The sequence below is a fragment of the Oryza glaberrima genome, chromosome 4 (genome assembly GCF_000147395.1).
Source record: "Oryza glaberrima chromosome 4, OglaRS2, whole genome shotgun sequence".
In the NCBI taxonomy this organism is placed as follows: Eukaryota; Viridiplantae; Streptophyta; class Magnoliopsida; order Poales; family Poaceae; genus Oryza; species Oryza glaberrima.
This window is the reverse complement of record NC_068329.1, coordinates 18,288,740-18,567,118: the sequence shown is the minus strand read 5'-3', so window position 1 is coordinate 18,567,118 and position 278,379 is coordinate 18,288,740. Positions and strand designations below refer to the sequence as shown.

General features: G+C 43.8%; 32 protein-coding genes, 1 non-coding gene and 3 pseudogenes across 44 annotated transcripts; 18 read left to right on the top strand and 18 right to left on the bottom strand.

Moving 5' to 3' along the window:
- Window positions 1-3,095: 3,095 nt before the first annotated feature.
- LOC127770842 (BTB/POZ and MATH domain-containing protein 2-like) lies at window positions 3,096-4,202 on the top strand. Its single transcript, XM_052296625.1, has one exon. It carries the CDS (start codon window positions 3,096-3,098, stop codon window positions 4,200-4,202), a length of 1,107 nt encoding a protein of 368 aa, XP_052152585.1.
- A 613-nt stretch (window positions 4,203-4,815) lies between these two features.
- On the top strand, window positions 4,816-7,489 carry LOC127770315 (pentatricopeptide repeat-containing protein At4g02750-like). Its single transcript, XM_052295979.1, has one exon. The coding sequence runs from the start codon at window positions 5,073-5,075 to the stop codon at window positions 7,065-7,067; it is 1,995 nt and encodes a 664-aa protein (XP_052151939.1). The 5' UTR covers window positions 4,816-5,072; the 3' UTR covers window positions 7,068-7,489.
- LOC127770317 (uncharacterized) lies at window positions 7,378-10,367 on the top strand. Its single transcript, XM_052295981.1, has 2 exons — window positions 7,378-7,575; window positions 9,948-10,367. Exons 1-2 carry the CDS (start codon window positions 7,494-7,496, stop codon window positions 10,160-10,162), a joined length of 297 nt encoding a protein of 98 aa, XP_052151941.1. The 5' UTR covers window positions 7,378-7,493; the 3' UTR covers window positions 10,163-10,367.
- A 1,316-nt stretch (window positions 10,368-11,683) lies between these two features.
- On the top strand, window positions 11,684-14,734 carry LOC127770316 (protein disulfide isomerase-like 5-2). The gene is made up of 5 exons (XM_052295980.1): window positions 11,684-11,988; window positions 12,663-12,766; window positions 12,849-13,219; window positions 13,449-13,756; window positions 14,034-14,734. The coding sequence occupies exons 1-5, from the start codon at window positions 11,773-11,775 to the stop codon at window positions 14,280-14,282; spliced, it is 1,248 nt and encodes a 415-aa protein (XP_052151940.1). The 5' UTR covers window positions 11,684-11,772; the 3' UTR covers window positions 14,283-14,734.
- A 5,773-nt stretch (window positions 14,735-20,507) lies between these two features.
- Window positions 20,508-25,081, top strand: LOC127769452 (cytosolic invertase 1-like). The gene is made up of 4 exons (XM_052295037.1): window positions 20,508-21,150; window positions 21,735-22,169; window positions 23,404-23,965; window positions 24,444-25,081. The coding sequence occupies exons 1-4, from the start codon at window positions 20,719-20,721 to the stop codon at window positions 24,740-24,742; spliced, it is 1,728 nt and encodes a 575-aa protein (XP_052150997.1). The 5' UTR covers window positions 20,508-20,718; the 3' UTR covers window positions 24,743-25,081.
- A 1,832-nt stretch (window positions 25,082-26,913) lies between these two features.
- LOC127771416 (alpha-(1,4)-fucosyltransferase-like) lies at window positions 26,914-28,763 on the bottom strand. The gene is made up of 3 exons (XM_052297328.1): window positions 28,120-28,763; window positions 27,862-28,035; window positions 26,914-27,756 (listed from the first exon to the last, which is right to left on the bottom strand). The coding sequence occupies exons 1-3, from the start codon at window positions 28,729-28,731 to the stop codon at window positions 27,172-27,174; spliced, it is 1,371 nt and encodes a 456-aa protein (XP_052153288.1). The 5' UTR covers window positions 28,732-28,763; the 3' UTR covers window positions 26,914-27,171.
- Window positions 28,764-31,089: 2,326 nt separating this feature from the next.
- On the top strand, window positions 31,090-47,983 carry LOC127770378 (DExH-box ATP-dependent RNA helicase DExH7, chloroplastic). Of its 3 annotated transcripts, none has more exons than XM_052296071.1 (35): window positions 31,090-31,559; window positions 31,657-31,762; window positions 32,251-32,450; window positions 33,029-33,128; window positions 33,268-33,638; window positions 34,067-34,285; window positions 34,725-34,836; window positions 34,929-35,138; window positions 35,639-35,718; window positions 35,818-35,940; window positions 36,668-36,754; window positions 37,020-37,120; window positions 37,230-37,287; window positions 37,435-37,500; window positions 37,605-37,687; window positions 37,801-37,984; window positions 38,460-38,618; window positions 38,706-38,807; window positions 38,908-39,060; window positions 39,141-39,245; window positions 39,995-40,135; window positions 40,338-40,427; window positions 40,697-40,753; window positions 40,877-40,960; window positions 41,890-41,988; window positions 42,068-42,205; window positions 42,403-42,473; window positions 44,312-44,381; window positions 44,942-45,040; window positions 45,241-45,453; window positions 45,634-45,726; window positions 46,134-46,256; window positions 46,513-46,600; window positions 46,907-46,964; window positions 47,463-47,983. In XM_052296071.1, exons 1-33 carry the CDS (start codon window positions 31,227-31,229, stop codon window positions 46,591-46,593), a joined length of 4,311 nt encoding a protein of 1,436 aa, XP_052152031.1. In that variant the 5' UTR covers window positions 31,090-31,226; the 3' UTR covers window positions 46,594-46,600; window positions 46,907-46,964; window positions 47,463-47,983. The 3 variants fall into 3 exon arrangements, with proteins under 3 accessions (XP_052152031.1, XP_052152029.1, XP_052152030.1); XM_052296069.1 differs by having other exon boundaries at window positions 32,242-32,450; XM_052296070.1 differs by lacking the exon at window positions 46,907-46,964 and having other exon boundaries at window positions 32,242-32,450.
- A 2,973-nt stretch (window positions 47,984-50,956) lies between these two features.
- Window positions 50,957-52,318, top strand: LOC127771906 (protein MONOCULM 1-like). The gene has a single exon (XM_052297852.1). The coding sequence runs from the start codon at window positions 51,037-51,039 to the stop codon at window positions 52,051-52,053; it is 1,017 nt and encodes a 338-aa protein (XP_052153812.1). The 5' UTR covers window positions 50,957-51,036; the 3' UTR covers window positions 52,054-52,318.
- A 3,999-nt stretch (window positions 52,319-56,317) lies between these two features.
- LOC127770408 (serine/threonine-protein kinase SAPK7) lies at window positions 56,318-61,712 on the bottom strand. Its single transcript, XM_052296112.1, has 9 exons — window positions 61,358-61,712; window positions 61,189-61,263; window positions 60,960-61,061; window positions 60,818-60,871; window positions 60,619-60,711; window positions 59,994-60,086; window positions 57,176-57,280; window positions 56,994-57,092; window positions 56,318-56,905 (listed from the first exon to the last, which is right to left on the bottom strand). Exons 1-9 carry the CDS (start codon window positions 61,475-61,477, stop codon window positions 56,567-56,569), a joined length of 1,080 nt encoding a protein of 359 aa, XP_052152072.1. The 5' UTR covers window positions 61,478-61,712; the 3' UTR covers window positions 56,318-56,566.
- An 8,599-nt stretch (window positions 61,713-70,311) lies between these two features.
- LOC127769507 (uncharacterized) lies at window positions 70,312-73,450 on the top strand. Its single transcript, XM_052295092.1, has 4 exons — window positions 70,312-70,555; window positions 70,655-70,807; window positions 72,208-72,318; window positions 72,692-73,450. Exons 2-4 carry the CDS (start codon window positions 70,691-70,693, stop codon window positions 72,935-72,937), a joined length of 474 nt encoding a protein of 157 aa, XP_052151052.1. The 5' UTR covers window positions 70,312-70,555; window positions 70,655-70,690; the 3' UTR covers window positions 72,938-73,450.
- A 392-nt stretch (window positions 73,451-73,842) lies between these two features.
- LOC127770007 (uncharacterized) lies at window positions 73,843-78,884 on the bottom strand (annotated as a pseudogene).
- A 5,206-nt stretch (window positions 78,885-84,090) lies between these two features.
- LOC127770684 (acetyltransferase At1g77540-like) lies at window positions 84,091-85,871 on the top strand. The gene is made up of 2 exons (XM_052296495.1): window positions 84,091-84,473; window positions 85,472-85,871. The coding sequence occupies exons 1-2, from the start codon at window positions 84,159-84,161 to the stop codon at window positions 85,547-85,549; spliced, it is 393 nt and encodes a 130-aa protein (XP_052152455.1). The 5' UTR covers window positions 84,091-84,158; the 3' UTR covers window positions 85,550-85,871.
- On the bottom strand, window positions 85,832-90,544 carry LOC127770683 (F-box protein 7). The gene is made up of 11 exons (XM_052296494.1): window positions 90,398-90,544; window positions 89,722-89,808; window positions 89,494-89,600; window positions 89,082-89,198; window positions 88,909-89,005; window positions 87,251-87,324; window positions 87,004-87,057; window positions 86,812-86,916; window positions 86,658-86,716; window positions 86,359-86,569; window positions 85,832-86,200 (listed from the first exon to the last, which is right to left on the bottom strand). The coding sequence occupies exons 1-11, from the start codon at window positions 90,408-90,410 to the stop codon at window positions 86,141-86,143; spliced, it is 984 nt and encodes a 327-aa protein (XP_052152454.1). The 5' UTR covers window positions 90,411-90,544; the 3' UTR covers window positions 85,832-86,140.
- Window positions 90,545-92,000: 1,456 nt separating this feature from the next.
- LOC127770562 (uncharacterized) lies at window positions 92,001-94,187 on the top strand. The gene is made up of 3 exons (XM_052296326.1): window positions 92,001-92,289; window positions 93,078-93,539; window positions 93,772-94,187. The coding sequence occupies exons 1-3, from the start codon at window positions 92,083-92,085 to the stop codon at window positions 93,973-93,975; spliced, it is 873 nt and encodes a 290-aa protein (XP_052152286.1). The 5' UTR covers window positions 92,001-92,082; the 3' UTR covers window positions 93,976-94,187.
- Window positions 94,188-94,368: 181 nt separating this feature from the next.
- On the bottom strand, window positions 94,369-98,382 carry LOC127770561 (uncharacterized protein At4g26450-like). The gene is made up of 5 exons (XM_052296325.1): window positions 98,122-98,382; window positions 96,111-98,002; window positions 95,410-95,569; window positions 95,151-95,199; window positions 94,369-94,751 (listed from the first exon to the last, which is right to left on the bottom strand). The coding sequence occupies exons 2-5, from the start codon at window positions 97,949-97,951 to the stop codon at window positions 94,699-94,701; spliced, it is 2,103 nt and encodes a 700-aa protein (XP_052152285.1). The 5' UTR covers window positions 97,952-98,002; window positions 98,122-98,382; the 3' UTR covers window positions 94,369-94,698.
- Window positions 98,383-99,662: 1,280 nt separating this feature from the next.
- On the bottom strand, window positions 99,663-103,002 carry LOC127771863 (putative magnesium transporter MRS2-D). The gene is made up of 6 exons (XM_052297806.1): window positions 102,586-103,002; window positions 102,294-102,476; window positions 101,284-101,412; window positions 100,876-101,006; window positions 100,605-100,764; window positions 99,663-100,089 (listed from the first exon to the last, which is right to left on the bottom strand). The coding sequence occupies exons 1-6, from the start codon at window positions 103,000-103,002 to the stop codon at window positions 99,805-99,807; spliced, it is 1,305 nt and encodes a 434-aa protein (XP_052153766.1). The 3' UTR covers window positions 99,663-99,804.
- Window positions 103,003-106,129: 3,127 nt separating this feature from the next.
- LOC127770272 (thioredoxin M3, chloroplastic) lies at window positions 106,130-110,008 on the top strand. Of its 8 annotated transcripts, XR_008016907.1 has the most exons (6): window positions 106,130-106,446; window positions 107,335-107,775; window positions 108,167-108,236; window positions 108,544-108,598; window positions 108,695-109,451; window positions 109,533-110,008. XR_008016907.1 is itself a non-coding variant. In XM_052295935.1 (2 exons), the coding sequence occupies exons 1-2, from the start codon at window positions 106,236-106,238 to the stop codon at window positions 107,661-107,663; spliced, it is 540 nt and encodes a 179-aa protein (XP_052151895.1). In that variant the 5' UTR covers window positions 106,130-106,235; the 3' UTR covers window positions 107,664-108,022. The 8 variants fall into 8 exon arrangements, 1 of the variants encoding a protein (XP_052151895.1); XR_008016903.1 differs by having other exon boundaries at window positions 108,167-108,203; window positions 108,350-109,451; XR_008016906.1 differs by having other exon boundaries at window positions 108,578-109,451.
- A 125-nt stretch (window positions 110,009-110,133) lies between these two features.
- Window positions 110,134-113,102, bottom strand: LOC127770269 (subtilisin-like protease SBT1.7). The gene has a single exon (XM_052295932.1). It carries the CDS (start codon window positions 112,678-112,680, stop codon window positions 110,347-110,349), a length of 2,334 nt encoding a protein of 777 aa, XP_052151892.1. The 5' UTR covers window positions 112,681-113,102; the 3' UTR covers window positions 110,134-110,346.
- A 4,936-nt stretch (window positions 113,103-118,038) lies between these two features.
- On the bottom strand, window positions 118,039-120,550 carry LOC127770270 (uncharacterized). The gene is made up of 3 exons (XM_052295933.1): window positions 119,755-120,550; window positions 119,471-119,656; window positions 118,039-118,585 (listed from the first exon to the last, which is right to left on the bottom strand). Exons 1-3 carry the CDS (start codon window positions 120,274-120,276, stop codon window positions 118,295-118,297), a joined length of 999 nt encoding a protein of 332 aa, XP_052151893.1. The 5' UTR covers window positions 120,277-120,550; the 3' UTR covers window positions 118,039-118,294.
- Window positions 120,551-124,208: 3,658 nt separating this feature from the next.
- Window positions 124,209-131,058, bottom strand: LOC127770300 (probable receptor-like protein kinase At1g49730). Its single transcript, XM_052295961.1, has 9 exons — window positions 130,669-131,058; window positions 128,580-129,128; window positions 127,512-127,799; window positions 126,895-127,156; window positions 126,773-126,825; window positions 126,618-126,685; window positions 126,311-126,400; window positions 126,099-126,189; window positions 124,209-125,715 (listed from the first exon to the last, which is right to left on the bottom strand). Exons 1-9 carry the CDS (start codon window positions 130,739-130,741, stop codon window positions 125,117-125,119), a joined length of 2,073 nt encoding a protein of 690 aa, XP_052151921.1. The 5' UTR covers window positions 130,742-131,058; the 3' UTR covers window positions 124,209-125,116.
- Window positions 131,059-133,930: 2,872 nt separating this feature from the next.
- On the top strand, window positions 133,931-137,424 carry LOC127770304 (PI-PLC X domain-containing protein At5g67130-like). Of its 2 annotated transcripts, XM_052295964.1 has the most exons (8): window positions 133,934-134,308; window positions 134,397-134,519; window positions 134,617-134,754; window positions 135,504-135,602; window positions 135,703-136,006; window positions 136,414-136,637; window positions 136,732-136,818; window positions 136,958-137,424. In XM_052295964.1, exons 1-8 carry the CDS (start codon window positions 134,210-134,212, stop codon window positions 137,123-137,125), a joined length of 1,242 nt encoding a protein of 413 aa, XP_052151924.1. In that variant the 5' UTR covers window positions 133,934-134,209; the 3' UTR covers window positions 137,126-137,424. The 2 variants fall into 2 exon arrangements, with proteins under 2 accessions (XP_052151925.1, XP_052151924.1); XM_052295965.1 differs by lacking the exon at window positions 135,504-135,602 and having other exon boundaries at window positions 133,931-134,308.
- A 58-nt stretch (window positions 137,425-137,482) lies between these two features.
- LOC127770306 (40S ribosomal protein S10-1) lies at window positions 137,483-140,035 on the bottom strand. Its single transcript, XM_052295966.1, has 5 exons — window positions 139,877-140,035; window positions 139,711-139,759; window positions 138,982-139,264; window positions 138,270-138,405; window positions 137,483-137,765 (listed from the first exon to the last, which is right to left on the bottom strand). Exons 1-5 carry the CDS (start codon window positions 139,877-139,879, stop codon window positions 137,685-137,687), a joined length of 552 nt encoding a protein of 183 aa, XP_052151926.1. The 5' UTR covers window positions 139,880-140,035; the 3' UTR covers window positions 137,483-137,684.
- A 2,819-nt stretch (window positions 140,036-142,854) lies between these two features.
- Window positions 142,855-146,797, bottom strand: LOC127770301 (probable serine/threonine-protein kinase At1g01540). Its single transcript, XM_052295962.1, has 7 exons — window positions 145,358-146,797; window positions 144,845-144,949; window positions 144,625-144,747; window positions 144,388-144,558; window positions 144,177-144,306; window positions 143,881-144,090; window positions 142,855-143,321 (listed from the first exon to the last, which is right to left on the bottom strand). Exons 1-7 carry the CDS (start codon window positions 146,035-146,037, stop codon window positions 143,166-143,168), a joined length of 1,575 nt encoding a protein of 524 aa, XP_052151922.1. The 5' UTR covers window positions 146,038-146,797; the 3' UTR covers window positions 142,855-143,165.
- A 3,076-nt stretch (window positions 146,798-149,873) lies between these two features.
- On the bottom strand, window positions 149,874-151,470 carry LOC127770305 (uncharacterized; annotated as a pseudogene).
- A 416-nt stretch (window positions 151,471-151,886) lies between these two features.
- Window positions 151,887-160,293, bottom strand: LOC127770302 (nicotinate phosphoribosyltransferase 2-like). Its single transcript, XM_052295963.1, has 15 exons — window positions 159,938-160,293; window positions 157,270-157,414; window positions 156,927-157,046; window positions 156,696-156,830; window positions 156,527-156,588; window positions 156,230-156,305; window positions 155,391-155,492; window positions 154,618-154,734; window positions 153,972-154,030; window positions 153,370-153,544; window positions 153,103-153,237; window positions 152,925-153,023; window positions 152,675-152,783; window positions 152,416-152,528; window positions 151,887-152,329 (listed from the first exon to the last, which is right to left on the bottom strand). The coding sequence occupies exons 1-15, from the start codon at window positions 160,090-160,092 to the stop codon at window positions 152,252-152,254; spliced, it is 1,680 nt and encodes a 559-aa protein (XP_052151923.1). The 5' UTR covers window positions 160,093-160,293; the 3' UTR covers window positions 151,887-152,251.
- A 1,590-nt stretch (window positions 160,294-161,883) lies between these two features.
- LOC127770841 (putative cellulose synthase-like protein H3) lies at window positions 161,884-177,929 on the top strand. The gene is made up of 8 exons (XM_052296624.1): window positions 161,884-161,889; window positions 174,989-175,114; window positions 175,222-175,350; window positions 175,485-175,697; window positions 176,335-176,461; window positions 176,572-176,756; window positions 176,855-177,205; window positions 177,372-177,929. Exons 1-8 carry the CDS (start codon window positions 161,884-161,886, stop codon window positions 177,927-177,929), a joined length of 1,695 nt encoding a protein of 564 aa, XP_052152584.1.
- A 2,959-nt stretch (window positions 177,930-180,888) lies between these two features.
- On the top strand, window positions 180,889-184,834 carry LOC127771494 (cellulose synthase-like protein H2). The gene is made up of 8 exons (XM_052297415.1): window positions 180,889-181,706; window positions 181,842-181,970; window positions 182,448-182,567; window positions 182,701-182,913; window positions 183,239-183,365; window positions 183,459-183,640; window positions 183,740-184,090; window positions 184,200-184,834. Exons 1-8 carry the CDS (start codon window positions 180,945-180,947, stop codon window positions 184,758-184,760), a joined length of 2,445 nt encoding a protein of 814 aa, XP_052153375.1. The 5' UTR covers window positions 180,889-180,944; the 3' UTR covers window positions 184,761-184,834.
- A 2,073-nt stretch (window positions 184,835-186,907) lies between these two features.
- Window positions 186,908-189,707, bottom strand: LOC127769466 (transcription factor bHLH95-like). Its single transcript, XM_052295053.1, has 3 exons — window positions 189,288-189,707; window positions 187,366-187,851; window positions 186,908-187,003 (listed from the first exon to the last, which is right to left on the bottom strand). The coding sequence occupies exons 1-3, from the start codon at window positions 189,705-189,707 to the stop codon at window positions 186,908-186,910; spliced, it is 1,002 nt and encodes a 333-aa protein (XP_052151013.1).
- Window positions 189,708-192,445: 2,738 nt separating this feature from the next.
- LOC127772335 (transcription factor bHLH95-like) lies at window positions 192,446-194,551 on the bottom strand. Its single transcript, XM_052298365.1, has 3 exons — window positions 194,462-194,551; window positions 192,966-193,529; window positions 192,446-192,816 (listed from the first exon to the last, which is right to left on the bottom strand). Exons 1-3 carry the CDS (start codon window positions 194,549-194,551, stop codon window positions 192,721-192,723), a joined length of 750 nt encoding a protein of 249 aa, XP_052154325.1. The 3' UTR covers window positions 192,446-192,720.
- Window positions 194,552-198,294: 3,743 nt separating this feature from the next.
- LOC127771737 (ubiquitin carboxyl-terminal hydrolase 27) lies at window positions 198,295-202,553 on the bottom strand. 2 transcript variants are annotated; one of them, XM_052297661.1, is made up of 11 exons: window positions 202,390-202,553; window positions 201,545-201,923; window positions 201,313-201,436; window positions 200,654-200,754; window positions 200,335-200,562; window positions 199,937-200,005; window positions 199,684-199,815; window positions 199,471-199,605; window positions 199,324-199,386; window positions 198,994-199,239; window positions 198,295-198,868 (listed from the first exon to the last, which is right to left on the bottom strand). In XM_052297661.1, the coding sequence occupies exons 2-11, from the start codon at window positions 201,782-201,784 to the stop codon at window positions 198,590-198,592; spliced, it is 1,617 nt and encodes a 538-aa protein (XP_052153621.1). In that variant the 5' UTR covers window positions 201,785-201,923; window positions 202,390-202,553; the 3' UTR covers window positions 198,295-198,589. The 2 variants fall into 2 exon arrangements, with proteins under 2 accessions (XP_052153621.1, XP_052153622.1); XM_052297662.1 differs by lacking the exons at window positions 201,545-201,923; window positions 202,390-202,553 and having other exon boundaries at window positions 200,654-201,154; window positions 201,313-201,439.
- Window positions 202,554-203,685: 1,132 nt separating this feature from the next.
- On the bottom strand, window positions 203,686-208,510 carry LOC127772045 (histone-lysine N-methyltransferase ASHH1). The gene is made up of 10 exons (XM_052298019.1): window positions 208,162-208,510; window positions 208,003-208,076; window positions 207,755-207,911; window positions 207,210-207,296; window positions 207,026-207,110; window positions 205,952-206,045; window positions 205,616-205,814; window positions 205,306-205,340; window positions 204,225-204,780; window positions 203,686-204,134 (listed from the first exon to the last, which is right to left on the bottom strand). The coding sequence occupies exons 1-10, from the start codon at window positions 208,162-208,164 to the stop codon at window positions 203,868-203,870; spliced, it is 1,557 nt and encodes a 518-aa protein (XP_052153979.1). The 5' UTR covers window positions 208,165-208,510; the 3' UTR covers window positions 203,686-203,867.
- An 8,584-nt stretch (window positions 208,511-217,094) lies between these two features.
- On the top strand, window positions 217,095-218,645 carry LOC127771892 (dehydration-responsive element-binding protein 1C-like). Its single transcript, XM_052297838.1, has one exon. It carries the CDS (start codon window positions 217,586-217,588, stop codon window positions 218,312-218,314), a length of 729 nt encoding a protein of 242 aa, XP_052153798.1. The 5' UTR covers window positions 217,095-217,585; the 3' UTR covers window positions 218,315-218,645.
- A 12,977-nt stretch (window positions 218,646-231,622) lies between these two features.
- LOC127771336 (uncharacterized) lies at window positions 231,623-234,551 on the top strand. Its single transcript, XM_052297227.1, has 7 exons — window positions 231,623-231,898; window positions 232,562-232,642; window positions 232,736-232,824; window positions 232,914-232,988; window positions 233,340-233,461; window positions 233,559-233,759; window positions 234,090-234,551. Exons 1-7 carry the CDS (start codon window positions 231,776-231,778, stop codon window positions 234,185-234,187), a joined length of 789 nt encoding a protein of 262 aa, XP_052153187.1. The 5' UTR covers window positions 231,623-231,775; the 3' UTR covers window positions 234,188-234,551.
- A 1,746-nt stretch (window positions 234,552-236,297) lies between these two features.
- On the top strand, window positions 236,298-239,662 carry LOC127771337 (COP9 signalosome complex subunit 8). The gene is made up of 5 exons (XM_052297228.1): window positions 236,298-236,492; window positions 236,584-236,660; window positions 236,771-236,952; window positions 237,849-237,956; window positions 239,206-239,662. The coding sequence occupies exons 1-5, from the start codon at window positions 236,409-236,411 to the stop codon at window positions 239,343-239,345; spliced, it is 591 nt and encodes a 196-aa protein (XP_052153188.1). The 5' UTR covers window positions 236,298-236,408; the 3' UTR covers window positions 239,346-239,662.
- A 7,231-nt stretch (window positions 239,663-246,893) lies between these two features.
- Window positions 246,894-246,997, top strand: LOC127772368 (small nucleolar RNA R44/J54/Z268 family). The gene has a single exon (XR_008017360.1). It is a non-coding gene; the product is annotated as a small nucleolar RNA R44/J54/Z268 family (small nucleolar RNA).
- Window positions 246,998-250,719: 3,722 nt separating this feature from the next.
- LOC127770840 (uncharacterized) lies at window positions 250,720-252,000 on the bottom strand (annotated as a pseudogene).
- Window positions 252,001-278,379: the final 26,379 nt, after the last annotated feature.

The following is a 278,379-nucleotide window of genomic DNA, read 5'->3' as shown; positions in this document are numbered from 1 at the left end:
AGCATACTATCGACTTTCCGTTCTTCGGCATGCCAGCGCACAAGCTTAGCTTGTTCCTTATTCGCAAACATTCTCTTCATGCGCTCCGCAATTGGGAGATACCACACCACCTTTGCTGGGCCTCCCCTCTTTGACTTACTTCCTTCACCTTCACTCTTTACTCGTTTGTATCTTGATGCCCCACAGATAGGGCAGACATCCAAGTCAGCGTATTCCTTGTAATACAAAATGCAGTCGTTCGGACATGCATGAATTCTTCTGACCTCCAGGCCCAACGGACATAATACTTGCTTCGCTTCATATGTCGTCTGCGGTAAATTGTTCCCCTCTGGCAACAGATCCTTTAACAACTCAAGAAGTTCTGTAAAACTCTTGTCCGACCAGCCATTACTAGCCTTAAGCTTCATGAGTTCCAACACGCATGACAACTTGCTGTGCTTCGACTTGCATCCATCATACAACGGCATCTGACAATCTTCCACCAACTTACTAAACTTCTCAAAATCTCTGTCGTTGTCCTCTGCGTCTTCAATGTCATGCAACATTGTAGATAGACATTGAGTGTCCAAATCTATGGTCTCTCCACCTAAAGGAGAAGGTACGAACATGCCTTCTCGAGCTGCGGCGGTGTTCTCTACATCCTGATCCAACACTTCTTCAAATGCGACATCAGGCGCCTCTTGCTCTCCATGCTTGGTCCAGCAGGTATATTTCTTCATGAATCCATTCATTATCAAATGAGCATGCACTTTATCCTTGTCTTCGATCATCTGTTCATTCTTACAGTCCCTACATGGGCACAACATGTGCATGCTCATCCTACTTTTTCTGTCATTATCCGCAAATGTGACAAATTCAGTGACCCCCTCTCTATACTCGGTAGACGAACGATGCGCATAGTACATCCATCTACGATCCATCTGAAATCAACAACATACGAAGAAAAATATATGATGATCGATATATTGAGAATGAATGGAGAATAATGTGTTTTTTACCTTGAATTTTAGCAAAAAAATCGCCCCCCTTGCCCTCCCAACCGATTTCTGAACAGTAAAATGGTCGGGATGGAAAGCAGTTGGCAGTTTGGGGGTATTTATAGACCCAACACACCTCAAACGGGTTAGATAAAAAAAGCCCGTCAAAAGTATTGGTCATACCTTTGACGGGCTTCAATTCAGTGGCCCGTCACTGGTATCCCCTCACCTGTGACGGGCCAGAAATGAAAGCCGTCACAGGTGGCGGCCCATCACCTGTGACGGCTTGTAATGTCTCGGCCCGTCACAGGTGAGGGGATACCAGTGACGGGTTGGAAGCAAAACTCGTCACTGGTATACCTATGACGGGTTTTCCTTTCGGCCCGTCACAGGTGAGGGGATACCTGTGACGGGCCACGGCCGGATGCCTCACCGGTGACGGCATCCCGTATAACCCGTCAAAGGTAATGGTCACTAGTGACCAAATCGTTTGCCCGTCACAGGTATCCCGTCAGAGGTGTGAGGATCTGGCGTAGTGGGGCCTGTTTAGTTCGCGAAAAGTAAATTTTTGGGTGTCACTTCGGATATTTGATCGGATGTCGTAAGAGGTTTTTGAACACGAATGAAAAAACTAATTTCATAACTCGCCTAGAAACCGCGAGACAAATATTTTGAGCCTAATTAATCCGTCATTAGCACATATGGGTTACTGTAGCATTTATGGCTAATCATGAACTAATTAGGCTCAAAAGATTCGTATCGCGATTTCCCCCCTAACTGCGCAATTAGTTTTTTAATTTATCTATATTTAATACTCCATGTATGTATCTAAAGATTCAATGTGATGTTTTTGGGGAAAAGTTTTTGGGAACTGGCCCCGTTTAGTTCCCCAAAAATTTTTCCCAAAAACATCACATCGAATCTTTGGACGCATGTATGGAGCATTAAATATAGATTAAAAGAAAAACAAATTGCACAGTTAAAAGGGAAATCGCGAGACGAATCTTTTGAGCCTAATTAGTCCATGATTAGCCATAAGTGCTACAGTAACCCACATGTGCTAATGACGGATTAATTAGGCTCAAAAGATTCGTCTCACCGTTTCCAGACGAGTTATGAAATTAGTTTTTTCATTCGTATCCGAAAATCCCTTCCGACATCCGGTTAAACGTTCGATGTGACACCCAAAAATTTTCTTTTCACGAACTAAACAGAACTAAACAAGGCCTGAAACTGCTAGATATGTGCGTGCCTCATCAAGATCGAATATGTAGTATTGTGCTACATTAATTGGTAGCATAGCATTGGCTGACTTTGGGCAGGCTCAAACCTTTTCTTGTGACCCTTCTTTTATGTGTGCGTATGTGTTGTGTACATTGTTTGTATTCTTTCAGTAAATATCACTGCAAAAGTAAAGGGATGTTAAGCTTGATATTTTTTTCTGAGAAAATATATGGATAAGTCGACATTTTAATGGTTTTCTTTTTACACCTTACCAGGGTTAGACATCCAGTTTGTTCTCTTACTCTTACTTCCATTTGTACATTTTTATTCCCTTAGGATGTACCCAGGTAATTTATATCAAAGCCACATGCTGACCCAGCATGGTTTAGGATATAATTCAAAAAACATAGTGAAAAAGTATAATGAAGGATAAAAAACAATTTTCCAATATATAGTTAGTTTTTTTCTAGTCCAACTAGCCTAATACTTAAATCCAATGTACACTGACTCTCCATAAAACCTCGTTGGTGTTAGGATCAAATATTAGACTAGATAGACAATATTGGGTAGTTCGGCATCATATATGCCGACGAGGCCTAACTATATATGTGTGTAAGTTTGTCACCCTCACCAGTGGCGAAGCCACGTTAAAGCTAGAGGCACATGAACCCCCCTAAATTCATAATTTCTCACTTGAAAACACTAAAATATACAGTATTGCATTGAAATTTTGTACATTTTTAATGGTAGTGCACCTCCCTTGTTTTGATGCTAGCTTCGCCCCTGGCCCTCACTAACTGCTACTGTTCTCTACATATATGTAGTTTTTAGCAACAAGAATTGCGGCAGAAAAACACTAGCGATCACAAATAATCAAGTGGAAGAGAATCCACAATGTCAACCACGATCAACAACCGCAAACCGGTGCGGTCTGCCTCTGCCATTATAGCTGGCACCGAGAGCGGGCAACACCTTCTCAAGATTGATGGCTACTCCCACACCAAGGACAAGCTTCCTAACGGCAGCGACATCAAGTCTCGATCTTTCCGAGTCGGAGGCCACTACTGGCTCATCTGCTACTACCCCAACGGCTCACACTTGGAAAACACAGACTCCATATCCATATACCTCAAGCTCAAGCACGATATCACCGAAGGAATAAAAGCTCACTTCACATTTACCATACTCGATCGTGCAGGGAGGCCGGCTCATACGGGGGATAGGTTGAAGTACGTCTTCCGTGACCACGGCTTCGGGCACCGGTCCTTCATCAGGAGGGATACATTGGAGAGATCATCGAAGTATCTCTGGGAGGATTGCCTCACGATCATGTGTGATCTCACTGTCTTTAAGGAGTTGGAGACACAGGACATCGACGTCACCGCCGCGACCCCACCACCACCACCATCGCCGCTGCCACTACCTACGGTAGTGGTTCCACCGTCTGATTTATGCCAGCATGTCGGAGCCCTCCTCGCCACCGGAGAGGGCGCCGACGTGAGGTTCGAGGTTGACGGCAAGATATTCGCGGCGCACAGGTGGGTGCTTGCGGCCCGATCTCCGGTGTTCCGTGCGGAGCTCTTTGGCCCAGAGAAGAAGGCAAGAGCCATCGACGTTGTACGGATCAACGACATGGAGGCATATGATTTTGTGGTTCTGCTTTGCTACATGTACACCGACTGCCTACCGAAGTGGGAAGGAGAGGTGGTAGCGATGCTACCGGATCTGATCGCGGCAGCAAACAGGTATAAGATGGAGAGGTTAAGGCTGATTTGTGAACACAAGCTATGTGAGTATGTGAATGAGAGGACTGTGATAGCCATGCTAGCATTCGCAGAGGAGCACCACTGCAATGGCCTTAAGGAGAAGTGCTTGCGTCTTCTCGACGATCCGGTAAAATTGAGAGGGATCGTGAAGACAGAGGGACTCGAGCATATGAGCAAAAATTACCCCTATATTATGAAGGATGTAACTGCCAAGCTTGCTGCGGCACCAGCGTAGCTAGATTAGCTCCAGTGGCCTGTATCAAAGTATACTTATGTAAATACAACAGAGTGAAAAGAAATCATTAATGGGCTGATAAGATAACAAGCTTTGTACTACAAAAATTATAATTAAATATCTGATAAATTTTACTAGTTGGAGGTACTACTTCTCTTTTTTAATAGACGACACCGTTAACTTTTTATTACACGTTTAACCATTCGTTTTATTTTGTTGTGAGTTGTTTATCACGTACTTTAAGCATGATTTATATCTTATACATTTATATAAAATGTTTAAATAAAACAAATAATCCAAACATATGTTTAAAAGTTAGCAGTGTTATCTATTAAAATACGGAGAGAGTGGTAAATTATCCGGTATGTTTGTTCGTGTTTCATTTGTTTGCTTATGTGTGCATTGGTCTTGTATGTATCCATAGCTGACAAAGCGAAATTCAGAGATTCAGTGGATGTGTGTACAACCCTCTGCAATGTATTCAATCCGTTTTAGTATATTATAAATTTGGTCAAAATTTGGTAAGTTTGATTTAAAAAAATTCGAACGATTTATAATATGAAATCGGAGGGAGCAAGTGCTATTTATCTCTCGGCTTCCCGCGCCGCGGCTCTCTGTTCCTCCCCTTCACCTCCCTTCCTCCCTCCTCTCGTGGCGGCCGGCTCGGTGAAGCTATCGATGGCGGCGCGGGCGGCGGGGAGCTAACCAGCGACTCGCGCGGCGTCCCGTGGCGCCCGCCTGGTGGAGCTCTCTGCCCGCAGCGCACGCGCACGCGCACAGGCACAGCCACGCCCCCCACCGCCTGATGGTGTCTCTGCGTGCGGTCGCGGCCACGCATCGATCTCTCCCTTCGGATCCCTCCTGAGCACGATGGTGGGAGCCATCCAGAACCTTCTGCGGCCGCTCCGCTGCCGACGACGCCATGGAGATCCCGTTCTTCTCCGCCGCGTCTGCAGCCTCGGGCCACCCCCGCCGCAGCGACATGCTGCCGGCGACGTCTTCCAGTCGAATACCGCCATCAACGAGCACTTCCGCGCGGGCAGGGTTGCCGCCGCGCGCCGGGTGTTCGACGAAATGTCGGAACGGAACGTGTTCACCTGGAACTGCATGGTCTCTGGGCTCATCAGGAACCGGATGCTCGCGGAAGCCCGCAAGGTGTTCGACGCAATGCCCGTGAGGAACTCTGTCTCGTGGGCCGCGCTCTTGACCGGCTACGCCCGCTGCGGTAGGGTCGCCGAGGCCAGGGAGCTCTTCGACCAGATGCCTGACAGGAACGTTGTTTCCTGGAACGCGATGGTGTCGGGGTATGCGCGCAACGGGATGATCGAGAGGGCGCGCGAGTTATTTGACATGATGCCGTCAAGGGACGATGTGTCGTGGCTGACGATGATCTCTGGTTATATCAAGAGGAAGCATGTCTGCGAAGCGAGGGAGCTCTTTGACAGCATGCCTTCACCTCCGACTTCTGTGTGCAATGCATTGCTGTCAGGCTATGTTGAACTTGGTTACATGAGGGCTGCGGACGTGCTGTTTGGCCAGATGCAGACACGGAACCCTGTTTCTTGGAACGTTATGATCACAGGCTATGCGCGAGCTGGCAGTATGGGGATCGCGCAGCGTCTGTTTGATGAGATGCCTGAGAAGGACGTTTTATCTAGGACTGCTATTATGCGTGGGTATTTGCAGAACGGATCTGTCGATGCTGCATGGAAGGTGTTCAAAGACATGCCGTATCGTGATACTGTTGCATGGAACACGATGATGGATGGTTTTGTGCGGAATGATAGGTTGGATGATGCTTTGAAGTTGTTCTCTGAGATGCCAGACAGGGATCAGATATCGTGGAATGCGATCTTGCAAGGATATGTTCAACAAGGGGACATGGATAGTGCGAATGCCTGGTTTAGAAGAGCGCCAAACAAGGATGCGATCTCATGGAACACGTTGATCTCTGGGTACAAAGATGAAGGAGCACTATCTTTGCTGTCAGAAATGATCCGCGGAGGACTCAAACCTGACCAAGCCACCTTGAGCGTTGTTATTTCCATATGTGCATCTCTCGTTTCCCTCGGATGTGGAAAAATGGTACACCTCTGGGCAATCAAAACTGGCTTTGAGCATGATGCTTTGGTGATGAGCTCATTGATATCAATGTACTCAAAATGTGGGCTAATCAGTGAAGCTTCCCAAGTTTTCGAGCAGATTTTGCAGCGGGACACAGTGACATGGAATGCCATGATCGCAACATATGCTTATCATGGTCTGGCTGATGAAGCTTTGAAAGTTTTCGACATGATGACAAAAGCTGGATTTAAACCAGATCATGCGACCTTCCTAAGCATATTGTCTGCTTGCGCACATAAGGGGTACCTATACGAAGGCTGCTACCATTTTCGCAGCATGCAAGAAGACTGGAACTTGGTCCCAAGATCTGATCACTACTCCTGCATGGTTGACCTCTTGGGAAGATCAGGCTTTATACACCAGGCTTATGATTTTACCAGGAGAATCCCATCTGACCATCGAACGAACGCGTGGGAGACACTGTTTAGCGCGTGCAACGCCCATGGGGAAATCCAGCTTGGAGAGCTCATAGCCAGAAATGTCCTGCAGGCTAGACCCTCTGACGGTGGAATGTACACTCTCCTGTCGAACATATATGCCGCGAAAGAGATGTGGAGCAGCGCTGCCAGCGTCAGAGGGTTCATGAAGGAACGAGGGCTGAAGAAGGAGACCGGGTGTAGCTGGATCGAGCTGAAGGGGGAGGTCGTCACATTCTCTTCAAACGACAGCAATCACCCTCTGATCGAGCAGATATGTCAGGAGGTTGATAGCATCTCCGTCATGATAGAGGAGGCAACCTGATCGATCTGGTTATCAAAACTCAAAAAGGAACTCTCAAGGTAATCAGTATCAGTGTGTCAAGTGTGATCGTTCCATAGCATATAAGGCTTCAAACATTTGGTTCTTGGCACTTGGCAGAAATCCTTTGTGTACCGAATTGAGGTGTGCAGTGGAAAGAACTGAAATTGCAGTGTGATGGAAGCATGGAGCAGAGGAGGAGGAAGAGAAGGAAGGGCCATGGAGGCCCACACGGCCCATGATACAGCGATAGGGCCCAAGATATGAAGCCCACTCACAGTCCCCCCGCATCTCTCGGGAGTGGTGAGATTGACCTAACCGGTGGAGCCAAGATCAGCGAAACCGCGGCACCCAACCCAACCCAAACCACTACACCGGCGGCGGCGGGGGCGACCTAGGCGAGAACACGAGCGAACCAGGGAAGGGGCGATGGCAACGGCGACGGCGCTCAACCGCGGCCTCCGCTCCGGGATCCGCCTCCTCGCCACCGGCGCCGAGGCCTCCAAGACAGGCAAGCGCCTCGTGCTCCCCTCCTTTCTCCCCAATCCCCTCGAGCTTCGTCGCGTTGACCGCGCGAGGCGGCCTGGTTAGGGTTTCGGCGCCGGGCGGCGAGCGATTCGCCTCGATGGATGCATGTTCCCGTTTCTCTTTGTTCGGGTGGTGGTTTGGATGCGTAGGACGGTAGATCCGCGACTCCTGGGAAAGCGAATCGGGGGTTTGGCGATCGAAATGTTTGTTGGGCTGATGGATCTTGGGCTGCTGTGATTTGGTTTGCGTAGGCGTTTATGAGATCAATCGCTACATCATTCTTGTTTGGATGAATCCCGCGATGGACCATGTTGATGGTTGATTTTTGGGCTAGCCTGTGGTGACTGAATCGACCGTAGCCCGGTGGAATGTGATGAATCTGCGATATGCCGTCACTGTGAAATGATCAAACGGATGGCCATCTTGTGAACTGTGATGAAATTCTGATATTTGTTTTCGTTGCCCTGCTTTCATCTGTGCAGAGGAGAGTATTGTGCAAATAACCTGTTTTTCTCACAAAATGTCTAGTCACCTGCTCGCTGCCGTTTTTTAACTAGTTTATTTGTCTGTGATGTTAATGATGAGCAGTATTACTAATGGTTTTCTGCCAAGGATCAAAATACTTGTGTCCATCTTGTCAAGTTATATGTATCTATGGTGCATTCTACCGAATCTTAGATATAATCAGAGTAGCTTGGATGGGGGAAGAGTGGAGACCTGGAATTGTTGGTTATTGGATTGGATGTGTATTTTCGTTTCAGATGTTTGGCTTGTTCTTCTTTTTAGGCAAAATTTGCTACAGGACACTCAAAAAACGTGTAATTAGCCGTGGGACATCGCAAAAACGTGAATTGGCTGTAGGACATCATAAAAGAGTGGTAATTAGCCACTAGACACCGGAGGCATTATTTTATTATTTTCGGTGGAAACAGAGAGAGAAACAATCAAAAAAGACCAGATTGCCCTATGTGGGCCAAGGATGTCAGCCTCTCCTCTATTTTCTTTTCCTCTTCCTCCCGACAACGCACACCACGCACAGTGCGGCGCACTTCCACTGCGCTCTTCTCCTGCTCATGTCTCCGTCCACCACCTGCCACCGGCCGCATTGTTGCGGGCAATGTCAGACCCGACGTCACTCTAGCCGTCGCTGCTCTTCCCGTCGTCGGGCGCATCCCCGGTGTAGCCCGGTGCCGCGTCCACCATCCTGGCGTTCCTGGAGCAGTCGGAGGCCGCCGCCGCCACCTCCGTCTACCAGCTCACCCCATCCCCACCATCCTCGCCTCCTGCAACGGCCGACGCAGGCCATCGGGGCGGAGCCGGAGGTGGCGTGCTCGATCGATATTTTCATGGCGTTCTTCGTGTCCGTGCACTTTCCATGGATTACTTCATTTGGGGACACATTGATTGGCTCCCCCATGACCCATTTTCCCGCTGTCCTTTGACAGCCCTAATCGGTGACTTGGCTCACGAACTCTCGATTGTCTGGAGGAAGAAGATAAACAGTGCACTCACAAGGTGTTCGATAGAGGGAGTTTTGGTGCGGCGTAAGTGTCACTGCAGCTTTTTGTTTGGCATCATGGCCTCCTGGATGCACGCCCTCACCTCGCTGTCATTGCCGTAAACGTGTACCATCCCACACGAACGAAGTGGAGTGCACGACGCGGATGCACCCGACTAGCTACCTCGTCGAGAAGCAGGCCAAAGCACCCCCTCTTCCGCACACTGCACACACACAGGCAGCAGCAGAGCTATCGCCGCGTACGCACCCACCGCGCTGCTGGCGACAGCAGGAGGTGGCGTGCCCAGCACGGCGCACTCCACGGCAGCGGCGCGTCTGCCTCGCGCTCGCGCCTAGCTGTACGGCGGAGTGCGGCGAGGAGGCTGCCAGGTGAGGCTGAGGCGAACGGTGTGCGCGGCGTCGGCGAGGAGGGCGGCGAGGAGGCTGGAGAGGGAGTGCTCGTGGCCGGGGGTATTTCAGTACTTTTAATGCTCTTTCTCCCTCCGTTTCCACTTGAAATAATAAAATAATGTCTTCGGTGTCCAGTAGCTAATTACCACTCTTTTGTGATGTCCTACGGCCAATTCATGTTTTTATAGTGTCCTACAGCTAAGTACACGTTTCTTGAGTGTCCTGTTACAAATTTTGCCTTCTTTTTAATGTTTAGTAGTATCATCAAATATATCTTTGATGTTTGGCTTGTTCCTTTTTTATTGTTTAGCAGTATCTTCAAATATAGTTATTGGATTGGATGTGTATTTGCCTTCGAGATGTTTGGCTTGTTCCTGTATCATCAAATTGTGAACTATTTTAGTTCACTTCTGACTGCTGAATTCTCTTCTCTGTGCATAAAACAGCTTCTCGTGGATTCCATGCCACTGGTATGAAGAGGATGGGAGGGCATGGCCATGATGAGCCCTACTACCTCCATGCCAAGCACATGTACAACTTGCACAGGATGAAGCACCAGAAGCCGAAGGTGTATCTTTCCGTGCTGGGAGCAGTTGGCATTGGCATCGGAGTCCCAATTTATGCGGTTGTTTTCCAGCAGAAGAAGACCGCCTCCGGATAAGCTCTCTAAGTGCTACATAATGAACTTACTTTCTATAGCACTCCGCGAAGTTAAAGTTGGGACTTCATTTTACATTGGTTATTGCTTGTTACTCTATTTTGCACTTGCCTGAAGTTGTAAGCTCCTTTTCATGGCGTTTGATGTAGGAATACTGCTATTTTCTGTTAATAATATCATGGCATGAACTTTCCTGGCTGTGGAGAAACCAGGCAGCGTGATCACAGTTGTTTTAACTCATCTTTTTTTAAAAAAAATTTTGTGGTGATTGAAACTGATAGTTGGAATTCATGTTTACTACTTGTATACCTCGCCTTTCAAGTTTTCTTTTGCTGTGATGTGGATATTATACATGGAAGCGGACCCTGAGTTCTTGAATATGCTAACCACGATTGTATTTTAGTTGCACTGCCCGTCTATGTCATGGTTCTGCCTGATGGATTGTTGCTGGAAGTTTCTGAAAAACTGTACTTACCGTTCTTTCCTGCAACAGTATTATTTTCACGGGTGCGTGCTTTTCAGGGCTTCACGAGTCCGTTCTTTGCAGAACATAGTTTTCAGATTATTTGTAGAGATGTGCAATCTGCCAATCTGTCGGAAATGTTGGAGGTCACACATGTTTTTGGACTCAAACCAGTACGTCAGTTAGAATTCACATACGGGATATATACTCCCTTCAGTCAATAATATTTGACGTTGAAGGCAGTACGTACTAATCTTAATACTCCAAACGTCAAATAATGTTGACGGGTACAAGGTGTTTGCCCTCAGGGGGAATAATTCCACACCACCATAGGTGTGGAATAAATCCTTTTTAATCCCTCTCTCACAGGGGTTAACCGAACGAGGTCTTGTAGGGTCTTACGGAAGAATATTGGAGCAAATGGACTAATTTCTTTTTAAAAGACCTGTAAAATTCGAGTAAACAAATTTAGTGGAATTCACTCTGTCCACCTTTTGTTATTGAAGTTTTACTTCTAATCTCATCTTTAGTACATCAACCATCTCACCTAACAAATGGTGGTCTACATGTAAGCCTGCGAGATTGTCGGTGTACGGGTGATTCACTTATGTGCTCTAGAGTGCAATAAATACGAAACAAAGATTGGCTTAAAGGATGATTTAAGAGCGAGATTAATAGAATAGCTAACTATTGGCTATTAGCTCATACTAAAACTAAAATGTATAATAGATTTGACTATATTTTTTCTATCATTTCTCTTTCTCTAACTATGAATTTATAAATTTATTGTAAATGTCTTAGAGCAAATATATAGCTAGCTATTACTCGAGATTCAACACTTCTCATTTTTTCTTTATCTTTTTCTTCCACATAAATTTATATAGTTATAGCTCACTTTTATCCTTACTCTGGAGTGAAAGTTTGGTGATAAAAAGGCTCGAAACGCAACTCGCTCCAAATTAATTAACGAAGGTTAACTTTCGCATCGTCTAATCCTAATGTAGGGAGCAAAATGTACACGTTTCTACTTTAGAGGGGGCCAATACGAAAATTTCCCAATAAACCCCTCCAATCCATCAAGAGACTAGTCAAGTTCCGTGGGCGTCAGGACCACTCCCTTCCGGCGCGGCGGAGATCGGAATCGGCGGCGATGGCGGCGACGACGACGAGACCCCTCCTCCTCCTCCTCCTCCTGCTGCTGCTCTCCTTCCACGCCGCCTCCGCCGCCGCCGAGGAGTTCCCGCGCGACGGGCGGGTGATAGAGCTGGACGAGAGCAGCTTCGAGGCGGCGCTGGGCGCCATCGACTACCTCTTCGTCGACTTCTACGCGCCATGGTGCGGCCACTGCAAGCGCCTCGCCCCCGAGGTACTCCCCTCTCCTCGACCACCACCACCACCACCTGTGTTTGCTTGTTACCAGTATCAAGAACTCGTGCGGAGAAGTTGCGAGATGTTATGTGATGTGATGTGATGCGAATTGAGTGAGCAACTGTTGCGAGCTGTGGTTGCCCGCCCGCAGTGGATCTCGTCAGCACCGCAGCGAGTGTTGTGGGGGTGGGTGGGTTTGACTAGGTATCCGGGATCGTAATTGGTCGGCGGAGATGAGATCTCATGAACTGCAGATTAGGGCGTGTAGGGGAAAGGGTAAAGGATGATAAATTTTTTTATTATATAGTTTTAGGATTGTCACTACGATTCTTATGTTGACCATTAGACAACAAATGAGATGTTATATGCCGTCGTTTTGATTATGATCGAGATTACTCTGGGGAGAACTCAAGAAAGGAAATTGTTGTGAGTTTTTTTATTTTGTTTACTGTGGAAAGGTAGAGAGACAGACCTTGTATTGTTGTGGGATTGTGGGCATGGCCGCGTGAGAATCATCATATTGTCTTGTAGACGCATCAAGATGTTTCATTCTTGGCCATTACTAGGTTCTCGAATTTTACACTTTGCTTACTACTTATGACAGCAGGGAACTTTCTGTGGATTATACTATTTTATACTAGGACTTAAGATTGAGAAAATAAACTGTTGCAGTTAGATGAAGCTGCACCGGTGTTGGCAGGACTGAGTGAGCCCATCATAGTTGCCAAAGTAAATGCTGATAAGTACAGGAAGCTTGGATCGAAATATGGAGTGGAGTAAGATGTTTCCCTCATAACTAGTTCAGTTTTTCTTGACAGTGTAGATGCCTAATATTCCTTCCCTTTTTCCTGAATACAGCGGGTTCCCTACTCTGATGCTTTTTATCCATGGGGTCCCCATCGAATACACTGGTTCAAGAAAAGCTGACTCGCTTGTCCGCAATCTTAATAAGTTTGTTGCACCTGATGTTTCTATTCTTGAGTCGGACTCTGCGATCAAGAGCTTTGTTGAGAATGCTGGCACGAGCTTTCCAATGTTTATTGGGTTTGGGGTGAATGAGTTGTTGATTGCTGGTTATGGAGGGAAATACAAGAAAAGAGCATGGTTTGCTGTTGCAAAAGATTTTTCTGAGGACTTCATGGTCACTTATGATTTTGATAAGGTTCCTGCATTGGTTTCACTTCATCCAAAGTACAAAGAACAAAGTGTATTTTATGGCCCATTTGAAGGTATTTATTAGGCAACTATATTTTTTTACTCTTTTCTTGTGTTTATTATTATAAATTTATATTTTTCTTGATGCTAATATGAAGTAATTCAAACTATCACATTACTTCTGAGTTCTTATGTCAACAAAGGGTGATTAATTGTAGCTACCTACAATTGTTCATACTATTTCACCAATGATTTTCTTGGTAGCAAATATGTGGTAGTAATTCTTTTTTCTTGTGCACACAGGAAGTTTCTTGGAAGATTTTATACGGCAATCCCTGCTTCCTTTGACTGTCCCCATCAACACAGAGACACTCAAAATGTTGGATGATGATGACAGAAAAGTTGTTCTTGCAATTATGGAGGATGATTCAGATGAAACTTCTTCACAGTTGGTAAAAGTTTTGAGGTCTGCTGCCAATGCGAACCGTGACTTGGTGTTTGGGTATGTCGGAATCAAACAATGGGATGAGTTTGTCGAGACTTTTGATATTTCCAAGAGCTCACAGCTGCCAAAGCTAATCGTCTGGGATAGAAATGAGGAGTATGAAGTGGTAAGTATAATTGTAGAGAACCTTAGAAATCCATGCCTGCACCAGCATCAGCAACCCCTTCCTGTGCTATTTTACTGATAAAGCCACCTTTCGAGTTAATGCATATTCATGGCATGCTCATATTTTTTTGTCATATTCATAGAAGTATTATGTTTAGTTTTTAGTTTTTTCCTGTCTATTTATAATCTTTCTGAAACATCTTTTTCTGCTTGGCTGGTTAGCACTAATGGAGAACTTGTTACACCCTGTAATTAACCAAAAATGTTTTCTGCCAAAGGTGGAAGGCTCAGAGAAGTTAGAGGAAGGTGATCAAGCTTCTCAAATAAGCCAATTCCTTGAGGGATATAGAGCAGGAAGAACAACAAAGAAGAAAGTCAGCGGTCCATCTTTCATGGGTTTCCTGAACTCTCTTGTCAGCCTGAACTCGCTATACATTCTTATATTTGTCTTCGCTCTTCTTGGTGTCATGATATACTTTACTGGGCAAGATGATACTCCTCAGGTAAGACGAGCTCATGAAGAGTGAAAGAAGCTTACCAAAAGAGGCTATCCACCAGGAGATACATATATATATATATATATATAGTTCAAAGGTCGGGTTTCAAACTTCCAAGTGATGCAATCCTGAAGGACCTGGTTTTATTGGTTGATTCTGACATTATTGTATCTCTGTCGGCAATTATCAAGTTGTGCAGTTGTGCTGTCCTGCGGTTCTGCCTTCTGTTCCTCTGTTTATTTGTTAATTAGATCTCAAACTAGCTTCCACATGTGCATGATAGAAAATGTGTTTCTTAGTTCAGTTCTAATTTGAACAGTTCTGTGAAAAATATTTGTTGTCCAACTCTTGCCAAAACGTTTGTACAACTGATACAATAGTAATAAGGCGTGTATATCTGGAGCGAGGTTTTGTTTGCTGCTAGGCTTTATTTATCACTGCTACCTTCATATAACTATGAGAATGCGTATGTTGTATGTTGAGTGGTTGTCTCTCAAATGCCTGGATGGTAGCATTCCAGCACTTGTGACGAAATATATGAAGAGCACAGGGAGGTGCTGCAAAATTAACATATATCTTTCTTTGATCGTAACATATGTCTCTCTTTTGGTACGAACAAGGGCGGTGAGTCAGTTCACAGGTGACCTCTCTTTTCAATGAATCGATAGTTAAGCTTTGCTGCATATTGATATATACCTGCATGAGAAAACTAAGATATGCTCAAATTAAACCTGGGAGCAACCACCCTGTGCCGCGTTGTGATCCAGCAAGTGTCATCTCCTGTCCAGCATATATGATCGTTGATGAAGCTTAAACGGTTACAACCTGCGGTTTCTGGTAAGCATTGCAAATGGCTTTTCTACCAGCACCAGCCAGTAGCATACTACTGCTTTTATTATTGAGTAATTTGCTTTATGGAACCCAGTACAAACTAAGGTCTCACTTTGGATTTCCCTTGCAGTGTTTTTTTTTTTTACTATGGACTACTACATATATTGTTGCCAAATATTACACTTTAGACCGGTTGACCTACATGTCAATGAAACTAACCACGTGCACCTCTGTTGCCCATGGGCCTTATCTTCTCGCCTAGCTTACTTATTAGTCAAAATTTAAATTTTCAGCCTTAAATTTGGAGCTCATTTTGAGGTTTTTTTTTATCGAAATTTATTTTTCAGCCTTTGCTTTTAGTATGCTACCAGCACCAGCCAGTAACATACTACTGCTTTTATTATTGAGTAATTTGCATTTTGGACCATATATACTTACTAAAGTTTTACTTTGGATCATCCTTTCAGTATTTTTCTAACTTTGGAATAGATATATTGTTGTCACATGTTACACTTTAGATCGGGTGGCCTACATGTCAAAGAAACTAAACCATCTCTGTTATGCATGTGTCATTTTACGTGTGGATCACCCGGTTGAAAAGATATCATTTGGTAACAATACATAATCCAAAGTAACAAAACATAAAAAATATATGACCCGAAGTGTAATTTACTCTCTCTCTTTCCTATTTACAGAAGCAATTCACTTGTTCTGCCTCCATTGGCGGGCGAGGAAAAGAACACCGCGCGCGCAGGGTATCGCGCTCGTGCGTGTAAGCATCGAGCCCTCGAGGTGGCCAGCCCAGGCCCAGCCGATCGATCGATCGCGGTCTCGATCTGCTCTTCCACGACGTGTATTGTCCCCAGTTCACCGGCCTGCAGCGTCGCGATCAACGCCAAGCGCATGCAATGGGGTTGTCACTGCACAGGCACGGCGCACGTACGCAGGCAAAGGCAAGGCGATGAATGGGAAGAGAAGAGAGGAGAAGAGACCCGAAGTAAGAGGCAGGGTACCCGTGCCCCGCTGGAACGGGCGCCATCCCGCGCACAGGGCTTCCACACCCCGCCGCCGCCGCCACCAGCAGCAGCAGCTGCAGGCAGCGCCCTGCTCCGCACGCACGCACGCACGCCGTATTCGCGTACTATACCTCAAACCAAGGGAAACTTACTACGAGCAAGTGTAACAGTATAGCCCACTGCTAACTTCAATTTATCTATAGCCAATCTAATAGTTAATTAATACAATAGTTGTTTACTATACTATTAATATATGGTCCCACCTATCATACATATATTGCGTCCTGGAGTCCGTACTGTAGCTGGCTATAGATCTGTAGCCCGCTGTTCTTCTCTCTCATCTTTTATTCTATTAAAATATATTTACAGCTCTAGCTAATAGCATGTTATTGTATCTGCTCTACTGCTACTACCTGTAACAGTGCTGTGGCACGCACAACCGCCGCCACGAGAGCTAGCGCGTGCCTGCAGGCCACAAGCTAATCAGTTAATTGGTTGGCTGCTGCTGCCGGCGAAGCCCGCGTCGCGTCGCACCCGGAGGCGTGGCGTGACAGCCGTGCTGCCGTACACCGTGCGATGATGGCGTTACCGACGACGCGGCGCGCGCCGTTGAGCGAGCGGTTCTGGTTGGTTGTCTGGGTCGTTTTCTTCTTAATCCTGGCTCGAAAAGGCTCATGATTAGTAGTAAGATTTAAAATTTCTCGAATGCTAGTAGGAATAGTATTGTTGATTAATCGAATGGCGATATGCGATATCCGGCGGGCCAATTACTCTACCCTGAATCATATCACTGTCGCCGTCGGCACAGGCAGTAGCCAGTATAGGCGATGATAGGATAGCTAGGGCTCCTCTTCTTCCCTCGCGAGGAGGCAAAGGCACCGGTCAAAGCGCGCCACGCGGGCAGCCGAGCCACCAGTAGCGCCTCCACGTGGCGGGAAACGGTTGGCCACGTCATCCGGCATTGCCGGGTAAACTCTTTATCTTTTTACAATCCTTAAATATTTTTAGCTAGAAATGAAAAGAAATTCAGCTCACCCCACTGTAAACCTATCAAATTTTATATGCTAAAAAGTTTATTCCCTATGGTTTCATATGTTTTGGAAAATGACACGATCTCTAAAATAAATCTTTGACGATGGTTTTCCATTATAATATATACAATAAGTAAATATTTTTTTGTAAATGTTGTTCCATGGTTATTCCATATAAACATGACTGACTGTTATTTTTTTATCGGAGTGCACTGTTGTGCAATGGTTTTTGTAACATCGACAAGGATTCATTATATTGATACTCCTATGCTTGATAGGATCGCATTGAGTGCTTAAACAATATAACAGTGAGGATCCTATGCTTGAAAAAAGAGGGGTGGCCCCTTCGATAATTCGACTCCCCTCAATAGCGACATTGGTGATAAGCCACGGTATATATATCTTTGACACCACGTCACACTTTGGATCGATCATAGTTCCACGTGCTATAAATTAACACGTGATAGTATTCATTTTCAATTGCCATATTTATGAAGCGGTGAAACTCAAATCCCCGTTTGAAAAAATATGTAGGATTGAAAACTAAGCTATGATAGCACTGCTGCTAACAAAGCATTATTCCTGCCAACGATTAATTGGTGTTTGACAGTGCATATGCCAATCTCAGATTATTCACTGTCGTTTGTAACAGCATCGTCGAATATCTAAATTAAAATGACGAGATTGATGTGAGCAGGTATTGACAATTGGTCCCAAAAGCCTCATTTGGAAAAAAAAAATAAAACGTGATGTGCAAAATAAACTGTAGCTTTCATCTCACAATTACCTTAAAAACATCACCACAAAACATAGGCGTAGTCAGCTCTATTTGCACTAACAGTTAATCAAACGCACAAGTTATCCAACCAAATTATTTGTGAGACACTGTATAATTGTTTCTTCCTTCGTGTTCACGTAATATACAGTAGATGTACATACGCTTCAAACAGCCTCATCGTTTGTCATATTGGAGAAAAAGGTGAAACGATATATTTGTAAATGAAAAATAATTTGTGAACAAAATTTTTATATATGTGTTCTTAATGATCTAAAAGCAATGGCTGAAAGATAAACTACGATGAAAAAAAAACCAAAATTAAGTTTAAATTTAAAGTTGAAAATTTAAAATTTGGCTGATAAGTATAAGCGAAAAGATGAGGCTGAAAACTTAAGTGCCAATCATACATGCGCGGGTATATTTGACCTGTTCATTGGGAAGCCTTGTAATTCATCATAATTCCTCCAGCAGCAATGGCAGTGTTTCAAACTCAAGCATGCATGATGATTTGATTTTTGCATTGATTTGGTTAACAAAGCTTTTGGTGGTTTACAATCCCTTCTCCCCTCTGTGATCCAATCTAGCTCATGCATTCAATCGCAATGCATGATCGATGAAAGAGATGGATTGTTCTGCATACTTCTTTCTTGAAATGATTCAGTATTAATTATTTTTTCCAGCAATGATTAATTAAGAGTGGTATGTTTCTTCTTTTCTTGCGTTTGCAGCTGGATTGTGTAATCGGAACCCAAACCGATGTGACACACATTTAATTTACCTTGAATATGACAACTAGTCTTGCAATTATTTTTTGATGGCGTTTCCCCATGATCATGTTGAGACCATGCATCAAACAAGGTACTACTAATAGCAAGAAAATCATCTTCTTGAATGCTAGATAGAATAAAATCCAGGGCAACTATTCTACTTTACTACTCCATTTCAGATTATAAGAACAAAGTGAAATTATTTTAAGTTTGAATAAATTTGTAGAAATAAATAGTAACATTTTTAACCCAAGAAATATATTCAATTATATATGAAACTAATTTCGTGTTGTAAATATTACTATATTTGTCTATAAATTTAGTTAAACTTAAATTAATTTGACTTTAACCAAAATCAAAATGTCTTATAGTCTGAAATGGAGGGAGAGCATCCAGCAAGTTAGAGAAGATTCTCATAGGGTAAAGTTCAAACTTTGCTATGTTTGTGCTAGACGATTGTTGAAATGGAGTATGTACCATGACGAATAAGCAAACACACAGTGTACCATATTCGATGCACGTAACATCAGAACACACATGCCAAAAATTGTACTCCCTCTGTTTTGCGATATTTATCGATCTGTTTTGACACATCATATAGGAGTAGCAGGATGGATCCAGCATTTAAGCATCAGTCTCGTAAAACCGTCAATTACATTTTGCTATTTACTTTGCTAATACACTTCAGAAATAAAAACTGCTCAAATACAAATGTATTGGCATCACTTGACTAGGGATGCCAATGATACTATTTTCTCAATCCACCCCACCTAGAGGATCAGAAGGAGCTAAACTAATTAAGATATCAACGGTGGAGGCAAATGTGCCCGGCTTTGATTCCCCCACAATTGTATAAAATTTCAACAAGTATCAATGTGTTCTTCCCCTATTTTTCCAACCCACATCTCTCGTTTTTCGTGCGCACGCTTTTTAAACTACTAAATGATGTGATGTATGAAAAACTTTCTATATGAAAGTTGTTTTAAAAAATCATATTAATCTATTTTTCAAAAAAAAATAGTTAATACTTAATTAATCATACAATAATACGAGCTTTGTTTTGCGTAACACAGCCTTAATAGGATCACTTAATAGATGATTGTGCTTAATTAGATATAGAATACCCCATTGTTTTATTATATATTTTTTTGCCCTCTCAGGTTTTCTATGGTTATGGGCTCATTGGCTATCTTTTATTGAAGCAAAACCGGGATTACTATTATTTTTTAAATAAAAAGGTTATAGACGTGTGTTGTAACTTGTAACATGATGTTCTTCTATACAATTTTTTATTCAATTTCATTGAAAGAATTGGGATGAGTGGCTCGTTCGATCTTTTCTAGACATATGATTGGATTCTTTTAGAGGAAAACCATTTTCTATTTTTAAGAGAAGGAATTGGTTTTCATATGCTGGAAGCGTTGCGGAACGGATTGACGAAACTCGTTCTTTAAGTACCAGAAGAGATTTACGTCCTATTAAATAATAACACAATATATGACATACATACATCCACTCAACCCATTCTACCGTATTAAGCCAATGATAAGGTTGGGAAGAAAAAAACTCAAACATGCAATGTTTGCCCTTTTGCTTCATTCAAAATCTGTTGGGAAATTCCCTCATCTGGGAAAGAATCCCAAATGTGTCACCTCTAGCTCGCCTCCTCTCACTCCCTTTTGTGCGCAGACAGGTAACCGCCCCCACCACCTTCCCTTCCCCCATCGCACGCAACGCCACGTCAGCAATAATCCGCGGTGCCGCTGACTCGTGGGGCCCACCTCCTCCTCCTCCCCCCGCGTCGGTATCCTTTATTTACCCGCGCGCGCGAAACCGGAAGCCCGAAGCCGAAGCCGATCGAGCCAGAGACCGACCTCTCCTCCGCCGCACCGAACTCCGGCGAGCCCACGTGAACACCACCACTCTCCGACGACCGCGCGTCTCGTTGCGTTTGGTTTCTCTTCTCGTCGTCGTCGTCGTCGTCGCGTACGTACGGTGTGGTTCTTGAGGGCGGACGCGACGGCGGCGGCGGCGGTGTACGAGATGGAGGTGGCGGGGATGAGGAAGGCGTCGTCGCACGCGTCGATGGCGGCGGCGGCGGCGGACCCGGACGACTTCGACCTGACGAGGATGCTGAACCACCGGCCGCGGATCAACGTGGACAGGCAGCGGTCCTTCGACGACCGCTCCCTCGCCGAGCTCTCCATCTCCGGCACGGCCAGCCGCGGCGGCGGCGGCGGCGGGGGGTACCCGACGATGATGGAGAGCTACGAGAGCATGTACTCCCCCGGCGGCGGGCTCCGGTCGCTGTGCGGCACCCCGGCGTCCTCCACCCGCCTCTCCTTCGACCCCCACCCCCTCGTCTTCGACGCCTGGGACGCCCTCCGCCGCTCCCTCGTCTGCTTCCGCGGCCAGCCCCTCGGCACCATCGCCGCCGTCGACCACTCCTCCGACGAGGTCCTCAACTACGACCAGGTATACCAAGTCCTCAACTTCTAGCAGCTATAGCCTTTCAATTCAGATTCTTATAAACTGACTATCAATCAATCATGGTTTAAGTTTCTGAAACGAATTTTGAAAATTTCGGTCTTATTGGAACCTTCCGTATGATATTAATTCGGCCGGAATTTTTATTTTTTTCATTTTTTGAATTTGGTAATATTTGTTTAAATTTAACCAAAATTTTGTTCAAAAATTCAAATAATTTCGTCATATCAACACCCCCGATACAAATGCCGAAAACAAAAGATTGAGCCCTGCTACAAATCAATATGTTCTCAGAAACTGACTACTAATCAATCAGGGTTCGAAATTCTGGAACGAATTTCGGTCATATGAAACCTCCCATATGATATTAATTCGACCTGAATTTTTAATTGTTTTTTATTTTTTGAATTTGGTAATATTTGTTCAAATTTAACCAAAATTTTGTTAAAAAAATTCAAATAATCTCATCATATCAACACCCCCAATACAAATGTCGAAATCGAAAGATTGAACCAATTAGTATATTCTTGGAATTTCAAAGCAACAACCTGATCGATGAAATATATACGCAGGTGTTCGTGAGGGATTTCGTGCCGAGCGCGCTGGCGTTCCTGATGAACGGGGAGCCGGAGATCGTGAAGAACTTCCTGCTCAAGACGCTGCTGCTGCAGGGGTGGGAGAAGCGGATCGACAGGTTCAAGCTGGGCGAGGGGGCGATGCCGGCGAGCTTCAAGGTGCTCAAGGACGCGAAGCGAGGAGGGGCGGAGCGGCTAGTGGCGGACTTCGGGGAGAGCGCCATCGGGCGGGTGGCGCCGGTGGACTCCGGGTTCTGGTGGATCATCCTCCTCCGCGCGTACACCAAGTCCACCGGCGACCTGTCGCTGGCGGAGACGGCGGAGTGCCAGCGCGGGATCCGCCTCATCATGAACCAGTGCCTCGCCGAGGGCTTCGACACCTTCCCCACCCTCCTCTGCGCCGACGGCTGCTGCATGATCGACCGCAGGATGGTATGTTCTGCTGTTCCTCAGTCCTCACTAGCTTCATGTTTGTTCGTTATTGTTGATGATCATGATCGCCGTAATTTATCTGGTTTTTCAATTGAAAAAACTGATTTCCTTTTTATATTTATATGTTAGTACTGTTGATAATGATCACCATAATTAATCTAGTTTGTCAGTTAAAAAAATTGTTTTTTTACATCTATATGTTACTGTTGATAATGATCACCATAATTAATCTAGTTTGTCAATTAAAAAATCTGATTTTTTTTTTGCATCTATATGTTACTGTTGATAATTATCACCGTAATATAATAGCTAATCTTTTTTGAATGACTCGTACGAGATGGTGCGAAGTTCTATTGATAGAGTAGAAAAAAAAATACAAGATTATAGTCCTGTAGGATCATAATCAGGAAAAAGGAAAAAAATATACCACCACTAATAGCTATTAGCTAAACTAGTTTGTCAGGACAATTTCGGAATCGTTTATATCTATCTACTTTTATATGCCATCAAGAGTTTGTGCTGATCATTTTGGCATCAGTTGCTAAATGAATTTTGGGTGAGGCTACGTACCTTAACGGATGAATTTAGCTGCCAGAAAAAAAGTTTCTGCTTTAGCTGATAATAAAGAACATAATGCTGAAAATTTTTGTTACTGATCACTGTCTGGTTAATTGATCCCAAATAATCAAAACAGAAAAAAGCACTGTTTGTACATGCATGCAGCTACTGCAGCTCGGTCAAACTAACCGTAACCATCCATATCCTAATCGATAGAAATTAAAACGACTCCCATTCCCCGAAAATAAATCGATAACTACACATTTACGATGATGGATACGATCTGACACCGACGGTGTCGTGGTCACCATGGAATCGAAACTGAACTTTCTGAAAAATGAAATGAAAAGCCAATGCAGTTCTCGTTCTCGAGTGGTGAAATGCTACCGCACGACACCAGCAAAGCACCGAGAAGATCCTGCGGACACTAATGCTGCTAGCATAGGAGATTTGGAACAAAAGGAACCGCATGATCTTTCGGCGACTAGCCTAATAGCTAAAATTAAGGAGAGACCAAAACATGGGTCTTGACGGGCACTAAACATCTCGATAGCTGGTTTATGTTTTAGCGATGTCGGGCAAAAGGCTTTGAGCCTGTACTTTTTTTTTTGGTCTTGCGCCTGAATAGTTTCACTCCTTTTTTTATTCAGTGAAAATTTAAATGATTTTTTTGCAGGGCGTGTACGGGTACCCGATTGAGATACAGGCCCTCTTCTTCATGGCGCTGCGTTGCGCGCTGCTGATGTTGAAGCCAGACGCCCCCGAGGGGAAGGAGACGATGGATCGTGTGGCGACGCGGCTCCACGCGCTCACCTACCACATGCGGTCCTACTTCTGGCTCGACTTCCAGCAGCTCAACGACGTCTACCGCTACCGCACCGAGGAGTACTCCCACACCGCCGTCAACAAGTTCAACGTCATCCCGGAGTCCATCCCGGACTGGGTGTTCGACTTCATGCCCAGCCGCGGCGGCTACTTCGTCGGCAACGTCAGCCCCGCCCGGATGGACTTCCGGTGGTTCGCGCTGGGCAACTTCGTCGCCATCCTTGCGTCCATGGCGACGCCTGAGCAGGCGGCGGCGATCATGGACCTCATCGAGGAGCGGTGGGAGGACCTCATCGGGGAGATGCCGCTCAAGATCAGCTTCCCGGCGATCGAGTCACACGAGTGGGAGTTCGTCACAGGATGCGACCCCAAGAACACCCGGTGGAGCTACCACAATGGCGGATCCTGGCCAGGTTAGTTTTAAAAAGAAATTTTGTACTTCGATTGTTTCTATCCTTAGAAAATGTAATACCTTCCGATACCTTGTTTAGAATGATAAAATTACTTCCTACAAATCCCTCCATTTGAAGTCACGGAAACATGCTGTTCCGATCCGAACGTGTTTCAAGTCATGTCTTAAGAATTTTGAACATTTTCTTTTGAGTGGAAGAAAAAAAATTGAGCATTGATATTTTCTTTGAAAAATGATTAGACCATTAGAAGTATGAAAACCATATGCATTTAATTTTTCTCTTAAAAAAAGCATTTATTAGTACTACAATGACGCACCCAAATCTGCTCACATTTTTCTTTTCTTAAAACAATTTTAACGATTTTTTAGTTGGCATGTATAAAACGAGTGTACGTCCACTCGAGTGACCAAATGAGTAGTTATCTCATCTAACGATCCGAGCATGTTTGTTTTGTGTTGTGTGTTTGCGGCGGCGCCAGTGCTCCTGTGGCTGCTGACGGCGGCGTGCATCAAGACGGGGAGGCTGAAGATCGCGAGGCGGGCGATCGAGCTCGCCGAGGCGAGGCTGGCGAGGGACGGGTGGCCGGAGTACTACGACGGGAAGCTGGGCCGCTACGTGGGCAAGCAGGCGAGGAAGCTGCAGACGTGGTCCGTCGCCGGCTACCTCGTCGCCAAGATGATGGTGGAGGACCCCTCCCACCTCGGCATGATCTCCCTCGAGGAGGACAGGGCCATGATGAAGCCCGTCCTCAAGCGCTCCGCCTCCTGGACCGTGTAAATTACTTAATTAATTATGGTGAAAAAACTTTGATTGATCCATGCAAAAAGTAGTACAGAAAGAAGAAAATGTGTTTGTTTTGGGGGATTTTCCGCTTTTTCACAAACCATTCGTTCCGAATTTGGAAGGCGTGGTTTGGGCTAGCTATATGGTTGTGATCAGTTGTACACTATGTAATTAATGATCAAACATAGGGGGGAAAAGAATAAGTGGATGTCACATGGACTGAACTTTTACCGTGGAATTTAAACATTTTACACTCACCCTAGGGCCTCGATCTGATTGGTCACTGTCAAACCCAAACTAGTGGAATAATAAATTTTGATTGCGTATGGAGGATTCAGTTGCAATTCCCTCACGTGGTTGATGGTTGTGGCTAATATTGTGATCCCTCAAGTAACAAGGCCTATGACTAAAGGCAAGATGCGGCCCAAAATTACAATTGGAAGCCCAGCCCTTGGCTCATTAATTTCTGGATATGGCCCCCTGGTGACAGAGAATCATGCATGCTCAATTATATGGATGTTAGATGATGATGGTTTCAGACACTTAGGCCATGTTTAGTTATCCATATGAGAGAGGGATTAGAGGGGATTTTATTCCACATGGAATTATTCCTCCTCAATTCCCTCCAATTCTCTTCGATCCCTCAAAACCGAATAAGGCTTTAAACATTTGATTTCCTTACTGAAAGTCAACTACTGAGATAGATGAATATCCCACTGGGTTGGTTACGCTTTGCAATTAGCAGGCATTTTGCTTGACAAGCTGGAGCCTAATGAGTATGGTGTTTTTACAACACGAGGGTTGGTGGCTCCAACTGATAAGTTAGTTCATGCACAAGGCATGTGTTCGCGTTCAGTACAGAGAGGGGGATCAGCAATGCATCGGCGACGCTGGAACAGCAACAGCCTTTTACCTGCCCATCAAAAAAAAATCACTGAAAATTGCCGCAGCATTAATGGAGATTCTAGTGCGTAACTGAGACCTTGTTTATATGGGACTGAAACTTTTAAGTTCCTATCACATCAGATGTTTGGACATTAATTATAAATATTAAACGTAGACTATTAATAAAACCCATCCATAATCTTAGACTAATTGGCAAGACGAATCTATTGGGCCTAATTAATCCATGATTAGCCTATGTGATGCTACAGTAAACATTCTCTAATTATGGATTAATTAGGCTTAAAAAATTTGTCTCACAAATTAGCTTTTATTTATGTAATTAGTTTTATAAGTAGTCTATATTTAATACTCTGAATTAGTGTTTAAATATATAGACTAAAGTTAAATCCCTGTATCCAAATACCACCTGAGTCATTTGCCATGCGTCAGAAACTAAATATCCACGAGTCCTTTTTCGTCGTCTCTGCAGCAAAAAATGGAAACGATAACGAACACAAGACCTTGGAACGAACACAAAACTAAGGGCATGTGTAGTTCGCGAAAAGATAATTATTTTTGTCACACCGAATGTTTGACCGGATATCAGAAGAAGTTTTCGGACACGAATGAAAAACTCGCATGGAAACCGTGAGATAAATCTTTTGAGCCTAATTAAGCCATCATTAGTATATGTGGGTTACTATAGCACTTATGGCTAATCATGAACTAATTAGGCTTAAAAAATCGTCTCACGATTTCCATATAAATTGCGCAATTAATTTTTGTTTTTATCTTATATTTAACATTTTATGTATGTGTCCAAAAATTCGATGTAATGTTTTTGGAAAATAATTTTTTTTAACTAAACCAGGCCTAATATTCACGAGTCCTTTTCTCTTCGTCTCGACAGCGACGTTGAAAAATCTTGGAACGAGGTTGACGACGCCACGCAAGTCTAGTCATTGGTTCGGAATCACGACGGTTTTAAATTACTAATTGCCGTATCGAACTGAACAAAACTAGTACTACTACCAAGTATTTTTTCCGTTTCTAAATATTTGACACCGTTATTTTTTAGCACATATTGACCGTTCGTCTTATTTAAAATTTTTTGAGAAATATATAAAACTATATGTATACATATGATTATATTTAGCAATGAATCAAATGATAGGAAAAGAATTAATAATTACTTAATTTTTTAATAAGATAAACGGTTAAACATATTTTAAAAAGTCAACGGCGTCAAACGTTTAGAAACGGAACGAGTATTTGCCAGCTCAAATAACCGGTTACTGTAGCACGCTGGTCCAAAATCCATCCGTATCTGCAAAAAGAATGTGAAATATGGACAGCAGAAACCATCTCATGCCAACCTTTTTCATAATCGTTCTGCTCCTCCTAAACAGCAAACGCAGACCAACAAATTCAAAGCAAAACGCAGCTACGCTACGTAACAAACACTTCGTTTAAACGTTTTAAACTTTTTTCATTCATAGGCTTTCAATCCAACCGGGGCCAAGTCGTGTCTCGTCTCGTCACGACACGGTGGCGTTGGGCGCCGGCGCGTGGCGGCCGCCCATGCGGCTGGCGCGCTCGCAGAGCCTGCACGGGAGCGTGTCGAGGCTGACGAGCCGGTTCCGGCCGTAGCCGCCCAGGACGCCGCACCGCCGCCACGCGTGGAACTCGGCGTACGCCGCCGGGTCGCCGGCCACCTCCCTCACGTACGCCGCGAGCTCCTCCGCCGACGCGAACGCGGCGCCGTCGATGTAGGAGCCCGGGGGCGCCAGGTCGCGGGCGTTGGGCGCGCCGAAGTAGATGGGCACCGACCCGGCCTCCAGCGCGTAGTAGAGCTTCTCCGTGGCGTAGCTGTCGGCGATGGTGTTCTCGATGGCGAGCACGAACTTGTAGTGCGACATGGCGCAGTGGAGGTGGTCCCACCACTCCGCCGCGCCGTGGCCGTCGCGGGCGCAGTCCGGGTACAGCTCCAGGGCCTTGTCGCCGCCGCCGACGTTGTTCTCGCACCGGCCGAAGGAGTGCGCCGGGAGGTGGCGGAACAGCTCCCGCGCGATCTTGTTCCGGTGCTCGAAGCACCGCGACGACGACCAGTACACCAGCACGTCCTGCATGCGCGCACCCGCCGCCGGCGACGGAGACGACGATGAATGTTTCCGCCATTTGTGTGCATTCGGAGGAAGGAAGGATTAATTCGAGTTGAGAGTGCTTACGTCGCGCTTGTGGGTGGCGACGTGGTAGTTGTGGGTGATGCGGAAGAACTTGCCGGCGTAGGTCACCTGCACGTCGTCGTCGGCGTGGTAGCCGATGAAAATGTCCTCGTGCCCCGACCGCTTCCTCGTCGGCTCGATGTCCATGAACGCGCGCAGCGGCTCGCCCTGCTTCCTCTGCACCCACGGAGCACAAACAACGTTACAGGTGTTCGATCATGGCGGCGGCGGCGGCGGCGAGGTGATCGATCGTGTACTTACGGTGTCGGGAGGGGGCCAGATCTCGTAGAGCACGACGTCGGGGGTGTCGGCGAGGGCCTCCTCGTTGCGGCTCCAGAGGCAGGTCAGCCCGCACCGGCACTGGTACACGCCGTCGAGGATGTCGGGCACCCACGTCACCCCCCTCACGGCGAGCGCGACGTGGGGCAGCCGCAGCGAGCCGCACGGCGCCGCCTCGGGGTCCTGCAGCGCCGCCGGGCCGGGCGGCGGCGACGACCGCGACCGGTGCTTCTCCGCGAAGGCCGCGCACCCCACCGCCGCGTCCCACCGCGCGTACGCGTCGCGCAGCGCCGTGAACGGCTCCCGCGGCCGCGTCCCGAGCGTGTCCAGGGCCGTGCGCACGGGCGCGCGAGGCGGCGCTGACAGGGCCGACGCGTTCGCCGGCGCGCCCGCGGTCGGCGGAGGGAACGCCGGCCGCGGGGAGGCGGAGAAAGCGGAGAAGTCGAGGAGGGAGGAGAGGAGCACGGCGGCGAGGAGGCCCGCGGCGACGGCCGGGGCGAGGAGGTAGGCGCGGTTGAGCTTGACGGAGTGCGCCGCCGCGGAGACGAGCGACGCCAGCGAGCGCTCCGAGCCCGAGGACGGCGGCGACGACATCTCGCCGGATAATCGCGCCCGTTACAACTCTCGGCCACTGAAGCCGTCGCGGCTACTACCAGCTACAAGGGCATATATACGACCAAAAAGAAAAATCATCTGCTACTTAATAAATGTGGCTTTAACTGTTCATCACTATACAGATGTCACTCACAATTATCTGTCACTCAATATGTACCGTCTCCGTTTTTAAATAGATGTGTTTAGATTCAAAGTTTGTTTGGATACAACTTCAGTCCTTTTCCATCACATCAACCTATCATACACAAACAACTTTTCAATCACATCATCTTCAATTTTAACTAAAATCTAAACTTTGGATCCAACTAAGGTGGTGTTTAGATCCATGGACTTAACTTTAGTCCTTGTATTTAGACACTAATTTAAAGTATTAAATATAATAGACTACTTACAAAACTAATTACATAAATAAAAGTTAATTCGCGAGACAATTTTTTAAAGCCTAATTAATCCATAATTAGAAAATGTTTACTGTAGCATCACATAGGCTAATCATGGATTAATTAGGCTCAATAGATTCGTCTCGCGAATTAGTCCAAGATTATGGATGGGTTTTATTAATAGTCTACGTTTAATATTTATAATTAATTTCCAAACATCCGATGTGATAGGGACTTAAAAGTTTTTAAAAGTTTTAGTCCCATCTAAACATGGTCTAAACACAGCCATAGTTGATATTGGCACTATTCATCTTTAAAATTTGACTAGTTATCTTTTCTACAAAAGATTTACAAATACTTAAGGAAAACATATCATATTACTCAAGAGTAGTTAGGCTGTGATTTTGCTAGATATTTGTCATCAAATTTCTCCCCCTAATATTTGTCGGATGTAATTACAGTACAATCGTAGTATAATTACACTGTAACTTACATGTAATTACACTGTAACTATAATGTAACTTGTATGTAATTTTCAAGAATATCTCGTTATTTCAGTAAAATAGAGGTCCTAGGAACAAATCCTTTCACATATGTGTGTGCTGTGATTTTTTTCTTCTTCACCAGAACAAATCTTGTAATAGATCTAACGATTCAAAATTACGTGAAACTTACATACAAGTTACAGTGTAATTACATACAAGTTACAGTGTAATTACACTACGATTGTACTATAATTACATCTGTCAAATTTTTAGTAGAAAATTTGTCGACCAATGTATAGGTGGTCCCGTTAGGCTGTGCTAGTATGTGCGCTTTCTGAACTTTGCTATCCTCATTTTTCACGTGCACATTTATCAAACTGCTAAACGATATATCTTTTATAAAACAATTTTATAAAAAAGTTGCTTTAAAAAATTATAATAATCCATTTTTTCAAAAAATAGCTAAATACTTAATTAATTATGTACTAATGAGTCGCTCTGTTTGGTGTCTGCGAGGGATTAATTCCTAACTCAATGTGCCGAACAAAACCTTGGTACTTTTAGTTTATTACTCCATGTGAAGAAGAATATGTGGATTATGTGTTTACAGAAAAGAAAGAGATTTGGAGAGAGACATCCATCCAAACATTTTTCAAGAATAAATTATAAGCGTGTTGAGAATTGAACATGGGATCTTGGGATTGAAGCCACCTACCCTTTACCACAATATTATTAAGTGTATCTCTGGACTTTGTGTTTAGAGGAACAGCAGCAAATAAAATGGTTTAAAACATTTTCTACTGTATAGAACAGATAATTCTGCTAAGAATTTATGTATAGTAGTACTTAATCGGCTAGAGACAAATTCAAAGGCCACGCATGTATAGTCTCAATTCTCCCCCTAGTACGCATGCACGGTCGCTGGCTGCCTCCCAAACGCACATGCTTTGATGCTTGTCTCAAAATTCCAAGGCATCTTCGGTCTAATGATCAGCTCAAAGACAGAGATTTTGCTGCATAACGGGGTTGCCAATTGGGGTTAGTTAGTTGGACAGAGCAGAGAAGGTAGCGTCCACGCCACCACTACAAAAACGCTATCGAAATCTCATTGTTTTATCGACGGCTCAACATCGCCGTTTTGGACTTTTACAAAAGTCAAATTTGCTTCGATGTTCATTCCAAATAAGAAATCGCCCTCGATGTTCATGTCCCAACCTCCAAAAGTGCCTACATGTTCGATCGCTATTTGCTCGGCCATTTCAAAATTTCTTTTAATTTCAACACGGAATCTTTCCACATTTCAGGCTGTGTATAGATCCAATGGACGGCCCAGTAAAAGCCCAGTAATGTGGAAATACGCTTTCCGGCCAAGAAGGCGTGTTTCGTGCTGTGCGTGGCCCGCGAGTACCCGCGAAGCGCGAATGCACGATTACGCTTTCGAGACCAGAACGCGTGTCCCGTAATGTGCGCGTCCCGCAAAGTATCCGCGAAAGCACAGCGCACACGGCGCGTCGCTGGGCCCACCTACCAGAGAGTGCCTCCGCCGTAGCCAAGCTCGCCGCCGGCGGAGACGATCGGGGCGGCGGAGGCCGAGCTCGGCGGAGGCGGAATGGCGCCGAAGAAGAAGCAGCAGCAGCAGGCGCCGAAGCAGAAGCAGAAGCCCAAGCACTCCTCCACCTCCTCCTCGTCGTCCTCGGCCGGCGGCGGCGCCGCCTCCGCCGCGCCGCGGCTCCAGATCTCGTCGGAGAACGAGCGCCGCCTCCGCCGCCTGCTCCTCAACTCCGGAGCGACCGCGGCGCCAGCGCCCGCGCCGGCGGATGCTCCCGCGGCGCGTGCCGAGTCGAGGGAGCAGAAGGCGCGGCGGCTGCGCGGGGTGTACGACAAGCTCTCCCTCGAGGGCTTCTCCTCCGCGCAAATCGAGCAGGCGCTCTCCGCGCTATCGGTTCGTGCTCCCAAGCACTCGTTGAGCACCCGCCGTGCGATGGAATTTGGTCGTTTCTGTTGTTGATGATGATTTGGGGTTTAATTTTTGGGTGCAGGATTCGGCTACGTTCGAGTCGGCGTTGGATTGGCTGTGCTTTAATCTGCCCGGCGATGAGCTCCCCCTCAAGTTCTCCAGTGGCACCGCTTCCTCTTCTGGGGCTGGTATGCGGTTTCGCGGGTTTAGGGCTTAGCGCTTCGTGTCTACTGTCTAGTCTCATTTCTGTTTGAACTGTGAACTCTGCCATCTCTGCGTGTGCATTTGCCAGCATCAACATGTTTGTCAGATCATATGCATGAAGTTGCAATATATGCTTCTGCGCATACAATGATTTGCCTGCGTTCTGTGCTTTACTGGTTCCAAGTTTGAAGTAGTGCTTTACATATTTTGCTGCATTTGTATTTGCGCTGCAGTTATTCTGCATTTTAGGTTCTGCACGTATGCACACACCCATGAACTGCAGGGTTGGTGTGCTCATGCTTGTGTTTTCTCATAGAGGCATGGATTGGTTCGAAACTTTTAAGTGTTGAGTGTTAAGTCTATCATGTTTTGGCTGTGTATGCTTTAGAGTCTGCGTTTTATAAATCCATTATCTAAAAAAGAAGTCTATCATGTTTAAATCAGCTGTTCATTACTTTTCTAGGGCCTTTAGGGACAGAAGGCTCAGTTAAGGTAGTATCAACAGCGAAAGACAATTGGGTGCCACAGAGTCGTGAGTCAGAGGAGGTGCAGGGGAGCAATGAGAGGTTGGAAATTATAATTAGCAGGCGGCGAGAAGAAGATGTGACATTGGATGACGGGCGATCATCACAAGCTGCATGGATTCGGCAGTACATGGAACAACAAGAGGAGGTATAGGTGACAGATGTTCAAACAAGTGATTTTGTTCCTTGGATTGCTGCATCAAATATTGAATATCGATACTCTTTTAATGACTGTTTAAATTTTTAATCTTGTGCAATTTTGCTTTATCTGACAAGTATTCTATTTTCACTCCTTGAAAATATCTTGTATTGTTTTAATATCAAGCTGGTAACACAAGATAGTAATACTTTGGGACTCTCTCTCCGTCACACCAATTTAAATATTTTATCATCTTTTAACTCTTCATTAATTAAAATGCTCTCCAATATGCGTGTTCGACTGTTTATTTTGCAGTAATATGTTTGTAAACATGATAGGAAGCGTTATGTTGCGAACATAATTATAGTGACATACCTTATTACATTTGTGATTGAAATATTCTAATGTACTGAATGCCGTTTAAAGTTAGTGACAAACATCTTATGCATTTCAATCCACTACGAATTGGATGGTGCTCCGCTAAACTTCGAGATTAAGCTTATTCAATGTATCTCTCTTCTTTTTCTTTTAATTCCTGTTTAATGTATATTGGTGCAATTATTCCTTTTTCTTGCTGCTGATGTTAGGAAGATGATGTGAATTCTAATGATTCCTACACATGGGAAGATCACTGCCCACCAAGTTTGGAAACTGCTGAGGCAAAGCCAAGTAGGCGAAAGAAGAAGGGTACACATAATACTTGTTGAAGGATATCGATTCTATAGTGAACCATATGAATTTTCTCTTCTAATTGTGACTAGGTTTTGAATGCTTATATGTAGTTCAGGCAGGTTTATATTATGCCTTCTTGTTTGATTGTTTTCAGGTAAACAAGCGAAATCCTCATCTGGAAACTCAAAGGAAGATCTCAGCAGTTCAGATAATGTCTTTCCAAATTCTGATATTGCAAATGCTGAGGGTGATCTAGTTGACTCTGGTGCAACTGGAAAGAAATGTGAGAGTCCTGTCCATATGGATGGAGGATCCAGTTTGGAGAAAAAAATGTCCAAGGATGTTGATGAAACCAGCACAAAGGAGGTAGAAGAAGAGGAAGTAGAACTTGATAACCTGTTTTTTGAAGATTCTTCTGCTTGGGAGGCAGTGGCTCCAGAAATACTAAAACAGCAAAAAATAGAGAAATTATCACATGATGGTTATGGGCATCTTCTTGGAAACATAGATGATATATGGAAGAAGGTCATGTGCATCTGCACCACTTTATATTAACGCCCCTCCTCCTATTGTCATATTTATCTTTAGAATTTTGGAGGTGTTTTTGCTGTCTTGGTTCTTGATTATAATGCCGCTTCTCTCAATTTTGTTAGAGAAACCTTGTTGTATACGGAGTAGGATAGTTGGGGTGGCCTTTATGTGCTGCAATGTTCCATGCTACTTGCTCCTAAAAGCTGCATATAAACCATTCAAGTTTCAGTAAATTACCGTACTAGACAGTGAGAAGAGAACACAACTAACATATCTCACTTGTAACGATATTTGAGGAGATCCATTATTTGGGCAATGGGCAGAATGTAACAATTCGAAATATTGCTAAATAAACAATGAACCAACAAAGCTGTTTAATCTCTGGCGTGCATTTGGTTCTAACTATTTATTGTGGTCTGCAGGGAGATTCTGGTAAAATGCCAAAGGCTGTTCTGCAAAAATTCTGTCAGAAACTTGGTTGGGAAGCGCCAAAATACAGTAAAATATCTGAAAAGGATCGTAAATTCATATATGCTGTTAATGTACTGCGTGGCTCTACTGGTCGTGGTAAAAGTCGGAAGGCTGGAGGCTTGACAAAAGTCGAGTTAACTGAACAAGATAAAGAATATGCATCTGTTGAGGTTAGTATTGACAAAATGAACACTCTGTTACTTTCTAAAATATCTCAAAAATAAAAACAATTCGTTTTTATTTCAATGAGAAATGCAAGTCTTCATATATACAGATGTCAATGGCTCCATGCACTATCCTATGCATCCAAAGTGCTCAATGTTCTGTGCAAGAACATCAAAATTCTTAGAAGATGGGGCGTTGCTTTAATTTTGGAGGCACACCAATCCCCAATGCGCATTGGATGGATATGATAATGCATGTTAATCTGTTTGGGAAGCTATCCCATTTCCACTGCTTATTCAGATTTATTTCTTCATTTTTACCTTTCATGCTTGTTAGTATTAACTATTCTGATTTCATAATAACTGAGAAAAGAATATACATATCATCATTCCTTGTCTAGAATTGTATTTCTGAACAATAAACATTTGCTGAATTGGTCGACAGGAAGCACAAAACAGAGTGGCAGCTTTTGCTCTATATCAATTTTTCGCTGATCTTTCATTGCGCCAATTGCTTATTGAACCATATGCATCACTTGTTTTAAGATGGCAAGAAGGTTAGATAAATTGATCTTGCTTTCTTCTGTGATGAATCACGATTTGTTGGGGCCTTTGGGCTACATATTACATGGTTTTGGCAAAAAAGCAGGGGAGTTATCATCATCATCTTCAAGGGTTATGGATACTGAGGATAGTCGAAGAGCTGGTTTTGTAGATAAGTTGTTGGATATGGATGCGAATACAACTCCACATCAAGTTGAGGATGCGTCAGATGGTGCTACATCTGTTGACTCTAGGAGCATCGAGGACAGCTACTCTGTTCATGAGAAGAAAGAGACCTATCTGGTGAATCGTACAGGTAAGCTTTGAATAAAATCATCATTTCAGTTTTTTGTCTCAAAAGAATTTATGAATAATGTGTGAAACAATCATGATATGGATGGTGACCATTTTTTACCTTCCATAACCTTTTAATCTGTCACTGATGACAGACTTATCTTCTCCATTCTATCAACTTTCTCGACACCAATGAGGTTTCTCCTATGTAGAATCTATTTTCACAGAATTATAACACCTTTTAGCTATATTTCCATTTGGAATCTTGCTTTATTTCTCTTGCTCACAACATGCATGCCGTGTATTTTGACCTCATTAGTTCTCTGAGATATTCATGCTATATCTTTCTTTTTCTTCTAATTGAAATAATCTTTTTTTTTGTTTTAACTGAATAATGATCAAAGAATGTATTAAGTATTTTTCCTTTATAGATTATTCCTTCTTGCCTCTACTAGACTGCTAATAATGTAAGTGTAAGTATAATTCCTGTCAGGATATCTAATGTGGCTTTTCTATGATCAGGATCGAGATCCGCAGAGCAGGTGGAAAGCACAGTGTTGAAAAAACATTTGGAAAATAAAATGAAGCAGTCGAGCTATTTGGTAAGAGTGATATGCATTCTACTATACTGTTCTTCTAATTTAATACCTTTTCTTTTGCCTTTGACTCTTTGTGACGAATTGCCTCATCTTTGTATTCAGAAAATGCTGGAAGCAAGAGCTTCTCTACCAATCTCTAGATTCAAAGATCATTTTCTACAGTTACTGAAAGAGAATGATGTGATTGTTGTTTGCGGAGAAACCGGATGTGGGAAGACAACTCAGGTACCCCCCCCCCCCCCCCCCCCCCCCCACAAAGGCTTCATTCTTGGGCGCTGCCAGTTGTTATTCCAGCTTTAAAAGATAACCATATCATGTGCAAAACATCGTCTTTTTTTATGCCCTATCCCTTTATTTGGCTCCCTGAAATTATAATATTTACATTATTGGTGATGGTGAGGCATGAGAAATAGTGAATTATCTGCTGCACGAAACTTGTCATAACAAGTCTGATGGCAGTCGTGGTTTCCTATAGTTTGGGAAGCCAAGTAGCTCTGAAACTCCCACTTGCTTGCCTAACTTGATCTAGGATTTCTAGACTATAGACCTGACTTTTCCCTTAATGACTCTATCATTCTACATTGTTTTTAAAACAACTTGACTAATTGAGTGCAACAGGCTAGGATATACGGGGGCCATGCTTAACATATTCAACAGGAAGTGCCTTCCTATGTGTTTTAGGATCTTATTCTTTCCATGGTCCATTTTCACCTATTGGAATGTGTTAATGAACTGATCTCATGATATTCTTCATCTCCCAGCCAATCAGCTTCTATTATTTGACGATAGGTATGCTAGCTGCTATTGGTACAAAGTTAGGTTTGCATATATTCCTTGAACATGTAGAAAGATATTCAATACTAGATGTTATGCAATACCAGCTTGTATAGTTTATTCTGATCTTTCCAGAAGCATGGAGTTTTACGATGATTATATTATCTTTCATTTGCAGGTGCCACAGTTTATTTTGGATGATATGATTGAATCTGAGCTTGGTGGTTACTGCAGCATAGTCTGCACACAACCCCGGAGGATAGCGGTATGATCACAGTGCAGACCTTGATCTTTTCTTTATCTTTCCGGTGCAGCATATTAGCAATACATTGCAGGCAATATAAAAATTGCATGTCATATTCATGAAATCACTTCTGGGATAATAAATTCATCATAAAGTACAATATCTTAGTGTTGTTACTGTGAGATCATCTGGTATGCTAGATATCCTTTTTATATGATGATCACGCAGCTTATACTAAACAGATCTAGATTGTTGAATATAACGTGGTATAGCTACTCACTTGTAGGCCATTTCAGTGGCTGAAAGAGTGTCTAGTGAGAGGTGTGAATCTTCTCCTGGATCTAAGGATTCTTTGGTCGGATATCAAGTTCGTCTTGACAGTGCTCGGTATTTGGTCTTTCTCATATTCACATTATTATATGTGTGAAAAATTTCTTGTAATTTTGCATTGAAGATCCCTATGATGTATTCAACTTTGTTCTTTCTACTGTTTTAGGAATGAAAGGACAAAGCTTCTGTTCTGTACCACCGGTATCCTTCTTAGAAAATTATCTGTAAGTAGTGCTGTCATGTTAACATAGTTTGTCTTGTGCAATATTTTTATTGCATGTAAAGCTAACATTATAACATCCCTCCACTTGTGTTTCAAGTCATGTGATGATAGTTCCTAAGAAATTATTTCCTTTTCATGCTAATTTCAGGGGAACAATGATTTAAGTGATGTTACTCATGTAGTAGTAGACGAAGTACATGAACGTACTATTTTGGTATGTACATGTTTGTGTCCTTTCCCTTTACGAATCAGACAATGTTTTCTTTTGTTTCTATGGTAGAGGAAGTCCATGAATGATCCTGATTTCCCAGTTTTCAGGGTGACTTTCTGTTGATTGTTCTTAAGAGTCTTGTTGAGAAGCGTTCTAATCAACCAGGAAGGAAGTTGAAAGTGATTCTCATGTAAAACCAAATTCTTTTTTTTTTGTCTTTATTCTTTTCAGTTTGTAATTTTGTTTACTGCATTGATAATCAGGAGAATCTAATGTTTACTTCCCCATGTGCTTTACCTTCAGGTCTGCTACTGTTGATTCAAGCCTATTTGCTCGGTATTTTGGAGATTGCCCTGTAATTAATGTTGAAGGGAGAACACATCCAGTTTCATCTCACTTCCTTGAGGATGTTTATGAGAAAATGGAGTACTGTCTTGCTTTGGATTCTCCTGCATCAGGAGCATACTTTCAACAGCATGGAGAAAAGGTTTACCTTACTCATTTCTCATTCTTAATGAAGTTTATATCCTGCAACAGCTGCCGTGTGACTCTTACTATTCTCTCTGGATTACTAGATCTGATGAACATCCCCTTGTCTTCATTATATTATGATGAATTATACATGTCTTAGGGTCATATCTCCATGTTGGTCTATTACCTGTGTTTTATTACAACAATTTTGCATAGCCATGAGCACGCCATGCAATTTGTTTAACATATATAACTGACCCAACATGAAGTAAGGACTTGATAAGATACCTCCACAGATAAGATCTATTTAGAACTTGGGATTATTTTAGTGGAAGTGTATGATACATGATTTTACCAGAGACTATATATATAACAGCCATATGATCTTCATATCCTCAGAGCTAGCCAGATGGCCGTTTGGCAATCATTTTACTTTGTGTGTTTATAATCAGTACTGTATACTGATCTTTTTTTTTTTCATTCTGCTCCAGTGGAAGAATGCTAGTAGCACAGTGAATAATCGACGAGGAAAGAAGAACCTTGTTTTATCCTCATGGGGGGATGAGTCAGTGCTTACTGAAGATTATGTTAATCCTCATTATACAACTGATTGCTATCAGTCATACAGCGAAAGGACCAACCAAAATCTGGTAAGTTTCATGCCCCAAACCAAAAATTTTGCGCTCTTTTTTAAAATATAACTCTGGCGGACTAAAGATTTTCTGTTGCTACCTCAGAAACGCTTAAATGAAGATGTGATTGATTTTGATCTGTTGGAAGACTTGATATGCTATATTGATGAGAACTGCCCCCCTGGCGCTGTTCTTGTTTTTCTTCCTGTAAGTTCAGGGTGTCACACCAGCTTAATGCTTCATTTCTTAATAAACACCTTGCAATATTGATGATTGATCACCATTTTTCGTCTGTGATGCTGCTCAGGGAGTCGCAGAGATTGATATGTTGATTGATAGATTATCTGCTTCTGTTAGATTTGGAAGGGAATCATCTGATTGGATTCTTCCTTTGCATTCACTGCTTGCACCCACTGATCAAAGGAAGGTGTTCCAGTCACCACCAGAAAACATTCGCAAGGTGATTCTCTTCACCCAGGACCTACTGAGTACTTAGTTACTTACGAGTACTTACGACTTTTGTGCTTCATGATATTGCAGATTATTGTCGCCACAGACATAGCAGAGACCAGCATTACAATTGATGATGTAATTTATGTAGTTGATACTGGGAAGCACAAGGAAAATCGCTATAACCCGCAGAAGGTCACCTTTCTCTTGTTTGTGCCTGTAAATTTGAAAGTACAAATATAGCACTTGTACAATCCTTTCCCAGGGATTTTATCCCTTTTATTTTCATGATTTGTTTGTCTATGGTGCACCTTCGATCTGCCAAGGCTGAATAAAGTTGTCCTCGATGAGCCTGTCCATTTGGTTAAATTTGTGCTGGTTCTTTATTGGAACTAGACCATATATGTTAGAAACTTTTGGACTCTGGTCTTGTCTTTGTCTGTTAATTGATCTTGTGAAAATTGCATCAGCTGGTCCATCTAACATAGCACTTCTACCATAAAGATTTACCCTTAGGTCCGTTGTCATCAAAACTTCAAGTTTTTTTTATTAATATTTAGTAATGTGTGGTTTTCTTTACAAAATTCTATCTACTGGATGCCTTTGCACTAAAATTGACTATTTAGTTATTTAAAATCTTGGAAGTTAAATTCTGATTGAAGTAACATGCTTGGATTCTATATAAACAAAAAATGCTTTTGAAAGTCAAAATAAAAATGCTTGATGCTTGGCAACTTGGCATTATTTGTTGTGGGGTTCTATTAGGCTACATTGTGAGCTCATGGGTTGGACTTCTTTAACCCATGTTTACCGGAGTAATAATCACATGAAATTCATAAGTTGGCCATGAGCTCAGCCTATCAACTTTTTTATGCATGTGTTGACATGATAAATCATCTCAAAACATATCTAATAGAAACTGTTCTGTCATATTTTGTTTGCAGAAAATGTCAAGCATAGTAGAAGATTGGATTTCTCGTGCAAATGCAAAACAGAGACGAGGACGGGCTGGTCGTGTGAAGCCTGGGTTGTGTTTCTGCTTGTATACTCGCCATCGTTTTGAAAAAATGATGCGCCCATTTCAGGTTCTCTAGTTACAAAAAGATACTAAATTCAAATTCTGCACCAGAGATTCCATATTTTAGTATCTGTAACATATAAAAAAATGAGTTTGCTTACGAACATGAGCTATGTTTATGTTAATAGTTTTGCTAAGGACAAGTACAATTGTCGTAAGCAACATCTGTAACCATCATGCTTTGATATTTCTGTCTATTATGCTTGAAGGTGCCTGAGATGCTGCGGATGCCATTGACTGAGCTGTGTTTGCAAATAAAATCACTTCATCTGGGTGGCATAAAGTCATTTCTTTTAAAGGTATATTTTATCTTATCCTCATCACTTGTCTATTTTTGTTTTCTTCACATGCATCTATGCAATCTTGCATGATCTCTCTAAGATTGTATGAACGGTTATGCTTCTCTGAATGTGTTTGTGCAGTATCATTAGTTGATGCAGTTTTTGCTAGGAATTTGTGGACAACTATCTGTTCTACTTTTTTTCTTTACCAGAAGTTCTGCTTTCTGTTTGTGTCAGCTGTGAAATTGTGATGCCAAATAATCATATTTCATATCGTATTGTTTCAGGCCATAGAACCCCCTAAAGAAGAAGCTATCTCCTCTGCTATTGACTTGTTATATCAGGTTCTATTCTGCCTTTTGTCATATAAATCTTTATTCATGTGTGCATATTAGTAGCAGAAACATTTTTGGCATATCCTTTTGTAGTTCTTAACCAAACTTTATACTGTCTGGTGTAATGTGTAGGTTGGAGCATTTGAAGGACATGAGGAATTATCACCTCTTGGCTATCATTTGGCCAAATTGCCAGTTGATGTTTTGATTGGAAAGGTGCGGCTAAAATATAATTTTCTGGCTCATTCATCAAAAGTGACATAGATATTTAATGCATACATTTCAGCATAGTAACTAGCTACATGTTGTTGTTTGCTAGCATTTGTCTGTGCATGGCTGTGTGGCAATATCACCATAAATTCTTCAATGTATGTAAATATATGAGTTAGTTGTTAGGCATTAGAGTTGTATAACTTTTTATATTTCCAAATAAGAAAAGATAGCTTGCTGTATCTAACCTCACATTTGCATTGGAGATTTTGTTTGTCATGTTAAATGGTGAAGTAGCAGATAGTTGTTAATGTTGTTTCTTTTCTTCAATCTGCGTGCAAACAAAGACAGCCCAGCCCTTTTCATGCCTAATCTATATTCTTATGTACATAAAAAAAATTCCATATGAAATACCTTTTTTTCATTCCATTCCTTAACTACAACTTTAATCTTCAGTTCTTCACTACAGTGCCCTATTCACAATAAACTTCAGTGAGCTTTATTATGTTCCATTTTTTCCGAGAACGCCCATGGGAACTGCATGTCATTCCATTAAAGAAAGAAGAACCTACAGTACATCACAGCTCTATTATGTTCTTCATGTCCCTTTGGAATGTCTTTATTTCCTACCTTTTATGTACTTAACTCTAGTGCACAGTAATTTTTGTAGGCAATACTGTATTTTTTCACACCTCTGTAATTGACTAACAGTAAGAGTTTTACCACTTATTTTTCATATCTGTGGCCCTTTGAGCATTCCCAATGGTATTATAGTTCTATACAGATAATTCAGGTTTCATAGAAATAAATAGTTTCTGCATGTTATTAACAAATAATGACAGTAATTGTTATGTTTGTTCCATCGATTTGTGGAGCATTTGTAGTACTTTACCTATTTAATGTTTTGCTTTGATTTGTCTTCTGTGCGACTGCAGATGATGCTCTATGGTGCTATCTTTGGCTGCTTATCTCCCATTCTTTCTGTTGCTGCTTTTCTGAGTTATAAATCCCCATTCATCTCTCCAAAAGATGAGGTATTATGATATTATCGTGGTCAATAATTTATATAATCTGGATATGCACTATCATGACATTGTTTCATTGATAATGCAGAAGCAAAATGTGGAGAAGGCAAAGGCTTCATTGATGAATGAAAACCTTGATGGATCTGCTTCTACAGCAGATAATAAACAATCTGACCACCTGTTAATGGTTATTGCATACAATAAGTGGTCTCGCATACTAAGAGAGGTCATAAAACTTATTTCATCTACTCGAATACAATTTTGTGACATTAGATACATTTGTTACGTGCTCATGTATACTTAGTATCATGTGTTCCTTTATATTAGACTACTATCAGAGTAGTTTTGCAGTATATGTCAGCCTGTAAAAAGAAAAAAGAACATCAGTTCCAAGGTTTTCTAATATGTGATTTTCAATTGCAGAATGGAGCTAGATCTGCCCATCAGTTTTGCCGTTCATTCTACTTGAACAGTACAGTGATGTATATGGTCAGGTTGGACTACCTCAGTTAGTCAGTTTATACTTTATACAAAAGCTTGATGCAAAAGAATAAGATTTTCTTAAGGGCTTATCCGAATTTCAGTTACAGCGTTTATATTTTCAAATGTTAGACTAATTTTCTGGGTTATCAATCAAGGGCACCTTCTTTAACTACATATATGTCACCACCACTAATCTAGTAAGAGAGAATCAGTATACTTGTGTTATGATTTTCAGAAAGTTTCATTCATTAATGGATTTTTTCTGCAAAAATATTTAACCGTGGTAGTGCACTATTCAGCATGGTCTTAATAACACTTCAAATCCTATGGTCTCAAATTAAATGTGTGAACTTAGAAAGACTAAGTTTAGGTGGGTAAATTCCCCCTATGTGTGTATGCTACAAGAAGTCACAAACTGTTTCTCGAGTGACTACTGATTCTATAAGTGCAACCATTGTTAGAGTCGAGTTTAGGTGTGTTAAGTTTTCTTTTTTTTTTTCCTCCAGATCTGCTAGAGTCGGTTCAGCAACTGTCTACGTGCAACCATTGTTTCTAAAGTTTATTCATATTTAGTATGAAATATAAAGCTACTCTCTCCGTCGACAAATATAAGGACTTCAAGCTTTTGAAATTTGTCCTTGAATATAACAATGTATAGAGTACTATACTTCTCTTACCAACCACCTCATTTAATTTTCAACTAATTTTACCCCCAACCACCCTTCTAGATTTTTTATGATTTGGTCCTTTTCTAAAACTTATTTTACAAAGAGACCCTTGGAAAAACTTATTCCAGGAATGGTTCTTTTTGTGGCACCAGAGACGCTGCCGCCGTGGTCCAACTGGATGGCACCAACATCTTTGGCGTCGTCCCCGTGCCACTATGGCACCACGTGGCCGCCCTGCGCTGATGTGGTAGGAGGACAGCGCCCCATCCACCCACCCCCACCCCCCACCCCCCTGGCGCCAACCATACCGGCGCGCTTCCCTCGGGGGGTGGGCAACACTTAACTGCGCGGGCCCCACCCCCTCCCCCTACCCACCCATTCGGCCCCTCCCCAGCCCGAGCAGGGCTGTTGCGCTTTCTCTCTCTCCCCCCTCCCTTACCTCCTCAAATCCACTCACTTTGGAGCCGTTTTTCACGAGATTTTTTGGGCTAATCGAAGAGCAAGGTATTCTCCTCCATTGTCGCCTCTTTTTTTTTCGTTTTAATTGGTGGAATTTTGTAGATCGGAGGGTAACCCTTAGAGAATACCTTGCTCTTCGATTTCCCCAAAAAATCTCGTGAAAAACGGCTCCAAAACGAGTGGATTTGAGAAGAAGAGATGACGGGGAGAGAGAGAGACAGCAAGAACTCTGCTCAGGCTCGGGCTGGGGAGGAGGGGGTGAATGGGCAGGGAGGGGGTGGGGCCCGCGCGGTTAAGTGCCGCCCACCCCCTGGGGAGAGTGCACCATTATGGCTGGAGCCATGAGGGGAGGGGTGGCGCCAGTATGGCTAGCGTTGTCCTCCTGCCACGTTAGCGCATGGCAGCCACGTGGTGGCACGGGGACAGCGCCAAAGATGCTGGCACCGTCCAGTTGGACCACAGCACTAGCGTCTCTGGCGCCCCAAAAAGGACCATTCATGGAATAAATTTTTCTAGGGGTCTATTTGTAAAATAAGTTTTCGAAAAGGACCAAATTGCAAAAAATCCAGAACCACCCTTCCCTCCCTAACTAATACTCATTTAATGAGGGGCATATATCCTTTTCTCTCATCCTTAGTCTCTCCAATGAAGGGTAAAAGGCCTTATATTAATGGACAGAGGGAGTAACTAAATTTCACAATAACACTTTTTTACCCTTTCAGAGACATGCGACTACAGTATGGGACATTATTAGCAGACATTGGACTTTTGGATATTCCTAAAGATAGCCTGGTATGTCTTTTCATTATGGAGAATTGCACTAGGGATATCATCTTTACTGGAATGCAGACTTATATCATGTTGTTCATTTTCTTTAGTTGACTGAGTCATAACAGTGACAATTTTGTATCTCTAGTCCTTTTGTCCTACAAGCTAAGTATATGATGACTAGCAATATATAATCATCACATGATTGGACAGCTAAATGCTACAGTACATATAGAGTTGTAGTTGGAAACATAGGCTCCTGTAGCTCTTAGCACCTTAGTGACAACCTTATGACTAGTTCAGTCAATCACTTCATATATTACAATTGACAAATTTATACCAATGAAAAGTTATAAATGCAATGGTCAAAGTCACATGAAGACTAAAAATTAGATAATGTTAAAAAAGGACTAAATTTGAGGGAGCAAGTTAGTTTCTTTTTGGGAACTTTAAAAGGGTACCCTAACTTAAATTGGTAATGTACTTTCCCAGCCAAATGCTGCCAAAGTCCTCTATTTCTAATTTGAACGGGGACAGACATCATAATCGATCTTCTAATGTCAATTAATCCTAATATTTTTCAGAGGCCTGTGGATGGAACGAGGAAAAATACTCTTGAGAGTTGGTTTGCGAATATGTCTCTTCCATTTAACTTATATGCTCGTTACTCCTCAGTTGTCAAGGTAATGGCATGATTGCTAAACATTTTTGACTTTTTTTAACATGTGCCAAAGTACAAAATAAATATGATCATGTTGATGAGATTAATATCCTAGTGTAATGCTTGTTTACCTTTAGTAATCTGTATAAGCTGTTGTTTCACTTAGTTCAATTTGACGCTAATATGGTTCATTTCTGGAAAATGCTTATGTGGCATTTGCAGTCAGTCATATGCGCAGGTCTATACCCTAATGTTGCAGCTACTTTAGAGGGTGTTGATCCAGGAGCTCTAGGTGGCAGGAAGCCATCTGATTTTCTGTCTGGAAAGGACCGTCCTCGATGGTATGATGGACGACGAGAAGTTCACATACACCCATCATCTATGAACCACAGCTTGAAAGCTGGTCAATATCCATTTTTGGTGTTTCTTGAGAAGGTATCCTTTTGACTTGAACATGAATGGGGTGCACCATTATCATTATGTTGCATAAGATACACTTGTAGAAATGTGGAATGATATACCATATAAAAAAGTATTTACGATGGTGATCTGAAGAAAAAATATTGTATTTTTGAATCTCTGATACTTTTGATTCTCTCTATTCCCTATATTCAGGTTGAGACAAGTAAGGTATTTCTACGTGATACTAGTGTTATTTCTCCTTACTCGCTCCTTCTGTTTGGTGGTACCATGGTTATCCAACATCAGGTATTGTGGTCTCTATCCAATCCTAGACTATTAGGCTTAAGATACCGAACCCCCATCCTCTTATTTCTATAAGGGATGCAGTGCCTGTGCCTTTTCTTGTGCTCACATCACATGTTAGATATTGGCACTTGTCAATCAAAAGAGAAACTACTCAGTATATATTATTAGTTTTTGTGAGTAATATATGTGAAAAGTGAAAAATTGCATCAATTTTAGGGCTTTCAGTTTCACATCGATCTGTTTAAATCAGTTAGGCAATTTTTCCTCCCATGTTCTTGTTTAAGGGAAATTCATTTAGAAACTGTTGGTTATTAACTTATCGTGTATATTTTTGTGCATTAACTATTAAATGGTATCTTTAGCTAATTGTAATCAGTGGGGAAACTTATTGTCTTTTTTTTTAACAGACAGGAGTGGTTATCATAGATGGATGGTTAAGGCTGGCAGCTGCTGCACAGACTGCTGTCCTATTCAAGCAACTTCGCGTAACACTTGATGCTGTTCTGAAAGAATTGATAAGAAAGCCAGAGGTATGGTTTCTCCCCTTGTTTTAACGTACAAGGAATAACACCTACTCATGAAATGAGATATTGTGCAGCTGTAGTGTCTCCTGCACATCTCATCATATAATTTCTCTCCCTGACCTCATTGGCTCACTGTAATAAAAGGCTGGTTCACTTGTATAGCTTTGTGGAAAGGCTTGATACAATACACGCGGGATAGTTTACAGTCAATATGCTGCAACTTGTATTTTCTAATTATCTTGTTTGTATGGTCTGCTTCCAGATGGCAACTTTTGTTGACAATGAAGTGGTCAGATCCATTATTCATTTACTGTTAGAAGAAGAAAAGGCCCAACAAGCATGAAATTATGGTAATCTCTTCATATTAAGTTTTTTCTTGTAACGTAACTGAAAGATCAGTGTCAAATATTATCTCACAGATACAGTAGTCACAACTTGGCTATTTGTGGAGCATTAGAATTTGCATGGAAATTAGTTTCTTCGAGTTTTGCATGGAACTCCTGCCATAAAAATAGACCTGTAACAATAGTCGCATGATTAGCATTTTGCTTGATCACTTGTAGCAGTTATTGTAAGTATGAAGTAACTATAGTTGGCTTGGTATTGGTAGCTTTCTTCAATGCAGCAGCTTAATTTCTGTGTTTTGTTTCCATTAGGTCAGTGGATTATGGTATACCATATAACAACGGAAACATAGCAGAATCAACTTCAGAGGTTAGGACACTAATTTCTGGATGCACATTATTATTAGAATGAATACTTATACTTCAATAACTACTACTAATATTTTGTGTATATGTCCTTTCAAAAAAAATATTTTGTGTGTATGTTTATGTGCATCTGAATATCTGATATCTCTAACTCTGCCCAGTCAATGAGAACTACTCTTGTATATCCTTTTGTGTCCCCTCCATGTGATCCTATGATTTCTTCTCTCTTACACACATGAGAAATCGTGAGTATGTCCCACCTTGTCCATTCCATTTGACACTGTCCAGCATAAGTGCCGTGCACGTTTCACGGGCCGCCAATAGGATGGACTCGCTAGCAATGCATATCCAAGTATTGTCGGCAGCTGCTGGCCTTTTTCCAGCAAATTGACTTGACATCTATACGCTAGCCTTTCCTACAACATAATGGATGAGATCTAGCTGCTGCAGACTGATGATTCTCAGGCCTTGCTTATGTTGCTGTTCGTTTTGTTCTGTGCAGGCATCCAAACTGTTCTCTCTTGCCCCACACTCCGTAGCCATTTTGGCTTGCAAAGCTTGGTGATTGGCATTTTTGAAGCTTCAATGCAGAAAGGGGCATTTGCTTGACTAAGCAACAAAAAACAGATATATGTTACAATAGAGAAAAAAATCTTGAAATTCTTCCCGACCCTGATGTGAAACACAAGTACTTCCTCCGTTTCACAATGCAAGTCATTCTAACATTTCCCACATTCATATCGAGGTTAATGAATCTAGATAAATATATGTCTAGATTCATTAACATCAATATAAATGTGGGAAATGCTAAAATGACTTACATTGTGAAACGGAGGGAGTATACCTCAATTCGTCCATGTAAGGAAAGACTGCAGCAAATGGAGCACAGCTTGTCTAGAGTATTCATTCGCTCGAATGCAATTTCCTTTCGCAAGAATTTGCTATGCCGATGAGATCCTGTATGCATGTTAAAAGGTGTACTTCAATGTTATAGTAAGGAATAGACTAGTGTACAGTGGATGATATCTTGCGTATCATGAAACTGAACATATACGCTTGCCTACGGCTACAAATACTTGTTCAACGCTGAGCTTCGTGAACTCCGAGGATCTGTACTGTTGGAATGGATCAGGGTTGACGTTTGTACCTTCCGGTGCTATTAAACCTTTGACGCAACGAACATGAGAACATGTTCAAATCGAAGTGCTCTTATGTTCAAATCAACTACTCTTGTCCACCGGCCAAGGTCTCCATATGAATATGGACGACTAGTGCGAACCTGGAGAAGTCACAATTTTAGACGCCTACCCAGTTTCAACAGTATATTCTATTACGGCTCTTTGATAGTTGAAAATCATGAGCTGCAGGATCACAGGGTGTCTACCAAAGTAAGGCATCATAGATACCAAGAGAGCTAGCAACATCCAGTATGATGTAAAAGCAAGGGCATCATACCATATGCTCAGAATTGCGAGAAGTAGAGTTTGTTATCTAAATACTCTACTAAGCTCCATTTATTTTAAGACCCTGTTTGGCCTGGCTTCAAGCCTCGACTCTTACAGAAAATAAGCTTGTTGTCTAAAATAAGATGACAACTTGCTGAGTTTGAGGAGAAGGGGATCGAGAAGTCACAATTTTAGACGCCTACCCAGTTTCAACAGTATGTTCTATTCTATGATAGTTGAAAATCTACAGGTTCTGTTTATTGTGTCATGAGCTGCAGGATCACAGGGCGTCTACCAAAATAGGGTAATTTCGAACCATGCCGTTATAATTTTGTAAAGTTTGAGATATGCCATCGGTATTTCAATGACATGTAGGTCCCACATAAGTCAATGACATGTGGGTCAAGATAGGCATATCTCAAATTTTACAAAATTATAATGGCATGGTTCCAATTTTCCCACCAAAATAAGGCATCATATCTGCCAAGAGAGCTAGCAACATCCAGTATGATGTAAAGCAAGGGCATCATACCATATGCTCAGAATTGTGAGAAATAGAGTTTGTTATCTAAATACTCTACTAAGCTCCAATAGAGTTTCTTTAGGTCTTATAATGCACGGGAAATATACCATTTATATTAAGACCCTGTTTGGCCTGGCTTCAAGCCTAACTTCTCGACTCTTACAGAAAATAAGCTTGTTGTCTAAAATAAGATGGCAACTTAGTGTTTGCAAGGTGGTACCAAAATTTTATGCTTATTACTAATCAAAGTACTACCGTACCCAGTACCTCCTTGTACCGTAGAATCATTCCTTCCAATATTTTGAGAAAAAGCACAAAATTTTAGCGAAAAAAGCAAAGGAGAAGCGATGGAGAGAGTAGAGTGGAACAGAATGATCCAACTGTCGGCATTTCTGTAGGGCCATTGTTTCTAGAAAGCAGGACAGTAGTGCGACAAGCAGCGGCAGTCACACACGGATGGCTCAGAGAAGTCAGGTCTCGGCAACAACAACGGTTTATACCCATTTCAACCCCCCCCCCCCCCTCCCCCCCTGCCAAAATTTCCATTATCCCCTATCTCCTTCACACTTCGTCGCATCTTCCTATCACTATATACCACTTCACTTTTGCTGCCCACCCAACTACCTCTCTTTCCTTTTCCACAGATTTTACTTGTTCCATTCCACAGAGTCAAGTCCACAGAACGTATGCTCCATGTTCTTGACGTACACGCTGATGATGCTATAGCTTGCATGAGTCAATGTTAAGCTTGTTATGTAATATACTAGTAACAACCATAGTGGAATCTCAAAGCTAGCTTACAAACCTTAAACTATATTGGAGTACTTCTGAAGTGTGAAGTCTGAACATTACCTCCCCCAGAATATAAAATTGCATCGGTCGAGGCTTGTCATGAGCAATTTATATATATATATATGCCCATATGGTCAGACGGGACCAGGCATAACAGTGTAGAAGCACACCCCTGCGGTATGAACATGACATATAGCAATTGAACCCAAAGCATAAACATTGGTACAATATACTAAGACACTGGAATTATACTACTATATATGAGTAATAACTAATTGTCAACATCTATCACACACATTGTTAACACAAACACTAATAATGAACAATTTCTTTCCAAGCTACATGTAGACCAGAGAAAGAGAGGGTCAGAGAGGGAGATAGCTAGCCTAGCCTAGCCTAGCAGTGGAACCGGTACAATATCGACAGATGACAGGTACACATAGAGAGAGAGACAGATAGATCCTTTTGCAGAGGACAAAGAGGAAAGCCAAACGACCCAACCGCATATCCATTTCTTGGAATCCAATGGCGAGTCCAGCCAAAACGTCCGCGAAGCATAGGCATTTCTTGCATCCAAAGCTACGCCGATCGAGAGATTTCGCGCCAGATTCCCCTCCAATTCCCGCGCTTATATATATATCCCTCGCCTTCGCCTCCACCCATTCCTCTTCCTCCTCCTCCTCCTCCTCCGCCATTGATCTCCATTGCCGCATGCGAGAGAGCTTGGAGAACAGACGAAGAAGATATATTGCATCAATCCGTTTCTCTTGGAGGTTGGAGATCCATTGGGATTTCAAGGTGACGAGGAGTAGATGAACTTGACGTTGAGTCTTGCCATCGATGGTGGTGGTGGTGGTGATGCGGCGGCGGCGGCGGCGGCGGTGGCCAAGAAGAGTAAGGTGGTGGGAGGCGGCGCCGTCGTCGTCGATGGCGTCGGCAGCAGCGCCATTTGTGGCGGCGATCGGGGTAGCAGGGTGAGAGATCGGATGGTCAAGAAGGCGGAGGAGTTTGACCATGAAAATGGAATGGCGGCGACGTCGTCGGATGGTGGCGGCGGCGGCGGCGGCATGGAGCTGGTGCGCTTGCTTCTGTCGGCGGTGGCCGCCGGGGAGGCGGGCGACGCGCGCGCGGCGGCCGCGGCTCTGCGGGAGGTCGACCGCCGCGCGTCGTGCCGCGGCGGCGGCGACCCAGCGCAGCGCGTCGCGGCGTGCTACGCGGCCGCGCTGGCGCCGAGGCTGGCCGCCGGGCTCCGGCCGGCCAGATCTTCGCCGGCGGCCCCAGCGGCCGCGCGGGCCGAGCAGTTTCTGGCGTACACCATGTTCTACCAGGCGTCGCCGTTCTACCAGTTCGCGCACTTCACGGCGAACCAGGCGATCGTCGAGGCCTTCGAGTCCGGCGGCCGGCGCCGCCTCCACGTCGTCGACTTCGACGTCTCGTACGGGTTCCAGTGGCCTTCGCTGATCCAGTCCCTGTCGGACGCCGCCGCCGCCGCCACCAGCAGTTCATCCCACGACGACGACGACAACGGAGGCGGCTGCGGCGACGGTCCGGTGTCCCTGCGGATCACCGGCTTCGGCGCGAGCGCCGACGAGCTACGGGAAACCGAGGCGCGGCTCCGGCGGTTCGCCGCCGGCTGCCCCAACCTACGGTTCGAGTTCGAGGGCATCCTGAACAACGGATCGAACACCCGCCATGATTGCACCAGGATCGACGACGACGCGACGGTGGTCGTCAACCTGGTGTTCCCGGCGAGCTCAAGAGAAGCGTGCGCCGCCACAAGAATGGCTTACATCAACTCCCTGAACCCGTCCATGGTGTTCTTGATCGAGAAACACGACGGCGGCGGCGGCCTCACTGGCGGCGACAACACCACTACAGGAAGAAGCGCGAGCTTGCTCCCGCGGTTCGCCGCCAACCTCCGATACTTCGCCGCCGTGTTCGACTCGCTCCACGAGTGCCTCCCGGCGGACAGCGCCGAGAGGCTCGCCATCGAGAGGGACCACCTCGGGAGGGAGATCGCCGACGCCGTGGCCTCGCTAGACCACCAACACCGCCGCCGCCATGGCGGCGGCGGCGGCGGCGGCGATCACGCATCAGCTAGCTGGAACTGGAAGGCGGCCATGGAGGGCGCCGGGCTCGACGGTGTGAAGCTGAGCTCGAGGACGGTGAGCCAGGCGAAGCTGCTGCTCAAGATGAAGAGCGGCTGCGGCGGCGGCGGGTTCCGCGTCGTGGAGGGCGACGGCGGCATGGCCATGTCGCTGGCGTGGCGTGACATGGCTCTGGCTACGGCGACCGTGTGGCGGCGGCGACGGCGGCGGCGGCGATGTCGGTGACAGCAGCAGAGAAAATCTCAAACATATACAGTACAGGAAATTTAATAGTTCATACATACATACAAAAAAAAAAGAGATCGTCTATGAGTTCATTCTCCTATTTCTTAGGATCGCCTCTAATTAGTTTTTGTTCATTTATTCTTGATTTGCGATGCTTGATTCAAATTCAATTTTGTTCTTATTCTCTTATACTTTGATAGTTCATACATGTATACTAGATTTACTAGATTGAAAAGAATTATATACACATGAGTACATAATAATAAGCAAGGCATGATAATTTTCAGTTAATACATAGTTAGATATATGCATGATCAGCTAACTAAGTAATCCTCAGAGTTAAAGCTAGCTTAATTGTATCCTGAAAATTTTCTTTTATCTTTTTTTTCTCCTACAGAACAGTAAAGTTCCTACTGTCCAATTGACCTCATGCTAAGTCAAAATCAAACTGAGTTTCATATCTTAGGCTGTGTTTAGATCTAAAGTTTGGATCCAAACTTCAGTCCTTTTCCATCACATCAACCTGTCATACACACACAACTTTTCAGTCACATCATCTCCAATTTCAACCAAAATCCAAACTTTGGATCCAACTAAACACAGCCTTAGATTCTTAGATACAGACATACAGTAAACAAGCTGATCTAGCAGTTACTTTGTAGTACTCCAATCACATTTCAACACTGACAATGCAAGGAAGTTACCTTAACTGCAAAGGTAAAATCATCAAGAATTTACAAAAAGGCGTCAACACATGCATTTAGAAAGGAGATAATACACATGTAGTAGGACAAGTAGGCACCATGCAGGAGTGGTTCACCAAACTGTTGGTCTGCACCTAATAAAGATTTGCTGGGCAGATAGCATTGTTGAAATGCTGCCATTTGTGCCGATCTCTTCCGAGCAAAGTTAATTAATCACTTTTAATCTCCTTTTATGAACAGTGTGAGGATAGAGGATAGAGATCATCATAGACAGTGATCTACTTAGAATTAATCATCTGCACAATGGCCCCCACTTCGATCTGACTTTCTCAATTAGCATCGATCGTTCATGCGTGTGAATGAGAATCGATATAATTCTATGGATGAGACATACTAATTTGTTTCTTCTTCATAGCATCTGAAAAAGAAAAGGAAACAGGATGATCCGTACTGAAAAACAATAGGAATTCGGTCCCCCAGATCGACACCATGATTCACCCTAGCATTAAAATCGTGTTCTTTTGCGTGTAGAAAGGTGTAAACCATACAGCCATTTCGAAACGCAAAATCATGTTGAAACTTTAAAAGAAGTACTACGATAAAAGTCCATATTTGCATGCAAACATGTAAAAGAAAAGCCATGGTGGACTAGGCGCCAGCTCAGCTGATAATTAAGGTGAAAAAACAACATAAGTAACTGACACTAAAATATATTTTTTGTACTAAATGGTTGAATAGTCCAATGGTTTGGGATAATTATCCGAGTGTACTCCCTCTTTTCCAAAATATATAATTCATCCTATAGTTTGAGTTATTTTGGAACAGAGCAAGTACATAAAAATGAAATTGAATATTATAAAGTTGAAAATGGATTTCAACAATATTTCTAATAAATTCATAAATGCAAGGTTCTTATAAGAAACAGCATTGTTAGAAGCTCGAGAAGCGTGCCCATTCATCCACCGTTCTATGTCTTTTGAAGAATAGCGACACGTACGATTTCTCTTTGTGATCAACCAGTACGTGTGAAACTAGCACTCGATTCACAAGAACTATCTTTTTTGACTTATTCAAGATGCTCCAAATCTTGGCCGGAATTCTTAAATTCAGGAGCAAAGACTCTTCCAAATTCCACAGGCAGGAACGCTGAATTCCCTCACCCCGGCCAGACCCAGACGACGCTAACCAGATGCGAATTGTTTTTTTACCTCCGATGACCGAGCAATTAAAGATGTTCTTTTGCTCCATGTTTTCCATCGAATCTCACCAAACTCTGCTTAATTACTTGTTCTGCAATCTCTCAGAATTCAGAGTTTTTCAGGTCAATGTAATGAACGTATATTTCCATCCTCTTTCTCCAAGGAGTGGACAAAAAGTTCAGGTCACATTCAGAGTTTCAGAAAACGCAGGTCGCATTCAGAGTTTCAGACACTGCATGAGTCCAAACACCCCCCAAATGGGAGATTCCATTTTGGCAGGTGGACATGAAAATGCACCACATGCCAAGCTAGCTTCTTAGCAATTGATGAGCAGCTATCAACGAGACGATGCAAATAGAATTATCCGGCATCTCCGGCTTTTGATTCGATTCGATATTTCGAATTTTCGATCCATCGCTTTCGCCCGTGATTTCTCTACAAAGTCCCACGGTTCTTGTCGCTGTCGATCGATGCATGCGTTCGCGTGAAGCTTTTTCTTGATTGGCTTCTCGCTTGCAGAAACGATCGATCGATCGGCAGCTCGATCTGGGATATCCCAGTGTGGAATCAAGCACGCGACAGCGACTTGGTTAATCAGCTCTCTGCGTTTTGCTCTGACGAGAATCAGTGACAGGAAATGGAGCTCCTGATAATTTCTAGGGCAGCATCAAACAAACGCGTGTTGCTTTCGATGGACACATTGCCCTCTTGAATTGGGTATAGGAGTACTACTCCTGTGGAGGTTTATTGATTTGGAAAGGAGATCGAATCGATGGAAAAAAAAATAGATTGAACAATGAGGTATCTGTGGGTCAGATTTGTACATTTTTTGTTCGAGCATCTTGATCTGTCAATTCCTGTGTGAATGTGTGTATACCTGTTAGTTAATTATATGCGGAGATACTAATTCATCGCACTGATCGATCGAAGAACAATGCTGCTAGCTGTGAGGCTTTTGTATTCGGTAAATGATTACAGGTCTAGGCTGTCGCTGCAAATCACTGGTCTTTTCTTCTTCTTCTTTTACCCAAACAAAATCACATATTTTCTTATCCACTTTTAATCAATTTTCCTTCGCAGGTGGTGAACTGAGCTCAGCTGGTTAATGAATGGAACTATGGAACCTACAAGGTTTAACTCATATGCTTGTATTTATTGTTAATTATTCTTTAAATAATAAGCGATGTAAATTCCCAGTGGCTATTATATCTCACAGAAGATAGTGGAATGCGGTCGACACGATGATACCAAAATGTTTTTCTTTTACTAGTGGTTAGCAAAATTTATCGGGCTATTCAAATTTCAAATTATTTTGGCCAAATTTTGCTGGAGGGTTTGTGCTTTGGCCTCTGTCTGGGCTTGGCCTGTATCTTGTCTCGTCACTCATCACTCATCAGCCCTGACTAATTAGCGACCAAGAATCAACCAAGCGCCGTCAAAAGCAAGCAGCTGTGGGCTGTGGCGTCTAGAGCCTAGAGGCGTGGTTACGCTGGGCAATTATTTCATGGGCTATCTATACATTCGCCGATAATTTTTTCCCCAAATTTGTCAGATGTAAATACAGTACAATCGTAGTATAACTTGTATGTAACTGCAGCATAATTTGTACGTAATTTTCAAAACTCCCGGTGTGACGCTATTTCCACGAGGTGGAGGTCGGGGGGGTGGGGGGAACCAAATCATCTCACCCATGCGGATGCATACAAACTTTGAAGTAAATCTAACGGTTCCAAATTATATGAAAGTTATATAGAAGTTACATTGTATATTAAAATGGAATTACACTAACATATTGTATTTACTTTCTGATTGTCAGCATATGTACAGAAGAACGAATCATCATTCAGGTGTAAGATTTGGTTGTGCAAACAGAGATTTTGATGGTGGAATTGCCGATTGCGTTGCAGATTTTGATGGCGGAATACCCTGATGAGGTTGGTTCTTGCTTTGGTCTGTTTAGGATTTTCTCTTGCTGTCACATTCTGAATGTAACCACATCAGTGGGAGTGGCAAACTGTGTTCAGTTAACTACGATGCACACTCCAACCCCCTAAATTTGGTCTTCAGCAAAGCATTGTTCCATTTTCTATTATTGTCACTTATGTTTCCTATGTACACCTTGGACTCAACATTATGCCCCTGATCATGTACATTGGTGCATTTTGTTAGTTCCACAATCCATTATTGTTCGTTTGTCTTAAGGAGGGTGTAATTTCACCATTCCGGTTACTGACAAAATTTTCCTTTCTGAAGAGCTGCAATCTCACCTCTCTGTCCCAACCCAAGCGATGAACCGAATACATGGACAATAGCAGTAACAGGATGGCAAGGATAGAGGGACTGCAACTCTGAGAAAGAAGATGCTCAATGAGATGGTTTTATTCAATACATTATGTTTCTGCATGCTAACTTAAATCAGTCATTACAAAGACAGTGACAGAACCACTTTGGTAATTTACACTGTTGCAGCATCAAAGAGAAGAAAAAAAAAATGAAACTGAAAAAAGAAAAACAAGACTGCAAACTACAGAATGGGAGTGTGACCATCAGCTGCCACATTATGACAATATCTCCAGTTTGCAATCTTCCTGTGCTGCTGGACAGAAATACTCAGCTGAGCTGAAACTCACCACTGGCATGGACTTGTTTCACCTGCTTGTCGTACTCATCCTCAGCATCTTCCTCTTCCTCCTGTTCTTCCTCTGGCTTCTTGCTGTTGTCCTCCTGCTCATCCTCCTCTTGCCAGCCAAAGCCGGCCACGGGGGTGGAGGACCGAGGCGGCGTCCGCGCTTCCTCAACAATCTTCATGATCTCCTCGACCGACTGGACGGAGTAGGTCGGGGCACTGTTATCCTTCTTGTAGTACATTGCCTGTGCAGCTTCTGTGAGCTCTCTTGGCAGGTTCTTCAGGAACCATGGGTGATTCCTGATCTCCCTTATTGTTATTCTCTGTATGAAGTTTGGGAATGATTTTTTTTTTAAAAAAAAATCATGAATAGGTCTATGTAAGTTGATCTGAGTTTAAATAGAGTAGTACCTTTGCAGGGTTTGCAACAAAAATTCTAGAAAGGAGTTGCCTGCAGTCCTGGGATACATGGACGTACTCGGGTATTTTGTACTGAATTGACATTATTCTCTGAGAACAAAAAATGCACAAAGCATAAGAGACTAGAAGTTGTGATCTCATAATGCTTAGCTGAAAAGTTCTTAAATTGTTACCCCAATGGTCTTTCTGAAATTCTTGGGGTCATCAGGGTCCTCAAAGGGGTAAGCACCAACAAGCATCACATAAAGAGTCACTCCACAAGACCACACATCGGCTGTCTGAAGCATCAACCATCCAATCCAAAAATGTTAGGAGACAAGTAAATGAATTCAGGAGATAAGATAGAAACAAATGAAAGGATAAATACAAGCAAGAACAGGATGTATGAAAGTACACTTCTTCCTAGTAGAATATTAAGGCAGAACAGCCTGTAGAACATTAATCGTGCTTGTTTCGATCATCAAAACATTTCAGAATAATCTCTGTAATTTAAAATGGTCCAAGAAACAAAAATCAAAGGCTCTATTACACTATTTAGCACATCTATTTGATTGGCTCCTTTTATTTTCTGCACAGCATGCTGTCACTTATGTTTAGTACGCTCAAAGTTCCAAATAGAAGCGTGGAAATATCAAAACTCTCCGAAGTACGCAAATTTCAGCTATGTTCACAATGGATGCTAACTTCTGTACAAAATAAACTGAATGATAGGAAAGATGACGTGCACTTCCATGAACCTAAATTCAAAAGGCAGACAAGCATCAGTGCTACGCTTATGTACTAAAGCAAAGATAAAAACAGGTAATGACAGAACACACCTATGGTAAGCATAAGTATTGACATTCGTTATTAGGGTGGTGGTGTTATCATGAGAACATAGAAAAGATGATCTCAGAGGATCCATGTCCTTCGGTAATTACATATTCCCCCCACAGACATTTACCTGCTGTGGGGCACTTTGTGCTTTCTCACCTAATGGCTAAGTAGGCTAACAACCATGACTGTTATAGGACATACGCATCCAGTAATCTTTTGGAAAGCGGTACGACAGTGGTTTTTTTTCTTTATGCAATAGATTATTCCAGCATTAATTCAAATAAAAAACAGGTGGTTGAGGGCAGTCTAAAGATGACGGGAACAAATCAGCTGAAAAATACATAACTCTATAACTCGGAAATAAGCATTATAGGTTGTTGAAATCAAGGGCACATTATGGTTGTAAAAAAGGAACATCTAGATGCAAATGATAAAATGTTTCTTGATATTCCATCTACAAATTATCTATGGCAGTGTCCACTTTGTCAATCAAAAGCAACCAATTTTGCAGCGTGAAAAATCTAAGCAGCCTGAGTAGATATATTATATAGGGAAGGAACAAAATGCAATCACTGTCCTGAAGAAAATCGTTCATAAGATATGACGGCAGTAACTGACACCAAGGAGAGAGAGAAAATTAATAACCACAGAAAAGGCCAAAGAGAAGTTCAGTCTAACATGTCTACCTGAAAAGGATTGGGTCCGAGGGCCCATTGTGATTACGTCAATTAGCTAATATGTAGCACTAGAACCATGATGGAAAAAAAAGCTCAGAAAAGGACATAAAGTATGAGGTGAACCCAAAAAGATGTCAACAAAAATTGCAAGCTGTCCAACCGAATGACATGCATAACTGCAAATACAGACTGAGGGGTGCGTCTACCTCATGGATCCTGTCACAATTCACCTAATCCCTACACGTCTGTTCCATTTCAATCCCAAACGATGAAAAATCATTCCTTTCTTAGCGTTGCATGTAACTAAAGACAAAATCACACTCCGTTACTTCACTCGCCAAAACACACTGGACAACCAAACATACAAAGAATCCGAACTTTTAACCCCACCCAAATCGGGCGAGAAGCAAAATATCTCGCATCTGTACCCTGGAGAATCTCATGCCATCACCGGCTAATCTCACTTTACCTCAGGCCACCACATTTTAATAAAGCAACAAGTGGGGGCACGTAACAAGCTACAGGGTGCAAACTCTTGACCACTAAAACCGTCTCGAATTCGATCAACCCGTCTTTTCTCCCCCCCTCCTCTTTTGTGTCTGGCGTGCCGTTAAAGCAGCCGCCACGCCTCGTCGAAGCGAGCATCCCCATCAAGCGTGATGTGTGATTAGTTGATTACCGAAAAAAAAACCGAGAGAGAATGTGAATGTCTAGATCGACATCACACACACACAAAAGGAAGGAACCTGTCCTTTTGAATAATCCCTCCCTTGCTTTTACAGAAGAGATTTTTCAACAAAAAACACTGGAGTTCTACTACCACTACTGGAGGGAGCATCATTAGCTGGGAATCTAATGCACTACAGTAGCAGCTCAGCTCAGCTGCAGCAAGAAACACACACTCAAGCTTCTTCTTCTTCTTCTTCTTCTTCTATTTTTTTTGAGCAAAACACACTCAGCTGAACTGAGAGTGACAGTCAGCAGCATATGGTCTCAGGGCCCCTTCACACAGCCTGTTTAGCGCGTACTACTACACACTGTCTAGCATGTACTAGTACTACTACTGTCACGAATCACGAGGCAGTGTGTGGGCCCGGGCTAAGAACAATCCCGGGCCCATAGCCCAGTGGGCGTCTGTCCGGCCGCAGGCAAGCAAATCTCCACCGCTCTCCTAGAGGACAAATCCCAAATCCACCACCCAGAGGCACCTGTCCCCCCCCCCCCCCCCCATGGACCCTAGCCCATAGTAGCCCATAGACCCAACACTCACAGACACATGAGACCCACTTTCCGACGCTGCCCAGCTCGCCCATAGGCCGGGTCTACGGTCCAAGGTCGTGTTTGCCTTGAGAACCGCGATACGTGGACTCCCAGGGGACGGCACGTGCTCGGCGCTCAGGAGGAGCAGGTGGGCCCCACGCTACCGCCACTGCCAGTGGGCCCCACCACCATGCCACAGATGACAAGGGGAAGTGATGGGCGAATGGGCGTGACTGACCTTGCCGTCGTACTCCCGGCGGGAGAGCACCTCCGGCGCGATGTACGCCGGCGTCCCGACCGTCGACTTGGGCTTCGAGTGCAGCAGCGACGACTGCGACGAGGAGAAGAAACAAAAAAGGCGTCATGTTGCGATCAAAGCGAAAATGTTGCTTCTTTTAGGCAGTTGCGCGTAAGAAAAGGGGGAGAAAAATTAGGCAAGAAAGCACATAGGAGTTTTTTTTTTTAGCATTTGTAGAAGAAAACGTTTGCAAGCAATGGCGTTTCTTGGGGGAGTGAATTGAAACAGTGAAGAAAAAGTTTTGATCTTTTGAGACTAGATAACTATAAACCGAAGATAAATGATAAAAGAGAAAAGTAACCGGCTACAAATTTATAGCCAGCTGTAGCACATATTAAAATGTATGTATAACAGGTGAGATCAAATATTACTAGTGTAATATATGTTTATAGGTAATTAAATCGACTCTAGATCATTTAAAAAGGGAGTGCCTTTTGACAAGGGAAAAAAGAAAAGCTTGTCCATTTCTAGAAGAAATCCGGGCAGGGAAAAGAGGTGTTGAGGCAGGTTTCGAGGGAAAAGATTACTGTATTCAAGAAAAGGTTAAAGAAGGCCTTCTCCCTACCTTGGAGTAACCGAAGTCGCAGATCTTGAGGCGGGGCGCCGGGCTGCCGTCCAGCAGCGTGTTCTCCAGCTTCAAATCCCGGTGGCAAATTTGCTGCGAATCCATCACGAATAATAATTTCACATTTGAACACTTTCCCATCCTTTTTTTTTAAAAAAAAAGAATGCAATGTTTACTGGGATCGTTTTTCTGTTCTTACCATGAAGTGGCAGTAGCTCACGCCGCAGATGAGCTGCTGGAAGAAATACCTGGCCTGCAAAAGCCCACCATTCTCACGCGGATTAGCACAAGAACTCACCAAGAAATGGAGTTGATTAGAGTCGATTCGAGCATCGCTGAACCTCGTCCTCGCTGAACCTCCCGGCGTTGCAGATCCGGTCGAACAGCTCGCCGCCGGCAGCGTACTCCATCACGATCGCCAGGTGCGTCGGCGTGACCACCACCTGCATCGCAAGGCACGATTCTTCCATCACACACACATACAAAAAGAAAAAAAAAACAAACAGATTCTTCGCCACCGACGCGACGAACAGGGGCGAACACCCAATTTGCCCCCCGCCACGGCCTCACCTCCTTGAAGCGGATGATGTTGGGGTGCCGCAGCGACCGGTGGTTGATGATCTCCCTCGCCACATTCTCGTCAATCTGCAGAGACCAGATCACCACCCATCGATCGATCAGGAAAACAGAGCGCACGAAAAGGGACAAGAAGAAGAAGAAGAAGAAGAAGAACGCTCGCCTTGAGGCCCCGAGGGATGTACTTCATGGCGACCAGCTCCTTGGTCTCCTTGTTCCGCATCAGCCGCGCCACCCCGAAGTTCCCGGCGCCGATGTCCTTGAGCAGCTCGTACCTCTCCATGCCTCCCGCCGCTTGATCGATCGGAGGATCGACGAATCTTCCGGAATCTTCGCCGGAGGTGTGGGACTAGCGGGGAAGGCGTAGGCGGAGGCGGAGGAGGAGGGAAAGAGGAAGGATTGGGAAGCTTAAGAAGGAGGAGGCGTCTGCTTGGCTCGTCTTCTTCCTCTCGTCGTCTCAGCGAAGCAGCAGCAGCAGGGGGATGGGCTGGATTGATGAGCACTCACACTCTGCTGCTGTTGCTGCTACAGTGAGTCAGTGACACAGTAGTGAGGATCGGGGTAGAATTTTTTTCTTTTTTTTTTTTGCTTGATTAGATTATGACGTGGTATGATTTTGCGTGCTTCTGATTATTTATTTATTTGTTTGTTTGTTTTGGGCGGTTTTGTTATTTTAACCGTTCGATTCACGTGGTAAGGTCCTTGTGCGTGTACATCCTCCATCCAAAATTATTAAATTCATGTTCAAATTCATAATAAAATTAGGTTCTTCTTTACGGAGGATGTATTTTCTCCACTTAAATATAAAAACCTATCATAGCGACCCGCGTAGATTATGCAACTAGCACCGTTATATTTTTATCACATAATAGCATATATATATATATATATATATATATATATATATATATATTCATATTTTAATATTAGAATGTATTAAAATGAAAACATAATTTTAAATTCGGTACTAACTTGAGCAAACTTAGCAATGTGTAATATTTATATTGTATTGTATATACATGATAGTTAGTAATTATTTTTCAATTTCGAATTTTAGTTATTTCTAAATTGTATTCCTATATATACTCTACACTCTTCTTTCAATATTTCTTTATTTTTAATTTCGAATTTCGGTTATTTTTAAACTGTATTTCTATATGGAGTTATGGACTCTAAACTCTTCTTCTAATATTTATTATTTTTTATTTCGAATTTCAGTTACGTTGTATCCATTTGGACTATAGACTCTTCTCCCAATCTTCTTTTTTTTATTTTGAAGTTTATTTTTTTTCCTAAATTATATTTCTATATGAACTCTAAACTCTACTTTTATTTTTTTTAATTCTGAATTTTAATTAGTTCTAAATTTATATATGGACTTACTCTTCTTCCAATATCCCTTATTTTTAATATTGAATTTTCATTATTTCTAATTGTATTTATATATATGGACTCTAAACTAATGTTTCAATATTTATTTTTTTAATTTTGAATTTCAGTTATTTTTAAATTGTATTCATATATGGACTATAAACTTTTTTAATATTCCTTATTCTATTAATTTTGAATTTTATTTATTTCTAAATTGTATTTCTATATGGACTCTAACCTCTCTATTTCATATTTCTTTTTTAAAAAATTTTGAATTTTACTTAGCTCTAAATTGTATACATGTATAGACTCTAATCTCCTCTTCCAATATTTCTTGTTTTTTAATTCCGAATTTAAGCTATTTTTAAATTGTATATCTATATGGACTCTGTTTTTTCTTTTTTTTCCGATTTATATGAGAATTTCTAGACCATGAGAGTGAACGTGGATGTTCCTTTTTATTATTTTAATAAGTTAATAGATTTTATTTTCATGATACTACGATCGTATAGATGATGCAATTGATTTTTTAAATTATATATTTGGCTATTATTTTTTTGACTGAATATTTGGCTATTAATTTTGTTTGATGGTGTACTATAATAAATCATTCTAACCCATTTTTCACACAAACTGAAGTTTAATGACTAAGAAACAGAAGAATTCTCATTATCTCTCATAGGCCAGTTGGGTCGTGAGCGCAATGGGGATAGGCTTCACAAAAAGCAAGCCCAACCCGGATTAGCAAACCCTAAGGGATTGTTTGGCACAGCTCCAGTTCTAGCTTCACCTCTCCTGGAGCTGGAGCTCAGCCAAACAGTTTCAGCTCCATCTACAATGGGAGCGGAGCTAGGTGGAGCTATCTCATAAAATGAACTAGAGAGGTGAAACTGGATTTAGGCAGCTCCACAACACCACTCCAGACCCAACTCCTGGAGCAAAATTTAGGACTTGGAGCTCTACTAAACAGGTCCTAAGTTGCTCATTCTATCATAACCATAATAGGTATGGTACTATTACCAGCCTACCAGTCCGCAAAATGCAAGTAATTAATCCACATCATGTGTTAATTCTTATTTTTATTTTAGTCATTTACTGTAATATGCTGGCATAATATCAATGGAACATGTCGTATCAGGGTTGACCATGTTAGATGCACAATATAGAGGTCTAAGTTAATATAACATGTATTAAAGAACAACTATGAAAGTATAACAAACAAAATTTTCTAAAATTTAAACATGGAAAAGGTTTATATGATAAACAGCTGTATATTAATAAGATATATCTAGCCTACCCGTCAACAATAAATAAATTTGGCTAGTTCTCACCAAAATCACAATAAGCCATGTAAAACTTTGAGACATGTGACAAGTCGAACTCTATGAAATTTTCTACTTTGATCCTCTTCCTCCTCTGTCTCCGAGATCAATGCTGACAATGAGGGGAAATGAGATTCCGTCTTTGCTCTAACTTAAGTCAGTTTTAGGGTTTTTTTTTATTATAGAAGTTTAGGATTTGTCTTTCATGGTGCTTATCAAAATTGAATTTGTTTAAAATCTTTTATCTTTTCTTTCTCTATGATGCCCACAATAAAGCCCTAGATAGTCTTGCTTATCGGGTTATCAATGGTTCAATTGACAACACCATCCCCAAGAAAAGACCTAAGGAGTTTTACCTATTGGATTATTGATGTTCCGAATGGCAACACCATCCCTAATAAAAGACCTAAAGAGTGTTACCTATTGGATTGTTGATGTTCCATATGGCTATACCGTCTTTAGAGTAGGGGCCAATGATTTATTTGATAATGCTAGTTTAAATATCCACCGGAAGAATGGAGATGATGGTCAATGTTCGTTCATATACTTTTGTCTGTCAGAAGTTGATCAATATTGTAGTTGTGCTCGCATCTCTTATGATGATTCAATATTTGTTGTATATATTTTTTTTTAGCTCTTAATGAGGACTAGGTATTGGATAAACTGATTGTAGAGACTTGACGTTGCTGATCAAAAAGCTCCGAACAGTACGATTGAACCCCTCGCAGTCATTACACCACCCCTTCGTTGGTTATCACCCGAACCGAAACACGGTTAACCTCGATAAGGCTATCTCCTGCAAGCGAATCGAGAAGACAAGCAAGAGAGTAGGAGAAGCAATCTGAAATATTGCAAATATACGATGAAGCTCACAAGTTAAGGTTCCACAAACCGAACTAAGCGGCGAAACTGCAATGACAAAATAATGTAAGAAAACCCCGACTCTAAATTATGACAGCTATTTAATAAATATGATTAAGAATATCCTAGGATTAGCTCTAGAGTGTCCACCCCTTGGGCTTAGCTCACGACATAATTATAAAGGCGCAAGGCTTAAATCAGACTTGAAATGAATGAGGTATGTGGTTTGTTTTGCAGATTCCCAACTGCTTAGGAGGAATTTTGACGTGGGATCATAACCATATGAAAGTAGACTATATAAGCTTTCCAACAAGTACTTATAAACCTCGAGAGTCCTTCTGGATAGGCCGATCTTCTTTCCTTCATCCACACAAATATTTCTGCAAATGAGAAGATACAAAACTCATGGTGCAGTAATTAATGTTTGTTCGAACATATAATAAGAAATCTAATATAGAACATATCCATCTTTAGCTTGTTGATATGTAACATAAGTATGATTATATCTGAGCCAATGATGTACTCATCACTACTTTTATGTCTCTTTATTTTAATAGCAAGGTGAAATCATTTCTATTTAATATAATATGCTCAAATAAAAGACATACAAGAAGTCAAACTCTTCCTGGAAAGAGACATTCCAAAGTTCCGCCAGTGACACCTTTCATCTGTTACCAAAACGAGTCAGCAGTTTTTTTTATAAAAGAAAAACACATAACTGCTTTTAGACAAATCACCGTTACATTTACTCTACTGTAACATGCAGGTAGTTTATAATAAGCTAGACCTATATAATTGGGGATAAAAAAACGATTGAGAATAAAATATTGGATCACCGCTGATTCTACTTAAAGAAAAGAGATGATTTCGCCGACAATACAAAACACATAGGCAGGGGCGGAGCTAGAGTTTAGGGGGGGGGGGGACCGGGAACCCGATCATGAAATTTTTTTTAGCTATACCTCGTCTATTTTCACCATTTATGCACCCTCAATACAAACGTAGACACCCGTATCAGCTTAAACTCGATTTAAAGTAAAGTAAATTAAGCAAGTAGCAGCATCCTCTATTTTGTTCTAACTCCGCCCTTGACATAGGAATATACTCCCTTCATCCTATTTTAATTATCTTTCCAAAATAATCATCATCTAACAAAATATTTCTTTGTACAAAGAGTAAGTGGATATCTTAAATGCGCTGCATACAACCAATTAAGCTTAATTTCTATTGGTGCAATGCCATGTAATATTTAAAATGTGACGTAATCTATAAAAGACAGAGTAATGGAACATCTTAACTAATGCTTATTAGTTTATTAATGACGAAGGTTTTATTATTTTTTATCTCCACGTTATGATGATTAAATTGGGATGGAAGGGAGTATCAGATGCTGAGATAGATTCTTTGGGTTCCCATTCCACCAGATTATATATAGTTGACCATTTTTTGGGTCGGTGATGCGCGCATCTCATGGCGTGGAGCGCGCGAGGAAAGGGAGAGACGAGACGAGACGAGGCGTGAAAGTGAAACCGCATGCACAATCCCCCCCACCGGTTACAGAAAAGCCGTAGGTCGAAGGCTCGCCACGTGAGCGAGCACGTGGTTTGGATCGCGCCCGCGCCAACGCCGCCGCGCCGTGGTGTCGGTGTCAGTGGAGCGTATACGTACGATGCGCGCTGGCTTGGCACGACGAGCGTGCGTGCGTGCAGCTCCGTTTCTCCCGGTTTCCTCGCGCGCCGGCCATCGATCGATCGGTGAGAGAGAGACGTACGGTGAGTCGGTGACCGCGTGCCACTCCGCGATTTCGCCGGTAGCCAACGTACGCGCGTCGGTGCGGATGGGCGGCCCGCGCGCTACATGCATGGGGCCTCGTCCTCCTCCTCGAGGCATCCCTCCCGGGCCGGCCGGTGCCGCCGCGTCCACACACCGTACGCTGCACCTGACCCTGCTGCCGATACCGAAACCGATGGAGACAGGCGCTCGTGCGAGCCGTCTAAAGCGTACGACGATCGATCGAGCCTATAGGTACGCGGCTTTGACCTGGATCCAACTCCGCGCGCGGTGGAGGACTGGATTGATCGCATCGCATGCGTGCGTGCGTGCGTTTGCGGCGGCTGCGCGCAAGCGACCATGTGAATGTGATGTGGGGCCTTTGCATGCAGCTGGTGGTTACGGGGTGCCGCCTTGTTTACGCCAGGAAGTGAGGCAGGCAGATGGCACCCACCAATCTGGGGCTGGGCGACCGCGTTTCTTCTCTCCGAGCATGGCATCCAAATCAGACTCTCTAAATATCAGTATAGTTAACTTTCTAACTGATTTGGCAAGCAAAACTTGTACTCACTTTAATAGCTAGACTATCTATTTTTATATCCAGTATTACAACGGGACTCATATATGTGTCTACCTCTACTCCCCTTTTTCCTCCTCTATTTCTACTGTCCAACAAACCGACATCCGGGAGAGCCAACACGGAGGCAACATTGGGAGGGACGGAGGCAGGAATGGCAGCATAGGAATAAGTTGGAGGCGGGACAACAGTCAGGACGACGGAAGGGCAAGAGCCGGAGGAGGAATCAATGACTCCAGGGATAAGGAGGAGTCAACAACATGGAGCTTGGGATTTAGAGGCCACTGCCTGAGCTCTACAGATGGACAGTGGCAGGGGTACCGTGGACCGCCTCAGCTTACTCCCCGACAACGTCCTCCACCTCATCCATCTCCGTCTCTGCTCCTCGCCGAAGCCGCCACACGTACCAACGTCCTCGACAGCTCCTGCTTATTAACGGACAACCCGATGGGCGGTGGCATCAACGGCCACGCTTCTGCTCACCGTGCCACTCCTTACCGGTCACCTCAGCTTCTTCAGCTAGCCACGGTGGGAGGATGCGAAGGTGGCGACTTGAGAGGGTTGCAGACATCAACGGCACACAACCACGAGGACGCGCTTGGCTAACAATTTGGCAAGGCATTTTTGCTAGCTAATTCCACCTAGCAAGCGAAAGAGTTTGGTCAGACGGATGGTTGGTTGGCTAGTCTATTGTACCTCATCTTTTTCTAGAATTCCCAAATTTTAGTTTGGAGGCTAGTGGAGATTATCTCACGTGGACCCCGGAGGGTTTGCTTGGTTTCTTAGGCTGCATTTGGGAGCTCCCCACACGGAAATCAAAGCACACAATTATAGTGAGATTAATTAATTATTAGCCTAAAAACTTGAAAAATAGAGTAATATGATTTTTTAAAGCAACTTATATTTATAAAACTTTATAAAAAATACACCGTTTAGCAGTTTGAAAAGCGTGCTTGCGGAAAACGAGGAAAGTGGGTTGAGAAAGAGAGAAAAAGAACACAGCCTTACTAAAACCTCCTTGGGATGGCGCGATGCATAGTCGTGTTACTACTTAGAGCAGGTACAATAGCAGGCTACAAGCCAGTTATAAACATATTTTAAAAAGATAAAAAAGAGAGAGAAGAGCAGCTGGGACCAATGTATGTGATAGGTGGGATCAAGTATTAATAGTATAGTAAGCAATTATTGTATGAATTAACTATTAGTTATAGAGAATTTGGAGTTAGTAGTGGGCTATACTATTAAACTGGCTCTTACAGGAGCGGAACAACATGAACCGTCGGTCGGCATGGGTCGATTGCCCTGCCCCTTTTAGTACCCTGCTTAATTAGATTATTACGGTGAATTATATGCTCAACATATTTTAAAATACATTTTCTACGGACACTTTTTTCTACTGGTCTGTTTATTTTATCACTTAAATTTATATTATAGTCGAGTCAAATAGATAATCCACTATATATAATCCGTTGGATAATTAGTCAGCGGAGGATGCCAGTGAACTGAACATACTTCAATCACTCCCTGCCTATTCATAGTACAAATTTTAGAAAAGAAAAAATAATAACTTTGTCTCAGGCGCGCAGCTACTACAGCAAACTGAAAATTTTTTCCCAATAAGGAACGGCCCATTTAAGACTGCACAAACAATCTTAAGACCTAGGAATAGGTTCACTTTTGGTCCCTCATTTTCACTGAGTATGAAATTTACCCTTGAACCAGGTATAGCCTATCCACCAACTCACAACAACTTATCAACTTTATTCCCTTGGCAGGACCAGTATAGTGGCTGGTCTTGACTGACGTGATGAGTGGGATCCACGTGGGCCTCACATGTCACCTCACATGTCAGTGAGCAACTCATCTCCCTCCTCTCCATCTCCTTCTTCATTTTCTTCCTCAGCTCTCACATCCTCAAGCATTATTGCATGATGCACCAACGATAGTATCACGGTTCTCTACACCAATGATTGTGCCGCCGCTCCTCCATGATGGCCACAACGAGTGTGTCGCTTCCGCCATACTCCAAATGAGGCAATTTAGGGGAAACCTACACCTCACCTCAGTGAATCTCTAGGATCATCATGCCGATCAATTATGCTCCAGTGACAACGAACTTGTGCCAGTGAATCAAGCTCAACCATGCCACGACCTCACAGCTCGCGCCATGCCCTTTTCCCCACCATGCCATGGATCCATGAACAGACGATCTCGGAGATCCGATGCACCTTTTCCCATGCCCTCTGCGCTCCCAATTTGGTCATGCCCTTGTGCATAGACTGTCGACCCATGCCGCGCAACCCCTTCTGCCTCGACAACATCACAGCCGCGTGCGAAGAAGCAAGGCGATCCCATCTCAGTCTCCATCGGCTTCATGCCACCACCGACACCCCCTTGGCCATTGCCAGCCTGTGCATCCCGCTGTGCTGCCGCCTTGGCTATTGTGGCCAGTAATAACAGAAATATAAAAAGTTTTACCATGAAATAGTTGTCCCATGTTCATTTTTTAACAACTTATCAGTTGAAAGCCCGTAACTCAACCGATTATAGCAACTTTTCGACTCTTTAACTTTTAACTTTTACTCTGGTATATTCTCCCATACTTTTATTTTTATATATGCTATTTTTTGTGTCATTTTTTTACGTGGAATTGAAAAGAAAGGACAATGTTCTGACAGACATATAACTTTGAAGCAAATGCACACCTCACTGCCCAAGAAATAAAAGAAATACAATTTAGGTATAATTGTATTATTTTTTAATCAATATATTCATACTAAGTTTCTTCTCAATATCCCTTATATTTCCCTATTCTTACAGAATGTGCTATTGAGAAAATTCTCGATCAACAAGCGGGCATGACTGATCGTCCCATTATTTTTCCAAATGGCTAGATTTTTATCAATAGAAATTTTGGAAATAATATATCGAATTTTACACGGTTAGATGTACTCCAAGATTTATGCAGGTGAATAAGTAAAAGAATACAACATATATATGTACGCAGGGGGATTTGACGCTGCGACTATGGGACCACAAGATTATATTTATATACAAGCTACAGTGTAATTATATTATCAACAATTATATTTTTTAAAAATATATATTTTCTTTTCAGATTTTTCTATCACCGATTTGCATGGAACCATGGTTGTTTGGCGGTGCCAGGGAATGAAAAAGAGAGAAGAGAAAATGGCGAATAACCAAATGCCCCCTTCCCTTTTCTTGTATTTCTATCTCTCTCTCCTTCCTCCCCACACCTCTGCGGCTCTGCCCCTCTCCACTCCCTCTCGCCGCCGCCGCCGCCGATCTGCCGCGCGATCCGGAGTCGCCACCCACCGTACCTCCCCGCGCGGCAGCATCCTTCCTCGCGCCGCGCGCGCGGCCGGCGAGAAGGTTTCGAGGTGGGGGCGGAACGACGCGGCGGCCGTGGAGCTCGGTTCCACCTGCATCCATCTCGGTTCGAATCGAATAGCAGCGCACCTCGCTTTTTCCAGGGAAAAAAAAAGGGGATGTTGTTGATGACGCTATCGGTTGGTTCTTGGATGGATTGGAGCAGGTGGGGTTGGTGAAGTGTGGGGCGAGGCGGCCGGGGATGGATAAGCTGGTGCAGTTCGGGAGGAAGGCGTGGTTCGTGGTGCGGGTGCTGTCCGGGTACGAGGAGAGGAGGATCCGTGCTCACAGGCTGCAGATGCAGCAGCGGATCGCGAGGGTAAGGCTGTGTTTTTTGCTTTTGTTTTTTTTTTTAACCATGCCACGGCCATTTTCTTCGAAGATATATCTAATCTATGAATTGTGTTATGTGATAGCAAAAGTAGAGCATCTTTACCATGTTTGAGTGTGAGACTTAATCTTCTAGTAATTGTCTTCTTTGGGATGAACTGCTTGAAATAGGTAGAGTAGTGTTGCCTGCAAAGGGTGTAAGTTATCTTGTTTTCAGTAGAGTTTTGTTTAATTGAGGCTGGAATCTTCTCCTTTAGCTGATTGGCAATTTGGCATGGCACAGATAAGAGATTATTGTCATGGTAAATTGGTTCTGTGTCTAATTGACAACTGTGCTCTTTTCGTGTGCCTCACAATGCATATCCGTTGCTGGTTTCATTGATTGTGAAAATATCAGCTATGTCCTGCAAGTGGTACATAGTATTAGTTACCAACTGCTTTTTATTCAGACAAGCCATCCCACTAATTGTAGCCTTATTCAATTTCTACTGCCACAAAGAACTGTTTTTTTTTTTTTACGTTGTATTGGGAATGATTATTTACTTCCATATCTTTTGTACAGGGTAACTGTGCTTACTTGGCATTGTTACTTCTGCATACAATTATGTAAAGTACCACGGATTGTTGTAGCATTTTTACATGCTCAATTACTTTGAATAATTGCCTGCTTTTGAATAGTTATTTCGTAAGGAGAATATCCAATAGATAAAATTAGCAAATATGCTAAGTAATGGCTGTTCAGTCGGTGTGGTTGTTGTGTTAGCTTCTTATTATGCACACCCCTGCTGACCCATGATGCACTGCCTTGAAGTACCTCCGCCCAAAATAACTTCACTTCTAGCAAGTGGGATTCAAATTAGTATGGAGGCTTTTCTGTGTGTTCGAGAAAAAAAAAGTTAGTATGGAGGAAAAAAGAACAAAGTGCCCCTCATTAATGGAGGAGATAAAACTCGATTTGCGGACCGAGGGTATGAAGAGGGATAGATATGAACTTATTTTGGGACAAATGTTAGAGACTAGAAATGAGTTATCTTGGGACAGAGGGAGTACAAGACAATGTGGGTCCTTGTGGGATATGTAAATAAAAGGGAGCAAACAATTTTTTTTAAAGAAACAAAATATTACACTTTTCTGTTTTTTTTATAGTTTTGGCGTTGCTAAGGGCTAAGCTCACTTAACCTAATTCCAGCATAGAAATTATTAAGTTCTAAGTACTCAGCCTTCCAATGTCTTTAAATGTTGCAAAAGCAATTCTTTCAAGGTAACATGGTTGGTTATCCATGGACCATGGTGATAACATCTATCATTTTTCTTCATGCATTCATTAGTTGATCAATGCCATACTGTGTTCATTTATACGAATACTTAAATATTGGGAACATTTTCCAGGCCCAAGCTAAGAAGGAAGAGCTTCGGAAGCAGCCAGAACAAATTATTCTATCAGAAGTTCGTCAAATGGTTCAGCAGATGCAAGCCCTCAATCAGCAGCTTGAAGAAGCCGTAAGACATCCTGCCACAAAATAAAATTACCAAATCGATGTCTCAATGCCTGCATAGGAAATGTGATACTGTCGTTTTGAGAAAGAACATGTTAGTTTATGAACCATCTCACAACTTGAATCATGAATAATGCTTCAAGTTACCCCTGTGTACCTGACAGTAAGAGGTGGATTAGCCATCATGCTGTTGTATTATGAAGGACACCGTATCTTCTATGGTTTAATTGATTGTTTGGTTTACGTATTTGCCATGATTTTATAGGATGGAAATTTAGGTGTAACAGAATCAGACATGTTATTTACTTCTATGATATGCTTTTTTTTTAATGTTTCTGGACCTTACATGCTAACTTATCCTCCATCCTATTTCACAGGAAACCGCCATAGATGAATATTTCAAACCAATCGATAAGAATGCTAAGATCATAATGGACATGCAACTGGAGAAAGAAGAGAAGCAAATAAAGGAGATGACGAAAGTAATGCAAGATCAAATAGCAATGCAAAGAGAAATCGCAAGTAAGAGAGCTCAGGCCACCGCCATAGAGTCTAAAGACACCCAAACGCAAACAAGTGACAAGATTGCTGAAGGCCTTCCAAAAGAAGAAACCATGAAATAAGTACTGGTCATTGTTAGTCTCTCTCTCTCTTTTTTTTGTAAACAAGTATTATATGCAAGTGGATTCTTTACATAGGCTTTGCTGGGCTAGGCAATAAGTATGGATGGATGCATGGGAAGACAGTTGCCATTTTTTGTCACTAACAAGAGGCTATCATTTTCTCTGGCAGAGCTGACTAGTGTGGTTTACTATTCAAGATTGTGAAATCATGGAACATTTGTTCTATGTGATTTTGCCTTTGGGATTAAAAAAAATGAAGTTACTGTTTGTATATTCTTGGGGGTGCTGTGTTAGCTTAATTGGATTTACAGGGGATTTATGTGAAGAACATGGATTTGACGCTTATGAGATTTGACCTGGAAGCCTGGATATATCAGTCCTCCAGTTTTGGTACTTGTGTAGTTTGTATGTTGCTACTTCGACGTAATCTTGTGTTTTGTTATGGAACAAGAAGATACATCTTAGGAAAAAAAATATTGTGATGAAAAAGAAAATCAGACCTGGGTTCCAATCCTGGCGGGTCATTTTGCGTTCTAAACCTCTAATCATCAGAGCGACCTTCGGTTCATTGCTAATGACTTTAATCTTGTCTGTCAGTTCATTGCCATTGATTTTAATCTTGTCCCTCTGAGAGCTTTCTGTATGTTTGAACAAACGGGCCATGTTCGTTTCAAAAAAAAAAAACGTTTAAAAAAAGAACAAACATGCCATGTAATTGTGAAAAGGCAAGGGGTTCTGTTTTTGGCTTAGTGCACTTTAGTGCAGAAGCAGGATGCTTTCATTTGCTTAATGGAGTCTCCACTGTCAAAAAAAATAATCACAATGTTACCACAAGGAGTAAGAGATGGTTAACTCTTTTCCCTGGGAAACAGAAGAGAAAGTAGATGAAACAAATATAGCTTCTGATAATTACAATACCACACATACACGCATTGGAGCAAAGGTGGATGCATGCATGCAAGCAAGCACACACAACCAGCTGCTCCTCTGCTCAGAATCTTCAGAATTCAGTTACACACAAGCAATGCACTCTCACACAGTCACACTGCAGCAGCCACATACATATGCTCGCAGGCACAAACGCTACTGCTTATTATTGTTTCAAACGCAAAGCAAATCATCATATCAAGCCACACGGACATAAGCATCTGAGCATCCACACCCAGAATGCTAATTAAATTCAAGAAACACGCACTCACTCAATCAGCTGGTCTGTGCATCCACGCACAAACAAAGCCGCTTATTATTTCAGAGCCATGGCAATCTCGCGCTCTCTGGCCAACTCGGCCATATACGAGGACAAGATCGAGCCACGGTCAGTCCGTGTCCGTCACACAGCTCACACCACAAGCTTGCTGCAACATCACCGGAGACAAATCACCAAACAGAAGCAAGAATCATCTCACAGATTCACCATCATTCGTCGCCAATCAATTACCAAATCATGGCCGCACAAGCTCAGGTATTCAATTCACCTAGGCAAAACATACATAACAGTAGACAGAGAAAGCAAATTAATATCTCAGTCCGGCCTGCAGATTTAATCTGGATGATGCACAGATCAAACGAATGGAATAACTGAGGAGAAATATTATGCAAATAAATCAAGATGGAGCGATGCATGCACCGTGTATATACCTGAGGACGGAGCCCCTGGGCAGCTTCTTCCTGTAGTAGCGCGAGTGCACCGGCGCCTGGAAGAGGGAAGGGTGGTGGTTGGCTTCCACCCCGTCCCACTCCAGCGCGTCCCACACGTCCTTCTCGATCTCCACGGCCGGCTTCGGTCCATCCGCAGCGACGACGGTCGGCAGCCGGCGCAGGCCCCAGCATCCCCTGATCTTGATGGTCTCGAGCGCGGGAGCCACCATCTTGAACTCGACGTCGCAAATCTGCCGCAGCATCGGGAGGTCGTGCAGGTGGATGGTGGTTAGCTTCGGGAATGCTACACCTTTGACGGTTATTTGCTCTGGGTAATATCCGTCGTCCAGCACGAAGATGTTGTGGAGGTTGCTGCAGTGGATGACGTTGAAGGTCTCCAGGTTCGGGAAGGAGGAGACCCACACCGGGAGCACGAACTGGAGCCTTGGGCAGCTGCGCAGGCGCAGGTGCTGCAGATTTTGGAAGGAAGTCACGAGAACCTTTACTCCAAATGCAACGGGCCATCAAGAGATCCGACACCCAGGCGGTTTCCAGACGGTTAAAATCCCATGCGTCTTTAGGGAAGACAGTTTCTATTTTGGGGCACCTCTCTATACGACACCGCTCGAGATAGTCCCATCCTCCTCCGGGCAAAGGAGTGATGGTTGAGAGATCATGCACATGCAGTGACTCAACCTTCCGTTTCGCTAGATGAGCTAAAGTTGTAATCGGTGAATCAGCATCCAGCTCGCTCTCCAGGTTGTGGCTCCCCTGTGCAATCTCGATATGGCGGCTCAACATTGTTGTCGGAGGAAGGGGGAGTGACTGCATTGGGACATCGCCAACCATGCTAAGTTGGACATCATGGTACTGGCCTGCTGAAATAAGGTCTTGTTGCTGCATGTTCACATGATCACTTAATTGGCTAATGCTATCTTTGTAGGTTACTTCGGATTGAACTTCACTATATACCGTCGAAGAGGTGACATGGATATTCATATCAACATCATATGGCATGTTGCTTATTAGACCACATAAGGATCTAGCAATTCTCGCGTCCACAATAACAGCATGGACTGACAAGCGACCGGGGGATTTGTTCTTGTCAACAAATAACTGAGGATATTTAATTCTAGGTCTTGTGTCAATACACAGTAACTCTAGGTCCCAAACAGTAGAACCAATTTCACCCCATTTGATTTTACGGAGTTGCTCACAACCAAGTAGAAATAGTCGCTTCAAACCTGTGACTTCCATCACCATAGTTGTGAAGTCAAGTATCCTGATTGCAAGTTCCGGAGAGGTCCAGCTCCGTGAGGTTGGATATTCGACTCAGGAATAAACTTTCCAATCCCATGCAACCTTTTAGCGATAATTCAATGCCCGGCGTGGACTGCGGTGTAGGCTGACGGTTATCAAGCCTGAAGAATCTTAGAGTGGAAGGAAGTTTTATATTCCTTTTCCTAGACAAATCAACATATTCAATCTTATTTTGTAGCTGGCCCCATATGTGAGAGCAATCAACTCCTACCATATTTAGCTCCCTAAGGTTAACAAAAAGATCTGCCATGTCTTCGGAAAATACTTGGTACCAGATAGTGTCAATGAGATCCAAAACTAATAAGCTATGGAGAAACTGCCACTTCCTTAGGTCACTTTGTTTGCATCCTTCTTTTTTATCTTTACAGTGGTCAAGCCCAATAAATCTTAGATTCTGGCAACCAATAAAAGGTGGTGATGCAAAGCTGAAGTCACAATATGACAACTGCAGAACTTGGAGGTTGTTCCATTGGTCAAACAACCCATCAGATAACACTAATGTGATATCACTGGACCTTTCAGGAGCCAAGAAATAAGACGATGCCTCTGCATTTTTGGATCGGATGTCCTGTAGTGTTTCTGGATTAATATTATGTGATGCGGTGATTGTGATCCAAGGGTAAAACTTTTGCCCATCAAAGTATTTGTTTTTGAATCTCTGGATACTGACAGAGTTTTTTGAGGATGATTCTATGAGTTTTTGACGCACCTCATCTTGTAAAGAAGGTTGTAGATCCCACTTTATTTCTTTTGAAAGTGCAGCGCTTATCTCCCATGCCTGATCACCTTGTATGATGCCATCACACATCCAGTACACTGATGCTCGGGCCGCCCACTCATTCTCCAAATGTTTGGGCAAACAAAGATAGAGAAATAGTCCATATAGACAGCAATGCACGACCCTTTCCGGGTCGATCTCCCGCATGCAAGGATAATGGGCAGCTATGGCAGCAGCCTCTTTTTGCAGTACTGGGAAGAGAATCTTGTTTCTTGTTATATAATAATCTGTTTCATATGCGAATAAATGGGTGTTCTTCACTTTGTCTTTTATCTCAGAGCAACGCTCCCTTCCTTGGAACCTCTTCCGAAAGGTCCACAACATGAAGTATCTACGAAAAGAAGGCAGACCAAAGCTGCCTAAATCAATGCAATCACCACTTCCATTATGAAAAACAACCATAAATTTGTGATCCCTGAGGACTTGATCAATCACTTCTGCAACATTCATTATCTCGCTTCTAGAGCCTTCATCCACTGCATTGAAATCATCCTCCTCATCCGCCTTATCAAAAGCTTCCATTACCGTAGCATCAAGCGTGAGTTCCACTGCAATTGCCCTCTGCATTGCCCTTCTACTTTTCCATATAGAACAATCAATATGGATTACTTTATCGATATGTAGTTCTGGACAGGCTCCTCGAGATGTAAGCTCATCTGCTACAGCTCTAAGGACTGCTGATGCTCCAAAACCACGCCAGCCATCAAAATATACAACTCTTGTGTCCCTCTGATGTTCAACAAAATATTTAAGTATCCCTTGCACGGCCTCATCAAAAGTTCGCCAATATACATTCTGCCATAATAATAGAAATTAGACTGTGTACAACTATCTTGCTCTACAATGTCCCCTGCACTCAACAGGAGTTGCTGAAGCAGGCGTACTAGCTAACACGGTACAAAACAAAGCTAATGAGAGATATGCACTCATCTAGTTTTTTTGTAAATCATTTACCGGAGAATCATGATTCCTTCGGATGTATGAAAAATATTTCTGGCATTCGGGGATCTTAGTGGAGCCCGAAGTTTAATGAACTATATATGCGACTCCTTTTTGAAGAACTTTATTTTGAAGGAAAAAAGAGAATAAAGTGGCCGTGCTTTTCTATTCTCGCCTGCCATGCCACAACCATCTTGCTTGGTTAATGTCAGAGTGCTCGATAGGTCGATGATACATGGTTAACTTGCACATACATACATATGCTATAGGTATACTGCATACGTAATTAACTGGTTTTCAATCACCAGCTGCTAGTGAATTTTGGTCTGTTCAGAAAGAAAAAAAAAAGTTCTGAGCATGTGAGATCTACTTTGCTTATCTTTACTAGAGATAAAAATTGGAACACATCGACGCATGCCGGACCACTGAAACAACATCAGGCATGCATATTATTTTCTTTTAATATGCTAGCTAAACCATTTCAATAAGCCCCCTCCCCAAGCCAAGATATATTCCGGCACTTATATAATTAATTATAATCGCGAATATATATGGACGACTAATACTGATGTTTTGTGCGCACGTTAAGCTATGAAAGTCTCAAATCGATCAAATAAAAGGAAATAAAGACAGAAATAGACATGCTTATATAATTCGAGAATGTGAAAGTGCAATTAGAAGGTGTACGTACATCTTCAATCATGGTGATCAGGAAGAGGAGAATCGTCAGCAAATCAATTAATCTAACCCATCATATCAGATTATATCAGCCGATCAATTCCACTCGCCACCTACACACATATACACAACAATTACATCAACATATATGATCAACTGATGTTTTGATATATAATCAGTAGAACTGCTTCTTCTTCTTTTTTTCAAATATCGATGAACAAATAAACTAAGTAACTGATCAAGCGAGCCGCAAATTAATTAGGTTGATGCATTGTTACAAGAAATATAATTAGTTATTACTAATACGCACCTCTGTATATATAGAGAGCAGAGCGCCAGAAGCCCAGAGCCAGGTGAAGCAAGTATGAAGTCAGGCTAGATATGCAGTTGACGAACTGAAGAATGCTCCAAATAACTTAAGACAACAGCATGCAGCTTCTGGCCGACCGATGGAAGCAGCAGCAATTGGAATGCTTGGATAGATGGGCTTCTGCGTGAGCGTGAGCGCGAGCACGAGACGGATGTTGGGAGAAGGCTCGATCAGCGAAGATATATAGGTAGATAGCTTGGTCGTTTGGTTTGGTATCTTCTCGATCGCTTCCCTTCCACTAATGCTAGCATACGCAGGGGTTCCTTGCTTTGTGCTTTGCACCTTGGTTTGCTTCTCGCCTCCATTGATTTATATATTCCCTCTTTTCCTTCACTTAAAACATGAAAAGAAAAAGGTAAAGGAGAAATTAGCCTATGTATGTGCTTTGCTTTCTCTAAAGATCGATGTATGTTTTCTTCAGCAATAGAACTGCACATCTTTCTTTGTTTTATGCTAATTAAAGACGATAAACCATAGTATAACTACTAGTACTATGCTACAGGTGCATGCAAAAATGTGCTGAGCTAGCTACTTGGGGGAGAGATTCTTTACTTCTTTACTTTTTTCACATTTGTTTAGGTGATGATGATGTTTTTGCATCTGTAACCCGCCGGCCGCCATGTTTTACAACAAAGGAAAAGTTTGAGTTACATCCCTAAATTTTTGTGGTAGTTTGATTTACCACCCCACCTCCTAAAACTATTCAAACTAAATAAATTACCCTCCTATCCCCTTTTTACAGTGATAGCAGTTCTACATGGTATACACAAGGCGGTTTGGTCACGTGCCAATTTGGCTAGCCGGCAATTTGAGAAAACATTTTTTTTTTACCGAAAACATGAAAAGATAAAAAGGCACCACAAAAGTTTATCTGGAGACATCCAACGGATTCCGCTCCCATCCCCTCTCTTTCATTATCCCAGATCTAGCCTCGCTAACCACGCTAGCATCCTCATATCCATAGGGCCTCTCGACACCATGCAGGCAGTAAGTCAGTAACGGCGTCGCTTCTATCCAGCCCGGACACCACGCTGAGCGACCGGGAATGTGCCTTGTCCCAGGATGCCCCTCGCACATGGCCCTTCTCAACAATGCCCTGCTGAAGGGAAGGGAGAGCAGCGTTGTGCGCTAGAGGGAATGGAGAGTGGGTGCCGCCATGCTGGAGGAAAGGGAGAGGATTGCCATGGTTTGGTTGGTTCAACCCGGGTCATTTGGCTTTCGTCTGGTTCATCTCGAGCTCACTGTTTTTCAAGTTTTACCACATAATACACCAAGATTGGACCTCACCTGCCACTGCATGCATCACTGGCCATCACAAAAAATTATCCATGGACATCAATAATTGTTTTCACCCTTAGTTCATTCTTCTAGCTCCGATTTTTCGCCTTCGGTTCATGAAAGACGGAATACGGTTGTTGCGTACTATTCAACGATTAATCGGGATACATTTGATCAATTGGGCCTTATGCAGAAATTTGATGTACAAAAATATATGGATGGTCTCATTGCTGGCAAAATTGATCTAGGCACCACGTGTCGGTTCTTATCACAAATCTATTATATTATTAAACAGCTTTGAAAGGAGGCACCACGTTCGTTGTGGGGGCTAGAAATTCCCACATTAATCATAGAAATGAAAAGAAGAGTCCAAGTAGAAATACAATTTAAAAATACCTGAAATTCGGAAATGAAAATAAGCCATATTAAAAGAAGAATCTATATAAGAACCCAATACGAGATTAATCAAAATTCGAAATAAAAATAAAATAAAATCCAAAATTAGAAAAAAAAAGAGTCAAGTAGGAATACAATTTAAGAATAACTTAAATTCGGAATTAAAAATAAGGAATATTGAAGAAAAGTCCATATAAGAACCCAATATGAGATTAATTAAAATTCAAAATAAAAATAAAATAAAATAAAGTCCGAAATTAGAAAAGAAGAAGAGTTCACGTAAGAATACATTTTGAAAATAACTTAAATTCGAAACTAAAAAAAGGCAATATTGAAAGAAGAGTTCATATAAGAAACCAATACGATATTAAATAAAATTCAAAATAAAAAATAAAAAAAATCCAAATTTAGAAAAAAAATAAAAAAAGAGAGTTTAAGTAGAAATACAAATTTGAAACAATTGAAATTGGAAATAAAAATAAGAAATATTAAAAGATAGTCTATATAGGACACAATACGAGATTAACTAAAATTCAAAATTAAAAATAAAATAAATTTAAAAAATAGAAAAATAAAAATAAGATCTCAAGTAGAATATAATTTATAAATAACTAAAATTTGTAATAAAAAATAAAGACTATTGAAATAAGAGATAATCTAAAACACATGACGAGATTAATTAAAGTTCGAAATAACAAATAAAATAAATTTCAAAAGAAGAAAAATAACTGTCAGGGTTACGGATAAGGCATACCCTCTACCCTTGGATATACGCTATACGGCAATATGGTATATCTACGCGTGTACGGACGTTCTTTGTATACATTAAGGAAATTCATCACGAAGTCCACAGATGGAAAGATTCCTACCCGTATAGGACTGGGTCGTCACTGTATCGTGCAGGGTCCGATGTCTCCGAGTCCTACTTGGAAACTACCTGACCTGCGATGTAAAAGGGACCCCTCGGGAGGACCTAAGGCATCGAATTTTACCGCCAACACATCTACCATAGCCTACGAAGCCGGAGTCTATACGAGCCAAGTCCGGGTAATCTAGTCGAACCAACTCGACTATGATCTCGTCAGTATCATCGAGTTCTATTATTCCCTTTGTAATTTGTGATTTCCACTATATAATCCCATACCAACTGGATTAGGGCTATTACCTATCAAGAGGCCTGAACCAGTATAATCTTTGTCTTCTGTTTCCTTGATGTCGTACTACGTAGATCCTCGTACCAGCGTACCCCAATACCCTCTATATCCGGTGTACGGGTATCCCCCGTCGACAATAGTTATAAGAGTTCAAGTAGGAATATAATTTATGAATAAAAATTATTGAAAGTGCATCTAGGCCCCTAATGATTTTGGTGATTAATTACAATGCGATTAGAGAGGACTAACATTTTTATTTAAGCAAATGTGAAGGTTGTTATGTCCTCAATGAGTTAGCGTAATGCATATCCCGCCAAATACGTTGATGAGATGTGATGCGGCAAAGGAGTAAATGGTATATTGTAACTTTTCTTTTCATTTGAGTCAATAGGAATGCCGCACTATTAAGAGGGATGATGCATTGACATATGAGGAGTGATCAAAGTACTCAAAATCAATTTTTAAAAGTGTTTCTCCTCAATTTGAGTTGTTCTGGAATTTTTCAGAGTTATCCGAAAGTCATTTTCGGACTTTCCGAAAATGCACAGAACCAAATTTCGCTCCTAGAAATTTTTGGATATGTCTGAAAATCATTTTCGGACTTTCCGAAAATGACTGTGAAGGCAAATATGGTTCTGTTTATTTTCGGACTTTTCCGAAATAGATTTTCGGAGTTTCCGGAAAACTTCAGCAAAGTAAAAAACACTTCTGTGTTTTTTCGGACTTGTCCGAAAGCTATTTTCGGACTTTTCCGAGAACATCCAGAACGGTGTTTTTGGTTCTGGAAATTTTTGGACTTGTCCGAAAAGTTTTCGGAATGTCCGAAAAATCTCTCGTTGACTTTGCTGTTGGTGCTGAGCTGGAATTTTCAGACATGTCCGAAAATCTTTCGGAATATCCGAAAATCTCAATTATTGTGCATAACGGGCAGAATTTGGGCTGTGGCTATAAATAGCCCCCTCCCCTCACTTGTGAGGGTTGCTGGTTCCATTCCAATTATTTGTGCCCTTGGCTTGCTCTCTCTCTCTAGTTCATTTGAGCCTTGCTTCCTCGATTCATCTCTCCACCCGTGTTTGATTCGGATTTGGTGTGTGTGAGAGAGTGTGGATTCGAGTTTGTGTGGGTGCTTCTTGTGGTCTTCATGAAAATTTGTGAGCACTTGCATCATCTCCGAGAGCTCTTTGCTTCATTTGTTACTCTTGGAGGTTGAGGACTCCTAGGCGGCTAGGTGTTGCTCCCGAGCCACCGATCTACTTGTGGTTGGCCGGGAGAAGTTTGTGAAGGTCGGATCTCACCTCCGAAAGGGAAGAGATACCCTTAGTGGAAGGAGGAGTGCTTAGTGCAACCTCTTGAGGAAAGGGTTAGCTAAGACCCAGCTCTTAGTGAGCTCCTCAACGGAGAGTAGAATCCCCTCAAGGATTCGAACTTCGGGAACAACTTCATGAGCTTCATCTTTGGTGACTTTACTTCCTCCCTCTCCACTAGCTTTGCTTGTTTGAGCCGCTATAGGTCTAGTTGCTGTTTGTGCTAGCATATTCTTGTTGTAGGCGATTAGATCTAGGATTTACTTTGCTATTTGTGCTGACTCCGAAAATTTTCGAATATATCCGAAAATTTCGGAAATATCCGAAAAGTACTGCTTCCGCTGTTAAGTGATTTTTTGAATTAGCCTATTCACATACCCCCCCTCTAGGCCTAATTGACACTTTTAATTATCGAAATAAAAAATATACAATTTTTAAAAAGAAAGTCCGTCTAGTTGACACAATGATAACAAATGACAATAAAGAGGGGAGAAGCAATAGTCCTGTAAATGAGTAGAGTGCTGGCCGTTGATGGGATATCTAAAAACTATAAACAAAACCCCAAATAGAATCCCAATGATGATTAAGATGAGTGACGATGGGCATGCTGTTAAGCAGCATGGTCACGATGGATGGCGGGACTTATGGAGAGTAATAATAAATACCAATGATAATCATATTCGACTTTTAAAATCTCAATGACAATAAGAAGGGGAGGTAGCGGGCGAGCTGCAGAGAAGTATAGTGGTGAAGCTACTCACGATTTGGCGAGACTTACAGAAAGTAAAAAAACACAAACAATAATTATGTTCGAAATTTAAAATACCAATGACAATAAAGAGAGGTGGCAGCGGACGAGCCGTAGAGTAGTAAATTGGTGATGTTTGACTATACTTCTAAAAATTATGAAAACGAAAGCCAACAAGACAATGAACTCTAAACACTATAAGGCCTAATTTTTAAAGTTCAAAACTGGATGAATAGAAGTAGTGTTAGATCGAGTAAGCAAATAACAAAGGAGTAAGGGGTAGCGACTGGCGTAACTTTTAAAAATATAAAATTATTATAATCATGTAAATGATAATTTTAAATAAAATCATGTAAAAGATAGATAATTTTAAATTGTTGCTAGCCGCGCCATTGCGCGGGCCACCCAACTAATTTTAACTATTCACTAAATATTTTATCATAATTTTAGTTTTACCATTGTAACACACGGGCAGTTTGATCAGTAAAATTAAGAAAAAAAAAAGGAAAGGGAAAAACGGAGGCAGCACAACATTACAGTGGCTTTGCAATTTGCCAATCTCCACTGTTTCCAAATTAATTTGGGCTTGTTGGGCCGAACACACCAGGTTCTGCGACGATGGCGAAGGCCGGCGGTCGGGAGACGGCGGCGGCGGAGGAGGTCGTGTTGTGGAGGGAGGAGGCGAGGAGGTTCGAGACGCCCGACGGCGAGGCCTACCTCCAGTACCGCCTCCTCGCCGCCGCCCAACCGCGCTCCTCCTCCTCCTCCGGCGACGGCGGCGCGACGACGCCGGCAGCGGTGATGGAGATGGCGCACACGTACGTGCCGGGGAGCAAGCGCGGGCGTGGGCTCGCGGCGCGGCTCTGCGACGCCGCCTTCGCCCACGCGCGGCGGCGCGGCATGCGCATCCTCCCCACCTGCTCCTACATCTCCGTACGTTCCTAGCCCCCTCCCCCCCAAATCGATTCCGTTTTGCTCTCTCTCTCTCTCTCTCTCTCTCTCTCTCTCTTCAAATAGCTCTCGTTCGCTTCGTGCAATCGGAAAGGGAAAAAAAAAGTTCAGCAATCCCCAAATCGATTCATCTTGTTCTCTCTTCAATTAGCTCTCGTTCGCTTCGTGCTATCGGAAAGAAAAAAAAATATTCAGCAATTGAATTGATGACTAGAACTACTCTTATCTGACTACGATAGTGTAGGTGAGTCAAGTAGTGGAATACTAATTGCAATTGCAAATGTTGTTTTAGAGTTTAATCAAGTAGTAGGTTTGTAGTGGCCCGTCTGGACGAAGTGCCCGCTTATAGTCAAGTACTAGAGTTTTGATCATTGCGAAATGAGAGAATTGTGGATGGTTGAAATATGTTGCAACACAAAGGAATTTTGGAGCTCGTGGAGGAAAATGAGAGAATTATGGATGGTTGAACCGACACCAACCTCGAGCCCGTTTCAAGGGATTTTGGAGGAAAAATGAATTGGGATCTTCTTCCTGCACGTAAAACGGAACGACCATTAATCAAGTATTAGAAAAAAAACTTTAAAAATTGATTGATATAAGTTTTTAAAGAAACAACTTTCTTATAGAAATTTATTTTGAGAAAACACACTATTTAGCCGTTCAAAAAATGAGTACAGGATGGAAACTTGTAGTATCTAACACAAATTAGAAGTTATTTTCAACAAAAATCATACCATTTAGAGACTTCGTAAACATGCATCAATCTCACAGCACCCTAAAGCTGGATCAGGTTTTCCTTGGGTATTCAAGAAAATTTACTAATATTTATGACATCAAATTTTAGTTCATGTCCAAGAGGACCAAGACAGTAACAAACTCCATCTGCTGAAAAGCAAATGCTATTCTCAATATAAGTTGGCAACTCAAGGCCTGAGGCAAAAACTGTCATTGCTCTGACGTCTTTGTTTCAAAACCTGCAGGAGACTTACCTCCCTCGCAACCCGGAGTGGAACGAGCTCGTGATCACGGAGAAAGAACCCAAGCCCAGCAGCATGTAGAAGAAACAGAGATGCAACTCTGCTACAAATTAGCCACCCTAAATAATCAGCTATATATACAGCTCATGGAAGTGTATCTTCTAGAATAATGTCATAATGCCCCTTTCAAGCCATATACAGTGCGGATGATACCGCTGGGAATGTTGTTCATCTTCAGTACAAGTATATTTCAGAATGTATCTGAGGACCAAATTCTCCTAATCTGCAGTCCTGGCAATGTAGAAAGAGCAGTCATTATATCACATGTGGTCCTCATCTGTACTACATATCACAAGGCCAGTGTTTGGTGAGAAATGTACTGAACCACAAATGTATTATTTCATCAGTTGCACCATGATCTATTTACAAGGCAACACCATGTACTAGTAATTATTGGACCATTATTGCTGCGGGAGGATGATCCCTCCAACAAAATGTTTGCTTTCAAGCACCAACAAAACATAGCATTATTCATACAACAGTATACAAGCAACATGAGCATGAAATTGAACAAAGACTGACATCTGATGGTGTATGCACATTATTGCCCTAACATCAGCGAAATTGCGTCTTCATCTTATATCTTGGAAAAACTATTATTTGTGCGCAAGATCACCCAGGGACAAAATAGTCCATCTTCTCCACTGGCAGATTCATCACTGAAGTATCAGCCTGAACATTTTAGTCAAAGCCATTAATTAGTCAGTTCTTTCTACTAGGCTATCTAGGTATGAGAAATAATTTTCCAATATAGAAAACAAAAGAAAAGCGCGGGGCGCAAATGAAAACATAGCATTACACCTAACAGTAGTATAGATCATAGGTCATACCTCCTCAAATGGAACAAACACAAATGGGGTCAAACCCCTGCTGTGGGTAACAGCAGGAACTTCTGGATCATGCGTCTCATCCTCATCCCAGGTCTCCACAAGTTCAAGCACGCTGCCTTTCCAGTTTCTCAGTTCGGTTGCATTCACCCCGGTGGTTAAGATCTTCAATACATCCAACCTGTTGTTTGCGCCCAGAGTTGTGCCTCTAAGCCTACAAAATGTCCGCACAAATTTCAAATTAGAAGCACTGAGAAATCATCAAGAGTTCAAAACATAGACAGAAAATCAAGCCAAAATACCTGAGGCGCATCCTAACTAGTGTGTAGCGACGCCCTGGATACAGGAGTGCCAGTTCTATCTGTGTGCCAGAAAAAAAACTAATTAATGATTAATGTTGGCAGTAATTTGATGTATCCTGCCCAAGGATGAATAAACAAGTACGATAAGTTTCACCTGGCCATCCTCTGACAATACGTAGTCGCCTTTAAATACACAATCACCTTTGGATGCCCGGAAATGCATGCACTTGACAACATCCTTAATCTTCTGTGGGGAAATCTGCTCTTCACAGGAAAATAAAATATCAACCGATGTTACACTAACAAGAAATATACTGTAGAAAACAAAAGGAATTCAAATATGAACCTTGTAGAGGAATTTTCCACTTGGAAAAAATCTCAAGTAACGATAGTAGCAAACCTGGGGGGCAAACAAAAATCATTACCATGCCATTAACAGATTAACTTGGAAACAATAAGCGCATAAATTAATACTAAACGCTAAAGCTATTCAGACACCAACAATAGAAATATGCAGTAACCAAATCCTAAAGACCGGTATTTGTACAGGTAAGTATAATCAAATGAACAATAATACCACCATAATATCATACCACATTGACAGTTTTTGTGAACTGCCACTCCGCAGTCCCCGTATGGATATATGTGTTCCTACTAACATAAAGACCTGAAGAAGCAACAAGTATCAAATTTTGCTCAAAGAACCAAAGAAAGTATAGCCACAATACAGGGTACTCTAGCAATTACAGCAATAACAACAGAAAAGTTCCAAAACTAATGCAATGCCTTTCAGCTAGTCTTCAGTAGCAAACTACTGATCCAAATACACTATTATCGCAGTATGCAACAGGATTAGTCTGCAGCTGAAATTCAGTCAAAATGTAACAGCCTGATATGCCTCGACATACATTCATTAATGAGTCAAAAGCGCATTCACTGCGGGTCATACTATTCTTACTGTACTTGAAAAATGTCATGGTGTCTCAGCATGCAACCCAAAGTGAATGCACGAAATCAATGTGTACCATAGTGATAATAAACATAGAATTATGTGTGAAATTCAGTGTATCGAACAGATAAACTGGCATACACATTCCCAAAAACAATCAACTGATCATTCACTTGTCACCATAATAATTGATGTCCATTTCATTTGGACCAGTAATAATTGGAATTTTTTAGGCAGCAAAATAGGTACATACGAACTCCGATCAGCCATTGGTTGTGCTCCAAGATCTGTGCAACAAATTGTTTTCTTGTTGTTCATGCATTTTTGGAATTGACAAGTGAGTTGAGCAGCCTCTGGCCACAAGTAAACATGGTGGCACAAACAGTTAGATGAGACAGATCGGAACCAGATCTTGGTGTTATGAAAAAGCTACATCTCATGAAGCTATGCGAGACAGCAATGATTTTAAAAAACTCCTCTGGCCTAGATTTTTTTACTGGTGCACAGTGTATCAACATGTCAATGCAGCTCTTCTGCTCTGAACCTGTGATTCTTCCTGGGCTCAGTGCACAATGCTCAAGCCTGAGCACATGCTGTGATTTGTCCGCCTCCACGCTGCTATGCACCTCCTCCCACCACCGTCTTTGCACAGCCAATTAACAAGAGTATGATGCATGTGTACAGTAGTAGTATTTTGTTGTTTTACATGTATGCCGGTATCTATAGTTCTATACTACTTAAAATGTTAGTAGTGGTGGTGTCCATTCCCACACAACCCCTACCACTAACATCTGGGCCGCACAATCTATATTATTACACCACCTTTTAACAAGTCATCCCCTATTTCACTATTGGCTCCCCCAAATTTCAAAATCACCTACTTGTTATAAAAGAAAATTCATAGTATTACTTAGACTAAATAAGTGCTTATTAATTGACTTAATAAGCTAGAAACTCAATTTGTTTTCTGTTGCAATGCACGAGCTCTAGGCTAGTGACACATGAAAATTTGAGAATGAATGACACATTACTTTGCTTACATACTTTTGTACAATATTTGACCAAGGTACCAGTATTGTACAGTACATACCTGATTAAAATTTTAAACAGCCAAGTGAGAGAAAAACAGCTCATGATGAGACATTTTATCAGTTTGATTAAAATCTAGACAATTTCTTTCCACACAAATCTAAAGAATGTGATGTGTGCTATGATATTAGCCTAGTAGGCGCATATGAATTTAACATTCATCAAATTAATGTTTGAACATATGTTATGATAAAATTCTTCTTGAACTTATACCGTCATATTGGATTCTTGGTCTCAGCATCCACATTTTCCTCCAAGAAGAATCATATAGCGACTGCACCATCTGGTAGTTAGCCTCCATTCCAGTCCTCTTCACATGTAAAATTCAAATATTTGAGCAAAACATCGCATACGAAACCAACCAAAATAGATATGTGTAAACTAACCTGCCAAGTTTTGAGGCAAGCATTCCGCCACAAAGTCGGATTGCGTACAGTATATTTCCACTTGCGACACACACAAGCAGCCCTCCCTAAAGAATATGGACTCATCCTTGCAAAGATCTGTGTAGTTCAGCAAAGAGACATGTAATTTGTTACTGAGCTAAGTATTCCCACTTCTTTCATGCTGATGTAATGATAATTTGATACAAGGAGGTACTACAGAATAGAGCCACAAAGCTACTTATATACTTGAGCAGAAAAAGATTATATGTCAATTGAGGATATTACATAGTGATATTTTATCAATTAGCAGGAAGCAAATTATACTACAGAGATGAGGAATTCCATTTTACCATAATACTACATTTTATATGATACTAATATGAAGACAATTGCCCATCGGTCCACATATTACCTCAAAAAGCAGCTCATCAGGTAGGCATTGATGAATGAGTGCCAGATCAGGTCTACTGCTCAAACTGCTGAATGGTGTTACAGGTTGAACTCTTATTCCATATAACGCTATTAGCGAAACCAGACAACAAAAGGAAGATAGTTCATTAATCCTCAATTGTGCTAAACTGCTAATGACCAAGGCCATATCAATCAAAATAAGAAAAGGCTAGCTTCAGGCTGTACTTACTCAGCCATGGTCTATCTGTTGCAATATATCGCATGCTTCTCAAATGATCAAAAGAGTTAAACTCTGGCCGAACATCAACGGAAACATCTGCATAAAAATGCATAATCATACCATACAAGCGTGTCAAAGTGAGAACTGATAACATATCCAAGATTTCACAATAGAAATAAGAAGTCCTGCGACTGCGATAATATTTTCTCATGCAAAACTCTAGAAGCAATTGCAGTTGCAGTTGTGACAATCTGAACTTCTCTTTTTTTCTTTTTTCTATCTAGCCCTGCTTCATTAGATGCTCAATAGATTATATCAAGCGCCTCGGTTACTGCATACTTTTACGGTGCAATACACAGTGGCGGTTCTAACGTGGGAACTTTTTGGGAACCATCAAATTATTATTAGTATCAAGATTAAGGCAAACAAATATCTAGAACTGAAGCTAGGGTTAACGCAAATTCGAGAAAAAAAAAAAGGTGCGCGGGTAACGGATCGCGGGATGGATGGGGATCGCCGGAGGCGGTGGCGGCAGGCTAAGGGCAGGATACGCACGAAAATGGCGAGGGTAATTAGTAATTTCGCCTAGCGCTCAATTCGCCATCCATTGCATGAAAAAAAAAAACAAAAACAAAAAGAAATCCCCCCCTGTGATGAATACCACGAATTGGCACGGAAGAATTACCTGAGGAGGCCATGATGGGACGCAAGGAAATTTGGGGGGGATTCCTCAGAAAATCCGGAGGATTTCGGACGATGCGCGCGGGGGGAGAAGCGCCCAGCGTGCGCGCGAGCTTCCGCCGGGGGAGGGGGGGGGGGGGGGGGGGGGAGCGCCTGGACTCGTGGCCTCTGGATACTTCGTTTTATTTTTTTATATTTTTTCTTTTTGTCTTCTTTTTCATCGGCTAATTTGCAACCACATCCTATGAATTATGGATCATATTTTGCTAGATGCACACCATATTGTATCCCTGGATCTTTAAAGAGTGCAAAAATGGGTCTAAGAAAGCTCTCTTTGGTTTATTGCTCAATTTTGGAGAATGGCAACGGTCAGCCATCCGTCAACCACTAGTATCCTGTTGAATTTTGGTAACTCTAAAAACTTCTCTTAAAACAAGAAGAGATTTGACAAGGCTTACTCCAATTATCTCTATATTTTTGGCTTACCGAAATTTGGTTATACTAAATTTTAGTACTGTTTATTTTTAGCAATGAACCAAATAAATTCTCTGTTCAAACTGTAAATATTTAGGCTTGAGCTAGATCACATTGTTTTTATTAGCACAGAAACAATCAAGAAACTATATATTTTCTATCCGCATGAGGGAACATTCTCAGTAATATTGAATTGGTGATGTTACATCAATAGGACCATATCAAAAGTATAATAATAAATTGAACAGTTAGCTCTAGTCCAAATTCATATAATTAATAATCATTGTATTAGCTAGTTTGTACAAATAGTCGTGTTATAATTTTCTCTAGCCTCAGAACTATCTATGCTTCATAGCCGACAAGAACTCACGAATTATTGTGTCTTGTTTGGCTACAAAGCTGCTGCCAGTTGCACACATATAAGATTGTATTGATGTAGATCTCTATAGCTTGTTGGGTCATTTAGAGCATATATGTTAGGTGGTTATGAGCGTAAACATATCTTGATGGTTATGAGCATAAACCTATCTTACATATATGTTACGCGTAGATTTTGTGTATCCAAATATAGTTTCTCTTTGAAGAATACACCACTAGATTGTTAGATTTTTCTTAACATAATTAATATCACTTCAAGTTTTCTTTGAAGTAAAGAAATTCTAAAAAAACTAAAGAATCCTCTAAAATTTCCACAAAACTTCTACGTTCTAAGCCTCTAATAGGTTAAGCTACAACTAATAAATGATAAAAAATTAAGTGAAAAGGGTCAAAGATAATTTATGGGTAAGCCTAATTTTGACTAGGATGAAAAATCCTAAAATCAAGTCCAAATTAATTTTTTCAGATTTAAATTTTAACTTCGTGGGTGTTTGACACAGCTGCAGCCTCCAGATCCAATATATTACTTCCTCTAGATCCAATATATTACTTCTTACATTATGAAACGGATGAAGTACTCTTGAAGGTGTGTATTCCTAACTCCACAAATCCATGGAGCTGGATCTGTAATCATATGAATAATATTTAAATTAATCATTTTATTTCTATTTTAAATGAAATATAAAATTTTAAACCACTATAAATTACACACAAGCAGTGCCAAGTGCCAACCCCTGGTGTGTACCGTGCAATTTCCTCATTTGCCTTTCAGTTTTTTCCTTTTTCCCTGTAGTACAGTATTTTCCGAACAGTTGAGAAGTAGCGAAACGATAGAATATGGCGGCGACCTTCTCCGCCGCCGCCGCCGCCGCAAGCCCCACGCCCCTCCGCCGCCCCCGAACCCTAGCCCCACCCACCTCAACCCCTGCTCGCCTGAGCCCCAGCAGCAGCAGCAGGAGGCCGGCGGCGACCCCCTCGCTGCTCTCCCTCCGCCGCTCCAATGCCGCGCCGCCGCCGCTCCGTGCCGCCGCCGCTGACCCCAAGGTGAGATCTCCGCTCCGCCGTCCCTTTTGACCGCTTCTCATCCTCTCGCTGTTATCGGCTTCGAGAGGTGATGATTTAGTTCGTGGAGAATTTTTTTTTTCTTTTCGCCTCTCTTCGTCGATGAAGGGATAGGGAACCCCGTTTTCGTGGTGGATTTTTAAAAAAAAGGATATGTAGATTGTTCTATCTTAATTCCTGGTTTTCTACTGTATGTTCGCAGTGATATAGCTCATTTTGTTTGTTAGTAAGAAGCTTGAATTAGAGCATTCGAGTGAGTAATGCTGGATTTTAGTGGGGAAAGGTAAACATTTTTGAGTTTTGGTGAGTGCTAAATACTTCTTTTTTTTTTGTAAGCCAATGCAGCATGGTCTGAACCTAAAAACCATGCGGTGTTAGTTTTTGTTGGTTGGCTAAACTCGGGAAAACAAGAGCTAATTTTGGAATCTGCGTTGCTTTCTAAATCATCACATGAGTAATTGGACGACATGGCTAATGTTGCTATTTCTTGGCTAAATTGAATTTTTGAACTATGGGTAGAGCACGGATTTTAGTTGTTAAGCATGATTATAAATCCATACTGTTGCAACTTGAACAATGAAATAACTAAAGGAATGCTCATATTACTATGAGCAAAGTGAATTGAGAGGAGGAACAGGGTAATTGATGATTGTTTGGGTGTTTTGTTTGAACTTATAGCTATGTATTTCATCGAGCGTGACTCATAATATTCTCAAAGAAAAAAAGAGTGTGGTTCATCAAGTTTCACTAAACTGAATAGCTTTATGCAGGTTGTTAATGGGGAAGATTTCCCCCCTATGAAGGACCTACTTCGTCTATACAAGAAAGCTTTTCTAGATGGAAATGATGAGGCTCTTGGTGGAATTGAGAGTGCTATCATTGCCATTGAGAAAGAAAGGAGTAACTCAGCTGCTCAGTATGAAAGTATTGCAACCGAAATTACTTCAGGGAAGGACAAGTTCCTCCGTATAAATGCTGATCTGGAGAATTTCCGGAAGCAGACTGAAAAGGAGCGTGCTAGGTTTACCTCAAATATACAGGTGGATGTTGTTCAGAGTCTATTGACTCTGGTTGATAGTTTTGAGAAGGTGAATCAAGAGATCACCCCGGAGACTGATAAAGAGCAGACGATTAGCACAAGCTATCAAGGCATATACAAGCAGTTAGTAGAGACATTGAGAAGCTTAGGTGTAGGAGTTGTGGAAACAGTTGGCAAGCCATTTGATCCTTCGGTAAGTAGTATAATTTATCCTTTATATCACCTTTTTTATGTACAGGTGGTCTAAACGGCTGATTCACAAGTTTGGGTATATGCCAGTACATCTTTTGCTCATATAAAAAGTTTGATTCGCGCACTTACATAGTTCAAATATTTGCACATGTAAATACAAAGGCATTGTGCTGTTATTTCTGTGTTACATGCGCCATAGCAGGAGCTCATACCTTCTAATTTCTTATGTTAAGATTCATGAGGCTATCGCACGCGAGGAATCTCATCAGTTCAAGGCTGGAATTGTCTCGCATGAAGTCAAACGCGGGTTCCTTCTAAGGGAGAGGCTGCTAAGGCCTGCCACTGTGAAGGTCTCAACCGGCTCTGGCACCCAGGAGACGAGCTCCCCATCTACAGAGAAGCCTGTGGAGGATAGCAAAGAAGATGCCGCTGTCTGAATCTGCTGGAAACTGGAATCCTGGAAATCCAACCGACAAAATCAGGAAATCAGTAGCAAGTTATAGCTAGAGCACCATTCTTTGGGAGCTCATTTTTTTTTACTGTCCATACCATGCGAAGGTTTTGTGTTCCAAATGGGTGTCTTTATGTGTACATTTTCATAGCGATTTCAAGCTACTATTTTTAAATGAATTTCTTTTCCCCTGTGCAATCAATGTGATTTTATTTCTCCCACGAAAACGAGTGGAGATTTGGACATGAACAGTTAGCGGCATTTGCTTGTGTTGCTCGGCCGCACCGTGGGCCCTAACATCATGTTGCATTGCACATCTCTTATGGCCTTATGGACAAATTCAGCGTAGAGCAGTCAGACAATATCACAACAGGGAGCAGATAATCAAACAATGTATTCTTATTTTCCTTTCCGAGGTGAAACAATGTATTTATATCTAGAGTTGTAGAGTAAATTGTATTCATGGTACATGAACTTGTCGAACTGTTTACACAAGAACAATCCTTTTTAGGATGAATGCTCTGTTGATATTGACCTGGAAGGATCAAAGGCTCCAGCTATATATGATGTGTAGTTAGACAGGACATTGGCCTGGATCATATGGCCACCATGGGTGCCTGTATGTGTGTTGAGTGTGTGTTTTTCTGATTATTGCAGTTACAGGGTTACAGCACTGTCACAGCACTGACAACAGCAATTTGGTGCCTGGTCAGAAGAACTTCTCGTAGTCCTGAGGTTGCTGGTCCCAAACCTCCATAAAACCTGTAACCATAAGAATTAAAAGAACTGCAAGTCAGTGTTGAGAGAAATGAGCTGTCATGGATTGGCTGCAATTTTCATATGCTCAATAGGTATTAAGATTATGAACCACTTCTGGTACTGATGCTTTTCCCAATGAAAATTACCATAGGCACCATAAATATCAGGAATTTTGCAAATCGGTTTGTCGCACCAAAATTGTCTAAAGTGAATAATGCTACAAGGATTTGTCAGTTTATAGGTTTACGAATTAAAGCTTAGGCATGTCTTTCATAGCCTTTGAAATCAACATCCTTTCGCAACGAGCAAGTGAAGAAATACAACATCGAAAATCAACACGACAAAGACATAACGCACATTGTTGTAGAAAAACTGAAAAAGTGGTTAAGTAATATCAATTACCGATATCGCTAAGAGAACCATATATTGAATCATCCATGACAGTAATGCCCTGCAACAGGAGGAAAAAAAGTGTAAGGAATCTCTTACTCGTGGAAAAAAAACAGTATTATGGACTTATGGTGACTATATGTGTCTACGCATGTCAAGCAAACATATGGTCACAAATCCTCAAATGTCACTACTGGTACTGGATAGTGGTGAATCTATTTTCCTATTATTAAGCCTCCACATGATGTATAACAATATCAGAAAACCTCACCTCTGAATCATTTAGGCTCATCCCATTGGGAAGATCTGTTTGCATTGGTTGGTAGCATGGTATATCAGCACCAAGATAATCTGAAATCGCAAAATTATATCCATCTTGGATACCAGGAAGAACATCTGTGGTCACAGCAGGGTTTGCCATGTTTTCCTCTCTAGCATACACAGTTAAAGGTATGTAGTTAGCAGCCACAATGGATAAATAAATGAAGAGAAAATAAACAGAAATAAACTAATGCATAGGTTGGATGTGGAAATTAGATGGTTGTCGGTGCATTATGTACAAATACTGTTTTAGTCAGGCTAGCCATAAAGATGGCAGAGAAATTTTATTAAGATCAGAGCGATGAGTACAAAGATTGACAGCAAGTCTGCTGATTAGGCAGCAAGATCAGCTGCCACTCCTACAGAACATGAAAAGCAACAACAATAAGAAGACAGCAAAGGCCTAGACTCATTCTCCTTGTGCAGCGACTGGAAGAAGGCAGTCACCCCTGTATTTTTGTATTGCTGAGCGTCTGGGCCAGCTACCATTCATCGCTGGCTACACAAAACTGGTTGCCTAATAGTAACTAGTCTGGGACAAGCCTTTAAGGCTAGGTACTGTGTCATCAAACCGTAATACCAAAAGGAAAAATTATACTCATATAAAAGCAGAATGACATAGCAAATAAGAGGGAGGTGGAAGGAACTCACTTTGCTTTTGAAGTATCACATGCACCAGCTTCAATTGGCGAGTCATCTTCAAGATCAATAACTTGAACCACCTTATTGTGCAATGGAATTTGGGCATGCATGTTGGTATCATCTGCACTGTTACCCGTATTTCTAAACTCTTGTTGCTGATTTTGTGGCTCCATTGAACATCCAGCAGTTGAGAATTGACCCAAACCAGGATCATTTCGTAATTCAGCAACCTCTGGACTACCAACTAGGTTTAGATCACATATTTTAAATGAACTTGACTGACCAAACTTGTCCTCTTCCTTCGCAACAACAGCTTCAGCTTTGATACTAGGTAATAATGCCACACCAGCTACTTTCTCTTTATCAGCTGAAGCAATCAAGTCTTCATCTTGTGGCGGTGTATCAACATTGTAAATCTGCATTCCTTCCTCAACTTGCTGCTGAACACCCACTTTAGGAGGTAACATATTCTCCTCCCTAGATTCGTGAACTGCATAATGTTGCTCAATGTTTTTTTGTCCTCTCAAATCATCAGTTCCAATCTGTGTTTCCTCTGTCTGGAATCTTACTGGCTCCACCATCTGATTGCAAGTAGTGCTTGTATCGGTATGTTCCAAGCAGGCAAGGCCATCTTTGTTGCCTTCCTGGGTATTAGTCAAGGAGCTGCCATGCCCTGTAACATCGGTGGCCATATGGGTTTCATCTTCAGAGGAAACCAGATCAATCTGTTCGGCAACAGCAACTTCCCTATGGGCTGGTGCTGCATTCCTGTGTGCAACTATTGATCGCCGCCTTGTCGGTACATTTGGATAACTGCAATAGCTCAGCAAATTATTACAATCATCACGCAAGTTATTCTTCACACCTGGTACCCTCTCATCAGAAGTCTTATCATCTTCAGCTTTCTCAGCTAAAGTCTCGTCATCTTCAATCTTCTCATTCAAAACACTACTATCGTCAGGCTTCTCATCTGAAACCTTGTCATCTGAGGGCACAGGCAAATATTTTGCCTTCGTCTGTTCCTCATCAATAACAATACAAGAAGCATTATTACTAGTGCTCTCACCATTAGTCATTTGCTCCACCACCTCTGAATTTGATGGATTACTCTCCTCATTAATCTTATTCAACTTATCAACGCCCTCCACTTCTTGTGGCGGATCGACATCCTTCCTGAAATTACTGCTAGAGCCCACCTTCGACCCAGTATCCTCCAGCTCCGACTCCCCCGTGGCCTCCGTCTTAGACGCTGCCACCCCCGACATGCTACTCCCAGCATCATCAAATCTCCCACCACCTCGCCGCTCTCTCCTATAACCGGGAGGCCCGTCATCATCCTCATCATCGTAACTCCGGCTATCCGAATTCCCCCTACTCCTCCCCTTGTCCCTCCCCCAATCCGAATGCCTACTGTAAGCACCGAATTTCCTCTTCCCTCTACCATTGTAGCTACTACTACTGTCATCATTACTGTTCTCACCACCGCGGTTCCGCCGCAAGCGGGGGTTAGGATTACCATCATCATCATCCAACCGCCGCCGGCCATTCTGGGCACCATAGAACGCCAGGGTTCCCTGCGGCAGCGGCGGCGGCGGGGGCGGCGGGGGCTGAGGCGGGAGCTGGACCCATCCCCCGCCGCCGACGCCGCGGCGCTGCAGGGAGGCCGGCGGCAGCACGCCCTTCGCCACCAGGTACTCCGCCGCCAGGCGGCCCGCCTCCATGAGCACCTCGTGCTTCTCCTGCGGCGGCGGCTGCTGCTGCGGCGGCGCGTAGAGCTGCTTGTAGCCGCGGCTGTACGCGCCGCCGCGCGCGAACGGCGGCATGCGGCTGCCGCCCTGGTGGTACTGCATCCCGCCGCCGCCGGATCGCGCGAGAAAGCAGAGATTCACACCTTCTTCCTTCTGCTCCCAATCCATCCATCCATCGCCAAGAACAGATGCGCCACGATCAGATCACGCAAACTATACTGGATGCGTAAGGGGGAAAAAAGAGAGAGAGAGAGCTCGAGACTTGTTCGTACCTAGGTCAGGTTGAGGACGCCGCCGCCGTCGCCGTCGCCGCCGGCAGCCGGGAGCCGGACCATCGGAGGGGAGCGAGATCGAGTCCGAATCTGGGGATTCGCTATCCCGAGATCCCCGCTGCTTAGTTCGTTTCTGACGAAAAAAAGAGGACGAAATTTCGCGACGAATTCGTCAGATATTTTCCGTAGTTAACACTCAATGAAGATTGTTTTTTTTTTCGTTTTTGGGTTTTGCGTGAACTAATCGATTTTTTTTTTCTTTTTTGCTGCTCCTCAGCTCCTGGTCGTCGTCATCGCTGCGCTCAGGAGAAAAATGGAATGTACACGTGGGGCCGTAGATGCTGGGTTGTTGGTGACACACTGACAGTTGGGGCACACACGTCTGGGCCAGGGTTGTCAGTGAGAGTGTTCATCATTAAGCTCCTGTACACTAAGGGTTGGTTTGGTTTGAAGTCTAAATTAGACTTACCAATATTTGACAATTTCAATAGTATTTAGTGTCTATTTGGTTTGAACCCAAAATTTGACATGCCTAAGAAAATAGACCATTTCAATAGTAAACTTAGCATATTTTGGCTTCAATCCAAACACAACTTTGCCTTACCAAAATTAATCATGCCAAAACTTATCAAAATTTGGTACTGACAAAATTTGGTAAGACCTATTTAAGCCATAAACCAAACCAACCCTAAATACTCTTTGTATAGACTTAGACTTATAAATCGGTTTATTATGAACCGAAAAGTCATCTAAACAGATAAACAGCATTTTCTTATTTAAAGCCATAAATCATTTTTATATTACTATCTAAAAGTTACTTTCTCTATCCCATATAAAATCCAACCCTAACATCCCAATGCAACAGTAGTAAAGAGTGAAGATGATCAAAATACCCCACATCATTAAAATAGGTAAATGGTATTGAAGTAATAAAGCATTGCTAAGGGTAGGTAGGATGGTAGAAGTTGGTTTTTTTGTGGGACAAAATTCAAACTCCATAAGTTAAGTTTTCTTTTGGTACGGAGGGGTAGTAGTTTAAAAAAAAAATAACGTAAGATAGTCAAATATAGAGATGTCATTCCACATGGTTTTAAATTCGTCGGCTTATAAATCATATTCCCTCTATCCCAAAATATAATAAGTTTTGGTTGGATGAGACACATTATAGTACAGTATGATGAATCTGGACATGCGTCCGTCCAGATTCGTCATACTAGGATGTGTCCCATCTAACCGAAAGTTCTTATATTTTGGGACGGAGGAAGTAGTAATCTTAAAAAAAAAAAAAACTACTCCCTCCATCCTAGGTGTTCACATTTTGAGATTTTATCTTCAAAATATTTTGTGTATAGTATGAATTGAATTTTACTTGCTAAAAATTATATCATTGAATTGACATTTGAATTTACTTTCATATGGTTATAATTTTGTTACTATAATCCTTATTATAATATATGAGAAATTATAAGACAAAAATTAGTATTAGTGACCGTGTTAAGTTTGACCATGCATTCTTTTTATGGGTTATATTATGGGATAGAGGTAGTAATAATAAATATAAACAAAGAGGCCTAGAACACCGTAATCACACTATCACACGCATAATTACTCGTTCTTAATCACTCATGGTCACAGTTAATACTAAAAACAATGTTTCTTTTACATGTAGTACTAGTAATAACGTCACTGGAGGATGCCGGCGCGCTTGTAGCAGAGGAGGGCGGCGAGGTAGAGCGCGAGGCTGCCGGCGACGATGCCGGCGGCGGCGCACGGGAAGGCGGCGGAGGAGGCGGGGGAGTCGTAGAGGGAGATGTGGACGTTGATGCCGAAGACCCCCGTGACGGCGATGGCGCAGCTGGACACCAGCGTCCCCGTCGACAGCAGGATCCCCATCTGCAGCAGCTGGTTCTGCTTCTCGTCCAGCATCATGTTGATGTAGTCCTCCGTGTCCTCCACGTACTCCCTCAGCTTCAGTTTCATCCGTGAGAGAGAGAGATAAATTCAGATGGTTAATTTCACCTTCGTTAGCAATGGCGAGAGAGGGGAATCTGTTTTAATGACTCGGGCGGATGTCTACCCGTTTAATGCAGGTCATTTAGTGATTATAAAAAAATCGAGATGGATTCTAATCACTCGAGGGGACGTCCACCCGTTTATTACATGTCCACTAAATGTTTATAAAAAAATTAACATATAGTTTAATAAATAATATATCACTTTACAAACATATAAGTTTAAATTATAGAAGTAAATTCTACTTCTATAAGTTGTAACAAAAATAACAAATTTACTGCTAATTTGAGTTTTATTTGTCACTTTTGTTACAATTGATAGCTTATATATTTGTGGAATGATATATTATATATTGATTTATCTTATTAATTTTTTTTTAAAAAAATTATAATCATTTAGTTGACATACAATAATAAATGGGTGGACGTCTAGATATGATTGGACGTTCATCGGTGAGAGGAACTACTCACGGTGGAGAGGTTGTTGAGGGTGCCATCGATCTGCACGAAGTAGGACTCCAGCAGGATCTCCAGCTCGTCGGTGTTGGGGCTGAAGCTGCCGCCGCCGGCGATCGTCTCGTCGTCGCCGTCGCCGCCGCCGCCTCCCTCGACTCCTTCTTCATCCCTGCTGCTGCATTCAGAGCTTCAGACATTCAGACGACACATCTGTAGCATGTTGACAATGGTTGGATGAAGCATATCGACTTGTGTCATCAACCTATGGAAGAAAAAAATTTCTTACCTGTGATCTTCGAGCTCGCTTGCTTCTTTATCGATGTCGAATCTTGATGACTGGTAAGCGAGCTTCTCCGTTAGGTGCAATGCGGCCATGTCCATGTCGTCATCCAGCAAGTGTTCCAGTTCATCCCTGACCTGTCAGACGAGATACACATGGCAATGTTACTTAAACACTTCAGAATTACTCCTAATGGACTATCTGATCCATGGTATACATAAATGTTACTCCTTCCGTTTCATAATGTAAGACTTTCTAGCATTATCCACATACATATAGATGTTAATGAATCTAATATGTCTATATTCATTAACATCTTAATGAATGTTAGCAATGCTAGAAAGTCTTACATTGTGAAACGGAGGAAGTAATTTCAGTTTCACATATGCTTGTGGTATATATACTGAAGCTGACCTTTTGAACTTTGCCAGATATTGCGACGAGTCGGCTCTTGATTTGCCTCACACGCTCAAGATTGAGGGTGCTGACTTTGGAGGTGAGTTCATCTAAAGCTGGGTGTGCCTCTTTCTCCAATGTGCAAGTCTGATGCAATCATGTATCAAGCAAATTTTTCTTAGGAACTGCAATTTCAGTGCAGAATTGCCTGAATGCTAAGTTGCTAAACACACTACCGTTTTAATGTGCTCGAGAAATGAATTTTGTCTTCACATTGTTATAGTGCTATCAGGAAGTAAAAAAGGGTGAGACACATGACTGAATGTTACCGGCACGGCATGGATACTTAGCATCATCTCAACAACCATGAAAATCGGAGAAGCATGTTTGCAGGGCAGAAGAACAAAAGTCATTTTCATATAATAAAAAAGGTTGGATTAGAAGGGATGCTGCTAAAGAATTGTCGAAATGTAGCAAGGTACAAATCCACTTCTTTTTTTCCCCTTCTGAAGGTGATATAAACCAAAGCAAGGAAAGACATATACATGTGCAAGATACTGATAGTGGACGTCTAGTTGAGTGTTAAAAGATCATATGACATACCTAGAAAAATCAATGTGGATAGGAATTGAACATATGTCTACAATTACAATGTCAAACCTAATACAAATATACAACAATGCATAACTTTTTGCATAGTTTGGTGAGCCACTCACTATTCATGGTAAATTCAACCCAAGCAAATTGCATGTTGAGATGCACTTGATAGTGTAGTAGCAATGGGTAAGTGGTTATAACTCTAAGGTTCCGTGTTTAATTCTCAATACACTTATAATTTCTTCTTGAAAAATGTTTGGAGGGATGTATCTCTCTTCAAATCTCTTTTTTTTTAATGCATGTTATGCATAGCTACACTGCACTTAAAGATCAGGTATTGGTTGCATTTCCATCCAATTCTGAATGGAGAATTGGAGATGGAGATAGCACTGCAGGTAAAAAGCATGGAGACAAGGTAGAAGAACACACACCTCATGTTCGAGAGACTTGCAGGCGAACTCGAGGCACACCTCGAGCGCCCTGAACTCGAACGGCAGAGCCTTGTCACCTCCTCCCAGAGCTTCTCCATCCTTGCCGTTGCCGGCGGCCTCCTCGCCGCCGCGGCTCGCCGGCGATGGCGAGATGCTCCCGTCCATCCCCACCGCCATGCCATGCTTTCAAAAAAGAAAAGAAAAGGAGTGAGAGATCAGAGCTTTTGCTTAAGAAGAAGACGTACGATGCAATGCAAGAAGGAAGGTAGGGTGGGGGACATGCATGTGTCACCTGCGGCGGCGACGGCGACGGCGCGGGGGTTGGGGAGGCGACGAGGGCGAGGCGGGCGCGGAGCTCCCGGACGAGCGGCGCGACCGCGGGGTCGCGCGGGGACGGGACGAGCACCTCGGACGCGGTGATGACGGCACGGGCGCGGTCCAGGTTGACGACGACGGCGCGGTCCCGCCCCGTGATGGCGGACGGGCGGCACGACGACGCCGACGCCGCCGACGACAGCGCCGGGTCGAGCGCGCGGAGGTCCCGCGGCGGCAGCCCCGTCCGCCGCATCAGCTCCTGCTTCGTCCCGACCTCCTCCACCGGCGACAACGCCCACGCCGCCCCGCCACCGGCTGTCACCGCCGCCCACTCCCCCGCAGCCGGCGCCGGCGCCCCCGCCCCCGCCGCCACGTGCCTCCGCCGCGCCGCCATAGTGGTGGTGCTACACTGGGGACGCCTCCGCCTCGTAGCTGGTGGCGCGTGGGCGCGGGCGTGGCGGGTGGGTGGTGCTCGGGAGCGCGGCGGCGCGGCGGCATGTGAGGGAGTTGGCGACGCGGCGCGGGGCGAGGCGAGGCAGGCGGCTACGTGACGTGACGTACGTACGTACGCGAGGCGAGCGCGGCGAGGGGGAGAGGGAGAGGGAGAGAGAGGGGGAAACCGACAAAACCGCCAACGCCCGAGCCGGTGGGGGTCAACGAGCCGTCGACGTGGAGTAGAGACTGGAGCCTGGGTCGCTGCCGCGTGGGCCCACCTGGGTCACTCGATCCAATTCACTTCATTTACGAATTACGATGCTTTACAATCATGGGCGGCCCTGTTTAGTCATAGGGATGTAAAGTTTCTGCATGTAACATCGAATATACGGGACACATATTAAACGTAGTTTAATAATAAAATAAATTATAAATTTCGCCTGTAAATCGTTATTAGTAAGGGCATGCTCAATGTATAATGTCTACTTGGGTAATAAGGTGGGACCCGGCATTAGTTATACTGTTTGCTATAATGTATATGGTAAGAGAAGGCATTAGCCTGGGTCCCACTCAATTGTATGTCATGTGAAAGAGGAGAAAGTATTCCTGTCGACGTTTGATGTCTCGACTACGGTATTTGGACAGTATGGGGATCGTCGGTGTTAGGATATACGCGAGACTGAGGTAAAAGAGATGGAGACGAGGATTTTTATACAGGTTTGGGTCCCTGAGCGGTCAGGTAATAGCCCTACATCCTGTTGGCCGGAGCCGATGTTGCTTTTTATTCACCATAATCACACCAGTACAATATATGGGGTAGCTTATCTAACTATTGTCGACATGGCGGTCTGAAGGTCTGACTCGTAGTCGACAACAGGGTAGCCTTGCTCTTCGAATCCGTGTCCAACGAGATCAGAGATAGCGCTTTCGTCTCTCCTGACGGTATCCGGAGACACCGTAGGGGAATAGCCATGCCTATCCCTGAAGTCGAAATCCGGCGTCTTGTCTTGGAGTATGTTGGCTTGTATGTTGTGGCTTCTATGTCGATTGTGTTGGGTATTGATTGTCTGTCCCCCCTCTCCTCCTAGGGGGCCTTGTATTTATACCCATAGGAGTCCCCTTGTCCAAGTAGAATTAGGGAAACCAATATGGATACAATCCGAGTAGTCCTTATCGTTTCCAAGTAGAACTCTGGTTGTATTTCCTTATCCGGAACTCCTCCTACATCCGCAGGTTGTTTCCGTATAGGACATGATATGTGGTGGGCCCTGCCGAGATTTAGTCAACTACTATTAGGTATATGGTATCCATAACCCTGACAATTCCTATTTTATTCTTATGGGTAGGCATTATGCATATGGGTAACTCATACTAAAGACTACTATATGGACTACTTTCACAATGTATAAGGACCACTTTAGAGGCTTAAGACCCCACATTGTGGCTGCCCTAAATGTTTACTAAAGCATCACATTGTCAAATCATGGCATAATTAGACTTAAAAGATTCGTCTCGCAATTTACACGCAATCTGTGTAATTAGTTTTTTTGTCTATATTTAATACTCTATGTATGTGTCCAAACATTCGATGTGACAGGGTGAAAAGTTTTTGTTTAGGAACTAAACATCGCATATTGCACTAACATTACAGTCAGTGGCATGTAGGTTCCACCCTCATATTGCTTTATATGTCAATGCCTATGATAAAAATGTCATTATGGTAAAGGATACGAGCCCTTTATTTCTAACGTTGGGTGATCTCCAGTTAGTTGTTAATCCAATAGGAAAAACATCAGTTTTGTGGAGTAGTTTTTTTTCTTTTTCGGAGAGTCTGAACTACCAAACAAAACATTTGAATGGAATTTTTTTTGTCATCTGGTGGTGTAGCATCTAACACTGCTCACATAGTCACATATTGATGATGGAGTTTTCTTTTTTTTTTTTGGGTGCTGATAGGTAGTTTGATGATGAGGTGGCAAAGCTGGTGTCATCTTATTGTCTTGTTTCAAGTGTCAAATGCCGGATATTTTTAAAAAATCCCGTTGAGCTTCCCAGAAAAGCTGGGCGCTAAGCCTTTTTATCCCATAAAAAAATTACTCCACTTGGTTTTTTTAGTGAAGGTTGACTTTTGTACGAAGAGCTCAGTTTTATAAAAAAAATGGGTTTTAAAAATAATCTTTCTGCACTCAAATATAGATGTGTATGTGAACCGATGACCACATGCATTTTTCCATTTTACAGATTTTGTCGCAAAAGTTTTATATGAGCACAACCATTTTCTGCAGGTGCAGAACATGAAGATCTTCCAGGACGGCATCCTCCAGTGTTTTCTCTCTGACTTTGTAGCTGTTGCCTATGCGGTTTTGTTCTCTGGTGTTCGTCATGTGTCCATTCCATTTCATGAGTCTTGATCAGGGAGACAAGAAACCAAGTGTGCTCTCTCTGAATCTGATGGTACGATACACCGGGACGCAGCAGCATGGGCAGCTCGAGACGAACAAATCAAGGTTTTGTGAAAAGCTCCTGGTTTTTCATCATTTCTACCGTGCAAACGTAAGTGAGATTCTTGGATATGGAGGCGTTGCTTGCTGCGAGAACCTTGTTCCCTGAAGAATGTAGGAGATTCAGACATTCTTGCCCTACCAACTTTCAGATCTTCAGTCATGCAGGGGATTGCAGGGCGAGATGAGTTTTTGCCCATCCGGTTTGGTCTTTGAAGGATGAGAATGATGAGGTACACATGGTCCAATGGAATTGTTATGTGAAGGACTAGTTGAACATTGTTGTACACAGGGATGCAATATATCGCTTTTTAACTTTTATCTTAGTCAAACTTTGTTAAGATAGACCAAATTAGTTTCATTAAACAATGTAAATTTGGATAACATATTTGCTTTGTGGTCAAATCACTATCATATATTTTTACAAAATCGATTAACTTCAATATATTTTTTTGTAAAAAAAGTTAAAACGATTGATAAATATAATAAAAACGGAGGAAATAATAAGGTTTGAGTGAATTGCATCACACTCCAAAATCACCTCCAAGTCAGCGTCGTCCTCATCATCATAAGCGCTAGGCTCGCTCGCTCGCGTCGCGTGCGGATTTGCCTCGTAAATTTTCCTACCTACCGCGCATCCTCCGCCACGCACGCACGCACGAGTCTCCACCCAAAACCAACACCAACAACCATGGCCGCCGCCGCCACCGCCACCGCCACCGCTTGCCCCGCGCCGCCGCCGCCGCGGAGCCTCTACCGCGGCGTGGCGCTCGCGGCGCCCGGCCGCCGGAGGGCCGGGTACGGCGCCTCCTCCTCCGCCGCACGCCGGTGGCCGGGCTGCCGGCGCCGCTGGGCGGCGCACCGGATCCGCACGGTGAGCTGCGCGTATTCTCCTCGCGGAGGTAAAGGGAGTGTGCCTCCTCGCTGGTTGATGATGATCCACCCCCCCCCCCTCCCCCTGAAGCTAACCGTTTGCTTGTGCCAAAAATTTCTGCTGCCTTTAGGGTGTCGTGTAGTAACTGCCCTTGCCCCCTTGGTGTGTTGTGTGGTTGACAAATTAGTGACAATTCTCATGTTCATTGCTTCCAGTTCCATGTAGTAGTCTAATGTAGTTGAACAGTGGTATGATGGATGCACTCTTCAAGGGAGAAGCCGTAAGGAAGCAGCTTAATTTTACTTGCTAGAGAATGCAATGTAGGGGTATACCATTTTTTCGGGTAGTGTAACCGTACAAGAAATGGGTCAGCCAGTTCAGTACCACAGAAAAGTTGAAACCTTGATACATGTCGAAAGCTTGAAATAAACACGTTACTAGTAAAGTATGATTGATCCTGGAGCTGTAGTGCCGGTTCGTTCGAAAAAAAATCCTGGAGCTGTAGTGAAATATCACTAAACTTCAATTCTTCAATTATTCTTTCTTTGGCTGCTCTTAGTTTTCGGCAGCTCTACCGTTCAGTTGTTCATTTCCAGGATATTGGCCGCTGCTTCTGTTCCTGCAAGCTGCACCATTGAGGCAAACCAATTAACTCGGCTCATATTCACCTCCGTAAATACTAGTAGCTACAACACATTTTAAGATGTTCAATTTTCCTAACTTTGTTACATGAGCATAGGGCTGCTGGATAGCAACTGTTACTCTCAGCAAGCGGATAGTGTCAGGGTTATATTTAGCATCTTTTGTAGTTACTTGAGTGTAGCAACTGTTGTGACATATAACATCATTTGTTGTTTAGTTTTACGTTCAAATATAGAGGAGTTATCTTACAACTCTGTTTTGTTTGTTTGTACAGCCGAAACAATTACGGCATGTTCTTGGAATGAATATGTGATCTGCAGTGATATACCTGTGCTTATTGAGTTTTGGGCCTCATGGTGTGGACCCTGCAGAATGGTCCACCGAATTGTTGATGAGATTGCACAAGAATATGCTGGAAGGATAAAATGCTATAAGCTTGACACTGATGATTACCCACAAGTCGCAACATCTTACAGCATCGAGAGGATTCCAACTGTTTTACTCTTTAAGGATGGAGAGAAAACGCATAGCATTACTGGGACTCTTCCGAAGGCTGTTTATGTGAGAGCCATTGAGAAATCTATCTCAGACTCAGAGCAATGATCAATTCGGCTAGATACTTCATAGTGTGTTCTGGTTCAGATTTATATTCCACTGTACCAGTATACTTGATGTCTTGATTAATCACTACTGAGTATTGCAGAAAGTATTGAAGGTAAAGTTGGACTTCTGAGAGTTTAGAATATGGGATTCTTGCCTAGGAGCATCCGTGATCATTTTGCTAGGCGATTGCTGTGTAACATGTAAATATTGATGTACTTCTGAGAAAACAGAATACTGAGTTTCCTTTTACCCTTGAAAGATTGTAATACATAATTGTTGTCATCGATGTGTAACAGGGCAGCATATTTTTAAGCCCTTAGAAATATCTTTGAATGAAAGGAGACTAATATTTTCCTTAATTTTCCACTCTTCTTTATGTGGTGTTGTTTGGTTGCTTTTTTATGACCTTTATCAATTTAATTTTTAGTGCTATTTATTGAAGCTGTAGATATCTGGTATTATTTTAGATTCCACAATTCTTACAGTTATATTTATGCATGCAGATGCAGCTAATCAGCTGAAGGTTTTTCTTCTCATATGGTATGTCACTTCTTTTTCAAGTAGCTTTACAAGGTATGCACTATTAAACTTTGTGGTTATTAATTCCACATTTTTTTCTCGTTAATCTGTGCCTCTGCGGTATCTCTGGAATCAACTGGCAAAATAAACCCATGGTAATCAATCAGATAGGTTCTATATATGAAACTCCATGTCGGTTTTCTAAGAGATTGAAAACAGGAGGATGCATTTGTTGAGAATAAGAGATGAAGTTTTTGAAAGATGAAAATTAAAAGGAGAATTCTAAGAGAGCTATTCTGCCCAATCTTGTGTACTTGTTGCTTCTGCTCAGGTTATATTTTGTTAGCCTTTTTTGCACCAGGATTTGTGCTTCTGAAATACTACCTTCGGGTCAGCTCAGGAACCCATGCGATCTGGTGAGCTGCTTCTGAACCCAGCGCTTATACATGGATCTGCACTATTCCACGGTACTTATGCAGGGGGGATCCTGGTATTGCATATGAGTATATCAGGATGATAGTGGCAACCCGCAAGCATGTACTAGCACTCAGGCAGCAAGCGCTGATACTCAGGTAAAGCATGGATCCCATTCCACTTGTAAATGATGTAAGTCAGGCAATGCTTGGAACCCATGGTGCTTGTTTTTCTCTTTTCTGGCTAAGTCAGCATGGTGGGTTAGACGTTTGTGGCTGTAGACCCTGCAGAGAGTATATCTTAGTGAATTACTTTACTTGTTGGAGGTAATACTGGTTGTAGAACCCTTTGATAGCAGAGAGAACCAACTATAGTTAATATAGCTGGCATATGTGATTGATGGCCGTTCTAGTCCCTGGGTGAATTGCCATTGTCATCACTAGATATACTGTGATGTTGGCGTGAAGGCTTTTCAGGTAGAATGACTTGATGGATTTTTAGCTGCAGACTGATGAGTCGAAATCTTGGTATCATCTCATATTCTGAGCTGTTCCCCTTCCTCACAAGTAGAAGAGAACAAAAGATATATCTTGTTACTGAAGCTCGCAATTTGGTCAGAGCTGGTATTTGGGATCTGCTCATCAGTGCTCCTACCGTCCTGCGCTGCTAGACTGCTACTGAGCCTGGAGAATGCTGGTTCATGCAATGACTGAATACTAAGTGGGACTCTGGACAGAAGGTGGTAGGACTCCTAGAAGCAACATGGCTGCCAAGTTGAGCAACTGATCATACATGATGAGCTCGAAGGTCCAAGTTGGTGGCAGATGGCTTTGATATGTGGATGATCATCTACAGGTATTTTTCAATTTTCAGCTCAGAAAGATCGTATACCTAACATACCAATACAAAATGAATAGGATTTTATGCTATGTATAGGAATGGTGGCCAGTAATGCTGACCTGCAATGATTTTGGTAGCACAATAGCAACAAGATGGCCATGAATTTTCAATGTTTTCATGCTGAACAGTGAGCACTGAGCACTCGTGCATAGCAAGTGGTCTAAGTGGAGTGAAGGACACAATAGATTTGGATTCCTTCAACATTGAATGGATTAGTGTTAATGATATCCTATTGAATCGCTTTTCATGTCATCTCATTTTCCTTCGACTACAGTAGTGCATAGGAGTTGATCAAGGAAATAGCTCAAGAATATGCTGTAACTCTGGAAGAATTGCTTGGATATCCTTAATTATCACCTGCTGATTGCCCGCTTACAGAATTTGTAGACCCCAATGTTGATAAGAGATATAATACATATAACATCTTGCTGAAGCATGTAGACTATTTAGTAGTGCTCATTCTAGCTTAGAAAAACTTATTAGGATTTTCCTCTTCTGTTTAATCTTTTGCTGCATGAAACGTAGTGCATCAGGTGTAATTCCCTTTTAAGGTTGTTGCTGTATATAAATCTTACAAGCTGCTCCTTATTGATGCTCTGTTTGTAACCCTTGTGTAAATAATTTGATACGTTGAGAAGAACAGTAACAAAACTAGAATTCAGAAGCAGAGAGTACAAAAATACACGTGCAATATCAGTATCCTGGTGAGAATTATTTCTCTCTTTCCATTATATGTACTCTTTATATTCCTGATCATGATTATTAGTTGTATGTAGTATACTTTGTTTTAGTGTCATTTTCTATTTCCATGCTCTTATTTTTGATCCTGCTATGCTAACATCTGTTCTTCTCATTGGGCAAATGCTGACACTATAGGGCTCCTGACAACATGCTGGCCTCCGACCTCATTCCAGCTCAAGAACCCATAGTTGCCAATGTAATTGTCACCATCTCTTGATCTCTTCACCTGGCTGACCTGCACCGTCACACTGAACCCCTGCGTGCTGCCCTTGCCGGCGAAGGATAGCGTCGCCGGCGTCACCTTCACCGCCATCCCCGCCGGCGCCGTCACCGACACGGCGTACTTCGCCGGCGAGCCGGCGACGTTGGTCAGCGTCCTGGTGAACGTCCGTGTGGCCGAGTTGGTTTTGTTGAGGATGACCATGAACGACGGATAGTTGAGGTCGCGGTGGCTTGCTGCTCCGGCGCCGGCGGGGCAGCCGGCGCGGTGGCCGGCGATGGCGGCGACCTGGCGGCTGGTGTAGCGGAGCTCGCCGCAGAGGAAGGCGACGTAGTCGTCGGCGGTGATGTCGTAGACGAGGCCGGGGTCGGTGGCCTGGTTGGGGCTGACATGGCCGCTGCCGTAGTCCAGCGGCGTCCCCGGCGAGCCTCCGGGCATGCTGACGAGGTCGGCGTCGTCGGCGTTGTCCTTCACGTAGGCCGTCGTCATCATGGCCGACCGGACGGCGGCCGGGCTCCAGTCCGGGTGCGCCGACCGGAGCAGCGCCGCCACGCCGGCGACGTGCGGCGACGCCATGGACGTGCCGGAGACGAGCATGTAGTTGGTGTACAGCTTCGTCTCCCCGCCGTCGAGCTCCATCACCTCCTTGTTGGGCACCCACGCCGCGAGGATGTCCACGCCGGGCGCCACCACGTCCGGCTTGAGGATCGCCGGGCTCACCGGGCTCGGCCCGCGCGACGAGAAGTAGGCGACGGCGGGCGCCGGCTTGACGCCGAGCTCCGTCCCGGCGAACCGCACGCTCGCCCTGGGCGCCGCCGCCGCCGTCGCGTACCTCTGGATGGCGGCGCCGTCGGAGGGCGTGACCAGCACCACCGGCGTGACGTAGTCCGACGGGTCCATGATCTCCTTCATGTTGCTCGCCGCGATCACGCCGCGGCCGCCGTTGCTCTGCACCTCGTACATCTGCTCGTGGATGCCGCCCTCGCCGGCGTTGCAGAAGACGTACTTGCCGCGGACGTCCTTGCGGCTGAGGCTGCCGGACTCGCACCGCTCCTTGGTCCGGTTGCCGCGGCCGTAGTAGAGCGCGGCGGCGCCGGCCGGCACGCGCCCCGGGTACACCGACCTGCCGACGATGCTCCTCGCGCCGCCGGCGCCGGCGCCGAGCGTCACGGTGGCGGTGAACGCCCTGTCGATGGTCGACGCGCCGACGGTGGTGATCCACGGCGCGCCGTTGAGGACGGTGTAGCTGTCGGAGCCGTCGTTGCCGGCGGAGCACGTCACGAGGATGCCCCTCCGCACGGCGGCGAAGGCGCCGATGGCGACGACGTTGGTGTCGTAGGGGGACTCCGGGAAGCCCAGCGAGAGCGACATGACGTCGACGCCGTCGGCGATGGCCTGGTCCATGGCGGCGAGCACGTCGGTGGACGCGGACTCCAGCGTGTCGGCGGAGAACACGGCCTTGTACATGGCCACCCTCGCCATGGGCGCGACGCCCGTGGCCGTGCCGTTGGCGTAGCCGAAGTAGCTCGCCCCGGGGACGGCGGCGCCCGCCGCCGTCGACGACGTGTGCGAGCCGTGGCCGTAGTAGTCCCGCGGCGAGTCGTAGTCGTCGTCGGAGATGTTGAGGCCGCGCTGCCTCAGCCCCTTGCTGAACGACCTCGCGCCGACGAGCTTCCGGTTGCACATGGACGGCCGGAACGACGCGCCGGCCTCGCACGCGCCCTTCCACCTCGCCGGCACCGGCGCCGCCACGCCGGCGTCGCTGAAGCTGGCGCTCTCGGGCCACACGCCGGTGTCCACGATCCCGACGACCACGTCGGCGCCGTACCTGGACGCCGGCCACGCGCCGGCGCCGGCGCTGAGCCCGAGGAACGCCGGCGTGCGCGTGGTGTGCAGCCGCGCGTACGTCTCCGGGAACACGGCGACGTGCCCGTCCGCCCGGCGGATCTCCTCCACCTGCCTCGCCGTCAGCACCGCGCTGAACCCGTTCATGGCGTGCGAGTACGTGTACAGGTGCTCCGCCGCCGGCGCCGCCGCCGCGTCCCTCGCCGACGCCGACGAGAGCACCGACCGGTACCACCCGTCGTGCGTCGCGAACGGCGCCGGCATCGCCGACACGTCCATCCGCACCACGTACGGCCTCCGGTCATCGCCCGCCGCTGCGGCCGCCGCCGCCACCGCCGCCATGAACGCCACCAGCGACAAGCTCCTCCATGCCATCATGATGTCTTCGTGTTCGACGTCGTCGTCTTCGTCCTCTTAAGAAGAGCAACGAGAGTGAGTGGATGACACGAGTGGATTGCACTCGTTCATGGCGATGGTGGCAATGGACCGGATACATTATATACATATTGGAGTCGTCCATGTCCATCGATGGAGGCCATGGTATTTGAGCTCGCTCTTTGATCGAAGGCGATCGACATAAAGCTACACTAATTAAGAATCTTCTTAAGATAAATGATAATAATAGTTTAGCAAGAAAAAGGAAGTGAAAAGACAGTGAGCTACTAGCTAATAAGCCATGGCCAGTGTGATCCATGGGTGGCATGCATGTTCGTCGACATTGCAATCATTTTCACAGGGTCGAACACTAAGCTTCGCACGGACGTATCGTGTTCGGTGTGCCTCCATTTCATATACTAGTAGTAGTAGCAAATTATCCTCGCTTTCGTATCACGAACAGCGTGGCCCAGTTTAGTTTGTGGTTGCTGTTCGAAATATTTTGCTAGTTATAATAGAAACGTTTGTTGGAATGTTAGACCACCGTAAAAGTTGCTCTCGCTGTTATAACAAAAAAACAAAAGCAATATCATTTTTTTAATAATGTACTCGTTAATTAATGAAGAATAGGTTGTGTAAAACTGTGGCGAGTCAAGCAATGCCACTGTTCGAAAGGTAAAGTTTTGCTTTTGGGATAAATATTATCTTGGTGATGAATTGGTGATATGACCACATGAAACTGATTGCAGCAGGGAAGAGCAAAAAAGAAGCACAGGCTGTGTTGGTGGACGCTGCACTCAGGCTGGGCTGAGCTGCTGCTGCTTGGCTGCTTCACAGTCTTTGTGCCGAGTTGCCTCCACCCATTCCGTGCTCCTTTCCGGCCTCGTGCTCCACGGCCGCGCGCGTGCATGTCGCCGTCGCCGCCGCAAATGCGCAGCGCGCACTCTCCTCGCCGCCGCCGCCGCCGCAGACGGAGATGGAGACGAGGAAGACGACCGGGGGTTGACTGCAAAGCTGACGGTGACTGTAGCCACGAAAATGACTGGAGAAAATTGTTGCAGAGATAATAATAGTTCAGGTTGCACGCCAAACTGAATTCAGCCTTCAGGGCCGTGTGCCGGATTTTAGTTCCTGACGACGATCGCTAGCCTGAAAACTATCAATGATGAGAAAATTCCCTGCACATTTCTGCAGCAATGAGCAATCATCAGGTAAAACTGTAAAAGTTTGTGGGGGCATCACTGATCTTGCTTGATGTGAGCTTCACATCAAAGACAGGATAATCTCTGGAAACATTGAGTTTAGTACACCATATCGTGTAGCTAGCATTATTCTCATCCTGTTCCATCAAGTTTCGGTTGAGTACTCCATCTGATAATCGATCTTGCAGCTCCACTGCACTCAAGAACTTGCTTCCCGCCAACTCGTGGCCATTTGGATATATCAAACTTCATAAATGTGGCTTCCTCTCTATTTCATGTTATAAGTTATTTCAGGTTTGTTTTAAGTTAAATATCTTCGAGTTTAACCAGGTTTACAGAAAAATACAATAGCATTTCCAACGCAAAATAAATATTACTATAAAAATATATTCAACGGTGGATTTAATAAAACTAATTTGATGTTAGAGATTATGTTGTTACGTTTTTCTATAAATTTAATCAAACTTAAAAATATTGGCTTAGGAAAACCCAAAATAAAATATTGACCTTAGAAAAAACCCAAAATAACTTATAATATGAAACTCGAATATTAAGCAGAAGAAAGTACTTGCCAAGGCTTGGAAGGTAGGTTTGTCCTGGCAAATACTTTTCCAATGGTGATTAATTATTGGTATTATATGATCATTATATGTCAAGCAAGCAACATTGGCAGCATGATGCAGAGATTATAGTGATGATTAGTACTTTCTTGGGCTCAATTACTCATAGCCGGTTGGTGGATCAAGCGTGCGGCTCTTTTACTACTCGTCATGGAGACCAGAGATATATGGCATGGAGAAGGAAAGAAAAGGAGGCGATCACTTTGTTTCAAAGAACCTAATGAAAGCTTATTAAAGATTCCTGAACACCACACCAAAAAAAGGTTTAATTTGATGCCAATGTTATCAAAGAACAGGAATGATTGTGTAATGAATCAACTTCCAACTCAGATTATCTTCTTTGTCTTGGCCATGACAATTCTTCTAAAGCCATAAAAAGAACTGGAAAAAGGAATAGAAGGTGGTAGGGTAGGCCCACGATGTGCTCTCTCTCTTTTGTCTGGGCCCATCTGGTTAACTAACAGCACTAGCAAACTGTACTATAATATAGTACATGCCATAGTTATGATCATCAAAAAGAAAAGGTAATGCATCTCATCAAAAAGAAAAGAAAAAGATAGGGTAATGGGTGCAAGTGCAATTACAATCCATGCTCCCAGGTACTAGCATACAGGAAAAGATGTTTACAATCTTCATTGTGAGGGAATGATAGAAAAAAAAGGCTTTTTATTCTTGTTCTTCTCTTTCAAGATCATATGAAATGTGTTGATGACAATACCCAACTGTAGCATATATGCCACATAGCTATCATGAAAAAGAAAAGGAGGTATATATGTCAATCGTATTATCTAAGAAATATATGTCAATCGTGCTCCTAGGAATCTTCAGCATAAGAAAAGCTGCTTTACATCTCCTTGTTGGAGGGCAAACTGAGAGAAAAAAAGGTCATTTATTTTTTTTATATAAATTTCACAAAAAATCAAGATATTATAATAATTCAAATTGCATAAAACCATATGAGTTTTGGCCCGTTGCATATAACCACAGGTGTTTTTGGTCCTACATTTTGAAAAAACTACACCATCAACTAGTTTTTCTTTAATATACTATATACATGAGCTGTAAACCTATATCCAGAATTCATGGGTTGTTTAATCCACCGTACATATGTTGTAGCCATGCAAGTTAATCAATTTTTTTAAAAAATTGATACAATGTTAAGTGAGATGGGCTAACGGCATGTTTTGCGTAAACTTAAAATTATAATACCCATGATGAGGTATCACATATAAAAACTCTTATGATTTTGTTAAATTTAAACCATAATAATATCTGAGGTTGTATGAAATTTAAACAATAATAATATTCCATGCATTCTGATACATGGTCCATGGTGTTGAGTCTCCTTTAAGAAAAAAGGCCATGATGACCATGGCACGGAGCTGGGCCACACAAGCAATGTGGAAGCTCTCTGGGCCTTCTTGAAAGGTGCTATATGGGCTGCAAAATCCATAAAACCATGCAAGTTTCTACCCCTTGAAATTCAGCTATGTTCGAATTGGCTAATCGGCTAAAATTTTTAGTGACATATAAAACGAGATTAATCATTAGTACTTGCTCCGTTTCATAATATAAATCTTTCTAGCATTGTCCACATTCATAGTAATGCTAGAAAGTCTTACATTATGAAACAGAGGAAGTACATAATTTATTCAATATTAATTTTATAAATTTTAAAAATAAAAATGATTGCTTGAAAGAAATTTATATAAAAATATTTAACAAAAATGTACAATTTAGAAGTTTGGGTATCTTGAGATCGACGAAACCATTAAGGGTAGGTCGCCTATCACTAAAAAGAATAATTAACTGTAAATGAGATCACCAATGTCAAATCTAGGTCTTGAATTAGGGCAGGTTGGTTTCACCATAAGGAAACTGACCCGTTAAGTTACGCTCACTTCATATTTTTGTTAAATATTTGATTGTTTAAATTTCTATATTTGATTATTTTTTATTTTTGCCGGGAGAACTGGATGGATTGTTTTGATTATATTTGATAAAATGTTAGCCGGTTGTATCGAATTGCGCACCAATACAATACATAGACGTGCTCACGCTCTTCTCTTTATTATATTTCCCTTCAGATTTGCTAACATTATAATAGGAATATAGTAGTAAATACTAATGCATCTGTCGTTGACTTCCAATGGGTGATATATCTGTTAAAAAATGCCGACAAATCTGCAGAACTCTGGGGACATAGCGTTCGTTGTTAACAAGTAGTGGTGCTGGAAATCCAGCTTGTTTTGTCTTATTTTGCCAAAATTCAGACTAGTACTAAATCCAGCCTGTTTTGTCTTATTTTGCCAAATTTCAGACTAGTACTCTTGCCACTTAAATTAAGCAAAAAATGAACAATGAGTATAAGCACCTCCTTTTAGAAAACATGTTGATTTTTACTCTTTTATCTCCCATAAATCGATAAGTTTTATCTCTTCAATATCTTAACCAATCCACTACTACTATTTCTCTATTAAATATTAATAAGAAATACGTTAGTCTTTTTCATTTCCATACTAAAGTTTTCTCAAGATGCGGTACAGAAAAAGTATGATTTAGTACAACTAATTAACCTCGGATCATATAACATTTGCATTACTTACTCCATATGCGAACTGAAGGGAAGCAGTACATCTGCAAACCTGCAATAAAGCACTTTCAGATAGTAGATGCCACGGCCAAAACTAAATTCTCTTTCTGACAGCCCATGTGGAACGAGATCACTTTCACTGACCCTTACTCCTTCAATGCATCAGACCAGAGTAGGATATTGCAGGCTTTGCCGCTGCTTCAGTAGATAATGATAGTAGTAGTACCCCCATTCTCGATCGTCGATCTGCACGGAAACAGTGGAACGGCTCTACTCGATGTCAACAAGATTCTGTCTTGTTGATCACCGCGATAAGATTATTAAGATCTGGCAGTAAAAAGTACAGTAGCAGTAGCAGTAATCAGTTGCAAAGCACCTGAAGCTGATGATCTAATCTGAATCAACAATCGAGCATTGCCAGCTCACAGATCAGCAGCAGCCTGCAAAAACGTTCATCTCGTCAGAAATCTGAACATGGAAACGTTCATCATCAGGGAAGTTTCCTACTACCTCCGTCCCAAAATAAGTGCGGCCATTAGTTTCCGCGCCCAATTTTAATCGTTCGTTTTATTTTAAATTTTTTTATAATTAGCATTTTTATTGTTACGAGATGATAAAACATGAACAATACTTTATTCGTGATTTATGTTTTTATTTTTTTTAAAAAGTTTTCAAATAAGATGAACGGTTAAAGTTTGGTGCGGAAAACTATGACTACACTTATTTTGGGACGGAGGAAGTACTGAATCTGGCCGCTGTCGTGCTGGAACAAAGATCAGAACAGGCAAAGAGCGTCAGAAATGGAAGCAACGCCGGGCTTCACGGCACCCACCACTTCCAAGAAGATTTTCAGGTGACAACTGAATGTCTGAACATCACATCACATCACACAATTCACAAAAACCTGACGCTACAACATTTCGGAGAAACTCAGCAACAAAGAAAGAACGGCAACGGCGTGATTAATTATTATTATCCACCCAAAATTCGATATCTCAAAATGTTCGCGACAAAATTTCCCTGTACACACAACCTGATCGATCTCCTCACCCTCCTTCCAAACTAACCAACTCGCAAAGTATGCAGTGACAATATACTGTAAATATCAGACAAGAAAGAAACAAGAAGAAGAAAAAAAAGAAGACGATCTTTCGAAGATGACGCAGTGATGAGCAGCTAGCTCGCCGGCATTGCAGCTTAGATTAGACGAGGCTGCAAGCCTTGTTGAGGGAGACGGGCTTGCCGAGCTTGGCGACGTCGAGCCTGACGCTGCACTGCACGTTGGTCAGGAACTTGGGCTTCACCAGCTTGCCCAGCACGAACGCCCGCGACCTGAACCGCACCGCCAGCTGCAGCGGCACCGGCGCCGGCGGCGCGCCCTTCACCGGCGTGCTGCTCAGCCCCGACCCGCCGCCGTACAGCGGCACCTTGTCGCCGACCACCGCCACCGCCACGTGCCGCGAGCTCTTCCTCGACTGGTAGAAGTACTTCACCTGAGTGAGAATGTTTCAGTTTTGTCAGTCACTCGGTGTTTTTTGCCAAGAAAGTTTCAGACTTTCAGATCAGTTTTGGATGGATGGACCACAATGACAATTTTTTTTTGTCTCTCTCTTTTCTTAATTGGAATTAATGCAGGTAGTGAAAAATTTGGAGTGTGTGGTGCTGCAACTTGACTGAATGGATGACAGCTAGTGTTTGAAGATGATGTTGAGAGTTTCAGAGATTCTCTGAATGTGTTGAACTAGTTTCAACAGTGTGAAGTAGTACTAGTCTACATCCATGGTGCTGCCGTGTAGGCATTATCACAACTGCTACAGTTTGGTTTGGTCAATGTGCAGCTGTAGTCCATTGTTCACAAATACGAACAAGAGATCGAGATTTTTCTTTTTCATGTGATAAATTATATTGCGCTTTTAACAAGAGTATCAGCCTACCAGGATGGTTTACTGCAAAATGCTGAGGTTTTATCCCCTCCCGGCATCTACTTAGCATGAACATTTTCACACAACTTCTGAAACTTAGCAGCTAAGATTCATAGGGTGTGTTTAGTTCATGCAAAAATTAAAAGTTTGGTTGAAATTGAAACGATGTGATGGAAAAGTTGAAAGTTTGTGTATAGGAAGGTTTTGATGTGATGGAAAAGTTGAAAGTTTTAGAAAAAGTTTGGAACTAAACTCGGCCATAACCATAATATTTGCCACAGCTCTGCTTTGCAGCTTAAAACATCAGCTAATTAAGATTTATATTGTTTAAAAAAAGTGTCTTTTTACTAGGACTACGGATGCAGTGTGAAGAAGAAACTAGTCTACTGTATTGAACAGAAGAGATCAAAATCGATGGGTGCAAGCTAAAAGATGGGGTTTTGAGAGGCGGCTTACGTTGCCGGAGGCCATGAGGAGCTGGTAGTAGTAGAGCGTGAGGGGCTCCGCCGTGACGTGCACGCCGAAGAAGCTCCCCGTGTTCCGGAACGTCATCCTCACCGTCGCGTTCACCGTCGACAGCTCCGTCGGCACCAGCGACGCGTCCGTCCCCGCCTGGATCACGAAGTTGTGGAACGTGATGCTCTGCATGCGAAACAAATCACCCTCTCAAGTTAGAGAAAAATCGGTTTGATTCTTGCAAGCATTTCAATGGCGATCGATCGAGCTTTGCATATCATTACGTTGATGGAGACGACGGGCTTCTGGTTGTGGCTGGCGCCCCAGAGGATGAGCGCGAAGAAGAAGAAGAGCGCGAAGAAGGCGCCGACGAAGCCCAGCGCGTAGCGCCACCGCCTCGGGAGGGAGGAGAACCCGCCGCCGCCGCCGCCGTCGGCGTCGTCGTCCTCCATCAGCAGGCCTTCCTCCTCGATGGCCGCCTCCTTCATCCACGGGCTACGCCGCCCACCACCTCCGCCGCCGCGGCCAGCCGCGACACCGCCTTTGCCGCCGTCTCCCCCGGCGGCGGCGGTGCGGCGGGAGGAGCCGGACTTGGCGGCGGAGAAGCGGGAGGAGGAGGACTCGCGGGAGTGGTTGCCGAGGGAGCGCGGCGGCGACGCCGCGGGGGAGGAGTGGAAGGACGACGCCGCCGTCTTGTTCTCCCCGTCGTCGTGGCTCGGCGACTGCACGTAGTAGGCCGCCCGCGGCGGCGACGACGCCGCCATGCTCGACGTCACCTCCGAGTCCGTCTTCGCGTGCAGGTGCATCCTTCCTCCTCCCTGCAGGGCTCTCGCGTGCCAACTCGTTCTTGTAACCCGTTGGCGTGTGCAGTGCGAGGAGGAGGAGGAGGAGTGCGCGGCCACCACTGTGTGGTAGCTAAGCTTAGCTTTAGCTCGGATCCTGTGGGTTTTTGGAGGGGAGGCGTGCGGGCGTGGAGACGACGACGACGACGACCTGCGTGTGGGGGTTTGGTGGCTTGGCTGTCTGTGGCTGACTACCGACGCGACGCGGAGCCCCTGCAGCTGGGGGCAGTGTCCTCCCTTGCCGAAACGCGGAAAATTTTCAGGGCAAACGGTTCCGTTTGGAAAAAGAAAAAGGGGACTCCTTCACAACGGGATCCCGTTACAACAGAAGAATTTTAGTGACTAGTACCTTGGTTACCGGCTGTTACCTGATACCTTAGATACCAGCTGGTATCTGGTACCTGATACCCTAGTATCGGCTAATACCTGGTACCTGGTACCTTAAGTACCGGCTGGTACCTGGTATCTGGGTATCGAGCTTGTACCTAGATATCAAACCTTGGTACCAGCGTGATACCCTAGGAGAGAGGAGGAAGGAGGAGCAGTCGCGGAGTCAGGGTGGTCAAGCAGCGGGGCGAGCTCATTGCCTGGGGACGACGGTGAAGGATGAGGAGGCGACAGATCTGGTGCCTACCTTGTACCATGCCTCCTCAGCCGGCTGTGGACGACGACGTGCTCGGCGCACCCCTGCCGCCGGCCATGGAAGCCTTCATCATCGACGTTGTAGCATATCCACTTGCTGCTAGCCATGGAGGGATGTCGCCGCAGCCGCACCCCGTTCCGGCTCCACCGCTCCCCGCTTCCGCTCTCCTTCTCATTCACCGCGCCTACCGCCGAGCTCCTCGCGGCAGCGGTCGCTGGCTCCGGCGAGCGGTGGGTGACGACGACAGGGAGGGCTACAGTGCCGTCTGATTTGGGGGAGGAGAGTGAGGTAGGAGGAGGGGATCCAGATGATTTGGGGGAGAGGAGTGAGGTAGGAGGAGGTGAGGTAGGAGGAGGGGATGCCGTGGTGTAGGTTTTCTGAAAGAAAAATTGCCGGTACGTACGATACTCCCTCCGTTCCTTTTCTACTAGATTTATACATTAATCAATGTATAGATTTTCTATATGAGTCTAGATTTATTTATATCTTTATGAATTCGGGTAATGTTAGAAACTATTACATTCTGTAACGGAGGAAAGTAGCTTTTTTCCATTTTTGTTATAAAAAAACCGCTCCCACCAATTTATCAAAGACTGGTTAAACCAATGATTTTCGGTCAATGTTGTACCGAAACCAACTCTGCATGTGTTCGCGTAATTTGGTACTTAAGCTCTGCATGTGTTCGCGTAATTTGGTACTTAAGACGCTTAGGACAAGATTTGATTAAACCTTTTTAAAATCTTAAGTCTTGTCCGAATCTTTTAAATGTTTTAAACTTTGCAGGGTTTGAATATTTTTAACCGAATATTGTCTGAACCTTTTAAAAGTTTTAAACTTTTACAAGTACGAACGAATCTTGCACTACACATCAAATATTTCTAATCGGGGAGAGTAATTTGCTACCTAGGAAGCGCTTTCTTTCCATCCAAATATCATTATACTCCCTCCGTCGTAAAATATAAGTATTTTTGGACTTGGACATAGTCTCCGAGATACTATTTTGACCAACAATATTTACAAAAGGAAAATGTATTAAATACAAAAAGTTGTATATTATGATAGTTCGTTTAATGATAAATATAGTAACACTAAATTTACATGATTAATCTTTTTTAATTTTTTGCTATTAATAGTCAAAATTTAAAAAGTTTGACTTAGCACTGTATTAAAAATACTTATATTTTTGGACGGGGGGAGTAGTAAGATATCGTAGATGATAATTAGTATTAATATTACTTTCGAAGAAGAATTAAATTTATTGCCCGGTTTGGAGCGCAAGAATTTCACAAGAGAATAGTTCAAAGGGAAACTGTGGATCTTAGTTTTGTTGTCCTGCTCAAGAGTAGGATCATATATCAATGGTCATGATACATCAATGTTATTTGATGCATCTCCGGTAGAACTGTAGTACTAGCAGTGAAGCAAATGAAGATAGTTCAGACTCAAGTATAGTAGTGTTAGGCTGCTAGCAAGTGAAAATGGAAACAGTGGCGTGTGAGACGTGAAACCGGAGAATGGGCAACGCCTAATCCCTGCCCATGTGCAGGTTGCTTACTGCAATTGTTTACGGTCCATGCCTTCAGCTGCTGCCACAATAGTACAATAGTAGGCTATAAACCAGCTGTAAACATATTTTAAAAAGATAAATAAGAGTATGTACAATAGCAGGCTATAAGCCAGCTGTAAACATATTTTAAAGAGAAAAATAAGGAGAGAGAAGAGCAGCGGGCTACATATTTGTAGCCAGCTGTAGTACGGACTTCAAGACACAGTGTGTGTATGACAGGTGGGACCAGGTATCAATAGTGTACTATGTAACTATTGTATGGATGAGCTATTAGATTGGCTATAGATGAATCGGAGCTAGTAGTTGGCTATACTATTAAACTCGCTATAAGGAGAGAGAAGAACAGCGGACTACAGATTTGTAGCCAACTGTAGCACAGACTTCAAGATACAATGTGTGTATGACAGATGAGACCAGGTATTAATAGTGTAGTATGTAACTATTGTATGAATGAGCTATTAGATTGGTTATAGATAAATTAGAGCTAGTATTTTGCTATACTATTGAACTTTCTCTAATTAAGAATGCTCCCGGATTTGGAACCCTTAAACGCTCCTGATTGATTCTTTATTAATGATCTATCTACTCGATTATCCTATCTGATGTGCCCATTCCTCTGCTTGTCTCCTTGCGCCAACTTGCTCGTTGCTTAATGAGAACCGAGGTCACAGTTGATTGATGCAAATAACCGTGTCAGTACTCAGTATACTGCGGGTAATGGTTTAATAGTGTACTATTGTTACTACAAAGCAGCAGCAGTAGTACTAGTGTCCCTCCTGCTGCTTGCCGCTGTTGCACCTTTTACAACTCAAGACAAACGAAACGATACAGGTAGTTTACACCCTACGTTTTTAGGAAAAACAATTTCTTGCTATGAATTTAAATATGGTTCTCTTTAAATTGACAGACAAAACATACTTGGGCTGATGAGGTTGCATGAAACATAGGGTGTGTTTAGTTGGGAAAAAGAAAATTTTTGGGTGTCACATCGGACGTTTGACCGGATGTCAGAAGGGGTTTTCGGACACGAATGAAAAAACTAATTTCAGAACTCGTCTGGAAACTGCGAGACGAATATTTTGAGAATAATTAAGCCATCATTAGCACATGTGGGTTATTGTAGCACTTATGGCTAATCACGGACTAATTATGCTTAAAAGATTCGTCTCGCGATTTCCCCCATAACTATGCAATTAGTTTTTCTTTTTATCTATATTTAATGCGTCATACATATATCTAAAGATTCGATATGATGTTTTTGGAAAAAAAAATTGGGAAACTAAACGGGCCCATAGTAGAAGTTGATTATATAATTTTTTTTAAAGGAGGAGCAGGTGATTGGGCTGATGCCTGATGCGTGCAAATCGCATGAAAAGAAATTGATCGAAACCCATGGAATGAATCCATCGTGAGCCGTGACAGCAGCATCGACTTGGAAGCCCTGGCTGGTGGCTACCGATGCGAGAACACCGCCCCGATCCCTAAAACAAATGACCCTGTTCAAACCCTCCTCCTTATCGAGGCCGCATCAGCTAAACAAATGGCAGGGCCACTTTGGCCAAAAAATACGACTAGTATGGAAGACACAAGTTCATGACTGATTCCCCCCCCCCCCCCCCCCCCCCCCCTCCCATTTTTCGCTTCCCGTAAAGCTTCTATTTTTCAACTCCTGTAATCGAGTCACGCGACATTGACACATCACCGGCAAACGGGAGCTCCTTTTTTTTTTTCCTTTTAAAGTTCGATCTGATCACACATTCACACAAACGCGATCGAACAAATAAAAATAAAAACCCAGTCTCTTTAGTACCATCATCAGTTGGCTCCTCCAGCCTCCAGGTACGCCTCTGCAGTCACGGTCAGCAAACTGCCTATGCCGGCCGTCGGCTTGCTGCCCCCTGCCCTACTTTTTACGGTGATTGTCACTGGGCGTCACGTTACCCTGCCCATGGCACGGCTGCTGCTACTGTCGCACGCGCGCGTGCGCGGCCGTGGTGGGATCGATCTGGCCTGCCCTGCCTCCTGCGTGCTGTGCCAATGCCACTCCGAGCGCAGCGCAGCGCGCGCGCCCACGGCGTCGGCGTCGGCGCCGCGCGCCACCGGTGGATGGACCACCCGCGCGCGAGATGGGCGTACCACTCGAGCTGCTAGCTGCTGCAGGCTGCAGCTAGGGAAGGCAAGTGAAGGGATCCATCCTCCATGCACGAATTGAATGGCCCATGTTCCCGACGTAGTACGCTCTTCAATGCTGACTGAACAATGAAGGTGGAACAACCACCAACTCCATCTAGGGAACTGAACAAACATCGCCATCTTCATCACGCGTGCCCGGCCTTCTCTCACTCCGCCACCTGGGCCCCCCCTGCCTAATCAGTTTCATCATCTCACTGGATGTCTGGATCGGTGGATCCCTGTGTGTGCTGTGTGCATCCCCTCGCTGGACAGCCACAGCTGCATCACTCACTCTCACCAAAAAAAAAAAAAACGAAAAAAAAATCTCTCTTTCAGTTCAGTCAGTGTTTCGACTGTTCACTGTACGTTGTGTCCTGCAAAATCTGTCGATGCAACCGACAAAAAGATGGCGTGTCACGGTGTCACGGCAAGCCGCGCGGCGACGACTGGGGCGGCGCCTCCTCCGGCGAGTTGCACTCAAGCAGCACGCTGCGGCTGCAGTACGACCTGGACGTGCTCGACGACGACGGCAGGCACCGACCACCGTCGCCGCCGCCGCCGGCCAGCATCTCCGCGCCCTCCTTCCCCTTCCGCCCGCTCTGCCCGCCGCCGTAGTAGTACCCTTCCTCGCCGGCGACGGCGCGGGCGAGGCCGCCGGAGAGCGGGTCCAGGCGCTCGTACAGGATGCGGAGCACCTGCTTCATCGACGGCCGCGCGGCGCCGTCCCGGTGGGTGCACCAGTGGATCACATCGGCCATCACCTGCAGCTCGTCCAGGTCGAACGCGTCGGCCACCGCCGGGTCGACCAGCTCGTGCAGCCGGTAGTCCGTGCCGATCAGCTCGCGCGACCACTCCACGAGGTTCTTGCTGCTGCTCCTGCTGCTGCTGTCGCCGTTGCCGTCGTCGTCGCCCTGCGCCACGGGCTTCCCCGTCACCAGCTCCAGCAGCAGCACGCCGTAGCTGTACACGTCGCTCTTCGGCGTCACCACCTGGTTCACCACGTAGCAAGGGTCCACGTAGCCTGCACCACACAAAACTATTGCTATCAAATTTCAAATCGCTTCTAAGGTGGTCTTCTTTTCTTTTGAAGGCGAAGATTAAGTGTTTTACGTAATACGAAATGATATTAATATATTATTGATTGGGTTTTAATTATGACAAACTTGAAAAATAGATTAATTTGATATTTTAGAGCATACAAAACATACCGTTTAGCAGTTTGAAAAGCGTGCCACGAGTATCCAAAATTTTATCCAACTTTAAGTTCATGCTCCACTACTTTTGATGAAAGTGTGTTTTCAAATTGAACCATTGTCATGTCAAACATGTATTGTGTGTTTGATTTGTCGGAAATGATGCTGACAAAGGTGAAGAATACACCAAAAAGGCAGATGTTGGACTTACCAGGAGTTGCCGGGATCTTCACGTTCACTAGGGTGGAACTGATGGTGGTACTATCACCATTTGAGCATTGTACAAGACCAGAAACGGCAAGCTATGGAAAATGAACCAGCCATTAGTATCTTGATCAGCCCTGTTAATTCAAAAACAAGTATCTGCTGCCAGCAGAGTAGGGATTAATTGTTCTCACTGTAGGAAAGTTTCACGTCAAGTACCTTGGCAAGATAGTTTCTGTCCAATAGGACATTGCTAGGCTTTATGTCCCCATGGCACAATGGAGGATCACAATAAAAATGAAGGTACTCCTGCGAGCAAAATATTTGGTTGTAGCAGTTATTCGTCAGCATTTAAATAATGTACTTAAGTAACGTAAGTGTTTTAAGCAGGTTTTCTTTTGCGAAACAAGTTTTTAGCAGGTTAATAGGCCTAACACCAAGTATTCAATTGTTGCTTTGGTACAAAAAAAAGTCTACGAAATATGTACTACTTGAGCTAATACAGAATCCAGATTCCAGGACTTACCAAAGCATTTGCAACATCAATGGCAATTTGGATCCTGTTTTTCCATGGTAGAAGACGTTTACCTGACGCTGCAAAGAGAAAATTGCTTTTATGCACACAATTCACCAGATTATGCAGTGTGAGACTAACGATTGGGAGTGAAAATAAAATATTACAATGAAGGTGATCCTTAAGGCTTCCATTTTCCATGTATTCATACACCTGGAACCTGGATAATAAGAAACTGTAAAGAACCATGGATTTCTAGATACCCAAAAATATGTATAACATACTCTACCTCTCAAATCTTGTTAGACAAAAGCCTTTAAGTCCAACAAGATGACGATGGTGCAGCCGCCCAAGAAGTTCCATTTCTTTGCAAAATTCCAGCTGACCTTGTTTTGGCGAGCTTTCTATGCGTCTTATAGCAACCACAGAACCATCACTCAGTTTCCCTTTGAATATTGTGCCCTTTTCACCTCCTCCCAACACAGTGCCAAAGTTTCTTGTTGCCTTCTTCATTTGTCTGTAAGTAAATCTGTCGAAAATGGTGGAAGAACCTGAAAAAATATCATGTTAAGCAGATAAATTGGATGGGTCTTAGAACTGATTCTAGTTGTAATGCAAGTTGTCAAATGTTAGTTCATCAAATTCAAATTAACCATATGAATTCCTAAGTTGTAAACCCCACACTAATAAATCAGTTTTACTGCTATTGCACATATCCACAGCCACAGGAGAATAGGAATGCAAAGCCATTACGCTTTAAGAAATTTCATGTGAAGTTAGCCCTAAAATAACATACCTGGTGTGCAATATAGCATCATGAACACACAGAAACCATCCAGCCATATAATAAATGAATAAATATTCATGTATGAATGTCAGTACAGCCATAGCTCATGAAATGATTACCTTCTTGGCCCTTCTTCAAACAGGAACTCCACGCATCAAGAGGGTTAGTTCCTTCAATCTTCTCTAATTCTCTACTCTTTTTACGGATGAGTAAAATCAATACTATCATTAGTATAACTGCTAATCCTGTAACCAAAGCCCCAATTGCAGGGAATAGTGCAAGCTTGTAACTACGATGATGCTTGGATAGCACTCCAGTAACATGCTCCCCAGGAATTTGCATTGCAAGTGGACTGGGAGCAATATTCGGTGCAATTAGTCCAGCTGGGGATGGCACGGAGATATTCACTGCATCATAGATACATCACTTATTAAAACATTGTGGACTCAAACCTTGAGAAAGATGAATCGAAGAATAACAAGCAAATGGTCCACTTCACTTCTACTAGACCTAATGACCTAACTTATTTCTACACAAACATATTATGTTGTATTGTAAATGAAAAAACTGATAACAGAAGATAACATATCATATTTTAGGTGGAATGTATCATCTTACCAACAAATACAAGATTTAACATTAATATGACAAGATTTTCGCCACACATATTATCATCAATAAGGATATGAAATTATAGCTTCTGCTGATGGTTGATTCTAATAAATGAAAATTTTAGTAGCATGTGCTGATTAATATACCTATTATTGCATATATTAGGAGAGCATGGACATGCACAGCAATGCTGCATGTATGAAGCTTTTCAAAGAACAATTGTGGAGATCATGTGGAGCTTATGTAATTCATTAGCCCTAATGAAACAAAAAAAATCCCATGCTTCTACAAGTTGTCAAATGGCATATCATTATAACTATTGCTCCTCAGGATCCGAAGCAATGTCAACAGAACACATGAGCTGGAGATCACGTGGAACAATGGAATGCACTAGAAACATAATAGAAGAAAAATGCTTTTGCCTCTACAAATTGTCAAAAAGGTTATATCCTATAAGGCTATAACAGATGCGAATAGTCAACATGGCCGAAGTGAAGCTCTCTATTAAAGAAAAAGATATTGTTTGTATTAACAAGGTCATCAAATAAAAAATAATTTGTGTACAGAATTCAAACCTTGAAGAGCACTAAGCCCCTGGACGCTAAAAAAGCAACTCGCCGTATCAACGGTAGATATATTCCCTTGACTCGCAAATGCAACAAAGGCAGCATCACGGCAGGTATTCAATGTGACATTATCTTGTTCTCCCACAAGATGGCGGAGGTATGACAGACCAGAGTTTAAGCACCTCTTGCAACTGACATCATCTGAAAGTAGAGTTGCACAGCTCCTAGTGACATCACTGAAATTCGGAGACTGTAACATCTGGAGGACGGTAGTCATCCCAATACATTGATAGGAAACTTGAATTTTGATCCCAAGGCCACAAAATGAAGCGGCGGTAGGCAGAATTCCCTTTGATACCAATGTGTCAGAGATGTTGCCAATGCAAGCATCAGAAATTTCGGCTGGGACCCCAAGAATGCCTGTCGTATTTGCATACATGGCAGACGAGACCGCAATAATAGCATTGATGTAACGGCAACATTTTGAGTGTCCATTTTCATCCGAGCATACAGAAGCCATCAGTTCATAGTTTGGCCAACTCAAATCCAACGGACACTCTGCATGTCAACAAAGAAATTATAAAGATCATGCAATAGTATACAACACATACCACAAAGTTAACATGCAGCCCCACCATTCTGTATATATATTTACTAAAATCGGGAACATTAACAGAAACAGCAAAATGTGTAATGCAATGCAGATAGCCAATGCTCGAAATCTATACCAATGCCATCAATCACGATCATATGTATAGCAAAAAATGAAATCGGTACCACCACGAACGGACCACGTGACCAGTACTAGCACTAGCACATTACCCATCTATTGGCGTAAATTGAATAGCATCTGAAGGTCAGCCTCATCACTCTGCTGCATATCTACTAAAACCAGTAATATTACACAGGAAGTGCAAAACATGTAATGCTCTGCAGGTAGCCAATGCTAGCTATCTACACCATCAATCATGATCATTACTTATTAACAGGAAATGAAATCAGTACCGCCAGGACCAGATCACATGACCAGTACTAGCACATTATCCTTCCATTTGATCACTTGCCATCAATTCCCAAATCTCCATTTACCCCCCCCCCCCCCCCCCCCCACATTTAATAAGAACTACCAGCAGAATGTGGCGTACTTGTACTTCCATACAAGGGGGGAGAGTGTATCAAAAACTTCATTAACCCAACCGATTCTGCTACACCGTACCGTACACCAGTAGCCTAGCACGGCACACACAACACAAGAAGTCAAGAACAACCCATGTGATGCGGAAGGGAACATCAGGTAAGACTGCACGATCAAGCCGATCTAATAAGTGATCCAATAACACTACCAAATTGCCAGGACCCGGGACCTTCCTCACCGGCCAGCTAAATCCAAATGGTACGGCGAGCGTGGGGAGGAGCCCTGGAACACGAACGAAATGCAAAGCCAAGCCACCACCACCACCACCCACACTCTGATTGTACAGTGTTCATCAGTGAGTGAGTGAGCCCCATTAGGTGAGGGGAATTCAATGGCGTGACAACCCGTCAACCCCCATTGCGAGTAGTACAGTCCCCTTTACCGGCATCGGCTGACGAACGCTGCAGGAAGCAGGAAGACGATGCATGCTGTTCGTGCCATTTTGTGGTTAGGGATTGCTCTCCGGCGAGGGATAATAACCACCGGTGAAATCACCCCCCCCCCCCCCCAAAAAAAAAAAAAAGCTCTAATTAATCAACTCTCGCATGACAAAAATGTGGTTCTACAATGCAGTAATCGGAGTAGAATGGTGACGAAAAATCGCGGGGAATGGTTGAAACTAGAAGCGGAATCGACGCCTGAATAATAATTAAAATAAGATATAAAAAAAATCGCTTCTCGAGCGACGTGCGCGGCTGCTGGCGCTACTTGCGCAAGTCGCAACAGCTCCGCCGCGGCGACCAGCCAAGGCCGCTCCAGTCGCGGAGATCATCGCTCGATGAGAGAGAGGAGCCAGCAGCGGGATTCCGGCGGCGGCGGCGACCCAGAGAAGGGAACCTGTGACACGGTGAAGGGAAGAAGAGGAGGAGCCCCGCCATTTAAAAGTAGTACAAAAGAGCTCACCTGCCGCGATCGCCGCCGGGAGCAGCGGGAGCGCCGCCACCACCAGCAGCAGCGCGAGGAGCCTGCGCCGCATCCTCCTCCGTACCAGCGAGAGCAGCGCAAGGAGGTGGCGGAGCGGAGAGTGGAGTGGGATGCTTGGAGTGCTTGGTGGAAAAAGGGTGGTTTGTCGGGGAGGGCGAGAGGAATTTGGACGAACGGGAAGGGTGCCAGCCTAGCCAAACTGCCAAAGCCAACGCCTCCGCTGCGCTGCACCGCGACGCCAACGCGATACGCCGATATGTCTCGCCGCGCGCGCGCGCGCTGCGCTTTTCCGCTTTGCGGGTCGCGGGGGCTCTCGCGGCGCGGCGCCTTTTCTCTCCTGTCTTTTCCCTCGCCTCGCGTCGCGCGGCCGGGTCGGGGTCACGCACACTCGCGTCGCGCCTCGCGCGCGGCTGCGTCACACCGGCTCACGGGTGGTTTTCCCTCCCGTGGCCGTGGCGCGGGCGTACGCGAGAACCGCGAGGGCGAGGGCGAAAGGGAGGCGCGACGCGACGCCCCACGGATAGGGTGGGTGAGGCCGTGAGGGTGAGGGTGGCACATGCCAATGTGCCAGATGGCGTGGACCGGACAAGCGCGACCAAACAACAAGTGAACAAAATACGGGGAGCGACGCCGACGCGCGCGCACGGCGCCGTCTCCGAGGCCCAGGCCGCGGCTGGCTTGGCTGGCTGGCTGCAGCGTACTGTACGCGGCAGTGCAACTCTCTTGCTCTGCGTTGGTTTTTCTTTGGCTGCTCCGCTTCGGTCAGATATGCTCCTCCTGGCTCCTGCTCGGCGTATGGCATGGTAACCGTTACACCCTGATTATATATTAGAAGTCGTTTAGACATATTTTTCTAGTCATTTTTTAAGCTTGATTAAATTTATAAAAAACATATAAAACAAACATATTATTGAAATATATTATAGGTTAGCTTTAATGGAACTAATTTGGTGTTGTAGATATATACCATTTTTTTAATAAACTAAGAAAAATTAAAATGACTTGTAATATGAAACGGAACGGAGGGTGTGCACCAATCTTCAGACGAGTTCAAAAGAAAAATAATTTTTTTGAAAAAATTTGTTTGGTTTTTTTTTGGGGGGAGGGGAGGAGGGGGGTGTTGAACTGACACAGGGAAAGAACACCACACATTTACTATGTGCTCCCTCCGTTCTATTGTTGGACACAGAAACTCGTGGCTAGATTTAAAATGAGATGGGGACTTGGGGAGGAAGTACTCATCAATCGTAACCTAATCGGACTAAAAACATGTCAGGAAAACTGGTCACTGATCAGCTCTCCTGCATCATTACTGCTGCAAAGTTTAAGGGGAATCCTAGGTGAACACTCATGGCTCATGTAGCACAAACAGATGACTGCAGTTGTTCTGTTTCACAGGACCAGCAGCACAGCATACATGCATGTCAATGCACGCAGTGATACTAGTATGCCTGGTGTTTGACCACTCTACTCTAACATCTTCTTGTCTAATCCTAGTACAATAATGTATAGCAAGCAGCATGCAGACAGTATCACTTGCTAGCATCTATACTTGTCCTGGCGCCATTGTTGTTTTCTACCTGGGAAGTTTCTCACGGGCAAACGCAGCTTCGCCATAAGCTACCATACCACCAAAAAGGCCATGCCGAGAAAGAGAACTTCAAAAGTTGTGCCACACAAGCAGAGACATGTCTGTTTCCTCTCTGAAGAGCTCCCCAGCTTTTCTCTCGCCACACCACAAGGTATTGTCCAAACTCCAAAGTATATTTCTCTACTAGCTGGAGGCTGGAGCTTTCTCTCATTTTGCCAAACGCAACTTGCACCAGAGGTCCTCCAGTGCTGTCTCTATGTAAAGCTGGTAAGCCCACAAGTTGACATTTTTGTATGCTCTTTTATGTGGGCTTTCATCATGTAAAGCTGGGCTTTTGTTAGGCCTTTAAGGCTTCTTCAACCTCTGCTTGCTTCATCCTTCATCATCTTCAGTCTTCACTTGACAAAATGCGTGTTTTGCTAAAACGTGTTGAGTATTGAAGCTTGTCTTGAGTAACAACTAGTACCAAACCCACTAATACCCATGTGTGCACATTCAGACGGTCAATGTATATTTGGAAGATAGTCATATAACTGACGCAAAAATGAACACCGTTTTTAGTCTACGCCCAAGTGGACTAACCACCGCAAGCATGTTTCATGTTTGTATGTATGCTTCTTTTTTTTAAAAAAAGAGAAGTTTGTGATGTGGATGCATGATGCATGTACTTGGTCATTAGATTGATGATTAATGATTATTCTAGCTATCAGCCAGCAACTAACTTCCTGATATGTATGATAATTGACTATGTCTCTGAAGGAATTCCGTAATTGACTCCTTGAATGATGAATGGGAGATTAAGTACACTGCGTCCTACAAATATAATCCACTCGAGTGGCTGAGATGGCCACATGTTTCAAATACTAGACAATTCGTGTACATATTTCAAGACTCTGCCAGTATGAGTGTGTTTTGTCCCTGTGTAGGCACATCATAATTTCAGTGTGGTACCTGTTGTGCATATTTTGCAGGATCTGACGATCGAGGCTTTTTCTTTCGGTTGTGGACAAGGCTAGAACCAGACAGGTATCGCAAACGTCTTTCTTCATGTTCAGGTTCAGTTCTGAATGGACAATTCCGGACACAGAAAAGTTGGGATTCAGAAGTGGTCTACTGAAATTAAGTCGGAAACATGTCGTTTGAATTGCAACAGATAACCTATATACCAGATCAAGCCTTTGCCAGCTGCGAGATAAAGACTATACATATACTACCAGTAGTACATACAGAAGTCGTCTTTTGTCATCGGCGAGATGCGTGCATGTATATTGGCACCATTTCTCTCTCTCCATCACCTATTCCACCAAGAATGATCTGTCTGAACTCGTCGTTAGTTAGCCGATGAAACTCTCCACATTATATTAATACGGCTCATAATTATAGCCAAATTATTTTTGTTTAAAGAACGTGTCATCACGCGAGAAAATGGCAAAAAAAAAAAATCAAGCCGTGGTCTCCAGCAGTTTTTGCCAAATTCAAACCGTGTTAGCTCCTACGACAGAGGCCGGCCGGACCACCGCAACGGTCACTGCTCTGCCTCGACGTCCGTACCACCACCACCGGTCCCCCCTCACTCTTCCTCCTCAAACGCGCACCATGTCACAAGGTGCGCGAGGCGGAAAGACGAAGCGGATGGGGGGCGCGTGTGCGTGCGTGAGTGAACGCCCGCATTGCCGCGTACGTAAGCAGGTGACGGCGACGCCGCCCACGAATTACGATTTACGATACAAAGCCACACACAACACAACAAAGGCCATCCATCCTTGAGAGACAGGGGGGCAAATATTCCGCCACTTGCTTTGATTCTGCTTGCTGCGGCTGCTGCCTGCCCGGCCCGTTGCTTGACGTCTACAGCACTGGGAGAGCACCAACCGCGCATCATACGCATCAAGAGCAGAGAGCGCGCAGAGGGAGAGGGGTGAGGAGGAGATGGCTGCGAAGTGGCAGGAGGCGCCGGCGCCGGGTGTGAGGGTCCTCCTGTTCGCCGTCGCGGCCGCCGCGCTGCTGCTGGTCGTGTCGGCACGGAAGGTACGTACGCGGTACGCGCGCTGTTTAATTAGTTGGAGGGGGGAATTGGTGGGTTAAAATGGAGGGTGTACGTGTGCGTACGTTGCAGGTGGGGGAGACGTGCGCGGCGGACCGGATCTGCGACGCCGGGCTGCACTGCGAGACGTGCGTGGCCGACGGCAACGTCCGCCCGCGCTGCACCCGCGTCACCCCCGTCGACCCGCAGACCAAGGTAGGTAATTGACGTCGCGGTTTGGTTTCTTCCTCTCCGAGTGCGCGGCGGCGCTGACTGACCGCATCCGAATTCCGGCGGTTTGTGTGCTGTGCAGGCGCGGGACCTGCCGTTCAACCGGTACGCGTGGCTGACGACGCACAACTCGTTCGCGCGGCTCGGCACGCGGTCGCGGACGGAGACGGCCATCGCCACGGCCTGGAACCAGCAGGACACCATCACCGACCAGCTCAACGTAAGTCCTTTCCTTTCCTTCGCACTTCCCAATCCTCCTCGCCGTCGTCCTCGTTTCCGGCCGTTCGTTCCTGACACGCCGCGCGCCACGTCGGATGCGCGGGCCCCACACAAACCCAATAATTAGACCCCACAACCACAACAGCAGGGGCAGGTGTTCCCCGGACGCAACAGGTGTCAGTCCGGCGCGCCACAACCCCCATGTCGCACCCTGGCGCGTTCGCGTTCGCGTTCGCGTGCACGGCCTCGCGCGCGCGCGCACGCTGCGGCGCCGTCTCCGCTTGCGTGAAAGGCACCGGGGCGTGTACGTGGGGGCACGGAAGACGACACGGGAGGTTCGCCGTTCGCCCGCGTGTGTGGCGCCAACGCAGATTGCTGGTCAGTTCTTCCATGGCTGTCCACCTTGCCGAATTTCCCATCGTCGCGTCGTGTGCCCCCGTGATTTGTACCCTTGTGGCGCAGGGGGATACGGTCGGGTGGCACGTCCATTCCATTCTTGCCGTTCCGTCCCGTCCCGTGCCCGTCCCGTCTCTCTCCCACTTTCAATTTCAATCGCCCTCTTTGACTGACAGCCACTTAAACCCGGATTTTAATCAACCCATCATTGATTCCGTGATCCGTCACAAACATCAGGGAGAGTATTCAAGATTACACTGAATTTACACATGTCAAACAACGATCAAATCGATGAGATTAACATGCCAAAGCTTTCTGCCTTTCTCGCTATTCATCAACACGTCACGCGTGCAGAACGGCGTGCGAGGACTGATGCTGGACATGTACGACTTCCGCAACGACATCTGGCTCTGCCACTCCTTCGGCGGCGCCTGCCAGAACTTCACCGCATTCGTAAGGCACACATGATTACGTGTACAATCGCCTCTGAATTCCCGATGAATCTGACGAACACGAGAGCTTTGATCTGATCAATGTGTTTTAATTCGAGCAGGTGCCGGCGGTGGAGGTGCTGGGCGAGATCGAGCGGTTCCTGGCACGGAACCCGTCGGAGGTGGTGACGGTGTTCGTGGAGGACTACGTGGAGTCGCCCATGGGGCTCACCCGCGTCCTCAACGCCTCCGGCCTGACAAAGTACGTGTTCCCGGCGTGGCGGATGCCCAAGAGCGGCGGCGACTGGCCGCGGCTCAGCGACATGGTCCGCGACAACCACCGCCTCCTCCTCTTCACCTCCAAGTCCGCCAAGGAGGCCGCAGAGGGCATCCCCTACGAGTGGCGCTACGTCGTCGAAAACCAGTGTAAGGGCGTACATCTTCCACTCCTAAATTTAGCTTCAGAAGTTAGCTATGGACTAGAGTTGTGAGCTTCGTAAACCCAACTCCACCTCTCTATTTTATGAGAGTACTCTACTTAGCCCCGCTCCTATTTTAGGTGAAACTGAAACTATTTGACCGAGCTCTAGCTTCAAGAGAGGTGGAGCTGTAACTGTGTCAAACTGATCCTAAGTAACATCAATGAGATCATGTTTCTTTTTGACTTTGAAGTCACAATGATTTTGTCATTGACATGTGGAGGCAGGATCTCATTGACCCACGTGTCACTGATAAAGTCACGTGATTTTGATCGTGGAGGATTTTGCGGCTTGGGTTTTCCTTTGACGATGGTGTGCGTGTGCGTGTGCGTGTGCGTGTGCGTGTGGGTGCAGATGGGACGAAGGGGATGATCAAGGGGAGGTGCCCGAACCGCGCGGAGTCGGCCGCCATGAACGACCTCTCGAGGTCGCTGGTGCTGGTGAACTACTTCAGGGACCTACCGAATTTCCCGGTGGCCTGCAAGGACAACTCGGCGGAGCTGCTCGACATGCTCACCACCTGCCATGACCTGTCCGCGGGCAGATGGGCCAATTTCATCGCCGTCGATTTCTACAAGGTCTGATACTGCATCATGAATATGGATTAGAAACTGCTTGTGCTAGTTTTAAAAGAGGCTTTGAATTCTGAACTTGTTTGCGAAAACGATGCAGAGAAGTGATCGAGGTGGTGCGGCTGAAGCCACGGACAGGGCCAACGGCGGACTGGTCTGTGGGTGTGGGAGCGTCTCTGCTTGCAGTGTAATGCCTCGCTGCAGAAACCTCGTTAAGATTTCTGTTGCAATGCAAGATTGAATTCCAGCATTGCACATTGCTAAACTAATGATCATAATTCAAATCTGACTTGAAAAAAAAGATTGAAACGTGTTTGCCTGCGCAGGGCAATGGTACATGCACGACTGCTCGGCACGGCGGCACGCCCAAAGGCATCTTTAACGCGACATCGGGCGCCACGGCGTTGCTGCGGCCGCCGACGGAGACGTTGCAATGGCAGCAGCTCATCATACTCGTGCCATCTACGCTGGCTGCTCTACTCTTGAGCCTTTGAGAGAACATGGCAGAAACACCAAGCATCACCACTGCATCCTTTCCCCCCAAATTTTGCTGTACATAGATTGCATCTGCCTCCCAGAAACAGATTAGATCCCGCTTTACATTGTACAAACATTCGCAATAGAGTTTTGGTTAAAAGATTGGTTGGGTCTACATTGTAATCGATCAAGAATTTGTTTGTACCCCATCGTACGCAAGACATGCAAGCTCCGATGAATGAGCACATGAAAAACACATACTTCAGTCTGCCTATTCTATTATTCTAAACTTGCATACAGATATCATATCACTATTTCACGCAGCCAGAAATCCAACATGCACATAATTCTTTTTTTTCGGAAGCAAAAGATAATTTCCGCCAATATGTCGAAAGCATTAACATTGAAACTTAGCGTTCGCAAAAACTATTATACTCGAAGGTATCAAGATAGCATATTTTTAGCATATGTCAACAGCGGTCGATCCTGCAAACATGGACTGCTACATAATTTAACTGTCCTTCAAAATTAAACGCCTCATTCGAAGGAAAACATCATATCCAAACTAGGGGAAGTTCACTCCATCGAGGAAGAGGTCGGGCCAGCGCCAAAGCCTCCGCCACCACCACGGCCGAAGCCAGGTCTGCCACCAGAGCTCTGCAAAATTTTAAGGTGGTATATATAAGCCAAACTCAATGATGTCATCAAATAAACTGAATTATCAATATATTGTTTAAATTCAGAACATGAAAAAACAAAATATCTTGTTCAAAACAAGCAGAATATGCATATTGCACAGGTCCTTCAGCAAGCAAAATCACAAGGTTGTTCAAAACTTCTATGCCAAAGAAAGATATGAACCTTGCTGAATCCCACACAAACATTACATGGAACTAAATAGCTTGTTATCTCAAGCCAAGAAGACGTGAACGAACAATATCAAATATATAGGCACCTTGGGTGTAACATACAACTATGAGTACAAAAAGACAAGTTAATTATGCTTTAACTTTTAAGTTGATGGTAAATCCAAATATAAATTCATCACAGGCAGCACACAAATGGATTTAGCTTGTCTAGTATTCAGCGTAATAAATCAAACAAGCTACATGACAAGATAGAACAATATTGGAACACTTAAAAGGGAAAGTAGTTGATTACCCTAAAGGATGGCTGGAACTCGGCAGGAGCTCCACCCTTCTCACCACCAAAGTCACCAGGAGCACCACGAGGACCACCACGGTACCCATCTCTGTCACCAAACCTTGGCCTGTCCCCTTCAAAGCGAGGCGGGCCCCTACATACATCGCAAAGAGAAGGAACAGTATAGAATCAGCCTCCATTAAATCAGGAAACTGTGAACAGATTAACTTAAACCAAACCACATCAAAACATCTTGAATACATTTATCATGCTATCTAGTCCTATCTTCTTTATAGGCAAGCTTAGAAAGCACTATACAAGCAAAAGCTGCAGCCTAAAGCAAGAACAAATGAACAACGCACAGAAATTTACAAGATTCACCCTAAAGCAGAAGCCCTGTGGATAGATGAAAATGATCAATACCTCACAAATGAGAGCAACATATTTCTTGATGGAAAATATTATGCAACAAACATTGTCATGCTAAAAGGCTCTGCTGCTCTGCCTGCAGAGTCTCACTACTCCCATCTCAAAAGCTACTAGCTAGATTCCTAAAGATAAGTCTAGTACGGGAATAATATCAGACATTTATAGCCATAATTTTCTCCTTCCCATTTGAATAATTTGTAGAAATATAACGGTTATATGATCATGGTGAAATGGTGCCGATCCCATGTTTACTAAGCACATTATAGTATATGCCAATTTGCATTTACGAGAATATGTATACCTTGGGCGGTCGCCAGGTGGGCCAGAACCGAATGGGCGGCCAGGTGGCCTGGCAGACTTCTTGAGTGTAGCAGGCACAATCTCAGATGGCAGGTTAAGGTAGTTGCGCAGGTGCTCAATGCCATCGTTGGTGAGGTACCAGTAGTAGTACTGCCAGGAGAAGGTCTCCCTGACGTACTCCTTGGACTTGAAGCTCTGCATGAGCTTGATCACCTGCAGGTTCGGCACATCGATCTGCGGGTGCTTTGCCAGGTTGTAGTCCTTCTTGGCATACAGCACTCCCTCTGCAACAGCAGTATACACCAAGTTAAAACCAGAACCTACAATCACTTTCAGTTTGAGCCTCTTGGCATGCGAACGCTGTACTAACATACACGAACAGCGATATCATTTTTCTTGAAATTTTTATACACAGATTTCGCAACACCAGGACCGAAACAACCAATTTAAGTTGATGTTCATGGGTGCACAGATTTCGCTAGTATATAACCAATAGTTCATTGGGTTCCTAGAATGAAAAATTATCACTAGCATATCAAATCCTACATCTAAACCAAGCTTCTCCTTTTAACAAGAGGGCAGTTCCTGCACTAAGAACCGTGCTCCTGTACGGAGCAACACGAATCTCCTCGTTTTGCAAACCTAAAACAACAATCTCCACTAAACATGGCGGCGGCTCTACGCCTCTAGTACGATTACGAGGTGCAAATAGGGACCAAGAACCACTGACCTTGGAAGAGGTACTTGCAGATCTCATTGCGGTTCTTCTTCGGGATGATCTGCAACAACAAACAGGCGAAACGCGAGTGAGGAGATTAGCATCAACCAGCAAGCAGCACGGCACGCACGCGAGACCGCGAGGAACAGAGGATGGATTCAGAGCTTCGCGCGCTTACCATGGCGGGCGCCGAGCGGATCGGACGAGCTCCAAGCGTAGGGCGCGCCTGGGGCGGGGAGGGTGAGGAGGAGGCGGCGGCGCGAGGGAGAAATCGAAGAACCCTAGCGGCTCGAGACGGGTCCGCTTTTATATAGTCGCTGGCCGGTGTAGGGTTAGAGGGGTAGAATCGTCAGAGTGGACGGGCTGGGCTTTTCAGGCCCAGTTAATTGTGCTTTAATGGGCCTTTGCAAGGTCTGTCTGTCAGATTTGTTGGACCTAGTGATCTTTTTTTGATGAATAAGTTCACCGGAGGTCCCTCAACTTAACAACGAGATTTTTTGAGGTCCCTTAACCACAAAACCATAAATGTGTACCCATAAACTCACACAAACCACGCACTCAAGGTCCTATGGCAGTATATATGGGTGGTTTCACTGACGTGGCAACATAGTCAGCAAAAAAATTTAAAAAGTACATGGGGCCCACATGTTAGCTGCACATTCTCTATTCTTCTCCTTCTCTTTTCTCTCTTATCTCTTCTCATCTTCAGTGAGGGAGGCCGGCGATGGGCGAGCGTGGATGCAGGCGGTGGGCGAAGCGGATTGGGAGGGAGGGGGAGGCGGCCGGCGAGCCCGTCCGAGCTCGCCCAGCCTGCACGCGAGGGAGGCAGTCGGTGACCAAGAAATCATCTCCTTCTCTGCCTCTTCCCCTTCTCCCGCTGGTGGTGCCGCTCCTAGCATCATGAGCCACTCGCGGAGGCACGGCGGTGGTGGTGGCCGAGCACAGGGGAGCTCCTCGAGATGGACCTCGACTTCAGGAGGCTTGTCGATGAAGGGGAGGACCATGACAAGGATGGGTTGCGGTCGGGGTGGCCGTGCACCACACGGCATCGGTGGCCTCCTCCACCCCCCCTCTTGGAGATGTAGTTCACCGTCGCCGCGCTCGCCCCCCGCTGCTCTACTCGCCGTCGTGCACGCCCGTAGCCCGCCGCCGCTCCGCTGCCGCGCTTGCCCACCGCTGCTCTGCCCGTCGCTGCGCTCGACCGCCGCTGCTCTGCTCCCGCGCTCGCGCACCATCGCTCCGCTCACCACCCACATCCACGCTCGCCCATTGCCGCTCCGCCCACCGCTGACCTCCTTCACTGAAGATGAGAAGAGAGGAGAAGGAGAAGAAAATAAAATATGCAGCTGACATGTGGGCCCCACATACTTTTTAATTTTTTTTGCTGACTAGGATGCCACGTCAGCGAAATCACCCATATATACTACCATAGGATCTTGAGTGCACGGTTTGATTGAGTTTTGGGGTACACATTTCTGGTTTTGTGGTTAAATGATCTCAAAAAAATATCGTTGTTAAGTTGAGGGACCTCCGGTAAACTTATTCCTTTTTTTTTTTGGAGAAGTTGGGCCGAAGCTATAGTACCAATCTAAAAACAAACTAAAATTGGTTGCATTGCTTAGATCAAGCAAGCGTACCACTGTACCGACAAGCTCTAAACTGGATAGCTAGTAGCTTCATATTTGGAAGAAATATATTTTTTTGTTGAAAAAAAACCACGGACATTTCAATGATGGTTTGAGGAACAACTGGGTTTTAAAAGCAAATACTATTCATTCATTATTCACAAACCATGGAAAACCGCTCTGTTATTCAGACTTTTACAAGCTGCAGCACTGAAGTGTCAGTACAACCTAAGTACCCGACACTAAAATAATTCTTTCTTTTAAAAATATAAAAATAATTACCCGAGTATATAAATTTAAAATTTATATTTATTTATCTTAAAAGATATCATTTAGTAGTTTAGGAAGTATGTTCGTTTGAGAACAAGGAAGTAGTGTTTCAAAAAGCTGAAACGAACTCGGCCTCAGTCTCGAGCTAGAGAGGAACACGACAAAGAGGAATAATGCAGCAACAGATGGCCGGAAAGCAACTCCCCCTCGCCGTCGGCGCCGGCCGGCGGCCACACGAGGGAAAGATGGCATCACGGACGGTACGGCCAACGCCACCGGAGGCGTAGGCGAAGCTGAGCTTTCACTAGGGCCCCAGCTTACTACTGCTACTGCTACTGCTACCACTATCCACCACCAGCCTACCGTCCATCCAGATCCTTTTCATCATCCGCAAAAACCATCCAACGTAGCCTAGCCTGGTCCGTTTGTTGGTCGCTGTCGCCTCGTGTCACATCACATCTGCTACTAATCCGGATTACTGCACGCTAATACTACTTGCCCCCGGATGCCATCTGTTAACCGACTGTCACCTGCATTTCCAGTCAGGTAGTACTACTGCCTCCGTTACATAATAAGTGTAGCTGTGCATTTCCAATGTTTAACCGTTCATTTTATTTAAAAAAATTATAAAATAATTTAAAATAATTAGTCACACATAAAGAATTATTTATATTTTATCATCTAATAAAAATTACTAATCATTAAAAAAATCAAATAAGATGAACGGTCAAATGTTTGATATAAACAATACAAAACTATATTTATTTTGGGACGAGGGAGTACTAGGAGTAGTAGGCACTGCATGTCTGTCTGGGTTCTTGCTTGCTGCTGGTGAGCTTGCCTGGAGCTGGATGCCACTCTGGAGTCTCTGGAGAAGATCTGAGTAGCAGGGGGGACAATCAATCAGTGGCTACTTAATTAAGCTTGCTGGCTTATCAAGCTTTGCTAAATAATGAGTGATTGTGTGTGCTATCAGTGTCCAGAGGTAGGTCATTGAGGCTCCATCATGTGACAACCAAGCCTTTCCTTTTCTTCTCCAGGTTGATGAAACAGCAAAATTCAGACTACTGTAGTGCTGCTCATTTCATTTTGTTACATACAGGAAAAAGAAATGTGGGCACACACCTGAGGATTCAGTCTGGTATATTGAATCGTCACAATTTAGGTGACAAGTATGGATCTCAAAAGTATAAGAAACTGAGCATTGTATGATGACTGATGAGCAAACTGGCATTTGGGGGATATATTGCTACATGGAAGGTTTTATCTAAGCACCGCTCATCAACTTTTACCTCAAGAGTAACATGAATTTGTCATACAAGAATTATCACTTAGTACATAAATATAACCAAATAAACCAACCAAAAAATCGCTATGGCTAACATACTAACCCAATAATGTACAGATGCTCTCACGATCTCGGCGCGCTCCATGTTTCCGCGCCCCAACCCTACTAACGAGCAGCAAATGAGCTGTTTGCAAGTTTGCGGCGTTCGGTTTCTTGATCAGGTGTAAGAATTCAGAAAAATCGTCGTCTTACTGAATTCAGAAGAATCACCATCTTGCTAATAGCTAGGCCGCCGCTTGATTTCTCCACTTGAAAGGTTCATCTTTCGGTTGACCTTTCGGTGTTTCTTTTGGCGTATTGTTCCCACTGCTATAACCAGCTTCAACTGGCGGTATTTCTCCCGATTTCACTTGACCTGGAGCTTTGCCACCGCGACGTTCCTGGCAAAAGGAGTCACAACAAGGTATCTTTATAATTTACAAGATTTCAGTGCTATAACAACTAAAAATGAAACTTTTCCCTGCTCTATTAATATATAGGCAAAGCTCCTGTCTTTTGTTTTTCAAAAAAGATTAAAAATGGAATTTAAGCACATTATAATAAATACATTTTGGTCGTTTCTTAAAGACTGACTTGGAACATGGCATTCATATGCACAATTTACAGGGAGAATGATAGGGCATCTCAAAATTGGAGAATGAAGATTTTGGAACCATGTTCTCCGTTGTCCAAGAAAAACAGTCACCAATACAGCAATGAACCAAAAGGTGACCTTCAAAAATATGTGAAAAACAAAATTGGGTTGGTATAATAATCTAAAACTAAATAGTGTGTACAGAACTCAACATGCTCACTACGATGTCATTTCTCCTTGGAAATAACTGTGCAAGAGGAATTAGGGGCCGCACAAGCATTGCAAATGATGCTCACGATTTTCAATATATAAAATGATAGGTACTGAACATAAGACAAAAGGAGCCACATGCCACGTTAACTTACATCTCTGTAGGGAAAATCATCAACTTCAAGCATGTGAATGACATGCCCAATCTTTGGCCTCTTACGGGCTTCTGGGTCTACACATCGCAGAGCTACTAACAAAGCCTTCTTCAGTGCCCTAGAAGTAGGCTTCTCAGTCATCTTTGGATCCAAAACCCCTTCAGAGTTTCGGTTGCTCACCATTGTCTTCAGCCATTCAACAAGATTAACCTGAAAGGATTAATGTGCTGATTTCATAGATGCATTTGACAAGATCTTAATTTAGAATCCTTATAACAAGGCAAACAATAACTAACCTCCCCTGGTGGTCTGTTGTAATCCACTGGTACCCGACCAGATATTATTTCCATGATAAGAATTCCAAAACTATAGACATCACTAGTTTCATTTAACATGCCAGTACCAGCATACTCTGGAGCTACGTACCTGCAAAGAACAAAAGATGCATAAGCACAATATTCATGTGTCCCGTACAATTATCACATTATAAGGGTGCTAATTTCTAACCCAAATGTCCCCATAACTCTGGTCGTTACATAACTCCTCTCTGAGCCCAAAAGCTTTGCTAGCCCAAAATCAGAAAGCTTAGCATTCCAGGTCTTGTCAAGGAGGATGTTGCTCGACTTGACATCACGATGAACCACCTTTGGCTCAAGTCCCTCATGCAGATACATTAAGCTGCACAATGTAAATAATGTTACCAATATGTCTATAGTCTATGGTAATGAGCTGAAAGATGCATACCCTTTTGCGGTTCCTAGTATAATCTTCATTCTCATATCCCATGTAAGAGGGCTTACGGGACCAACATCACCATGGAGCCATTGCTCTAAGTTTCCATTATTGACATACTCGTACACAAGCATCCTGAAAAGGATTTGTATAGAAAATATTATACATTGCAAGCTACTCAGTCATAGAATTCATTGATTTCAATAAGCACTAATGCTATACAACAAGGTACCTTTGGTTGCCCTCGGCGCAGTATCCCAGCAGCCGAACCAGGTTCTTGTGCCGCACCCGCCCAATCGCTTCCACCTCAACCTTGAACTCCCTCTCTGCCTGCCCCCTAACAAAGCAAGCATCAAAATTTTACTAAATTTGGCAACAGAGAGAGAGCACTAGAACGAACCAACACACGTCACACGCGACATATATTTCGGCCTCTAAAATCGACAGCTTCCACACAGAGCATGTGAACCATAAGAAAATGTTCAGTGCGGAACATGACATGATCGTCTCTACTACCCAAGTTCTCAGCAGAAATGTCACCATCTACAATTGTCAACATCTCCATTCAAGTAATGCTTAATGCCCTCACGAAACTAAGCAAGCCTTTCCTTAATGCTTAACCTTGAACCTACGCATTCTTAAAAAAGAGACCCAATTCGACACGCACTCTGCTGCATTTGCCCTATTATGCTTGAGTTCATGGGAAGCAGCAGCAGCAGCAGGTGGTAAGAGTGGTAGGTAGTACCTGTTGTTGAGCAGGTTCTTGACGGCGACCTGCGTGCTGTCCTCGAGCACGCCGTGGTACACGATGCCGTAGCCGCCCTCGCCGATCACCTTCTCGTCGGCGAACATGGCCGTCGCGTCCTCCAGCTCCTTGAGCGTGTACCAGTGGCCCCACCCGAGGTGGGACACCTCGGGCACGCCGGGCTCCGCGCCGCCGCCGCCGCCGCCACCGCCGCCGCCGCGGCTCTCCCCGCTCCCGCCGCGCGACGAGGGCCCCCCGCTCCGCTGGTGGTAGGGCGGCGGCGGCGGCTGCTGCGGCTGCTCCCGGAACGTGATGCGGTGCTCCTTGCCCGTCTCGATCTGGATGGATTCCGCCGGCGGCGGCGGCGCCTGGATTACCTGCGCCGGCTGCGCCTTGGGCGCCGCGGCCGCCGCGGCCGCCGCGGCGCGGGAGGGCACCTCCTGGATGTCCTTGGGCGGCTTGCCGGGGTGCTTTGGCGGCGCGACGGCGGTGGTGAGGTGGAGCACGGGGGTCGCCACGGCGACCCCTCGCCGCCGGCGGCGGCGGCGGGAGGCGACGAGGCAGAGCAGCGAGAGGAGGACGAGGAGGAGCACGAACGCCGCGCCGACGCCGATGCCGACGAGCTCCCACAGGTGGAGCCCGAACACCACCGTGCTCTGCGACAGCTCCGAGTCCGACATGGGAGAGAGAGCTCCTCGCCTTACCTCAAATGGCGGATCTCCGGCGAGCTCTCCCAACCAAAATCGGGTGCCAAAAAAAACCTGATTTTTTTTGCGCTAAAATCTACTTCTCCATCTCCTCATGGAATTGGGCGCAAAAAAGGCTGCAAATTTGCTCAGCGAATAAATGGAGTGGCCAAGATTGGATTTTCTTAGTGGGAAAAGCTGGAACTTTGAGAGGGGAAGAGGAGAGGATTTATGACAGAATGGAGTGATGGAAAAGTGGGATTTAAGAGGAGGACAAATTGGGCCCAAAACCAAAAGATTGGATTTTTGGGAAGAAACAATGTGTGTTGTGTGGGGGGTGAAGAATTTGGAGTATCTTCTTCTTCTCTTTGAGGAGGTGAAAACAGCAAACTGCAAAAAGGCAAAAGGTGGTGGTTCTCTGCTTAATCTGGTCCCTAATACAAAGCCTGGATTTTTCTTGGTGGGGAGAGGGGGAGAAGATTAGAGGGAGGAGAGAAAGGAAGGTGGTGTGGGTGGTTGGTGGTGGTGGTGGTGGTGATCTTTGGAGGGAGGAGCACAAGAAGCAACAAACAACAAATCAAAGGAGAGAAAAGAAATCAATCAGAAATGTAGAGGAGAAGGATGCAATTATTAGATGGAGTAGTACACTCTTGCAAAAGTGATAGTGAGTGTATAGGCAGCTGCAGGCTGCAGCATGTACTGTAGTGTGCACTGCCACTGTGTGTGTGTGAGTGAGTGACAGGGTGTAGTAGTAGCAGCAGCTGCCCTGCAACTGCAAGTGCAAGGCTGCAATATGCAATATGCAATATGCAATTTCTTTTGCATGTGTGGAGAATCGGATTTGGAGGCAGAGAAGTCAAGATTATCGTCAGTAATAAACAAATCAAGTCAGAAGAGAAGAGAGGCATGGGGGAATACAGAATACTGGTAGGATATTTTTGATGGGGGTATTTGGGGGAGGAGGAATGCAGGTCTTCTTGAGCTGCGGTGGGTGAGCTAGCGAACAGCACGTTGCCGCCAGATCCATGAAACCTTAGATTTATTTTGAGCCTATCATAGCTGTGTCAATATGGGGAAGAGCATTGTGGATTTGTGGTTACATCTGGGGAAATTTTTAGTAATTGGGATGGGACAAGGAAAGAGTTTCATGTAAGGTCTCTTTAAATTATAGGAATGAAAAAAAGAGAAATAGGAAAACATAAATATAAAAAAATATAAAAATTACTGTTTGATTGGAACATAGGAAAAACATAAGAATTAGATGAGAGAGATAGGCTCAAAGAAAAATTTCCAAGAAGTTAGAGCTCTTACTAAATTTTAAAAACATAAGAATTAGATGAGAGAGATAGGCACAAAGAAAAATTTCCAAGAAGTTAGAGCTCTTACTAAATTTCCTACAAAATTTATATAGGGTTGTCCATTCCATAGGACTTTCAAAGAATAGGATTCAACCTTTGTTTCAAATGCCTCCATTGGAAATTTTCCTATAGAGTTGAAGTTCTTCAAAATTTCTATGTTTTTGGGCCAAATCAAAGGAGCCCTTAGACTTAAGTATCGATGTTTGTACAACAAATAGAACATACTCCCTCTATCCCATAATATAAGGCATGGTTAAATTTGGCACGATCTACAAAACTAATATTTATCTTATAATTTCTCATATATTATAAGGTTTGTAGTAACAAAATTATAACCATATAAAAGGAAATTGAAATGTCAATCCAATGATATAATTTTTAGTAAGTAAAATTAAATTTATATTGTACTAAATGTTGGTCAAAATATTTTGAAGCTGGAATCTTGAAATGCGTGGGCGCCTTATATTTTGGGATGGATGGAGTATTATATTAGGGTTTCTCTTCCATAGAAATATTTTTCACACTACACACACCTACTGTGTTGTATCTTTCATTGTAATTAAAGGGTTTTTTTACGAAGCATATTATATATGCAGACAGAAAATAGATTTTAAAGTATAGGTTTTATCAAAGTTATAATTTTGATGCAGTGGGATCCAATAATTTAGACCAGAGGCTATGGAAAGACCTTGATTCGTTTTGAAATTAACCTAACCAAGGGTAGCCAGTAGCCACCATGAACTATGGAGGAAGAGCATTGTGGTTAGATCCATATTCTCAGTAATCAACACAGGGCAAGGAAAAAGTTTGATTCAGTTCAGACATAATATTATTGTGAACGCCTACACGATAAAGCTATCGTGTAATGTTTTTACTACTAAAGGTTTTTTATTCGGGAAACATTCTTGATATACTTGATGATTAGTTTTGGCATTAATTGTTACTCTAAAATTTTTGCGGTATTATTTGAATAGGACTAAATTCTTGTTCTGCTAGAAGTTACTTTTTTCTTTCTTTTGACCATTAGTGTAGCTGTTGCTAAATTGCTTATTATAAACCCTAAGGCTTATTAGCAGAAAAAAAATCTATACGTGAATTTTTAAATATGTATTACTACTGATTTAAAGGCCAATGCTGAAAATTAAACTATAATAAAAATATTAAAATCAACTTTAAATTAAATTTCAAAATTTAAATTTCGGCTATGGATATGTAATGGTGAAGCTGAAGCTTGTGTTCAATCTTATTTTAGTACTCACCGACTCACGTGTGTGTGTTCGCCTGGATTACGTGTGCTGGTGCATGATGAGTAACCAACAGCCTCTACACAAAACTTGTGTGTATTGTACCAACAGGATGCAAGGACGTATTTATCTGCATACGGTTTAGGTGTCCGCTTTCCCTCCATTATAGCCTTGAAGAGAAGTTGCAAATTAATTGCATATTTGTAGGCTTGTACTAGCACATTTCTCCTTGCCACAATGGTACTCCTGTCACTAATCACTTTGTAGGCTTATGGATTTTTTTTCTTTTGTAGAAATTTTGTTAAAAAGCAACTTCACAAAGTAGTACTACTATTGAACTTACAGGCCTCACATAGGAGTAGGACCTTAACATTGATATTACATACTACTCCATAAAACCTGTAATCATAGGAGTACCACATAAAACCTGTAATCATTGCAAACATGAAATGATCTTGTGGATGGGAGTAACCCAATTCAGCTCAATCCATTCATGTTGTTGTGGATCTTAATTCAATCCATTCAGGTTGTTGTGGATCAATTCAACTCCCATGTCCATTCATTCATAAAGTTCGAAGCTAATATCCACCTATATCAAACAAACCCCGGAAGTAGACAGTACATAAACGCAATTCAACGGCTAATCATAAATATTCTAAGCAGTTAAACTAATCATACCGACATTACCTACAAAAAGCTGCTGAATTTGGTAGTACCACTATTAATTTAGTAGTAATGCTAATGCAGTAGTCCTTGAAAGCAGAAACGATGTACTGATGACAATGTGGGTTCCTAGGGAGAAGAAACAGTGCATATCTGCGCTGTAGCAGTTCGTACATTCATCAGTCCGTTGCCCGTACAGGGTTTGGAGGCTGCTTTATTTTTCGATAATGGGAAAATCTCGGCTTTCGCTTTAACAAAAGCTGCAGCGAAAATATTACTACAAGGTTGACAGTACATCCATATACTACTACTTCATCACAAACAAAAAGGAAAGCCAACATTGGGTTGGAGCCTTGGAGGCTCCTGTTGCCAGTGACTCAGGGCTTCCACAATGCGCATAGGTGGTATTCAACCTCACCCAGCCTCAGCCAAGATTCCCCTCCATGTTAGACGCTACCGTGACCAAGTGAGGAACGGGGAGCTAAAATGGGACACACGTTCTTCATCAGATTCGTCAGGGAATAGCTAGGATTTTCCAGGCATCCGCACAACCGCACCCCCGCTGCTAGTTGTCGTTGCCTAGAACAGCAGGCGTCGGCGAGGAGAGGGGAGAGGGATTTGGCACCGGCGAGCTGAAGAGAGAAGGAGATCTGGTGAGCCGTTGTCGCCTGCAGCTGCTCTGCTCAGTGCCCTCACCGCTGCTCCGCGCGACGCCCTCACCGCTGCTCCGCCCCGCTCCATCGCCACTCAGCTGGATCTGGCCGCCCTGAAACTGCACCGTCGTCGCTGGATCCACCGCTCCGCCCACTAGATATCCACGCCAGAGCTCCGGGAGGAGGGGAGCAGCATGGCACGCTCGAGGTGGGACTTGGTGGCGGTGAGCCCCCTGGAGCGGGAACGCAGCAGCAGGGCCGCGAGATGTAACCGCACCCGGGCCTCGGTGAGCGGGAGGAGCGACGAGGCGGGCGGCGGGGCCAGCGCCACCTCTAGGCACCGCGTGGCAACACTAAGGTCACGCCGCTGCTCCGCCTCCTCCCGCCGCCGACCTCACGTGGTGTCGTGCCGCCAACGCTCGTTCCCCGCCGGCGCATCGTTGCTCCATTCCCCGCTGGCACATCTTGGTCTCCTCTTGCTTCGTCCGACGGTGGGGAGGGGAAAGGTAGAGAGAGAAGAGAAATGAAAAGTGAGAAGAGTGGTGGGACCCACTATAATAGATGGAAGGTCACATGCACTATGGAGGGTGTTGCTTACACGGTTCCTAGCTTAGGTGGCGGCTTTGGCTTCTCAATTGTGGTAGCTGCATTGTGAATGGCCTCAGGGGATGAACAACACTGTGACATGGCGAGTGGTACAATTTTTTTTTACGCTAGAGGCTGTTACGAATATCCGGTCCCATCATTTCACTTATTCGGGGAATAAGCAAAATGTCATATTGCAAACTAAAAATAATTTGTGAATAAACTTTTATATACGTGTTCTTAACGATCTAAAAGCAAAAGTTAAAAAAAATAAACTCCGATGAAAAAACTCCAAATTTAAAATTTAAAATTTAATTTTTGGCTGATAAGTATAAGTATAAGTGAAAAAGATTAGGCCGATCAAAGATACCACTCGAAACCACTTGCATTATGGTAGAATTGTTTTTTTAATGAGTGGCCGTAGGTTATATGGTATTTTAAAACCATTTAAATTATGAAAGCCCTTAGCGAGGTACAACTTGGTATTTGTTGCTGAGGAGTATGTTTTTAACCTTTTATTTTTTATAATTAGATCCCGTATGCTTGCAAAATCCATTGATTTCCCAGTTGCACAATACCCATTAAGGGCTCATTTGATTTGGAGGAAAAACATAAGAATTTTGAAGGATTTCAATTCTATAGGAAAATTTCCTATGAAGGCCTTTAAAACAAATGATTGAATCCTATGTTATTCTTTGAAATTCCTAGATTGTAGAAAAAAATTTAGCAAGAGCTTCAAACCTCTTAGAAATTTCCTTTTGAATCTATCTCTCTCATCCTATTCCTTCCTTTACTCTTTTCTGTATTTTGCAATCCTCAGTTTTGTACTTACATTTCTATTAGAATATTGCATTTTTCATATTCCTCTATTTTTGCATTCAATGGGGCCCTAAATGGTGAAATGAAATAGACGACCTACTTGCCTCCACTTATTATTGGCAAATGAGGAGATATTTTTCCCTTTTTTTTCTTTCTATGATATCAATAATGGCAAATGAGGGAATGGTCAAGTGACCATGGTTGCCAACTTGTCTCCACTTAAATACCTGACCAGTACTCCTATGTTCAGCTCTGTTAATGCAATGGTAGTTGGGAAGTACATCACCCACCTTTTCTCAGCTTGTGCCGTTGACCTCATTATTCAGAGATCTTCAATTTTCCTTGTACCATGAACAATTGAACACGAGGAACCCAGCCCAACAGCCGACACAGGGTGCAACTACATTTTTGTTCTGCTCAAGTTTCAACTCTGAATCTTATAAATCAAAACGAAAAAAAAACACTATGAATCTTACATGAAGTACGGATATTATACCAATGCTTGGCTGCCTTAGTTTCTGAATCAATCACCTGCAAATGTTTCTGGAAGGACAAAGGGGGCATGATCTCAACCTTTTACAGCGATTATTTGTTCTCATCATCTCATGGACTCAAATCTCCAAAAAGGATGTTCAATTCCATAACGACGTATAGTACAATGGATCATGGATGTATAGTCAGATAAGTTGGCCTGTCTCTATACTGATAACTAGTTTGTACTAATAAAAATTGGGGAGCAAAAATCCTAAAAGGATGGGCCCATGAACTGACGATTTCTTTTTTTTATTATTATTTTACAACAGAGCTCTACTTTTCTTTGATGTATTGCTATTTTGCTATGCTTCAAAGAATACGCTTCTCTGTTTTTCCCAACTTCTGTAGAAATCTATTGTAACTCTCCTACTGGCGCCTCATTCAGCCAAAGGGAATGGATAAACTCATACAGCTTTGCACTCACACTCACCTGCTCGAAGTAAAGATTTTGTAAAAAAAAAAAAAAAGGAACTGAAGGAAGCAAAAAGGGAAAGAAAGATTGAAACGAAGACAAACCTTGTAAGGTGTTGGATTTAACCGCCTGATGTGATCTGGTCGAAGTTTTTCAAGCTGTTGCATGCAGCGCCCTCTGATCTCCTCTAGAGAGGGTAACTCTACCCTAGGTTTATCTGCAAGGGACACATATGCATATGTAATTGTTGCACAATAAGCAGTAGGATAGAATACCAACTCTGATTAGTTCCTTTTACAATTCAAAATTAGCCATGTCAACTGAAGAACTTATCATTTTTTTAGAAAGATCCACGATACATACTTGATGTCCCAGGCCAGTAGCATTGTAGGAGCTCCTCAACATGCTGGGGGACAACATATGCTCTCTTGGATTCAAGGAATGGATGACGACAAAGGATTCGTTCTCCAGCCTGAAATGTTAGGTGTAAACAAGATCAGTTTAATAATCGAGAATAATTACTGTAGATAAAAAAAGGGTCAGCAAAGGATATAAGTGACAGCAGCATTGCATGGTAGCAAATAGGGATAATTTGGACAATATTCATAGTTACCTTCGGTGATGGTTCACTTTCACGCATCATGATATCTACTAAGGGGTAGCCTTCTTTGCCATACAATCTGAAACATCGCTTTTTGCATGGAATGGATACCTGGAACCCATCATGACACTATAAGTAAACAAAAAGAAACGAAATTCTTTGTCAACATGAAAAGAAAAAATAGACCCACTTTAGCCACATCCTCAGAAAGTTTGATACGAGGTCTACTGTTTATCTCAACTAGCTTAAAGACACAGCCAAGAGCAGCCTGGGAATAACATGTTACTAGATAAGTTCCAATACCAAAGGAATCAACTTCATGGCCCTGAAATAAATAGAAAATTTAAATCATATTAGAAGGATTAGAAATAAAAACAAGCCCTGTAGTCCACAGGAGCACACACAAATGCGCCAGATAACATAAATGCCACAATGAAGTTCTTGGCAATTTTATTACCTGCTTGTTCAGGGCATCAATTGTTTCCTCATTCAGGTCATTGCTAGCAGTAATTATCATCTTCCCAAAAGCGGGTACATTAAACTCCTTTTCTAGTGTACGGAACACTTTACGGGCCTCAATAGACAAATAGGCCAGATCACCAGAATCTAATCTAATACCAGATGCCTTGTACCTACAAAATAAGTTTTTTTCTTTTCTATTAGGCAGTGATCTTTATAAAAATTGATGATTCAAATATTTAATGAGAAAACAATAAGCACATGATGCATTATATGTTTTCTAATGTTATAATAAGAACACACATGTTAAAAACTAAAAATTTGCAAGTATGATGGCGTCTAGAGTACTAAGATATTACAGATTATTTTGCAAGTATAGATCATAATGATTCAAATTTAGAAAACACAAATTTGATATAAACTTGTACCATCTTAAATTGGATCGTATTGGGTGAACTTTGCCTTAATCTTTAGCTTCATTTATATTTTCTGTAAGCTTCTGTCATGTAAGATCTCCATGAGAAGATAAGCTCCAATTCAATCGAGCTTCAATCAAAATGCAAATGTACAGTAGCCAAGGATACGTTTGATTTGACCTACCCTAAGTCATGGAGTGCTAGCGCTACTGCACAGAAGTTTGGAATTCCACTTCGCATAACCTGAAAGGGAAAACTTATGGTGAGTTAAAGCTAGAGAACATAGAACGTGCATGTGCGGCTTAAATGCATTGAAAATCTGCACGCCGCTAAAGAGTTACAGACTTACAGGGTACCAGGAAGGGCATGTCACTACGCACAGCAAACTATCAAATGATATGAAACAAAGGTTACAGAAATATGTACACACTTATTGTTCAGAGTTTATGCATCCATTGTTCAGAGTTTATGCATCCTGGAGGAGTGCCAGATTAATTATGACATTGAAATCACCATAGTTTAACATCATCATCAAGTCTAAATACTTGCACACTTAAAACTGGTTGCATTTCTGTTTGTAAAATCCAGGTTGCAAAACGATCAAAGAAAAATGATTTTTTTGTAAAAGAAGCCACTGAGAAATGCTAGCATAAAAAAGGAAGACTCCAAAGGACAAATATGAGATTTCTGTCAAGTTGTTTATTGACGAAGTATGATATGTGAAGTTCCATACCTACTTTCTGTTTCAAAAAGAAAAAGGTTCAGAACTACTCACTCATATATGCATCTCAACAATAAAATGATTGAAGAACATCGCAACAACAACTTACATCATATGTGTCCACGAGAGCTAGAAAATTGGTCGGAAAAGCCAATGCATAGGATGCAAATGCTGCCAGCTCGCTTTGATTTGTCTCACCAAATACACCACATAAAGAATCTGCTAACTGAAACCAACAAAATAGTAACACGAGGGTACTGTAGCAAGTAAAAGCAATGCCACAAGGTTTTACTGTTAGAATTAATCTTGTTGTTTATGTTTTCATCATATTCAGTCATGTGTACGTAGTGGTTTGAGTCCAAATTAGCTAGTGTGTTACGTGGCGTGGTGAGCTGATCAGCCGTTAGTGAAAGCACGAAGTGTGTGCAGAGAGTTTGGTAGATCAGTGCAACATTAGTGTGCTAATTGGAGTCAAAGGACATAGCTGCATGTTGATTTGTTCTGTACGTGCATGTAGGAACGATGAGTGGAGTCTGAACTACATACACGGGTCATTAGTTAGTGAGTGGAGAAATTAGTGCGTGCATGCAGGAATAGTGGAGGTGATCCTGCTGCATACTCGTGGAGTTAGTTGTGTGGCTGATTGACTGGCCGGGTTGTGCGGCTAAACGTGGCTAAGTGTGTGTGCGTGTGGGGCTATTTAAGCCATGTAATCAGCCTGTTAACTAGTGTGGTGAATAGAAGTGCAGCAGTGTGCGCGTGCGCATTTGCTGCTGGTGTGCAGTGTTGAGACAAATTCTTCTCTGGTGTGTGCCTTCCAGTTAGAATTATCCATCGTGTGTGTGTGTGATCTTGTGATCGAGCTAACATTTACAGCTATACCTGAATCTTTTGAAGCCACTCTTTTACCAAACTAACAAAATCTTTGCAGACTCTTGAACCATCTTTGCTCTTGAGGGACTTGTCTGGGATCTCATCAAGGCTCTGAAAGGGTTGAAAGAATTGTTAACTCAGGCAACAACTAGCAACAAGTGGTATGAAAATAGAAAAAGTCTCCAGAATGTATGATATCTAATATAACTCTCTATTATTGCAAATACAAGGGATAATACAAACTGTCGTGCACATCATACGTTAATGGCAGAAAGAAAAATAGTTGCTATGCTGGTAAAAAAATTATCTATGTACCTCAGACAGGAAATATTCAGTAGATCAGCAAGCTAGGAATAAGCATAAAAATAACTAGCATGGCTAACAAAGGAGAAAAAACAAAGCAAGTGCAGGTTATTCAAGAAAACAAAGACTAGGCATTAAAAAAAACAAAGACCGAGTATCCATCATCCAACAGACTAGGCATTAAAAAAAATCATAATTCAGGTGCCCTTTTTCTTTTTGCATCGATTATAATCTGGATTCAATTGCCACAATAACTAACTGTTTGTTTGATAAAATGCAACATTTTGTAACACCAGGCAGTCTCAACTGTCAACTAGATAATTTGAGTGAAGAAAATCACATCTTTCAACTTGAAACTGACACAACATTTGGGTTCATCTACTGATGTGGAGAAGAACTAAAGTTGTCTTTAGTCAATGCAACCACAGCATACAAACTTCAATAGAGACATAAAGTGCTCCAATTATAGAGGAGAAAATACTGGATTACGTTTGTTGACAAAAAGGATTTTTCTTTTGCGGTGACACAAAAAGGTATTTACTGACCATATATGAGCTAACATAAGCATGAGAATGTGTTCCGCGAAGTGGTATGCCAAACAGATTTCCAGCCAAAACATTACTGCAAAATAATGAGAGGACGACGAATTAAATAAATGGTTTACAACAGTAGTTTTCACATTCTGAGGACGAAAAACAAAATTTTGTTGAGGGAAAAAGGACTAAGCAAGGCAAGCATGCTTCAAAATATACTTCTTTTGAAAGTATAGTTGCAAAGAGGTAACATGGATATGCAGAATTTATAAATGAAATTTGTAAATGGAACCATGGAAGAACTACCACCTGGTTGCATCAAAACCTCCCATGAAACAATACTTTGAAGCACTTATTGCACCGTCAGGCCCCTGTCAATACAAATCCACAGCTATGTTTGATGCACAGAAATACCAAATACTTGTGTACCAAACAAAAATCAAAATGGTAGTGTAAATGGGATGGTTCAAGATCACACCTGTGCACGTCTCAAACCAAATTCCAGTAAAACTTTTGATTTTCCAGCAACATGGCGGTGTCGCGCAGCATTTGTTGTTACCAAAGAGGCATAATTGATAAGATTTACAAACGGTGTCTCAAGTAGTTGGACCACCTGATGATCCATGCAAAGTTCTAGTTAATGTTCAAACCAGAAGTTCATGATCAACATGTTTTAGGTACAACAATTGTTAAGGGACTCTGTACTTACAGCAACTGGACCCTCAACTCGCATCAAAGGAACTTTTGGAAAAACCACTGAACCCTCAGGAATGGAGTACACCTCCACATCAGAGCAGTCGGTTTTCCTGAGATAATCAAAGAACGCATCCTAGAATCGCATATCACATCAGTAAATGAACATTTATCATGGCAAACAACTAACAAGTGATACATTAAAGATCTGACATTTGAAATGGCAATGTTTTTGTAGACTATGCTAACAAGCCTTTCTATAAATATGGCAAATTTATAGGATTTCAGATAGTATAGCAGCTTATATCAGAACCATATGCCACTTTAAGACAGAAAGATAATTTTATGTAACAGCTTACCTCACACATTGGCATGACTGATTGCAGGAACAAAATGTCATCTTCTGTGAACTTAAAATTTGCAATGAACTTAATGCATTCTTCAAGACCAGCAAAAACAGTGAATTCCCCACCAAATGGATTTTTCCTGAAGTACAGATCAAACCTATAAAAAGAAATGGAACCAGGTCAGCATGAGGTCGACCAATGTATGAAATGCTAGTTACATTCCCTGCTTTTCAAAACAAGGCCCATAGTTTCTTAAGATCCTTACAAAATATAAGGAACGCATGCAAATTTATTGATGTTTAACACCTCTATTTAGCACATCTTCTCTGACCTACATTTATAAGTAATGTCCTCAGCCTCACCAGCTATTCTCTCTCTCTCACTCATTCCCAAGATATTTAAGTGTGGACACATGGTCATTTGTCTTCACTTTCTCTTGGTTTCATATCCTTCTTAATCCTAATGCCCATCCAAAACAAGCCTTGTATCTAAAGAAATAGGCTCTCTCCATCCATAGTTCAGCATTTACTGAAACTGGTCCATTCAGTCAATAATTTAACAGAGAAGTATTACTTCCAACTTCCAAGATGAACTAGACAAAAAAAAGTGTTTATGATTAACGGTACACTAATAGTGCACAACGAAAAAACACATGTGATGGCTCTATACAACATTTTTAGACAAAACTGCTTTTTAGTAACTTAAAAGAAGTGGTTCTGTGTCAAAAGGACATAAAAAGGTAACTCGATATATCTAAAGAGCTAGCACATTCAATTAAATCTGCTTTTAGTAACTTGAAGAGAAGTGGTTCTGTGTTATGCCAAAGTACTTTTCAAGTTCCAATGGAATACACAATCAGATACTGCATCTGCATTACTACTGAATCTATAAATTAGCTGGTAGATTCTGAGTCTGTAAATTAGTTGGTAGATTCTGAATCAGTGGACATAAATCCCAAGTACCTAAAACCAAAGACATAGCAGACCCCAGAGAAATGCTCAAATCCATAAAAACAGAACTTGAGAAAAATGCATTTCACACAGTGACATGTTCCTTAGTCTTTAGTGTTTTTTTGGATTACACCCCACCTCTATCACACATAAAACTAAAAAAACAAAAGGATAATTATCCAAAATGTGATAGTAATAAGTATAACCATAAAGCATGTCCCATAGCGTAGTGATTCAGAAACATATATGCCATTAGTTTAGGAAAAATCATTAGACATCATAGACAATTATCACATGCAATACAAATATAGAGCAACATTATCTTTATTCCAAAGTTGGCTCTTTTGTATCAATATTCATATGTAGTTTTGACAACTCCCAAATTTTGCATTTTCATGTTGTTCCCAGCAAATATACAAAAGTGTGACTCAGAGGCGAACTCAAGATTTCAGCGTAACTAACAGAATATTCTTTCAATAAAAACGCTATGTTTTGTAAACTTCCCAGCTTCCGAACAAGAATCCTCAAACCCACATCACCTTTTATATTAAAAAAAAATAAATGAATAAGACAACAGATAACAGCCAAATCAATTAAAATAAGAAACCCAAGAACCAACAATCTGATTTGTTTACTCAAGTAGCGAAGCACATTAAATCTACTTAAAATCATCCAGATTTTCCACTCCATTTGGCTCCATCTGAACCGTTATTAAATAGCATTACACCATATAGAAAGTGCTCCACCTACACACTAAAACTCATGGACGGCGCTGGCTGTATGACATGCTGTATGTTGTGGTTCATCACAAGAAGTAATTGATATGTACTTCACCGATAATCACAAGGAACAACAGCTTTGGAACTACGTTGAGATAAACAAAATTAAATTCCAGGTTTATCAACAGAGTATAATATCGAGGGCCCACGTGGAACCAGCTCAATTGCTCAAACTCCAAACAATTGAAAGACAACTCGAACCCAACTTTGGAATTACGCGATTATAAATAAACCGGTACAAACTGAAAAACGGCTTCCAGCATATACAAAGTCGACCACTGAAAGCAACATTAAAAAGGTCCAACACACAACTTGAAGAAATACACGAATATAAACAACAACAAAAAAAAAAGGAGAGCCACACACAACTATTCCTAAATCGTTTCAACAATAGTGACATCATATTTCAAGTAGTATAGTATGCAATAGAAATAGTGAGAATCTTAGACCTCTGACAAAGTGACAAGGCAGAGATGATTAAAAACTGCACAAGGAGGGGGGAGAGCTTCCCGAAGCAAAAACCAGGGTGCCAGCTCAGACCTCAGAGCAGTACAGGTTAACCACCAACTTACCGTGCACTAAATCAGTACATCTCAGCAAAATAAATAAAAAATAAAAAAATCAATATGAACTTTGAAGAAAAAAACAACTGTACGAAAACAAAATAAGTAAATTAATAAAAATGAAACGATCTGAACAGAACGGGAGGTGGGAGGAAACCATCGGATTGGCAGCCGCAAGAGGAGAATGCAATCATGTACACCGCGAGGTAAAAAATCACACCGGAAAATCCCACCTCTCTCTCTCTCCCAATCCATAACCCCAACCAACCCCAGCGCACCAACTCTCCCCTAGATCACCGCCGCCTCCCGATCCAATCCAATCGGCGCAGCCCAAACGAGAGAGACGTCGGATAGGAGGAGGAGAAGGAGATGCAGAGGGGGCGCTCACACGGCTCGGTCGGCGTGCTTGCTGGCCTTCCAGTAGGCGTAGGCCATGGAGAACTGGTACTGATCGGTGAGCAGCGCCGTCGCCATGGGGTTCGTCGGCGCCCCCACCCGACGCGCCGCCGCCTCCGCCGCCGCCGAACCGTTGGCGCCTGCCATCCTGGAGTCCGGGAAGAGGAGGACTTCTAGAAGCCGCCGCCGCCGCCGCCGCCGCTGCCACACTAGGGCTGGATTGGCGGCTGAGGCGTGGGGAAGCTTCGCGGGGAGGCGGGAGGAGTCGGAAGAAATTGGAGGCGGGGAGGGGAAGGAGGAGGAGGAGACGCGAGGCGAGGCGAGGGACCGGATTGGAATTTGGGAGTTTGGGTGGGTTCCGGGCCGCTATTTATACCCGGCGGGAGATTCGCGGGCGTACGCCGCTGCAAAACCTACGATGACAGCTGGGCCCCTTTTCCCATTTCCTGTATAAATACGAGTACTTTTAATACTATTAAATGTACTCCTTATTTATACTTGTAGTGTTTTTAGGCTGTCAGTGATAAATAAATTTAACATTTCTGCCAGCACGGAGTACTTAGAGCACCCTCAATGGTAAAGTAAGGTGCTATCTATAAACCTCTCAACAATAGACTAGATTAATAGTAAACCATCTCAATAGTATGTCTACATGGGTATCTATAGCTCTCTAATACATTGCCTCGTTTTTCTCTATAGACTATCTTCAGGTTAATAGATAGCTTTGCTTTCTCTTCATTTAATCTCTTTCAAGTAAGAAAATATGCTAATATGGATCTCTTATAAATAGCCTATAGATAATTGTTGTGGGTGCCCTTAGGATAATTTTGTGTCGGCCCCGTTCGTTTCCTCTGGAAAGGTTGGATTAAGATTTGGATTTTCATGGCACACTTTTAAAACCGCTAAACGGTGTGTTTCATGCGAAAACTTTCTATATGAAAGTTGTTCTAAAATATCAGATTAATCTATTTTTCAAGTTTGTAATAATTAAAACTTAATTAATCACACATTATTACTATCTCGTTTTACGTAAAACATTTAATCTTTATCTTTATATTCATCTTCAGGAAATTCAAACACCACCGGCAGTAATTACTCTGTCCCACTCCCACACAAACTTTATTTCTAACTAAAGATTTAGACAAGTACTTGGTTAATACATACACTCGAATGAACTTGCAGGATGGATGCTAATATGTACAACAACTTACAAGTTGATTATTCGGATAGAATAACTTGCGTAGTAGTAGTACGTCCATGTGAACCTGATACAAAACAAATCGCACATGAAAAATTGATCAGCAATAATGCAAGCTAGCAGTTGTTTTGTTTTGTTTTTAAAAAAATGTACACCAGTAGTGGAAGCACCTGCAAAAGATTGCAACAAAATTATTACTGTTAACTGCTAAGTTCTAGTACAAAACTGAAATTAAACTAGCGTGCGCAGGTCTACACAACTACAAACATCGGAGCATGCAAAGGCGTTATCAGGGTGCGCCATGCTATATAAAATTTGCTTCCGTCGATTGTTTCGGCACACGCTTGCACGGATTAGATAAGTTATTGTACCAGAACGGCAGAACTAGCAATTTACAAGCTGATACTTATTTATTTATAATCAGCACATAAGCACATGTATTGTGAGCATAGTTTACTCAAGGTATAAAGGCTCCCATCGGATGGCCTAATCAGCCAAAGAAAAAGCCAAATTTTAAATTTTCAAGCTTAATTTTAAGATTGATTTTAAGATATTTTTAACGTAGTTTCTTTTTCAACATTGGCGTTTAAGTCACCAAGAACACATTTATAAAATTTTTACCTACAAATTCATTTTTATTAGGAAATAAGCTAAATAATGGGGACCAACGTTCTGCACGGATGAGAAATTCAACATTTTTTGTCCAAGGGTTTGATGTAACACGAACCAAGTTTGGCACGATGGAGGTAAGAATGTTCCATTTGGCTTAAAAGTAGTTTCTAGAATTTGACTATATCACGACGAATCCAATTATTTGGCATAAATTTTAAAGCATCAATCTCACTTTCTTTTTTGGGTGAGATGCACATCACCTCTGTTGGTGCCACGTACTGTTTGAAGTTTGGACGTTGCAATGTGATGACAAAAAATATGCATAGAAGTGAATTAAAATGAGATAAGATCGTGCCTGTTCAGAAGCTACAGCTCGCTGCTTCCTCGTATGTGTGTGACTGTTCATGCTGACTGGGACGCTGCCATAGGGGCCCATTGATAATAGGGGCTAGATAGTTAGCACGTATCAAACTCAAGATGTATCCATGCCACATCATCATTCACTAACAATAATTACATATCGAATCTTATGCAAGCATGTAACATAATCTACAATATACTAAATTCTACAAATTAGACCGAGTTTAGTTCCCAACTTTCTCTTCAAACTTCCAACTTTTCCATCACATCAAAACTTTCCTACACACATAAACTTCCAACTTTTTTCTTCAAACTTTCAATTTTAGTCAAACTTCTAATTTTGGCGTGGAACTAAACACACCCTTAATCAACATGCAAACATATCCTTTCATCACCACTCACATCATTTCTATAATATTTCAACATAATACTTAAAACATATACATGTCAATATATTTTGTATCAAAGCGTGAGTATCATTTGTTTGTTTCATGATCATTATTGATAAGCCCTGATGTTTCATTAATTTTTTTTCTATCTTCTGCTTCTTGCAATGCAAATTTTAGCCAACAATATAATATTTCATCTACAATCTCCTATATAATCTACTAAATTTATTTCTCTCCAAACATAGCTCGGTAAACCAATTTAATTTGTTGTTAATAACTAATATCGTTTGGGCTCCTAGCTTGATTGTTGGAAAAAAAACATTCTGAAGATTGCTTTGTAATTTTCGCAGCAAATCACGGACAACCACCTAGCTTATATTTAAGTTGCACCAATGAATTTTTATCATGTTAAAGCTAGGTGGTCAAGGACTTGAATTGAACAACAGCACAAACCCAAGGACCACTTGGGAATTATACACATCGTCTGCTTCATTCCCTTGCCTATCTTCTACACTGGTTGCTTTCGCCCTTTTTCAGCACTGGGTCACCGTTCGATGTATCGTCACTTTCATCCGGTAGCTCTCGCAATTTATAGCACCTTGATCCCAAGTCCCAAACTACTTCAGAACTAGACAAACCTGGCAAAATTTTCCTTGCCCCTACTATTTCCCAGCACCAATCGTCAGCCCTACAAAAATACTGCTTCAGACAACGAAGTTTCAGAAAACTGTCGCCCGAAACTTGAAAACCTCATGGATTCAAATGGATTCCGGGCAAATTTCGTCAGGATCGAACGAGGAACAATTTCCTCCTGCTTCTTCTCATGGTTTCCGTTTCTGCACCGCTCCCTTCCTGACGAAGGTTGTGTTCGGGAGGTGAACTCCACCTCCTTCTATGGAAGACGATATTGTTCATTAGCGCATAATTAATTAAATATTTGCTAAAAAAATAAATTAATATGATTTTTAAATTCGTTAATTTTTTAAAACACACATCGTTTAGGGCCCATTTGAATCGCAGGAATACAAACATGGAGGAATAGAAAAAACACAAGATTCTAATAGAAATGCAATTGCAAAATATAGGAAAAATACAGAAATGACCGTTTGATTGAAGCGCATGAAAAACGTAGGAATCGGATGAGAGAGATAGACTCAAAGAAAAATTTCAAGAGGTTAGAGTTCTTGCTAAATTTTCTCCAAAATCTTTATAAGATTGTCCATTTCATAGAAATTTCAAAGGATAACATAGAATTCAATCCTTTGTTTTAAAGGTTTTCATTGGAAAATTTTCTATAGAATTAAAATCCTTTAAAATTTCTGTGTTTTTCTTCTCCAAATCAAAGGGCCATCAGTAGTTTAAAATTTGTGTCAAAGGAAAACGAGAGAGAAAGTGAACAAAAGACCGAAAGCTACAACTACTCCGACCTTTTTCGGGGAGTTTTTTTTTCCCTTTCTGTTTCCGATTGGTCCAGGTGGGCAGCCAAAAGGCACGGGCTTACTCTAAGAGCACAATAGCAGGCTATTAGCCAGCTATAAACATATTTTAATGAGATAAAAGATAAGAGTGATAAGCAGCAGACTACAGATTTGTAGCCAGCTGCAGCACGGACTATAAGACGTAATGTGTGTATGACAAGTGAAACCATATATTAATAGTATAGTTAGCAATTATTATATGAATTGGCTATTAGATTGGCTATAGATGAATTAGAGATAGTAGTGGGCTATACTATTGAACTTGCTCTAAGCCCCGGTCACGTGGCGGTGGGCCCGGGATTCCGTGGGACCCGCTGTCATGGAGAGGTGGCGGTTGGTGTCAGTGGCGGCTTCCCGCGAGGCGCAGGAATCTTCGCGGATCCCGTGTGGCAGGGTGCATATCCAGCCGCCCATGTGGAACACCGGTTTTTTTTTGTGGCAGGGGAGAAATTTGGTAGGGGCCTTGCAAATGGATCAAAAGGCAAACTTTTTCTTACATGGACTGCATGCACCACCGTAGGAATTGTTGGGAACTTATTATATTAAAAAAAAAGTTAGCCAAGAGCACTCACTTGAGTTATATACATATATGTTCATTTGAATCTGGATGAATCTTTTTCTGTTTATATTTATAATACTAGGTGATATTACATTCTATATATTAATTAGATAGTAACATTTTGAGATAGAGATAGCAACTTGTGTGGTGTCGATGAATGACTTGGTACAAACATGCTAGTCTTCATGGCTATCGAGGACTGATCCTCTCTGTTTTTTTTTTCACATTTGATATATCACTTTCACCATGAATTAAGTTTGTCCGAGTCATGGTCAAAAGCAACCCATCAAATTCCAGCATCAAAAACAACTGTAGCATTCATGGTGCTTCCACTGTCCTTTCCTCTCTATCCATCACAAATTAGGATTTTGTCAAGAGGATCCCAAATTATTGTTTCTTCTTGAGAGGGCGACTAAGACTATAAAATGGGAGTTGTGCTTGGCTCCACAGTAAACATTTGAACAACAAATAATGTAGTACACCTAGTTACTACCTCTGTTCCGAAATAAGTTTATCTTTCACTTATCATACACGTATCAATACAAAATAAAAAAATTAAACTCCACTTTATCAAATCCCAATACAACTATTTCTCACTTTATCTACTCATGATAAGATAATTATTCTCTAATTTTCACAAACTCGGATGCAATAATTGCTCTAAAAATAAATTTATTTTGGAATAAACAGAATGAGCTAAAATGAACTTATTACGGGACGGAGGAATTAACCTTTTTGCTATGTCATATAGTGTATTTGCCACGGAGCTTATGGTGTTCATGTTTAATCGTCACTGGAAAAAAATCATTTTTAAAGAAAAAAAATGTAAGATATATCTAAGAGTAAGAAAAAATAACACTTATCCTAAATGTACTTTTAAGTCGAATATTAGGCTGACATATCAAATTCGATGCACATATTATAGATCATATCTATGGTATCGTCTCCCTTTTTGACATTTTCGTGCACATTTAGGTGATCGACCCCTGATTTCACATTGGCACATACACCATATATTTCATTGGATGTCAGTAACCATGCTCCTTATATTTTCCTGTCCTTGTGTGACATCTTACCCTCGCACGGCCTTTTCTCCACGTACTTCTGGCATGCACATCATGTGGCCATCCAGCCCTTCCATTCGTTTCTAGACTAGTTCTTCAGTTACATATGGGTCATTGGCTCATTGCACATATGACATATCTTACATATCTTTTAACATACTACCTTCGATCATAAATATTTAAAGTGTAAAAATAATATTTGTTTAAACTTTTAAAACCTAAGCTATCAATAGCCTTTTGAATATGTAGTTATCTTTTTTAAAAAATAATATGTATAGATTTTCCTTAAAAGTATTATTACAGCATCATAATTTTATTATATTTTCTAAAATTATTGTAATAAAAGTTATTAGTCAAAATTTTAAAATTTCTAATCGAATTTTATCCTAAATGTTTAATACAGTACTTATGATCACAGGAATTAAGTAATTAAACCCAACAAAGGGTTTCTCATAAAAATAAATCTCTAGTGAAAAAAATGGATACAAGCATCACCGGCCTATGGATGGAAATGTCGATCCAAACACGAGAAATCGACTGAAAATGAATGAAAAACTAGTGACATTGCAGCAAAGCAATTCCCTGTCTTTCCTTTCTTTTCCGGATAGGAACGACCTGGGGAGGGGTTGCTTGCTCGAAGAATCAAGCTGGAGAGCGACGTTGAAAAAGGGACACGTGTAAGCTAGGTAGTGGACAGATGTGCGCTTAATTTATCCGGAGATTTTACTTCGTTTTCTTCGATTTTTTTTTTGCCTGTTGTGACGAATGAAACACCTGGCTTGGTCCCAATAGTACATGCCACTGATTGCTAGTACTACTACCTTTGCACTGCTAGATCACAAGCGTCATTCCCCTGTTCTTTGAAGCGATCGGCAAATGGCTTATTAATGATATACTATACTACTCCTAGTTCAGTGGACCATGTTGATTAGTTAATGCTTACTGTTGATACACTAACATTACAACAGCTACAATAGTACAGCAAGTGGACTCAAGCATGATGATTACATGTAACAGGTGTAGTATCATATCTACAAGATTATTCCTTTTTTTAAAGAACAGAGATCCTAAAAAATTTTGGTTGCTTTTTTTTTTTACAGGTGGTTGCTGGTTAAGTGGTTAGTAGCATGTTTCCCTTGTCGTCTTGATAAGGGTTATTGTTACCTCGCGGTATTACAGTTATCCGATAACCATACATCGTGTGGTATTTGTAAATCCCTTATTTTCTCCACTTTCATAGTTGTTAACGTTTTGAATAATATTGTGGTTTTCAAAATATATCTTTCATTATGTTTTCTATTATAATATATATAATAAAAATAAAATATTTTTACTATTACACGTTAGACGCAAAACGAAAATACACCGCTACAAACTATAAATAAATTTACTACTACACGACTCGTTTGATCGATATCAAGGAGATCTACCTCGTGGAGGTTTTTGATCGAAAATTTAACTCTCGATGTGTGGCTTTCGATTTTTTACAGCCTGAATTTCTGCAAAATAAGAAACTGAAATCGCGGAGGTTGAGGATTCTAATTTCTTGGTGTTGTGCTGCGTGATCTCGTCCGGGAGGCTGGAGTACTGCCGGCTGCTGCAGTAAAAAAAACCAACCTAAAAGAGATGTAACTCCTTAGGTTGTTTTTTTTTTTTACGGAGGGAGTACTGGCTTACAAACCCTAGCTAAAATTTAAACTTCAAAACTTAATTTTAAATTATATTGATTTTGATTTTTTTTTCTTCATAAGTTATTTTCCAGACTTACTCCTCCTGTAAAATAAAGTCCAATGATATGAATTTGGACTTTTTTTTTTGAAAGATGGAGTAGATTTCTAAAGCATAAACAAGTCAATTATAATTATTTTTAGTTGTTTCATTTATTTTTCATCTTTTCGCTTATAATTATGCCTATAAGCTAAAATTTGAATTTTAACCATCAATTTACAGTTGATTTTGGTTTTTTTTAACGAAGTTTATTTTTCAGCATTTGCTTTTAGAACGCTAAGAACACGTATATAAAAGTTTTATTTATAAATTATTTTTTGTTTGTAAATATATCGTTTGGTTTATTTGATGAATGAGCCAAAACGATGGGGCCATCTGCACTATGTTTGGTGCATGCTTCCATACATATACTAATCTTTTCGTGTCCTTCGATGTCTAATAATTGGACATTGATCTTGGAAGCGTATGTAGGTTTCAATAACTCCTGCAAACAAGCAGGCAAAAAAGATACTCCAACACTACTGCTTCAGCCTTCAGCTGGTCCACATGGATAATGGACCATGATGGCACGGTCGTTCATGGATGGTGCACTACTTTAGCCGCGGGAAAAATATGTAATGCAAATCACGAATAAAATGAAAACCTGAAAACTATCGTTAAATAAAAATATTTCTAAGATTTATCTACGTCATCACGAGTATAAATTTTACTCGCAAATTTAACCATTACTCTTCATGACACGAACAATTTTCAGATCATAGTTTCTTAATTTTCACTACCTATTTTGTCGCTCTACCCATGGATCGCCCATGCATGCTAATTTACCAGGTAAAGGGGCCAGCCATTGTAGAATGGTCGTAGTACTTGATTGCATGCCAAAGAAGCCCTTTATCCTGGACTCCTGGTCCGATGACTTCTTGACGATCAGATGGCCCATGAACATGAGTATGTTAGGCCCACAACGGGTAAGAGCCCATGTGCACGCACGGAGTCCAAGTCAGACCGAGCCCATTCCAAAGCCCATTTATGCTATAGCGTGTATATTCTGTTGGGAAAGTCCAATTGGAGTCCCTCAAATATAGGTCGGATCATATGAGTCGTATCCTTCAACCGTAAAACCGGGTATAATGGCTCCTCCAACTACTAAAACCGTGTAAAATAGCTTCCTCGATGGTATTGATGGTGCCTTTTTGCTGATTTGATGTCCACGTGACAACTTAGTCGTGAAAAAATTTAAAAGTACATGTGGGACCCACATGTAAGTGACAAAAGAAACTAAAAATAAAAAAAACGGTTGCCTCTTTGCCCCGCACGACTGCCTATCCCAGTACAAAGGGAAGCAGTGGCACCAGTAGCCGGATGAGTCCTGCACGAGATCGTGCTCGGTCACCCGTCCATGCACGCAAGAGGATACATTGAGGATAGAGTTTGCATGATAGTAGAGGTATGGGTTCTTGCAGTACCCGAATCGATTCTTCAGCCAACACCATCGTTGCCAATCTACACGGGGTCCCATGGTGACCTCCTTGGCTGTCGAGCTTTTGCTATTGTTGCTACTTTGTCGCCACCTACTCTCCTCTATGCTACGGCAATCGAGGAGGCAGCGACGATAACAAGGAGCTGGATGGCGCGGTCCCCACTTTGCCATCGCCGCCCTCCCGGCCTCGTGTAGAATGGTGTATTAAAAAGCGGCGATCATCGCCTTTTGTGCGCTCCTTGCCTCAAATGGCCCCGCTGATGAGCGAAGCCCCTCCCTTCCGCACCATTCTTGGCTTTGTTGACCTTGGCGCACCCACTTCGAGCGCGGTCTGGAGGCAATGGGCAAGGGCCACATGAACCTCATCTACCGTCACGAGCCTCTCGTCGAGGCTACCAACATAGGCGAGCTGGACTCGGAGCACCAGTGATGGGAGAGAGAGAGGAGGGAGGGAGAGAAGAGGTGAGGAGCCATCGGTGCCCTCCCTTGCTCTGGCTGACCGCCGCTCTCCCGTCCTCTCTGCTACCGGCGCCCTAAAAAGGAAAGAGAGGAAGGAGAGGTGGGGAAGGGATACTCCTTGATGAACCCTGAGTTCCTCTCGACACTCACGGCTGTTGTTGGCCCGATCTTTCGGTGAGTTGATGATAACTACGATTTGGGAGAAACGTTGACGACCCGACTACAACCGTACAAGACGTTGCGTTGCGTCTTAGCGATCGATACACCTCTCCGTGGGTTGTTGATCTTGCCGGTGCAAATCAACCTTATTCCTGCAAGCAAATCGAAGAAACAAGCAAGAACAAGATAAAAGCAATCTGAATTGCTAGATAGACAAGACGCACAAAGATGAATTGATACACGATAAAGTGGGGTTCCGAACAAGCAGACGGACGGTCTAGCCGACACGCGCGCTGCAAGCGAAGTAGCAATGGCTAAACTTACAATTAATCGAAACCCGAGAAACCCTGAAGGGGTAACTAGCTATATATAGGGGTGAGAGGACGACCTAGGGGTGCCTAGGGTCGTGCTCCACCAGCTTGGGGCGCACCCCACATGGGCCCCACCTGGGCCGGGGTCCCAAATGAAATTAAGCCCATAGGCCCATTATAGGTAACGCAGCACCTTGTTCCTGTGATTCCGGCCACACGAGATGGAATTCAGAGAAGAGGCTGGATCCGTTAGAAAGAGGGCTCCGAGAGCTTTCCATCAAGTACTCACGGGCCGAAAACGGAGGTCGTATGCAGATTCGGTGGCCGTTTGAAGTCAGCAGTGTAGTAGGTGGCCGAATCGGATTCCAGCACTTGGAGTACTTGATCTCGATATCTTCTTGTTCATCCATGATGTGAGCAATGGTTGCATCCGTGGTAGCCATGGTCACATCATCCTCCCCTTCTTCACGGAAAACCGTCCTCGGTTTTTCCATATGGTGCTCTTTGCATAGTCCATTTTACAACAACCTGTTTCTTCCAATCAAAACAAGGCAAACTCGAGACAATTTGGTTAGCAATAACATTTTTCTCTAGCTTGCATGTTTTATCCACATGTATAGGAAGTTCTAAATCTGAGCAGATGTAAACTCTATGCATAAAATATATTCCAAGATCATTATAATTGCCAAAGATGTGAAATATAACATTACGAGGACATGGCAAATCAGAATGAGCAAATATTTTGTCCTTCAAACAATTGAGCTCACAGGAACCATCAAACATAATATAGTCCAATGTATTTAAAGAAGATTGCAATTGAAGTTCATCATTCTCGCTGGACGTGTGAATAACATACTTAAATTCAGTACATGGAGAATCAAGATTAAAAGTAGCATGTTCATTCACTAGTTGTGGAATGGATATGAGTGAAGTACTATCGCACAACTCTTCTTTATCACAAGGAACAGAATGCAAATCAACTTGTGACAAAGGCAATTCAGAAGTAGGTTCCACTAAAGTTTGCTCTAGGTCAGCATGGAAAGTGGAAAAATGTAATTCATCAGAAGCATACTCACCTTGAGTAATTTCTGCACCATTTAATTTACCTTTTATGCCCTCTTCAGATAATGTAGGTGCATCAGCCTTCTCCTCATTCGCGAGTGAAGGAAGTGACATCTCAAACATATCGTTCTTCTCATTTTGGGGACTGTTCTGAACTTCCTGCAAAACATCAGTGATAGGAGGCACAAGCATAGCTTGTTGCTCCGTTGGGTTCTCCAAAATTTTGTGCTCAACATTGCAAGCAAGCATGAACAATTGGCCTATATGATTATATGTCACATTAACAAGCCCAGCCTGAATATTGGAATTAAGCCCTCTGAAAAATCTAGTCATTGTGTTCTCATTAGATTCTTGTAAATCACTATAAGTGATACATATTTTAAAATCATGAAAGTACTCCCTAACAGTTTTGTCACCTTGTTTTAGATGTTCAAATTTCTCAAGGAGAGCACGTCTATAGTATGAAAACACAAATCTTTTTCTCATCAGTATTTTGCATTCATCCCAAGTTTCAAGCTTATTTCCCACAGTATGCCACCAAAAAGATGCAGAACCGGTACACTTATTACTAGCAGCCTTAATCATTTGAGCATTAGAAAAATCATACTCATTAAATTGTTTTTCTACTGCTAGCTCCCAATTAACATAAGCGGCGGAATCATACTTACCATCAAAACTAGGCAATTTAGACTCTACCCTTGTAAGATCATTATCATGTACCTCATATGTGATGCGTGAAGAAGTCGCTATATCTCGTTGATGGTGAAGATGTTGACGTTGAGCATAACCATCTTGTTTCCCCTTGCTCAATCCCGCCATGGTTCGCAGCAAACAAGAAACATACACAAGAATATACACGCTCCTATCAACTACTAGGTAGTGGCAGCTCAAATCTCACACACACTCAAGCTTTTAACCAAGCTCTTACAAGATCTTACCAATGCAAGTGGAATGGTGATGTACACCGACTCAACCAAGCACCCCAATAGAGGTTGGATATATCGATGCCTCGGCAAACACTTGCTGTACGGCTGCAATCAAATCTGTGGAGCTCTGGGTAGGCTTAAATATGTAGCAAAGGAAAGCAATGGTTCAAATCAGAGAATGCAAAGTTGAATAATGGTTCAAAGTCAAGTACCATGCTGGTCCTAGGCTAGATCGTACTAGAGACGCGAGCCTAGGCACAAACGGTACCACAAGATAGCACTAGGAACAACTTATGCACAACTCTGATATATGAAAGCAAATTCAAAGATACAACTGATTTTTCTCTTTTCCTTTTTTTTCTTCTTTCTTTCTTTTTCTTTTCTTTTTTTTGGTGCGGCTTTTCTTTTCTTTTTTTTATGCACCTTTCTGCCTTTTTTTCTTTTTTTTGGATTTTTTTAAACAAAAACAACCTCAAGGACTATAAAGCAAGTTTACAGGGACTCAAATGTAAATATAAAAAAATACAGGGACTCAACTATAAATGTCCAAACTCAAAATTAAAACTCTACAAAAATGGAATGCTCTCGTCCCGTAGGTTCCGTTTTTGCAGACGGATCTCCAATCCGATACACGAAAATTTTTCACCAAGCTGTCTATACCGTGAGGAGAGGGGATGGAGGGAGTCGAACTCACCAATGCCGAGAGGAAACCGTGGCCGGAGATCTCGGTCACGGGTGGAGATTGATTCCCGATCTATGGAAAGGCTCCATGTGAAAACAGAGACAAATCCCTCCCTTCCTTTTTCTTCTACGTTGGCCACCAAACAGAAACCAATCCAATCTAATCTAGACAGATCTCTCCTCCTTCCTTCTTTCTCGCACACACATGCACGGCAAAAGGAACACACGACAGCAACACGGCCTCGGGACAGCGCAGAATCACACCACAAAAAACTAGATGCAACTCAGCAACAACAAAACCGACCGATAGAAACTTCTGAAAGCTAGAAAAATAAAACCTTGGCGGAAAGACGATTCCGTTTTCGTAGGTCCCGACGACAACAAAGCACACGACGACGATGATGACAGTGGTACAAAACGTGACCAGAACTCGAAACTCTAAACGAACTAAACGCTATGACCAGCAACACGACGTGACGATGCAACACAAAATTCAACAAAGCAAAAACTGAAAAGAACAATGCAATGGCACAAATGTGGCTAGGAAAAGTATTAATTTTTTTTTCGGGCTATTTTCTGGTTATAGGTAAATGAAAACTCACCGAGCAACGAAAGCTCTGATACCACCTGATGAACCCTGAGTTCCTCTCGACACTCACGGCTGTTGTTGGCCCGATCTTTCGGTGAGTTGATGATAACTACGATTTGGGAGAAACGTTGACGACCCGACTACAACCGTACAAGACGTTGCGTTGCGTCTTAGCGATCGATACACCTCTCCGTGGGTTGTTGATCTTGCCGGTGCAAATCAACCTTATTCCTGCAAGCAAATCGAAGAAACAAGCAAGAACAAGATAAAAGCAATCTGAATTGCTAGATAGACAAGACGCACAAAGATGAATTGATACACGATAAAGTGGGGTTCCGAACAAGCAGACGGACGGTCTAGCCGACACGCGCGCTGCAAGCGAAGTAGCAATGGCTAAACTTACAATTAATCGAAACCCGAGAAACCCTGAAGGGGTAACTAGCTATATATAGGGGTGAGAGGACGACCTAGGGGTGCCTAGGGTCGTGCTCCACCAGCTTGGGGCGCACCCCACATGGGCCCCACCTGGGCCGGGGTCCCAAATGAAATTAAGCCCATAGGCCCATTATAGGTAACGCAGCACCTTGTTCCTGTGATTCCGGCCACACGAGATGGAATTCAGAGAAGAGGCTGGATCCGTTAGAAAGAGGGCTCCGAGAGCTTTCCATCAAGTACTCACGGGCCGAAAACGGAGGTCGTATGCAGATTCGGTGGCCGTTTGAAGTCAGCAGTGTAGTAGGTGGCCGAATCGGATTCCAGCACTTGGAGTACTTGATCTCGATATCTTCTTGTTCATCCATGATGTGAGCAATGGTTGCATCCGTGGTAGCCATGGTCACATCGCTCCTATGAATTAGATTCGATTTTTTTTTCTATTTTTGTTTACATCTAAAATAAGTACACATAGAAACATTCGGTATAAAACCTTTATACACACACAGAAACACAAACGTCCATCCAAGATGCGGCGTGACCACATCCAGACGTCCACACCGAGGTGATCGCTTCTGTCGATCGACCGATTGTACACACAGGCATATATGCATACGTCCGAACGCCCGATAACAGAAGTAGTCGCTACGCCAGAGATCTCGGAGAGATACTTGGATACCAACGCTGCAGCTTGCTACGTGCATACATTATTTATTAAGTAAATTACACCCACGGTACCACAATTTAGTAGGTGGGTGCGATATAGTGCATGAACTTGAGAATTAAACGTCCGAGTGCAACAACTTGATAAGTGGGTGCGTTGTAGTACAAGAACTTAACAATTTAGTATTTTGGTGCATCAACTTTGGTAAGCATATGAAAGGTGAGTTTTTTTTTCACAATGTTTTTACCTTATAATATTACCTTATAATATTAAATTTAATATTATAAGGTATTGAATTTAAAAAAATCATATGAATATTACCTTATAATATTATAATGCTAGGTGCACAACTGTGCTAACTATTTTTTTAGCGTATCACAACGTGATGTGCTAAACAACGACATAGTCACTGGGACACTAGTTTGACTATTAATTATCAGTTACTATTACTAAGTATAAAACTTATAAAAGATACATACAAGTTAATATAACATTTTGAAACTTTTATTCAGGACAAATCTAATTAACCATACAACATTCAAAAGTAGAACCGAAACGTTCAAATAGAATTTGACGGTCCAAGTTTAAACATATATTACTACACGAATTCGAAAACAACACATATTATGACCAGAGTGAGAACATGCTAACATCCAAAATGACAAAGGAGAAAAAGAAATAACCACAGCTTACACAGAGAAATTTTATAATTTAACACTTCTTTCGTTTCCCAATTATTTTAATTGATACTTGTGAGAATGACATGTGGGGCCATCTGAGTAAATGAAAATGTCCAAAATGTTAAATAATCAAAACACATTTTAAAACGTGTTAAATTATCGAATCTCTTTAGCACTTTAATCTTTAACGGCATATTGATTGTGTATAATTCTAGAGTGAGTACGACAAGCTAGTCCGTCGGATCGAGGACGCCGACGAGACCACCCTTCTGCGGCAAGGCGGCGGCGAGTTCGCCGAGTTCATGGACGCCAAGAGGACGAACCACCGCGCCATTGTCAAGGTCGATTCCCCACATGGCTAGCTTTCAAACTGATCATGTCAGAACTACATCAAATCTTTCTTGTCTCTCATGACATGAACTTCTCATATCGGGGAGATCATCATCAGGTTATATGGGATAATAACAGCAAGAACAGGATAGGCGAAGAAGGAGGGTTCCCGCATCTCATATACGTCTCAAGGGAGAAGAGCCCCGGACACCACCATCACTACAAGGCCGGCGCCATGAACGCCCTGGTACTAGCTCGATCAGTGCACTGATATCTACTGTTAGCTCGATCGACATGTAATGGGAGTCAGATTCAGATCGAGCCCAGAGATGTGCGTTAGTACTGAAAACATGTGTACATTTCTCTCTCTTGTGTGTGCAGACGAGGGTGTCAGCCGTGATGACCAACGCACCGATCATGCTGAACGTGGACTGCGACATGTTCGCGAACGATCCCCAGGTCGTCCTCCACGCGATGTGCCTGCTGCTGGGGTTTGACGACGAGATCTCCAGCGGGTTCGTTCAGGTGCCGCAGAGTTTCTACGGCGACCTCAAGGACGATCCTTTCGGGAACAAGCTGGAGGTTATTTACAAGGTACGTGCGTACACAAGTGGTTGTCCGTTATAATACATCTACCAGTGTATTCCTCCCTCCGTTTCATATTATAAACTGCTTTGATTTTTTTCCTCGTCAATCTTCTTTAGTTTTGACCAAATTTATAGCTAGAAAAAAATTAACAATATCTATAACATCAAATTACACTAAATTCATTTTATTATATATAACATTGAATATATTTTACAAATATGTTTGTTTGCCTTAAAAAGTATTACTATATTTTTCTATAAATTTGATTAAACTTAAAAATATTTTACTAAAAAAGTCAAAGCGACTTGTCATATGAAATATATGAAGTACTTCCTCCGTTTCACAATGTAAGTCATTGTAGCATTTTCCACATTCATATTGATGTTTAATGAATCTAGATAGATTCATTAAACATCAATATGAATGTGGAAAATGCTAGAATGACTTACATTGTGAAACGGAGGGAGTACTAATTAATGATAACACTTATCCATTCTTATAGTGAAAGTTTGAAAGTACATCTTTGTGTAACCCAATTGAAAGTAACAATTAAAACTACACTATATATCCACTTCTGAATATAGATGCTAGATTTCTATCTATAGAAAAAAAACTAGACTAATTTTGCAGTACGTGTGTTTAGAAACTTCTATGCGGGTTTGCAGGGATTCAGGGCTTATTTTATGGTGGAACGGGCTGCTTCCACCGTAGAAAAGCCATTTACGGCATCGAACCAGACTCCATTGTGGTAGGAAGAGAGGGCGCCGCAGGTGAAGTTGGAGCATACATAGTGATGTGATGGTTATCACTTATCAGGAGAACATTAGTCTTATCATTCTAGTAGAACTAAATCGCGAGACTTTTCAATTTGCTTCTCTAGGTTCGCCATCTTACAAGGAGCTTCAGTTCAAGTTTGAAAGTTCAGAGGAGTTGAAGGAATCAGCTCGAAACATCATTTCTGGGGATATGTCCGGTGAGCCAATAGTAGATATATCAAGTCGCATTGAGGTTGCAAAAGAAGTTTCTTCCTGCAACTATGAGAGTGGCACACGTTGGGGTCTGGAGGTATAGACAACTTTCATTTGTCATATTTTTGTAGGTTATGCTACAATGCACTACACTTTTAAACAAGCTTCATAACAAGTCATTCCATATATCTACAGGTTGGTTGGGCCTGTGGATCAATGACCAAAGACATTTTGACTGGGCAGCGGATCCATGCAGCAGGTTGGAGATCTGCAAAGTTGGAAACCGAACCACCAGCATTCTTGGGCTGCGCACCAACGGGTGGACCAGCTTGCCTAACCCAGTTCAAGAGATGGGCAACGGGTTTGTTTGAGATACTCATAAGTCAGAATAACCCACTCCTTCAGAGCATATTCAAGCATCTCCAATTCCGACAATGCCTTGCGTACTTGACTCTTTATGTGTGGGCTGTGAGGGGATTTGTTGAGCTATGCTATGAATTGTTGGTTCCTTATTGCCTACTCACAAATCAATCCTTCTTGCCAAAGGTACTCTCTCCATACTTATCTTTACATTGCTTATATAATTGTAAGTATTAATTTGTTTTTGTAGTACAAATATTTGTAGAACTTTTACATATTCATGAACAATTCTTTTAGTACTTCCAATTGGTTGGGAGCAGAGAAGTGATGCAGTAATATCTTGTTCCTATAGGCATCAGAAAATTGTTTCAACATCACATTAGCACTATTCTTGACCTATAATACATACAACTTCGTGGAGTACATGGAATGTGGGCTCTCTGTACGTGCCTGGTGGAACAACCACAGAATGCAACGGATCATTTCAGCCTCTGCATGGCTACTAGCATTTTTTACTGTGCTCCTCAAGACCATAGGCCTCTCCGAGACTGTGTTCGAGGTCACCCGTAAGGAGAAGAGCACATCGGATGGCAATGGCCAAAACGATGAGGTTGACCCGGAGAGATTCACCTTTGACGCATCACCAGTGTTCATCCCCGTTACGGCGCTGACAATGTTGAACATTGTTGCAATCACAATTGGTACATGGAGGGCAGTTTTTGGGACAACAGAAGACGTGCCTGGTGGTCCGGGTATAAGTGAATTCATGTCTTGTGGATGGCTGCTACTGTGCTTATTGCCATTTGTGAGAGGGCTAGTGGGCAAGGGAAGCTATGGTATCCCATGGAGTGTCAAGCTGAAGGCTAGTTTGCTGGTGGCCTTGTTCCTGTTCTGCTCCAATAGAAATTAGTTTCAGCATGTAAGCATAGTCAGCTTAACATGTTTCATGTATGTATGCATCGATCAACAGTAGCCCATATATAGTATTATTTGAGCAATATGTTTGTAATTCCATTTAGCAAATGACGACAACTATAAACATATGGAGTATTTCACTTTCAGCTGGTGGTGTTGTTGGTAAACATAACTGAGTTCTATAAGATAGCAGTTCAACCACTAAGAGCGTCATCGGTTGGTTAAGAGCTGATTATATACTAAAACAACTTATTAGAGATTAAAATATAATTTATAGGTAAAAGCTTTCATATGTGTCATTTGCGACTTAACAATGCTGAAAACAACTATATTGAAAATACCCTAAAATGAACCCCACAATTAATTTTCAAAATTTAAATTTTGGTAACAACTAATTCTTTCTAGGGCAAACGATGAGACCCTAAGTTCCAAACAAAGAGTAATTCTTTATTCCGAATACCTACAAGTACATTATTATAAAAATACGAGTGCTTTTTCAATCTTAAGAACGTACCACCAGGTATCAGGTATTAATCTAAATAACTTTTGGTTACATATGGGTACGATTGGGCTAACCAATTGCTAGATAGAATACATCAATCCCCAACCCCTTCCGTCCCTCGATGAGGTGCCACCACCACCTCTTGATGAGTGCCTCTATAGTCTATACCGTCCTCATTTGTTTCATCATGGCGATGCGGGCGCGATGTCGCCACCGGGTCCATAGCCTCTAGCCTCATACATTCCTTCCCTCACCGTGATATCACAGCGGTGACACTGCCACCACCGCTGCTGACCTTTTCTCAATTCGCCGCATCGAGGATTCTAATTCGACGACAACCCGCCACGACTGTGGGTATTCAGTTTCGGCATGTTTTTTCATGCAGGGAAGTGAATGAAAATGTATAAATTGATTGGATGATGATTTGCAATGTTGATGTGGCATTAGAGATTAGGCTAAGTTTTGTTTGTGAGGGGAAAATGTTGTTCCCGCTATGTGTATTATTGATGTGCCCCTGGAGAAATATAAGAGTATTTGGTTGGTGACCGTGTATTCGGTTGAAATTCTATTCCATCTCCTATACTCCCTCCTTCTCAAATTGATCATCATATAAGTTTATGTACCAAGACCAAGAACAATTTAAATCACATCAATCAAGACACCATGCACACAATCTCCCACAATGCATGCATCGATTAAAACCCTATGCCAATTACACCGTAGCATGCACACATTCTCGCATATTACATTAATTGTATTCCGATGAAATTCGTGTCCATGCAGTTATATGATTATCAATTTGAGAAATTTTAAATTCTATTACATGATGATCAATTTGGGAAGGAGGGAGTAGTAAAGTTGCTTTCGGAAAATGATATTAATATATTTTTAAATTTTTTAGGGTAATACTTAATTAATCATGTGCTAATAAGTCAACTTTGTTTTACATGTGTGGAAGACTGGCCATTTCTCTTTCCTTTTTGGCCCATTGATTTGGTCCCCCATAGTGCACCGTATGTTCGAGTACTATACGAGGTAGTCTTTTATCTACTTAGGTGGATGTCCACATGCAAGGGATAGATGCCATATGAATGTGCCGAGATTCGTGTGTACACATGTACTCCCCCAATGAATTCGATCGGTACCTAGGATCTCAGGACCACATTCCAAATCTTATGATCCATCCAACGGCCCGTAGGTTGGGTGGACGTTTACATGGATAGATAAAAACCGTGTCCAGTACTATACGACGCTAGCTGCTTCTGCATGTGCCACGCCACCGGTGCAAAGTATGTGACTAGCTACACGCACGCGGTGTGTGCCTTTGCCGCATGTAGCTTGATCGATCCGGCAATGACGGTGGTGGCTACCAGATCAATCTGTGAAGAAGTCATCTCTGCGGCACCGTGGCACGCCGGCACCGTGTGGCACGTGGCGCTCGTATGCGAAGCAACGTCACTTAGGATACTAGAGTGGTCATGATAACTTAGGACCGAAATGACACGCTTTAATAAATTTGTAGATCTGAAAATGTATTTTTAGAGTTCAAAAATATATATTAGGGATGAAGATGGTTGGAAAAACCCTATACCATTTTCTTTTTCATATTTTTTTCTCGAAAACATAATCAAAACGGTAGATCTGAAAACGGTAACGATATCAGTAATATCGGTATATCGGAAACGGAACCATCCAGAACGGAATATACCGATATTGGTTGGAAGTCGAAAATTATATCGGAATCAGCGGAGTGGCATAGCACACATTTAACTATGCACGAAGATGACTTTTTAACTTTATTGTTGCATCATCGCTCTGCACGTGACACCTGATACGATAATAAGTTTGACGAATAATATAAACAAAATTCGACAATACTTTAACATCGATAAATTGAGGAGACCAAAATTCATGAAATCAACATACCACGTCATAGGGTTAACAACATTTTCCCTGTTCACTTCCCCTTTTTTATGGGCTGCAAGCCTATTAGGCTTCCGTCATTCATAGGCATCCGATGGATTGGGCTACCTGAGCCACCGGGGAACTTTCGGAATTTTTTTAGAATTTTGATGGAAATTACCATACAAATACGGTTACCGACAAAACATTTAGAAAAACCTCCATCCCATTTCCGGAAGATATTACCGTTTCTATTTTTACCACCGTCAATTACCGTTACCGACTGAAACGGTCGGTGCAAACCGAAAACAGTAGCTGGAAATCTCAACAAACAAATTTAAGGACCGACGACACGCTTTACTGGTGATAGAATAAACACATGCATGTTGGAAAATAGAAGTGTTGAAGAAAACGATACTCTCGTCGTGCCCCCGCGATGCGTGCGTGGAGTGAGGAGAAGAAGACAATGATTTTTTTCGTTTTTAATACTATAGTAGATAATAATGGGAGAAACCAAGAAACGTACTCGCTCGCTAGCTACGCCTACGCGCGCGCCGCGGCGTGGGCGCGCGTGTGCGGTTGCCGCGTGCGTTGCTCGCTCGACGCATGGCTCGATCGCTTCGTCGCTCGATCGATCCGTCAATGGCGGTGGTGGCGGCGGCGGCGGCCACCGGTTCCACCACCAGATCAGGCGGCGGCGGCGGCGAGGGGACGAGGTCCGGGAGGAAGAAGCCGCCGCCGCCGCCGCTGCAGGAGAGGGTGCCCCTCGGGCGGCGCGCGGCGTGGGCGTGGCGGCTGGCCGGCCTCGCCGTCCTCCTCCTCCTCCTCGCCCTCCTCGCCCTCCGGCTGCTTCGCCACCACGGCGGCGCCGGGGGCGACGGCGGCGTGTGGCGCGTGGCGCTCGTGTGCGAGGCGTGGTTCGCGGCGCTGTGCGCGCTCAACGTGAGCGCCAAGTGGAGCCCCGTCCGGTTCGTCACGCGGCCGGAGAACCTCATGGCGGAGGGCAGGACGCCGTCGACGACGGCGGCGGAGTACGGCGAGCTGCCGGCGGTGGACATGCTGGTGACGACGGCGGACCCGGCGCTGGAGCCGCCGCTGGTGACGGTGAACACGGTGCTCTCGCTGCTCGCCCTCGACTACCCGCGCGCCGGCGAGCGGCTGGCCTGCTACGTCTCCGACGACGGGTGCTCGCCGCTGACGTGCCACGCGCTGCGGGAGGCCGCCGGGTTCGCCGCCGCGTGGGTGCCCTTCTGCCGCCGGTACGGCGTCGCCGTCAGGGCCCCGTTCCGGTACTTCTCCTCCTCCTCCTCGCCGGAGTCCGGCGGCCCGGCCGATCGCAAGTTCTTGGACGACTGGACATTCATGAAGGTCAATCAACTATACTTGGAAAAGTCAATATTCTCGAGTTTCTTGCATGTCATCTAAATAATCCGGAACACAGCGGCATGTTCCGATGATCTTATGTTTATGGCCATTTTCTTGTTTGATCAATTTCATATATAGGATGAGTATGACAAGTTAGTGCGGCGCATCAAGAACACCGACGAGCGCTCCCTCCTCCGGCACGGCGGCGGCGAGTTCTTCGCCGAGTTCTTGAACGTCGAGAGGAGGAATCACCCCACCATCGTCAAGGTCGATGGCAATAGCTAGCTCTTCGGCATTTTTTTACCTCATCGTGATACATGAACTTCTCTGCTCACTAAGCCCCGTTCGAAATTATTGAAGATGAAGATTAAGTATGAACATGCGAAACTAGAAAGTTATTACTACATTGTTAATTGAGTTTTAAATATTTTAAACTTAAAAAATAGATTTACCTGATATTTTAAAGCAATTTCGATATAGAAAGTTTTCCAGTTTTAAAAACATGCTATATGGGCATGTAAAACGAGAAACTCATTACTACATTATTAATTGAGTTTTAATTATTTTAAATTTAAAAAATGGACTTACCTGATATTTTAGAGCAATTCTGATATAGAAAGTTTTCGCATGAAACACACCATTTAGCCGTTTTAAAAAATATGCTAATGAAAACCGAAGTAGAATCTACGTAGCCAGAAAAAAGAAAAGAGCCTAACTCGGTCTGCTTCTCTGCTGGGAATTCAGGTTCTGTGGGATAACAGCAAGAGCAGGGCAGGAGAAGGGTTCCCACATCTCATATACGTCTCGAGGGAGAAGAGCCCTACACACCACCATCACTACAAGGCCGGCGCCATGAACGTCCTCGTCAGTTCTTGCTACATACATAGCCGATCGATCTCCTACTTAAATTAATTACTCATCATCAAGAACACAAACACATCTAGTTCAGAGATTTATCTGCAGTGACAAAGCATTTTTTCTCTCTCTCTCTGTGCAGACGAGGGTGTCAGCTGTGATGACCAACGCACCGATCATGCTGAACATGGACTGCGACATGTTTGTGAACAATCCCCAGGCCGTCCTCCATGCGATGTGCCTGCTGCTGGGGTTCGACGACGAGGCCAGCAGCGGGTTCGTCCAGGCGCCGCAGAGATTCTACGACGCCCTCAAGGACGATCCATTTGGGAACCAGATGGAGTGTTTTTTCAAGGTACATAGCTAGTGTACTGATGATCAATGCTAGTAGCTAGTATTTCTGCCTTCATCTGTATGTTGGAGTATTAATCTATCGATGGTTAATGTTCTGATTGTTTGAAATCAACCTTGTTAAAATAAACGTCAAGAATTATAGAACTGGAGGGAGTAGCTGTCGTGCTTGGCTGTACATTTGCTTATATATGGAAAATGAGTTGTCTGATCAAATCTGAATTTACTATGCACAAAATGTTTCTTCATTAATCCGTATCCCGTTCTATGCTGCTTATTAACCCCACTAATATTCCAAATAAGTTAAACTGATCTTGTGTCATGTTTAGAGATTTATCAGTGGGGTTCAAGGAGTTCAGGGTGCCTTTTATGCTGGAACCGGCTGCTTTCACCGTAGGAAAGCAGTTTATGGCGTGCCACCGAACTTCAATGGAGCCGAGAGAGAAGATACCATAGGTGAAATTGGGCATACACTGATGTGATTGTTAGGAGTACATCAATCATGCCATCTCACACCCTTAAATTGAGAGACCTGGCATAATTCTTCAGGTTCATCGTCTTATAAGGAGCTTCATACCAGGTTTGGAAACTCAGAGGAATTGAACGAATCAGCAAGAAACATCATTTGGGATCTGTCCTCTAAGCCAATGGTTGATATATCAAGTCGCATTGAAGTGGCAAAAGCAGTTTCAGCTTGCAACTATGATATTGGCACATGTTGGGGACAGGAGGTAAAGACAACTTCCATTGCCATATTTTTGTAGGTTATGCTACAGTGCAGTACACTTTTCTGCAAGTCTCATACAATTCATCCCTCATATTCTAATCAGGTTGGTTGGGTCTATGGATCACTAACAGAAGACATATTGACCGGACAGCGGATACACGCGATGGGTTGGAGATCCGTATTGATGGTAACCGAACCACCCACATTCATGGGCTCCGCGCCGATTGGAGGACCAGCCTGCCTAACTCAGTTCAAGAGATGGGCAACTGGCCAATCTAAGATAATCATCAGCCGGAACAACCCAATTCTTGCAACCATGTTCAAGCGCCTCAAATTCCGGCAATGTCTTGCCTACCTGATCGTCCTAGGGTGGCCTTTGAGAGCGCCTTTTGAGCTATGCTATGGATTGTTGGGACCTTATTGCATACTCGCAAACCAATCCTTCTTGCCAAAGGTAATCATTTGCATGCCACTCATTAATACATTCCTTATATTTTTCAAGTACTTTTCAATTGGTTGGCTAGAGAGTGATATGGATGAACTAAACTCTTGGTATCCTGTAGGCATCAGAAGATGGTTTCAGCATCCCGTTAGCCCTATTCATATCCTATAACACATACAACTTCATGGAGTACATGGTGTGCGGGCTCTCCGCCCGTGCATGGTGGAACAATCATAGGATGCAACGGATCATCTCGGTCTCTGCCTGGACACTAGCATTTCTTACCGTGCTCCTCAAGTCCTTAGGCCTCTCCGAAACTGTTTTTGAGGTCACCAGCAAGGACAAAAGCATGTCTGATGACGATGACAACACCGATGGTGCTGACCCCGGGAGGTTCACCTTCGACTCATCGCTGGTGTTCATCCCCGTGACGGCACTTGCGATGTTAAACATCGTTGCGGTCACTGTCGGAGCATGTAGGGTAGCTTTCGGGACAGCGGAAGGTGTGCCCTGTGCCCCGGGTATCGGCGAATTCATGTGTTGTGGGTGGCTGGTGCTGTGCTTCTTCCCGTTTGTAAGAGGGATAGTGTGGGGCAAGGGAAGCTATGGGATCCCTTGGAGTGTCAAGCTGAAGGCTAGCTTACTTGTGGCTATGTTTGTTACCTTCTGCAAAAGAAACTAATTTCAACATCTAACCATAGACAAGTAAATTTTACCCCCAGCTCAATGGTATGATAGGAGCATGTATCATATGTATCAAGAAACACATCATTTTCCATTGCTCCTATCCGCGTCGCTCCCGTCCCAGGGGCGGCACGGACGGCGCCTCATCCTCCTCCGCCGCCTCCTCCCTTCTCCTCCCCTTTGCCTCGCCACCGCCCGAGCGGCGCGTCGGCAAAGCCGACCGGCCACAAGGACGGCGGTGGCGGGGCCCTCTCCCCTCCTCGAGGAAGCCAGCGGCGGGGACACCGGGGCTGCTCGGGAGCGGCGGTCCGCGGCGCGGGAGGCGGCGCCGGGGGATTGGCGTGGCGGATCTGGCCACGTCGGAGGCAGATCCGTCTCCCCCGGCAGCGGATCTGGCCCCTCCGTGTCTAGGGCCGAGCAACGGCGAGCGGCGGTCAGCGGCGCGGGAGGCGGCGCCGAGGGGTCGTCGCGGCGAATCCGGCCACGTCGGAGGTGGATCCGCCTCCCCTGGCAGCGGATCCGGCCTCCTCGCATCCAGGGGCCAAGCGACGGCGAGCCTCGCGGCGACGGCGGCCGGAAGGAGGCGATGGATGCGCGCTGCTGTGGACAGATGTGGCGAAGGCGAAGGCCCGAGGGTGAGGCCGGTTCCGGTCCTCCCGGGGCGACGGCAGGCGGCGGAGGTCCACAGCCCCGGTGGCGGCGATGGCGACGGCGCTCCACGGCCGCGATGGCGGCAGCGGAGGACTGTAGAGGCGGTGGTGACGGAGGGTGACGAGGCAGCAGCCGCATTGGCGGTGGCGGCGGCTGGTGTTGGCGGTTGGTGACAGCAGTGGCGACAGCGGCCGGCTTGCAGCGGCTGTGAATGTGGAGGCACGGTGGCGAATGTGGCTGCGGTGGAAGGAGGCATGGTGGTGATCACCGTGGCTGAGGTGGGAGGATGCATGGCGGCCTTGGACGGCTAGCCGAGGGTGTAGGAGACGACTGCATCTAGCCGGCGTGGCAGCGTTTGGAGGAGGGGTTAGAGACCGGCTTGGCGCAGAGAGGCGCAACCGATGGCAGCGGAGGCCGGCTCGGCGCGAGAGGCGCGGGCGGAGGAGATGGAGGCCGGCTTGGCACGAGAGGCGCGGCCGATGGAGGGAGGCCGGATTGGCGCGAGAGGCGCATCTGGTGGAGGAGGCCGGCTTGGCGCGAGAGGCGCGGCCGGCAGTGGAGGAGGCGACCTCGGTTCGAGGAGGAGCTGCTGGTGGATGTGGCGCAGTCTTCGGCGCTCGAAGGCTAGCCGGTAGGGGGCGCCGATGCAGGGGTCCCACATGTCGGCAGAGGTTGAGGGGTGGTGGGAGCATTGGTGCGTCAGCCGTGGATTCGCAGGTGGTGAGCAGCGGGTGAAAACCTAGCCCGACCATGGCCGGACCGACAACGATGGAATTCCCCCTCTTGAGGGCGTTGTCGTGCTGTCTCATCCCTCAAGGGTGGTTGCCGGGTGAAAGCCCAGTCCTGGCTCCTTTGAGCCTCGACGGACGGCGGCGGTGGTTTACCATCGCTTCTCTTCTTGAATACGTCGTTTTGGTATCCCCTAGCAGAAGCCTCTCGATCGATTGGTGCAAGCACACTCTAGGAGTTGGCTTTGTATTGGTTGTAAGGGTGTTCTTTTGGGCGATCTCATCTGTGTTTCTTTGTTGGTCTAGCGGCGGTCGGTCAAGCTTAGCGGCGGCCGGTCCGGTGTTAGCCTTCTCCCGGTCTTGTGTGTTGGAGCTGTCGGTGTGTGGGTGGTGGTATATTTTTCCTTTTTCCTGGTTACGACCCTCCAGGGTTGTAATTTTGTAATTTTTTCCTGCTCTATCAATAGAACTTCGCACTGTCTCGTGCGAGTCGTTCAAAAAAAATGTATCAAGAAACAACACTATATTATTCAAGTAACATGTCTATAACTCCAACAACGACGACGACAACATCAACGGATTTTACACTTTTACCTCCTGGTGGTGTACTTATGTTCGGAAACTTTAACCGAATTATCCAAAAAGTAACAAGTTCAACGACTAAACTGAAAGCAAAGACTGGTTTTAGTTATTCCAAATGCTGAGAGTACGAATCCTCGATGAGAGTAGCAAGGGGGACAGCAAATTCAGGACGATCAAATTCGTCTCATTCGGCGAGCCTGACCATCAACTCTGACACTGCGAGCTTGTATTTGGCTTCAGGCGTCAGACCCTCTGTGCTCTGAAGGGATGCTTCGTTGAGCTGCTTAACCACACAAGCAAAATGAACAAATTACTCACATTACATATAACTTATATTATTATATCTATGTATCCGAACAAATGCTGCATCCATCCTAAACTATAACAACTTCTGTTCTGACTATGCATCTGGACAAATGCTTGTCTAAAAAGTAGCCAGAAGTTAACTACTTCCTCCGTTTCACAATGTAAGTCATTCTAATATTTTCCACATTTATCTCGATGTTAATGAATCTAGATAAATATATATGTCTAAATTCATTAACATCAATATGAATGTGCGAAATGCTAGAATGACTTACATTGTGAAACGGGGGGAGTATATTTTGAAGAGATTATCGTCAGTGAGCTAATGGCACTTACGCGGACATGGACGCTGAACAAGCTCTTGTCATGGTCGGCGGAGATGGTGGAGGTGACGACGTCGATCTGGTGCTTCTCCAGGACGAACGCCACCGTGGTGAAGGACGCCCTCTGCCGCGGGAGGCACATGTTGATGAACGCGTCCACGCCGGCCATCGTCAGCGTGATGTTCGGCGCCGACCACGTCTGCAGCGTCGGCGCCGCCGCCGCCGCCGCCTTCTTCTGCGGCGCCTGCGCGTTCACCGCCGCCGCCACCGGCGCAGGCTCGGCGACGGCGACTGTGACGGCGGTGGCGTGGCGCGGCGGCTGAGAGTGAGAGTGAGAGGACCCCTCGCCGCCGCCGTTGGCTGCCACGGCGGCTGCCGCCGCCGCCGCCCACTGGTGCGCGCGCACGCGCTCCGTCTTGATGGTCTCCAGCTTCTGGACGACGTCCTCCAGCGTCTTGATGTAGCCAATGGCCTCCCCAACAATGGAGGCCTTGTCAGTCTGCAACATGATCATCAGGTTATATGCATCCATGTTCTATCCGCAAGTTTAATTTGCTTTTGTAGGGATATGCATATATGTATGTACATGCTGTAATGCAGATTTTGCTTTTAAACACATCAAATTTGGTTGGTTAGATTAATTCATAGAGAACTCCACCCACTAGGATTTAAATCATGTTGTCCACGAATATTACGCACATATAGGTGTGCATTCAACAGAAATTTAGTAAGATCAAGGATGTGCTATAGGTTTCCGTCTCTTAGAGCATATGTTAGGTGACCCATTTGTGGGTGTGTGTGCGCGCGCGTCTGCCGTGTAATCTAAAAAGAGATAAGAACTATCCAATGTCAGTTTTTTCTTGTAACAATTGGAAAATACCAAATCCTGGTAAATCAAGGATATATAGAACTTCTCAATTGCATTTGCAACCTATAACAAAAGGATGTGAACATTACATATTTATATTTGTTTCTTGTTTTCTTCCGAATTTCTTGTAATTCTTATGTTTTGATAGAAACATAACTAAACTATCATGTCCTCTAGAACAATTACTTTTATTTTTAGAAATAGAAAAGGTAAAGAGACATACTCCCTACATTTTTAAATATATAACGTTGGTGACTTTTGACCATCCGTTTTATTCTAAAATTTAGTGCAAATATGTGAAAGTATAAGTTACACTTAAATTAACTTTACTGATAAAATTAAAGAAATCGTAACAAAATAAATGACACTTACATACTATTTCTTTTAATATAGTAAAACTAATTGTCAAACGTAAACCAAAAGCTAACAGCTTCATACATTTAAAACGGAAGGGTACAAAATTAGAATTGTTTAATAGCTTGTAGGTGTATCCTCCAGACAACCAGATCATATTGATTCAAAAGTTCATGACATGTTTTTACCACATCTAACAAGCTAGCGTATAGGTTAAAATTCAACAAAAGCGAAAAGATAATGTGGCATTAAAAAGTTCTTATTGGAGCTCAAATTACAGCTAGCATTGAACGTTTTAATTGCTGGTATTTGTTAATATGATGCTAAAATACAAGGTCAAATTCTAATTATGAATGTATATTTGACAAAACAATATGAACTACTCCTACAAAGATGCATTCACAACATTATTTCCATAAACCAAATTACTCTAGAAAAACTCCATCCAACATCAAAGCTACACGTATAATGTTCTTCCAATGCAGTGTATTGGTTTTACATAGGTTTTAATTCACACTCAAACCATAGAGAACACAACTGCTCCTTGCATAAAAAAGAATAGGTATATATCTTTACCCATGCAATAAAACAATGATCTAGCCATTAATACTAACAAAACGAAAGATAAATCACATAAAACAAAGGAAAAAATACTATATTTCACACATTTCAATCATGATTTAATAGCCCCAAAATAGAAATGTCATGCTGACCTTGCCTGGGATCTTGGGGAGGAGGCCATGTAGGGTGCTGAACATGTTCTTCATCTTCTTCCTCCGCTCTCTCTCCGTCCAAATATGCAACGCATTCTCCATGTTCATAGCGTTCTTGCCTTTTCCGTTGGTATCCCGTGTGCTGACACCACTGCTGACGCCAGGACGACCACCACCTTCTCCTTCCTCTCTCTTGACGGCCATGTTCTTTCCCGTTCCCTCTATCTTTGTGTTGAACCCAAACATAGTAGGGCTTGCTACCTTCAAACCGATGTCTGTCCCGACAGGCTTGCCGGAGCTAGAGCTAGAGTTAGATTTCTCTGCTTTAATCGACCTTACCAGATTATTGGTGGTGACAACGGCGGTGTGATATGGGCTTTCATCGACATCTTGAGAGAGGTCGGCTCCTTCTTGAGACATGGGGTGTGTGGGGAGGTGGAGGTGTTGGGACTAGAGGAAGAGAGCAACAAGATAGGAATAGAGATTGGGAATTGGGGAGGAGGGCAAGCTATGGGGATTCTTATAAGATGTTCTTTAGGGGGATTTATTGCATTAATAGTTGTCATCAAAACTTTCTTAGTTGGTTCTAGTCTATGCTTTAACCAATACTTATATCTGTAACCTCAATGAAGTTTTAAAGTAAAGATATATACTTTGGAACAAAAATTAGTAGTTTCAAAGGATATTATGCAATAATCAACCATTATTTCCCTACATATGGATTAATTGAGGTTGAGGGTACATATAGATTTATACCCGAGGATTAAGATTTTACTGAGTGGGTCTTCTATAAACAACCAGATCACGAGAGAAGTACATGGAAAAACTAAGACGTGCTCAAGAGTTGGTGGGCCTACACATCCTGGCACAATATACATCTTTTTTCTTGGCCTTATTAGTCAGCACTGGAAACTTTACGTTATTTACTTTTGGAACAGATACTTTGTATTTTTGTTTCATGCACAACGTTCAACATATAGTACCCTTTACATTTATGGACATAAATATAAAAACATTTTTTGTGGTTAAAGTATAGGATTTCCCCTTCCCTCAGAACTCCTAGCATTAAAGAAGCTTGTGTGGTGCAGTAAGCTACCTATCTTGCATTCTTGCTGGTAGTAATCTAATCCAGCTCACAAGTTTTATTTTATTGTGAAAAAGTTTCAGCTTTTATGTATCATCAATACGTGGATGTTTATGCAACCTGCATCTCTTTACATAGGAGTGAAAGAATTACTATCTCCGTCCCCTAATATAAGAGATATTCACTATTTTTTTATAACGTTTGACCACTCGTCTTATTTAAAAAAAATTTATGCAAATATAAAAAATGAAAAGTTGTGCTTAAAGTACTTTGAATAATAAAGTAAGTAAAAAAATAAATACTAATTTCAAATTTTTTTTCCGAATAAGACGAATGATCAAACAACACAAGCAAAATGTCAAAATCCCTTATATTAGGGGATGGAGGGAGTATAATATAGTTAAGATGAATTATTAATTTATTACTGAAATGGCGCTATTAATTAAAAAAATGAAGAAGCTATTTTCCTATACAACCACAAAACACTGTTTTTGTGTCCATATATTTTTCATTTGTTTTTAATCTCAAATCTATAAAATCTAGTTACTTCAATATTATAATAATCATGTATATATATGTATGTGAAAGGGGATTAATTGTTTTATTATGGGGGAGAGTATGCATATGCAGTAATCAAACATCTGAGACTTGATTTTGGTTTACCATATACCTCTCTTTTTAATGGAAATTGATTTTCCATGTTGTGAATTTTAGTCCATGAATAAAACTGACGGTAACTATTAGGGTGTGGGGATGAAGTCACGAGATTAGCGCGTATAGGCTATCTTAATTGGCACGATGTGTCTTTATTATTGGCAGCATTAGCTAGCAGTAGCGTACTTGCAACTCTGCTTTTCTTATGGGACAAATACTAGGCATTTTCAGTTCATCATATAGGAAACGGATCATCTGCGGTACAACCTATGTAGCTACGACCACTGACATGTGGACCCTGGGTCAACATGTTTGTGGTTTTTACTACATGGGCATTACTGTAGAAGTACGTAAGAGTTATATGATTAAACTTTAGTCTAGCTCTGCGCAATTATGCACGAAATTCAGCTTGTTCAAATATAACAGGGAACCTATGCATTTGGCAGCTGCTATTCATGAGCTACGCTTTTGCAGTAAAATCAGCCACGAGAACTGGGATTTGGTCGGGGGATTTTCCTCCGGTTTCACTGCTATAACCGAAAAAGAAAATAGTGTTCAGTTTCTCACTTTTATTTGGGAATGCATCCTGAATATGATTTAACAAACTGTTCCCTGATCTTACTCTCTCTGTCCTTAAAAAAACTTGACCCCTTCCTATAATAACGAATCTGGACTACCATTTATCCAGATTTGTTGTCCTAGGAGGGTAGTCCAGATTTGTTGTCCTAGAAGGAGTCACATTTGTCCAGATTTGTTGTTCTAGGAGGAGTCACATCTCCTCTTAGATTGGTTTTTTAGTACGGAGGAGTATGTTCTTAAACCACTGGGGGGAAAATATCAAATTACCTTACCAGATAGACATGAATTGATTTGCGCACCAACTAAATGGTTTCTCTAATCAAATTACCTTATCAAATCGAATACTATTAGTAGAAACCACTGTAAATATGTCTTTGCTAATTGCCTTGTCCTTAGGGGGAAAGGTGTTGTGCATTTAAAACGTAAAACTTTACAGGTTTTTGGCATACCATGCATCTAACATAAACTTGAAGAAATGAGGAACCGTGGGTTTTTCAAAATGCTACTTGCATTCAATTAACCTGAATTGTTATGCTTACAATCATCAGCCAAAATCAAACTAATAAATCTTAGAGCAACAGAAAGCCAGATAGTAAAACTACTCGAAGACACTCCTTCCTAGGCTAATCTGTGAGCAGCTTTAATTATTAACTTATTTGTTAACCCTTCGAACAAACTTAGCTTTATCTTCTGTTCTTGACCAAAGTCTCATAAATCGATTTGTTAACTTTCTTCTGCAGAGTGTTGAGAGGAAGGCTATCCTGCACAACCTATAGAGAATTATTTCGAAGGCATCCAAAAGCTACAATAGCAACATGTAAACAAGCCACATTTCTCTCAAACCAAATAAGCAAACCCACAATTACTGCAAATTATTAGAAACAAACATTGTCTGCAAACGACAATTAACTGGAGGTTCCACCTCATACACAACTTATTATGTCTGAAAACTCAAACCAGACTTGCGAAGAACGATAAATTTAAAGCAGTTCAATTCAACAACGACGACTAAATTTGAAGCAAATCGAAGACTTGTTCATTCCGACGAAGACGACGGAAGCAGCTAAACCCAGAAAAGGTTTGCTTTTTTATTCATGGCATTTATAGGCATTCTTCTCAGACGGAGATCACCCAAAGCATCAGCTCTGACATTGCCAGCTTGAACTTGTCCAGAGGCGTCAGGTTCTGAGAGCTAGAGCTCCCTGGACTCAGCTGTTTGATCAAAAACAAAACAAAAAAACACCAAGATTTTGATTAGATCACAGCTTGTACTGATCTCGATCGCGATCAACTAAAACGTGGCTAAATCACAGAGGAGAGAAACCCCAAATGATATATGAACACACGATTCATTCACGTACATGGCAGTGCAGGCTGATCAGGTTGTCGCCCTGCTCGGATGCCGAGACGGTGGCCGTAACGACGTCGATGTGGTGGCGCTCCAGGACGCTCACCGCGCCGGCGACGAGGTTCTTCTGGCCGCCCTGATGCGGCAGGGAGAGGGTGATGAAGCCGTCATCGCCGGTGAGGCTCGCCGTCATGTTGGGCCCCGTCCACGTCTGGAGCGAAGCAGCGGGCGGCGGCGGCGGCGGCACGGCGTGGCCGCCATGGCTGCCGCCGGTGGCGGCGGCCTCCTGCTGCTGCTCCCAGGCGTGCACCATGTCAGCCAGGGCCATCTCCCTCGTCGCTGCAGCCACCACGGAGTCGTGCTCCTCCTCATTCTCCTCCTCCGACGGCGGCGGTGGTGCCTGCAGCGCGGTGTCCGCAGAGGCAGCGGCGGTGGCGGTGGCGGTGGCGGCGGTGGCGGCGGCGGCGAGAGCGATGGCATGCTCGCGCTCCACCTTGAGCATCTCCATCTTATGGATTTTGTCTTGGAGGTTCTTGATATAGTTTATGGTCGCCTCCACTATAGTGGCCTTGTCAGTCTACATGCATAAAAGTAACAATATCAACAACAACAATAACAACAATAACAACAACAACAACTGCAACAACAACATCAACAATAGCAACAACAATCAATTGATCGGTCAATGCAAATTTTCTGCCGCATTGTGCTTCGGAGGGAGCGAACGGCAGAGAACGCAAAAATCTTGCTAGCGTGAAGCGCCAAGTGGCCAGTCATACAGTCAACCGCGCGAGGTTTGAGCCTGTTGTGATGGATTAAACCAAGATAACCGAGCTAAATATGCATTTTGTATGTTTATGGACCTAAGTAACATCACGTGTAACTCTATGGACTAGTCATGGGTTTTACTTATCTTAATAAATATGATGACATTCAAGTTAGTACATACATCCATAAATCCAATACAAGTAATTTAAACATCTTAGTAACATAAATATGTGAATGTGCAAGCAATATGTCGATTTTGATTTGGATTATGGATAGATCTAATCAAAAGTTAATAAAATGTAGTTGAACATGACACGGCAGTATAGTTTGTATAACAAGAGAAAAACCATTCCATCACTCAAACACCATGTCATAGACCACGGTACATATCTAAAGTAATTCCAACTGTTGTCACCTAAAAGTTATGGCCAGCTCAAACCTCTCTATCCCTTGCAAAACAGAAAAAGGATATTCTATCTCTGTACATCAAACAATAAAAACAATCTAGCAATTAACACAACATAATCTATCTATGTAAATCTAGATTATTTAATGAAGTCAGAGAACAACAGATAATTTAATCAAGTCATAAGAAAACAAACATACAAATACATCGCACATACTCTTTTATTTACATATCTAGAATTTCTAATCAAGCCAGGAAAAAAATAAAATTGTAAGTATCTCAAACATACTTAAATGATTTATTTGTATGCAAACCCATAGGATTGTAAATCCTACCTTTTCTGGGAGGTTGGGGATGAGGGCATGCAAAATCTCAAACTTGTTTTTCATCTCCTTCCTTCTCTCCCTCTCTGTCAAAACATGCATCTTGTGGTCCGCATAGGCAAAGTTTTTCACTTCATCGTTGTTGTTTCCTCCGCTGCATCCTTCCCTTGCACCTGCCAAAAGATCCAAGAGCTCATAATCAACTTCATCAGATGAGCTCTTGGACTTAGATTCACTAGCATCGCTAGCGAAGCCATCCTCGCCACCTTCCCCCTCTTCATCCGCAACGACAACATTTTCCCATGTTTCCTTGATCTCTACAACATCACTAGACACCACTGGACTTGCTGGCTTTGACGAGGTATTATTCTCGTCAGACTTTCTAGAGTCGGAGTAGCCCATCTTTGTTGAGCCTAACGGTGTGTTGGTGGCGATGGTGAAGGGGCAGTCATGGGTTTCTTGGGTGCCTTGAGGATGGTTGTTGGGACCTTCTTGAGACATGGCACAAGGGGTGTATGGGGGAGTACAATGGAAATGGGATAGATATGAGGGGAAGAGGGTAGCTAGGATGCTCTATAAATGGGTTTTTGTGCTCGATTTAATGGTCCCAAATCTTGTGTGGTATATGTTTTCATTATTGCGAGGATTCGCTAGTACTGACACACTTTAATTTTACATTACTTTTGAAATAAATATTATTATATATTTCTATTTAATGTGAAATTTGTAGTTTACAATGTGTTCACAATTGCAGACACTTGCAAAGACACACAAGATATATATTGTGTTGTGTAGATACACTGGGACTTTACATTTGCTCATATGTTGATATCATTCTTTTTACCTTTGTGTTTGGTTTTTTTTCTTTGGTTCGGAGAGGGGGGGATAGTTAATGGGAACACCCACCAGGCACACTATACTTTTACATTATTACTTGACAAATATTATGTATTCCTATTACATACACGAGTTCAGTGTACAATGCTATTTACAATTTTGAGAGCAACATTTTGCATGTCTTTTTATTGGCATGATCCGCTAGTGCTGGCACACTTTAATTTACTTAAATTTTTTACGTTACTTTAGGAAGAAACAGAAATTTTAATTATTGGCAGGATCCGCTAGTGCTGGTACACTTTTAATTTTACGTTACTTATGGAACACGTATTATGTATTTCATTTCACACACAACGTTCAATGTATAATGCCATCTACAATCCTGGGTCCAGTGGTGTTGTTCCAACGGTTGCGTAGTGCAGCCAGTACTGACACAGTTTAATTTTACATTATTTATGTGACAAATATCCTTTGTTATTTTCAGGATCTGCTAGAACTGTCACCCTAAAATTTTATGTTCGTTTGGGACACACATTATTTATTTCCATTTTATACATAATGGTCAGTGTACAATGCCGTTCACAACGTAGTCTGGGTCTTGCATCTTGGGTGATATATATTTTTGGATCCGCTAGTACTTAGGCTGTGTTTAGTTCCAAAATAATTCTTCAAACTTTCAACTTTTCCATCATATCAAAACTTTTCTACACACACAAACTTCCAACTTTTACGTTACATCGTTCCAATTTCAACCAAATTTCCAATTTTGGTATGAACTAAACACAGCCTTACACACTTCGACTTTGCGTTACTTCTATGAAAAATATTCCGTATTTCCATTTCGTATACAAATGTTCAAAGTACAATGTCGTTTATGGTTTTGGATGTATATAACAAAAGAACAAAATATTTGTTGCTAAAGTGTACCCATGATTCCCATTTCCTCCAGGCTTCTAGCAAGAGAGATGCTTGTAAAATACAGTTTAAATATTCAATGGATACAAATAGCAACATAGTCCAACAATGCTTAGATTTTAGTTTGGTTTGAACTTTAACAGATTAAATTAGGTAAAGTGCTATAAATCTAAAGTAAAAAAAAATATAGCCCATAAGGTAATCATTAGATAGTTACTGGGAAGCTACATTCCTCAGTATATCTGCCATTAAATTTGGCCCAAGTTTATAGCTTTCCATCGACCCGATATTACTACCAAAACTCAAAATTCCTGTTCGATAAAATTAGAAAAGAGAGAAGAGGAGGTATGTACCATTAGGGAAGATTGTGATATTCAAACAAATCAACCTTGATTTGTCTGAGGGCTATTGTTTCTTAAAATGGATAGCTTTATGGTTCAATGTACTCCCTCCGTCCCAAAAAAAAGCGGCTATGTATCTGGACATGACGTATGTCCAGATACATAGCCAGGAGTTGGCTTTTTTGGGACGGAGGGAGTAAAATTCTAGTCTATGACAATTCTAATAATGATATCATTATGATTTTGCAACATATCAATAAATATGGGCACAACTAAATGAATTAAGTTTCACTTTTGGACACGCGGAAGGCCTATGCCCATCGAACAACTAGATAACAAGAAAAGCTTAGGGAGAAACATATATATAAGTTGGCTTCAATTTCCACGTGAAACATACATATTTCCAGTTTATAAATAACTTTCAATACACACTGCTATTCGAAATTATCAATAGTTAATACAATTATTTTGCTACTAAAGTATAAGACATTCCCTTCGAGCCAAGTACCAACATAAAAGATATTTGGGATGCTGCTATGTAATCCAACTAGATTAACATGCAACCAAGTGAGCATACCTCAATTGGTTGGATTTATTGTGGTGGAATCTGTTCGCCTGGGTTTAATTTCTTGGTACAGATGCTCGCATTTACAACTAATTATTTTTTCAGTGGTAAACGATATACCTATCAATAGTGAAATGTCTTTGGTGACTTCGTCAATCTCAAATTATGGATAGGGCGAGTGAGAAACAAGAATTAACATGTAATTGTAGTTTACGGTAAAATTTAACTAAGATAAGGGACTGATTTAGAGCGCAAGAGTTCAGAAACTTAAGAACATGTTAAAAATACATAGTGTTTGGGCAACACAAGTGGCCGGAATGTACTTTAGGAATCTTTGAAGGATGATATTTCATTAAATATATAGTGGTAAAGAAAGAGTATGTATTCATGGACTTCTTGGAAAATTTTAGCTCATATTTGGTGTCTGAGTTCACACTAAAATTTCCAATATGAAATACCTAGTATCTGAAAGTACCAAGGTTTACATTAAAAAAATATGGTATCTTCCAGTATTTTTTTAACGATGGTAAAACTACCCTCCTTAGAAAGGGTAGCAAAAAAGGTTTCTCATAAGAATTTCTTCAAGAAAATAATATATATAGGCCATTCACCCTAAACCTTCAATGGCAAAATACCGTGAAAGCAAGCATTCGATGGCATATACTGACTTTCCTTGTATAAATTCCAGCTAAAAAGGTAAATTCTGGTAGAGCCAGCTTTAGCTGCAAGTTGTATCTGTCTTTGTCTAGCAAAAGACAAGATCAGAGGAGCCAAGCCAAAAAAGAAAAAGAAATAAGAAATAAAGAAGAAGAAAAGAGAAAGAGAGGGAAAAAAAAAAGAGAAGAAATTGAAAAAAAAAAACCGAAAGCACACACGCTGACACACATAACTCCTCTATTTGCTATGCCAAGTGTCCATTCAGCTAAAATAACATCCTTTGCAGCAGTAGAACAGAATTTAGCCCTTCATGCTGCTTCCCCTTCTGCAAAGGCCCTTTGCAGTGGAATTGTATTTTGGCCTTTCATGCTGTTGCCAAAGGGGAAAATAACAAAGTCAGGCTAGGCTATCACGGGCTATCCATTGTATCCTTTCACCAGCACACAACAATAATATTACAACTGAAACAAAGTTGATCAATTGATTCTCGTATTTCATCTCTACTTGAACAAACTCCACGAGGTCAGGAAAAAAAAATAATGAGTTGATGATTCTTTAGTCAAGATTAAGTTCTCAAACAAAAGAGTATCAATTCTTCATATAACTTTTTTGGAGAACTCCCTAAAAAATGTGTTGTCCCTAAGTAAATTTACTAGGGAAGCGTGCTTCCCGTTGATGTGGTGGTGGAGTCGTGGATCCACCCACCAGGGTTCAAATCCTAGTGTTCATAGACATGGTTGTATGTGTTCTTAGTTGTTGCAGAGGCTGGAAGTTATACTTCCATTGTCCAGAAAAGAAGAAGTTAATTTACTACTCAACAGGTTGCTACAGCCTTTCGTAGAAAAGCAGGGTGGCCTCCGCTGCCAAAACTTCACACTCTGAAACATGGGACACATGATCATCCGAGACGTAAAGCCACTCCTTTCTAAAACTTGCAAGAGATTGCACTGGTTCATTAGAATCCGAATTTGGCGTTACTCTCCGGTAAGCTGCATAATGCCCACCTCCGCATACGCCGTAGTGTTCCACGACAGATGAGAGGCCATATAACTTGTCTGTCAATGATGATGAAGACAAGAACCTATTATCTGCATCCCTATTTCCCTAAAAAAGACAAGGAGGCATATGAAATGATTGCGTGATTTTAATTGTATAGAAAAAATGATCAGGAATGCCATCATCATTCAAACAAAACCTAAGAAATATATATGGTTGTAAGTAGTTTATACCACGTAAAATGAGCGTCCAAGTGTGTTTATTGATTCATCACCACAATGATGACTTGATGAGTCCCCATCAGTGGCAGCGGGGAACATATTCACAGGCATCTCTGCATTCAGCTGTCGCCACAGATGGAGAGTTTGCTGGCCATGTCTTTGCTTGTTCATTGCTGAAGGTTTAGGTCCCTGTCCAGGGATTAATGCACCACCAGCAAATGGTGAAAGATCAAGAAGTAAAGGGAAAGAAATGTGTCCCTGCAATCAAAGACGACCTATATAGTTTAGAGTGTGGAGTGATATAAAGCAACAGTATTTATTACACATGTTACATGCGCTTACCCCACGCTTAACAAATTCACCATCTAGACCAACAGAAGCGCGTAGCAAATGAATGCACAAGATCTGGAAGAGGATACTAAATCAGGTTTAGCAACATATTGTACGACATAATTCCACTTATGTTACAAAAAGGTACTTTGGTTGTACCTTTGGGAAATGAGTGATAGCCAGCTGCTTTGTTGCCTGAGAAGATATCGAACATGTCATTTCCTCCGGGGTAAATATATGCCTACAACTGCAAGTGCCATAGTCGACACAGGTGCGTAGTTTGTTAATTTTGTCCTGCCAAAGATAACAATACAGGGTATCATATCAAGCTTAGTTAAACAACTAAGATACATCAAAAGATAAAACTACTACCTCATCAACTTCGGATTTAAGAGACAAATATTTGGCAGCAACATTGTGCCAACAATGATCACAACGATAGTTGTCAAGATGCTCCAACGCCGTAAAGTGCTCAAGGCAATCCACCAAACTACATCCATTGATCTAAATGTCACACGATAAGAGAAACATAAGGGAAACAAGCATTATGAATAGCGCAGGAACCAAATCTAGCCATTGATGAATCCTGAATTAATGAAACATAGGAAGGTTCACTTGCACATACAATATCTCCATTTATAGTAGCCACAGGTGAGAGAGGCAAGCAGTAGAAATTTTCGAAGTCCAATGACAGCTGTGCAAAACAATAACAATGAGAACAGAAAATCAACAGAAGTGATAAAAAGTACTAAGCATGCTTTCAACAAACTGCAGAGAGCATGTGACACACCCCCACCAAAATATATTTAAATTGGTCAAATATATACAGATTTATCATCAATATATCTTCCATAATACCATACTTATAATGGCATACATATATAGCTAGATAAAATAATTGTCAAAGGTGTGTACAGCAACATGCATTTGGTAAAAGATAGAGAAGAGGACACATTAATCGTCACAACATACGAGATTAGGAGCATAGTTAACAGCTACAAAAATAGGGGCATAGGTATCTACCACAGATGAACAATTTCTGCAAGATAATATGCTGCCAATAGTCCCATCAAAGGGACCAAATAGGTTTTGTTTCCATCGCTTGCATTCAGGCTGGTTACCTTCCCTTTGACTATATACTTTGGAAGGAAACATGGTGATGTCTGCCAGAGAACTCCTATTTGGTACATAACAACGGGAAAATTCATCCCTCAGTGAGGTCAAAAGATGATGAAAGGCTTCCGAAGCATCCTATGAGGGTTAAATAGTTCTCATCATTTATGGACATATAATATAAAAGTAAAATTTAAAGAGAAGAAATATACAGGATTAAACATCATGCCTGCTCTCTTGTCAAATTAAAGTGGCCGACGTAGAAGCTCAAAGCATCCATTACTCTGTGTGGACTCAGTTCAGTCCTTTTGTCTCGAACTACGCTCAAGTCTACAACATTTAAGTAAAGTTCATAAACTAGTAAAAGAAATTTTATGAGTAACCAACTAAATGAAGTTTTACAAGTATAGAACTTGAAACTGGGAGCATCACAAGTTATATTCTTTTTAAGAAAAATAAAACAACAGTTAAAAAGACATGCTTTTTCTTTCATATTGAAGGAAGAAACCGTGATGTGTGAAGTGGAGCAAGAACATCAAACTGTGAGCTGCAAGCAATTCATTTTACCAACCAATGCAATGACATGATATGATGTTCAGCAATTTATGTAAATAGATTCATAAATGTCAACACTGCATCAGAGTATACCTGTAAAAACGAACCGTGTTTACAGTATTACAGTATGTAACGATTCCACCAGACCACCACTGCTCGGTAATTCCTGAGACCACTAGGGTCACAGGAACCAACACTTTATTTTCCACTCAAATTATGTATTGCACAGATAATTACAGACAAATCAATAAAAAAGAACTTAAAAGTTGCTAAGTACTGATTCCACACCAACTCCTTTCCAAAGGTGCATTTTAGAAAGAGTAAACGGTGTACCTTTTATAAGAGAACTTAGAGCAAAAATAAGAGGCATTTTTTCGGACTTTTCCTCAGGTAGCACATCCTCACTTCCAAGCAAATTATCTAGAGAGGAAACAAACCCGTCACAGCTAGCAAGTGCCTGTCAAACAAACATTTTCTCTAGTTTAGCATTTTAGCTCCAGCTGATGACAGTGCTATACATAAAGAGTACCATATAACGGATCATTCAATAGAGAACGACATATACCTGCAGGATAACATTAAGAAAGCAATTGTTGCCAAGATTTTTCAGGCCTCCAGTGTAATAAAGTCTATCTGAGTTCGAAAGTAGCTTCTTCTGAGAAACTGGTGGTATCACCAAGCTGCTATGCAGCGCCTTGCACAACCCAGCAACTCCTATTGCCAGGCCAACTGCTGCTGCAAGACTATAATGGGGCAGCCCATCACTGAGAGATACCAGTAGATTGCCATGCTCGGATTTTCCCATGACTCGACTTATCCTGCCCCCAATGTCCGTTGCATGAAACAAAATCAAATACCGGGACACAGGACACCTAAAGTTGTTTGCACCAGGGACTTTTGCTTTCTATCCAACTACCTCACACTTGAATAAATAGATATATAACCTGCATCCAATGTAATATTTCAGAACAATGGCTAAAAAATAAACAGTGATTCATGACCTATGTAGATAACAATTAAACAGACTAGGATCGATTCTGGTTAGCAATTTACTTACCATCAAACCGATGGTTACTATTACAAAACACAAAGCAAGGAATAGTAATTTTACCCAAAATAATAAAAAAAACATCAAGATCAGACTGCCCAGCTACATGTTTATGAACCAGTATAATACCATAATCCGACAAACCAGTGGCGGATCCAAACTTTTTGGGAGCCATCAAACTGTTACTACCATTAAGGTTAAGGCAAATTTCTAGAACAGAAGCTAGGGTTAACGCGAATTCGAGAAGAAGTGCGTGGGAAGAGAGAGAGAGAGATGCGGCGGAAGCAGCAGCACGAACGACGGCGACACCGCTCGCTCGGGGATCGGCGCAGGCGGGGCGCGGTGGCGGAGGATGTGCTCACCGGGATGGATGCGGCGGGAGAAGCAGCAGGGCGAACGAACGGCGGCGCCCTGCTCCGCTCGCGGCGCGGGATGGATGGGGATCGCCGGAGGCGGTTGCGGCGGCGGTGCGGGTGGGCTAAAGGGCAAACTGACGAGGAAGTTTATCAGTATTCCGATCCGTATCCCTACTCTCTTCCTATTCTACGGATCCCTACCCTTCTACGACTCCGATCAGTATTACGAAATTTTACTATCGCGTTTCTACAATCCTAATTACTTCCTCCGTTCCTAAATATTTAACACCGTTAACTTTTTTTATCATATTATAATTATTAATTATTTTTCTATCATTGATTCATTGTTAATATATACATATAGCTCTACATATTTTAAAAAATAAGATGAATGATCAAGCATGTTTAAAAAAGTCAACGGCGTCAAATATTTAGGAACGGAGATAGTATTTAGTATAAGATGGATTAAAAATAGTATGAACAAATATGCTTAAGTTTACATAAACCAATTAAATTTATCGGAATCAATTTATATGCTTTAATTTATATAACATATTATCTATTTTATATCAAAATTTGTATTTTCTAAAATCTGGTAGTATCTCGATCCTATGATACTATCCGGATCCTATAACATTATAAATCAGAAAACGATTCTACCTAGTATTTCGATACTGATTACCTTTATCAGGATACGCACAAAATGGTAACAGTAATTAGTAATTTTGTCTAGCACATCCTATTTCCACCCTACCTGAACAATGGAAACCTGAAAAATGGAAAATAATATTAATTAGTTTTAATCGCATTATCCAAATGTCTTGGATAGATGAGTCGTGCTAGCACGATCCACAGCCGAACGGATCGTGTAGTTCCTAGTTTGTCATGACACATGCACTTGTCATGTTGGTACACCGGGCCGGGTAGCGGCCCAAGCATGGCTTGGCGACGAGTCATGCTAGCACGATCCACAACCAAACGGATCGTGTAGTTCCTGGTTTGTCAACTACACATGAATTTTCGGGCGGGCACGGAAAGACCCAGCCCAATTGATAACCTACTGCTACAATCAACAAACAATCGTTCCTCTCAGAAAGAAAAAACAAGTGATGATTGATCACAAAAGGAGACATGCTACCTAGACAGTCCCAAAAAAAATAATGGCTGATCTCCAAAAAAATTCTTGTTACAGTGAACAAATAATGGCTGAACTAAAAATAAGTTCAAATGGTGGCATATGGACCACATAGACGTACCGAAACGCAGACATGGAGTAGACTTCGAAATTTGTAACACCAGGTATTTCAGGGTTTCCATGAGTAAACATACTCACGTTAATGGTATTTGCAATAAGAAAAATATGACCTTGCATAATTTTCTTAACCAAATTGTATCAGGGAAGATAATCCCCTAAACCTCAACTATGTCTGACAATCAATCTCTAGCCTTTTTCTAGCTTTTACAAGTCCAATTTGTAAATCGGTTCATGGACCGTTTTCCAAGTACATCAATCCATTTTGCTCTTTAGGGGCCGCGTCTTCTTTTGATCTTAGAGGTGTGGAAGCAAGATTCTTGATAATGGAAGCATACAGATCAAAATCAGCTTTGTACTTGCAGCAGCTAGCCTCGATCCACTTCTCTGCAAGGCTTGTGGCCACGCTGTCTTGACTATCCCTCTCATGCTCTTCGATCGCCGGCCTTATCTCGTCGTACAGGCTGTCAATTTCAGCAGCAGCTTGATTCTTCATTTCCTGACGTTTGATTTGGAAAAAAGGTCATTGCAAAGCCTAAGCTTTCCTAGAGCAATGTTCAATAAAAAGGGAGTTACAGTAGTTCTTTACCTCGCAATACAATATTTCTTCACGTGCCACCTCTGATGCTAACCGATCACAGATACCCGCAACATTCAGTTGCTTGCGCATACCACGTTTAGCTTTTCCACCACGAAGTGTGGGTCTACGTTTCACCGCAACCAACTCTGTATGGTTGTTGTCCCGGGGCGCACTTTGATTCTGGAGGTTTGCAACTCCACGCGTTGAGTTTTGCAGAGCATCTTCAGCACATTGCGCACCATATTCAATTGATCCATTCTGAGTAAAATCAACTCCCATTGGAATAGCATTCAATGGTTCAATAGTCATTGGTGTCAATTCATTTGAGCTCACATTCAATGGTTCAACATTCATCGGTGTGAACTCATTTGAACTCGCAATCGATGGTTCAACATTCATCGGTGTGAATTTACTTGAACTTGCAATAATAGGAATCCCAGTATTTTGGATTGTGTTGTTGTTGCCATCCTGTGTATTTGGCTCATCTTTTATTAAGATGTCCTTTGGAATGCTGGTAGGTTCATCATCAGCAGAATCATAAAGGGGAACATTCTCAACAGAAAACCTGCAATTTAAGATGGAAAGCATATGTTAACCGGTGCTCAGATTTGTTGTATCCATCGATATTTCGGCATTTCAAGAAATTCAGGCTTTGTTTGAAATGACAGGTTGACCCAGGCAACACAAATCTGCATATTTTTAACCAACTAGGATCTTCTTCTATGATGATAATGCAAGACATGACAGTAATATGGATCTGAGAAGATAATAAAGCAAGACATAATAGTAGTTATGTTAACATGCTGTTTAATTGCTTCTTTTTTCCTATTTGTCTTAACTACTCCCTCCGTCCTAAAATATAACAACCTAGGATCGGATGGGACGTTTCCTGTCCAGATTTGTAGTACTAGGAAACGTCCCATCTGATCCTAAGTTATTATATTTTGGGACTGAGGGAATAACAGAGAAAGGTCACTGCTAAGTAAAACCATCCAATTACAGAAGTTACCACATATAACTTCCTGGGACCATTTGAATAGACAATATTTTATTCAGCAGATTGGATAGGTAAGTACAAGCACAATCCTACCTGTCATCATCATCTTCCCACAGGTATGTAGCCTCCTAAAACATGGCAAAAATGTAGCATTCATTACATAAGCGATGGGCATTCTAAAAGGAATGTAAAAATGAAAATAAACACTGAAAATGTAACCAATTTGTAACTACTCCTATATAAATTAACAATTTATGAAGCGACTGTGCATGTAACCTGTACTTCAGCACTCATGGTAAGAGAGAAATGCAGAAGAATTATGCCAGCACATGTGCAAGGGAAAATCCTACTTATAAAATGGTGCTTTTCAGGTTACAAGACATATCACACAACAACTTTTTACCTGGAAACCACGTGATTTAGCCCCAAGAAATCCAGAACAGCTGCCAGCTCCACAAAGGCACCTCACCATTGCACCACCAAACCACTCAAAGTTGTAGTCATAGGATAGTTCCGTTCCGATTGGAATATCTTGTTTCGCAAAAATTCCCACTCTTACTTCCCCAAGAACATTCCATTTCCTTGTCTCACAGTTTGGTTGGCTGCATGCTTCAATAACAAGCTATCAGATTTAATCATTAAATGCTAGTAAATGGAAAAAAACTCGATAATCAATTATCAAATAATGCATATGAAAGAAACATAATATAGGCAGACATATATTTGCTACAAGACATACCACGAATGGTTGATGAATCTTGCCAGGCTCCCCTTCTTTGTTGCGTCGATAGACTCATCAGCATTCAGATAGATAATATAGGCATCCGTTAAACCTAACAGGGCACAAAAAACAAATGTTATAGCTAGCCAAAATTAGGGATGGCAATGGGGACCCGAACCCCGATACCCGATAGGTAAAAACTCTATTAGGGTATGTAAACAGGCTAAATTCATCACCCATGGGGCTGTTATCGGCTAGAAACTGTCACCGTCGGGTGATGCGGGGACGGGGATGTTCCATAGGCAGCTGGCCCCGAATCCCCGTGGGTGACTCGAGTAGTGTAGGCATATGTACAGTCCATAAAAGTTAAAAGCCCACTTAGGGCCCAATTTAGAGGTGCTGGTATATAAAGCAAAAGAAACCCTACACTAGACCAGTCCTCCCTTGTCCCCTTCTCAGATCCATCAGCAGCCGCCAGTCGAGGTCGGCAAGGGCGCCAGCCATCGCACCTCCTCCAGGCCACAGCAGCGATATAGCACCCCGCCGCCGCATAAGGTGACCATGCCGCGCGAGCTGTTGTTCCGCCTCCAAGTCGCTTGCTCATGCGGGAAAGCAAGAGGACGGGCACTTGCTGCATCCGAATGCCGGTATATACTTTGCTTGTTATTTTCTGCTCTGTCCTGTTTGTCGCTGTTTATTTTTCTCATTTTGATGGAAGTTGGAGCTGATTCTTGGCAACAGAATCATGCAAGTCTGGCACCATGGTCATGTTCATAATCTGAGAAAATGATAGATGTATGTCCTCGTGCTATTTTTGCCGATCTGTTCTACTTCTACCTTCCTACTAGAGAACCTTCTTGTTGATTTATGCCCACGAGTTTATCGGGTGTGCGACCCCGTGGGTGCCCCGTGCACCCGGCGAGGCTCGGGGACGGGAGAAATACAGCCCCGACACCGGGGACGGGGGCGGGTGATTTCTAACTGCACGGGGACGGGGACGGGGGACCACACCCTGCCGGGGATGGCCCGGTTGCCATCCCTAGCCAAAATGTACCACCATGCTAACATTGAGGGAAGATAAAATCAACAGACCCTGGTTTTCATATGCTTGAGATCTCCTCTTGGCTTCCTTCCATGATATTACTTCTCCACAATATTCCATAACAAATTGTCCAGCCTAAAAACCATTAAGAAAACAATAGACTCACTAAAGCATACTCACTTGAATATATTTAACAACATTAGCAGACCATAAAATCAAGGTAAATTCAGTCACCATAATATTCTCATCAGCCAAAAGGCCCCATCCACGCCCTTCAGTTTTTACCAGCCTTGTCGCAGCATATTGGCTTTTTTGAAATCGCTGCCAACAGAGAAATTGATTAAAATACAAACATAACTACCAGTGAAACTGTAAAGCACTCCAGATGACATTCGGCCTCCCTAGCAAATTGGTAAAACTATATATTGAAAATGATAGTGTTCGGTATCTATAGAAAATTAGTAAAACTATATATTAGAAATAATGGTACATCATGTATAAGAAACCAGATTATATTCAATCTCACTTGAAAAAAAATCCTTACAGCTAAGAGCCAGCACGACTATATTGAAAATTGCTGTACATCTATAATAAACTGGATTATATTCAATCAAGAAGACAAGAAAGCAAAATAACCGTGTTACACCATTTTTTTCCCCTCCTGCCTAGTAACTAGGCTCGAGTGAACTAAAGTAATCATGTAAGAACAAATGTATGGATATTCATTCAATCAAGATTTGGAACGGTTGCGCTACTACTTGAACAAGAGAAACACCAACCTGGTTCTTGCAGTATACACCGCAGAGGCAGTATCCAGGCGTACACTCCGTGCTAGTCAAGACGTTCAAGCACCGATCCCCGCACGCGCTGTCCGGATCCAGCAGATTATACTGGCACTCACACACAGCTATGTCCTCCTCTTTCTGCCTCTTGTGCCTAGCATCGCGCACCAAAGTATAAAGATTCGCATTACATCCAAAAGCACAGGACGCAGCCGTTGTCCCACATCGCCGTGAAACTCACTCACCTCCTGTGCAAGAAATCGTTGGTCTCGATGTGGATGTACGGCGGCGGCGGCGGCGGCTCCATGCGCTCTTCCTCCTGCAAAACCGAACAGCCCGGGGAGCTCAATCATACAGAATCAGGAATCTCTACGAACGAGCGAGCGAGCTCACAGAGAAGTTACCATCAGAGACGCTAGCTCTTGGACGGCGGCGAGGTATCCGGCGAGGGGGGGGGGGGGTAGGGAAATTGCGGCTGATAGCCTGGGACAGGAGCCCGCGCGGCGCGTGAGTGGTTCGAGGAGCGGCGGGGGCGGCGACTGGGGAAGTGGTCGCCGGAGGAAAGGCGTCCTCCCCGGGGCTACCGAGGGGGGCGTCGCCGGCGCCGGAGGAGGTGAGCTCCGCGGCGGAGGACTTCGCTGGCTGGCCGGTGGTCGGAGGAGGAGGAGGAGGAGGAGGAGAGAAAGACGGATTCGGCTGGGTCGGATCGGCGGCGCTAGCGCTTGGAAGCGTAGCGGGCTGCACACGTGGACGGCCAGGATGGGAGGGAGAGATCACCGGGTCCTCGTGCCGCCGTCGTGTTGGGCCGGGCCGGAAGCAACCTGACTGGATTGCCTCTTCCGTTTTGCAAACGGAGCAAATAATCTCATCTATAAATGGCAAAAGGGAAAAGTATACCAAAGGTCCCTCAACTTGTCATCGAATTACAAAATCGTCCTTCAACCGTAAAACCGGATGACGCATCCCCAACTTACAAAACCAAAACCAGTGCAAATTAGATCCGGTTTTATCCTATGTGGCAGCTGACTCAGTGTGGGACCCACGTGGGCCCCACGCGTCAGCCTCTTCTTCCTACCTCTCTCCACCTCTCTTCCTCTCTCCTCTTTTCTCCAATTTCCGGGCGGCGCGCGGGGGAGCAGCTGCACGTGACGGGCGGCGGCCAGCGGGCGCAGGCGGCGTGGGGAGGGGCCGCGCGCAGGCGGCGAGCGGCGGAGGAGGAGCTGGGCGGCGGTGCAAGAGCTCCTCGCCGGACTAACGCTAGACCGGCTCCGCCATGTCCGCCGCGAGGAGGTGGCGCGCCTCGTCGGCTCGCTCAGCTGGAGTGCCACCGACGCCGAGCACGTCGACGTCGACGCCGCGCTGATGGGTGTCACCAGCAACATCGTCCCTCGCATGGTGATGGGCCGGCGGTGGACCGGCGACGACAACGACATGGAGGAGATGCGGAGCGTGGTCGCCGAGACGGCGGAGCTCACCGGCGATCTTGTGTACCAGGACATCTTCGCGGCGGGGACGACAGGCGGAGCTCGACGCGGTGGTCGGTGACCTGCAGGCCGTGGCGAAGGAGACGTTGCGGCTGCACCCGACGCCGGCCGCGCCCCGCTGCTCCCCCGTTGGCTGCCCCCCGCCGCCCACGTCCGCCCGCGCGCCGCTCCATCGCCCGCCGCACGCGCGCGGCTCCTCCCCACGCCGCCTTCGCCCGCCTGGAGTTAAGTCAACCATTAACTTTGTACCAGTTCAAATCAGTGGCAATCACCAAACCAAACAGTGCGAGCATGTGAGCTCGATCTTAACAACAAGCAAGCAGAACTGTAGCAGGAACCACCAGCTGCTGAGGATTCAAAGCAAATGGGGATCATCAGATCGATTGCTCATCGGCGTACTACTGGAGATGATGGGCTCCAGGGCAACCTTGTCGGCGGTTGCCTTGCAGGACGGATGGATTAAACGAAAAAGTACACCGAAGGTCGCCCGCCGCCTGTGCCCGCCTGCGCGCCGCTCCGCCGCCCGCGCGCGGTTCCTCCCCACGCCGCCTGCGCCCGCCGGCCGCCGCACGTCACGTGCAGTTGCTCCCCCGCGCGCCGCCCGGAGATTGGAGAAAAGAGAAGAGAGGAAGAGAGGTAGAGGGAGAGGAGGGAAGAAGAGGCTGACGCATGGGGCCCACGTGAGTCTCACGCTGAGTCAGCTGCCACATAAGATAAAACTGGAGTCAAAACCACCGAGGGACCTAGTTTGCACTGTTTTGTAAGTTGGGTAATACGTAGGTGAAGGACGATTTTGTAACATCCATGACAAGTTGAGGGACCTTCGGTGTACTTTTTCCATGGCAAAGGGATAATGGAATAAGTCTATTTTGGGTCCCTCATGTCTTGCTCGTGATTAAGTTGCCTCCCTCAACCGTAAAACTGGGTATAATGTCTCCCCCATCTTAAAAAAAAAAGGTGCCAATCGACTCTTTCGGTGGTTTGGAGGTTGGTTTGTTGACGTGGCATGATGACCACGATTGATTTGCCGAGTCAGCATGTAAGGTCCACGTGTCATGACTCCTCTATTCCCCTACCTCTTATCTTCTCTCTCCTCTATTTTCATTGGCGACCGCGCCACGCCCGAGATGGAGCTCTGACGGGGGTTCAAGACGCTCGCAGTGTCGCGGCCCAACCCGTCCGTGGCGGCCTGCGAGACCTACCTCAACCACCCCGTCCAGCTCAATGACCTCGGCCCAAAAGCCTTCTCATAGATCCCCCATGCCATGGCGCTCCTCAACTTCCTCCGCACTTGTGCGCACCGTCATGCTCTCCGTTGTCGGCATTGACCTCAGCTCTCGCAGGAACCCCACCTGGTCCCCTCCCTGTCGGGCAGCGCCGACGACGACCCCCTGCCTACATCCGAGGTGCTCCACCGTGCCATCTTGGAGATGTTGGCATCAGTCACGGCCATCGAGCAATGCAGAACGCCGGTGATCGCGGCAATGAATGGTGCTTGCGTTGGTGGCGAAGGGACGATGGATGCGCTGGTGGCACAATCTATCGCAGGAGGGCTCTGGGGAGCGTTGCCCAAGCGTGCTCCCATCGACAGCACCGTATTTGTTTTTGCCTAACATAGATAGACCTGGCTCTCTCTCTCCCATCTCCAATGCCTCCACCTCCCTGACCAGCACCTCCCCTAGATGGCCACCCTCCTTCTTGTCAGCACCCCCGCGACACTCTTCCTCCTTCACCCACCCGTCGTCACCGACACCGCCATCAACCCGGGTAGCCTATCCATGCTCTAGGACTTGCGCCGCTCGCTGACCAATGGCAATGCCCTCGCCTTGGAGTGGGACCTCAACATCGCTGAGCCCTACGCCGCCTGTTCGCACATCTCATGCGACCACACCAGCCGCATCAACAACATCGACCTTCCCGCCGACACCACCGCCATGCAACAGCTTTAGAGCCTTAGCCTCAACGACTGCAACCTCACCGGCGCCATCACGGCGCCATCACATGTGCAGAACTCACGGACTGGCTGGTGTTGGCGCTCCTACCATTGAGTGACGTCGTCTGGCTCCGGCTGAGAACAAAGAGAGATAGAGAGAGAGAGGGTAAAGGGGAGAAAAAGAATGACTAACTTGTAAGGCTACTGTTTATTTTTTTCTCACTGATATGTGGGTCCCATGAGCATCACGTAGGACGAAACCGCCATTCAAACAGCGAAGGACTCGATTTACGCCGGTTTAAGGGAGCAAGACTGGAGATACGTAAACTAGACTAATTAAAAAAATGTTAACCACACCGAAAAAAATAGGCATGTGTTGGAGCTCCTACCGCGGAGTGACGCCATTTGGCACTGGCTTGCCAAGAACAAAGAGAGAGAGTAGAGAGAGATGGTAAAGGGGATAAAGGAATGACTGACATGTGAAGCCGTTTTGTCTTATTTTCTCTCACTGACATGTAGATCCCATGAGTATCACGTAGGATAAAAACGCCATCCAAACAGTCGACTGACTTGATTCACGCCGGTTTAAGGAAGGTGAAAAATTGACCGGGTGATTCAGAGTTCAGAAATATAAAATTGATTCATTAAAAAAAAATGGTCGCGTAAACAAAAAAAAAAAAGGAGGACATATGCTAGGCGTATGTGTCATGCGTCTTTTGCCCGTGGGCGGTGACAATGATTATTTCCTTCGATCATTGTGAATATTGCGAGCCGTGCACTCAGCACGTGCAGCCACCGGACTCGGGGTGTGCCCGTCAACACGCTCGGTTCGGCTGTCGCCTGCCCTATGAGGAGGACTAAACGTTGTTAGCTCTCCGGTGTGGTACTAAACAACGTGCACCACCTAAGCACCTTTGTGTTTAGAAACCCGCGGAGCGGAACAAATTCCTCGTGGAAAGACGAGCGCATCACGTACTGTATTCACGTACGCTTTCGGTGAACGTACCAGTTCCGTCATAATCTCAGCCCATCTCCTTCGTCACACAACGTATGACTAGTAGAGGTTGTTTGGTTGCTAGCCAAAATTTGCCTTAATTTATCACAAGTATGGCAAGTAGATTTGATTAAGTTAGTGTAGTGTGTGGTTTTAGTCACAAGTTAGTCATGCCAAACTTTCCTTTAACTTGACCCCACATTTCATAGACACAATAATGTGTGGCAAGGAGGCTAAGATGTGGCTTCATTTTTCTTGGCCACAACTTTAGCAACTTAGCCATAAATGTTTGGCTGGCTTAGGCAGTGTTACACAACCAACCAAACAGCCACATCTGCCGAACAAATGGTAGCTAAACTGGTATAGGAATTGTCCAACAAAGTCAACAACTCGTTGATTTTACAATTTTTTTAAAGAAAATTTAAGAAGTACCATTGATAAGTGTCTGGTTCCAAAAAAAAAATGCATAGACAAATACGAGTTTCATGAAATACTATTGCACAAGCAACTTTGTCCTATAAATGCTAATGTTGTTATAGTTCCGTTAGCATCTCCCCGTTGGCGTTGGGTAGACGGAAGAATAACGACAATGATATTTCTATGACAAAATCACTTGTACGATGGTATTTTATAAAACTCATATTTGTCGATGGTATTTCTTAGATTTATGTGTATGTCAATGGTTGGATTTTCTCTTCCTTTTACCATCAGCGACGCTAGCTGTGGACGTAGGGGTGGGCAGAAAAAGACCGAACCAAAATAACCGAGACCGAAAAATTCGGTCTTATTTACTAGATGACCGAATTTTTTTCGATCAATTCGGTCATCACCCTTAGTTAACCGAATTTCATTGAAAGCCTATATCAGCCCAAGAAAGCAAGCTCAACACTAGTAAAACCCTAGCTCCCTCTCTATTGCCTTCTCCTCATCCACCCAGCTAGCAGCCGCCACGCTCTCCCACCCAACTAGGAGAGAGTGCTTCTTTCTTTTCTTTTTCACCTGAGCGCTCCTTTCTTTTTCTCTCGCACATCGACGTCGTGTTCTGTCGTCGGTGCCTCTGCACTGTCCCAGCATCTCCTCCTCCTTCTCACAAGTCACACCACGACGACCTCCTCTTGTTGCGCCGCCTTCAGTCGACACCCATGCCGCCGGAGCCCAGAGGCCTCAAACCCTCAACTGCCAAGCCCAAGCCGCGGTCCTCCATGGCTCCACCCCGGGGGCACATCTGATGGTGCCTCCTCCACCCCGCCAGCAACGAGAGGTGCCGAAGCCGATCTGGGATAAGTATATGACAATGAAGAAAGCCGATCTGGGATTTTTATGAATTTTCTTCATGTGTATGTTTTTTTATTTGAAATTTATTGTGGATTTGTGCGATTCTTCTGAATATTTCTTAAATTTCGGTCTAACCGAGACCGAGACCAAATAGTTCTATCTTTAATATTTTTCAAGTCCGAACGGTCTTGCGCTTTAAATGACCGAACATAAAACAGATTGAAAACCGAGATCGAATTTTCGGTCTTACCGAATGCTCACCCCTAGTTGGACGTGGATAGCGCTGCGATTTAGCATGCCGAGGTGGGTGGAAGACGAGAAAAATCCAACGTGCGGTAGCATAATTGTGGCTGATAGATACGAATTATTTTTTAAAAATATTTACAGAAATAATCTATCGTCGGAAAAATTTACAAAAATAGATCCTGCCGCCCTAGTGCAGGGCGGCAAGCTGACGTGGCTGACGACGGCTCGACGGCCAGTGACGGCCGATTGGAAAAGTTGAACTTTTTACATTAACACCCTTGGCACCCACTGCCAGGGCGGCAAAGGGGCCTCCATGAAAAAGCCAGCCCGAGAAGGGCCATTATTGTAACATCCCGGCCTAGGGCTTAATAGGATTAATAGAATACTCATATAAACAAGTTGCAACTTCTTTTCCGGAAGCCAATCTCCAAAGAACTCCATGGTTAAGCGTGCTTGGTCTGGAGCAATTTGGGATGGGTGACCGACCGGAAAATTCTTCTCGGGTGCACACGAGTGAGGACCGACCGGGAAATTCTTCTCGGGTGCACACGAGTGAGGACAAAGTGTGCAGAAAAGACATGTGTTGGTCTGTGAGGGCTTTCTATGACCTATGAAAGCTATCAGATGTAAGTGGGCCCGGCCTGGGGGAAGGCGGGGCTTTCTATGACCTATGAAAGCTATCAGATGTAAGTGGGCCCGGCCTGGGGGAAGGCGGGACGTTACAAAATGGTATCAGAGCCGACTCTCACGGTTTCACGGGCGCGTGTGTCGCAGTTGCGCAGGCATGGTGCGTATTTCTGGTGTAGACCGGGAGTGGTTACACAACATGGCACATGCGCTGGCACTGGACACATGGACGTGGCCAAGAGGACGTTCCTGGCCTGGGGTTGATCGACGGGGGCGTCGATCTCTCTTAAGGGGGTGAGGGTGTAACATCCCGGCCTAGGGCTTAATAGGATTAATAGAATACTCATAAACAAGTTGCAACTTCTTTTCCGGAAGCCAATCTCCAAAGAACTCATGGACGTGGCCAAGAAAGGACGTTCCTGGCCTGGGGTTGATCGACGGGGGCGTCGATCTCTCTTAAGGGGGTGAGGGTGTAACATCCCGGCCTAGGGCTTAATAGGATTAATAGAATACTCATATAAACAAGTTGCAATTTCTTTTCCGGAAGCCAATCTCCAAAGAACTCCAGAGTTAAGCGTGCTTGGTCTGGAGCAATTTGATATGACCTATGAAAGCTATCAGATGTAAGTGGGCCCGGCCTGGAGGAAGGCGGGACGTTACAATTATCAACAAAGCAAAACCGGCCAAATGCTTCTTTCCAACTGGGCAAATGAGGCCAGTAAGGACCAAAGCGTAAAATGTGCACACGGCACCGTTGGAGGGCGGCGGGGTCTATTTTTTAAATTTTTCTGACGATAGATTATTTCTGTAAATATTTTAAAAAATGAAAAAAGAAAAAAATTCTGATAGATACAGACATACGGCCGTGTTGAGCCGGGCCGGAAGTACTGATAGGTTTTGCTTGATTGGGCTTCCAAGACAACGAGCTGATGGGCCTGGACAAGCTCCGTGTGGGCTGGGACTCGCCGGAAGGGAGTTCCCAATGGAGTGTGTTTTCGCTAGGCAACCTCAGGAAGGGCTTCGACTCTTTCGTTTCCGGGTTACAAAGCAGCTAGCTTTGGTTGGAAACGAAATTCTCGTGCCTCTTTTTTTGCCAGATCGGCACAGTGGTGAACATGATCTAGATAGAGGCGGAACCTTCTTCTTCTCTAGGAGATCTTTTTAGCACTTAGGTTTTTTTTCAGCTAAATTCGGACCCTATTCTCCCCATCATAACCCGCCATGATTGTTCTAACGTTAAAGTTGTATTCAAACATGTTTCTTCTACTATAATAACGTGCAAAGCTTTTTTTAAAAATAATGGAATAAAACATCCCGGCCTTTGATCATCAGAGCTACAGCCAATTATTACAAAAGTAACACCCAAACACTGAGTATAGTTCAAATGAATTAAACACACCCAACAAAATAAAAGATCAAACTAAGATAAGGAGAGCACATTTATTCAAGTCTATTTATGAATCTCCATCCATAGTTTGCAAGGAGTTGCATGACCGTTGTCTCAAGCCTACGACATGCAACCTTCATAAGCTCTCGATCATCTTCACACATTTGCAGCTGTACCCAAAATCTGAGCCAATATATTGCCCTGAAAATTACCTGCATATATGAGATAGATAGTGATTTGTCAAAAACCATATCATTCCTAGTCAACCACAGAGCCCAACATATGGCAGAAGCTCCTACAAGTATGAGTTTACTCTTCTTCTTATCTACCCTCAAAAGCCAACCATCAAACATATTAGATATGGTAGTAGGAAGGTATAAACCAAGAGAGAACTATACTGCTCTCCAAACAAATTTTGCATAATGACACTCTATAAAAAGATGTTGAATAGTCTCATTTTTCATACAAAGACAACATCTTAAACTGCCATTCCAATTTCGTCTTGCCAAGTTATCCTTGGTTAGCACAACCCCTTTAAGCAAGTACCACATAAAAATCTTAATCTTAAGTGGCATCTTTAAGCTTCCAAATAATCTTGTTTCTCTCAATATAACCATTATTAATTAAAACTAGATACATCGACCTAACAGAAAATATTCCATTCTGATGATAATTCCATCTAAAGCTATCAGAGGATTGATTCAATTGAATATGTACAATAGAAGCACACAATTCATACCAATATGCAAGATTCTGACCAACTAATGATCTCTTATAGGAAACATCATTAAAAAAAAAATATATCATCTTTCTTCTAGAAAAACAGCGTACTTACATTTTCTCTTTCTCCAAAAATGAAAAAGAAATAGCGTCGATTTTACATGCATCAACTTGGAAAACTTTGTCTTTTCTTATAAAACAAATCTTGGCCATGCAGCAGAGGTTTTCAGCTAAGCTCAAGACCCACAGTATGGGCCACTGCATCCCGTCGCGTGTTCCGCGTCACCGTACGCGGCGCCTGCACACGCCTGCACGGCCAAAGCGAAAACGGAAGCGAACACCAAAGACCAGTTCTCCAAAAAAAGAAAAATCTCAAGAAAAAAAACTAAAGACCGGCAAATCGTGCCTCGACACGTCACGTGCTCATCAAATAATCACAGGTACTGAGGTACGGGAAAAATACTAATCGCCACGTGGCGGAATGACCCCGTTTATTTAGTGTTATTTTACATGTAATGTAATAATAATGTTATTATCATCCATCAATCACCTTATGACCATTTTCCACCGTTCCCAATTTCCCTGCTCGATCGACTTGCTTTGCCTTCGTCTCCTCCACTCTGACTTCCTTTCTAGATGGTCAAACTGCAGCCATCACAAAATCTATATCTCTTTTTGTCTCCTACTTTATTCAGAGATGAGAACAATCCAAGAATCGCCATGAACACACACGGACAAAATTTGCTTTTGTTTTTGTCTTTTTTAGCTTTGGCTCCTGGGTTTCTTGCAGCAGTGGACCAAGAGTCGAAGCAAACGTTTAGAGTCAGCGCAGAGCCACCACGGATCATCCAATCCTTCGTGGCCAAGGATCGAGGGTGTCTTCTTATGATCCACTGATCTTCTCCTAATTCGGTTTCGCTTCGTCCTCATTCGCTCTAATCAAACCATTTGTTTTTGCTAATTTCGATGTTGCTTAATCCAAGTTGGCTTCCGCAACCCGTGTTTTCGATTTGTTTGTTTTGATCATGGCGATGGATGGGGAAGTGTCCGGTGTTTGGAGTTTCTTGGCTTTCTTTAAGCTCGAGAGGTTGAGGAAGAGGAGCATATAAATTTGGGGGGTGTTCTTGCATGAGGTCAAACGAGCGTAGCTACTGCGTCGGCGATGGCGTTGTCGGAGCCGGACCTCGCGGCGGAGACGGAGGCGATCGTGTCGGCGCTCACGCACGTCGTCGCGTACGGCGGCGGCGGCCCGCCGCCGACCGAGGAGACCGCCGCGTCCGCGGTGACAAGGACAGCGCCGTGGCGCGCGGACGGCGCGCGGCAGGGGGCGGTGCCGGCGGCGAGGAAGTACAGGGGGGTGAGGCGGCGGCCGTGGGGGAAGTGGGCGGCGGAGATCAGGGACCCGCACAGGGCGGCGCGGGTGTGGCTCGGGACGTTCGCCACCGCCGAGGACGCGGCGCGCGCCTACGACGCCGCGGCGCTCCGCTTCCGCGGGGGGCACGCCAGGCTCAACTTCCCCGAGGACGCCGCCGCGGCCGACGCGCGACGCGCCACGGACGCCGCGGCCGCCGCGGCGGCGGCGTCGTCGGCGCCCGCCGCGCTGCTGGAGTCGCAGCCGGGCGACGTCGCGGACTGCCTCGACTACTCCAGGATCCTGGCGGGGGCGCCGGAGCGGCCGACGAGCTCCACCGTCACGGACGGGTTCTTCGGCGGCGGCGGGAACGGCCGCTTCTTGCACTCGTGGAGCATTGGCACGTCGCCGTCGTCGTCGGGCTCGGGCTCGGGCGGAGCCGTCGGTGGCGGTGGCGGTGGCGGCGCCCCTGTTCGTCCTCTGTTTCATGGCGGTAACGGCTGGGAGCAACGCGGTGACAGTGCATACAACGGTTTCTAGACGCCTCGGGAATCGGGATTAGCGATATTTGAAGAAGAAAAGCAAAGGATTCGAGAATTAGCATATTCTTTTATCATGGTACTGAGAATTAGGCTATTTTTTTAGGTACTCCATAGTATATTCGAGAATTAGCCTATTCTTTTATGGTACTCCGTAGTGTAGTAGTAGTGGAGTAGTAATTAGCAGTAGTAGCAGAATAACCTTGTTAGATTGTTTCCCGAAAAATCGTTGTATGTTCCAAAAACTCATTTAAAGTAAGGCAAGCGATTATTTATGTAGATAGATACATGATGTAAACTGAAAGCAATTTTGGTTGTAGTGATTTGCGATACAAGGAGCCCCCGAATGGGGGGCAGAGCAAAAAAAAAAAAAATGCTAGCGTATGTGTCACGCGCTGTTTTTTGCTCAATTGCTGGGCGAAGAGCCGAGGACAAGCAACACAGCAATGTCCACAAGTCGGCCTTCATAATCCATGGGTTTTGTTTGATATGCTTACGTGTGACATACGCACACTACCATCAACATACACGTCCGTGTGTGCGAGGTGTGCCTTCGATCGAGCACGTCAACAGCGTAGCAGGATAGATATGTAAGAAGAGGTGAAATCCTTTCGATCTCCGGTGTGGGACTAAAAAAAATTGACGGCGCTAAAGTAAACAACGTGCACCTCTGTGTCTAGTGTTAGAATAATTGGGCTAGACCTAATTTATCCTATTAAATCTCAAAGGCCTATAATAAGTGTTAAGGATAATAATACCACCTTAGGATTTAAGCAAGAAATATCTCAACCTAAATAGGGAGTTATTGGAGGCTCCCAGTTGACTGGTTGAGTTGGGGATCGGAAAGCCACGCGCGCGCGCCGGGCCGGACGGGCGTGTATCACGTCGCTACTCTTTTGCGTCCACGATCCCACGTTCCCACGACTGCCTCTGCAACGGCGCGTCCACGATCCCACGTTCCCAGGAGGCCGCTAGATAAGGAGGCCGCGAGTCCGATCAGATTCCTCCTCCGCAACGGCGCGTCCACGATCCAACGTTCCCAGGAGGCCATGAGTCCGATCAGATTCCTCCTCCTCCGGGCCTGTGCTGCTCTCGCGTTCTGATCCGCTTGCTTCTTTCACAGGTGTTAGTTCCTCCTTCCAACCACACCTTCGCCTGAGATCTGCACTGGGTAACTGCCTCTCTCCTGATAGATAAGGAGGCCGCGAGTCCGATCAGATTCCTCCTCCTCCGGGCCTGTGCTGCTCTCGCGTTCTGATCCGCTTGCTTCTTTCCCGGGTGTTAGTTCCTCTTCCCAACCACACCTTCGCCTGAGATCTGCACCGGATAGGTGGATGATCAGATTTTTGGGGAGTGCTTCCCGCACGACTGCTCGTCCTTGCCCACCATGTCTGCGCCTGGAGCCGGTGCCGCTGCTGCTGCTGGAGGAGATGGCGGAGGTGGTGCGCCACCAGGAGCTGGAGCTGGAGGTGGTGCGCCAGGAGCTGGAGCCGGTGCCGTGAAAAACAACACCAACGGAGGCAATTCTGCCTCACAATCCAGCGGAGGGCCATTCTCGAGGTATATCCTTCTCCTGTTCCTGTTCCCGTTGTTAGCGCTTTACTGCTATGTTCCTGTTCCTGATATTCATGATGCCTCTAGCATGCTACTGCGTTACTGCTATGTTCTTGTTCCTGATATTCATAATGCGCATGATGCCTTTAGTATGCTACTGCCTTTAGTATGCTACTGGTTTTGTTACATGTTGTCACTAGATCACCCTACACTGTTTATGCCATGATTACTGTCTTAACATTTTGGATTAAATATGCCGATTTACGACCATATTTCCAACTATCCAAAAATCTGATAGGTCATTTTCGGTAGTTGGCTTTGCTGCTACACTGAAACCACATGCTTTTGATGGTTCTAACTATAAGAGATGGAAAGCACGTGCACTATTGTGGTTGACAGCGATGCAATGCTTCTATGTTTCACGGGGCAAACGAAGTGAACCACCTCTTTCTCCTGAGGAAGAGGCTAAGTTCGAGGCTTCGGATTGCCTGTTCCGTGGAGCATTGATCAGTGTACTCGCTGACAACATAGTGGACGTGCACATGCACATGCCTTCTGGGAAGGACATGTGGGATGCACTTGAGGCCAAGTTCGGAGTTTCTGACGCTGGCAGTGCGCTGTATGTCATGGAGCAGTTCTATGACTACAAGATGGTCGATGACCGTTCTGTAGTAGAAGCTCATGAGATTCAGATGCTGGCTAAGGAACTTGAGAACAACAACTGTGAGTTGCCGGACAAGTTTGTGGCGGGTGGCATTATTGCCAAATTGCCACCTTCTTGGTCGGACTTTGCCACTTCTCTAAAGCACAAGAGACAAGAGTTCAATGTTTCTGATCTCATTGGCTCTTTGGGTGTTGAGGAGAAGGCGAGGGCAAAGGACGTCCGGGGCAAAAAGGTTGAGGGAGGTTCTAGTGCCAATATGGTACAGAAGAAGAACCCTCATGTATCCCACAACAACAAGAAAGTCAAGCCTGATGTCAAATCCAAGGCTGCAACCAACTTTAAGAAGAAAGGCAAGGGAAAGGCAAAGGGAGACTGCTTTGTGTGTGGCAAGTCTGGGCATTAGGCCAAGGACTGTCCTGAGCGCAAAGATAGTAAGTCTGCGAACATGGTCATTAGCGAGGGTGGAGGAACATCGGGGTACGGTAAAATATTACCTACAGTTCTCTCTGTTTTTCACTCACCTGATTGGTGGGTGGATACTGGTGCTAATATTCATGTATGTGCTGACATTTCTCTGTTTTCTTCTTATTAGGTCGGGAGAGGTTCCTCCTTGTTGATGGGAAACGGGTCGCTTGCGGCTGTTCATGGTGTTGGTACGGTCGATCTGAAGTTTACTTCGGGAAAGACCATGCAGCTGAAGAACGTGCAGCATGTCCCTTCAATAAAGAAGAATCTAGTTAGCGGCTCTCTATTGTGTAGAGAAGGTTTTAGACTTGTGTTTGAGTCCAATAAATGTGTCGTATCTAAATATGGGACTTTTGTTGGAAATGGTTATGACAACGAAGGTTTGTTCCGCTTTTCTTTGAATGACATGTGTAATAATCATAATGTTGTGAACCGTATTAGCGAGAATGATGAGTCTAATGTGTGGCATTCGCGACTCTGTCATGTGAATTTCGGTTGTATGACGCGCTTAGCTAACATGAGTTTAATTCCAAAATTCACTTTGGTCAAAGGTTCCAAGTGCCATACTTGCGTTCAATCGAAACAACCTCGCAAGCCTCACAAGGCATCTGAGGCGAGGAATTTGGCACCTCTAGAACTTGTTCATTCCGATTTGTGCGAAATGAACGGCGTGTTGACTAAAGGGGGAAAGAAATATTTCATGACACTGATAGATGATTGCACTAGATTTTGTTATGTGTATCTATTGAAAACAAAGGATGAAGCATTGTATTACTTTAAAATCTATAAAGCTGAGGTAGAAAACTAACTTGAAAGGAAAATCAAACGGTTGAGGTCTGATAGAGGTGGGGAGTATTTTTCCAATGAGTTTGCATCCTTTTGCGAAGAGTTTGGAATTATTCATGAGAGGACGCCTCCCTATTCACCCCAATCAAATGGGGTGGCCGAAAGAAAGAACCGTACTCTAACTGAGATGGTGAATGCCATGTTAGACACTGCGGGGCTTTCCAAGGAATGGTGGGGTGAGGCAGTTTTGACTGCGTGTCATGTCCTGAATAAAATTCCAATGAAGCATAAGGAAGTAACACCATTCGAGGAATGGGAAAGGAAGAAATTAAATCTCTCATACCTACAAACATGGGGTTGTTTGGCCAAGGTAAATGTACCTATAACCAAAAAGCGGAAACTTGGACCAAATACTGTTGATTGTGTGTTCCTTGGTTATGCTATTCACAGTGTGGGTTATAGATTCTTAATAGTAAACTCTGGAGTACCCGACATGCCTGTTGGTACAATTTTTGAGTCCAGAGATGCTACATTCTTTGAGAATGAATTTCCCATGAAACATACACCTAGCACTTCTAGTCAAGAAACTGTCATGCCCCATGAGCACTTTGCACCGATAGAACACAATGATCAAACGCCTGAGGAAAATCCTGAGGAGGACAACATTGTAGATACTCGCAAGAGTAAGAGACAAAGGGTTACAAAATCCTTTGGAGATGACTACATTGTATACCTCGTGGATGACACCCCAAGAACCATAGAAGAGGCATATTCATCTCCTGACGCTGACTACTGGAAGGAAGCAGTACGCAGTGAGATGGACTCGATTATGTCTAATGATACTTGGGAAGTCGTTGAGCATCCATATGGGTGCAAGCCCGTAGGATGCAAATGAGTTTTCAAGAAAAAGCTTAGGCCTGATGGTACAATTGAAAAGTACAAGGCAAGGCTTGTGGCCAAAGGTTATACCCAAAAGGAAGGCAAGGACTTTTTTGACACATACTCACCAGTTGCTCGCTTGACCACGATTCGAGTACTACTTGCTCTGGCAGCCTCTCATGGTCTTCTCGTCCATCAGATGGACGTTTAGACAGCTTTCCTAAACGGAGAGCTGGAGGAGGAGATCTATATGGATCAACCAGACGGGTATGTACTAGAAGGTCAGGAGGGAATGGTGTGTAAACTGCTGAAATCCTTGTATGGCCTCAAGCAAGCACCTAAGCAATGGCATGAGAAGTTTGACACCACGCTTACATTTGCAGGCTTCGTTGTGAACGAAGCTGACAAATGTGTGTACTATCGCTATGATGGGGGAGAAGGAGTGATCTTGTGCTTATATGTCGATGACATATTGATCTTTGGGACCAGCCTCAATGTGATTGAGGAGGTCAAGGACTATCTGTCCAAGAGTTTTGAAATGAAGGATTTGGGAGAGGCTGATGTTATTCTTAACATCAAACTACAAAGAGGAGATGAGGGTGGGATTGCACTTGTGCAATCCCACTATGTGGACAAGGTGTTGAGTCGCTTTGGATATAGTGACTGCAAGCCAGCTCCTATTCCTTAAGATCCCAGCGTGCTATTAAGGAAAAACCGAAGAATAGCAAGGGATCAACTGAGATACTCTCAAATCATTGGTTCATTGATGTACTTGGCTAGTGCAACGAGGCCTGACATATCTCATTTGTTGTAAGCAAGTTGAGCCGGTTTGTCTCAAATCCGGGAGATGATCATTGGCAAGCTCTGGAAAGAGTAATGCGCTATCTAAAGGGCACTATGAGCTATTGAATTCACTATACCGGGTATCCAAAAGTACTAGAAGGGTATAGTGACTCAAACTGGATATCTGATGCTGATGAGATAAAAGCCACAAGTAGATATGTGTTCACACTTGGAGGTGGCACTGTTTCCTGGAAGTCTTGCAAGCAGACCATCTTAACGAGGTCAACAATGGAAGCAGAACTTACAGCACTAGATACTGCGACAGTTGAGGCCGAGTGGCTTCATGAACTCCTGATGGATTTGCCGGTGGTTGAAAAGCCAGTGCCAGCTATCCTAATGAACTGTGATAATCAAACAGTGATTATTAAAGTGAACAGTTCAACGGACAACACGAAGTCATCTAGGCATATCAAGAGAAGACTGAAATCTGTCAGAAAGCAGAAAAACTCCGGAGTGATAGCATTGGACTATGTCCAAACGGCTAGAAATCTGGCAGATCAGTTTACCAAGGGGCTACCACGTAATGTGATAGACAGTGCATCGAGGGAAATGGGCTTGATACCCACCTAAGGTTGCACAATAGTGGAAACCTGTCCATTGTGATCGGAGATCCCGTGAATTTGGATGGCGAAACAAACTATTGTGTGACTGAGAGAAGAGACCCTTGAAAAAGGCTCATTTTCATGATGTACTTCTCTTCTTTCCTGCATGGTAGGATGGCTCATGCCTTAATGTGATCCGAGTGGCTTTTTCAAGCAGAGATGTTGACCTGTAGAACATCTCAGAAGGAACACACCTATATGAGTTCGACTGCTAGTCACAGTTTATGAGGTTTGGGCGATCTCTAGATACTCATGAAAGGCCTGGAGTTTGACTTATATGCTCCAAACAGAGGGGATGCGAACGACAGCCTAGTACCAGTCAAGGGTCTGAGTGAAACCTGATCACACAAAACTGACAATTGAAGGCATAGTCTATTGTTCAGTTGTGGTCTGATGTAGCTCATTTCCTAGGTGGAAGTTCAACTTAACAGTCTCCACCAAAACCCTGGTATATCAAACAGGCACAACCTTGAGAACATTTCTTATGAGCCTTGAAATTTGGTGGGGATTGTTAGAATAATTGGGCTAGGCCCAATTTATCCTATTAAATCTCAAAGGCCCATAATAAGTGTTAAGGATAATAATACCACCTCAGGATTTAAGCGAGGAATATCTCAACCTAAATAGGGAGTTATTGGAGGCTCCCTGTTGACTGCTTGAGGTGGGGGTCGGAAAGCCACACGCGCGCGCGCGCCGAGCCGGGCCGAGGCCGAGGCCGAGGGCGTGGGCGTGGCAGGTATGCGTGCATGCGCCACGTCACTACTCTTTTGCATCCACGATCCCACGTTCCCACGACTGCCTCTCTCCTGATAGATAAGGAGGCCGCGAGTCCGATCAGAACGATCCGCTTGCTTCTTTCCCGGGTGTTAGTTCCTCCTCCTCCGGGCCTGTGCTGCTCTCGCCTCCTCGCTTCTGATCGCTTGCGCGCACGAGAGATCGGAAGGAGCAGGGCCTCCGGAACCACACCTTCGCCTGAGATCTACACCGGGTAGGCGGGTGATCAGGTTTTTGGGAGTGCTTCCCGCACGACTGCTCGTCCTCATCCACCATGCCGGCGCCGCTGCTACTGCTGGAGGAGATGGCGGAGGTGGTGCGCCACCAGGAGCTGGAGCTGGAGGTGGTGCGCCAGGAGCTGGAGCCGGTGCCGCGAACAACAACACCAACGGAGGCAATTCTGCCTCACAATCCAGCGGAGGGCCATTCTCGGGGTATATCCTTCTCCTGTTCCTGTTCCCGTTGTTAGCGCTTTACTGTTATGTTCCTGTTCCTGATATTCATAATGCCTCTAGCATGCTACTGCGTTACTGCTATGTTCTTGTTCCTGATATTCATAATGCGCACGATGCCTTTAGTATGTTACTGGTTATGTTACATATTGTCACTAGATCACCCTACACTGTTTATGCCATGATTATTGTCTTAATATTTTGGATTAAAATATGCCGATTTATGACCATATTTCCAACATATAGAAATTAGAACCCCGCTTCTTGGGCTCCCTGGAGCATTCGGACGTCGCCGTCATCGTGGGGCTCAGGAGTCGTATCGCTCGGCGCCGCCGCCTCTGGTCTCCTCTTTTTGATGGTGGTAACGGCTGGGAGCAGAGGCAGACGCAGGATTAAAAATAAAATGGTGCGAAGATGTTTATTTTATAATACCAACAAAACACAATAAATACCATATTTATATCATAATCACATAAAAATATAGTCTAATTAATAAATTAAGACAAACAAAACCATTTTAAATCAAAGTAATATTTAAAACACTGTAGGCTCTCCGATGTGGTACTAAAAACAATGTGCACTTTCCTTGTGTTTAGAACCAGCTGAACATATATATATCTCATGGAACAGCGGGTGCACCACGTACAAGCCTAATCATGATTCTCGTCAACAACTCGTCGTTTATACAATTTTTTTTTGTTAGGACCATTTTACACACTAATAAAAAAAAGTTTTTGCAAGCGGTTAAAAATATTTTTTCAAGTGGGAAAAAGGACCGTCTGTACGCAAAGGTTTTCATAGGTGGCCCAACGGTCTTGATAGTCTGGGATAGAATTCGATACATTACGATTCATCACTTTATCATAGACTGGTTCATCTAGCGTTAGACTGACGCTCGACTTACAATGCCTTTGTCACTACGCATCACTCCTTCCCATTTATGGATCTTTTGTGGCACGGCGCTGGCACGTCCAAGTACAAGCTATTTCTTTGGCTAACATCCAACATTGATGCTAGATGGCGGACCTAATGTTTCAGTGGGGATGGACAACCATGTCATGTGCCCCTTCTACACGCAGGAGCCGAAGACATCAAACCACATTCTAATGGAATGTGCTGTTGCTAGACAGGTGTGGCACAAGCTGCTCATCGAGGTAGGCCTATCAAGCCTCTCTCCCAATCGGTAGTCTAACCTCCATCTTTGGTGGGAGGAGTCATATGGCTGAATGCACAAGCACCTTCAATTCTTCCGTCCTCCTGGTTACCTGGTAGCTTTGGCTAGAACAAAATTCTTGCGTCTTCACTAGTGATGTTTCCCAGGTAGATACGGTGGTGGACACGAGCATGCAAGAGGGGCGGCTCTAGCTGAAGGTAGAACCTTTTTCTCTTTGAGATATTTTTGGCACTTGGCTGTTTTTGTATAGCCAACACCACCCCCTGCACCTTTTATTTGGAGCATATTCCGGTTTAGTTAGCCCACTTTTAGTTTGGATTCTCCCCCTCATAACCCCTCCATGATCATTACAACATGTATGTAAACATTTTTTTTTCTAATATAGCGACGTGCGAAGCTTTTGTGCCTTTGCGAAAAAAAAACATCATTCTTCTTCTAACATAGTGACATGCAAAGGTCAAAGCTTTTTCATATTTGTGCCAAAAGTTGTATTTAAACATTCTTCTTCTAATATAGCGATGTGCGAAGATTTTGCGCCTTTAAGAAAAAACATAATTCTTCTTCTAACATACTGACATGCATAGCTTTTTCCCGTTTGCGAAAAAAAGATTATATGTCCATCAGATAAGTCTAAATATAGTAGCAATATATTTATTTTCCAAAAAAATTGCCTAGAAGCACATATGTAATGTGCTTGGGAGCTAGTGGCGGGAATTTGGTTACAAACACTCAAAGTTTGGTTTTAGGGATTACTATGTAGGCATATCGCCCACAAATTACGCCGCCACTAGCACGCTTCGTCACCCTCAGCGTGTGCTTCCTCTTTTGCACGCCCAGATGCCGCGCGGACGGTATTTGAGGGGCAGCACACCCCCTTTGCTCCGTGGTATGGGACTAAACCAGAGAGTGCATCGACGTGTGCAGAGCCACAGGCCCTGTGGGCTGTGGGCACTCTGCTGGAGCGTGTGGGCCACTAGCGGCCCACCAAACCAATTGGGATTCAACTTGCCTGTACAATGGATCTAATTGTCGTTGACGAGCTGATGATATTGGTGGGCCTAATTTGTGCCAAAGCAGAGCGTGTGCAGCATGGCGTACATCACTGCATGTATAAAAAAAAAAACCTTTACTAAACTCTAGTAACCATTGGGTTTTAATTGGATCTATACCATTATAATTTTTATGGTTTTAAAATTTCACTGCAATTGATGTATTAGGAATCATGCTACTAGAATACTTTTAAAATCTGATCTATATCATGTGTACATACATTTCAACTCTCTTTTTCTTGGCTATTTGTAATTTTATGTGGATCAAAATGCCTCTCCCTCCTGTGTCAGACACCGTGGGTTCCTCTGCCCCCAATCATCTCTACCCTACATTCCTCCAACCAACTGAGCGAGCAGGGGACAACAGAGCAAGTGCCATCGGTTCGCGACATGGCGTCGACAGCGAAACAAGCAGCCGGGGGTGGCGCTGACCGTGTCGACGGTGGAGCAAGCGGCAAAGGTGGCAAGGTCAGGACTGTGCGGAGCATATCTCATAATCCCACCCTCTCTTTCTTCACTCCGTTCGTTGAGGACCTTGTAGATCCAGTGGTTAAGCATATCTGGCGATGGTGACGAGACTCAGAGATAGCGGGTTTGGTAGTGGCTCAGCGTAACGCAAGCAGATGCAGGGCGGCCACTGGTGGGTTCTAGGTTTAGCTGGTGCTCGTGGTCAGCAACTCCTCTACGCCAACTCCTCCATCACCATTCTTTTGCCGTGATTTTGATTCAAAATGTTGTGGATTTGATCTGACGCAAAGCATTAATTAAATTATACTCCCTCCGTCCCCTAATATAAGAAATTTTAATATTTTACTTACATAGTTTGATTATTCGTCTTATTCAAAAAAAATTAGAATTATTATTTTTTTACTTACTTTATTATTTAAAGTACTTTAAGCACAACTTTTTATTTTTTATATTTGCATAAATTTTTTTAATAAGACGAGTGGTTAAACAGTATAAGCAAAATGTCAAAATCTTTTATATTATGGAACGGAGGGACGGAGGGAGTAGTAGACAAATAGACAATGCTTAAGTCATAGGATATCTGATCTGACACGAAGCATTAAATTGTAGCATCATAGATCATATAACGTGGAGCATTAAGTTGTAGTAGACAAATAGACAATGCTTGGGCAACAGGAGGCATGCCTATTTTGGTATATGGGAAAATACGATTCAAAACGTGTATCAGACCTACAACATGGCATGGATCAGATTTTCAAGGTGTTACAGTGGCATAGATCCAAGTAACATGGCATGGATCCGATATGATTTTCAAGGTGTTACAGTGGAACTGAATATCCATTTTTTCAAAAAAAAATCACCTAGATTTTTTCTACCTTTATATTTATATCTAACGAACTACAAAAGAAAATAACAAATGCATATTTACTTACACATTATTTTTATCAAAATTACAGTGTACTTACATGTCATATCAACTGAATTTACATATATAATTTAGTTATATAGGACTGTAATTTTATATTATGATGTAAATATTGTTTTATATATACAACCAAATTCTCCTCCATACTCAAATGGCCAAGCGCTGCACATGGTAAGCATCCGATCATAAGATTGAATCCTACCGCCCGAGGTTTGGTGGTAAGCTGCCTTAGTTTTTTGGATGTTGTTAGCACGAATCTCACCATAAATTGAAGGGTTGAAAAAAGAGTGATTTGCAACGAAAACTCTGTCGACAAAGATTTAGCAGAATCGGTTATGAAAACCTACGACTCAATCACAAGGTGACACATGAGTCATATTCATTTATACAATGCAGAGTTATCTTCATTTATACAATGTAAAGAAGAAACAAAAATGCATCATTTTCATCATCTAATAAGTAAAGAGGAAGAAACAAAAATGTACATGAGTCATCTTCATTTATACAATGCAGAGTCATCTTCATTTATACAATGTAAAGAAGAAACAAAAATGTATTATTTTCATCATCTAATAAGTAAAGAGGAAGAAACAAAAATATATCAATTTCATTTATTTAATAAGTAAAGAGAAGAAGAAATAAAAAAAGTTTGCTAAGCGCATGTGTCATGCGCCTGGCTAGTGGCGGATCCTCTTGTGGAGGAAGTTTTTTGCAACATCAAGTTTGGGGATCGCTACGTGCACATACCGTGCACACTGTGCCGCCACTAGGTCACGGGGATCCACGGGCTCCTCGTGTGCCTCCATTTTGGCACGCCCAGCCGCCGCCAAGGCCACCATTTGAGGGGGCTGCGCACCTGCTTGATTCCCCGGTATGGGACTAAACTCACCAAGTAACCAGGATGCATCGACCTGTGCACTCTCTTATCTCGCAGTCGCAGGCTCGCAGGCCCCTGTGGGCTGTATGCATGGGCAGGGCCTTCCTAGCCCAGTTCCTTCGTCGCGGCACTAGCAAACCAATTGGGGATCCAACTTTGCCTGTGAATAAATGTGTCTCTTGATTTGGCCTAATTGTCGTCGACAATTAACCAGCTGGTGTCAAAGCAAAAGCGTCGAGTTGCAACTTGCAACATTGGTCAGTAAATATTGCAGGGATACCACCGGTTGTTGTTTCATCCTCCCGTGTTAATGTTGTCATCAACGCTGCTGCCATCTTTGGGCACCATAGTTAGGACAGGAGTAATATAGGAGTACGCTTTGTGCGGTTCCTTGTCATCGCTAATCAAAGCTGTGGAGGAACCACGCATGGTACTACTCCAGCAGTAGCCAGTAGGAGTACTGATTTCGAGCGAGATCAGGATTTTCTGCAGGTTCTGCTTGAATTCGCTTTCAGTAATGCATGGGAAAGTGTACTCATCTCTCGTTATGTACATCCTATCTAAATAGTTACAGAAAATTTAAAATAAATATCACTCCATAATATGCAAGTTAAAATTTAACTTTTAAAAGTTGTAAAAAAATAACAACAAATGTATGATAACTATTTTCACAATTTAGTTTGTTTCTTTGTTGTAACTTATAGAAGTTGAATTTAGCCTTGTATGTTTATAAAATGATATATTTTATATTAATCTATATTATCAAAACTTTTTAAAATTTTTTATAACTATTTTGATGATGATATGCAAGCAACGAGAAAACATTCACTCGAGGATGAAAATCCGACATAACCGATGTGCATCAGTGGTAGGGACCGGAGTTTTACAGCCATCAATCTGTTCCTATCGTTTGATTCGTTTCTCCCTCAGTCTTGTATTGTATGCGTAAATAGATCAGGAGTTTTGGTGCAATCTTTTGCCTTAATTGGGAGGCTAGCTTTGGTTTTTGAAACGAACTGGGGGTGGGGGGTCGTTACTGTAGCTGTTTTAGGCTTTAATCAGTATAACAAGATTATATAGGATGATAAATGTAAGAATTAAGAAACCACGCGGTCGTACTGGACTCGAGCTCGTACTATACTTTCGGTTAGTATAAGTACTCCTATTATTAACGGTTTGGTATTCTTCCGAATCTTAGCAGCTATACAGTCTACGGAGTACGGACATGACACGAGACAATATTACCCCTCCCGTCTAATTGTATCCGAAACAGTAATCTAATTATCTAATCTGAACTCCAGGTAGTTCAGTACTATTCAAAACAATTTTGCTAACGTATTTGTCTACACAAATTTTATATTGTAGTTGCATGTAATATTGTATATTTATCAAAGTCCCATTCAAAATCTGAAGGGAAATCTGAATCTGGACATGGCAAAGGCGTTGACCTCACCACAGACCAGCCCCCCATCGACGCGACGACCGCCCGATCGGAAACCGACAGTCCAGATCCAACCCGTGCCCGCCCGCCTCGACATGCGCGTCCGATTTATCCCCTTTTTTTTTTTTTCAATTTTCCCCAACTCGATCGACGCGGACCGGACCGGACCAGATACCCCAACCCCGACGCGGACAGACACGACCAACCAACGCACCCCACCCAACCCAACCCGAGAGACGGTCCGACCGACCGTACGACGTGCCGGGCCCGGGCTCCCAAACCGGGTCCCTGTCGGGCTCGCCCCGAACCCTATCCACCTCCGGCTTCCCCCCACCTATATCCTTCCCTCCCCCTCGCGGCGTCGAGCAAAGCCAAAAACTACTACTCCTCCTCTCGAGGCGACGACGAAGAGGAGAGGAGAAATCTAGCGGCGGAAGCAGCAGCTGCGAGAGGCGGATTTTTCGATTCGATTCGAGGCGAGGCGGAGCGGAGGAGGAGGATTCGAGGCGATGGATCGGTACCAGAGGGTGGAGAAGCCGCGGGAGGAGGCGGCCATCGGCGCCAACGAGATCCGCATCACCGCGCAGGGCCGCACCCGCAACTACATCACCTACGCCCTCGCCCTGCTCCAGGTCCGCCTTCCTCCTCCGCCTTCGATTTGTTTTGTTTTTTGTTTTTTTTTTTTTGGGTGGGGAGAGCTAGGGTTTAGTGCGGGTTCAGTAATCTCGCCGCCGTTGGCGGAAGCGAATCTGGGGCGCGTCTCGATGTTTCCGGCCGATTTTCTGGTGACCTAGGGCTCTACTATTGCGTTGGTAGATGCTGCTGCTGCTGCTCTAGGTGTTGGTTGGTTACGATTTATTTTTGCTAATTGCTACTAGTATTATATCCCATAGAATATACAAATTGTTTTAGGAAGTGAACTTTTTTCTGGTCTGGTGTAGCAGGCGGTTTATCGTTGCTGTTGATGATTGATAGGTGGGGCTTGTTCACTGTGTGTCTTAGGATAGTACTTTCACCCTGTACTATCCTTAAAATAAAATAGGAAATAGATTTAGTAGGGTAAAGGTGGTATTGTGTTGTGAATGATACTAATTATTAGTAATTGTTTTCTATATGTGTGGAGATTTGATTTGTCCACTGTCTGGTATGGCACAGTAATCATGAGGGAATCTGACTGTAGTGGCTTTGTTAAATCTGTCCATCTCTTTATGTTTGGGACTGCTATTTTGGGGGAATATCCATGTTTTCTAATTAGTCACTAATAATTGCTCTTGCTTTCTCGTTCCTCATAGCAGGACAACGCGACAGATGAAATCGTTATCAAAGCTATGGGAAGGGCGATCAACAAGACCGTCGCAATTGTGGAGCTTCTCAAGGTAAATTTGCAATTCCATAATGTAATCAGATAATATTGGATATCCCTCACTGTTACGATATGCCATGTGCTGATCTACGCCCTCCCTGAGCAGAGAAGGATTGTTGGTCTCCATCAGAATACCTCTATTGAATCAATCGACATAACTGACACTTGGGAACCATTGGAAGAAGGGCTTAACACGTGAGGATCACACAATCTTTTTTCGATGTACCTGTATCTATTTTGGAAAGGGCTTATGTGTTTGATATGATTGTTTGTCTTTATGATAGCCTTGAGACTACCCGCCATGTTTCCTTGATTACCATTACATTGTCAAAGAAGGAGCTGGATACGTCATCTCCTGGGTAAGTAGAATTCTGCACTTTCTTCCTCCCCTTTTGATTTTTTGTAAAAAAAATCTAAGAGAGCTCTAGTTGGATATGATTATTGTCAGTAGTTCAAGATAAGATAGAATTCTTTCCAGGAATGACTCATTTAAAATTCATCGTGTCGCATATCTTAATTTTTTGCTAGACTGTCTCAGTATACTACTGCTGCTACTTATTATATTTGCTAGAAAATTCAAACCATAGAGTTATTGTAGGCAATATTTGCTCCAAATATATCCCTATTATCTGGCGGTCTATTTCTTTTCAACATACTCATGCAATATTTATCTCCTCAAAACATATGTGATGTGACTTTGCTTTGTGTAGTTACCAACCACCGATACCGGCTGATCAGGTCAGGCCGCCAACTGACTTTGATCAGGAGGCAGAGGCCGTGCCCAGTGGTCGTGGAAGAGGACGTGGTCGCCGTGGAAGGGGCAGGGGAAGAGGTAAATATCTGCCTACTGATGATTGTAAAGTTTATATCCCTGCAAATTATGATTGGTCTTGGTGTTGATTTCTGATGCCTCTATGAATGCAATTCAGGGTTCAACAATGAAGATTATGATGATGAGCATGGAGATGCAGAGGTCCCACAGCCTCAGGGATATCGTGGCAGGGGAAGAGGAAGGGGCAGGCGTGGATCCTTTGGACCTGGCAGGGGTTATGGTGGAGATGGTTTTGCAATGGAAGAAGCTGGTGGATATGATGATGGGGAGCCTAATGCACCTCCTATGCAAGGGCATGGTTAGTTATGCTTAAACTTTATTACCTAGAAATAGCATTATAAATTATAGTTCTTTCAGTTCGATTGTATTTTCTATCATTTATCACACATTTAATGGATGTTGACTGAACATTGTCCGAGAGCCACTTGATTTTTTATGGTTTATGATGATATAAATTTAAGATTATTTTGTCAGATGTGTAAAATAAGTTACAAAAGTAATTTTTAACCTTAAATTTACAACTACTATGACTGTTTTGCCTTGGATTTTTTTTTTGAAGTGTTACAAATTTGCATACGTAACTTTGCATTTGTTCCTTACTTTGCCTTGCATCTTTTGTGAACTACAGAAGGTGGCAGAGGAAGGGGCCGTGGTCGAGGCCGAGGCCGTGGACGTGGTCGTGGTGGAGGCCGTGGCCGTGGACCTCCTCCTCCTCCTCAAGAGTAGATTGGCTGGCTCGTCAACTATCCAATGCAGTGACTCGTCTTCATTAGATTAATGTTATCTTCTGCTGTAACTTAATCTGTTTAGGTTTTTATGTTCAAAAGTTTGACATAGTGACTCCAGTGTGGGGGATGCGGCTAGTTATGATTTTGTAGCTAGGTTATTCTTCCATTTGCTTTTTCCTCAGTTCTATTACCATTCCAACTGTGCATTGTAGCATCTTTTTAGTGTGTTGTCCTCAAATCTAGCTCAGAAGATCCATTTGTTATGGTGTTGGAAGATCGCACAGCATTTTCTATGAATGTGCAAATCGTATCGAACTCGCTTTTGAATTGGATATGGTGACGTTGCATATGTTTTTGCTCGACTTTCCTGTGCATGTTTCGCGTAATTCTAACTGGGCAGCTGTTTGACATTCGGATTAGCTGATTGCCTGATTCCACTAATTGTTAGTGATTGTGAAACAACATGCTTCTGTTCCTGCAGTTTAATGTTACGATGATTGATTTATATATAAATATCTGTCCAATCTGGCATGGAGGCACTCCAATCCTCCAACTGCAAAAGTCCCAGAATGTCTGTAATTTACAGGATTTTCAAACAATTTAATTTAATTTCTCATAAACAGCTTCCAAAATTTATCCATTACAAATAGGCCTTTAGTCAGGAGGAGATTAAGCCTATATGAATGTAGTTCATCAAGTGGATACTTCCTAAGGCCCTTTGTGCCAAGAACCACCTTACCATACTACCGCAAAACTATAATTTTTATAGGGTGTATGAGAAAAGCACAAATTTTGATCTAAATTTATGAAAGTATTACAATTTTATCCAAGCTTACATTAAACTACAGACTTAAGAGGGTGTATCACAAAACTATACATTTAGCATCAAATTTACCACAATACTACAGGTCTAATGCATAATATTGTAGATCTACAAATTTGAACACTAATTTTATCACACAATCATAGCATGTAGCTCAACCCAAATATAAACTCTTGAAACTTGTAGTTTTATAATAATATTGATGTTAAAATTGTAATTTTGTGATATACATAAATTTGTAGTTACGAATAGTTTTGTGCAATTTACTCATTTCGTAACAGTTTTTATTCAACTCATTCAAACTACCATCAAATAGTATTTAATTTGTTTCGAATCAACTCATTCAAATAAAACCGTGATGTTGTTGCTATCAATGTTGATGCTGCAACTTTTCAGCAAACACGTCGAATGGGAGTGGGCATGGTAATAAAAAACTACACCTGTGATTTATTGGCTTGCAATGAGCGCACAAAAGAGGTTACCATAGTATAGCTTGCTGAAGCATTGGCTCTACGCCGCGTTGTTGCTCTCACTTGCGACGAAGGTTTTCAAAACGCTAGTAATTCTGAATGCAGTCATCCGGAGAGTCAACTCATTATCCATGGACCAATCTTCAAATGGCATAGTGATTGCAGACATCAAGGTCATAGCAGTGGGTTTCTCCTCTATTAGTTTTAATCATGTTTATCTATGTTGAATGCCGCGACTCATTTATTATCTCGTTTCTGTGAACATTCTAGTGATGTTATGCACCGTAACGTAACCTTGGAGTGTATTCGGGAGATACTTTGTAGTAATGATTTACCATAATCAATAAAACACCGCTCTCTCTAAAAATACATAACCAACCAGTAGTAGTATTCAATCTACTTCCAAATTTGAATCAAATAGTAGTCAAATTTGCAGCATGTTGGGGAAGCACTAGTGGGTGGTGATGGAGTCGTGGATGCATGGCTCCATCCACTAGGGTTTAAATCCTAATAAGATAATAGATGTTTCACCGATCTCCATCTTTTAGAGTCTGCCATGTTATCTCATAAAGAAAACAAACCTAGGTGAACTTTTAGCAGGGTTTTAGTAACATAAAAGATGTTTGGCTGATTTCCGTCTGTTAGAGTCTGCCATGTAATCTCAAAAAGAAAAAAAAATGCAGTATATGTTGGAGAAAGAAACAACCCTATCCCTTGCGGGCCAGCCTGGGCCGGACATGTCAGATGGGCCAGAGAGATACACGATTACACGTGGGTTTTTTCTTCCCCCCGTTTATTTCCTTTCCTGAAATTTCTCCAAATCTGCCCCAAATTCCGAATTTTACTCGAACTCCAAAAACCCTTCCCCTCTTCTCCCCTCGCCTCACCCCGCCGGCGGCCGGCCACCACCGCCACCTCCTCCTCCGATGGATCTCGCCGCCGTCCACGCCGCCCTCGCCGGCAAGTCCTACTCCTCCATCGCCCCGCTCTGCGACGACCTCTTCCTCCAGGTACCAATCCCTCCCCTCCCCACCCCTCTCCCGCCTCCCGCGACGCGAGGAGGGTTAGCGTAGCGCTCCTGACTCGGTGTTCCTCGCGCAGGCCGCGTCCCGGGGCGCCGCCACCGACGGCTGGCCCTACGCCGTGCACCTCCTCGCCCACCTCTACCTCAACGACCTGTAACGCCCCGCGATCTGCTACCCACCTCTCTCCCATGGAATTTTTCTGGGCTAGGGCTTCCGGGATTAATGTTGTTTTTGTGTTTCTGGGTGGGTGCGTGTGTGAGCAGGAACAGCGCGAGGTTTCTGTGGAAGTCGACGCCGCAGGAGGCGAAGGACGCGCGGCCGGAGCTCGCCGCCGTCTGGAGGATCGGGCAGTGCCTCTGGAACCGCGATTACGCGGGCGTCTACGCGGCCGCGCAGGGGTTCGAGTGGAGCCCTGAAATCGCCGACTTCGTGGCCGCCTTCCTAGGTACTGGTTGTTGCTTTACTGTTCATGATGGAAACGTGGAACAGTTGAATTATTCTGTCTCTTTGTGCAAAGTTGTATTGCTTACTAGAATGAATTGCATGCTGTGGTAGTATTGTGTTGGAGGTTTGTGGTGTGGGTTGGGAAGTCGGAGATTCAGATGTGCATACATATACTTCATGGAGTAATTGTGGAAACGATTTATCTGCACAATCAGGCCGAATCAGCTTCCTTAATGAATACGCAAAGTTACTATTAGTAGAGTGCCCGTTAGTAGAGTTTTGTGCTGCGTAGTGTAATGGTTAAAGTGTTTATCTTGGAAATACTTGCTTCCTAAGATAGCCTTGTTCAGTGGGTTTATACTATCTCCTTAATAAGGACTAGTGATTTTATTATTTTCAGGCTGCTCATAAGAGTTTGGTTCCCAAGAAGTTCAGTTTTGTTCCTATTTACTTCTAATTGACAACATGATGCAACAATTCTAGATGCACAGAGGATGTTCATTAACTCATGCTTCAATCAAAATAAACACTTTGTAGTTACCATTTATGAGTGAAACTGTTGAATGTATTAATGTAATAGCATTATAATTAAACATTTGCACTTTTTTATAAGGTGATTGTTAACATTTTACCAGCAGTCATTGTGACACAGTAGTGGAACTAGAGAAGTTAAGTTCTTTCCATGAAGTGCTTACTATGACATATACCATAATAATACGTCAATCAGGATAATAATTTAATAACATCATGATTGTTTCCCTTTTGCTTGTTTAACCAACTAATCTTCTAGTATTATTTTTATATTAGGAAATAAGTATAAAGCCTGCTGTTTTATATTTTTTTTAGTATTTATAATTGGTTAACTTGAATATCCAATATTGTTTTCTGATTACACAGAAAGCTACAGAAAGAGGATTTTCCAGTTGTTGACTTCTGCATATTCCACAATCAGCGTTGCTGATGTGGCTCACTTCATGGGGATGAATGAGGAGGATGCTACTAACTGTACGTTTTCTGAAACTATCTTGTTGCTGTACTATGTTTTTTAATGTTAAGTACAATGTTCTGACTATCTTCATGTTAATCAACAGTATAGATCATAGAAGTTCTGACATGGTTAATATGGTGTTTTTACTCATCTTTATCTGTAGAAATCATCCAAAGTCCCAATTTTAGGATACACTGCATCCTTTTCAACTTCCATAGCATTTCTTCATAGATTATAATCTTTCGTCCAATATGTGTTTTTGCAAGTTCCTTGAATTTTGGAAGGTAAATGTTACTCCCTATGTCTCAAAATATAACAACTTTTAGCCCTCAGGATTTGTCCCAAAATATAACAACTTCTCCACCAACATTCTCTTTCCAACCAATCACAATCCTCCACCATTCACTTTTCCCACCTACCTCCACTACTCATCCAATTACAACCCTCCACCATTCACTTCTATCTACTTTCTTAATAACCGTGTCTAACTCTAAAACTCTAAAACAATGATGGTGCCCCTATGGACTTCTTTTGGGTAGCACTTCTATTGTACTGACTGGATTATAACACTGCATATTACATTACTTTCCTTTCACAATAGAAAATAGAAACCTTTCCTTCATACAATACTTGAATTCCATTTTGTGCCATCAGTGTTGTCCACATTTCTCCTGGATTGAGCATTGTACATTCTAGGTTTGAATAAAGTGTCAGATATTTTGTTGTCTTTGACACTCGGTTGTGTCAAAATTAAACATACTTTTGTGTGCATGAATTTTAGTTTGTTTTGATCATTGTGATAATGCTGGCCCATGTGATTTTGATGTTCACAATGAGGTATATCCACAATTTCACATCTAGTTGGCTATCTCTGTTGGCTTGAGTACTGTTGTGGGGTATAAAGTTAGTAGAAATTTTGGCACAACCCACTCACAAAGAGTTGTCTTCATTTTACCATTTCAATATAGTGAATGCATTCTTCTTCCTTCTAATTACCAAAATTTTTCGTAGGTCATTCATGTAACATATTGAAAATTATTATTTTTTTGTGGTCAATGCATCAAGGCTCGTGTATCCCTCTTTCTATGGCTATAACTAAAACTTGCTATATTTGAAACATATTGAATATTTTTGGAATAAGCATCCCTCTGTATTTGAAGCATTTTTAGTTCTGCAAATTTTATTATGCTATTGTGTTTGACTTTCTGCATGATATTTGCCTGCTTCAGAAGCTGATGACAATAGTTGTCTTAATAATCATTACAGATGCCATGCAAAACGGTTGGAGCTTGGATGCGGCAGCCAAGATGCTTACTGTCGTAAAACCAAAGGTTAAGACTAACCAGAAGCTCGATGCAAGCAAACTTCAGCGATTAACTGAATGCGTCTTCCACCTGGAGCACTAAAGTCCAGCATTACGGGCATCCCGCATGACTCTTAAGAAACCTATTTATCATATGATGCCAAGCCGAGATTGCCTTTTCTCCGGAAATCAGAGTTAGTTCAGTGTTGAATTTCCATCTGCAATTGATTTCTGGTTAGCGACCTTAGCCTTTCTCTGTAATGGTTGCTTGTTGATATGGTTGGTGGTGGTTCTTGCCAGACTTACACTGAAGTAAATGACACTGCTTAGTGTCAACTCGTAAGTTAACGTTGTTTTTTGAAGTATGAGTTGAAAATTGTTTCCCGTTTTACAGAAAGTCACTGTTAGTGTTGTTCTTGATTAGTTGTGGCCTTTATGCTTGTGCTTCATTAGCTGCATAGCTGCCAATTGGGCATCTATTGTCTGGATTTTAATGAGATTGTTATCCTAGACAAAACCTGTAGTTGTAATGCGTACATTACTGTACGCCGTATGCTTGTTAGTATCTTTTTGATAATGGATTTTCTTTGATTAGTATTATCCTGCTATATTACGCTGAGGGAGCTCTTCTACGGCTTTAGCTTTTTCTAACTTTGTAATCTGCAAAGCACGGAAACGTTCTTATGGCATATATTAGTTATTATTGTTCTCTCTAAATTTACTGATAATTGAAATCGTTGTAGTAGGAGAGAACTCGACGTTCTCCGCTTCTTGTGCGAACTCAGGAGTGTACAAACTTAGGAGAGGAGAACTCGAAGTTCTTCGCTTCTCGTGCGAACTTAGAACAGAAGAACAAAGAAATTAAATTAAACCATTATGTTTTCTATCTCCAAATTGTACTACCGCCCTTCCATGGTGAGCTGAAATCCGGGGCCTCCATGCATTGGTCAAATTGCTTCGTGGCCAGAAGATTTTTCCTGGACACGGCTGACACCGATTCATCTACGATATGACCCTGAACTCTCAATCCTCTTTCAGGTCATATATTATCACATATATATAGATAGTTGGGATTTGTTCTCCGGCCTGTACCGTGCAGTGATGCAACTGTGGCAGCTATTTGTCACTGTCGTGGTGGTGTTTGAATCTCGTGAAGAGTTTCACGCAAAATGAGGTGGTAGTAATGTATGATTAGTTGAGTTTTAATTATTATAAACTTGAAAAATGGATTAATATGATACTTTAGAATAACTTTCATAAAGGAAGTTTTTGCACGAAACGTACCGTTTAGCAGTTTGAAAAGCGTGCCACTTTAATCCAAAATTTAATCCACTCTTTCCAATGGATTCGAACGTCATGAATCGCACATGGACATGCTGAATCATATAAAATCTTGGCCAATGATTTATTGCAATAAGAGCACATATGGTGAAGTATGTGTATGATGGTCTATTTCTTTGACAATTTTTAGTGCGGTCTTCTGGTGGTAGGAATGATGTAATCTAGACCTTTCACCATGTTCTAACATCTTGGAATGAAGAAAAAGAAGTCAGAATAGTTTGTTTTTTTTTTAAGTAAACTAGACATTACGCTTCAATGAACGGAAAAGTTCCTTTTCTCGCATGCATTTTAGTTTACTCAAATTCTCTCACATTGGAAGTAAACGAGGGCATATAAATACAGCAACGAATGAAACAAAACATAGTTTAATCTAGAACCTACAGATGCTTTTGAGGAGAGATGTCATTGCTGTTTGCACTTCCTCACCAATTCGATCATAATCTCTTCTTCAAGCAAAGTAGTAGGAAATTGTTCTCAAATGCCTTCCAGTTCGGGGTCGTGGGGAAGATGCCACCTTCAGCTGCATTTGCCATACGATGGATATCGACGGCACGACAATTTTTCCCGCTGTTGAATGAAGAGGAGATTGCTGAATTTCGGATGCTTCCTAGTCCTAGCATAACACTCCTATAGTCCCATTTGACGCTTATTATGGACATCAATGATATACGAGGAGATTGCTGAATTTTGGATGCTTCCTAGTCCTAGCATAACACTCCTATAGTCCCATTTGACGAATTTTCCCCGCTGTCCAATGAATAGGAGATTGCTGAATTTCGGATGCTTCCTAGTACTAGCATAACACTTATATATAGTCCCATTTGACGCTTATCATGGACATCAATGATATGTGGGGTTGCGAATTGTGATGGTTGTGCTGGAAAAAAGGTGGCTACAACCGATTAAATGCCGCATCTCGGTTGCATATCATCAGTTGTAAGTCATCAATTTATCCTTATACATATATACCATACTATTATTATGTTTGTACCTATTTGTAAGTGAGAGCTAATAATAGGTAAAAAAGAACAACTTAAGTGGTGATTTCAATATATGTCTAATGTCTATGTCAAGTGATCAAACTCATCCAACTTATATAACAACTAGATAAAAATAACTATGCAAAACCACCTTAGGTGGTTATATAAATGGTATTGTAAAATTGAGGGTATTGAATATCCGGTTTCAAAGTTTATGGTGCTAGCTAAACTTTAATTTAAAGTTTTTTTTTTTTGGGGGGGGGGGGGGGGGGTCTGGACCTTTTCCTTTAACTATTTCCTACACCCCAAATACATGCAAAAGTCTAACAAGTTGGATCTGTTCTAGTTTAAGCCAGAGGAGTCCAGTATGATTCTGCACGGTGGTGACATTCGCCTCGATCTTCTTTTTCGTGGCTTGGAGAGAGTAGTCCACACCGCTGAAAATTTCTGATGTCTCCTAGTTCCAAGATTACCAATATGATGTAGAGTATTCCATTGTATTGGTATGCCATTCCCTAGGCAGAGACAACATCAACAATATGACCTTACCATCCTGATCCCATTGTATGTTCATCTATATATATAGATAGATATATAATGAAAGTATAACTCCTGGTCCCCGACGTCTGCATTAACTAGAATACATAATAATTTGTGATACAACTACAGCAGAATCATAGACAGGACTTGCAGACCAAACTCTGGTGGACAAAAAGATATATATAAGGGGAGATATCATTTATGTATATGACGGTCTGTTTTTGGGTACACTGTTTGGAAGGCTGTTTACCTATCTTATAAAGGGAGGAAGAAAAAGGTCTTACAGTTACAGAGTGATTTGTTTTTAGAGTAATTCTCAGTTAGTACGTCATATAATGTCAAATTCTAGAATTAGAGAAAGAGATAACATGGATCCTTTTTTTTTCATGAATGATGTGAATACCTTAGTGCTTTGTGAAATGCACGAAAGGAGAATTTGTATGGACTCCCAAGTGTGCAGTTCTTTTGCATCTTGCATGGAAGAACATCATTTTCTGCTGTTAATCCTGATTCACGAGCAGCAATCACATAATTGGCTGCACTTGCCACTCTGGTCCGTGGCCAGGAGACTGTTCCTAAACAGACTGAATTTCCGGTGTCTCCTAGTCCCACTCCCAACTCCGAAGCATACTTTCTCCGTCTCATTCGTTTTTTTGGATGGATGGAGTATATCAGTATACTGTATATCACAAATCCCCATTGCCTAGTAAATAGCAACATTGAGTCATCTACGAATGTTTGACCTTGAACTCTCATCGATCTTCTTTTGGGGTCATATTATCATACATAGTTGCATGCATGTCTTCTGTTCTGTGTTGTGATGCAACTGTGGGCCTGTGGCAGCTATTTATCACTGAATCGTACATGGACTTTTTCGAACCATATAACTCTGACAGATACATATTACTAATGACAATAATTTATTGCTGGAGAAGAGCACATAAATGGTGATGTAAGCATACAATGGTCTATTTCTAAGACAATTTTTATGGAGGGTTTATTGGTAGTACAAGTAATAATATTCGGAAAGTTTCAGAAACTGACTCTAACTGTGTTATGTCGAGTGCGAATTAGACCCCAAGCACGTGCTTTCGTATTAGCCACCCCACCTGACCATACAGCGCGAAAATTCATTGAATAAAGCATGAGAAAACTTACAGAACTAGAGTCCTAGGAGGCAATAGCCAAGAAAGAAGAAAAAAATAATCACCACCACATAGTCCAAGAGAAGACCAGCACTGTACCGGTTACTGCTAAGTGTGACTGGCAGCCGCTAGGCCAACAAAGAAACTACAACCGAGATCGTCCATGATCTTCCGCTGATGGTTTCCCAATTCTTCCTAATTTCAGGAGGTTGGAAGCTATGCCATCTTTCGCTGCATTAGCCATATGCATGACGGCAACCAGATGACATTTGGCCCCCGTGTTTTATGGCGGTAGCATTACCTCTACACACTATCGAATTTCCGATGCATCCTAGTCCCCAATTAATATATCACTATCCCATAATCCCATTTCATGCCTATCATGCTCATCGACGATATATACATGGAGCTGCAATGGTTGTGTTTGGAGGAGCAATGGCTACACAGCTCGGCTACATGTACATGAGGTTGAATGCCATATCCTGGGCTCCAATGAGGCTGTGGCAATATTAAGACCTGACTATGGGGTATTTTTCTGTCTGTATTTGTGTTCGTTTGTAGATCAATTCTTATGATATGTGATGCTTCATAATTGCAAAGAGATCAAACTAATAGATCCAGTACAACTGGCATTAAATTTTAGCTGTTATATAATCCGAGGTCCGAACGTGGTAAAGTGTGCCAAATTGTTTCATACTGATAGAGATGGACTACTGGTTGAGCTGCTATTTTTATGTCAGGAGTAGATGAAATTTACTTTGTAAACACTTCGGGGATGCACTAATGCACCTTTATCATTCTAGCTGGATTTTCTCATCTCATATTATAAGAGAACCTCTCTATTAGAAAACTTTCCTTCTCATCACACTTTTAATCGATTAATCCCATCTTAGCCTTCTAATGCCATCGATGTTCTCAGTTTGTTTTTTCAAAAGATGTTATAACTATTTGGATGATATGTAAAAAACCATTTGAATGACATGTAAAAAAATGGGGGATATTCCCTTAGGACAAAAACATGTGCGTTGAAGTGTGAGTATGAAATTGTTTTTATTGGAAAAAAAAGTCACTGTTAATGTCATTTCTTAATGAGAATAACACAACTATATATGCCTATATCATATTCTAATAGGGACAATTTGAACCATGCCACACAAATTTAAATCACAGAATCCATCAACCGGGGGAACATAGCAGAGAAACCGAACATAGAAATCACAGATCTGACAACCGGGTGCGGGCATAGTGGGGGGTGGGGAGCTTAGCTGACGGCGGCGAATCGGCAGCGGCTGTGATATGTGAGGCTTGCAAGTTGCAGCGGCGCCGGTGGCCGCTAGGAGGGAAGGAGCAGCGCGCGGGAGGTCGGGAGTATGGAAATGGCGTTAGACCTAGGGTATGGGAACACCGCTGGCTTTGGAGGCGGCGGCGCGGAGGAGTCGGAGTGAGGAGGCGCCGGAAGGAGGAGATGCGGTCCGACGATTGGCTTCCGAGGGGAAGAGGCAGCCACGTGGCGGCGCTCGACCACGCCCGCCCCCGCCGCCACCGCCGGAGCTCGCTTGCTCCGCCGCCCACCCGCGCCGTCGCTGCCCGGGAAGGAGAGACAGAGAGAGAGAGGAAAGGGAAGAAGAGAGAGAAGGGAGAGGGAAGAAGAGAGGAGTGAGGCTAACATGTGGGGTCCACGTGGCCCCCACCATTTTAAAATTATTTTTGTGTGCAGCTGACATGTGGGGCCATATTTTTTTATTATTTTTCCGAGATATAGTTGCCACGTAAGTGCCACGTCAATGCCACGTGGGACATAGACCTAGTCAAACAAGCCACATAGGCGCCACCGTCAGCCAAAACCGCCTTCAAAACCACCGAGGGACCTCGTTTGCCCGGTTTTGGTAAGTTGGGGGACGGGTAGTATCCGGTTTTAAGGTGAAGGGACGAAAATCGGACTGGGTGACAAATAGAAGGACCTAAAGTGAACTTATTCGATATGAATATAGCCCACATAGTTGAGGGACGGAAAATAGACTTATTTTGTGAAGAAGCACGATAGGTTGTCGTGCCTTCAAGCTGGCCCGGCACGGCCCGAGTCATATTAGGCCGTGTATGCAGCCCGTAGGCTGGTACGGCATGGCCCAGCGTGTCGGTCGGGGCGTGCCGGGCCGACTAACCTTGGCCCAGGCATCACGCCCCGACTAACCCCGACTAACCTTGCCTAGGCGGCCCATTTGGCAACTATACTTAGAACCGACCCGGAAAAAAAGAAATAGGAAACCAGAACCAACAAAATAAGAAATACTCCCTCCGTTTTATAATATAAGTCATTCTAGCATTTGTCCATATTCATATGGATGTTAATGTATCTATACATATATATATCTAGATTCATTAACATACATATAAATATGGGCAATGCTAAAATGACTTGCATTATGAAACGGAGGAAGTAGGAAATAGAAAGGGTTAATTAGATACATGCCATTAAAAATTTGCCGGTTTTGAAATATGCCATTACTATTTGCGTATTTGGAACGATGCCATTGCTATTTGTTTGTAATCTCAGTAGTGACACTTAAGATATGTATTTTGCATGTATGACAAAAATGCCCTCATCTTCTACCTCTCTCCCTCTTCTCTAATCTTCTAGCTCTCTCCCCGCTGCTTCTGCTCCGGTGCCGTCACTGCCGCTGCTGCTGCCGCTGCCGCGCCGTTGCTGCTCAACGCCGCTGCCGCTCACGCTGCTGCTGCCGTTGCTGCTCGCCGCCGCTCCGTACACTACCGCTCGCCGCTCACTGCTGTTGCCGCTCCGCCGCCGCCGCTCACTCCGACGCTGCCGATGCTACTGCTCGCTCCGCTCGCTGCTGCCGCCGAGGGAGAGGCGCTTGAACACGAGCTTGAAGAGGCGGGACGACATGTCAAGCGCTGGGTCAAAGAGTATCCCGGCCAGGAACGGCCGCAGGAACTGCTCCACGATGGATGGCGAGAACCCAAGCTTCTCCAGGTGCGTCGCCGTGGTCGTCTCCAGCGACGAGATGATGACCTCGTCCGGGGGTGGACGCTGCCCGGAGCCGGGCGAGGCCGACGAGGAGCTTGTCAGCGAGTGTTCCGACGGGGGAGAAGACGGCGGAGAGGGAACGCAGAGGAAGTCGGAACGGGTCAGACAACAGGTAGAATGGCTCGCCGGCGCCGAGGAAGACGAGCGTTCCAGGATAAAACGGCCAAAGCCGCAACGCCAGAAAGTCAAGGAGACGCCGGCACTCCGGGTAGACGAGTGCTCCAACGCTGCCGCTCGCTGCTACCGCCGCCCCCTGTTCTCTGAGCTGTGGAAGGAAGGAGAGGGGAGAAAAAGAAGGAAAGAAGGGTAATTTGATCTAATTTTTTTTTTTATAAATGGTAGGTAGTGACATATGGTTCCAACGTGAATACTGATGGCATATTTTAAAACCGGCAAATTTTTAATGGCATGTACCTAAGTAACCCTTCGTTGATTCTCAGTCCCAGATCTGGTTTCTTCAGATGCTTCTCTAAATCGATGGCATTTTTTGTTTTTTTTTCCGTCTTCACCGATTGATGTGTGCATGTCATGCCATAGTCGGTATTCATCCTAGTTCTCGATTCGTACGACTCCCTTCCTTTTCCATTTACTAGAGCAGATTAGCAGATGACGAGAATCGAGACAAGGTGTCTGCAGCGCGCCCGATCCAAGTCGGGGAGCGCGATAGCATGATGACTCCGTATAGGGGAATCTCTGATGCAAGATACGTCAGTTTTGCGAGGTCTCCTTCTCGCGCGACAACCACGACCAGCTCTACGTCTCCTTCTCCTTCTTCGATTTCTCAGCTTTGATACAAATCCGATTTTCTCCATTTCGTTTTTTTTTTCTTGATGCAGATTAGGGTGTACATGGCGTTCCTTGCTGCAATTGTCGTCGTAGGCCGCCGCCGCTCCTTCCCAGCCCCACTCCGGCCGCCGGCACTCCTCCCCGCCACTCTGCCGCCACCACCGCTCCGCCCCGCCGCTTCGACTGGAGAGAGGAGGAAGATAGAATAGAGAGAGAAGGGGTAGTGAGGATGACAGGTGGGGTCCATATGGGCCCCACCATTTTTTTTATTATAGTGTGCGTGAAACTTACATGTGGGTCCTATAGAGGTTTTATTATTTTTCGGATCGAATTGCCACGTAAGCGCTACGTCAATGTCATGTCAGATGATCACCGGGTCAAATTAGCTACGTAGGCGCCACCTAAGCTAAAACCGGAATCAAATACTGCCGAGGGACCTTATTTAAACGGTTTTGTAAGTTGGGGGACTTATCGTACCCGGTTTTGCGATCAAGGACGAAAGTCAGGCTAGGCGACAAATAGAGGGATCCAAAGTGAACTTATTCCTATTCATATGGTTGGAAAAATAGGTCTATTTTGTATCTCTTCTTTTTGGGCCTTGCCCTATATGGTTATTTAAGTATATTTTGCATCCCTATACTATTTTTCTTCTTTGTGCTGAGCCGGGCCGGCCAGACGTGCCGAGGGTGCAGCCCAAGTATGGCACGGCTGTAGGGCTAGGTCAGCACGGGCACGACCCCTGTCAGGCCATGCTGTACTTGGGCCGGGCCACGGGCCACAGGCCATATGGCCATCTATAGTTTGGGGAGGGAGAGGGATTCATAAGCGATATTGGAATGGAGCGATCTGGCGAGAGAGCGACAAGTTACAAGTTACATTATAATTTTTTATTTCCTATTCCTATTTTCAGTCTGAGGGTCTACAAAGTAAAAGTTTTTGGAAAAAAGGTTGTTAGGTCTGGGGAGGGAGCGATGTCAAGACCCGAGCTCAGAAATGGGTAATCAACTCTCTCTCTGACGTGCTCAACAAATCTGGTTGGTCGCCGCAAGGATAAACTAGGGTTCTAATTAGCCTACTCCTAAAGACAATAAGGAAATTTAGTTCTTTCTTATCTTCTTCATCTGGCCAAATGCCAACTTAAATAGTCTCTTACATCAGGTATCATCTTACAGCTGTAAAGAGAGTAAAGCAACGATAATGACAAAAACTTGAAGTCTGCAGTGGTCCTTCATCCGCAGCTCCGTTGGATGTAAAGAGCGAACCGTTATCCATCGATCTCAGCCATTCATTACTCCCTTCTCTTCCATCTTCTCTTCAGTCTTCAGAATGCTCAGAAATGCTTTCAGTCTTTTCATTTCTATCTTTCAGGTTCTGTCAAGCGATCTGTTTCTGATTTCTATTTCCTATTTCTTATTGGAAAAAGTACGAATTACACCCCTGAACTATCGAGGTCGACCGAATTACACCTCCGAACTCAAAAACCAGACATTCTACACCCTCAACTATTGAAACCGGGCAAATTACCCCCCTGAGCACTGTTTTAGGTGGTTTTGGGATAGACTTGCTGACGTGGCAGTCCAGTCAACATTTTATTTTTTTAAAATGGTGGGACCCACATGTCATACACTCTTTCTCTCTTCCTCCATCTCTCTTTCTCTCTCTTCGTCAGCCAGCAGCGGGCAGCGCCGCGCACGCCGGCACGCCATGGCGGAGAGGCGAGCGCCGGCGAGGGGATGCAATGGGCAGCGGCACGCAGGGGCAGGCCGGCGGTCGGCGCGAACGGCGGCGCGCGGCGAGGTGGAGGGGATGGGGGAGAGGTGGGCGCCAGCGTCCATCGCGGAGAGGCGGGCCGTCGTGGCGCCGGCCGGCAGCATCTTGAGGACGACAGCGTGAGGCTGCGGCGGCGGTGGTCCAGGCGGAGCACGAGCGGGGCGGGCAGAGAGGAAGGAGGTGAGGAGGCTAGGGAGCGGGCTGAGGAGGGAGGAGACCGGCGAGGGAGCGGGGAGGCCGGGAGAGTCGTCGGAGTCATCCCCCAGCCGCCGCCGTCGTCGTTCGAGCCCCCCCCTGAGAATTTAGACTATTTACCATCAAATTCGCTTGCCTCAATTTTTTTACCACCCAATTCACATGCCTTCTATAATGTCATTAGGACTTCTAATTAGTCTATTTGGTACCACTTTCTCTATTTTTATTGTATTTCTCTTTTCTTAATTTCATTTCTATACTTTTTCAAGGTTTGTGGACGTTTTTGCCCATGGACCCACCTGTCAGATAAAAAGAGAAATATCTCTCTGGTTCTGGATCGATACCAGACACCAGCGACGCCGAGCGCCACCAGATCTAGCAACTACCACTGCGCCGCCGAGCGGCTCCGCCCCACCACCGCGCCGACGAGCGGCCGCCGCCCGGGTGCGTCGCCCCACCACCCCGCCGTCGAGCAGCGCCGCTAGCACTGTGCGCCGCCACCCCAGGTCGACGCCCCCGTTCTGCCTCCACCGCCTCCGAAGCCGAGTATGGTGGCAACTGGATGAGCTCCATCGGCACCTAGCTCTTATTTACAGATGATCGCTTATAGTGCCGAGCATGATGGCAACTGGATGACTGCTTACTGAATGTTGTAGGATCTTAATTAGTTCTCATTTACATATTTCCTGGGTGCTTGAGGACATTGAGTCTGTAACAGACATGCATATTGTAGCCAAAAAGTTTCAGGTATATTGCAATATTGCAAACCTCTAATGGCGCTGATGGCTGGGGCGGCTGGAGGTGGTGCCGCACAGTGCCGGCCGGGTGGTGGTGAACTGTGGCGGCGGGGGCGTCGGTGGTGGCGCTCGGCGGCGGCTGAGTGGTGGCACTTGGGCGGCGGGGATGGTGGGGCTGCGGGTCGGTGCTGGCGCTAGGGCGGTGGGTCGGACGGTCGGTAGTGGCACCTGGCGGCAGGGCGACGCTGAAGTAGCGCGTGTGGGGCGGCGGTGGCGCTACGCTTGGAGGGATCAATCGATCCAGAACCAGACAGATATTTCTCTCTTTGATCTGGCAGGTGGGCCCATGGGCAAAAACGTCCACAAACTTTGAAAAATATACAAATAGAATTAAGAAAAGAGAAATACAGAAAAAATAGAAAAATTGGTACCAAATAGACTAATTAGCAGTTCTAATGACATATTATAGAGGGCATGTGAATTGGGTGTTAAAAAAGTTGAAGCACGCTAATAGGAAACCTCACCCAAAAAATGAGGAAAATTGAAATGCTTTTTGTTAAGTATGTAACCAATCACAGAGCATATAAAAAAACCATCGCAGTTGGGAGGCAATTCATAAAGAAATAATACCATCCCGATTATAGAAGGGCAAAATTAAGGTATCTTACAAGCTATATCATTGCAGGAGATGATATCACACATCAATAGACAACACACGGAGACACACATCAGTAAAGCACGCCATCTAGTCTCTTACTACTAGACTTCATCCAGAGATTGTAGGGTTACTAATAGATAGTAGGATGCACAATGGATAAAACAAAAGTCCAAACTTGTGACATTAATAATACAAGCATACCTCTTATAGTCTATTAAGATACTAATGAAAAGCGGACTAAGGGAATCTTCTTGGAAGCAAAGCAAGTCTCAAAATATATTAGAACACTGACTCAATGAAAGTGCCGTCAGTAGTGGTGTGACATTTCGACTTGTGCTTGATCATTCGGAGTTTCTTTTTGCCACCATTGCCGTTGCCGTTGCCATTGCCATTACCATGGCCATTGCAACTGTTGCTTGCACTGCCATTGCAATTGTTGCTTGCAATTCTGTTGTCTTTGCCACCGTTGGCACTGCCATTCCCATTGCCCTGGTAGGTACGTGGCACCACCTCCACACCGGTTATGATACCAAATGTCTGGTCAATGAAATCATCGCCGTAGTAGCTAATTCTCGTAGTATTGAAGAACCTTGCAATGCAGAACTTGCCCGAGCCTATGTTGACAAGCTGAGGCCCCTGCAGTAGATCCCATTCCTCGGGCGGGTCAAACTCCTTCCAAGTGCCAACTAGCTGTGGTTTGGAGTCCAGGTTGGAGAGATCAGCAGCAGATAGGTGGTTCTTGTCAGAGAAGCCAAACCAGAGATTGAGTTCCGGCACATACTCAATCTTGCCATACAAGGGTAGCATCCACTTGCCAACCGGGCTCCAAGTGTGGGTCGCAATGTCCATGCAGTAGGTGCCAACGTCCTCCACTGATATCAAGATTTGGGTGCCACCACCGACCACTGCGTAGGACATGATCTCGGAGCGGACCTTCATCCGCATGGGGTCACGTAGGTAAGGCGGCGGCGGCAGCAGTTGGCACTTCCAGGACTTGAAGGATGTCTTCTTGTGCTGCTGGCCATAGGTGTATGCCTCAAACTGGTCACTCGTCTGGTCTTTGTAGCGCAGCTCCATATTGGGACTGCTCTCCATGACAAAGAGGGTGCCAACACAGTCTTCATCATACTCCTCCTCCTCCATTAGAAAGTCGGCCTTGTTTTGACTGACTGCGCTCGGGATGAAGAGGGAGAGGGGTTTTTCCTTGGGTTTGTGGAGGCTGGGCATGGTCACCACGTGGTGCGTCTCGGCGTCGAAGAGGAAGGTGCGCCCAGACTGGTCCGCGCAGAGCATCTTGCTCTCCGTGAGTGGGAGGTATTGGATGCTCCTCCTCTGGTCGTCGTCCTTGGGTGAAGCTCGGAACGTGATGATCGGGGTCGGGAAGATGAATCCTCGGCATCTTTGACGCCTCACAGTCGACATTGGCCACCAATCCTTTTCCGTTTAGTGGTGGTCTTGGGTTAAAGAATTTCTGGCGCGCTAGGTCGATGCGGCGCGCGACCTCAACCCAAGGATGCGGCTGTCCATAATCACATTCAGAAAGCGCCGCGAGAGGCTCATCGTCGATCCATAAACTTCAAAGGAAAAAAAAATCATCAGAAAATATAGTGAAGATTCAGTAAGAACGAGAGGGAAAAAAAAAAGAAAGAACAGCCAATCTCCGCGATTTGGGTACGGTACTAGCTAGCAAGATTAGATTGCGGGGAAGAAAGAGTAGAAGCACGCAGCAACAAACCGATTCGATCTGCTTTGCGGTCAATCCAGGGAGCGTCCGGCCTGCTCTGCTGCAGGATAAGATGGTATCACAAGTTCTGCAAATATCAAAGATAAAAGAACGAGAAAATGAAAAAAAAATTGGCTTTCCAGCCGAGAGGATAAAGATAAAACAGATGTAGAAGTAGAAGCAGCGGACCTGGGGCACTCGGTTGGAAGGGGCAGGGCGTAGGCGTAGCTCCCCAGTGGCCGGCCGGAGGACGAAGGCGAGCAAGATGGCGGCGGAAGGGCGAGAGAAGGCGATGGGGATGGATTTCTTTCTAGGTCTGGACGCCTCGGGACAATATAGTAAACAAACCTACATGTCTCTCCATGGGACAAGACAGCTATTCAAAGCTTCTCCAGATTTCATCTCAAATTTAATATACTTCTTTTTGAAAAAATCACGACGAAGTTCTTTAATGTTATTAGTACCTTGATAAAAATTATTCAAAGCAACCCAAATCTCATGAGCAATTTGAAGATGAGCAACACGATCATAATCCGAACGAGAAATCCCACTCAAAAGAATATTGCGAGCTTTGCAATTTAGTTCAAAAGCAGTTTTTTCAGCAGCAATATTAATAGTTTCAGGAATCACATAAGGAAGAGAAACTTTTCTCCAAATATCATAATTCTCAGCCATAATGTAAGATTGCATCCTACTACACCAATGAGAAAAATCCGTTCCATCGAAAATATGAGGCTTAGTTGTAAACTTATTAGAAGTAGCCATGGAAAAAACTCAAGATCGGTAAAGATCAAAAAGAGCAAATGTGGCTCTGATACCACTTGTAGGATCGAATCACAAGAACTAAGCCAACCAGAGGAGGGGGGGGGGGGGTGAATGGTTGGTATATCCAAAAACCAAAAACTTTTAGCGGAAATAAAAGTTACCCTCGAAATCAATGGATCGCGGTCTGACCGAAGTAGTAGCGCCGGTCTGACCGCCTGAATATCGTCGGTCTGACCGAGGTTGTAACACCAGTCGAACCGCCGAGATCAATCGCCAGCTCTTGTCGCCACCGCCGGTCTGACCGCCCTAGTACCCCCGGTCGGACCGCCGCGATGCCGTCGGTCTGACCGCTGGTGAGATGCCGGTTAGACCGCCGAAACCCGGTGAAACACAAATCGAAGAACTCTCAAAGTAGATGAAAACCTTATTGCTTCTCTCTGTGTTTACAAAGTGCACCAACAGCACTCCTTACAAAAATCTCGACTAAACTCGAAACCCTAACTAAACTAGCAACTCAATTGCTCTCAAAAGCGATACCGGAAAGCCTCACGCTCTCTCTCTATTTATACATGAGGTAGGCAGCCTAAAGCAACGAACCAAACTCATACTAAGAGTCCTAAACACCTTAGGAAACCCTTTAGTACAAGAAATAAACTCCACATAACCAATCGTACCAAATTTGGACTCCTTCCAAATTTGACTCCGCATCCCATACACACACAATACCTCCATCGTATGCCATATAGAATCTCCATCAACCACGTACATCAACTCTAGCCTTAGTATCCCGCATGATATCTGACCACCACGGACATCGTCTTACCACCAAGCCGACTCCCGGTCCATCACCGCAAATACTCTCCCGAGGCATCGGGTCACCTACACATGAAACAAACAAAGAAACCATATTCCGAGACTAAGCTATCTCCAACTTGACTCATTGTTAGCAAAGAACAGTATTACATACGTATAGTATCCATCTAGAAGCCATAACCATGAAACAATCACGGATATCCAAATAAACAACCCGAAATCGAAACCGACACAGCGTCGGTTGGTCAGACCGCGGGCAAGCCGGTCTGACCGCTCACATAGCGCCGGTCTGACCGGCAACCACCGCCCGATCTGACCGGTCCCGACAAACCAGTAAACACTGTTCATCTCCTGGAAATTGATTATCTCCAAAACCACTTCGATGATAATCTCCAAATATCAAAACCGATAATCACAGATACCAATTGTTCATCACAGAATAAGAATCAAAACACACGTTGATCTTACAGCTACAACCGATTAAATGCCGTATCTCGCATGTATATCATCAGTTGTAAGTCATTAATTTATCCTTATACATCGATACCATTATGTTTGTACCGCGCTATTAGTAAGTGAAAGTTAATAATAGGTAAAAAATAACAATTTAAGTAGTGATTTAATATATATGTCTAATGTCTATGTCAAGTGGTCAAACTCATCCAACTTATATAACAATTAGATAAAAATAACTATGCAAAACCACCTTAGGTGGTTATATAAATGGTATTGTCAAATTGAGGGGATTGAATATTCGGTTTCAAAGTTTAGGGTGCTAGATAAACTTTAATTTAAAGTTTTTTTTTTTAGGGGGGGGGGGGGGGAATCTGGACCTTTTCCTCTAACTATTTCCTACACCCCAAATACATGCAAAAGTCTAACAAGTTGGATCTGTTCTAGTTTAAGCCAGAGGAGTCCAGTATGATTCTGCACGGTGGTGACATTTGCCTCGATCTTCTTTTTTCTGGCTTGGAGAGAGTAGTCCACACCGCTGAAAATTTCCGATGTCTCTAGTTCCAAGATTACCAATATGATGTAGAGTATTCCATTGTATTGGTATGCCATTCCCTAGGCAGAGACAACATCAACAATATGACCTTACCATCCTGATCCCATTGTATGTTCATCTATATATATAGATAGATATATAATGAAAGTATAACTCCCTGGTCCCCGGCGTCTGCATTAACTAGAATACATAATAATAATTTATGATACAACTGCAGCAGAATCATAGACAGGACTTGCAGACCAAACTCTGGTGGACAAAAAGATATAGGTTGTGTTTAGTTGGATCCAAAGTTTGAATTTTGGTTGAAATTGGAGATGATGTGACTGAAAAGTTGGGTGTGTATGACAGGTTGATGTGATGGAAAAGGACTGAAGTTTGGATCCAAACTTTGGATCTAAACACATCCATATATAAGGGAAAATATCATTTATGTATATGACGGTCTGTTTTTGGGTACACTGTTTGGAAGGCTGTTCACCTATCTTATAGAGGGAGGAAGAAAAAGGTCTTACAGTTACAGAGTGATTTGTTTTTAGAGTAATTCTCAGTTAGTACGTCATATAATGTCAAATTCTAGAATTAGAGAAAGAGATAACATGGATCTTTTTTTTTTCACGAATGTTGTGAATTCCTTAGTGCTTTGTGAAATGCACGAAAGGAGAATTTGTATGGACTCCCAAGTGTACAGTTCTTTTGCATCTTGCATGGAAGAACATCATTTTCTGCTGTTAATCCTGATTCACGAGCAGCAACCACATAATTGGCTGCACTTGCCACTCTGGTCCGTGGCCAGGAGACTGTTCCTAAACAGACTGAATTTCCGGTGTCTTCTAGTCCCACTCTCAACTCCGAAGCATACTTTCTCCGTCTCATTCGTTTTTTTGACGGAGAAAGTATATCAGTAAATAGCAACATTGAGTCATCAATGACTGCGTTTGACCTTGAACTCTCATCGATCCTCTTTCGGGGTCATATTATCATACATAGTTGCATGCATGTCTTCTGTTCCGTGTTGTGATGCAACTATGGGCCTGTGGCAGCTATTTATCACTGAATCGTACATGGACTTTTCTGAACCATATAACTGGCAGAAACATATTACTAATGACAATAATTTATTGCTGGAGAAGAGCACATAAATGATGATGTAAGCATACGATGGTCTATTTCTAAGACAATTTTTATGGAGGGTTTATTGGTAGTACAAGTAATAATATTCGGAAAGTTTCAGAAACTGACTCTAACTGTGTTATGTCGAGTGCGAATTAGACCCCAAGCACGTGCTTTCGTATTAGCCACCCCACCTGACCATACAGCGTGAAAATTCATTGAATAAAGCATGAGAAAACTTACAGAACTAGAGTCCTAGGAGGCAATAGCCAAGAAAGAAGAAAAAAATAATCACCACCACATAGTCCAAGAGAAGACCAGCACTGTACCGGTTACTGCTAAGTGTGACTGGCAGCCGCTAGGCCAACAAAGAAACTACAACCGAGATCGTCCATGATCTTCTGCTGATGGTTTCCCAATTCTTCCTAATTTCACGAGGTTGGAAGCTATGCCATCTTTCGCTGCATTAGCCATATGCATGACGGCAACCAGACGACATTTGTCCCCCGTGTTTCATGGCGGTAGCATTACCTCTAGACACTATCGAATTTCCGATGCATCCTAGTCCCCAATTAATATATCACTATCCCATAATCCCATTTCATGCCTATCATGCTCATCGACGATATATACATGGAGCTGCAATGGTTGTGTTTGGAGGAGCAATGGCTACACAGCTCGGCTACATGTACATGAGGTTGAATGCCATATCCTGGGCTCCAATGAGGCTGTGGCAATATTAAGACCTGACTATGGGGTATTTTTCTGTCTGTATTTGTGTTCGTTTGTAGATCAATTCTTATGATATGTGATGCTTCATAATTGCAAAGAGATCAAACTGATAGATCCAGTACAACTGGCATTAAATTTTAGCTGTTATATAATCCGAGGTCCGAACGTGGTAAAGTGTGCCAAATTGTTTCATACTGATAGAGATGGACTACTGGTTGAGCTGCTATTTTTATGTCAGGAGTAGATGAAATTTACTTTGTAAACACTCCGGGGATGCACTAATGCACCTTTATCATTCTAGCTGAATTTTCTCATATCATATTATAAGAGAACCTCTCCTTTATAAAGTAGATATATTAGAAAACTTTCCTTCTCATCACACTTTTAATCGATTAATCCTATCTTAGCCTTCTAATGCCATTGATGTTCTCAGTTTGTTTTTTCAAAAGATATTATAACTATTTGAATGACATGTAAAAAACCATTTGAATGACATGTTAAAAAATGGGGGATATTCCCTTAAGACAAAAACATGCGCGTTGAAGTGTGAGTATGAAATTGTTTCTATTGGAAAAAAAAAAGTCACTGTTAACTAATGTCTTCTCTTAATCAGAATAGCACAACTATATATGCCTATATTATAAATATATAATATCACAACTAATGCGCGGTGCACTGTCTTCTGAACTCGTTGCTGTGGGCTTTTGTAGCAAGAATCATTTATTTGAATGCAGCTGGGAAAGAGTTGGACAAATGGATGTGTGAAAAAAGTAGCCAATATAATGTGACAGTAAAGCACAACACAACGTTCAGGTATCTTTTTTTTTTTTGTTAATAGGGACTGTCTGTATATCTCTTGACAGAAAATCTTACCTTCCATCTTTCAAATTTAGACCATCGGATATGCTTTAAGATTCGTGCAGAGACATTAACCCTAGCTCTTTTCCTTCCGTTCCCCTCGCATCGCTCGTTCCGCCGCGCCCATCGTGCTTTTCTTCGCTCCGCCCGATCCCCCGCCGCCACCGCCCCACTGTGCCGCCGCCCGCCTCACCGGCTGGCCGGAGGGTGTCAACGGCGCCGGCGAGACCCCCCGGCCAGCCTCCTCCCCCTCCCCCCTCCTTCCTCCCCGAGCGTCAGCAATGAGATGCCCCCGCCACCAACGCCGGCCCACCGCCGTCCTCTAGCTCCACGGCTCCGGCGCCGCTGCCGGCGCCTCGCCGCCCGCCCGATACGCCGCCCACCGCCGGGCTGCCGCCTCCCCCAGCCATCCCTCTAGAGCCGGCAAACTCCTCCCCTTCCTCCTCCCCCTCCCACCCCCACCCCACCCACCCTACCCGGGGACCCTAACTCGTAGAATCCTTCGCCGAAGTCTAGGGTGTCGCTGGCGCCGAAAAAGAAGAGGAGGTCACCGGAGTTGGAAGAGAACCTGGAGCACGAATCTCGAAGCTCATCTGGTGTCCCGAAATTTGCAAGATTTGGGGATGGAATTTCTGTCGAAAGAAGGTTAGCCGTTCCGTTAATAGATAATATAGGCAGAATTAAACAATGCATGTCATACCAAATGCCCAATTCCAGAAAGAAAGCTTACAGTGATTTTCTTGGATGCATAATGTGACATATGTATGCAAAAATAGCTAGTTTTTAGCTTAGAAAGGAACAGGGATATCAGTGCTGTGAAGTGTCCAGTGTCTCCTAGTTCGCTCTGTTTTTCACACGAAGCTCGTCGAAGATGCAGCGTTTCATCCTCTTGTTCATGCTGAAGAGACTAAACATGTTAGTCCTGAATTTCCTATGCCTCCCAAGTCCACAAAGATCAGTGACGATCATGTCCACAGTTCGAGACCAAGCCATGGCTACCATCCATGCTCTAGCAGTACTAATCTAGCTAGCGATACACAGATACAGGCTGCAGGCTGCAGCTGCTCCTGTTTTGTGATCACCAGGAACGTTGTCACTCACACACCATATCCTTCCTGGTCTCAGCTCTGGAGGCAAGATATATATGGGCATCAATTAATTAATCTAATGCGAATGGTTTAATGGATGATTGGTGTCTCGGTGAAAGTTGGGTGCCTATATTTATCTTCTCAGAGAAGATGCAGAGACGATGTTTTACTGGCTATATATGTAGCCACACAACGGCGCCGACGAAGTAAGCACTATTATACGTTCTAACTGGCGGAGTTATACTGAAGCAAATGGTAAGTGCTTAATTTCATCAAACCATAAGTTCATATACTCTTCTTTGAAGTAGTATGAGTTAGCGTTGAAGTATATGAGTTGGTAATTGTTTCTCCTGCTTAATAAGTGCTTAATTTCAAGCCATAATAATGCCATTAAGTTCTTGATCATAAATTGTACTTGTGGGCTGTGGTCTTACGTTGCTAGCTCAGCTCCCAATCGTGCCTTTACATCATCTAGATTTTCATAAGATTGCTCTTAGCGTAATGGATAACAATTGTAGTTGTAACGGATGCGATAGTATTTATTTTCATATATTATCTAATTTGATAAATAAACCTGCGCAAACAAAACCATCATTATTGTTGACACGTAATATAAACACATGCGGGCTTATATATAATCAACTGAAGTTTTTTAACATGCCATCACATTCTAGCTTGTTCAACAACTATTAGCTTTATGGCATGCTGGGTAGAGACGACATCACGAACTGGGCCATCTTACTCCATTTCCAATGAGATGGACTCCGATGGCAAGTCATTTGTTCCTTAGATTTCAAGACATGGATACTTGACCGTGGTCCGTGGAGACCGCTGAATTTCCGATACCTCCTAATCCCGAAATTTCGGCACCCCTCTCCCCCCGCGGCAAGAGATTATCTCGGCCAATTTTTTTTGGTTTTTCTCATTTTTTTACGGATTTGATCAAAATATAGTCAAATTCAGTTAAAATATGTTAAGATTTAAAAAAAAAACCGGTCAAAAAATGCCAAAAAATCCTGAATTTTTAGGAATTTCAGTAGAACCAAAATGGCCAAAATTTTGGAAGAAATCGAAATTGAAAACCTTGCATATCCACACCTCATTGCGCGCGCTGTTGGTGTACCGCTGGGGCGCCTGGTCACATACTTGGCTGCCTGGTCACATACTGCCAAAGTGCAAAGTCCAATCAAATTTGTTCCTTCTCCTTAGTAAGAAAGAATGGTGGAATTGTAAATTTATCTGATTTCTATCGAGCCATGGATCTAAGTAACCAAGATTACTAACACCTGATACCTTCCAAGCCAAAAGCAACCCATGCCTGGCATATCTACCAATTGTTTTGCTATTCCCTACCTGGCTACTTCAGCTTGCAGTAACGTTAGACATTGTCTTCCATTGCACACACTTGACCTCCTTAGCAACCTCTTTTAAAGGCCATATAGTACTATATATATATTGTGTAATATCTAGGTGAAAGCAATCGCATGGACTTTACTGAAGCCTGATAATTCACAGCCATGACCTATGGCCATGTGGACTCTAAACGTACTCTGACGATCATCCATACCAGTGTATGCTGAAAACATCGCTTGCTTTTTTTTTCTTTACAAATTAAAGAAAAGTATGTATCAACACAACGTCAATATATTAGGCCAGGTGGCTAGGTGCACGTGCAGTTGATCACTAATTAGGCTTTCTACTCAGCCATTAACCCAACTAGCAGAAATCCAAAATCTCCCAAGCCATCAGCCCAACTCAGCATTGGAAATTTAGCATAGTTAAATTTTGTTTCTCAGCTAGCAATCTATCATCTCTGCTCGGCTGCTCCTAGAATTGCAAGTTTGCAAAAGGTCGAAAAGGATATTTTTGAATTATTATTCAAGCTGCAGCAGTAGTACTCCTACTGTAGATAACAATAAGAATACAAGCTAGACAACCTGAAATGGCAAGAGTGAAGTTTATTGCTCGGATATTATTATTGATCTAGGAATGCTGAACCAATTGTTAGTATCCATTTGAGATTAGAGATCAAGTGAATATTGAATTGTCGTGTGATGTATTTTGCCTTTTTTTCTCTCTCAATGTTTTCATATGAAACCACTTCAAATTACAGCCACGTTTGTCTTGTATGCGAGATAATTGAGTTTACGTTGGTGTTCAGTTCAACCCCTCCCACTTTTCTACGCTGGATCCACCGCTGCTCTCTTATTCATGATGAGGAGACTAATCCTGGTGCTGCCAAATTTCCTATGCTTCCCAAGTCCACAGATCAACTGACAATCACGTAGACAACTTGAGACCAAACCATGACTACCAAGCTCTAGCAGTCTACCTAGGGGTGTAAGTGAGTCAGCCGCGAACCCACTTATAGGTCAAAATAAGCGGGCTCGCGGCTTATTTTAGCCTATAAGTGGGTTTCGCGGGTTAGTCACTTACACCCCTAGGTCTACCTAGCAACCTAGCATGCATGAGCATACAATGCATGCTGTTCCCTCTCCCCTTTTGTGATCAACACAGACAACCAAACCTTACATGCTGTAATAATGCACGCAATTCGAATGCAAACATGTGATGTGTGGTATGTAGGGTTAGTTGGCGTCTCGTTGAGAAAGGAGTGTACACATTTTATCTTCTCAGAGAAGATAAAGCGGCGATAGATCATGCGAAATGGAGGTCTAGTATGTTGAACAATACCATATTAGTTGTGGAAGGACAATAAACCTAATATATAAGTGGGAGAACCCCTTACCTCATTGGCTCGTTTTTAGAGTGGGAAAGACCCTTTACGATTATACAATTGGTATCAGAGGCTAACTAGTTGAACAACTCTAACCCGAGAGACAAAATGTGTGAATGCTTGATGGACTGTGCGTGCATGCGGGGCCTATATACCTGAGTGACCGTGGGCAGTGAAGGAACGGTGAACGGCTGAGGGACACCAACTTGTGAAGGGGGGAGAGTATTGAATAGTCTCACATTGATTGCGGGAGGGCACAAGAGAGGTTATGTATAAGTGGAGGAGCCCTTCATCCCATTGGTTAGTTTTTGGGGTGGGAAAGACCCTTTATGATATTATATAGTACATGTTGCATTGTATCTACGAGTGATTTCTTATTACCAATCTCTGCCTTTTCTGTACTGGCTACTTGTTCATATGGTGTTTAATTTCTACTCCCTCCGTCCAAAAAAAACCTTTTTTTTTGGGACGAAGGGAGTAAGTTCTAACTGGCATAGCTATACTGAAGTAGATGATAGGTGCTTAGCTTCAACTCATAAGTTTGCACTCTTCTTTGAAGTATGTGTTCGAAATTGCAGATGAATATAAAGTCACTATTAATGCCGTAGTTCTTGAGAATGGAGTGTGCTTGTGGGTTGTGTGGCCTTTTGCTGCTAACTTAGTCCTCAATTGCGCAGCACCATCTAGATTTTCATAATATTTTTTCTTAAGAGTTATTAATGGATAATATAACTGCAGTTATACATAGCATTCTCCTATACGCCTATTAATTAGTACATTTGGTAATTTTTTGCCGGGCTAAATTATGACGACATGAACTTCACCCTCTCAATCCCTTTTCGATGTCATATATAGTTGTGGATGGATAAGGATCCGGTGCAGTCATAGTAGGGATTGCAAGTTTGGCAGTTGGGATCGTTTTCCATCATTGGATAAAGGCAGTCAACGGTCCAAACATATGCTACAGTGATTTAAACAGTAACTGTTACAATACAACTTTGTACAGTCTCCTGTGAACAGTATTTAGGAAATATCTAAGATGTTAATTTCTGATCCAATGGTAGCTGTAGGACTGCTTAAGTTGAATTAGATATAGCTACTGCAGGTGATTCCAATCCAGGTGTGGATATGTTCTTTTGTTCTGTGCAATAATGCAACTAGCTGTCACTGAACCACACATGGGCTTGCAGTCTGTTGCAGACTAAACTCTAGCAGATATGTTAGTACTAACAATTAAGTAAGCAAATTAACAGGGAAAAAGAAACTACTACACAGGGAAGAAAAAAAAAACACTTTGCTTTGTTTGTATTGGTAGTTGTCTTTTTTGCTTTTTCTTTTATTTATGATGTCGGACGTCGCTGGGGCACGAGCAAACTCCAAGTCACAGGCTACTGTTATCTTTGCTAGTACATGTTCTATAATGTATTTAAAAATATTATTGTCCTGTTATTTATTTTGCACCGAGGTCTTCAGTTCTTAGCTATGACTCTTAGTACGCAGAATGCGCTTGCTCGTAATTTGTATGTAGTATTTTTGAGACAAAATACTTCTCGCTGCCTCCTGCCATGAGGTTTAGTGCCAAATTGTGCCCGCGAAGCAATTATTTTAATTAAGCATATCTCTCGAAGCAACTCAGTCGTACCAAATTTGGTAGTACATCACGAAATCAAACCAGACTTGGGGTTGGAGCTCAACCTCGTGATCACAGGAAACTAACGGCTTACACCAGACTAAACTGAATGAGCGTTCTGTCTGCCGCTGCTCCGGCTCTCAGCCATGGGCAAACAATCACAGGTCCTCCACAATCTGACCAGGACACGACGGTGGCTTCTATGTTCCTGATGCCTCTCAAGCTTATGCCATATAGACTCACTCCTTGGACCTCATGACCGATGTGTAGTTTCTTTTATATATTTTGGGCCGGGGTTTGCAAAAAGGGTAATATATGTTCCTCCATACAGCCAATATATATGTACACAAACAGTGCTTCATCAAGACAGTTTGACCCTACTGTTTCGACTGATTTCCCTATGCATCCCATCCCTATGCTACTGCGCTACCAGCAACAATCTAGCATACCAACGGCAATGAACTTTGAAACCACCTAATGAAGTGAACCACTGCCTCCCTGATGTGTTCTCAGTTACTCTCTCAGTATATGTTATATATACAGATGAAGCTACACACATGTTGCATGCAATTTAACTGCAATGTAGTTATATATGTGCATGAGTAACCTATACTCCCATGTCCTGACGTGTAGTTTTCTAGTACAGAGTACAGAATCACTGCCTGGCTCATAACCGGCATTACGTACTGCCAGTTTTCGAACAGCCAGTGGGCAATGAACGGACAGTGATACTCTGGTTCACACAAGTTTGGATGGGAAAACTTCCTATACGGTATGAACTGGTACAAATACTCATTGATTGCCAGTTCAATCCAAATCACTACTGATGAGCTGGTGCCTGGTAGTGATTGCCGGTTATGTACTAGCTAGTGAGTTACAAGCATGCTGTTTTGTAGTAAAAGTTCCACAAAAGATGCTAGAGATTGTTCTTATTTCCCTTTCTCTTGCTATACTGCCTCAGTCGATTGAACAAAAGCATATTAATTGGGTTTCTTAATCAGAGTATATACCTACTACGGCAACGTGACATAATTAATGAACATGTATCAAGACAGCAAAATGTCAAAATGGTTTGAGAAGAGCATCAAAATAGTGATGACCATTTCTTGAGCAGGGAACAACACGTCATGAAGTATTAAACCAATCATCGTCAGAACACTCTTGGATTGCTACTCTTGTATAAGTATTAAACCAATATGTACCAAATTAAACTTTGGAATCTTCTGTTAAAGCTGATGAGCAATCTCGTGTGTAAACCTGTTCCGAAGATCACTTCGTCGGTTTGGTTTGGTTCCCCATGTCTTTCAATCCTGTATTGGTCTCTCAATGGAAGCAAGTTGTGCAGTGGTGAAGCTAGATGGTAGGGAAGCAGATCCTCTGATGCAAACTGCCCCCTGACATGGTCGCTGACATGCGGGCTGTAGCGCCCGTTCCGTCGTGGCGCCTAGCGGGAAAACTATCTCTTAAAAACTCTAGTTGCGAAATCCGTTTCTTTGCTTGTTGTCTAGTGTCCGTGCCTTCTTAGATCCCGAAGCCCCGATCTATCGTCAAGTTCAATCCCGAATCCAAAATCCTTCCCATATCAATCCCTCCGCAAAAGTCTAATTCGCCTCCCTAGGGTTCGATGGGCCGAATCCCTCTCGGCCCATCTCCCCCTCCTTCCCCGGGCTCTCTCTCTCTCTCTCTCCCTCTCCCCCGCTCTGCCCGAGCGCTGCACGCGCGTGCGCGCGAGCCGTGCCGAGCCAAGCGCCCCCGCCCTCGCTGCCGCCTCCCGTCGACGCCGCCCAAGTCGCCGTTGCTTCCCGCGCGCACGCGCGCCGTGGTGGCCGACCGCCTGGTCGCCGCCGCCGTCAGCCTCTGCCGCGCCTGCCGTGCCTGCCCCGCGTCTGCCGCCCGTGTCGCCGCTCCACTCCAAATCGGCCCGCCATCATCGCCGTCGTCATCGACTCGGCCCTGCCACCTCCCCCGCGACGGAGGCAGAGCCCCCCGCCCCCTCTGCCGCGTCGCCCTCTCTCTCCCTCCTCCTTTTCCCGAAGTGGCAAGGGGGCAAGCCCCCTTTCCCTTCCTCCTTTTCCCCTTTTTCTCTCCCGCCGGCGTCATCCTCCCCCCCCTGTCGCCGTTTGGGCCGCGACCGCCGAGCGCTGGCTCGCTCTCCTTGACCGCCCCAAGGTCGGTTTCCAAACCGACATCGCCGCCCTATAAACTCAAGCACCCTCCCTTCCTTTTCCCCTCCCAAACCTTCCCCGTTTTTGCCCGCGCCATTGCCGTCTCTCTCGCCGACCACCGCCGTCGCGTGTGCTGGAGGAGCCGGCACGAGCAAGGACGCGGAAGGGGACTCCGGGCACGCCCTCTTCTTCCTCTTCCCCGGCCTGAGGCCGGAGAGATCGCTCCCGTGCGGTCGGCCCATCGTCACTGCGCCCCTTCCCCGCACGGTAGTGCCTCCCCCCGTTCTCCCTCCTCGATCCATCCCTCCCCCTTAGACTCGGGTAGTAGCACGAGTAGCCTCCCCGTAGCTAGCTGGCGCCGCCCCGACTGCTGCCGTCGCTCGCCGCGTGCTCGCTGCCGTCGCCGCCCGAGCTCGGAAGCGCCTCTCGTCGCCGGCCTTCCTCGATGCAATTCCGCCCAATCCGACGCTAGCAACGGATTCCCGTAGCCGCGTAGATGCTCTCACCGCCGGGAATCGACCCCTCGTGACCTCGTCGCCGTTTCTCCCTTCTCCCGCCGCCGGTTGCCGCCGCCGCAATCCGCCGCCGTCGAGCATCCCCCGGCGAATCCGAGCCGTTGGCTCGTCTCCCCTCGTCCCGTGCAACCTCCCGGTGTGCTCGCTTTCACTTGTATCGCCGTGGTTCGCTTCGCCGATCGCCACCGCCATCCGTTCCGGCCGCCATCGTCGTCTACCTCCCGCTGGTCCGCGTGGCTGCCACGTAGGCGCCACGTCGGCGCCACCTCGGCCACAAACCAGGCCGACCGACCCGGCCAGCCGCCCCCTCCGTTTCCCTCCCCGTGCGCGCGGTCCACTGCGAGCCGTGAGGCTGCGCGTGGGCCCGCCGCACCGCGTCCTCCGCGAACCGCGCGCATGCGCCGCGCCTCCCTCCGCAAACCCTAACTCGCCTCGCGTGCACCTCGCCCACGGAGAGCCGAGTCGCTGACAAGCGGGTCCCACCCGGGACCACGCGGGATGGACCCGGCCCACCGGCTCTCTCTCCCCTCCCCGCCCGCGCGCGCGCCTTGGGCCGCCCTCTTGGGCCGGCTGGCCCATTAAACTCGGCCGAGCCGCCCCTTTCTCTCGGGCCGCGCCCTAGCCGCCTGAGGGAAGTCTAATTTCCCTCCCTCCTTCTTTTCTTTTCTTTTCTTTTTCAAAAAGGATTTAAATAAATCCTTTTTCCTTTAGACCAAAAATCCAATAATCTTAGAAATTCAATATCTTCCTAACCGTAAGTCCGTTTGACTCCGTTCAACTTCCAAAATTCCTCAAATCTCGAGATCTATCTAATGGCACGCTTAGAGGTCAATAATAGGGCTTTATTTTCGCCGTTTGTAGAGTTGTCCCGTTTCGCGTGTAGTGTCGGAGCCCGAAGATCCGCAGTGCGAGGATTTCGAGGATCAAGCTCCAGATCTCGAGCAAGGCAAGTCACCTTTGACCATCTTGCACCTATAATTTAAATCTAAGTATTTCTTTCCGCGAAATTTTGCATGAATAGGATTTACACAAGTAATTCGGCCGCGGCTCGCGAGATAGCCTGCCGGCCCCCAACCCTAATTGCTGCAATTACCCTCCTTGATTTATTGAACGCTTAAACCTCCTTTGTCGACTGTTGTGCTTCGATGCATGGGCCTTCAGGCACGGGCATTGGAACACCTTCCCTCAAATTTAAAATATCCAATGATGGGTAAAACTTGGGGTTTTACAAAAGACTTGGAAAACCCGACACCTGGGTCGATGCTTGCGAACTAAATGATTTTCCAAATCGCGGACCGGGGAATGTACCGGGTGTACGGTTTCCCGCTCTTGCACTTAAGGACCGTTTCCTTGGAATTTCATCCGAACATAAGACAAGTACGACCACATGGGTGGAATGGGACACCCCTGGCTGAGTAATTAGCTAATCGGGGGAGCCTTGATGCCAAGAGACATGTGGATTCGCCGGGGTGGTGTCGGGGAGAACCCCTGGGCTTCCTGGCACAGTATGGTCTGGGACCTAATCTGGTGTTGGTCTGGGACCCCTCTCGTTGGCATATGGTGAACCTGTGTCGGCTTTCGAAATGCCTTGTCATGAAAACCTTAAGGTCTCTAGTCGTGGCCGTTCTGCACGGGCTGGATGATCCGGGTTAGTAATGTCGTGTGGGTAAAGTGTACCCCCTCTGCAGAGGTTATTAAACTGTTCGAACAGCCGTGCCACGGTCATGGGCGGATGTGAGGTGATTCCTAGCGTAGTTTTGTTTGACTACTGCCTTGTGAAATTTGCTGATGTGGTTTGGGAATGATGTTTGGAAAATCTGCGGCTGATGGGATCAGCCAGGCCCGGGTGGCCATTTGAAAGCTGTTGGCCGGGTGCCAATCTTGATCAATTCAAAAGACTGATACATTGCACATACTCCGACCGGACGAGGCGCACTGTCTCATCCGTGTCGTTTGAGAAGCACTCATTTAGTTGTTTTAGAAAAGAGTTTAAATAAAGTTAATTGCAAAAACAACAGCCTTTCCTTGAAGCCTGCATTAAACACATATTTCCCATGGCTTGCTGAGTACTCCTGTACTCACCCTTGCTCTATATAAATAATCCCCCCCAGTTGCTGAAGAAGACGAAGCGGATCCCGCTGACGAGGAGTTCTTCCAGGAGCAAGCCGGCTGCGATGAGTTTTAGGGTTTCGGCCTAGTTCCCAAGTCGCGCCTGTGATGTTTGGTCAAGTCTTGGCTTCCGCGTCCCTTTTGTAATGCAGTTGTGAGCTCGGGATCTGTCCGCAGCCCAACATGACTATACTCCTACTCTATAATAAAGAGACCTCTGTTGCTGTGATATTCTGTCTTCCTGTGATACCAGCACTGTTTCCTGGGACTGGTATCGATTAACAGGTTAATTTGGAGCGTCACGGGCTAGTTTCGCTCGGGGCTAGTTCGGGGCGTGACACGGGCCCATGGTCGGTGAAGCCCATGTAATTGCTTTGTTTGTATTGGTTGTTGTCTTTTTTGTCTCTTCCTTTTATTTATGACGTCGGACGTCGCTAGGGCACGAGCAAACTCCATGTCACACGCTACCGCTGTCTTTGCTAGTACATGTTCTATAGCGTGTATTTAAAAATATTACTGTCCTGTTATTTATTTCGCACCGAGGTCTTCAATCCCTAGCTACGACCCTTAATTAGTATGCAGAATGCGCTTGCTCGTAATTTGTATGTAGTGTTTTTGAGACAAGATCCTTCTCGGTGCGTCATGCCATCAGGTTTAGTGCCAAATTGTGCCCAAGAAGCAATTATTTTGATTAAAGCATATCGTAGCAACTCGGTCGTACCAAATTTGGTACTACAGAACGAAACCAAACCAGACTTGGGGTTGGAGACTTGGAGCTCAACCTCGTGATCACGGGAAACTAACGGCTTACACCAGATTAAACCGAATGAGCGTTCTGCATGCCGCTGGTTCGGCTCTCAGCCATGGGCAAACAATCACAGGTCCTCCACAATCTGACCAGCACAACGATGGTGGCTTCTATGTTCCTCATGCCTCTCAAGCTTATGCCATATAACTGAATTCAGAATAGAAAGATTTAAAATAAAATAAAAAAGAAATACCCAATATCTTGCTTCACACACTTCTTGGACCTCAAACCCATGTATAGTTTCTTTTATATATTAATTTTGGGGTTTGCAAAAAAGGGTAATATGTGTTCTTCCATACAGCCAATATATGTACACAAACAGTGCTTCATCAAGACAGTTTGACACTATGTAGTGTAGATTACTGCTCAATCTTCGGCCTGTCTGTCTTTTTAAGGCCATTGCTGTTGATACTTGTGTCAATATAAACTTATCCAAATGCAACTAGTCTACTCACCAGTCATAACTACGCAGGACGATAAATAGATATTTCTGTTTCAGAATCAATTTCACCCCCACATGCACGTGCACATTCCATCTGCAGAATAATCCAATTATTCAGTTTCTGACAGTTCGTAATGCGTGCAAATTATGACGTTAATCAGTGATAAAGCACTTGTCAAAATTATTCATATATAGTACTTCTGTGTTCACCGTTCATCATGACAATAACACGCAGGACCCTTTGTGTGCCATGATATGTCAGTCACATTGGTAAATCATAAAATAATCTCGCATCTAAAGAGTGGCAAATTAATAAAGGGGGATAAATCTATTATACCCTCTTTAACCATTATGTTTATCTAAACTGTTTAACCATTATTATACTCTCTCTTTAACCATTATGTATTGTAACCTCAACTTCAAAACCGAATATCCAACACCACGAACTATATATCGAAACCATTCAAATCACACCCCTCATCCAAACCAAGGTTTTTTTTTCTACGTGGACACACTCAGATAAAAAACATTAAAAAGAAAGAGTAGGGCCCACATGTCATAGGCTCCTCCCTATTCTTTCTCCTGCTTCTCTCACGTCGTCTCTCACAATTTCATGACCATGAGCAGGTTGGGGCCAGCGAGCTCATCTTGCAAACCAATTGTCCGGAAGCCTGCTTAGGTGTCTAGTTGTCGCCGTGCGTGGCCAAATAGATCGGGAGAAAGAGAAGTGCATATGAGATGGAAGAGGTGGGCTGACATGTTGGGCCCACTGTTTTATTTTTGTTTTTTTACACGTGGCACCTAATTACTACATCAAAAGTTGACTAACAAACCAACTGTGGTCTAAACCCGCTCCGGAGCTCTTAGCCATTATTACAAATGGACTTTTAATGAGCCACTTGTAAAAGTAAAACCCTGGTGATAGATTATCACAGTAAGGGTTATCACACTGCACTGCAGTGTCTACTACTGAAGCTGAGCAATTATTTTTTTTTACCAAATCACTGCCCAGGGAAGAGGAGGGGGGGGGGGGGGGGGGGGGGAGGACCCCACGTGAATTTCGTTTCAAAGTAAGATTAGGTTTACACTGAGATTACATCAGGGTAGATATTGATTTTCAGACATCTACAATACATCTTTCACTATTCTTCAGTCTGACAACCCATAGGTTAGCTTCTTCTAGTCACCTTCTGAGGGCATTTCCAATCGAGGGCGGGATGTGTCTGAAGACAACACTGCTTCCGTAGCACCCAGAAGCATAGAAAGTAGAACAGTTGGAAGTGTTTTGCCGGAAGATGGAAGTGTTTTACCGGAAGAGTCTGAGGATGTTTCAGACGGTGGAGGAGTTTTGTGTCTTCCAATATTTGAGCATTAAGAAATAGTTTGAGCAATTGTTTCAACTGATTTCCCCACGCCTCCCATCCCTATGCTACCCTCGCCACGGCAGTGAGTTGTGAAACCACTGCCTCCCCTTGATGTGTTGTTCTCAGTTGCTCACTCAGTATATGTTATATACTAGTTGGATGCCCGTACGTTGCAACGGCGAAAAATATATGCATTAAAGCATCTCGCCTATTATGGCTGGCAAATGAAGAGGATAGAATGTGGCTAATGTTCCTCTAAACAAAGGAATATGGTTAATGTATCAGACTATCAGGTATACTTGAAAAGAATTTTCTCTAACCATTAGGCATTGGCACAGTAGAATACGGTTTCATTTTCTAAGATCACAAGTTCTGAATATTACCCTCTCAGGTGATACATAGTTAGTTGATGTTTTCCTCAAAACAAAATTGGTTGGTGCTTCGGGAAGCAGTCACGGACATCACACACATGAGTAAATTTATCAAGGGTCATGCACTTGATAAATCAAAATTGGAGTGTGACCTTTTTGGGGTCTGCTGATAATAATCTTCTGGTACATGCTAAATTTCAAGTTATATGCCTTGAACAGACTATATATATATACAAAACTGAAAATCATCTTAAAGGAATACAACTGAATTTACATGGAATCTAATCCATTAAAGACATAAATGAATCTGAGTAATTCTCTGGACAGTACACTGTGTGTTCACGGTAATCTTTAAAAGTGTCACGCCCCGAACTAGTCCCGAGCGGAACTAGCCTGTGACGTTCCAAATTAACCTGTTAATCGATACCAGTCCCAGGAAGCAGTGCTGGTATCACAGGAAGACAGAATATCACAGCAACAGAGGTCTCTTTATTATAGAGTAGGAGTACAGTCATGTTGGGCTGCAGACAGATCCCGAGCTCACAACTGCATTACAAAAGGGAAGCAGAAGCCAAGACTTGGACCACACATCACAGGCGCGACTTGGGAACTAGGCCGAAACCCTAAAACTCATCGTATCCGGCTTGCTCCTGGAAGAACTCCTCGTCAGCGGGATCCGCTTCATCTTCTTCAGCAACTGGGGGGGGATTATTTATATAGAGCAAGGGTGAGTACGGGAGTACTCAGCAAACCATGGGAAATATGTGTTTAATGCAGGCTTCAAGGAAAGGCTGTTGTTTTTGCAATTGATTTTATTTGAACTCTTTTCTGAAACAACTAAGTGAGTGCTTCTCAAACGACACGGATGAGACAGTGCGTATCGTCCGGTCGGAGTATGTGCAATGTATCAGTCTTTTGAATTGATCAAGATTGGCACCCGGCCAACAGCTTTCAAACGGCCACCCGGGCCTGGCTGATCCCATCAGCCGCAGATTTTCCAAACATCAAACTCATTCCACAACAGCAAATTTCACAAGGCAGTAGTCAACAAAACTACGCTAGGAATCACCTCACATCCGCCCATGACCGTGGGCACGGTTGTTCGAACAGTTTAATAACCTCTGCAGAGGGGGTACACTTTACCCACACGACATTACTAACCCGGATCATCCAGCCCGTGCAGAACGGCCACGACTAGAGACCTTAAGGTTTTCATGACAAGGCATTTCGAAAGCCGACACAGGTTCACCATATGCCAACGAGAGGGGTCCCAGACCAACACCAGATTTGGTCCCAGACCATACTGTGCCAGGAAGCCCAGGGGTCCTCCCCGACACCACCCCGGCGAATCCACATGTCTCTTGGCATCAAGGCTCCCCTGATTAGCTAATTACTTAGCCAGGGGTGTCCCATTCCACCCATGTGGTCGTACTTGTCTTATGTTCGGATGAAATTCCAAGGAAACGGTCCTTAAGTGCAAGAGCGGGAAACCGTACACCCGGTACGTTCCCCGGTCCGCGATTTTGGAAATTCATTTAGTTCTCAAGCACCGACCCAGGTGTCGGGTTTTCCAAGTCTTTTGTAAAACTCAAGTTTTACCCAAGATGTTTCTCAGATTTTAAGTTTGAAGGCGACCGTCGATACCTGTGCAGAGTGCATGATTATCGAGGCGCAACTAGGTGGTTACAAGGGAACATGGTATAACAATTACAATGGAAGGATCAGATGCAACAAGTTAGGTAGGCACACCGGTCTGCCTTGCAGACGGTGCAAACAAGTTAAGTGCAATCCTATTAATGCATAATATTTTGCAAGCAACATAATTAATTCAAATATAGGCTCAAGATGTTCAAGGGTGGCTTGCCTTGCTCGAGATCTTGAGCTTGATCCTCGAAATCCTCACACTGCGGGTCTTCGGGCTCCGAAACTACACGCGAAACGGGACAACTCAACAAACGGCGAAAATAAAGCCCTATTACTGACCTCTAAGCGTGCCATTAGATAGATCTCGAGATTTGAGGAATTTTGGAAGTTGAACGGAGTCAAACGGACATACAATTGAGAAGATATTGAATTTCTAAGATTATTGGCTTTTTGGTCTAAAGGAAAAGGATTTATTTAAACCCTTTTTTGAAAAAGAAAAGAAAAGAAAAGAAGGATGGGGGGAATTAGACTTTCCTCGGGCGGCTAGGGCGCGGCCCGAGAAAAAGGGGCGGCTCGGCCAAGCTTAATGGGCTGGCCGGCCCAAGAAGGCGGCCCATGGCGCGCGCGGGCGGGGAAGGGAGAGAGAGAGAGCCGGTGGGCCGGGTCCATCCCGCGTGGTCCTGGGTGGGACCCGCTTGTCAGCGACTCGGCTCACCGTGAGCGAGGTGCACGCGGGGCGTGCTAGGGTTCGGGGAGAGAGACGCGGTGCACGCGCGCGGTTCGCGGAGGACGCGGATGCGGCGGCCCACGCGCAGCCTCACGGCTCGCGGTGGACCGGGCACACGGGGAGGGAAACGGGGGGGGGGGGGGGGGGGGGGGGGCGGCTGGCCTGGTCGGTCGGTCCGGTCGCGGCCGAGGTGGCGCTGACATGGCGCCTACGTGGCAGCCACGCGGGCCGGCGGGAGGTAGACGACGATGGCGGCCGGAACGGACGGCGGACGGCGGTGGCGATCGGCGGAGCGAACCACGGCGATACAAGTGAAAGCGAGCACACCGGGAGGTTGCACGGGACGAGAGGAGACGAGCCAACGGCTCGGATTTGCCGGGGGATGCTCGACGGCGGCGGATTGCGGCGGCGGCAACCGGCGGCGGGAGAAGGGGGAAACGGCGACGAGGTCACGAGGGGTCGATTCCCGGCGGTGAGAGCATCTACGCGGCTACTGGAATCCGTTGCTAGCGTCGGATTGGGCGGAGCTACGCCAAGCGAGGCCGGCGACGAGCGGGTGCTACGGAGCACGGGCGGCGACGGCGGCGAGCACACAGCGGGCGGCGGCAACGGTCGGGGCGGCGCCAGCAAGCTACGGGGAGGCTACTCGTGCTACTACCCGAGTCTAAGGGGAGGAGATGGAACGAGAAGGGAGAACGGAGGGAGACACTACCGTGCGGGGAAGGGGCGAAGTGACAAGAAGCCGACGGCACGGAAGCGATCTCTCCGGCCTCGAGCCGGGGAAGAGGAAGAAGAGGGCACGCCCGGAGTCCCCTTCCGCGTCCTTGCTCGTGCCGGCTCCTCCGACACACGCGATGGCGAACGGCGACGGCGAACAGAGCACGGGAGGCGGCGACAATGGGGTGGAGACAATGGGACAAAACGAGAGGAGAAGGGAGAGAGGGCACTTGGGCTTTAAAGGGCGGCCATGTTGGTTTGGAAACCGACCTTGGGCGGTCAAGGCGCGTGCTGGCGCTCGGCGCTCGCGGCCAAAACGGCGACAGAGGAGGATGACGCCGGCGGTGAAGAGAAAAGGGGAAAAAGGAGGGGGGAAAAGGGGGCTTGCCCCCTTGCCACTTCGGGAAAAAAGGGGGAGGGAGAGAGGGCGACGCGGCAGAGGGGGTGGAGGGCTCTGCCTCCGTTCCTTGGAGGCACGCGCGGGGAGTGGCGGGGCCGAGTCGATGACGACGGTGATGACGGCGGGGCGGCTTGGAGCGGAGCGGCGACACGGGCGGCAGGCGCGGGCAGGCGCGGGCAGAGGCTGACGGCGGCGGCGACCGGGTGGTCGGCCACCACGGCGCGCGCGTGCGGGAAGCAACGGCACGCGGCGACGATTTGGCGGCGTCGGCGGGAACGGCAGCGGGATGCGGGAGGGAGGGCTCGGCTCGGCGCGGCTCGCGCGCACGCGCGTGCAGCGCTCGGGCAGAGCGGGGGAGAGGGAGAGAGAGAGAGAGAGAGAGAGAGCCGGGGAGGAAGGGGGAGATGGGCCGAGAGGGATTCGGCCCATCGAACCCTAGGGAGGCGAATTAGACTTTGGATTCGGGATTGAACTGGCGATAGATTGGGGATTTGAGATCTGAGATGGCATGGACACTAGACAACAAGCAAGGAAACGGATTTCGCAATTAGGATTTTTAAGAGCTAGTTTTCCCGCTAGGCGCCACGACGGAACGGGCGCTACAAAAAGCTTCTAGAATCCTCAGTACATCGAGTTGCAATTTTGCATAGATAAATACAATTCTCTAAGAAACAGGAATGAATAATAAGAAATGTCAGTGGTAGCATATTAGGCAACTGTGGAGGCACAAATGGACGCGCCAAGAAAATGTAGAAATGTGCTATCAATTGCAACTTAGTGAACAAATCTTGGAGAAGAACAATATAGTTTATTAGTTCAGACAAAAATGAGAGTTTTAACTTCTATACTGAGAAATGGAATTTTATACAAAACCATATGCCTTTGAAGCATGAAAAAAGGGGTCACTCCTATGATCACCAGGAAAAAGGCAACATCAAATGAGATTGTAATTTTATAGTGATCAATAGGATTTTAGTACTGACCTGATTATTTGACAGAGTCTCTGTTCACAATTCAAATTAATCTGCTTTAGTCACTACTCATATTGGAACACTATTCCATGTATATACCTTGAGACAAATTCCAGGCCTACTGATCGATTATGAATTGACCAGCACATTTGGACTGCAGTGAAAACAGAAGAAAAATGATATCTCAGTCAATAAAAAAGCCAACGTGTGAGAATAGCCGGTAAATTAGAACTAAACTGCACATAGATATTATACTGCTCTTCCTTCCTAATATCTGACCATGTACTAATTTGGCTACTCCCAAGAATCAGATGGGAATGATTAGAAGAAACCACTGTGTACAACTATGATATGAAGTATATGAACCGTTCATATCTAAAACTCTGCATTGCAACAAGACTACCTGACCAAACTGATCGATGGAAGCAAATCTGAAAAATACATCAAGCTTAACCAATGTAAACAAAGAAAAAAAATCGAACGGGATGCTCATTAGCCGGGATAACACCAAATAAAATATGACATGCTCACAGCCATCAAGAAAGAATGTTGATGGCAGCGGCATGCATGCCAAGAGATACTTAACGATCTTCTCCACCAAGAAACAGCACAACCCATGTCATAATTAACATGCAACATGGATCTGGCTAGGCCATTGAATGAAGAGTACCCTGAGCTAAATCTTAGCAAGAGGGAAATATATTAGGTACGAATAAAGGTTTTATCCTAATGAAATTATGTTGCTAGGCTATCGAGAAAAATAAATTGTATTTAACTATTTACCATTAGCTTCCAGGTGTTGATAATCCATCAATATATGCATATTTCCATCCAAATAGTTCCTTTTTTAATATCTTCTGTTGTTTATTGATATCTTCCACTAAATTGATGCAAGAGGAAATACTAATAGTGATTCTCATAGGTAAATTAAAAACATCTTATTACATTGCACTAACTTTACTTGACAACTCATATGTTTTTAATATGCAGAGCTAGCTAATGATGATGCCGACGACACCGCCGGTGACTCGCAACAGCGGGCGCGCGCCTCTCCACACTCCAGAGAGCGTGGTGGTGGGCACGCCTGCAACCACCGCCATCATCTCGTCCAACCCCTCAACCATACTGAGGTCCGCATTCCCATCCTCCATTCCGATGGCTCCGAAGCAGCGGCGGCAACGGAGGGTGATGATCGAAGAGCTCAGGCCGACGATAACGACGGCTGCACAGATGATCGGGATTTGAGGGAGGTCATGGTTTATGGAGGGGGGCGGTGGCGCGATGGAGAGAGAGGAGCGGGCGGAGCGAGGGACGGCACAATACGGAGGGAGGACAACCGGAGAAGAAGGCGCGGGTTGGGCGGGATGGGAAGGCGGCGCGTCGGTGGGGTGAGGAGGCGGCGCGCCGAGGAGGAAGGATGGGGGGCTGGGGAGTGCGATGCGGAATTACGGATCGGAGAGAGAGGGAGCGCGATGCGGATCGGGGAGATGAGAAGGGGTGCGACGGGTGGATCGTGGGAGAAAATCTCATCCGCTGATGCCTGTGAGAGGATCCTTCGATGAATGTTAACCCTTCGATCGTTCAGGACTCACCACCATCACTACGAATTTTTTAAGTAGTAAAGATACAGATGAAGCTACACACATGTTGCTTTAACTGCAATGTAGTTATATATGTGCATGAGTAACCTATACTCCCATGTCCTGACGTATAGTTCACTAGTACAGGGTACAGAATCACTGCCTGGCTCATAACCATTACTGCCAGTTTTCGAACAGCCAGTGGGCAATGAGCGGACAGTGATACTTTGGTTCACACAAGTTTGGATGGGAAAACTAAAGGAATTCTATACTATGTTACAGAAGAAAAACTTTACATGATCGAAACAAATTGAGCCCAAAAAGCTCAGTAAGCCCGTGTGTAGTTCCCATACAAAGCACAACTCGTGCAAAGCTAAATTCCTAATGACTCACATACCTACGAAAATTGTTGCAAGTACTGTTGACAATCATGACATTACATTGTTGGGTCTCGACAAACATCGTCTAGCTGTTCGATCAGGTATGGTATATGTAAGTAGAAACCATATTTATTTGAGCCACAAATAAATACATGGTTAATGTTATCCTTGATTTATAAAACATGGGTTGTTTTGATATATAATGGTTTCACATGATATTGTTTTTCCAGAAAGGAGGGGGGACAGGAGCCCTAGTCAAAGGGGGTATTATTAATGTATGGTCCTCATGATGTATGGTAGGGTAACATACCAGATGCACTAGAAATAACACTAGGTGATATCTGTTAGAGTTTGTATCGAATATATATACAAAGTTAGTTACCATTTTTTAGCTAGAGTTGTATGTGTTATGATATAGTTAGAGTTAGAGTCAGAGTCAGACTCTCTCTCTCTTAAATATATATAGAGATACATCCGTTGTAAATGCATGACAACAATAGCATAGGAGAGGGTTGACTGGCTGACGACTTAGCTGGTCAATGATCATGAATACACTAATACACTATGGCTGCGTTCGTTTAAGGGTGTTCCCAACCCCTGTCCCTCGTTTTCCACGCACGCGCTTTTCAAACTGCTAAACGGTGTGTTTTTTTTGCAAAAAATATCTATACGAAAGTTGCTTAAAAAAATCAAATTAATCTATTTTTTTTAAAAATACCTAATACTTAATTAATCACGCGCTAATGGACCGCTCTGTTTTCCGTGCGGAGGAGATGGGTTACCAACCCCATGTATCGAACACAACCTATAATCATATTAGATTGGGAAGGAACACCAATAATTAGTGTCTTAAGATGTAGGCTTCGGCTAAACCTCGTTAACAAATATCTTGCCTTGGTGTTGTCATCAAATTTGCATATTTATAACTTTTTTTTGTGTTCAGATCTCGATGTGCTATTGGCGGAAGTTTTATAACAATATCGATCAATAGTACCCCTCTTGCCACACGATGACATCAATGTGTGCACAGCTTGGAGGTTTTCTTACATGCATCCGTCGTTGCCATGTTACACTGAACTAGAATGTCCGTGAATTATATAGAAGTAATCCATTTTGTTTCCTACTTGATAGGGTTGAGCAATAATTCTATGGAGTAATGCAGTTTTAATCCAATTGATCGAAGGCTCTTTTGGCACATTTTAGTTGCCTCTGTTGTCTTGGCAACACAAATTTCCGACATATAGTGTAGCTCCAAAGCAACATAGAATTGCCGACACA

Coding starts and splice junctions, on each gene's coding strand:
- LOC127770842 (XM_052296625.1), top strand. CDS start 3,096: ATGTCAACCACGATCAACAACCGCAAACCGGTGCGGTCTGCCTCTGCC.
- LOC127770315 (XM_052295979.1), top strand. CDS start 5,073: ATGGTGGGAGCCATCCAGAACCTTCTGCGGCCGCTCCGCTGCCGACGA.
- LOC127770317 (XM_052295981.1), top strand. CDS start 7,494: ATGGCAACGGCGACGGCGCTCAACCGCGGCCTCCGCTCCGGGATCCGC. Junction 7,576..9,947: donor CGCCGAGGCCTCCAAGACAG/GCAAGCGCCTCG, acceptor TGCATAAAACAG/CTTCTCGTGGATTCCATGCC.
- LOC127770316 (XM_052295980.1), top strand. CDS start 11,773: ATGGCGGCGACGACGACGAGACCCCTCCTCCTCCTCCTCCTCCTGCTG. Junction 12,767..12,848: donor GGATCGAAATATGGAGTGGA/GTAAGATGTTTC, acceptor TCCTGAATACAG/CGGGTTCCCTACTCTGATGC. Junction 13,220..13,448: donor ATTTTATGGCCCATTTGAAG/GTATTTATTAGG, acceptor TTGTGCACACAG/GAAGTTTCTTGGAAGATTTT.
- LOC127769452 (XM_052295037.1), top strand. CDS start 20,719: ATGGAGGTGGCGGGGATGAGGAAGGCGTCGTCGCACGCGTCGATGGCG. Junction 21,151..21,734: donor AGGTCCTCAACTACGACCAG/GTATACCAAGTC, acceptor ATATATACGCAG/GTGTTCGTGAGGGATTTCGT. Junction 22,170..23,403: donor GCATGATCGACCGCAGGATG/GTATGTTCTGCT, acceptor ATTTTTTTGCAG/GGCGTGTACGGGTACCCGAT.
- LOC127771416 (XM_052297328.1), bottom strand. CDS start 28,731: ATGTCGTCGCCGCCGTCCTCGGGCTCGGAGCGCTCGCTGGCGTCGCTC. Junction 28,036..28,119: donor TCTGGCCCCCTCCCGACACC/GTAAGTACACGA, acceptor CCGTGGGTGCAG/AGGAAGCAGGGCGAGCCGCT. Junction 27,757..27,861: donor TCGCCACCCACAAGCGCGAC/GTAAGCACTCTC, acceptor GCGCGCATGCAG/GACGTGCTGGTGTACTGGTC.
- LOC127770378 (XM_052296070.1), top strand. CDS start 31,227: ATGGCGCCGAAGAAGAAGCAGCAGCAGCAGGCGCCGAAGCAGAAGCAG. Junction 37,688..37,800: donor AAGTTGAAAGTGATTCTCAT/GTAAAACCAAAT, acceptor CTTTACCTTCAG/GTCTGCTACTGTTGATTCAA. Junction 45,727..46,133: donor CCATGGTTATCCAACATCAG/GTATTGTGGTCT, acceptor TTTTTTTAACAG/ACAGGAGTGGTTATCATAGA.
- LOC127771906 (XM_052297852.1), top strand. CDS start 51,037: ATGTTCTACCAGGCGTCGCCGTTCTACCAGTTCGCGCACTTCACGGCG.
- LOC127770408 (XM_052296112.1), bottom strand. CDS start 61,477: ATGGAGAGGTACGAGCTGCTCAAGGACATCGGCGCCGGGAACTTCGGG. Junction 57,281..59,993: donor GCCGGGAGTACGACGGCAAG/GTCAGTCACGCC, acceptor TTGATGCTTCAG/ACAGCCGATGTGTGGTCTTG. Junction 57,093..57,175: donor ATTTCAGAAAGACCATTGGG/GTAACAATTTAA, acceptor TTTTGTTCTCAG/AGAATAATGTCAATTCAGTA.
- LOC127769507 (XM_052295092.1), top strand. CDS start 70,691: ATGGATAAGCTGGTGCAGTTCGGGAGGAAGGCGTGGTTCGTGGTGCGG. Junction 70,808..72,207: donor TGCAGCAGCGGATCGCGAGG/GTAAGGCTGTGT, acceptor AACATTTTCCAG/GCCCAAGCTAAGAAGGAAGA. Junction 72,319..72,691: donor ATCAGCAGCTTGAAGAAGCC/GTAAGACATCCT, acceptor CCTATTTCACAG/GAAACCGCCATAGATGAATA.
- LOC127770684 (XM_052296495.1), top strand. CDS start 84,159: ATGGCGAAGGCCGGCGGTCGGGAGACGGCGGCGGCGGAGGAGGTCGTG. Junction 84,474..85,471: donor CCACCTGCTCCTACATCTCC/GTACGTTCCTAG, acceptor CAAAACCTGCAG/GAGACTTACCTCCCTCGCAA.
- LOC127770683 (XM_052296494.1), bottom strand. Junction 89,601..89,721: donor AACAGATAGACCATGGCTGA/GTAAGTACAGCC, acceptor TTTCGCTAATAG/CGTTATATGGAATAAGAGTT. Junction 87,058..87,250: donor TCACAAAAACTGTCAATGTG/GTATGATATTAT, acceptor TTTGCCCCCCAG/GTTTGCTACTATCGTTACTT.
- LOC127770562 (XM_052296326.1), top strand. CDS start 92,083: ATGGCGGCGACCTTCTCCGCCGCCGCCGCCGCCGCAAGCCCCACGCCC. Junction 92,290..93,077: donor CCGCCGCCGCTGACCCCAAG/GTGAGATCTCCG, acceptor AGCTTTATGCAG/GTTGTTAATGGGGAAGATTT. Junction 93,540..93,771: donor GCAAGCCATTTGATCCTTCG/GTAAGTAGTATA, acceptor TCTTATGTTAAG/ATTCATGAGGCTATCGCACG.
- LOC127770561 (XM_052296325.1), bottom strand. CDS start 97,951: ATGCAGTACCACCAGGGCGGCAGCCGCATGCCGCCGTTCGCGCGCGGC. Junction 95,570..96,110: donor TGTGATACTTCAAAAGCAAA/GTGAGTTCCTTC, acceptor TGTGTATGCTAG/AGAGGAAAACATGGCAAACC. Junction 95,200..95,409: donor TGAGCCTAAATGATTCAGAG/GTGAGGTTTTCT, acceptor CTCCTGTTGCAG/GGCATTACTGTCATGGATGA.
- LOC127771863 (XM_052297806.1), bottom strand. CDS start 103,002: ATGGCGGCGCGGCGGAGGCACGTGGCGGCGGGGGCGGGGGCGCCGGCG. Junction 101,413..102,293: donor GCAAGTCTCTCGAACATGAG/GTGTGTGTTCTT, acceptor TGATTGCATCAG/ACTTGCACATTGGAGAAAGA. Junction 101,007..101,283: donor TATCTGGCAAAGTTCAAAAG/GTCAGCTTCAGT, acceptor CTCGTCTGACAG/GTCAGGGATGAACTGGAACA.
- LOC127770272 (XM_052295935.1), top strand. CDS start 106,236: ATGGCCGCCGCCGCCACCGCCACCGCCACCGCTTGCCCCGCGCCGCCG. Junction 106,447..107,334: donor CGCGTATTCTCCTCGCGGAG/GTAAAGGGAGTG, acceptor TTGTTTGTACAG/CCGAAACAATTACGGCATGT.
- LOC127770269 (XM_052295932.1), bottom strand. CDS start 112,680: ATGATGGCATGGAGGAGCTTGTCGCTGGTGGCGTTCATGGCGGCGGTG.
- LOC127770270 (XM_052295933.1), bottom strand. CDS start 120,276: ATGCACCTGCACGCGAAGACGGACTCGGAGGTGACGTCGAGCATGGCG. Junction 119,657..119,754: donor AGCCCGTCGTCTCCATCAAC/GTAATGATATGC, acceptor TTTCGCATGCAG/AGCATCACGTTCCACAACTT. Junction 118,586..119,470: donor TCCTCATGGCCTCCGGCAAC/GTAAGCCGCCTC, acceptor ATTCTCACTCAG/GTGAAGTACTTCTACCAGTC.
- LOC127770300 (XM_052295961.1), bottom strand. CDS start 130,741: ATGCGGCGCAGGCTCCTCGCGCTGCTGCTGGTGGTGGCGGCGCTCCCG. Junction 129,129..130,668: donor CCCGGCGGCGATCGCGGCAG/GTGAGCTCTTTT, acceptor GTTGACATGCAG/AGTGTCCGTTGGATTTGAGT. Junction 126,826..126,894: donor TGTCTAACAAGATTTGAGAG/GTAGAGTATGTT, acceptor CTTATTATCCAG/GTTCCAGGTGTATGAATACA.
- LOC127770304 (XM_052295964.1), top strand. CDS start 134,210: ATGGCTGCGAAGTGGCAGGAGGCGCCGGCGCCGGGTGTGAGGGTCCTC. Junction 134,520..134,616: donor CCGTCGACCCGCAGACCAAG/GTAGGTAATTGA, acceptor TGTGCTGTGCAG/GCGCGGGACCTGCCGTTCAA. Junction 134,755..135,503: donor CCATCACCGACCAGCTCAAC/GTAAGTCCTTTC, acceptor TCACGCGTGCAG/AACGGCGTGCGAGGACTGAT.
- LOC127770306 (XM_052295966.1), bottom strand. Junction 139,265..139,710: donor CTGCAAGTACCTCTTCCAAG/GTCAGTGGTTCT, acceptor CTGCTGTTGCAG/AGGGAGTGCTGTATGCCAAG. Junction 137,766..138,269: donor AGTTCCAGCCATCCTTTAGG/GTAATCAACTAC, acceptor AAAATTTTGCAG/AGCTCTGGTGGCAGACCTGG.
- LOC127770301 (XM_052295962.1), bottom strand. CDS start 146,037: ATGTCGGACTCGGAGCTGTCGCAGAGCACGGTGGTGTTCGGGCTCCAC. Junction 144,950..145,357: donor AAGAACCTGCTCAACAACAG/GTACTACCTACC, acceptor TTGCTTTGTTAG/GGGGCAGGCAGAGAGGGAGT. Junction 143,322..143,880: donor ATGATTTTCCCTACAGAGAT/GTAAGTTAACGT, acceptor TCCTTTTGCCAG/GAACGTCGCGGTGGCAAAGC.
- LOC127770302 (XM_052295963.1), bottom strand. CDS start 160,092: ATGGCAGGCGCCAACGGTTCGGCGGCGGCGGAGGCGGCGGCGCGTCGG. Junction 153,545..153,971: donor CTAGCACTCCATGACTTAGG/GTAGGTCAAATC, acceptor CTTATTTTGTAG/GTACAAGGCATCTGGTATTA. Junction 152,330..152,415: donor TAAATCCAACACCTTACAAG/GTTTGTCTTCGT, acceptor TACTTCGAGCAG/GTGAGTGTGAGTGCAAAGCT.
- LOC127770841 (XM_052296624.1), top strand. Junction 175,698..176,334: donor AGCTGGAGGTTATTTACAAG/GTACGTGCGTAC, acceptor ACGTGTGTTTAG/AAACTTCTATGCGGGTTTGC. Junction 176,462..176,571: donor AGGAAGAGAGGGCGCCGCAG/GTGAAGTTGGAG, acceptor TTGCTTCTCTAG/GTTCGCCATCTTACAAGGAG.
- LOC127771494 (XM_052297415.1), top strand. CDS start 180,945: ATGGCTCGATCGCTTCGTCGCTCGATCGATCCGTCAATGGCGGTGGTG. Junction 183,641..183,739: donor GCACATGTTGGGGACAGGAG/GTAAAGACAACT, acceptor TATTCTAATCAG/GTTGGTTGGGTCTATGGATC. Junction 184,091..184,199: donor ACCAATCCTTCTTGCCAAAG/GTAATCATTTGC, acceptor GGTATCCTGTAG/GCATCAGAAGATGGTTTCAG.
- LOC127769466 (XM_052295053.1), bottom strand. CDS start 189,707: ATGTCTCAAGAAGGAGCCGACCTCTCTCAAGATGTCGATGAAAGCCCA. Junction 187,852..189,287: donor TCCCCAAGATCCCAGGCAAG/GTCAGCATGACA, acceptor ATCATGTTGCAG/ACTGACAAGGCCTCCATTGT. Junction 187,004..187,365: donor TGTTCAGCGTCCATGTCCGC/GTAAGTGCCATT, acceptor GTGGTTAAGCAG/CTCAACGAAGCATCCCTTCA.
- LOC127772335 (XM_052298365.1), bottom strand. CDS start 194,551: ATGCATGTTTTGACAGAGAGGGAGAGAAGGAAGGAGATGAAAAACAAG. Junction 193,530..194,461: donor TCCCCAACCTCCCAGAAAAG/GTAGGATTTACA, acceptor TTATGCATGTAG/ACTGACAAGGCCACTATAGT. Junction 192,817..192,965: donor TGATCAGCCTGCACTGCCAT/GTACGTGAATGA, acceptor TTGATCAAACAG/CTGAGTCCAGGGAGCTCTAG.
- LOC127771737 (XM_052297661.1), bottom strand. CDS start 201,784: ATGGGAAAATCCGAGCATGGCAATCTACTGGTATCTCTCAGTGATGGG. Junction 199,606..199,683: donor TTAAATCCGAAGTTGATGAG/GTAGTAGTTTTA, acceptor TATCTTTGGCAG/GACAAAATTAACAAACTACG. Junction 198,869..198,993: donor TTGGACGCTCATTTTACGTG/GTATAAACTACT, acceptor TGTCTTTTTTAG/GGAAATAGGGATGCAGATAA.
- LOC127772045 (XM_052298019.1), bottom strand. Junction 207,912..208,002: donor AACGATTTCTTGCACAGGAG/GTGAGTGAGTTT, acceptor GCGCGATGCTAG/GCACAAGAGGCAGAAAGAGG. Junction 207,297..207,754: donor GTGTATACTGCAAGAACCAG/GTTGGTGTTTCT, acceptor CTCTGTTGGCAG/CGATTTCAAAAAAGCCAATA.
- LOC127771892 (XM_052297838.1), top strand. CDS start 217,586: ATGGCGTTGTCGGAGCCGGACCTCGCGGCGGAGACGGAGGCGATCGTG.
- LOC127771336 (XM_052297227.1), top strand. CDS start 231,776: ATGGATCGGTACCAGAGGGTGGAGAAGCCGCGGGAGGAGGCGGCCATC. Junction 231,899..232,561: donor ACGCCCTCGCCCTGCTCCAG/GTCCGCCTTCCT, acceptor TCCTCATAGCAG/GACAACGCGACAGATGAAAT. Junction 232,989..233,339: donor CTGGATACGTCATCTCCTGG/GTAAGTAGAATT, acceptor TGCTTTGTGTAG/TTACCAACCACCGATACCGG.
- LOC127771337 (XM_052297228.1), top strand. CDS start 236,409: ATGGATCTCGCCGCCGTCCACGCCGCCCTCGCCGGCAAGTCCTACTCC. Junction 236,493..236,583: donor GCGACGACCTCTTCCTCCAG/GTACCAATCCCT, acceptor TTCCTCGCGCAG/GCCGCGTCCCGGGGCGCCGC. Junction 236,661..236,770: donor CACCTCTACCTCAACGACCT/GTAACGCCCCGC, acceptor GTGTGTGAGCAG/GAACAGCGCGAGGTTTCTGT.